At 45.3% G+C, this 282,850-nt stretch overlaps 3 protein-coding genes across 6 annotated transcripts; all 3 read right to left on the bottom strand.

The window, feature by feature from the left end:
• Positions 1-14,938: 14,938 nt before the first annotated feature.
• Positions 14,939-37,803, bottom strand: psmd3 (proteasome 26S subunit, non-ATPase 3). Its single transcript, XM_043674939.2, has 12 exons — positions 37,499-37,803; positions 31,846-32,036; positions 30,571-30,708; positions 28,095-28,231; positions 24,223-24,413; positions 23,223-23,326; positions 22,805-22,919; positions 21,221-21,340; positions 19,978-20,081; positions 18,949-19,104; positions 17,573-17,623; positions 14,939-15,306 (listed from the first exon to the last, which is right to left on the bottom strand). Exons 1-12 carry the CDS (start codon positions 37,674-37,676, stop codon positions 15,229-15,231), a joined length of 1,563 nt encoding a protein of 520 aa, XP_043530874.1. The 5' UTR covers positions 37,677-37,803; the 3' UTR covers positions 14,939-15,228.
• Positions 37,804-46,288: 8,485 nt separating this feature from the next.
• Positions 46,289-96,912, bottom strand: LOC122539836 (ORM1-like protein 3). Of its 4 annotated transcripts, none has more exons than XM_043674937.2 (4): positions 96,784-96,912; positions 61,594-61,790; positions 50,406-50,557; positions 46,289-49,696 (listed from the first exon to the last, which is right to left on the bottom strand). In XM_043674937.2, the coding sequence occupies exons 2-4, from the start codon at positions 61,765-61,767 to the stop codon at positions 49,561-49,563; spliced, it is 462 nt and encodes a 153-aa protein (XP_043530872.1). In that variant the 5' UTR covers positions 61,768-61,790; positions 96,784-96,912; the 3' UTR covers positions 46,289-49,560. The 4 variants fall into 4 exon arrangements, with proteins under 4 accessions (XP_043530872.1, XP_043530873.1, XP_087833936.1 ...); XM_043674938.2 differs by having other exon boundaries at positions 61,594-61,785; positions 96,784-96,856; XM_087977810.1 differs by lacking the exon at positions 96,784-96,912 and adding an exon at positions 63,659-63,830.
• Positions 96,913-101,207: 4,295 nt separating this feature from the next.
• On the bottom strand, positions 101,208-242,720 carry LOC122539835 (uncharacterized). The gene is made up of 29 exons (XM_043674932.2): positions 241,665-242,720; positions 212,051-212,598; positions 204,467-204,580; positions 201,678-201,734; positions 198,131-198,230; positions 192,956-193,020; positions 191,453-191,506; positions 186,267-186,455; positions 151,962-152,030; positions 149,797-149,859; positions 148,952-148,987; positions 146,641-146,691; positions 144,294-144,389; positions 142,077-142,112; positions 140,536-140,598; positions 138,951-139,052; positions 137,203-137,247; positions 134,018-134,086; positions 130,781-130,870; positions 130,655-130,696; positions 129,041-129,065; positions 123,419-123,468; positions 121,501-121,629; positions 116,861-116,908; positions 114,327-114,365; positions 112,214-112,252; positions 107,441-107,638; positions 104,462-104,577; positions 101,208-101,652 (listed from the first exon to the last, which is right to left on the bottom strand). Exons 1-29 carry the CDS (start codon positions 242,506-242,508, stop codon positions 101,427-101,429), a joined length of 3,603 nt encoding a protein of 1,200 aa, XP_043530867.2. The 5' UTR covers positions 242,509-242,720; the 3' UTR covers positions 101,208-101,426.
• Positions 242,721-282,850: the final 40,130 nt, after the last annotated feature.

Genomic DNA, 282,850 nt, shown 5'->3' with positions numbered 1-282,850 from the left:
GCAGCTCATTCCATACATGTACCCCCCTCTGCATGCAAGAAAAAATCCACTCTGTTCACTACTGCAGACTTCCTGTAAGGCCACACTTAAAATATTCACTTATCTGTTTCTGTGTTGTGACCTCTCCCAAACAGGATTCTCCAAGATTAATTGTGAATTTCACTGTTTGTTAATTTTCCCAGATGCACTCTGATGTCCAGCGACTTATGAATTCAAACAACAAAGGCAGTACTTGTGCAGGTTTACTGGTGTGTCAGTTAGCAGTGTGGGTTTCTTTCTCTCTCTCTCTCCTGCATTGGCCTCACCATGTGCTTCCTTTGTCTGTTCCTCTCCCTTTTAAAACTGTTTTGACTTTTTATTTCTCTGAAGTTCCAAAACAATGCAACAGCACATAAAACAGTAATTGCTGCTCCTGGAATTCGAGGAAATCACCTCCAACACTTAAAACACCTCAAAAAAGGAGCAGCCTGTTACAGCCATAAATCTTTCCCGTCCTCCATCTTGGATTACCTATTCCCCTGTCCCGCAATGTATCGCGCAGATAGTACACACTGCTAACCCAGTGTGTCAATGATGGAGGGAGTGCATGTTGAAGGTCGTGGATGGGGTGCTTGATCAAATGGACTGCTTTGTCCTGGATGGTGCTGAGTTGCTTGAGTATTGATGAAGTAGCACACAGTATTCTATCACCTTCCTGATTTGTGCCTTATGAGGTATGTGGAATCACAAAAGTTCTCGACTGTCCATAACATTCACTTTGGCTGTGAAAGTATTTGATCCATACCAGCCTGGTTATGGTGCCAGATGAGATTTAATGAATAATGCCCATCTCTTTGAGACAAAAGGTTTTCCACTTCGGAGATTAAAGCAGAGATTCTAAACTGATGCACCACGCCTCATTAAGAAAGGTGCTGTCAGAGGTGCTGTATTTCAGATGAAATGTTAAACCAAGGTCCCATCTGGTGAATGTAAAGATTCCCTTTGCAATGTTTAGAATAAAGTGTAGGCTTTAGTGTTGAGGAGGCTTTACTTTCAGCTTAAAAGAGTAGAGGGAAGATTTACTTTCATTTTAAAAAGAGTGGAGACATCTTGACTCTGTATCTTATGCTGAGCTGTACATGTTTGATGGGGATAGTATAGTTTGTGACTTCTGTTTAAAAAAGTAGTAAAAAGCACAGGGATTTTGTTAGACTGTGGCCAATGGTATAAATTGATGGAGCTATCATCATATATTTGTTAGTGTGGAGCTGGCTGTGCACAAATTGGCTGCTGTGCTTTTTCTATTACAGAGACTATTCGTCACAAAGTACTTCATTGACTGTAAAGTTGTGAAGTTTTTCTATTCCTTGCTACATCAAAGCTGAAATTTGATTACCCTCTATAGTATATGACACTTATTCAAAAGTTATTGTCATAATATACATTGGAAAGTGCACCAGATGCAAACACTTTATTCATGTGTAAATAGATCAGTGCAGTTATTATTTTGTCCCAGTTCCTTTATACTCAGGTCAGCCAAATAAAATTGTTTTTAAGCGTAAACCACTGACGCTAGACAGAATCTGAAATATCCTATATCCTTTTTGGCAACAACTATAACACACACACACGCACACATCTTAAAATGTCTGCAACAGAGTAAAACAATGTGCTGCACAGGAGCACTATTAAACATGACACAACCACCTGACGAAGGAGCAGCGCTCTGAAAGCTAGTGCTTCCAAATAAACCTGTTGGACTATAACCACCTGTTGTGTGATTTTAACATCATTAAACATGGTTTGACACAGTTAGAAGGCAATATTAGCTCAGGTGACCAAAGGCTTCGTCACAGAGGTCAGTTTTATGGAACATCTGAAAGGTAGGAGAGAGTTGTGTTTGATTACAGAGATCAGAAAGATTCAGGGATGGCTTCTTTATCAATGTCTTGTGAGTTGGAGGGCAAGTGATCAGCAGTTTCCCTCAGTGGCCAAGGAAGAAGATAGGACCTTAGACCCAAGCTAGATTGGAATCACAAGCAGATCGAGTGATAAGCATAAGGTTTGAGATTAATTGAACTATTTTTAGGTTTTTTTAATATTAATTGATGGGATGAGGGCATCACTGGTTAGTCCAGCTTTTATTGCCTGTCCCGAATTGTTCAGAGGGCAGTTAAGGGTAAAGCACATTGCTTTGGGTCTGGAGTAGGCCAGATCAGGTGAGGATGGCAGTTTCCTTCCCTAAAGGACATTAGTGAACCACATGGGATTTTCCCCCAACAATCGGCAATGCATTCATGGTCATCATTAGAATCTTAATTCCACAGTGGGATTTGAAATAGGGTTCCCAGAGCATTACCTGGGTCTCTGGATTAACTGTCCAGCAATAATAACACTAGATCATCACTTAGAGTCATAGAGGTGTACAGCATGGAAACAGACCCTTCGGTCCAACCCGTCCATGCCGACCAGATATCCCAATCCAATCTAATCCCACCTGCCAGCACCCGGCCCATATCCCTCCAAACTCTTGATGTGTAGATGATGTTTTTTCATCTCTGACCTCAGTGCAGAAATCAATAAAATTCACCAAAATCACTCCCTGAATCCCAGTCACAAATTCCAATGCAGCATCATGCAAATCAGTACAAGTGTTCACACACACACACACACCTCATACATCTCACACACACCTCAAACACACCTCACAGACACCCACATGCACACATCTCACACGCATCATACATACATCTCAAATACACCACACATAGAGTCATAGAGATGTACAGCATGAAAACAGACCCTTCAGTCCAACCCATCCATGCCGACCAGATATCCCAACACAATCTAGTCCCACCTGCCAGCACCAGCCCATATCCCTCCAAACCCTTCCTATTCATATACCCGTCCAAATGCCTCTTAAATGTTGCAATTGTACCAGCCTCCACCACATCCTCTCATTCCATACACATATTACTCTATGTGTGAAAACGTTGCCCCTTAGGTCTCTTTTATATCTTTCCCCTCTCATCCTAAACCTATGCCCTCTAGTTCTGGACTCCCCGACCCCAGGGAAAAGACTTTGTCAATTTACCCTATCCATGCCCCTCATAATTTTGTAAACCTCTATAAGGTCACCCCTCAGCCTCTGACGCTCCAGGGAAAACAGCCCCAGCCTCTTCAGCCTCTCCCTGTAGCTCAGATTCTCCAACCCTGGCAACATCCTTGTAAATCTTTTCTGAACCCTTTCAAGTTTCACAACATCTTTCCGATAGGAAGGAGACCAGAATTGCACTCTATATTCCAACAGTGGCCTAACCAATGTCCTGTACAGCCGCGCATGACCTCCCAACTCCTGTACTCAATACTCTGACCAATAAAGGAAAGCATATCAAACGCCTTCTTCACTATCCTATCCACCTGCGACTCCACTTTCAAGGAGCTATGAACCTGCACTCCAAGGTCTCTTTGTTGAGCAACTCCATTGCAAATACGATCATAAACAGAATCATATAGGAGGAGGACATGCAGCCTATCAGATATGTGTCTTTGAAAGAGTTTTCTAATCACCCCCATTTCCTCTCTTCTTCAACATAACCCAATAATTTGTTTTCATTTTCAAGTATATGCATGCAGATTTTACATCAGAATGTAAGTTGGTCGTGTTTAAAATTATTGGTTTGTCAATTATATAGAGGTGTCAAACTGATCAAACCTTGCTTCACATGCAAGGCAAACATTGTCACTTGACTCTATGTGTGTCAGAGGAATAATGAACTGTTTGAAACTCGCACTTCCCTGCTGGAAGCTGTATATCTGAGGATGTTGAGCAACAATAGGTTTACAGCTTAACTATAACATTGTTGACACTCAAAAATAGCCATCCAACATTCCCCCGATTCCATGCAGTAAAGAATCAACCTAAAGCTATATACTAAACCTTAACAAAATACTGATTAAACCTTTATCAAACACTGGTCAAGAGCACAAGAGGTGATGATACAGTGACCAGGTTGAAAGTCTCCATTTAAATGGAGAAATTGAGAATGTTCCCCTTAGAGATAGAGGACATTCAGAGATCAGATAGGGTGTTTAGAATCTGGAAGGGTATTGAGGGATTGGGTCAAGAAGGTGAAATTGCTTCCAGTGACTGAAGCTTCATCAACAAGCAAACCTCATTCAGTAAATTGTGAGCTGCAATACACCAACTGAAAGAGCAGCGAAAATTAAGGGAATTAGTGTCTGAAATAACCCCACAGAGGCCGGTATCCCATCATCAAGTCACACTTTATTTACATGTGCATAGTACTTGACACTGGTCTGGCTTCCTCAGAGCCAGCTCTTGGAGTGAACATTATTTTTTCTTTCTTCAGAGGAGATTCCTTGAACACTGAGCCAGCTCCCTCAGAGCCAGCTCTCAGATTGAACAGAAGCCCTGATGCTCCTGTTTTTTTTTTATTTTTGTTTGTTTTTTTACAAAATCTCTGACACTCCTGTTTATTTTTTTCCTTTTGTTTTTTACCCCCACACTACTGCCTAACTGCAGTAATGCTTATTTTTTCCCCCAGCACCCATGTGTGTGTGCAGGTGTGAGACACAGTGAAAGACACAAGATGCACGAATCTTTATTCAGTTTCCACCACCAGGAAGAAAGGAAACACCCGAGTGGCCAGTGACAAGCAGCGCCCTTCTCATCAAAGGGCAATGCTGCGTGATCAGACAGTGAAGGACAGGGCAGGGTGGAGTGAACTTTATATCTATCAGCCAGAACTCCCTGATTGGACCAGGTTAGCAGCCCCAATCAGGAACTCATATTCTATGATGACCAACTCGCTGACCTTCTTACAGTGGCATGGTAGTAAAATCAGTGGCCTACTAATCCAGAACCCCAGGCTAATGTTTTTGGGGGTCTGGGTTCAAATCCCACTATGGCAGATGATGAAATTTGAATTCAATTTAAAAAAATGGAGTAATAGCCAGTCTAATGGTGACCATGTAAGCAATATCAGTTATTGTAAATCTGGTTCACTTGTGTCCTTTAGTGAAGGAAATCGGCCATCCTTACCTGGTGTGGCCTACATGTGATCGCAGACCCCAGCAATGTGGCTGACTCTTAACGGCCCTCTAAAAATTGGCCCAGCAAATCAGTGCAAGGTCAATTAGAAATTAGCAATGACTCCCCTATACACACATGAACAAACAACAAGAAATTCAAACAAAAATCATTCAAAAGAGAATACTTAAATAAGAGAAAAACACAAGGCTAGAGGGAAGGAACAGGAAAGTGGGACTTTTGAACAGTGCTTTTAAAGAAGGGCAGACTGGCCTGTTTCTGTGCCCTATGATTCAGTTGAATATGTGAAGCATGCTCCTATAGGAGCCCCCGTGGAGTTGTAAACCTGCGTGACGGTAAAAGGAAGAGAAATGTTTTTCTCAAACATGTAGTGAATGTGTCTTTGTGCTGAATGTGGTGCCCAGTTGACAGCCTTATGTTCTCGTAGTTTGATGTTTTCTATTCGATGATGTCTCTCATGGAGAAACAGATACTGTGTTCTCAGCAATGAGATGCTATTGCTTTGTGGGGGGAGGGGGGCAAGGCCCAGACAGGCTTATAGTGTGCTGTGTGGGTGTGATGGGGGAGGGTGTAGGTGCAGGAAGGGAGGAGAAAGCCCACGATCCTCCACCACAACCCTATGTCCCGGTAATGGAAGATATTTGAAGTTTTCCTTGTAATGCACAGGAACAGCTCAGAGGCACAACTGCCCTCATGTAATGAGTAATCCTCACCCTCAGTACATCCTGTACTAATCTCAGACAGTGGGATGTTCAGCCTACTCCCTCCCTCAATTACAGTTACAACTAGGCTGAGCTACTGTCAGCTGTAAGTCAGGGGGAAGCTGACCCAAGCATGATTCAGAGATGAGAAATATTTAATTTAATTCTACTGACACAAGACTTTCTGTTTATGCAATGGGAATGCGGGTTCATGATTTGGAGACGCCGGTGTTGGACTGTGGTGTACAAAGTTAAAAATCACACGACATCAGGTTATAGTCCAACAGGTTTATTTGGAAGCACACTAGCTTTTGGAGCGCAGCTCCTTTGTCAGATGGTTATGCAGAATAAGATTGTCAGACACAGAATTTATAGCAAATGTTTTCAGTGTGATATAACTGAAATTATATATTGAAAAAGACCTGGATTGTTTGTTAAGTCTCTCATCTTTTAGATTGACCATGTTGGTTTCACTTCTTTTATATGTAAATCACAAAACTTTTTTTTTAAAAAGTTACAATGTCAAGGAGGGAGGCTGACAGCTAGTCAAGATCTGTTATGTAAGAGACCGGGTTAGTCTGTAACTATAAACAGTACATCACTGAATCTTAGTAAAAATCAACATTTGTTAAAAATATAACTGGTATTTGTTCTATTAATGTCACCTCGTCTGAGAAGGAGAATGCTAATTCTGCTTTTTACTTTGAAACAATTTTTCTCCACTCCACCCACCCCATCATCCCGTGTCTCAGGAAGTGTTGTGGTATAATACTTGCCACATTCTTGGTGCTCACACCCAAGTCGCTATTTTTCAAAGATATACCTAGGCAGTAAGGAAGCTGTTTGACGGAGAACTCCATCACAGAGCACTCAATCCCATCCTCACCCAATGTTTGCTTGTGTATCAGGATTCACTGCAACAGTCAGGAGTGGGATTTTGAAAAAATCATTCATGGGATGAGGGTGTTGCTGGTTAGGCCAGCATTTATTGCCCATCCCTAATTGCCCCAAGGGTAGTTAAGAGTCAACCACATTACAATGGGTCTGGAGTCACATGTAGGCCAGACCAGGTAAGGATGACAGTTTCCTTCCCTGAAAGACATTAGTGATCCAGATGGGTTTTTCCAACAATCTACAATGGATTCATGGTAATCATTAGACTCTTAATTCCAGATTTTTGTTGAATTCAAACTCCACCATTTACCATGGCAGGATTCAAACCCAGGTCCTCAGAACATAACCTGGGTCTCTGGATCGACAGTCCAGTGATAATACCACTAGGCCTCCCGTATTACACGCTAATTTCCAACCTCATCTTAGCCCTGAGGTTTTTGAAGTTAATCGCAGTTCCTTCCCACTGCTTTGCCTGAGATTCGTTCACACAGCCCAAACCTTTAAGTGAGACTTATAGAATAGAAACAGCGCAGAATGGGAGGTGATTCAGCATGGCATGTCCATACCAGTAACTCAGCAAGTCTCACTTTTTCATGCAGCCCTGCAAACCTCTTTTGATTCATCCAAATCCTTTTGGAAGTCACAATCAAATCTACCTCCACCACACTCTCAGGCACTATATTACACATGCTAATTCCCCTCTAAGTAAAAAATAAATTGCCATTTTGCCTTTGTTTTTATTTGCCATTCACCTTAAAGTCATACCCCCTACTCAATGATCCGCTACTGGATCTTAAATTGATCGATAAAGTCAGTATCAGGGAATCACAATATTAACAATGGGGAAACCAAGGCCAATATAATCTGCTGAGATCTACTGACCTGAACTTAGAGTGACCCATACATATTTGAATATTATATACAGAGAGAAATCTAACTGATGCCATTTGACATATTTCTTCTCCATGAAAATAAGAATATAAGAAATAGAAACTTGATTAGGCCATGCAGCCCATCAAGAGGGGAGTAGATGCATGGAAACATTACTAACCATAAGTTTCCCTCTAAGCCACACGCCATCCAGACTTGGAATTATACCGCTGTTCCTTCACTGTCATTGAATCAGAATCTTGGAATTCCTCCCTAATAGCATTGCGTATCTACCTACAGCAAATCATAGAATCATAGAATTCCAACAGCATGGAAACAGGCCCTTCGGCCCAACAAGTCCACACCGACCCTCCGAAAAGTAACCCACCCAGACCCATTTTCCTACCTTATTATCCTGTATTACCCCTGACTAATTCACTTAACCTACACATCCCTGAATACCATGGGCAATTTAGCATGGTCAATTCACCTAACCTACACATCCCTGAATACCATAGACAATTTAGCATGGCCAATTCACCTAACCTACACATCCCTGAATACTATGGGCAATTTAGCATGTCAATTCACCTAACCTACACATCCCTGAATACCATGGACAATTTAGCATGGCCAATTCACCTAACCTACACATCCCTGAATACTATGGGCAATTTAGCATGGCCAATTCACCTAACCTACACATCCCTGAATACTATGGGCAATTTAGCATGGCCAATTCACCTAACCCGCACACCTCCGGACTGTAACACTTCAAGGAAGCAGCTCCTTAGACAGCATCTTTTAGACCCCAAGACCACTGCCATCTTGAAGGACAAGGGCAGCAGGTACATAGGAACACTATCGCCTGCAAGTTCCCCTCCAAGCTGTTCACTGTCCTACCTTGGAAATATACCACTGTTCCTTCATTGTTGCTGGATCAAAAATTCTGGAACTCCAAAAAAAAAATGCAGTGGTTGGTTTGTCATAATGAAAAACATCACGCACATTCCAATGTTCATCTATTTGAGTAAAAATAGATTGCATGTAACTGCTCTTCATCAGTTTCTCAAGGGATGGGCAATAGGTGCTTACCCAGCTAGTCAAGCCCACATATAAATGAATTTTTAAAATGCGAAGTCTGGATTTAAATGCTAGCTTCATTAACAATGATCATAAAATTACTCATGAAAAATCAAACTAGTTAACTAATGCCCTTTTGGAAATGGAATCCGCATTCTTACCTGATTTGGACAACATGCAACTTCAGGCTCATAGCAATGTCATTGATTTTTACATCTCCTCTGAAAAGGCCTTGCAATCATTCAGTTATATCAGACTGCTACAGAAAACAGGCACTGTGGGTAAACTTATTACACATGAGCTACATGGTTCGAAAATGGCTCAGGATCAAGGGGTAGTAAGACATTATGGTCTGGCCAGCAATATTCACATCCCAAGAATGTAATTTTTTTAAAAAATTCCATTCTGACTAAAAGAAAAAGTTTACAAGCATTTTGTCCCAACTCCAACAACTCGTAAGACGTGACAACAGGAGAGTCACTGTGATCTTGAATGTGAGCTAATTTCTTTCCTATCATCATTTGTAGAGTCATAAATAAAAACAAAAATTGCTGGAGAAACTTAGCAGGTCTGTGGAGAGAAAGCATAATTAATATTTTGGGTTCAGTGACCCTTTTTCAGATTTCTAGTCATACCTGGCACAAAAGCAGATAGTTGTACTTGTTGGAGGTCAATCATTTCAGCTCCACAGCATCACAGAATCATACGGCTGGAAAACAGAACCCTTCGGTCCAACCAATCCATGCTGACCATGTTCCTAAACTAAGCTAATCCCACCTGGTCACACATGACCCAAATTCCTCCATACTTTTCCTATTCATGAACCCATCCAAATGTCCTTTAAATGTTAAAAATTGCACAACAGGTAGTCCAACAGGTTTATTTGGAAACACTAGCTTTCGAAGTGCTGCTCCTTCAAGTGGAGTATGGGATCATAAGACATAGAATTTATAGCAAAAGGGTTACAGTGTCATGGAGCTGTAATGATATATTAAACAAATTTAGATTAAGACTTTTATCTTTTAGAATGAGATATGCTAGTTTCAGTTCTTTACTATGTAAATCTCAGAATTCCCTTTAAGTTAATTCTCAATATAACTTTAGCTTTTCTAATAATAAGTGCTATCTCTGCTCAGATAATGCATTAAAGGTGTCAGGTTAAAGTCTGTCTGTGTCCCAATGTTGAGTAAAACTGATTCTATTTCTAAAGTGGGACTTTCAGAATCTTAGATGGATTTATGCAGTTTTTGAGCAAAATAAAATGTAATTCTGCAAATACAAATTCATCCCACAAACTTATATATATCTCAGCAGAGATAGCACGTATTGTTAAAAAAATCTAAAGCTATCTTGAGAATGTAACTTAAAAGGAGTTCTGGGATTTACATATTCAAGAATTGAAGCTGGCTTATCCCATTCTAAAAGATGAAAGACTTAAGTTAAATTTGTTTAATATATCAATACAGCTCCAATGTACTGTAACCTTTTTGCTATAAATTCTGTCTTATGATTCTATACTGCACAATCACCCTGATGAAGGAGCAGAACTTCAAAAGCTAGTGCTTCCAAATAAATCTGTTGGACATTAACCTGCTGTTGTGTGATTTTTTTTTAAACTTTGTCCACCCCACCCCACTGGCACCTCCAAATCATGGCTTTTAAATGTTGTAACCGTACCTGCATCTACCACTTCTTCTGGCAATTCATTCCACACATGAACCTCTCTCTGTGTAAAATAGTTGCCCCTTATGTCCTTTTCAAATCTTTCTCTGCTCATCTTAAAAATATGCCCCTAGTTTTGAACTCCCCCACCCTAGGAAAAAGACCCTCTGCTGTTCACCTTATCTAGCCTCTCATGATTTTATAAACCTCAATAAGGTCACCCCTCAACCTCTTACGCTCCAATGAAAAAAGTCCCTGTCTATTTTTATAACTCAAACTTTCAATTCCTGGCAACATCCTGGTAAGTCCTTTCCTGAACCCTCGTGCACCTTCCACTACTAACAAATCCTGCTGTGGGCCTCATACCTGGAGGAAGGGCACTGCACTTCCAAGACCAAATTTTTAGAATATTCATTCATAAGATGTGGATATTGCTGGCCAGACCAGTATTTATTGCCAGAAGGCAGTTAAGAGTCAACTACATCGCTGTGGAATTTGCAGTACTATGTAGACCACACTTGGGTAAGACTGGCAGATGTCCTTTTCTAAAGGACATTAGTGAACCAGATGGGCTTTCCCCCTGACAATTGATAGTGTCTGTGGGTGGTCAACATTCAGCTCACCTGTAATTCCAGATTTTTATTCAAATTCAAACTGTGTCATCGACTTAGGTAGAATTTGGTTCCCTTGTCCCTGGATATGAACCTAGATCACTAGGCCAATGACATTACCACGGTGCCACTACCTCCCCGTGTTTGAATATCAAAACCAAAACGCCATTTGGAAGGCTGACCATGTGAGTGTACAAATAGTCACGTCTCCGGTGTTATTAATCATAGGGTTAGCAAGGACCTGAGAGTCACCATTTGATTTGTGCTCTGGGTAACACGGTGTCAGAGAGCAGGTTGACCGCTTTTTGATCTGGCTTTTTACTGCCCAGTCCCACTCCAGGATTTTGTCAGTCCTACATTACTCTTCGGATCCTGTTAACCATACATAGCCCAGCCTTAGCCCTTTGCCTTAGCACTGCTGTCCTGTCCCAAGTCTGGTATTAAAACGTGTTAAATGTAGGGAAAAATTATACGTAAATTCAATAAGTGCTTTAAAGAAATCAACCAAGTCGATCAGTTCTTTATAAGTAAATAATTGATATACATAAGAACATAAAGCAGGAGCTGGCCATTCAGCCCCTCAAGCCTGCTCCACCATTTAATACGAACATGGCTGATCTGATCTCAGTCTCAACCCCATCTGCTCCACATAATGCTTTAACCTGTTACTAATTAAAAATCTACCTGAAATTTATTCTGTGTTTCAATATCCACCGTACTCTGGGGCAGTGAATCCCACAGATTCATGATACTTTGAGAGAGGTAATTCCTCCTCCATTTATATCTGCCTTCCTTTATTCGATGTTCAAATGGTTTCTCACCATCCCTTTGTCCTTGAGCCTTGCCATAAGATTTATGTGGGCAAAAGAACACCTGCTAACAGGTGGAGTGAGAAAGATTAGTTCCAACCACAATGGTATGAGATTGCTGATTACTGTTGCATTACTGTCTAAGAGATGTATGTACTTCAAATGATATGTCACCCTTTACCCAGTGTAGAGTGCTCACCTCTGATTCAGAAAGTTGTGGGTTGAAGGTCTTTTGTAGAGATTCAAACACATAAATGAAACTGGCATGTGCCTCAGAAGTGCTGCTTTTTCTGGAATGCCAAACTGAGGCCTCATCTGTATGCTCACGTGGATATAAAACATTTAAAGAGCTGGGAGTTGTCCTGGCCAATATTTACCCTTCAACCAATTTTGAAAACAGGATACCCTGATAATTATCACTTTGCTGCCATGCACTGATTCACTGTAATTTTTCCAAAATTACAAGTGACTTTATTAGCTGTCAAACATTTTGGAACATGGTTATTTCTTCACCAAATCAGTCCTGTTCTACAGCCCTCGTGAAGTTACCAAATTCCTTTATGCTTCTATTCCATCCCATGTACTATTAGAGGAAGAGACCCTAGCAACTCCTGTCCTCCCCTGGGCATTCTTCTCCCAAGATGTCTGTGAGGCAGCTATTTGAAATTTGGCTAGAGTGTCCAGGGGGATGGTTCAGCTTCAAACACCTCAGTGATGGCCCATACAATTTCACAGATCTGTGACAGCAGAGAAGACAATGGCTGGTTCACTGACTAAACCATGCCTTTATGCATCACAAATGACGACATCTTGTCTGAAAATGGATGACGCAATTCAGGACAGATTGCAAGACAAAGATGGATTCCCCTAGAGACAGGGTTCATAGTGAAATTCTAGATTTCACTTTGGATTTCATATTTCACTCCCAATTTGTACTAAATGGCTGGTTCTAGCTCAGAGGAAAGAAACACAGCACAATCAGATACAATAAACACTGGCCTCAGAAACAGGAAATCAAGCTACAGTTCCCACCATGTATTAGTGTCTACTGACCTCTATTGGAAAGCGTTTGTCAACAGCACGTTGACTCACTGTATGATTCCACGGAAATAAATAAGCCAGTTGTTTAAACTGGATTTAAATGAACACATTTACAACCTTGTGATCATTTCTTTGTATCATACACCTGGTAGTTGTAGAGACTAAAGTCATCATTAAAGACTTAATAATATTCCTCTATAATTTATTAACTTCAGAATTGATAATCTGCCTTGACATACATAAATCCATTGAGCTTCAAACACTGGCTAACAAAAATTAAGGGGCCAGACCTTGTGGGCAATTGACCATGGGGGACTGTTACAACTGAACCCAAACTCAAGACTGGGGTTTAATCTTTACAAGGTAGATTCATTGAGGCTGTAACCATATTTATACTCGGGTTTCAGTATCCAAGTTTATTTTACTTTCTCCCCCCTCCTTATTTATTTGCAGATGATGTACTTCCTATGGCATTTTGTGGGTTGCATGAACATTTAAAGAAAGAGCAGGAGTAGTCTGTTCAGCCCGTCAAGCCTACTCCTCCATTCAATATCACTGCAGATCTGATAGTAACTTCATACCATTCCACTTGCCCTGACAATCCTTCATCCTTCTGCTTCCCAAGAATTTATCCACCTCTGCCTTGAAAATAATCCAAGGGTCAAACTCTCTTCATCTGCAGGTTGGCACCAAATACTTACAACCCTCTCAGGGAAAAAAAAAATCATAGAATCCCGAGTATGGAAGCAGGCCATTCAGCCCATCGAGTCCACACCAACCCTTTGAAGGGTGTCTCATGCAGACCCATCAACCCGATCCTATCCCTGTAACCCTGCATTTCCCATGGCTAATCTACCTAGCCTGCACATCCCTGGATGCTATGGTCAATTTAGCATAGGCAATCCACTTAACCTACACATGTTGACAGAAGACATTTTATAAATATTGGTATGATTGTGTTAGTGAGCACACATTATAGTTTTGTCATATCGGCAATACAATGCTTTCATTATTGTCCAGCTCCATCTACAAGCTTGCGTTTTACAGATCAGGTTTCATTGTGAACTCTTACTGTTTAACTAGTGTCAAAATGCAAATGAGAACTAGGTATATGAGTGGTGGCATGGCACACTGCAATAAACATGCGAGCTGTTTGAAATATTAGACATACCCCTCCATATCTCAATGAGCTGCTGAATCAGGAAAGTTCTCATTCTTATAATGAAAGCAAAGTACTGCAGATATTGGAAATCTGAAATTTAAAATATGTGCTGAAATTACTGAATGAGTCTTAGGATCCATGGAGAGAGGAACATAGATAATGATTCAGGTGAGAAATGAAGGCTCTGAAGGACATTTCTGTTTCTCTCTCTGTCAATGTCACCAGGCCTGTTAAGTACTTTTCAACACTTTTTCCTTAAGCCTAGTTAGTGCTGACAAAAAAGCTTCACTGTTCAGCAACAGAGGCACTGTAACAAGTTTGAACATCACTTGAAGTAAAATGAGAGAGGAATCTCATTGTAGATCATCAATGAGCAATGTGAAATGGACTTACGCAGGCAGCAGCTAAGGGCAGGGTTAATACTCCATCAACAAATACAGATCCAAGTGGGTTTAGCACCTTCATCCGATCACCGTTCATGTGTGGACCTAATCAACGAGTTTCAACAATCAAGACCAATCCGATCCTATATCAATGGTGCACAGATACATGCACTTCCAATGTGAGTCAATGGATAAGATTTGGTGAGAATTTCCTTCCTAGCCCAAAGATGGACAGGCCAACAGCTGAGTTTAGCTGAATCAGGCACTGGAGATTGAATTTTAAAGTCTTCCTGCATTGTGAGGCTTTGCTTCCGGTTCACCATCACACAAGGCTAAGATCTTACCATTTTTGATGTGCCAGTACTCACACGGGTCCAGAAGGCTAAATGTTTATTAAAAAATATCAATCCAATACTTTCAATTGATAAATATGAACCATTTGTAAGAAAGAAATCTTTTGAAGCATTGTGAGATTTCAAGCAGCCCAAATATTCAGTGATTCCCAAGACCTTTCCAATGTTAAATGGCTGAGACCTGATAATTCTCTAATGTTCAAACCAGTCAGAACAGAACACGAAAATTCTAAAATTGGGTTTGACTGGGCACAGTGGAATTGGTTTTGTCATTTCAGCAGCTCACACAAGGAGAACTTTAAAAGAAAACCACAAATATTTGTTATCAGTTTTATTGACCATATATTTGTCATCAGTCAGATATTGTTTACAAGGCTTAAAAGGGACAAAAGGTAACTATTCCTCAGAAAACAACAGTAAATTAAGAAAAATACAAGCAGTTAAAGATGTGTCAAACCTGGTTTGACAAGGTTAACATTCCCATTTGCAAACATCCAGACAGATTCGACTTTAAAGGACTTTAAAGTCACGATTCTAGTTTTATTGATCTTTACTGTTTGCAGTTACAATATTCCAAATATTTCAGAATCAAAATCCCATATAGCCTCATGGGAATCCATCATCATCATCCTCTGCCATTTCTTTTGCAAACTCTAGGTCTTGCTGTTCCCGTTCTCGCCGCTCCTGTAAGGCAGAGATGCCATTTGAAATGTGGACCTTGCATTCACACAAATTCATTTGAAAATTTTATCCATACTGCATTATAATTTTGTATCATATTTCACAGAGATGTTTCCAGACTACTTCCCATGGAATTCACCACAGTGAAGTACCTCCTGTTGGGTTGATGTAGATAAGTTGCATGCAGATGTCAAAAGCAGCTAAGAGAGTCAGTTAAGTTTGCTTCTTTTTACTGCAGCTGGAACAAGGAGAAATACTGGCCACAACAGAGAGAATTTCCTGCTCTTCTTCAAACAGCAGGATTGTTAAACCATAGTTGAACCACCAGAACATGAAAAAGGAACGTGACTCAATACTTTACAGATGGTATCACGAATAAGGAGAAGTCTCTCAGTACTGTACTGTGATTGTTAACACTGTTACATTCTCGGGTCTTGGAAGCAGGTGGTGAGCCCAGAACCTTCTGATGCAAATGTGTTACATTATTGAGGTTCGGAAATGAATGATCCTCCATCACATTAGGAACTTACCCAGTTCCTTCTTAAAGCCTTGCCATTTTCTTTTCCACAAATCTCTTGTTCCATTTTCATAGAAAAGTTGTTTAAAAGTATTATTTTCATTTGACCTTCCCCCACTTAATTTTAAGTTGTCCCTCGAGTCCCATGGCTCCAGAACTTTCCTGAATCCAAAGCTTTTCATGGCCATGGAGAATTTAAAACCTCAATTAAGTCTTGCCAATTAAAGAGTGATACCTATGAATTTCAAACTTTCTGTATAATTGCCCTCTTAAATTTAGCAGTTGACACCATCGATATTTCTAAAAATAATTTAAGGCTTTCTGACATCACCCAAATTAAAGACATTTATACTGACTTAGCATGAACATTTGATACAATTTCATCAACCTCAACCTTACAACTCACACCCTCTTTGTTTCTTTAGTACCCATGAAAGTGATTTCAATGACCTATCCAACAATCTCCCTCTTCTGCTGTCACTTGAAGCATGTCAGAGAATGGTTACAACACTGGAGGAGACTACTCAGCCCATCACAAATGTGCTGGCTCCTACTCCCCCATCTTTCCCTGCAGCTCTATATGAGTTTTCTCCTCAGGTAATTATCCAATTCACCTTCAAAAGTGCGATGGTGGCACCTTTGATCACAGCTTTCAGACAGGAGTATTCTTGGTGACTGCTTAATATTTACTAATTTCTGTCCTTCCACTAGTTTCATCACTTTGTATTGTTTTGAACTCCATCTGCCACATCTCTGGCCAATACTATAACTTGCCCAAACCTCTAAGTGTTAATGAATCCAATTTGTTGGCATTCACAGCTCTGGACACTTTAGAAGTACTTTGCTCTCACCACACACACCCATAAACACAAGCACAAGTCATGTGTCGTCCTAACACTAACGCCTGACCAAAAGCACCTCCAGGTATCAGCTTCAATGTGCAACCTTTCTGTGTTGAAACATTTAAAAAAAAAGGAAATATTGAAACATAGGAGCAAGAGTAGGCCATTCAGCCCTTCAATCCTCCTCCATCATTATGGCTGATCATCCAATTAAGTTGGATAGTACATGGATAAGAAGGGTTTAGAAGGATATGGGCCAAATGCAAGCAAGTGGGACTAGTTTAGTTTGGGAAACTTGGTTAGCATGGATAGTTTGGACTGAAAGGTCTGTTTCTGTGTTGCATTACTCTATGACTCTAACCCTTTGACCTCCATTGTTCAATTCTCACTGCTCCAACTACTCTTGCCTGGTGTTTTTTTTTTTAGCCATTAGTATTAGATCTAATAAATGTGAATCCAGCATCAAATCTTCCTTGTAAGCCATGGTTTGGTCACCTCCCTGTTGTTGTTTTGCACTGGACAGAAATTAAAATTGTTGTAGGTCACTTATGCATTTGCAATGTTTGCCATGGCTTTTCACTTGTCATTCCTTTAAGTAATGTTCCCAATCTACACCAACTCTACAGTCGACTTTTCAGTCACACATCAGTCCATATTCTGGCATCAATCCTATGGGAACACATTTTGAGAATCAGTCTATATGCATGCCTTCCTGAAATTCAGACAGAGATCATCCCAGTCCCTAACCTTTATCAGAAAGACCTGCAACGCTTTTGAAGAAATCTGAATTAGTCAAACATTACTTTCTGAAGCCACCTCTCTAATCAGTTCCTCCAGATCATCACTGTCACCCCATTAAAACCCCAAAATGCTTCCCTACATTTGTGACTTCTATCAATGGAAACCTCACCTCAGCCGACTCCAGGTCTTTGTTGTATGACTTGGGTGGGAATCGCATTGCCTGTAAAGCAGAAGTGAACAATTTAATTATTTCTAGCCTCTAGAAATTTAAGTTCTAGATGACAAATCCCTTTTTATACTCTGATACAGAAGAAAGTCCCCAAGAGGCATTCTGTTGGTTCTAGAACCAGTGTCCTGAACATTAGCTTTGAGTCACATTTGAATACATTCCATCACAAAGCTCTAATAAACCAATTGCAGCTAGTAGGTCAAGCACTTTGAGGCCACAGAGATCTTATTCACTCCAAAACCAATAACCCATTGCAGCTGGGCAGCACAGTGGCTCAGTGGTTAGCACTGCTGCCTCACAGCACCAGGGACCCAGGTTTGATTGCAGCCTCGGGCGACTGTCTGTGTGGAGCTTGCACATTCTCCCCGTGTCTGCGTGGGTTTCCTCCGGGTGCTCCGGTTTCCTCCCACAGCCCATAGACGTGCAGGTCAGGTAAATTGGCCATGCTAAGTTGCTCATAGTGTTAGGTGCATTAGTCAGAGGGAAAATGGGCCTGGGTCGGTTACTCTTCGGAGGGTCGGTGTGGACTTGTTGGGACAAAGGGCATGTTTCCACACTGTAGGGAATCTAATCGGGAGTTGCATACACGTGGCACTGGGCCACTCAATACTGGCCTTTAGCTAAGACTGTCTCGAAAGAAAATGACATCAATTGCTACAGAATAACCTGGTCACATTTGTTAAATGTAATGTCTTGTTCACAAAAATAATTACAATTAAAGAATAAAGACTGGAGAATCAGATTCTGCAAAACCCATGTCAGCCAGGGTTCCCCCTTCACTGCTCATTCCTTGTCAAAAAGATACTAGACTAGTCACTCAGAGCCAGAGAATCCAATTTATGTCCTATTGAGGCAGCTGAGGAATTTAAATTCAACTAAATAAGTATGGAACCAGCAATAAAACCTGACCCAGTGTATCGGTAAAGGTGACCATGTAACTACCCGATTGGCATACAAAAACAGTTCACTAATGCCAGCAACAACCAAATCCAATGAATGCAAAGAAACGTTTTCACCCCTCGTACAAACACTGCAAATGCTTCAAATCCACATGCAGATAAGGTAGTAAAAGAACATGGAAATGTGTTATTTTGCTGAGAAAAGCACTTGGTCCACCTGAAAAACAAGCCAAACAACCAGCTGATAAAGCAGAGCAAGGTAATCCAATCTTACGTTTTTGTAAGAGAAAATGGGTAATGTATCCCTCCAATTAGAAAACTATGGGTCAGAATTAATTCTTCATTACATCTCTATTGATCATTCTAAAAATTCAACTCAATCCACAATGGAAACAGCCAGGTGTGGTTTTTCCTTACTTTGACAGACATGTTGTGAATATCCAGACAGAAGGAGATTCTCTGGTGGAATGCCAGCTGCGGCTCCCTTGTGCCATAAATATCGATAGTCTCTTTTGACTGGACATATCCTCTCTCATGGTTAATAGACGCCTCGATCACTCCATCACGAATGGCCTGGTTAAAAAAGAAAATTAGCATGTATTTCTCTGCATTTTTTCCTTCTTCTGAAGTGCAGCCTCATCCTGGGTTTTTGAAATTCAGCAGCCCCCTCAGTATCTGACATAAGTGGGCAGTCTTGGTACAAAAGACTGGAAAGTAAATATTATCAGAGGGTTCAAGTATGCTGGGCCACCGCTAAGGTCAGTCCTTCCTTGGTCAACACACTTCACAGCAGGAATCACTGATATTGATCAGGTCGTTTTTGATATCACAAGACAGCTTGTTACACCATAATAATACTCAACAGACTTGTTTCTTCTCAGTCTATACTGTGCCCCTCAAAGCTGAGCTCATTCAAAACCCCCGTCCTTTAGGGTTTTTAAAGTAAGAGTTCACTACTTGTGCAGCAAAACACTGAGTCGTGACATTTCAACTGCCTTATCCGACATAAAGACTTCCTCTTCAATGAAATTCAATTCAGAAAGCCACAGCAGGTGAAAGCCATCACAATGTCAATCACAGGTTTCCTAGATTCCTTCAATATTCCAATCACTCCCCCTTCACTCTCCAACCTGGAGCTCCATAGATATTTGTAACTGGGGGTTGCCTGTTGCTAAGACTGGCCCAGGAAGCAATAGTGAGGTTCCAACCTCCTAAAGTCTGGACCTAATATAAACAACCACCAATGCACAACATACTGACGTCCTAATCCAGCCGCTTATTTGAGCATCCCATCACCGGTCCAGTTACCTCTAAGGAGGGGGAATCCTCGCCCTTTCAAATTCAGAGACTGATAAATCTGCTGTGCACTTGCAATGCATTTTGATTTTAAATTTCAGAATTCAAGTAACAATTTTTTCTTTTAATCCCACCCCCATTGGAATTTACCTTGGCAACTATAAACTCAGCATCTTCAGGACTGTCCAGCTGCAGTTTCTGTGCAATGTCAGTGAGAGAGATCCGAGAATAAGATAAACTAATCATCCTTACACCTGTAAAGGGAAGAAAGAGATTTTTAAAATTGTCTGTGATTCAATTTTTTTTAAGCTATTATGCTGTAGCAGCTAGCATGAGCAAAACATACAAAAGGTATCAGAGCTTTTATCTTGAGGGGCTGTGGATTAAATGGAAGAGACAGTCTCATATCAGCGACACTGAGCAGACAGTCTGTAATTTTGAACTTTGGCCCTCTCAGTTCTCTGTTTCTCTTCTCAAGCACCAAATTTGCCACTGGCTTCTCAGATTCCCAAAATGCTCTTGCTCTTCTTTGAATGTTTAATTATTTTAAAATGCTGTCCCAACTCTAAAAGGTTAACCTGTCTTAAAAGGTGCAACAGTTGATGAAAAGGATTCACTTTCTATCCCTTCAAGTCTCACCTGCCTCAGAGATGTGTTATAACATGTCTGAACAGATTATTTCCAGAAGTACAATGGGAGAGGACACAGAAATAGCATTTAGGAAAAGGGCTGGGGAATCTTGTTGTGCAATGGCAGCGTTCCTACCCTGAGCCAGTCAAGTCCCACCTGCTCCAGAAGAGGTGTAATAACATCGCTGAAGAGGTTAATTAGAGAATAATTATTATTTAACAGCTGGTTTTTAAGGATTCACATGTAGTATCAATGTCCCTAACTCTGGGCCATAAGGCCTGGATTCACAGATTGATTTAAAAAGGGCTGATTTTTCCAATGAGAGGAATTGGTTAGGAAGGGGTGAGTGCAGTCTGAAGGTTTTATTAAATTATGATATGCAAATCAACAAATATGGAAGACAGACCGATTCCTGCTTTGGTAAATGGATGACTCGATGTACAACAGTGAATATTAATTTACCTACTGCAAGCCTAGCTGTAATCAGCATGAGCTGAGAATCAAACTTGTGCTTTGTGTGGCTTCGTAACACATACTACAGAATATCTCCTTTGCGGAGTCAGTAGGGAGTCAAACAAATACCCCAAGTTGGGTGCTTTGAGTGGACTGCTATACAACTGTGTACACATTACAAGGACAAGGATATGAATCGCCCACATTAAGAGGTCAATCAAGATGCACTACCCTGGGAGCAGTTGCTGAAGTAACTAAATAAAGAGATGAAGTGTTGCAAATGGTTAATAATTTAAGACCAAATTCTGACCTGTTTTGATGACATTGTGGCGCAGGCGGATGATCAATGTATAGGTGCCATCAGTCTGAAATTTCTCTCCAAATTGTTCCAAAACCTGGTTAAACTTGGCCAAATTCCCAGTTCGCACAGCTAGCAGAGGGAAAGACAGAAATATGAAGCTATTTGTTCAAATTGAGAACAGCTCACTCAGGGCAACTTTTAAATGTAGCAGATTTTAAAGAGTTTTTGTCTAAACAAAAAAGAAACAGCTCAAAGAACAAACCTATAAGAAAACAAACATTTCTGCTATAAAACCACAGTGAACTCAATGAAAAAACACAAAAGAATAAATTTAACACCCAATTAAAACAAACGAGTTATTTCCAGTCATTAGTATGATTGAGATCATATGGGTTTGCAAATCAAAAAACTTTAAATTAATTGTAGCATTTCTGAAATTAAATAAATGATATACATTTTTAGCATTCAGTGCCATCATGTGCTTCTAGAAAAGGGAACTTAAAATCCACACACTGTCCAAACTTCTGGATTTTGGGCAGGTTGGTAAAGAACATGAAGTCTCTCAGTTTCAATCTATATGTTCTGATAAATTGCATGCATCACAAGTCCCTGACAGTAACAGTACTAAAAGCAGCCTTATGCAGATCCAGGCCAGCAAAATAGAGGACCAAATCAACAAATCAGAGCAGAATTGTCTATTCCTCACAGCTGGATTTCCAGGGAGTCACTGAATCTCAAGCTTGCTCTATTCTATCACTACAATGCAACATCAGAGCAGACTTTTTTCAGTTTCCATCAAAGATGCCTCTGAACACCTGTACCAAATTAAAGATAACTTCACATTCTTGACATCTTGATTAAGACTGTCCTAGATACTCACAACTCTGAACAAAAATAAAGAGATTTTGGCCTCATCAATCTAGGTTGCTTTCAAAACCATAACGCAGAGATACTAACCCATCAAGTCTTCAGCTCCACATTTCACTGATGGAAAAGCTGCTGCCATTTTAACAAACCAGCAGGTGGTGGCTGAAGCTTCTGATGTGAATACTGAAGTGGACAGGGGCTAAAAATAAACTGATTCAAATTAATGAAATTAAAAACCTACTTAACCTTAACCAATGGTATAATTATTTTGATCTAATCATGAGTTAAACAACTTAAATTTTAAAGAGCAACAATACCAATCAGTTCAATGCATCCATTGGTTCAGTGAATTCCATAACCTTAAAAGACTCCATTTAAGAGTCACTAAGTCATTATAGAAGTCATCAATTCCAAAAAGTAAATGCTGATATGGTTTGCTATCAGAGTGAATTCCATAACCTTGCAGTATGGCTAAACTACCTACATCTTTCCTCCTTTCAGTATTGTGTAAAGTTACAAAAGGAATGGCTTGAGGTGGCACAAGGGGTGAGACTATTTACTTCATTTAGATGGTGCTAGTGACCGCTTTGTAAGTGACACGTACAAGACTATCTTCACTTGCTGCATTCACAAGAAACTTCACGAGGTAACTAGTTTTCCAAGGGAAGAAAAAAATGAAATGTGCTTTTAAATTAAAATACTTGTGCGTAGCTGCCTCATACACACCCTGAGTAAGCAGGAAGTATGGCATCAGGGAACGTTTGAGCGATGGTTGTCGGAACTGTAGCCTGTCTGGAATCTCACCCAATAGTAACTCCACCACAATCAGCAACTTATGAACCTGGTTAAAAAAAAACACACGCAATTCTCATAAAATTAGTTCCGTTCACAAATTTATGAAGCCGAAAATGTGTTGCTGGAAAAGCGCAGCAGGTCAGGCAGCATCCAAGGAGCAGGAGAATCGACATTTCGGGCATAAGCCCTTCTTCAGGAATGAGGAGTGTGTGCCAAGCATCTGCAGCTTGGCACCTGCAGTCCTTACTTTCTCCTAGAAAATTTATGAAGCCACCAATGTTTTTAAGATGAATGACATTAAGGGAAAAAACATAAAAAGATTCCACTCTACAATTTTTTTTCAACTCACTGTTTGCTTAAAGCCGACTGCAGTGTGCTGTGGTGCCTTTCGCAGAGCGTTAGTCAGGGTTCTTCGTGCTTCAGAGTATTCTAACTGAATTGCTTTAATACGACCTACACGCAACAAACTCAGTTAGTTTTCTAAATCAAACATCTACTTGGATATTACTAACATATCTAATCAGCATGTATAAAACAGGAGGTTCCAGAAAATATTTCAACGCAACAAACAAATTATTTACTGACTGACACTTTGCTGTATCTTTGCAAAGTTCGCAAGCAATTTTTGTCACAGTGATTTAACAGCTGCTTACAGTAAGTATATTGCATGATAGTAATACAGATGTATTCATCACCTATCTGGTGTGATAAATTATCAAATGACATGAACAGTAAATACTGATTCAGTCACAAAACGGGGAAAAGGCTGTGTCGTGACTGGAGAAAAACTGAATGAGCATTGTAGAAGGCATAATATCTCACAAAACTCTTTATTTTGCTTCCATTCCCAAAAGATTGCATCAGCTGTGAATCAGTTTGCAGCACTCTTGCCTCTGAGTCAGGAACTTGTGCGTTTCAGTTGCACGCCAGAGACAATGAGCACAAAACTCAGGCCTGATCTTTCTGAGGAAGTGCCACACTGTCGTGCTGCCATCTTTTGGTAAGACATTAAAGGGGGGCCACATTTAGTGAATGGGAATGATCCAATGAAATTCTTCTAAAGAGAATAATACACTGGTCAATATTTAGCTGCTGATCAACATCACTGCAAAGAGAGATTATTTGGTCATTATCACACTGTTCTGTGAGACAACTTATCATGCACAAACCAGCTGCCAGTTTTCCTATATTACAACAGTGAGTACACTTCAAAATTAATTGTGCATAAAGCTCTTTGGGATACGCCAAAGTTGTCAATAGCAATGTATGAAAGGAAGGTTTTCTTTAAAAAGAGTTAGCAGTTACTCTTTAACAATTACTTCACATTGTACAATTGGACTGAGTCTCACCAGTGTAATACAGATATCTTGCCCACTCGTTGTTATTTGCTTGTTCTGGAAAAATGGATTTGGAAACAAGCTTCTCTGCCTGATCATACAGGTTATACTGCAGGTAGTTTCTCAATAACAGGTTCAGCAGAGTGGCCTGTCCATCAGCATCATGGCGAAGGGTAGCTGTCCTCAAACGTGCGTGCAGAAAACTTCAAGCATAAAACAGATTGTTCATTCACAAGTTTATAAAGTTACACTTAAGGTCAGAACGACAATACATAGAATCATAGAATCCCTACAGTGTGCAAGCAGGCCATTCAGCCCATCAACACTGTGCCCATCCAAAGAACATCCCACCCAGACCCCTATCCTACCTCTATAATCCATCTAGCCTGCACATCCCTGGACATTATGGACAATTTAACTAATTCTAACCTGCACATCCTTGAGAGAAAACCAGAGCACCCGGAGGAAATCCACACAGATACTGGCAGAATGCCTGAGGGAACTATGTACAATCATCCCAAGGTGGAATCAAACCTGCTGAGAGGCAGCAGTGCTAACCACTGTGCTGCCCTGGTCTACCGTCATACAGTATATCCAGGCATCACCATTTCCTTTTCTCTCCTTCACTGATGGTAGCTTTCATGCTGAGATTTATCACTTTCACAGGCTTCAGACAAGAATCACTTAAGATACTGACTATTGAAGAATTATCCATAGTGGAGGTACAACGGAATCTGGCCAAAGGGTTTACTTTAGTATTATTTCATGGAATGTGAGCATCACTGCCAGGGTTAGCAGTACCCATGCTGCTTCTCCACCACCTTAAGGGCAATTCGGGATGGCCCACCCGCGCTAGCTTATTCACCTTCAAAGTTTTCTGAGCTTGTACCCAGAGAATGATACAACGGAGGATAAGATACAGTTACCAGCCCTGAATAACCAGGCCGAGTTCACTGAAACAGAAGGAGCTAAATCTGCTCAAGGTTACCGAAGGGTTAGCAAATAATGAAAGATATTTCCCCAATCTGTGAATCCTGTGGTTATGGATTTAGGCTTCATATTAAAAGCAGAAGATGGATGGTTACAAGAATCATAATCTCACAAAAGCTTATTAGACTATGTCCAGTTTTGAAAGCAAATTGATTATTTAAGAATTAAACAAAACTATAATTCTGCAATGAATTGAAGCCAAATTCTGCAGCTCTCTCCCAGATTCTGTAACAGGTTTGCCAGTATTTGGGGATGTTTTAGTCGTAAGTAGCCATAAGGAACTGTGTGTCTATAATTTTCAGCCTCTGTTACATACTTAATTCATCTTCTACTCATTTTCTCTTCTCACATCAGCCAAAACAAACCATCCAAACTCTTAATGCTCAGCTTGATGCCAAGTTGAGTTTAAAATGCCAACGCCTATGTAATTTGCCATGTGCCAACTGGCATAGAAATAAGAATGATAGGGAAGTTAACACGTGGCTAAGGGTTTGGTGTAGGAAAGAGGGATTCCATTTCATGGGGCATTGGCATCAGTTTTGGAATCGGAGGATCTGTACTGTTGGGACGATCTCCAGCTGAACCGATCTGGAACCAGCGTTTGAGTGAAAAAGATAAATAGGATCGTCAGTAGGACTTTAAAATTTTGAGTCGGAGGAAGGGAAGCAAATGCGACAGGGAGGATGGAGTTAAATAGAAAGATAAACAGCATTTTCCAAGTGTGCAGGTGGGTTTAAGCTTGAGGCAGACTAGCAATGCAGCAAAAAGGAAGGATAACTTGGGACAACTTATGATTTCCGATATATCTAATAACGATAACAAAGTTAGCATTAAGGCACTTTACCTGAATGCTTGCTGTTTTTGTAACAAAGTAGATGAATTAATGGCACAAATCATCGTGAATGATTATGATGTGGGAGGCATCACAGAGATGTTTTTGCAGAAGGTTCAGGACTGGCAGTTTACAACTTATCAAAAAGACAGGAAGGTGGGTAGAGGGGGTGGGGTTGCCTTGTTCGTTAAGAATGAAATTAAATCTATCACACTGAATGGTATAGGGTCAGATGATGTGGAGTCTGTGTGGCATGTCAGAAAGGCAAGGTCACTGTGATATGGAGGACTCCAATATGCAGGTGGACTGAGTGAATAATGTTGCCGATGGGTCCAAAACAAGGGAATTCGTGGAATGCTTATAGGATGGCTTTTTGGAACAGCTTGTGATGGAAGCCACAAGGGGGCAGGTTATTCTGGACTTAGTGCTATGTAATGAGCCAAACTTTATAAAAGATCTTAAAGGGAACAGTTAGGAGGGAGTGATCATAATATGGTAGAGTTCAGTCTGCTGTTTGAAAGAGAGAAGGCAAAACTGGATGTAATAGCGTAACAGTTAAATAGAGGTAATTACAGGGGCATGAGAGAGGAACTGACAAAAATCGACTGGAAGCAGAGCCTAGCAGGGAGGACAGTAGAACAACAATGGCAGGAGTTTCTGGGTGTAATTGACGACACAGTACAGAGGTTCATCCCAAAGAAAAGAAAGATTATCGGGGGGGGGGGGGGGGGGTTATGATGTCATTTCCTGTTCGTTTTCTGAGGGGTTGATAGATGGCATCTAGATCTATGTGCTTGTTTATGGCGTTGTGGTTGGAGTGCCAGGCCTCTAGGAATTCTCTGGCATGCCTTTGCTTAGCCTGTCCCAGGATAGATGTGTTGTCCCAGTCGAAATGGTGGCTTTTTTCATCCGTGTGTAGGGCTACGAGGGAGAGAGGGCTGTGTCTTTTTGTGGATAGCTGGTGTTCGTGTATCCTGGTGGCTAACTTTCTTCCTGTTTATCCTATGTAGTGTTTGTGGCAGTCCTTGCGTGGAATTTTGTAGATGACGCTGGTTTTGTCCATGGGATGTACTGGGTCTTTTAAGTTTGTTAGTTTTTGTTTGAGAGTGTTAGTGGGTTTGTGTGCTACTAGGATTCCGAGGGATCTTAGTAGTCTGGCTGTCATTTCTGAAACTTCTTTGATGTATGGTAAGGTGGTTTGGGTTTCTGGCTGCGTTTGGTCTGCTTGTCGTGGTTTGTTCTTGAGGAATCTGAACACTGTATTTTTTGAGTATCCGTTCTTCTTGAATACGTTGTATAGGTGGTTCTCTGTTTTATGTAGTTCATCTGTGCTGCAGTGTGTGGTGGCTCGTTGGAATAGTATAGTGATACAGCTTCATTTGTGTGTGTTGGAATGGTTGCTGGTGTAGTTGAGTATTTGGTCAGTGTTTGTCGGTTTTCTGTATACGTAGGTTCGTAGTTCTCCGTTGTCCTTTCTTTCGACTGTGACGTCCAGGAATGCGAGTTTGTTGTCGGTTTCTTCCTCCTTGGTGACATCACCACAAACGCCAGGAACCCCATCCAGGAGAAAGATATAAATAGAAAGGAGACAACAGCTTCGCTTCACTTGGAGGTCGCCACTGATGATGTTACCTAGCCAGGTAACGAAACGTCTGGATATCAAACCCACAGCTCAACGAACAAACCTACACCCTATATTTACCACCAACGCTAAAATTTGGAAAACAAGGAGAAAACATGGACGGCATATATAGTCAGGTCTCTGAATCATTGATGTGTCGTGGATTTGATTAAAAAGCACAGGGAAACAGAACCATGTTGGCTAGTTCTGATGTGGAACTAAGACATATAAATTGCCCAAATGGCTGATATTTTGTATGTTCCTAATCAATAGGATTTAGTATTTATCACGTGGAAGCTAACATGGTAAATTGCTGATGGCAGTATCAAGATATATAAATCCCGAAAACAGTCCTTCATTTTCATTGCTATACCTTGAACTGTAATTTTAATAAATCTTTACTGTTGTGCTCAAAGATCGAAAGTAAAACAACTTTCTCACCTTCTGACTGCATCGAGTTTACTTAGAAATTCATATACGCGAGCGTGGTAATAATAGCACTTAGCTGCAACCAAGTCTAGAGCCCGCCGATTCTGAGCAGCAATCTTTTGCATCAAATCATCTGAGCATTTCTGTGCCTGTATTACAGAAAAAAAAAAGGAAAATGTCATAAACACTGGGTTTCTTTAGTGCCACCTTCCACTCTATTTTGAAGGTGCTAAATCCTACCAGAAGGTTCCAATATCACTTGCAAGTCAGTAATCTTCAAATGCAGCAGGAAACAAGCAGAAGCGTCAATTTTCAACCACTGCAGGTTTTTCCATCTGAAATCACTGCACTCTTCCAATTCTGGTCTCTTGTGCATCTTCACTTTTCCATAAGTATACCACTGGCAATGATGCCTTCAGTTGACTGCACCTAGAATTTTGTTCCTAATACTTTGTGCTTCCTCCTCTCAAAATTGCTCCAAAGGACCAAATGTTTACATTACAGCACATCAACCTCACACACCGCACACCCCCAACTTTCAAAGGGTTTTTGTATGGAGCTTAGTGTTAGATTAATCGACCTGTGAGCTCACTTACTGCATTAAAATTGCAATATAAATGTAAGGTGAATCAACTTGAGGTCCGCACATATACACTTTACAGAAGACAGGCCAGATGGAACACCTGGGTGATTATCTCTCCCTTACCAGGAGGCACGGAGGTAAAATGGAGTGTGGCAATTGTCACAGTTCAGTCAGAGGTTGAATCTAACAAAGGACTCTCTGGTCTGGAATCTTGGGCTTTAATGCTCAATCAAGAAGTGCCTTTACATCAGGTCTTTGGGAAGCTGGAATGTCACTTTTTTCATTATGAGCCTGGACTAGACTTGAACCGTTAGCTGAGTTTCACCATCTCTATAACCACAAAATCCCAGCCTGAGAACTTAACGTCAAAAGGAGTCAACTCATATCTGGATTAAAAGTAGCCCCCTCTTTCAAAATCTATTTAGGAAGTTTAAAGATGATATCTCCATTGTAATAGTGTGGACTAGATTCAAATAAAACAATCACAGAAAATTAAAGATTTTAAGTTGTGTGAATTGCCAGTCGATTGCATTTTGAAAATAAGACAATGCAAAGCTATAACTGATGCACTTTCTTGATCAGTATGTGGGACTGAATTTAACACCTACCCCCTTTCCCACAACTGAACAATGGGAAGGAGAGGTATGGAGAGCAGACAGCATAGAGTAGACATCTTCCCCACTTTCAGGCACATGGAAGGGTCAAGAGCATCCTCGAATCCCTAAGGTCATTTGAGTTCCTTATCAGTGGCCACATCTCACCATCGATGCATTCACCTAACACAGGCAGGGGCCAGGCCAGCCCGCAGATAAACCTTGGTGGACGTGTCTATGACCTTGTTGAAGTTGGGACCATTCCTTCTTAGGCATGCTCTCAGCAAAGGACACTTGCTGGGGCCCCTCTGAATGATTCTGGCAATGCTGCCCAATTTACCCATGTTCTTGGGCTCCAGCAACAATCCTCACTCTCCTGCTTACTACAGTAACAATAACTCTGAAGAGGCTGGTCACATGCCTCCCTATACCAGGAAAAGTGGCATGAAAATTCCCGGATGGGGCTGGGAACTGTGAATGGCAGCCAGTGGGCTAATTAGAAGCTAATCTCAACGTGGCTCCTGGGAAAGGTCATGACAGGTTTGTTACCAGCTCTGCAAGGAAATAAATTTCGCTTCTGGAATCAGTTGTTAAAATCCCAACACACGCAGCACATTAATGCGATAAGTATGTTCTAGTGATCAATTACCTGGTCAATTTAGTTGTCCACGGAATAACAGTCAGATTCTGCTTTGGCTCAGTGACAACGCTCTCACATCTGAGTCAGAAGACCATCTGTTAAAGCCTCATTCCAAAGACTTGAGCATGCACTCTAGGCTAACTCTTCACTGCTGTACTGGAAGAATGCCATAATCGTCAGAAGTGCCATCTTTCAGACGTGATGTTAAACTGAACTACCTGCTCAGGCGGGCATAAAATATTTGCCTGCACTGGTGAAGAGTAGGGAAGTTCTTTCCATTGCATGACTAGGATTTAAGTAATTCACAGGCTGGAAAATGCTTTGAATTGTCCAGTATCTGTGGGACATTAACTCTTGCTTTTTATTAAAAAAGCATTTGATGTTTATTGAAATGGTAATGGGGGACGTTGTTTTGTACAATGTGGCTATCAAACTTCTCTGTAAAACTGAAACTGCACTACAACTGCAATTCTTTGGTTGTGAAGGAATTTGAATTATTCAGAAGATGTGAGAGGAGCTAATAAATCCAAGTGCTTTCTTTAATTGCTACGAAGTTACAAAAACTTTTCTTAAGCAGCTTATAAATTAGTGAAAGTTGTTACTGCTTATTTAAGATTTTACAGTGTACACATTTCTATTGGATGACTATCTTTGAAGTCAAAACTCACTCACCTCAACATATCGTTTGTTGTTCGTCAGGTAAATGACAAGTAAAAGCTGAAGGTAGGCCTCTGCCTCAGGGAGAAGTGGTACTGTGGCAGCTTTCCCTGTTCGAGGGCGAAATTGTACATCTCCCTCTGTATCCATAGGCTTAAAGAAAGAATGACAGTTAGAAAACAGAACTGCATTGCATTGTCTACACAGCAATCATTTTTAATTGACCTGTAAAAAAAAACAGACCATTCTAGGGATTGAAGGCTCGGTGTGGTAGTTCTTTTTTGTTTCACACACCATACCCGGTGAATTTAACAATGCACACCCCTACCTTCCAGATAAAAGTGAGAAAACCATTTCATCTGCACTGTTTCTCAAAACAAACTATATGGAATTATAATGTTTCCAAGAAGTGATCATCATAAAAAACCTATCTGCTTTAAGGAAGGAAATCTGCCATCCTTGCAGTTCTGACCTACATGTAACTCCAGACCTTTAGCAATGTGGTTGACTCTTAACTGACCTCAGCAAGCCACTCAGTTCAAGGGCAATTAGGGATGGGAACCATCCACATCCCATGTAAGAATAAAAAATTACAAGCATTTGGATTATATTCAACAGTTTAGCTACCCAACTCATGTTAACTTGTCAGCTAAGAAAATTAATTCTAAATTAATCTCATTTATACTGATCAGACTACTGATCGCAAATGTAAATTCAAAAGTGAGTGATGAAATTACACATTACTGAACCACCTTTAGTTTGTCAATTAATCATTCTGGCTGGTTTAATACTTCTAATATTTACATTTATAATTCTAATGTTAATAAATAATTTTTAATTTATGTTTTCAAGAATCAGTAACAAGGGTATAATGATTTCACTCAGCTTGCACACATCCTGACACAAGGTTGGTGTGTCAAATGGTTCTACGATCCAAATCACTTGATGCAAGATAGTTTGGCAATGCAAATTTTAGTTATCCTTTAACTTCTCAGTAGGGGCTAAATGGTAAACTCGAGATGATCCCTCGAGAGGAAATTCAGGTGAACGAGTTAAGGATTCCCTTTAGGAAATAATGGGAATCGACGATGTGGTAATAAGGAGGGCAAGTGTAATTCAGGTGGAGATTACCCATGAATGATAGAATAATCTCAAAGTAGCAAATGCTTCCTTCTGCCCTGATTTGTCTAAAACATTTGATGAATTTCTTGTTCAGCCAAATAATTACCTTGGATTTGCACATTAACAATCATTAAAACATCTACCAAGTGCTCAGTGTTCAACACTAACCTCTTCAAGAAAAGCCAGAAGGAAATCGCGCATCGAGGTGTTTGATATGAAGAAACCATTGATGGCCTTGTAAAGGACAGTGGGGTTCAATCTGCGACAGGTTGGAGGAAGTGCTCGCAGCGCCCGCAGGACAAACCGTGGTTCTTTACTCGAAACAGCTTTCTCAATCTGCTTCACATGTTCTTTAATATCTGAAAGGAAAAATATTAATGCCTTGTTTCAAACTAACTGGAATTATTGTTTTGATGTTGATTCCTACCATCAAATCCCAATGACCTTGTGACCACTGAGATTTTCCCACCCATGATCAGCTGCCCCTTTACAAAGTTGTACTCTCCACATGTTTCAACAGGAGACAATCTTAAAAAGGTATCAAACTCACTTCCTGTAACGTCTTTCCCAGCACATTTTACTGATAACATTCCTACTGTTGCAAAACATTGTATGGGCACCATGAGCTAGCCCATGCATCTCTCACACACACTGCCCACATTGCTGGTGATGGTTTGCCATACACTTCAGAATACAAACTCTATTCACTGCTCCATGCTAGGGTGCATACTGTAAACAGATTCAATGAATATCATGGCTACGAATCAAAATTCACTTTGTTCTCCAGCGCCCTGAAAACTAGAGGCAACAGCCTTAATAGTCACTGTTCTCTGAACTACACAACAAAATTTTCCCCAGTGTTTTTTTTTTTAAAAGCTGCCAATTCTAATAATTCCAATTGATAGCTACAATAACTGAATCATTCTAATAGGACCTTTTCTAGAGCAGGTTCATGCAACATTCATTATAAGCCCAACTTCGCAATGAAAGGTATCATACTTGATAATTTCTGAGGCACACTATCAGCTGGCCATCGATGTGTGTCTGAATACAATATGCAGTATATGACGGCACCTTTATACAATGGGTAAAAACAGGAATTAAGCAACAGAGTTGGGGATTAATCACTAATACTTAAATTTTAAAACACTCGCTATGATGGAAAATATGGGTTGTGAATTTAACTTAATTAGAAATTACACAAAATTTAAAGACACTTCCCTGTGATTTGCCTGCTAAGACATAATAGAAATAAAAAATTCTCACCTTCTAATTTTTTTTGTGACCTCACCCTAACCATCTAGCCTCTTTTATCTCTAAAACCAGATGTATCATATACTTCTTTTCCCTCTTATTTTGACCTCTTGCACAATTTCCATTTTCTCCAACTCACCTCTGACATCGGAATTCAATCAGTTCATGCTTCAAAGTTAGAATTCTCTCCCAAAACATGTTGGCTTCAACACTACCTCTAGACCTCTGAAAGTGATCTGTATGACTGGGGGCTTTGTCAACCCTCTGAATATCTGTGTCCCACCTCTAGTGATTACTGTAAATCTTGGCCTATAAATCAGGCCAGCATCTAAGGACCTCAGCCCGCTTGGTACACCAGCCTCATTCCTGAAGAAGGGCTTATGCCCGAAACGTCGATTCTCCTGCTCCTCAGATGCTGTCTGGCCTGCTGCGCTTTTCCAGCACCACACCTTTCAAGTCTCAGCATCTAAGGAAGCCAGATTCTTCCAGTACCCCACAAAAACAAAAATCAAGTTTTTGCATATATTTGGCATACAAATTGAGTCCACTTTTCAATCACAGCATGCTACACTTGCATTAGCCTTCAATTTTTAAAGGGGCTATGGGGAGTGAGGTTGAAGCCCAAGATCAGCCATGATCTGATTGAAGGGCAAGTGTGCTGGGCCATTGCTTGTACCCCTGCCCCTGTTTCTTGTGTTCTTTACATGTTTTTTTACACACCAGTACCTAATAATACAGCATTAGGAAACAAGCAAACAATACAGGCTGTGGATGCTAATAACATTTCAAAACAATGGCCACATATTCTGGTGGCTTGTTTCTGTATGTGTATCGGGATCCCGACTTTGGACAGGCTTCGAGGTTTTAAAGTTTGACTGAATTACCAAAATTTATAGTGTGGTTCTGTAGCACCCTGGGGCTTTTTCCAAACCCAAGGCTCCATATTAGTAAGTTGTTGTTGACAGAAACTGGATTACTTCCACAGCTTTTTCTCCACTACTTTTCATAAACACAAAATGAGGTGGGAAACCGTTATTTGTCACTGCTGAAAAGGTCATCATCCTAATGAAGCTATTAATGAAGTAATAAGTAATGATACAAATTAGACAGATATTAGATTTGACAGTAAGGCTTGTGAGCATCAGACTGATAACTAAGAGTTTGTAAATTAAAATACCACCACAGCAAGTACAAAACTGAAGAATCCAGTTTACAACTTGTTCTTGTTTGTAACTTGCATTAGGATAAATCATTTACTGCCTTTTGAACAAGATTGCAGCCAAGAAAATTTCTGAGATTGTTGTAAAGTCCAACCAGCCCACTAAGAGAACTTGATCTGACCTGCAAACAACTAATATATCCACTTCGGAACAATACAAAAATAGAATTGCTTGATGCAAAATCACCAAGATTCATCGGATTCAACAACTGTTGACAAATCATTTCAAGCCATCTTTATTAGGCAGGACCTTTGGGGCATTGATAAACGCAGGGATCTTGGGGTGAAAGACCACAGCTCCCTGCAAGTGGCAGTACAAGTAGATAAGATGGTAAATATCGGTTGGACCACTGATTATAAACGTTTAGTTAGGCCACATTGAGTGTAGTTCTGATCACCACACAATGGGAAGGATGTGGAGTCTTCGGAGAGGGTGTAAAAAAAGCTTACTAGGATTGTAGTGCCTCGATTATAGTGTATTATCTATGAAGAGATTGGACAAACTGGATAGTTTTAACTACAGCATCAGAGGCTGAGGAGGAACCTAATAAAACTATGAAAGGCACGGATAGGGTGAATCATCTTTTTTGCAGAGTGGAAACGTCAAATACTATGGGCCATTGGTGAGAAGGGAAAAGCTTAAAGGATATGTGTGAGATAAGGTTTTCTTTTAAAACACAGGGGACTGTAGGTGCCTGGAATGTGGTGCTATGAAAATTGGCAGATGCAGCTATGATAGCAACGTTTCAACAGGCACATGAACAGACAAGGAAGAGAGAAAATTAGACCATATGCAGGCAGATGGGATTAGTTTAGAATGGCATATGGCTAGCACAGACATGGAGGGACAAAGGACGCATTCACATGTTATACTGTTCTATGATCGTGACACTAGAGAGACAGTATCTGGAGTGCTGGGCAAAGTCTTGGTCACCTTATTTAAGGAAGAATGTAAACATGTTGAAGATAGTTCCTAGAATGGTTATTAAACTGATACCGGGTTGCCTTCTGAGGAAAGGTTAAAATAGTAAGAGGCCTAACTAAATAAAGCTAAGGTAGGGTTGTGTAATGGTCTTTTCTGTATTTGATGTGCAGACTGATCTGTCTCTAACCCACAAAGGTAATCTATCTGGGATAATTTAAGATACATAGTGATAGGTTTCTTTGGGAAAACTTTGCTCTTCAGGATAATCAGACCCGTACAGCTTTCAATTCAACTTCATGCTCATTTTATCGACTCAACATATTTATTTATTCTTTCATGGGACATGGGTGCTCCTTGCAATGGCCAACGTTTATAACCCACTCTTGAATGGAGACAGTGGCACAGTGGTGATGGTGCTAGATTAACAAACCAGCCTGCTACTCTAGGACAAAGGTTCAAGTGCCACTTCTGCTGCTGCTGAAATCTAAATTCAATCAGTAATTAAGTGAATGCAGAATACAAATTAACCTTGAATTTGGTGACTTTCTAGATAATGTCAGACAACAATTAAGGGTCGACCACATTGCTGTGGGTATGGAGTCACATGTAGGTCAGGACAGCAAATTTCCTTCCTTAAAGCACATGAGTGAATCAGGTTGTTGTAAAAACCTATCGACAAGAGTTGGTGTGCTCACCATTACTGAGACTGCCTGACAATTCCAAAGTATTAATCAGATTAAAATTCCAGCAGCTGCCATGGAGGGATTTAAACCAGCATTCCAACATTAACCCAGGTGACTGGATTACCACAGCTATGTATTTATGAGCAAGGGGACTGAAGTCATGCTTGACAGTAATAATCATCTTTGTATGTTATATGTAGGATGATCCAGTTCTCTGTACCTAATCCCCACTGTTTCATTGAGATAATTTATGTAGAGTTTACTTGGGGATAATTCTTTGTGAATATTCTACCCAACCCCTGCATGATGATATTCGGTTTTCTCCCCACCCTCAGCCCCACTGTTTAGATTGAGCTGGCTGAGTTTATCACTTGTGAATCTTTGCTCCACCACCTACCCACAATCATCCAGCTCTCTGCCTCCATACCCCCACTGTTTAACAGGGGTCATGATTTGGAGGATATTTTAGAATACAAACTCTGCTCAGTTCAGTTCTCTCCCCAATCTGTTTGGATCAGATTGAGATAAATGACTTTATATCTTCTGGATATTTTACCCTCATGCCAGGTTCTCTGCTCCACCCATAATTTCAATTTTAAGTTTGGAATTGATTGTTATAGAGTCATAGAGATGTACAGCATGGAAACAGACCCTTACCTGCCAGCACATAGCCCATATCCCTCCATACCCTTCCTATTCATATATCTATCCAGCTGCCTTTTAAATGTTGCAATTGTACCAGCCTCCGCCACTTCCTCTGGCAGCTCATTCCATAGACGTACCACCCTCTGCATGAAAAATGTGTCCCATAGGTCTCTTTTGTATCTTTCCCCTCTCACCCTAAACCTTTACCCTCACCCTAAATCTATACCCTCTATTCTGGACTCTCCTTTGCAGATAGTGAAACAGTTCTGTCTTCATTGCAAGATTACCTGGGCAACATTCCCTTTTGGATCTTTTTTTTACATAGACAACCCCCACCCCAACATACACAATGCCAGTGGGATTTAGTTCTCACTGCCCCTCAGGACCACTCTGTCTAGATTGAGACAGTTGAGGTTTACTATTTCTAAATTTTTTATATATACATTCACACACATATATAAATAATGTATATATTGCTCAGCATCCCCCCCACCCCCTCTAAATCCCCAGTGTTTCACTAGAGGATTGTAGGTGTGGGGCTGATTATTCCTTGTGGATATAACCCACTCCTACACCATGCTGTGGTGGAATTCAATTCCCTGTGCCCAACTCTGTTTGGATTGAGTTTATTTCGAGCAGATATTTTAAGCCCCTCTCCAGGATGATCCAATTTCCCCCCCCCCCCAACCAAGAAAAATCCAGTCCCGTATCACCTAGGATGATCTATTCTTCCCAACTCCCCAGGATGATCCAGTAACCCCCCACTCCCAACTCCCCAGAATGATCCAGAACCCTCCCACCCCAGGATAATCCAGTACCCCCCCCAGAATGATCCAGGCCCCCCCCCCCCAGAATGATCCAGTTACCCCCCCACCCCCCAGAATGATCCAGTTACCCCCCCCACCCCCCAGAATGATCCAGTATCCCCCCACCCCCAGTTTAACTGGGGTATTTGAGGTGGTGCTGGGGGCTATTGCCCTTTCTCTATCAGCCTCACTCCTGGTGAAGGCCTCCTGCCTGAGCCGCTGTGCTTTCCCAGCGCCACTCTCTAACCCGGACCCTGACCCCCAGCTCCTGCAGACCCCCCAACCTCACCCTCCAGGGTGATCAGGTCCAGCTCCTTCTGGCTCTTCTCTCCGCTCTCGGGCGGCTCGGCCTCGGGCTCGGCGGACACATCCTTCATTTCCACATCGGGGGCAGGGGGCCCGGCCGCCAGCTTGGCCTTGTCCGGGGCCGGCTCCTTGGGCTTGTGCTTCCCCGCCGTGTCCTTCATGGCGGCGGGAAGGGAGAAGGAGAGGCCGGTGCGGGGGCCTGGCGGATGGAGCGGGGCCTGGGGCGGTGGGGGGGGGGGGTCCAGCTGCGGTCTCTGTCTCCGGGGCCTCGCTCTCTCACCGCCTTCCCGCTCCCGTGTCTCCGCGATGACTGAGCACTATCTCCCAGGCTCTACCCCCGCCCCCTCCCGGACTAGGCCGCACCGTCAGGCACGCTCAATCCACCGCCGCATCATCTACCGCAGCCGCGACACATCGAGCACAGATCCCCATCAAACATCGATCGACGGCACTCAGTGGTTATTGTGTGTTCTCTTTCTGGCCCAATTTACTCGGATCTAATACAGTCGGTGCTGATATAACGCGATGGTTCCATTCTCATACAAACCCAACGTTATAAAAAATCGTGTAATGGCGGCACCATGTAAACCGAGGGCCCCAATCGCTTTATAACAGACAGATGCGACTGTCCGCGTTATAGAAACAACATGACCCACCAATCGGGTTATAGCAGAATAGCCTGTACTGACTCTCACACAACACCAGGTTATCGTCCAACAGGTTTATTTGGAAGCACAAGCTTTCGGAGCACTGACCACACGCACCCTCTCACAGACGTGTGCCCCTTGGCACTCGCACACACACCCTCTCACAGACGTGTGCCCCTTGGCGCTCGCACACTTGTACACGCACCCTCTTACAGACATGTGCCCCTTGGCACTGGCACAAGCACCCTCTCACAGACGTGTGCCCCTTGGCGCTCGCACACACGTACACGCACCCTCTCACAGACATGTGCCCCTTGGCGCTCGCACACACGTACACACACCCTCTCACAGACGTGTGCCCCTTGGCACTCACACACACGTACACGCACCCTCTCACAGACGTGTGCCCCTTGGCACTCGCACACGCACCCTCTCACAGACGTGTGCCCCTTGGCGCTCGCGCACTCGTACATGCACCCTCTCACAGACGTGTGCCCCTTGGCGCTCGCACACACGTACACCCACCCTCTCACAGACGTGTGCCCCTTGGCACTCACACACACGTACACGCACCCTCTCACAGACGTGTGCCCCTTGGCACTCGCACACGCACCCTCTCACAGACGTGTGCCCCTTGGCGCTCGCGCACTCGTACATGCACCCTCTCACAGACGTGTGCCCCTTGGCGCTCTCTCAGACGTATACACACCCTCTCACAGATGTGTGCCCCTTTTTTTTTTAGATTAGATTAGATTACATACAGTGTGGAAACAGGCCCTTCGGCCCAACAAGTCCACACCGCCCCGCCGAAGCGCAACCCACCCATACCCCTACATTTACCCCTTACCTAACACTACGGGCAATTTAGCATGGCCAATTCACCTGACCTGCACATCTTTGGACTGTGGGAGGAAACCGGAGCACCCGGAGGAAACCCACGCAGACACGGGGAGAACGTGCAAACTCCACACAGTCAGTCGCCTGAGGCGGGAATTGAACCCGGGTCTCTGGCGCTGTGAGGCAGCAGTGCTAACCACTGTGCCACCGTGCCGCCCACACTGTATATTGGCGCTCGCACACTTGTATATGCACCCTCTCACAGACGTGTGCCCCTTGGCGCACACACTCGTACATGCACCCTCTCACAGGTCTGTACCCCTTTATACTCTCACTCATACACACACCTTCTCACAGACTTGTACCCCTTTACACACAGTCATATGCACAGACACACACCCTCTCACAGGCCTGTACCACTTTAGACTCACAAACATGCCCTTTCACAGACTTATACTCCTTTGCACACTCATTCAGACACACACACTCACACAGACAGTCATATCCCTCCCTTCCACCTCCCCCCCCATACATACATGTAAGTTTGTGGGATGAATTTGTACTTGCAGAGTTACATTTTATTTTGCTCAAAAGCTGCATGAATCCATCTAAGAGTCTGTAAATCCATTTTTTAGATTAGAATCACCCTGAACATTGTGGCACACAGGGCACCTCACACTTTCAGTGCATCTGGGCCGACATGGCACAAATTGTTAAAGTTCACTTGAGAATGTAACTTTTAAAAAAGTTCTGTGAATAACATAAGAAAGAACTGAAACCAACATGTTCATTCTAAAAGATGAGAGACTTTAGATTTCCTACAGTGTGGAAACAGGCCCTTCGGCCCAACAAGTCCACACCGACCCTCTGAAGAGCAACCCATCCAGACCCATTTCCCTCTGACTAATGTACTTAACACTATGGGCAATTTAGCATGGCCAATTCACCTGACCTGCACATCTTTGGACTGTGGGAGGAAACCAGAGCACCCGGAGGAAATCCACACAGACACGGTGAGAATGTGCAAACCACACAGGCAGTCGCCTGAGGCTGGAATCGAACCTGGGACCCTGGTGTTGTGAGACTTGAACAATCCAAGTCTTTTTCAATATATAATTTCAGTTACATCACACTGTAAACTTTTGCTATAAATTCTGTGCCTTACGATCCTCTACTCCACAACCACCTAATGAAGGCGTGGCACTCTGAAAGCTAGTGCTTCCAAATAAACTCGTTGGATGATAATCTGGTGTTGTGTGATTTTTAACTTTGACCCTTCATTAGGTTTAGTTACCTGACAAAGGAGCAGCGCTCCGAAAGCTAGTGCTTCCAAATAAACCTGTTGGATGACAACCTGGTGTTGTGATTTTTAACTTATCCAACCCAGTCCAACACTAGCACCTCCATATCATGTACTAACTCTAAGTGCCTTTGTAAACCATGTTAAAAATCACACAACACCAGGTTATAGTTCACCTCCAAGTCATTTGTAAACCATGGTTTTTTACACATTACAGATCCCCATTCTTCAATGTTGCTGCCAACAGCCTCACATAGAGTCATAGAGATGCACATCACAGAAACAGACCCTTTGGTCCAACATGTCCAAACCGAGCAGATATCCCAACCTAATCTAGTCCTCCCACTTGCCAGCACCCGACCCATATCCCTCCAAACCCTTCCTTTTCATGTACCGATCCAGAAACCTTTTAAAAATTGCAATTATACCAGCCTCCACCACTCCCTCTGGCTGCTCGTTTCCACATATGTGCCATCCTGAGTTTGAAAAGGTTGCCCCTTAGGTCTCTTTTATGTCTTTCCCCTGTCCGCCTAAACCTATGCCCTCAAGTTCTGGACCCCCCCACCCCAGGGAAATGACTGTCTATTTATGATTTTATAAACCTCTAAGATCACCCCTCAGCCTCCGACACTCCAGGGAAAACAGCCCCAGCTTATTCAATCTCTTCCTGTAGCTCAAATCCTCCAACCCTGGCAACATCCATGTAAATCTTTTCTGAACCCTTTCAGGTTTCACAACATCCTTCCGATAGGGAGACCAGAATTGCATGCCACATTCATCTCTTTAATCTCAATCACTCTAAACCAATATGCACATTTCAGGGAACAATCCAACAACTATTACCTTTAATGATTATTACACCCATGAATTATAATTCAGAAAAATATCACTGTTTACCTTGTCTCCTTCCAACTGAAGCAATTGTCAATGAGCAATTATTTGAAATTTACACCATATTTTAATGCACTTTAGATCCTTATTACCATTGAGGTTCTGATTTAATGCCTACTTTCCCATACTTCTCCAGCAGAATCTCTCTTTTATTTCTACCAGAGATCATTGTTACAGAGGTGGGCCACAACCACTGTACCCCTTCCCCTACCTTTGCAAATTATTCTCCGGCCCAGAGAAGATAAACCCCAGACCATTTTGTCCTTACTACCACTACATTCCTTTTAGTGGATTGAATTGAATTGAAATAGCTTTATTGTCAGTTTTAGTCAGGGTTGGTTAACTGTTGGCTGGACAGCTGGTTTGCAATGAAGAGTAACACCCTTTTGCTCTCCACACTCAAATGGAATCCTGTACCACAGCGCATGGTTAATTAGTTCATCCATCTTTAGCCAGGATCTCAGGCTTACTTAGTTCAGTGACGTTACCATTATGCCACCGTCTCCACCATTATATTGTATTTATGCAATACAGATTGAGGCAATTCATGAAGGCATCTTACTACCATCTGCCAGGACAACTATGGACAAGTAATAAATGCTGACCCAGCCAGCAACACCCAGATCCTAATAATTTTTTTAAAAAATGAAAGGATTAAAAGGAAGGTGAAATATGTTTTTCATCACAAAGTGTCTGAAATTCACTACCTGAACAGGTGCTGCATAAAACTCTAAACATGTTTAAGGCAAAGCAGACAATGGAATATTTTGAAGTGTAGACGGTGTTGCATTAGAGGAAACAACAGCTGACGTACACCCAGAAAACTTTCACAAATAGCAATGTGACAATGACCAGATAAATCAGTTTCTGAGATATAAATTAAGGGATAAATTGTTAACCAGAACAGCAGGGATAATACCCCACCATGGACTTATTTCAAAGAATAATTCTTTGCAGGAGTACTGAGAGTTCTTTAACATCCAGTTAAGACATGACCTTGATTTAACATTTCACCCAAAAGATGGCACACTCCTACAACACATCCCTAGTACTGCACAGTCATTTTACATGATCTGGAGGGGCACTTGAACTCAAACCTGTTGACAGACTGCTACAAACCAAACCACATCTACCTATCACTTTCTCAGCTACCTCCCATTTATCTCTCAGCCCTGACCCACAAGCCTCATTCCAGATGAAGGGCTTATGCCCGAAACGTCGATTCCAGTGCTTCTCGGACGCTGCCTGAGCTGCTGTGCTTTTCCAGCGCTACACTCCCGACTCTGATCTCCAGCATCTGCAGTTCTCACTTCCCCCACATCTGATAAAGGACAAGATGAATAATCAATCTGCTTTAAGTAGAGTTGGCTTATAGTGAAAGGTTATCAAAGATGAAACGACTGAGAAAATCTTTATGATTTTAATACTTGACTTCTTTAGGGTCTTGAATATTGCTGTTTATGTAGTTTCGGAATGATTCGTCCATGTTGTTGTTTGTTTATGTGACATCCATGGGAAAATAATCATCTATATCTGTGCGTATTCCAGTCTCAACTGTCTGCTCCAGCGCCCTCTATAATTCGGCAGCTAGTCTCACTTTGCAATTCAGGTTTGGAGTGGGACTTGAAAGACAAACAGAGCTGATTCAGAGAGGAGTGCACTACCAGCTGGGTCACAACAGGGGAAAAATAAAAACTTATTTCCTACTTTTAATTGCCAAAAGAGAAGTTGGATTTTTTTTTCAAGCCCTACACCATCCCACCAATAACACACTGTTGGAAGTAAAATCAAGAGTTCATTTCAAAAAGGAAGTGGATAAATATTTGAAGAAGAGGGTATAGTAATGATGCAGGGTGAAGTGGGTAGCTCTATGCAAATAGTGCAAGACCTCCAAATGACAACCTTTATATAGCGACGTTCTATGTAACTATAGAGCGCCTCATGTTCTTAGTGTAAACCTTTTTCAAAGGTGAGAAATCATTTAAATTGTGTGCCATAATGTATGTAATGTACAGATTTAACAATTACTTCAGAAACCTTAGAACATTGAGCAGATCATTGTTGGTATTTGGTTTTCCTATCCACAACCCCTGACAAAAGATTTTAGATTTTCCAAGTGAGCGTGCAAAGGGTAATTTTGTGCTGCAATGCCACACCCAGGTAGAATTAGTGCAGACCTGTCAAACTTCATTTCTGTTAGAATCCTTGCAGCCAGGAACTTTCACCATTGTTATGCTTCAGCCCCCTACAAATGCCAAGTATTGTGGGTGCCAGAAATTGGAAACAAAAGCTGGAAATAGAATCTGTATAGTGTCGAAGCAGGCCATTCAGCAGCTTAGGCAGCAGCATTGAGTGAGAGAGAGAGAGAGAGAGAGTGAGAAAGAGAGACTCTGTGAGAAAGAGAATTTCAGGTTAATGATTTGGTAGATATGACTAAAGAAAGCAAATGCTGACAATATGATCTGAGGAAAGATCTTGACCTGAAATGTTATTTCTCTACCCATGGATGTGTCCAAACCTGCTGGGTATTTCCAGAACTTCATGCTTCATACCCAAGTCAGAGATAAAACTATTCACTGAACTAACAACTAACTGGGTAAAAAGTAACCAAGAATCACTGATGCAAACACAGGTATTAAGTAGCAGACAAAAGGCTCTAAAAGTGAATTAAAAACTCCAAGTTCAACTTCAAACTTTGAGTGACTTCATTTTTCTTAGAGCTTTTAGCCCCAGCAGAAATTACTGTCTTGAAATCACGCTGTCAGATGATTAGGCTTCAGAGGGAAACTTGCATACATAGAACCCCTAAATGTGGAAGCAGTTCATTCTGCCCATTGAGTTCGTACTGACCCTCAAAGAGCATCCCACTCAGAACCCCACCCTGTTACCCTGCATTTCCCATGGCCAACCCACCTAGCCTGCACACCATGGGCAATTTAGCATAGTTAATCCACCTAACCTGCACATCTTTGGATTGTAAGAGGAAACCAGACCATCTGAAGGAAACCCATGCAGACACGAGGTGATTCAGAGCTGTATGGAAACAGGGAGAATGTGCAAACTCCACACTGTCGGCTGAGGGTGGAATCGAACCCAGGTCCCTAGCAAGGAGAGGCAGCAGTACTAATCAAAGAGCCACTGTACCCAATATATGATTTTAATCATTAGTATTGTTATAGCCATATGACAATTCTAGTCATTCTGCTGGAGAGAGAGGCTGGAACCTTTCTCCCTGGAGTGTCAGATGCTGATAGTTTATAAAATCATGAAGGGCAAAGATAAGTTGTATAGCCATGATTCTGTTCCCAGGATAGGGAGGTCTAAAACTAGAATGCATAGGTTTAAGGTGAGAGGGGAAAGATTTAAAAGGAACCTGAGGGGCAACTTTTTCCACACAGAGGGAGTACATGTGTGGAATGAGCTACCTTAGGAAGTGATAAAGGCAGGTACAAATTCCAGCATTCAAAAGGCATTTGAACAGGATTCAAAAGGCATTATGGGCGGCACGGTAGCACAGTGGTTAGCACTGCTGCTTCACAGCGCCAGAGACCCGGGTTCAATTCCCGCCTCAGGCGACTCTCTGTGTGGAGTTTGCACATTCTCCCCGTGTCTGCGTGTGTTTCCTCCGGGTGCTCCTGTTTCCTCCCACAATCCAAAAAAATGTGCAGGGGTTAGGTGAATTGGCCATGCTAAATTGCCCGTAGTGTTAGGTGAAGGGGTAAATGTAGGAGAATGGATCTGGGTGGGTTACGCTTCGGCGGGTCGGTGTGGACTTGTTGGGCCGAAGGGCCTGTTTCCACACTGTAAGTAATCTAATCTAATCTAATCTAATCACAACTAGGAAAGGTTGAGAGGGATCTTGGCTAAATGCAGCAAATGGGATGACTTCAGTTTTGGGATACCTGGTCAGCATGGACGGGTTGGACTGAAGAGTCTGTTTCCCTGTTGCTGTATGATGATAAATGGTTTCAATATGCCACTCGTCTGAAAGCAACTAGAGTTGGTGAAAATGGCAGGCTTACTAAATACAGTGAGCATAAGTTATCTAAACAGATATCTCAGTATTAAAACTTAACTTCTTGTGATTTTATCAAAAGCACAAGAATAAAAATTAAACCTTCACCAGTGACGTTCAGTAGCAGTGAGTAATGCAGAAATTCACCAAAGATACTTAGCATCTTCCAAACCCATGACAACTTCCACACAGAAGGATAAGGACAGCAGACGCAGAGGAACACCACCTGCAAGTTCCTTCCCAAGCCACTCACCATTCTGATTTGGAAATACACTGCTGTTCCTTCACCATCACTGGGTCAAAATCCTGGAATTTCCTGCCTAATATGGGTCCACCAACCTCACAGAGACTACAGTGACTTATTGAATCTCTACAGTGTGGAACCAGGCCATTCAAACCAAGTCCACGCCAACCCTCCAAACAGCATCCCACTCAGACCCACCCCATCCACCTAACCTACACACCCGTAGACACTGTGGGCAACGTAGCATGGCCAATCCACCTAACCTGCACATCTTTGGACTGTGGGAAGAAACCCACACAGACACTGAGAACGGGCAACTCCACACAGACAGTCGCCGAAGAGTGGAAACGAACCCAGGTCCCTGGCGTTGAGACGCAGCAGTGCTAACCATGAGCCACCATGTGGTTCAAGAAGGTAGCTCACACCAACTAGGGATGCGCAATAAATGCTGGCCAGTTAGACCCCCAAAACAGAATAAATAAAATAGGCATGCGGGCAGATTTTGCAATTTCAGTAATCTGAAGACTTCAGCTCTCAATGTAGCGTTGTTGTTACAATGGTAGTAACTAAATGGAACGGAGTGGTAGGGGAATATTCGCAGCCAGGAACTTACTGTAGTTTATTATACATTCTCCACAGCCTCTCTGCAGTCAATGTGCTGGGAATTTTCAAATGAGGCATAATCTCCCATTTATGTTTATCTTTTATCAATACTGGATAAGAAACCTGGGGGCCAGATGTCTTCATTTTTACACCTCCTCTCTCAATATTGTTAGTTCCAGTGGATGCTTTAGTATACAATTGCTGTAAAAGCATGAACAAGGAAGGAGACTGCATAGTTACATGAATACTGTCCTTTATTAAATATCAGAATACTGTACAAAGGAGTAATAAAAATATTATTCACACTTTCTTACAAAGATCTAGATGAAAAAACATCTATGTGCAGAAGGGCAGTTGGCATATAGAACCCTTTTACACCAGATGCTTAATTAACTCTTATTTACATGATGTTCAAACACAAACTCACTAATCCCCAATGCAAATAATTCTTCAAATGGTAAATATCACAATTGATAGACTGGTATAAAATTCAAAAGGCCCAGCCTGCCATATATTTAATTTAGATTCAACCAAAATAGTTTTGGTATTCGTACCTTTTACAACCACTATAAAAATAATGCAGGAATTTGACCCTGAATTGTTCTAAAATACATCAATTCCCACATTTACTACTTTATTTTTAGGATAGGGATAGCACTGGTACTTAATCAGTACCAACCCATCACCCATTAATATTTATGATACATACTGAAAGTGGAAGGGAATTGTGGGTGAAACAAAAGACCATACTGTTTTTCACCACAGAAGTTAGTTACTTTTTGACAATCCAGAACCCATCAAAATACTATAAAAACAGCCACGTATTTCATTACCAGCATTCAAAAATTGATAAATTCAAGGCGTTAATCATCTTATACAATGCATCAGATCAGTAAAGCAATATTTTAAAATGTTTAACAAATCCTGGATATAGGTTAACCCTTTCACTGGCATAACCTTTCACAGAGTTTGAATAACATAACGCAAACTAAGCCCTGTAAATGACAGATTTCATTAATAGTCAAACTAAAAAGCAGAGAATTGTGCTCCTACAGAAACAAGTGTGACAGTGTTAACCTGCTGCAGTTGTTAACTATTTGATAAGTAATGTGTTTTAGTTTCAAAACTTTGAGAGATATGTTAATTTGAGGGCATTTATTTAAAGTCTGAAGTCCAATTGTTTTCTTTGTTTCCTCCTTGCTGCAGGAGATCAGCATAGGCTTATAAACATTTTAAAAAAGTGCAATTTGAATATTTCTTCTCCAACTGAGTAATAGTGCAAGAAAAAAAGATTATGATTAAATTCCCAGATTTAGAAAACACTGTAAACTTTTAATTACTGCCAATAACTGGGCACTCTAATCGATTATGCTGGTAGACTATTCCTGATAAAATACCTCAGGATACACTTCCCAATGTAAGCATAATTTTTAAAGATTAAAAATATGGCAGATTTCTTTAAAAGATCAGGACTTTTCAATATGTTGAAAGTCTCGTCAAAAGTAGTAACATACTTACATGTGTACCTTAGCAGGGAATGAAAGGTGGGAATGGAAATGGATTTACTTCTTCCCTATTCATAGTGTTCCATTCCCATACTCCACCAAAACTGGCAGTTTTTCCAAGTGCCTACTATTCTTACATGACCATTCAATACTTCTATTAATTGCTGTTTGTATTCCTAGATTTCATGCGTGAAGCTTTAGAGATTCAGCAGGAAGGGGAACAGAGTTCAATCACCTTCTTGCCCAACATCGACACTGGCACATCTCCAGAAGATGGTTGCCCAATGGTTTTTGCAAACTGATTGATTTTCCAGCTTTGTGGACTAGAGGCAATTAGACCTTATCTCTGTCCCAGCTGCAGTTAGCTAATCTGACTGGAATCAAAAAATGGGACATGATCCTGGCCTCTCCCTCCTTCCCAATCTACAATGCCAGATATTCACCATTGGGAAAAGTAATACTTCACATCTGCTAAAGCAATCAGCACCATCAGTATTAGCAATATGTCTTCACTCCAACTGCATCACTGTAGTAGCATTTCTAAGATCAGGAACCTTCACTTGTCTTGGCGGGCTTGTCAAGACATTCCAAATCAGGTAGTTTTACATTCTTAGCAACTGGATGGAGATTGAGAATTTTAACTTCAGCTCTTTCCTTCCACCTAGTTCCAAAACCAGATTCTTAAAAACCAAGGTTCAGCAATCTAAATGTATATAGCAGTCAAAGCCTCACCATCTAGGCATGCCTTCAATTCCCTTGCTATGGGACATGTGTTCATATGTTATTGCTTAAAACATGATTCACAGTGCTGTCATTTTGTAGTCTTAGCAGACTGCAAGGAATTCCAGCTGTACTGGTGTGCACTTCAAATGTGCAACAGTTATATGACAGTATAAAAGAAGTCAGGTACATTGCTGCCATCCAGTAAAAACCTGATGAAATTCATACACATCTCTTCGGCCAGTTTAAATTACAATATACTCTGACAGAAAAACAGATCAGATACAACCAGCATTACATTTTTGTTTTAAAAGGAATGCAAGTTAGGCAACATGGCAAACGTATAGGAAAATGCATGATCACTGATGTTTTGCAGTATTCCAACAATTAACATCCCATTCTAAGATTCCATACAAACAAACCCTGGGTAGACAGATTTAAGTATCCAGTTTCAATCACTGTTCTCATTAACACACAGAATCTATATTATTTAACACTATACATTAAAAAAATCCAAAAACAAACACCTTTTTAAATCAAACATTCATAAGCTGTGCTTCAAAACACATCCTTACTATTGCTTATATTCTCCCAAGTAATTTTCTCTCAAACAACACTGAGTGAAATGGGGAAAAAGAAAAAAATAAATAAAATTATCTGCAAAAGATAGTAATTAAAAATGCACAGTAAGACCAGCACTGTTTCTTCAAAGAGGCCACTAAGCCAATAGACAATGTTTCCAAGTATCTCAATAGTGAAGGATACCTAATCAATCCTGCCATTTTGCAGCATGCATGATATTAGAATCTTCAGCAACTGCTTCTATTATGACACTGAAAACAAATCTTTTGCAATCATTATTCAAACTGCATATCTTCATAAATCTACCTTCATTACAGTATTTACACATTATACTTTTACATCTGCTTGGTCACAGTGGACAGCAAATTTGCATACTGCAGTAACTAAATGTTTACAATACCAAAGTCTCCTCACTTAATAATGGCAAATCAAGGTATCAAAATTATCATTTGTGAAAATAGGATCTACAGGCAGTAAACGAAAAAGCAGGCTTCCTATTCCGAGCACTGCAAACATTTAATGTGATACTTGAGCAACCAACTTGAGCTGCTTCATTCACAAATATACTATTCATAATAAAAAGTCCATGATAAGAGATTATAGGGCGCAGGGTATAAGTCCTAATATCTGAACACGAAGTGTCCTTGCCGCTGATAGCTGTTCTAAAAGTGTTTTCTTTCACGTGTGTCATCATGCTGTCTTCAGTACTTGTTGATGCCAAAGATTCTGACTCCATGAAGTTGAGGCAGCTTTGGGATGAGGACGCTCATCAGCGAAACTGTATTTATAACAAAATGTAACTTGTCGTATTTTGTGTAAAAACTGGTAAGAAAATACCTGTTTTTGAAATAAAAAAGACAGAGCATCAAAAATTTCCCAAAGACTTGGCAGCATTGTCCTAACATCTACCATCTTTTTATAGCTTTTAGAATTCTAACACTGGAAAGATTTTAAATGTTGACAACTTTTAAAGTTTATATTTTTAAATAACTTACTAGTGCTATTTTCAAATTTCATACAATTTATCATATCCAAACAGGTTACCAATAATGAAATCATTCTCTTGAACTACTTAATTTCCCTTCTCTCTCTGGATTATGGGGTATACTGCTGTGGATGATAAAGGCTCACCATTTCAGACACAGAACAACACCATTTGATCTTGAAGCATGTCACAATCTAATGGCCACTGTGCAACCTCACCAAGGAATTCCAGAAATCATAGCTAACTCCCATCAAGGAGAATCCTGGTCAATCTCATCACCCCTCCAGCCTGGAAACACTATCTGAAGTTGTTGGAAATCCAATGGTGCTGTGGACTCCCTACAAATTGGGGGCTTTCTGAAGTTTACAGTTTAGGATTATAGAATATGGGGGATTTTGTGATTTCAATCACAAAGTTAGTGAAAAAGGACAGACATTTTGCATTTTTTTCTTTAAAAAGGACAATGTATTAACAAAGCTTTTAAACTTCTCTTTCTTCTAATATAAGTGATCATTGTTCCATGGACTGATCCAGTCTTTAATAGTTACTTCTGAGACTCACAAGATAATAGGTGTGATTGTGAGGAATTTGCGCGAGGCTGTAAACTGTACGCCATAGTCCATCTGTTCCCAGTGTGTCAGCAGCCGTGCCTTTCCTTGGTCTGGAGTTTCAAATGGCGTTCCCTTCACAGTGTGCAGAAATATGTACATTCCCTAGAGGCAGAAGGGAAAATAATTACACAAAAACATACATAATAGGCTGCAACCATTCAGCCCATCAAGCCTTCCCCATCTTGATAAGAATGCAGCTGATCTGACTCATCTCAAGTCATTCACATTTTTCCCTACCTTTGATAATGTTTCACTCCTTGCTGAAAAATATATTTACTTCTGACTTAAAATATTCATGGGTTCTGCTTCCGCCATCTTTTCAGGAAGTCAGTGTATCGAGTACATGTTGCGGCTGTACAGGACAGAAGTTAGGCCACTTTTGGAACACTGCACGTAATTCTGGTCTGCCTGGAATGGGAAGGATGTTGTGAAACTTGAAAGGGCTCAGAAAAGATTTACAAGGATGTTGCCAGGTTTGGAGGGCTTGAACTATCAGGAGAAGCTGAATAGGCTGGGGCTGTTTTCCTGAAGAGGATGCTGAGGGGTGACCTTATAGAGGTTTAGAAAATCATAAGGAGCATAGATAGGATGAAAAGTCAAGATCCTTGCCGCAGAGTAGGGGAGTCTAAAACTAGAGGCATAGGTTTAAGGTGATAGGGGCAAGATGTGAAAGGGACAACTTTTTCACAAAGAGGGTGGTGCATGTACGGAATGAGCTGCAAGAGAAAGTGGAGGTGGCGGGGGCAATTACAACATTTAAAAAGGCATCTGGATGGGTATGTAAATAGGAAGGGTTTGGAGGGATATGGGCCAAGTGCTGGCAAATGGGACAAGATTAATTTAGAATACCAATCTGACATGATTGAGCTGGACTGAGGATCTGTTTCTGTGTTGTACACCTCTATGACTAAGAGTTCCAAAGATACGCAAACTTCAGATAAAATGCACCTTATTTCTATCTTAAATAGGTGAACCCCAGTTTCAGATTCTCATAAGAGGAAATATCCTGCCCACATCAGCCCTGTCAAGACTCTTCAGGATCTTACATTTCAATCAAGTCACCGGTGAGTCTTCACAACCCCAGAAGATACAAGCCAACCATTCCTCATAAGGCAACCACCCCACCCAAGGTATCATTCAAGTGAATCTTCTCTGATCTGCCTAGGAGGGCTTGGTGGTGGGGTCAGTTTTATATTTCCCTCCCCTCCCCCATCAGCATTCCGGAAAGACCACTCCCTCCGCGACTGCCTCGTCAGGTCCACACCCCCCACCAACCCAACCTCCACTCCCGGCACCTTCCCCTGCAACTGCAAGAAATGCAAAACTTGCACCCACACCTCCCCCCTTACTTCCCTCCAAGGCCCCAAGGGATCCTTCCATATCCGTCACAAATTCACCTGCAACCCCACACACATCATTTACTGCATCTGCTGCACCCGATGTGGCCTCCTCTACACTGGGGAGACAGGCCGCCTATTTGCGGAATGTTTCAGAGAACACCTCTGGGACACCCACACCAACCAACCCAACCGCCCCGTGGTTGAACACTTTAACTCCCTTTCCCACTCTGCCAAGGACATGCAGGTCCTGGCCTTCTCCATCGCCAAACCATGGCAACACGATGCCTGGAGGGAGAACGCCTCATCTTCCGCCTAGGAACCCTCCAACCACAAGGGATGAATGCAGATTTTTCCAGCTTCCTCATTTCCCCTCCCCCCACCTTATCTCAGTCCCAACCCTCGGACTCAGCACCGCCTTCTTGACCTGCAATCTTCTTCCCGACCTCTCTGCCCCCACCCTCTCTCCGGCCTATCACCCTCACCTTAACCTCCTTCCACCTATCGCATTCCCAACGCCCCTTCCCCAAGTCTCTCCTCCCTACCTTTTATCTTAGCCTGCTTGGCACACCTTCCTCATTCCTGAAGAAGGGCTTATGCCCGAAATGTCGATTCTCCTGCTCCTTGGATGCTGCCTGACCTGCTGCGCTTTTCCAGCAACACATTTTTCAGCTCTGATCTCCAGCATCTGCAGTCCTCACTTTCTCCCACTCATTTAACCTGTCAATACTTGCTACCTCATTATGTTCTCTTCATAACTTAATTTCCTACCTATTGTTAGAACAAAAAACAATACAGCATAGGAACAGGCCCTACGGTCCTCCAGGCCTGTGCTGACACATTTTGCTCTTCCATAACTAAGACTGTCTTCACTTACAGGATCAGTATCCCTCTATTCCCTTCCTATTCACTGACCCATCCAGGTGCTTTTTGAATCCTGCTATTGTGTCCGTTTTCACCACTTCCTCTGGCAGCATGTTCCAGGCACTCTCACCTTTGTGTGAAAAACCTACCGCGCACATCTCTTTTAAACACTCCCCTCCTGCATCATGAACCTGTGTCCCCTAGTAAGTAATTGACCCCTCCACCCTGGGAAAATGCCTCACACTTTCTGCTTCATCCATGCCATTTACAATCTTATAAACTTCTATAAGGTTGCCTGTCAACCTCCAGCGTTCCAGTGAAAGCAAACCCAGTCTATCCAATCTTTCCTCATTGTTAAAAGCCCTCATACCAGGCAACATCCTGGTAAACTTTTACGGTACCCTCTTCAAAGCATCCACATCTTTCTGGTAGCGTGGTGATCAGAACTGTATGCAATATTCCACGTGTGGCCTAACTATAGTTCTACAAAGCTACAGCATAAGTTGCTTATCTTTATACTCAATGCCCCTTCTAATGAAGGAGAAAGTGAGGTATGCAGATGCTGGAGATCAGAGCTGAAAATGTGTTGCTGGAAAAGCGCATCAGGTCAGGCAGCATCCAGGGAACAGGAGAATCGACGTTTCGGGCATAAGCCCTTCTTCATTCCTGAAGAAGGGCTTATGCCCGAAACGTCGATTCTCCTGTTCCCTGGATGCTGCCTGACCTGCTGCGCTTTTCCAGCAACACATTTTCAGCCCCTTCTAATGAAGGCAAGCATGTCTTTTTTTTAAAACTACCATATCTACTTGAGCTGTCGGTGTGGACTTGTTGGGCCAAATAGCCCGTTTCTACACTGTAGGGAATCTAATTATTAACTGTCTTTAATTTGATAACTTTGGAAGGTGTAAGGCCTCTTGGATTACTGAAATGAATCATGAAAATTTTTTGACAAAACTACAACATTTCAAAACTACTTACAGGAGGTGGAAGAGAAGTCGAGTTAGACGATAATCAAATCAGCAATGAGCTCACTAAATGACAGAGATGGTTTGATGGATCCAGTGGTCTGTTCCTGGCTCTATTTCTTACAGGTAGCTAGCCCTTTGCCACAAGAGTGCAACACTTAGAATGCAATTTGTTCTCCTCTCCCAAAGATGTATGCTGGGGTACAATTCAAGTCTTAATGGCAATGTGGTATTTCGACCATATGATGAATCATCCTATATCAGACAAAAGATCCGTTTGATTCGCCATGGACAATATTAATAGAGAAAAAAAAAGACAAACCTGACACTGTGTACTGATAGCTCCAGTTTTGCAATATTCTGAGAGGCTCCCCATCCTCCTCTTCCTAAATGTATTCCTATAGTAGTTACAGCGCCAGAGACCTGGGTTCGATTCTTGCCTCAGGTGACTATCTGTGTGGAGCTTGCACATTCACCCTGTGTCTGCATGGATCTCCTCCGAGTGCTCTGGCTTCCTCCCACAGTCCAAAGATGTGCAATTTAGGTGAACTGGCCAAACTAAATTGCCCGTAGTGTTAAGTGCATTAGTCAGGGGTAAATATAGAGTAGGGAAACGGGTCTGGGTGGGTTGCTCTTCAGAGGGTCAGTCTGGACTTGTTGGGCTAAATGGCCTGATTCCACACTGTAGGTAATCTAGTCTAATGTTTCGACTGCTTTTTTCCACTTTTATCCATTTTAGGCCTCCTGTTTGCCAATATCTCAATTTGAAGCTTATGTCTTAAAGGTTCAAATCTTTCATGGTTTCCACCGCTTCCTATTATTATGATCACCTGTAGGTGCATAAGTCCCTCTCACAAGACAACTGTATGATGTCACCTGGAGTACTGCATACAGTGGGTGGTGGCGTCTGATTTCTACAGATTTATCTGAACCCAAGGCCCTTTAATACGACACCAAGTGGTGCTTTAACTCAACAGACAAGTGGGATTTTAAAGCTACTCGCACTCAAATATTCTCAAGTAACCCCAATAACCGATGAGCCCTTTCAATATCCATGTTTCACATTTACCACTATATACTTTGCTCATATTCCATAAATACACCTAAATCTCACCTTGGTCAAGGAGCACTTCATTGTGTACACATAACATGCAATACATCTACTTAACACGAAATGCCAATTTCTGTTGGATAACACAACCTGCCCAGATCCTTTCAGGGACAATAACTTTGTCACTTAGCCACACACCATTTACTATTAGTGCACTCCGCATATTCACCCCTACATTCCAGAAACTTAGAGCTCCAGCAAGCACTGCAACCTTCCTTCCCAAAGGACAGAGCCCTCTTGCGTTTCTCAACACTTGCTTCTTCCTATTAGCCTGTCAGTTTGATACAACTCGTTGAAAAGTATGGCACTGGAAAAGCACAGCTGGTCAGGCAGCATCCAAGGAGCAGGAGAATCAATATTTCAGGCATGAGCCCTTCATCAGGCATTCCTGATGAGGCGCTTATGCCCAAAACATCAATTCCCCTGCTCCTTGGATGCTGCCTGACCTGCTGTGCTTTCCCAGCACCACACTTTTCGACTCTGATCTTCAGGATCTGCAGTCCTCACTTTCTCCCAGTTTAATACAACTGATCTAACACCAACTCCATGAGACTCCATTTTAGAGGTCTCACTGACTAGACTTCACTGGACACATCCTATTATGCCAGGAAAATATCACCATTAAAAATCGGTCTCCTCCTCTAATCGAGAGAGTTGTAACGTATCCATGCAAACAAGTCTCACATCGAAGTCAATTTAAATATTTTTGGAGGAACAGGTGCAATTTTTTTCCAATTAGCTTGGTACAGTGACAAGAAGCCTTCTTTTTCCCCAGTCTATTAGTTCCTTCCTGCCATTAAAATTTACAGTAGACATCTGTGCTTTTCGAGCACCATTGATTTTCCTGCTCCTCGGATGCTGCCTGACCTGTTGTGCTTTTCCAACACCACTCTAATCTAGTTATCATGCCTTGCGATGTCTATCTCTATACTCTTTCAGTAACCTGTTTTGCCTCCCACTTAATCCCAATTTTTTACACCAGCATTCACTATCAGGGTACCTGTGCTATTCAGTGATGCTCTCCTGTTCATCCCACACTTCCGGCTTTTTTTTCTCCTCACTCCTTAATGCATTCCTCAGTGAATACCTGTCACAATCTCCTGAAAGTGCAGGGATGAATATTTCTTTACCTCAAAATCTCACTGGATAAAATTCCATCTCATCACTTCCATTTACTCAAATTAAATATGCAACTTTCCATACGTATCTCTATATAAGCAACTTTGGGGAAATCACCTACAGCATTAAAAATCAATACGATTTCAGTGATCATATGAACCTTCATATGCTGCTTTCCACCAAAATCTTTGGGCACCATATTGAAAATCCTAACCAAATGCCCCCATGAAGTGTTGCTTATTGCTCCCAGTAATCAAATGACAAACACGCCCATAACGGGACATGAAATTGCAATGACAAAGCAACAGTATAAAGCTGCTTGAACAGATTTCTTCCCAGAAATTTCAAGTATCTTGCAAATTTCAAATCCAAGTCGAGCTGGATGCTGGAAAAGCACAGCAGGTCAGGCAGCATCCGAGGAGAACTGACATTTTGGGCGTAAGCCCTTCATCAAACCCTTCTGCTCTTTGGATGCTGCCTGACCTGCTGTGCTTTTCTAGCACCCCACTCTCGACTCTGATCTCCCAGCATCTGCAGTCCTCATGTTCTCCTAGCAAATTTCAAAATCAGTAAATAAATTGATGGAGAAGAAAATTAAGTTTGAGAGATGTATGCAGTATAGACAGATGAGTAATGAAATAGCAAAAAAGTGTAAAATGCGTATAGAGTAAAACATTGGTGACCAATACATTAAAAATTAGACCTGTGAGCACTAAACAGACAAACCAGAGCTTCTTTTAAAAATCCAAACTGGCACTGTGCAGTGTTGGAGCTCAGAGAATGCACATTATAGCAACATTGCAGTCTGAAAAAACCCAACATGTGCCGACATTTCAAACAGATTTTGTCTATAGTCTATTGTCCACTGTTGAGAGACTTCAATCAAAAAAATCAAGGCCTTTTTCTTAAAAAGAATCAAATTACCACATTAGGCCTGTGTGTGGTAATCACACTGAGGGTTGACTGTTTTCAGGAGCAGAATGCTTCCGCTTTTGGCATCATACCAGCATTAAGAACTCCCATATTCAGCATAAAAGACAAATGGAATAAGTAAAACCCCACTTCTCTTTCATATGCTAAACTGCTTAATCCTAACTTCACAGGAAGGTCCCCTTACTGGAGATGTGTGGCACATCCAAAATAAAGCCTGAGTAATTCAAATTTAGGATAGTGGATCTGTCGCCATTAAAACTAAGCAATCATCACGTCAGCTGAAACTGAAATAAATGCTAATGCTGCTTGTAGCGACTGCTACATCTGCTATCATGGTACGTCACACTCACTTACACATTCACTGTAACTCATCACTCTGGCGTCCACAGTCCAACTCTGCTCAGGTGAATCCCACCAGATTCCTCCCCTCCACTCTGCCCTTTGGAGAGATGTCTGCAGCTTTTCAGCTCTGATCAAATGGAATATTAGTCACAGAGCTGTCCAGCACAGAAACAGACCCTTCAGTCCAACTTATCCATGCTGACCAGATATCCTAAATTAATCTAGTTTCATTTGTCAACATTTGTCCCATATCCCCTAAGCTGCTCCTATTCATGTAACCATCCAGATGCAATTTAGCTGTTATGACTGTACCAGCCTCCGATTGAGTTTTTTGAAGTAGCAAAGAGGATTGATGAGGACAGAGCGGTAGATGTGATCTATATACTTCAGTAAGGCGTTCAACAAGGTTCCCCATGGGAGACTGATTAGCAAGGTTAGATCTCATGGAATACAGGGAGAACTAGCCATTTGGATGCAGAACTGGCTCAAAGGTAGAAGACAGAGGGTGGTGGTGGAGGGTTGCTTTTCAAACTGGAGGCCTGTGACCAGTGGTGTACCACAAAGATCGGTGCTGGGTCCACTGCTTTTCGTCATTTATATAAGTGATTTGGATGCAAGCATAAGAGGTACAGTTAGTAAGTTTGCAGATGACTCCAAAATTGGAGGTGTAGTGGACAGCGAAGAGGGTTACTTCAGATTACAACAGGATCTTTACCAGATGGGCCAGTGGGCTGAGAAGTGGCAGATGGAGTTTAATTCAGATAAATGCAGGGTGCTGCATTTTGGGAAAGCAAATCTTAGCAGTACTTATACACTTAATGGTAAGGTCGTAGGGAGTGTTGCTGAACAAAGAGACCTTGGAGTGCAGGTTCATAGCTCCTTGAAAGTGGAGTTGCAGGTAGATAGGATAGTGAAGGCGGCGCTTGGTATGCTTTTTGTTATTGGACAGATTATTGAGTACAGGAGTTGGGAGGTCATGTTGCGGCTGTACAGGACATTGGTTAGGCCACTGTTGGAATATTGCATGCAATTCTGGTCTCCTTCCTATCAGAAAGATGCTGTGAAACTTGAAAGGGTTCGGAAAAGATTTACAAGGATGTTGCCAGGGTTGGAGGATTTGAGATATAGGGAGAGGCTGAACAGGCTGGGGCTGTTTTCCCTGAAGCGTCGGAGGCTGAGGGGTGACCTTGTAGAGGTTTACAAAATTATGAGGGGCATGGATAGGGTAAATAGGCAAAGTCGTTTCCCTGGGGTGAGGGAATCCAGAACTAGAGGTTTAGGGTGAGAGGGGAGAGACACAAAAGAGACCTAAGGGGCAACTTTTTCCACACAGAGGGTGGTACGTGTATGGAATGAGCTGCCAGAGGAAGTGGTAGAGGCTGGTACAATTGCAACATTTAAGAGGCATTTGGATGGGTATATGAATAGGAAGGGTTTGGAGGGATATGGGCCGGGTGCTGGCTGGTGGGGCTAGATTGGGTTGGGATATCTGGTCGGCATGGATGGGTTGGACCAAAGGGTCTGTTTACATGCTGTACATCTCGATGACTCTATTACCTCCTTGCACAGCTCATTCCATACAGATACCACCCTCTGCTTGAAACGTGGCCTCTTAGGTCTCTTTTAAATCTTTCCCTTCTCACTATAAATCTATGCCCTCTAGTTTTGGACTCCCCTACCCTGGAGAAAAAACCTTGGCTACTTACCCTATCCATGATTTTATAAACCTCTCTAAGGTCACCCCTCAGCTTCCAGGGAAAATAGCCCCAGCCTATTCAGCTTCTCCCTGTAGCTCAAACCCTCCAGCCCTGGCAACATCTTTTTAAATCTTTTCTGAACCCTTTCAATGTTTCACAACATCTTTCTTTTAGGAGGGAGACCAGAACTGCGCGCAGTATTCCACAAGTGACCAAGCCAATGTCCTGTGCTGCTGTGATATGATCTCAACTCCTAAACTCAATGCACTGACCAATAAAGGCAAGCATACCAAATACCTTCACCGTCCTGTACATCTGGACTCCACTTTCAAGGAACTATGAACTTGCACTCCAAGGTCTTTTGTTCAACACCACTCCCCAGGACCTTATCATTATGTGTATAAGTCCTGCGCTGATTTGCCTTTCCAAAATGCAGCACCCTACATTTCACTAAATTAAACTCCATTTTGGCAATATTGACATTTTTTTATCTGGATTTCCCTTCTTGGGTGTATTTTTGCTCTTGCAATTTCAAGCACCTCTTCATTTTACTCATGATTTGTTCGAGGGACTTCATGTTTAGGAAGCAGGTAATGACATAACTAGCTTACACAGGAATGGCTACTTTAATAACCTCCAGCAATAAACTATCAGTTTGTCCCTCTGCCTTATCCGGTCCCCATTGGGGATTTTCTGCATTTACTGCTAGCACCAAAAGAATGCCAACAGCAGCAAGCTGGATATGTGGGTGTCAGTTGTGAGAGCTAGCAAGCTACGTGCAGTTCATGGATATCTACACTGAAGCAGACCACACGAGTTGGCCTCCCATTTGAGCTGACCTTGTGGAGAGAGAATATAGAGTTTCACTTAAGTATGTTTCATTTCAGTAAAAGACTGCAGTTGTTCAGATTTTGCATTGAAGGTTAGAAATGTGAAACAGGCAACTTTGTTCGACAGAAAAAGGGGTTGCACCTGGGCTGAAGACTCCAGCAGCAACAGCATTCAAAAGGTGCAAAATCCTCACGTTAACATGTACACAGTCCATAAATAAACATAGATGCAAAGATTTAAAGCTCATTAACAAGGAAATAAAGTATTATACTTAGTAGCAACTTGCACAACATCACACTAAAATAAATCCTGGAGGCATAACAAAATCAGGTGGCAAGGAATATACAAACCAATGTGACCAAGCCAATGTCCAGTACTGCTGTGATGCTCCTGCTAAATATTACAGGTTAGTTATCCGTTACCTGCATGTCTGTAAACCAAAACAAACCTAAACACTAAAGCGGACCAGAACAGATCTAAAAGTCAAGGTTTTTGCCAAAGGCCCCAAATGGATCTATCTGCAAGTGTGTCTGAAAACTGAAAATATCCTTTATTCAAAAATCCATTTGGTTCTGATGTTTTCAGATAATCTATGTAGATTGGAAATACTTTAATTGCACTGGAGTGCTCACATTTAACTCCAGGTTTTGTAAACTGAGTCTAGATAATGCACTTCCAAAACACTACCTCAGAGGGAACGGCTATTCGCATTCTGAAATGTTGTGTTGCATGTTCCATAGATTTTATAATGGTAATGACTGCCGCACTACTTGTTAGTTACCTTTAATCAGCGGACAGCTCAAAAAGACAGCTGGAATTTTTCAATGTTATTAACTCTTCCACTTTATCCTTATTTAAATTGGGGAGGGATGAGAGTTGATGGGGCAATGAAGCAATGAAGGCAACAACTTGGTTGACACAAGTAAAATGCATAGGGATAGAAGTGAAACATAGGAACAGAAGTAGGTCATTCTGCTATTCTGCTGCTCAACAGATTAAAGCTGATTTGTATCACAGCTCCATGTACTTGGCTTGGATCCATGCAATAAAAATCTATCAATATTAATTTTAGAAGGAATTACATTTTTTTTTGGAAAAGGAGTGTTCCAGATTTCCACTACTCTTCATGTGACGAGTGATTCCTGACATCACCCCTGAACAGCATAGCTCTGTTTTGAGGTTAAGCCCTCATTCCCCTTCCAAGGCTTCTCTCTATTCACGGAAACGAATCATTTAAGTATTCTAAAAAAAAACTCAACCAGATTACCCCTTAATCTTCTTTGCCAAGGGAATGCACGTTCAATCTTTGTAATCTGCCTTTATGATTTAACACTTTTAGTTCTGGTTTCATTCAAGAGAACAGCCTCTCTAAGGTCAATAATCGTCCAAAAGCCTATTTCACAGAACTAAATGAAATACTCTTGGATGTAGGCATCCCATTTCATCACCTAATGAGAGCTCAGTAACTTGTCTAGGAAGCTACTCCAACATGAAGGAGGAAAGGGAACAAGAAATAATCTGATCATGTAGCCAGTGCAATAAGAGCTATGATACGAGTCCAGGCTGATTTTAAAGTATTTTACTTACAAGCTTCCAAAACACATTCATGTACAGATATTTTTAGAAATCTTATTTTTTTGCAACTGTCGTAAAAGAGGCAAAGTTTAGTAAAACCAATATGAAAATGAAAAAACTAAACCAGGGAAAAAAGCATGACACAATGTTGGCTGCAGAAATAATTAAAAGCCGGAAATTAAGCTTCTACTCATCCCCAACTTAAAGAGAAAAAAAATGAAGAACTAATACTCTCAATGATTCCTACTCTTGCATGCAGTGTACACGTTTCCTTTACAGCACATCTAAATGTCAGCGTCTGAAATAGTCTGAAAAGCGTTACTGCATCTTCAATGATTTGCGTCAACACTTCAATCAGCCTTACCATATTGTGAATAACATTAGTGAGTGTCCATACCACTGGCACACTGAAGAATGGGATGCTCAACAGAATGATGTGAAGCAAACCTATCCCCAGGATATAAGACAGCCAGATCCCACGGCTGTTCATAACCCGGGTATTTGGGTTCACTTCACTGTGAGCAGTGCCCACATTCATGGCTTGTTTCTTGTCAACCTAAGCTGGGGGAAGAAAAGAAATGCAGAATTAAGTTCTGAATTTTTTTTTAATTCAAGGGACACATACTGATTATTCATGGTGACTACAGCAATAATTAAAAAACAAAGTTAAGCTAGCAAGTTTTGAGTAGATTTGTAGCTCAGGTTGAGGTTCTGCATGTAGGTTTGCTCGCTGAGCTGGAAGGTTCATTTTCAGACGTTTTGTCACCTTTCTAGGTAACATCTTCAGTTGGCCTCCGAACAAAGCACTGTTGATTATTCCTGCTTTCTATTTATATGTTTGGGTTTCTTTGGGTTGGTGATGGTGACGAAATGTCTGAAAATGAACCTTCCAGCTCAGCGAGCAAACCTACATCCAGGAAGTTAAGCTCCCACACATCCCCAAACAAATGGAAAAAACTATTCAAGTGGAAAACATAACATTTTATATTCTTGCAAGCAATATACATGGCTGCTGTCTTAGCCATTCTAGCCTTTGAGGGCGGCACGGCGGCACAGTGGTTAGCACTGTTGCCTCACAGCGCCAAAGACCCGGGTTCAATTCCCGCCTCAGGTGATTGACTGTGTGGAGTTTGCATGTTCTCCCCGTGTCTGCATGGGTTTCCTCTGGGTGCTCCGGTTTCCTCCTATAGTCCAAAGATGTGCAGGTAAGGTGAATTGGCCATGCTAAATTGCCCGTAGTGTTAGGTAAGGGGTAAATGTAGGGGTATGGGTGGGTTGCGCTTCGGCGGGTCGGTGTGGACTTGTTGGGCCGAAGGGCCTGTTTCCACATTGTAATGTAATCTAATCTAATCTTTACTATTACTTATTAACTAACTCAGTAGTATGAATTCAGAATTAAGTCAGCTTGTGGTGGATTCAATTTTCTTTTTATTTAAAATGGAGAATTCGTATTTCATCTCCAGTATCAATAAACAAAACAGTATCGTGCATCGCTTTAAAACCAAGACCACTGCAGTTTGTCATATCTAAGGATTGTCACGCTCTGTTATTGATTGTATGTTCCCTTTAATAATTCCACAACTGGCTTTGAGAGACTGATTGATTCATGTCATTAATCTTTAAGACTTATTGAGGACATTTACAATTCAATTGTAAAATTCACAGCAGTCACCAACAAGTTTGGAATAAACATTACGGCTAGAAAAGCAAGCAAACACACAAACATAGTCACAATATTGTGGCACGGTGGCTCAGTGATTAGCACTGCTGCCTCACAGCGCCAGGGACCCGAGTTCAATTCCAGCCTCGGGTGACTGTCTGTGTGGAGTTTGCACATTCTCCCAGTGTCTGCATGGGTTTCCTCCGGGTGCTCCAGTTTCCTCCCACAGTCCAAAGATGTGCAGGTTAGGTGCATTGGCCATGCTAAGTTGCCCGTAGTGTTAGGTGCATTAGTCGGGGTAATGTAGGGGAATGGGTCTGGGTGGGTTAGTCTCCGGAGGGTCGGTGTGGACTTGTTGGGCTGAAGGGCCTGTTTCCACACTGTAGGGAATCTAATCTAATCTAATATTGTATTTGTGTAGAAGTCTAGATTTCTTGAAATAGTGTTTTGAGAATCCAAGTCACAATTTCATCCTTCTATTCTTTCTGAAAACCAGCCTGCAATTAGCCTGACCAAAAAAAAATCAGTCTTTTCACCTTTCTGAAACACTGATGGCATTAACAAAGGCTATAAGAATTAAAAACAGTCTTTTACTGAGAGGCTTTATTGGGGAAAATGAGGGAAACAAGGAAAGAAATACGAATATATATTTATGTTATTTTCCAAAAGTCTTACATATGAAAGTGCGATCACAACAGAAAAAAAACTTCAAATTACGCTGAACTATAACCACGGATGTTTAATCATAATCACAAGCTTCACTGTTTACCTTTCATGTTCGATTGCCTTTAGATATCCAATGGCATTACCCAATTAATTACTTATCTTCTTTTATAGATTAAAACATTTCCAGAGACAGAGAAAACCTTGGCCACATATTCAGAGGTACTCGGTGTCAAAGTCGACAAATATCTTTGGCAGTTGACATCGCAGAAGTGAATCCAAATGGGAAATAACAACAAATTTATATGCTCACCAAGAAAGGATGCTTAAAACCTGCAATACCTGAAAGGATGACTCGTGAAGGTGTGTGCTGTGCAGACAAAGACAATGATTAAATCATTTGTGTCCATCAATTCAAAGTGAGCCATTTAAAAATTGACGAGCGTTCTCTCGCAACTGACAATATTTTATCCTACTTTCTTCAACATAAAATTCACAGAGTATAAACAGTGGCCATTTTCTCCTAAAAGTCCTGAAGCATAAAACCCTTTAATACAATGCTTCTGCATATTTAATAGCCTTCCAACAACTTTTGGAGCTACACCCAGCTTTGAAATGTGCTGCGATATCTGATGATGTCTGAGGTTTTGGGAGCACGTCATCAATAGGAGGGGCTTGATCGTTTCCAAAATATAAATAAAGTAGCTACACAACTATTGATGCACAACAACACATTTTTCTGAGAGGAGGTGGTGGTGGTGTTTTCAGGCAAATGTTTTTGTTTTCCCCACCTAATTTGATTTAACAAAACATCAACAACACATCACCTTTCCCTGGCACATCTGACTCAGAGCAATGAAATCAGAATAGTACTTAGGTTTAAGAAGAACCCTGCTCTAGAATAATATTCAAACCTTGATCTGAATAGCCAGTATTCCGCACAACATTAAGAAATGTCTTTACCTCCAGTGGTCTTATCAACTGGGTGAGGACATTATGCAAACACATACCGAAACTAAATTCACATGGTCCAACCAAGAAGCAAAAATATTCTGTCCAATTTTCTTCCTTCGCTCTCAAGGCAGTGCCTTATGAAATAGTACCTCCCCCCCCCCGCCCAATTTACCTTTCCTGACAGTTGTAATAACCAGAGTCTGATCAGGTACTTAACATACACATAGGTACTGACATTGGAGTGACGAGACGCAAGTCCTTGCTGATTTTTTCACCACTCCCCACTAGCTCAGAGGCAAAGAAAGTAATCACAATTTTGGAACTCTAAATCATTACTATAACAAAGTAGTCCACAGCTCACACGTGTGGTTTCTGGCAATCTTCATATTTATGGAATAGACTTTTTTCAGTTGACCAACAGTGATTGATTAAAGAGAGATAGATACAATTGGTAATTCAGCAGTATTAGGTTATTCTACTTGAAAATAATACTGACTTTATGAATCACATTGATTTGTGTACAATTACAGCATTTAAAAGATATTTATATAGAGACATGAATAGGAAATGCTTGGAGATGTTTATGGGCCAGGAGCAGGCAGGTGGGACTGGTTTAGTTTGAGATTACGTTTGATATGGACTGAAGGGTCTGTTTTCATGCTGTATGACTCTATGACTCATTCATGGAAACAACAAATAATTTGCTTTTCCCAGGTTTTCAACCTCTGACTTTTTATCACTTTGAGGCCTTTAGTACCTTCAGCTGAGCAGTAGCGGCTGCTCAACAATATGCCATATGCAACTCCAATAGCTCAGCTGAGATTGCGAACAAATTTACACGGTAATCTGAATAGAAGTAACTTAACAGAGTCATAAAACAGATTTAGGCCCTTTGGCCCATTGTGTCTTTGTCATGATCTACTGTTTTTGCCTCCAATAATTTTGTATACCTCAATCAGATCCCTGCAGCCCCCTTTGCTCCAAGGGGAACAAATTCAGTCTGTCAGGACTTTCCACCCCGGGCAACATCCTGTTGAACCTCCTCTGCACCCTCTCCAGTGCAATCACATCCTTCTAATGATGTGATAATGAGAACTACATATGTAGCCTAACCAATGCTTTATAAAGTTTAACAAGACTTCCTTACTCCTGTATTCTATTCCTTGGCTAATGATAGCATCCCATATGTATTCTTCACCACGCTGTATTTTTTTTTAAGATTAGATTAGATTCCCTAAAATGTGGAAACCGACCCTTTGGCCCAACCAGTCCACACCGACCCTCCAAAGAGTAACCCACCCAGATCCAACCCCCTCTGACTAATTGACCTAACACTATGGGGCAACATAGCATGGCCAATTCACCTGACCTGTGCATCTTTGGACTGTGGGAGGAAACCTCAGCACCCGGAGGAAATCCACACAGACACAGGGAGAATGTGCAAACTCCACACAGTAGTAGCAGTGCTAACCATTGAGCCACCATGCCACCCTATACCTGAGCTGACACCTAAACAAGGTCCCTTTGCTCCTTAATACTCCAAACAGGCCTACCATTCATTACAAATACCCTTCCCTTATTAGGCCTCCCAAAATGGATCACCTCACACTTATCAGGATTAAATTCCATCAGCCTTTGTTCTGCTCAATTTATCAGCTGATCAATAATCAGACTGTAGCCTGAGACTATTCCCCTCACTAACACCACCAATTCGCGTAATCTGCAAACTTAAATCATACCTTCTGCATTCATACCCAAGTCATTAACGTGCAAGTCATTAATATTTCTTGGTGGTAGAATGTTAATACAAACCACATCCTCACTTAATACAGCTACATCAAAAGGTTGCATGTTGATGCATTTTAAATTGTAAAGTTTGGTGATTATTTTCAGCTTTTAAAACGTGGAGGTGCTTTAGTAGACAATTCATGTTTGCTATATCTCACCAAACAAAACTGCTCTCCTAAAAACAACAATCTAAAAGGGCTGCTAGAATACTTTCCAACAGAACTCTGCATAACAGAATGCCTAATAAAATTTGCCATTGGTATTGGGCAAAAAGAAATTCTGGATGTAGGTTTGCTCGCTGAGCTGGGAGGTTCATTTCCAGACATTTCATCACCCTATTACGTAACATCTTCAGTGGACCTCAGGTGACACAGTGCTTTCTATTTGTATGTTTGGGTTTCTTCGGGTTGGTGATGACATTTCCTGCTGTGATGACATTTCCTGCTGTGATGACATTTCCTGTTCTTTTTCTCAGGGGGTGGTAGACAGGTCTAACTCGATGTATTTGTTGATAGAGTTCCGGTAAATTACAAAATACCTTGCAAGAATTGTAACAAACACTGCATTGGACAAACAGGCAGAAAATTAGCCACCAGGATACATGAACACCAATTAGCCACAAAACGACATGACCCTCTCTCACTAGTATCCTTACATACAGATAAGGAAGGACATTACTTCAACTGGGACAACACACCCATCCTAGGACAAGCCAAGCAGAGACACGCACGAGAATTTCTAGAAGCATGGCATTCCAACCGGAACTCTATCAACAAACACAGAGTTCGACCCCATGTACCACCCCCCCCCCCCCCCCCGAGGAAAAAAAGAACAGGAAATGACATCACTGCAGGAAGTGACACCAACTCAAAGAAACCCAAACATATACATAGAAAGCAGACTCATGTACACTGCTTCACCTGAGGCCCACTGAAGATGTTACCTAGCAGGTTGATGAAACGTCTGGAAATGAACCTCCCGGCTCAGCGAGCAAACCTACATCCAGAACCTAAACCTGAGCTACAAATGTTCTCAAAACTTGCTAAAAATTAAATTCCACAAAACAGGCAAACAGGCAAATTATATTAATTTGCTGAATATAAAACACTACAATTAAGACCTCTACACGATAACAGCCTCTGTACAATCGAGATGTAGCTTAATTCAAAATATCTAAATCAGAGCTAATAAATCCATTTTATTGAACAGATGAGAATTACATACCATAATTTTAATCCTGACAAAGCTAACAAAAATAAATTGCAACTTTCTGGTGAAAAGCAATTACAATGTCTTTACTTGAAAATATGTAGTTCCTTAATATTTGGACGAGAACAGGCTAACCTGCCTTCTTTATCTCTGGATTAAACCTTGCTTCAATGGATAACGAATAAACTTATTAAGTTTACCTGAAGGTATCTCTTTTCCCTGACAATATTTTACTTACAAAATTAAATTGCCATTGAGTAGACAATTATGTCACACAATAATGTCTGAATGTAATAATCGACAGTTTGTTGTCACAATCACTACTACAGAAAGTAACTGATTTGCATTAACTTTCAGAGTACCCAATGTAAGGCAGAGATGTCTAAACTACGGTTGTGGCCATGTTTCTATACCTGGTCTCAAACATCCGTTGACTCACTGACTTACACTAATAAAACCAGAAGCAGTGGTGAAACAAAACATGAAATAACTTGCACACCTTTGTCTAGTTTGGAATCAAATAACTGAATTAAAGGAATATTGAGTTAAGTGGCTTGGTGGGTAGAACCTTCACGTGAATTACATGGTCCCCAATTCAAGTCTCAGTCCACGGCTAGTGCACAAACCTCAAGGCACTGCTGTTTAGTACTACAACTTGCACTGCCTGACCTGCTGTCTTTTGGAGGAGACATTAAAATGAGAACATGCTTAGAGATCTGGTCATTGTTGTTGGTGGGAGTTTGCATTTCCCACATTTCAACCATATCTGTACTTCAAACATACTTCAATGGCTGTGAAGCACTTTGAGATTTCCAGCAGTTAAAGAAAGTGCTCTATACTTGCAAGACATTCTGTCTTACTCATTTCAAATGATCTCATTATTCTATTTTATAAGCACTAACCTCCTTGAGGTATCATTGGCATTCCTTAATTAAAATTACAGGAAAATTCTAGTTCTTTTCAATGCATAAAATAACTTTAAATTATCAGAGAAGGGTGCAATTGAATAGCTTCCAGCAGTAAGCTTTGTGAAATACGGATTGCCCAGTTTACCATCTGCTTTTGGTGAGATAACAGTGAGTACATGAGACTGGAGAAACCATTTCATATGAATTTCAATCCCACTGCAGGTGTCTGGTCTCCCTCTCAGTGTCTTGTCACAGTAATGCTCTTAGAGGAAAGCTAAACCTGCTCCCTTGCGATCATTCTAACTTAATATTTTAATGGTTGACCCACATGCCAAAGTATATTTAATTGCACGTGATATTTAAACGATGCATCAAAACCAAACAATCTAATTTTAAAAACTGTAAAGTTTTCTAACACTTCATCAACAAGTTCACAATATTATGTAAATCGTTTGTCCTGAATTGTATCAATCTTCATAGGAAGGTTCTTTTGATAAGTTACATTTGTACGTTATTCAGCTTTACAACACACTCTGGCAAAGGAGAGTTAGGCCACCTATCCAATGGACTCTGTCTGTCTGTCTCTGGTGTGACGTTTGCTAGGAGACACACAAAGATGCGGCCCAGCTCATATATCCCTTTGTCTTGAATTTCTTTCAGCAAAGCATCTGGTGTACGCTCCATACCTTTCTGAAAACAGATCAGTGGCGAGATGAATTACAGCATAGAAAGTGAGGATAGCAAGTTTCAATCATGTCCAGGACAGGAGTACTGGAAAAAATCTTAAAGATTGAAAAAGGTAGAACATTTAAGCCTTTTTAAATGCTAGCATTCCTGAAGAACTGGCCACATTCCCAAAACATACACCTCACTCAAATTTTTTTTTAAAAATGGGATTGAGTTTCAGGATGGGCAGAGATCATTTAGAAAGCGAATATGATGACACCATTTCTGACCCTGAAACCATGGAAAATTTTTTTAAAAGCGCATCAGTATGAAGCCCTGTTCCCTTCAATATATGACTACAACCACACAGTCAAGATCTCCATTCAAACTAACTTAAAAATTCCAAAGGAATCAATTTATCTTAAGTTTTCTGATAAAACATGTATTTCTTCCAGTTATCGTCATAATCAGAACAACCTGGGTCTAATTTATCTCCTTAAAAAGGTATAATGATTTCTTAACTCTCTTGTGCTGCAGTGGTAGTGTCCCTTCCCCTGGACCAGAGGCCTAGGTTCGTGTCCCACCTACCTCAAAGGTGTGTAATGGCAACTCTGAACAGGTTGATTAGAAAAATAGGCGTAATGATTTCTTTTGGCTGGAAAGGAAATTAGATCCTGCCTTCACTCTCTATTCTCTTAAAAACCATTCAAGTTACAGAAGGCTACTAATATTCATTGCATCCATCCTTTTTGAGGCTGAGAACATGTTGACCAATCCTATTTTTTAAACAAACTTATTTACAAACTTATTTAAACAAACAAACAAAATTTATTTCTAGTCGATTTTCATACTGAGTCCAACATCAAATCAATCTATAAACATCTTTGAACACAACCAATTGTTCTACTGCCTAACAACTTTCCCTTTTTAGTGATGAATGTTATAGACAAGGTCAAGAACATGATGGTTGTTGAGAATGGAAGCACTTAGAATATTGAGCATTGAAATCAGCTTCATGCTCTTGTCTGTTTTTCTAGCACAAACACGTTTTGCAAATCACAACATAGTTACATAATCCACGCCTACTACATCATTTCCATTTCCTGTATCCAACACAGTTGGCCTCAGACTCTGTTTAATGGTGATTCAGATAATTATAACTGGACTGTCCAACACATCAAACATGATTCCTGCAGCTAGCAGGCAGGGCAAACATCTATTCTATGCAACTGAGCCAAATTCAAATAAGTCACAGCAGTCCAGTTTCTGCCGGACATTTAAGAAAAAGAATATAAATAAAAACCGTAAGGTTTCTAACAAAACTGCAACACTGGCATAAATGTTTTGGGGATGTCCTGATGTTATTAAAGGAATGTAAGATTTTCTTTGTTAATATTCTGGGTGTAGTACATGCAGTGACATATTCTGTAAGCTCATGAGTTTCAAATCAACTGTAAAACAATAGATTCACCGGACACACATTCTACGCTAAATTACATCCAGCACAAGCACTGACATTTAGACCAAGCTAACTAAGACCATAAGGCTATGACAATTACAAAGCATTTATTAGCTATGAATATGTTTCCTAAGATCTTATTTCTGAAGGAATTGCATTCGTGCTGTTAATGCAGAATGTCAACCAAATTGCCAAAAATTGAAACAAATCACCATTTTGATGTTTTGAATAGGCCACATGTGGAATAGCATTGGTTTTACAGCCACCATTTTAACAGCCTGCCTTTCTCCAGTTTCAGAGTCAGTAAAACAGCAATGTCAGACTCAATTCTTTTTTAAAAAAAGGTCAAACATAGCTTTAAGTGCTCCCTCCAACTGTATTTCACACAGTTTATTTGAACATGAAAATTTCATACCGTATCTCTTCTTTTATGCAATTTCTACTAAGAATTATGTGGTGTATGAAAAATGACAAAAGATATTGTCTACAGTCCATTTTTGAGTTAAATAATAACAGAGAAGCTAAATAATTCATACACAAATTATTTACAATATCTGCAGATTTCAACAGTAAAATGAAGCTCTGGTATTTTACTCTGTAAGAAAGCCTGGTTTGCTCCAGAAAGCAATGGATTAAAGCCAGACCTAGACAATGGAAATGAGCAGCCAGACATTTTTTTTTTTAAAAACACACAGGAATCATTCTTCTAAAATTCTGTGAAATCAACTCTATTATCGAGGTTCACAACTGACTCTCGTTTCTGCATTACCTTGGATACTCTAATCGTTGCTGCATTGTAAACAGCTTTTGGTTCCCAAGTTCCTGAAGACAATGTGCCCATACAAATATAATCAGATTGAAAAGCAAAGACATAGAGCTCTGTGTTGCATCAACCAGAGATTGGAATTGCTGAGAATGTACAAGCTTTCTGAACTGCACAGGCTGCTTTAGAAATGCACTGATCCTGCACCGAAACACCACAGACATTGAACTCTAATACACAAAATTATGATGCTGAATTGCATCCTGATGCAGTGACAACTGAAGTAGTTTATAATCTGAGATTAACCACTCATCTATTCCACTCACTATTTTCCTTGAAAGCATTAAGTACAGGCTTACCACCATAATCTGTCACAGTACCCAAATCAGGTTAGGAAAGACAGGGAAAGCCAGCTACATTTTGAAAAGTTGGATTGCAAAGGCAGATGGAAAGCAATTTCTGTTTACCCAATTTAAGTAGCTCTTTAAAAGTGGGTCAATAAAGTAGCCACAGAAGATACATTGTGGTTGACAGTATTAACTTGCATCAGTTACTGATTCTGTCAAGGAAAATTGAGGTTAGTTAGCTGGTCTGTGCTTGTGAATCATTTTATGAATTAGCCCTAATAAAAGCCTGAGAGACCATATCACTTGGACAGACGTGGCAACAAGGAACAGGTGACAATAAACAAAACACCTGAGAGAATAGTCCTTCACATGTTAATGATTTCTTCCATCAACATCTTGCTTGCTGTCTGCCAAACAGCCGGAGATTAGAAAAAACAAGAACACATCAAACGGTCACCATGGTACACTGAAGATGATACAAGCCTAACAGAGCTGAAGAATCCTTTTCCCACATCTCACGCTCCAGTACCTCTTGCTACAAAGGCAGTAACTATTGTAATGCTGGCATCAGCATCTAAAGAAAGGATTAGATTATATTCAGATACAACAGAAGTCAACTACAGCACAGATGTTGGTTATGGTGATTTGGAGGCCAATCAGCTCAGTTCCAGGTCATCACTGTAAGCATTACTCAGGGTAGTGTCCTCGGCCAAAGAACCAGTTACTTCATCGGTGAGCCATCCTCCAATGACAAGGTCAGAATGGGAATACTCACCAATGATTACATACGATATACAGCTCATCAGATACTGAAAGAACCCATTCCCATTTGCAGCTAAACGTGGACAGCATTTCGACGGAGAAAGTATATAGAATATAAGCAGGTAGAGAAAGAGTTAAGATTTGAGTTTTGAGAAACGAGGTTCAGCTGAGCATAACTCATAAGAACTTACAGTGAACAGTGGGGTGCTGAAGGCAAAGGGTAAAGGGTTAACAAAGTGGAAAAGTATTCATTATGTACAGCCAGTTAATAATATTGGAAACATTCAGTATGTAAGGTCAGGTTAACAAGGTGAAAAGCATTCATTATGCAGTTAAGGTTAAGAACATTTATTGTGTAACAGCAGATGGCTTAATCTTTACTGTTGATGCTCGCTATTGCGACGGTCACCCAATCAATATGAATGTTACCTTATCTGGATGCTCCCTCCCTGTAAAATGAATTATATATTCATTTAGAAATTGCTGTTAGAGAGAAGACTGAGAACCCATGTCAATGTGCATATGGGTGATCATTCTCCCCAGATCTGCGTGGGTTTCCTCTGGGAGTTCCGGTTTCCTCCCAGAATCCAAAGATGTGCAGGTTAGGTGGATTAGCCCAAATTAAATTGTCCACAGTGAGAGGTACACAAGTAGGGGAATAGATCTGGGTGGGTTACTCTTCAGTGAGTCGGTGTGGACTTGTTGGGTCGAAGGGCCTGTTTCCACACTGTAGGGAATCTAATCTAATTCCAAAAACGTGTGTTCTTGCAAAAGAAGAAATTCCTCCACATCCAAGGATTTAGTCTGCTCTGGCTTCCTTATTGTGGGCCTGATGTATTTTTAGTGCATTAGTTAAAGCTACTGCACCTTTTGTAAATTTTCAGAAATTTTACATTTTGCCAGGCTCTACATAGATTTCCTCAGATTATATATCCTCAGAAATCTATATTTGCAGCTTGGAAGAAGTGCGGATGACTAGATTGTTAATAATATACATCAATTATTAAAACATTAATACAGCCTTCTAACTCTCAAACACTTTCCAACATCCACAAGTCAGGAATGCAACGGAATAATACCCATTTGTTTCGACGAGTGCAACTTCAGCAAGTAGTTCATCACTACCTTCGTCATTGGCCATCCACCACCACTGTGGTCTGTATTATCTGCGATATCTGCACTACAAGTTTAACAATTTCTTAAACTAAAATTCTGAGCTTCCTGTGCCTCAGAAGAGAATATCTGCCACGCTCCGACCTGCTGAATAACTCTTATGCAAAGTTTTACAGCCATGGGGAATGCTTTAAGGAAGGGATCCAGGCAGGAAATGAGGTTAAAGGTAACCACCCTGGTCAAAAAAAATGCTGCGCAAGAAATCTGCTAGGATGAAAGCAAGACTGCACTTGGATCTGAATAATGGAAGGCAAGACATGTCAAAACAACCAATGCCTACTTAGGGAGTTCTTTTATGCAGACAAATATCAATAGAGTTCATAGGGACAAAAAAAAAGCTCTTTTTGAAAAGTCGTTATTTTAGCAGTTTCCATAAACATGCTCGATCCAATGCATTCTTTAAGATCAGCATGCTATGCTCCACCAGACAAAAAAATGTCTCTCAGAATAAATACGTGCATGCTTCAGCTGTTCAAACATCCTCTGCCTGGGAAATTAGCGATTGATGCAAGCAGGTCAAACCCGTAGAGTACAGATTTTTTCTTTGAGGTCAAGAAGGTTGTACAGCTAAACTTGAAATCTATTTTCTGTAAACAGCAAAACTTGCATATTAAACAAATTAGGGTATAGACTCAACCAAGCATGGCACAAATTTGGGTATAAATTCATCTGCAAGGCTTTTCATTAAACTTGACGAAGAATGGATACACATATACGAATAAAATGATCACAGCAATAATTTCAAAATTCAATTGTGTCCCACTCAGTGGCTATTAAGATGCTTTATTGATGGTGAATTTACACAATTTACCTTCAGTAGCAAACGAGGAGATGGTGGGATAGTGTGAATTCCCCAACTTAATGTTCTGGGAGCATGGGTTCAAATCTTACCATAGCAGATCGTGAAATTTAAAATCACGAATAAGCCAACCAAGGAACAGCCATGAAACAACCCTCAATTGGTGTTACAAATCCATCTGGTTCACTGATGTCTTTTAAGAAAGGAAACCTGCTGTCCTTGCCTGGTCTGCCCTATTTGTGACTCCAGACCTATGTCGCTTCATTGAATAGAACTCCTACACTGTAGAAGCAGCCATTCAGCCCATCGAGTCCACACCAACCATCCAAACAACATCCCCTTCCAAACCCACCCTATACTTGTAACCCTGCATTTACCATGGCCAATCCACTAAACCTGCATGTCCCTGGACAAAATGGGCAATTTAGCATGGCCAACCCACCTAACCTGTACATCTTTGGACCGTGGGAGGAAACGCCCACAGACATGGGGAGAACATGCGAACTTCACATAGACAGTCACCCAAGGTGGAATCAAACCCACATGCCTGGCACTGAGAGGCAGCAGTGTTAACTACTGAGCCAACATGCTGCACTTGATTCTTAACTGCCCTCTGGCAATTAGTGATGGACAATAAATGCTGGCCTAGTCAGCAACATCCATCTCCGATGTATGAACTAGAAAAAACCAAAGCGAATGATTCTGCAAAAACTGAAGCAACCTACTGCTGTAAAGAAACCATTAAAATTTTACTGAGCTGGGATAGCTTGAAAGGCATACGTAAATGCTTCCTGACAGACGGCACTTCTTACAACCAGTTGGAGAATACTTAATCAGGTTGATGGATTTTCTCAAAAATCTAAATTTTCACCCTTTTGCTTTTAAACTCCTCCTCAAAACACTGACTCCAAGTAGGGATGAGCAATAAATGCTGGCCCAGCCAACATTGCTCACATCCCATGAACAGACATACAAACCCCACAATGTCTTTATTTTCCTGCACCCATCCCAGAACAACTTAGAAATATCAAATAATAGGTCTAGAGCTGGTGTAAATGGGAAGAGCATAGAAATAAGCTGGCTATGGGTAGGTCCTCTCCTCATTTATCTATGGCTGATGGTTTTCTGCTTTCACCTCAGTTGCTTGTGTAAAAGTTTCCTGTCACCAACACCAAAGATTAATATGACCATTATAAACAACTGCTGTCTGGAAAACTGGATTAGATCAGATTAGATTCCCCTACAGTGTGAACACAGGCCCTTCGGCCCAACCAGTCCACACCAACCCTCCGAAGAGTAACTCATCCAGACCCATTTCCCTCTGACTAATGCACCTAACACTAAGGGCAATTTAGCATGGCCAATTCACCTGACCGGCACATCTTTTGGACTATGGGAGGAAACCGGAGCAGACACGGGGAGAATGTGCAAACTCCACACAGACAGTCGTCTGAGGCTGGAAATGAACCTGGGACCCTGGTGCTTTGAGGCAGCAGTGCTAACCACTGAGCCACCCAGCCACCTCTGGTGTCAGAGGTTATGACCTGAAATTATTAAAGTCAATGTTGAGTCCAGAAGAGTGTGAAGTGCTGTCTCTCGAGCTTTATTGGAATAATATAGGACATCAGGGACAGCAATATCAGAGCAGCAGGTCTGTGTGGACTTGTTGGGCCGAAGGACCTGTTTCCACACTGAAAGTAATCTTAAAAAAAAATCAACCCAGTGAAGCAGAATTGAAACGACCAGGCAAGTAGAAGTTCAGGGTCACATTTTAGAGTGGAATAGACATGTTCCACAAAGTAGCAACCAAATTAGTGCTTGATCTCCCAAACACAGGAAAGATTGCATCATGAGCAATTTGAGTAATACAGTGTAACATCTTAAAGGTGGCATGAGTAATTTGTTGATTAATTTTTGAAAGGATTTGTGGTCCTGATTGTTGGGAAGTGGGAAAGTAAAAGACCAGGTCAGATGCAGCATACACCTTGTCTTTACCGCTTCCCCCTGTGATTGCATGAAAAGTGAAGGGGTGAATGAGGAGTGGACCAGGGTGTTGCCAAATAGAGGTTAAAAGGGAAAGGGAGGGATGGTGTGTTTGGCACGTAGTTTTAGGGTGTTTCAACATACACTGCTGGGAACATTTTCCATTATCTACCCACACTGAACATGGACGTGACTGAACATGCCAGAATCCTGAATGTACTAGGTGCTATTTTTATACTTTACAAAATAAATAAAGACGAAGAATGTACTGTTATAATCACGACAAGTGACTTGTTGTGGCAGCTTTTAAGCGATTAAAGCATTTGACATTTCCACATGCATTAGCTTTTTATGCAAGTTATTGTACTCAAAACATACGCCATGCAAAAGTGTGAATATTTGTGTCGTGTCACCCCAAATTATTTGCGCTAGTGATGGCTTATGCGTCTAGTAATTCACAAGACTGAGATAATTGTTAGTGATAAGCCAGAATAAATCAAAAGCAAGTAGTATTAATTGAAACAAAAGTAAAGTAATTCCACAGAAATGGGCACTGCAAGCCCGAGAGAGAGATAGGAGATGGGAGATTCTAGAAAATTGTGAACGAGTCACCTGGAAATACATGCATAGTGGATGAGAACAATTTTAGTTTTCTGTAAGATAACAGTGTTGGAACCTGTGAAGGGGTACGGCTGGGAAACAGTTACTTGGTAATCGTCTCGGATATCAATTCCAAAAACCAGCAATTCTCCTTGAACAACTCCTTCCTTCAGCAGCTTCGGAAAATACCATTCTTAGACTGACTAACTGACTTGCTGACATGTCTAGCATTGGTAGTCTCAATTCCAAATATAGTTTAGATTAGATTACTAGATTAGATTACTTACTTATCCAACAGGCTTTCAAAGAGACTGCAAACTATACATAAACCCTGGAACTATCACTTAACCTTAACTGGTCCTTGTGTTGTCACAACATACACACAATATGATTTGGAGATTGTTTCTTTCAACTGCTGCCAGTTTGCTCATGGGGAAAATGTAAAGTTTATTTTGGCTTTGCAAAGAATTGTGGAACCTCAAGGATCAGGAAATCAATCGACAATGCCTTTATCGACTTTGGTGAAGTTAGAAATTAAAAATACGTGGGCAAATCCTGTTTTTTTTTATAAAATCCAAATCAATAGGGTAGAAAGGAAACTTGAACATCTGCTGAGACTGAGGCTCAGTTTTGCATTATCACCCAACAACCTTTAATGGAATGGATTACAGACAGACAGTCGCCATTGTCTCTGGCAACACCTTTGACAGAGAAAAAAAGAAATTGGTTGGCAGACTTTCCTGTTTACCAGGTTAGGTCTGCTCATCATGAAGAAAGGTAAAACTGGGAAGATTTGATGATAGGTGCCAAGTACAATATTATGACTTTGCAACCAAGTAAAGTATTGGTTGGAAAATACCAAGGACATCTGGGGCAGTTATGGCAAAAGTTGGCGCTCTGGTGAATAAAACAGAAGCTTTATTCTTTCTTCAAAAACGTAAGCTTATAGTGAACATATCATTAACCAGCTCTGGACAACCTAATGGGGAGAGAGGTTCTTACAGTAAAAACAATTTTCTGAATTGTAAGTGATTGCTAAATTGCAGCAGCATCTTTTCCTGCACACTGTATTCTTGCAAAACTGCCTCCTCTGAACTTGACCAGGGCAGTCTCTACTGGTAAAGATGCACTTTCTAGTCAGAAAAGGTCATCATCTGGATTTTTCTGTAGGATTCTTCAGAGACACTTTAGCCAAGTGATGAGTTTCCATAAATGTCAGTCATCCAAATAATCAAACAGAACAACTCGGTGCCATCAACTGTTCAAGTCCACCTGAATTCCTGCATTCATCTATCACAGGGGAAATAAAAGAATAAGCTGCAAGACAGGAGCCAGTACCAGAATTTAGTGCAACTTGAATCTAAAACTCCCTGATAATTAGCTAACTAAAGTAGAAAATATATGACAAATACATGTTTTAGTCAAATAAACTGACTGGTTTTAATTTTGAGTGGCTAAACAGCCATGTTAAAAAGCATGTTTCTCTGTATTGCCCAACAACCTGTATTGATCTAGTACCTTTAACAAGATAAAATAAACAGAAAATAGGAGTAGGCTACTCATACCTTCAATCTGTTCTGCCATTCATTACCATGGCTGATTATCTAACTCAGTACTCTATTCCTGCTTTCTCTCCATATCATGAGATCCCTCAGCCCAAAGGTCCATATCTAACTCCTTCTTCAAAACATTCAATGTTTTTGCCTCAACTACTTCTGTGACAGAATTTCACAGACTCACTAGTCTGTGTGTGAAGAAATTTCTCCCCAAAGTCCTACAGCCTACCCCACATCTTTAATGTCAGAGTCATAGAAATGTACAGCATGGAAACAGACTCTTCGGTCCAACTCGTCCATGCCAACCAGAAATCCCAAATTAATCTAGTCCCATATCACTCTAAACCCTTCCTATTCATATAAGACCAGAAGACCATAAAAAATAGGAATGGAAGTATATAGCCATCCAGATGCCTTTTAAATCCTGTAATTGTACCAGCCTCCACCACTTCCTCTGGCATCTCATTCCATACATACACCACCTTCAAAAGTTGCCCCTTAGGTCCATTTTAAATTTTTCCCCTCTCATCCTAAACCAATGCCCTCTAGTTCTGGACTCCCCAACTCAAGGGAAAAGACCTTGTGTATTTACTCTAACCATGCCCCAATGATTTTATAAGCCTCTATAAGGTTACTCAGCCTCTGACACTCAAGGGAAAACAGCCCCAACCTATTCAGCCTCTCCCTATTGCTCAAATCCTCCTACCCTGGCAATATTCTTGTAAATTTTTTCTGAACTCTTTCAGGTTTCACAACACCCTTTTAGTAGGAGGGAGACCAGTATTACACAAAATATTCCAAAAGTGGGCTAATCAATGTTCGGTATAGCCTCAACATGACCTCCCAACACCTATTCTCAACGCTCTGTCCAATAAAGGAAAGCATATCAAATGCCCTCTTCACTATCCTATCTACCTGCAACTCCACTTTCAAGGAACTATGAACCTGCACTCCAAGGTCTCTTTGTTCAGCAACACTCCCCAGGACCTTACCATTAAGTGTATAAGTCCTGCTCTGATTTGCCTTTCCAAACTGCAGCACCTCACATTTACCTAAATTAAACTCCACCTGCCATTGTCAGCCCATAGGCCCATCTGATCAAGATCCCGTTGTACTTTGAGGTCTTCTGGGCAGTCCAACACCTCCAATTTTGATGCCATTTGTAAACTAACCATACCTCCCGTGTTCACATCCAAATCATTTATACAAATGACAAAAAGCCATAGACCCAGCACCGATCCTTGTGACACACCACTGATCACAGGCCTCCAGTCTGAAAAGCAACCCTCCACCACTACCATCTGTCTTCTACCTTCAAATCAGTTCTGTATCTAAATGGCTAGTTCTTCCTGTATTCCATGAGATCTAACCTTGCTAACCAGTGTTCCATGAAGAACCTTGTCGAATGCCTTACTGAAGTCCATATAGATCACATCCACTGCTCTGACCTAATCAATTCTTTTCATCACTTCTTCAAAAAACTCAATCAAGTTAGTGAGACATGATTTCCCACGCACAAAGCCATGTTGACTATCCCTAATCAGTCCTTGCCTTTGCAAATGCATGTACATCCTGTCCCTCAGGATTCCCTCCAACAACTTGCCCACCACCGATGTCAGGCTCACCAGTCTATAATTCCCTGGCTTTTCCTTACCACCTTTCTTAAATAGCGGCACCACGTTAGCCAACCTCCAGTCTTCCGGCACCTCACTTGCGAGTATCGATGATATAAGTATCTCAGCAAGGGGCCCAGCAATCACTTCCCTAGCTTCACACAGAGTTCTAGGGCACACCTGATTAAGTCCTGGAGATTTATCCACCTTTATGCGTTTTAAGACATTAGACCTCCACTGTAATGTGGACATTTTTCAAGATGTCACCATCTGTTTCCCCATATTCTATATCTTCTAAGTCCCTCTCCACAGCAAACACGGATACAAAATATACCTTACGTATCTCCCCCATCTCCTCTGGTTCCACACACAGGCTGCCTTGCTGATCTTTGAGGGGTCTTATTCACTCCCTAGTTACCCTTTTGTTCTTAATGCATTTGTAAAGATCCCTTGATTCTCCTTAACCGTAGTTGCCAAAGCTATCTCACGTCTCCCTTTTGCCCTTCTGATTTCCTTCTTAAGTATACTTCTACTGCCTTTATACTCTAAGGATTCACTCGATCTCTCCTGGCTAGAGTTTATATATGCTTCCTTCTCTTTCTTAACCAAAACCTTAATTTCTCTAGTCATCCAGCATTCCCTATACCTACCAGCCTTTCCTTTCACCCTAACAGGAATATACTGTGTGGGCTCTTGTTAGCTCATTTTGGAAGGCTTCCCATTTTCCTGCCATGCCTTTACCTGCAAGCATCTGCTCCCAATCAACTTTTGAAAGGTCTTGCCTCATACCATCAAAATTGGCCTTCCTCCAATTTAGAACTTCAGCTTTTAGATCCAGTCTATCCTTTTCCATCAGTATTTTAAAACCAATAGGGTTATGGTCACTGACCCCAAGTGCTCCCCCACTACACCTCAGTCACCTGCCCTGCCTGATTTCCCAAGAGTAGGTCAAGTTTTGCACCTTCTTGATATGTGGAACTTGTTCAAGGGGCAACTATTGAGTGTCCTTGATAATTATGTGCCTGTCAGGCAGGTAGGAAAGGGTCGTGCGAGGGAGCCGTGGTTTAATAAGGAATTGGAATCCCTTGTTAAATGGAAGAGGGCGGCCTATCTCAAGATGAGACGTGAAGGTTCAATTGGGGCGATTGAGAGTTATAGGGTAGCCAGGAAGGTCCTGAAGAGAGAGCTAAAAGCAGCAAGGAGGGGACATGAAAGGTCCTTAGTAGATAGGATTAGGGAAAACCCTAAGGCTTTCTATAGGTATGTTAGGAATAAAAGAATGACTAGGGTAGGAATAGGTCCAGTCAAGGATAGTAGGGGGAAGTTGCGTGTGGAGGCGGAAGAGATTGGGGAGACACTGAATGAATACTTTTCTTCAGTATTCACTCAGGAACAGGGCATTGTTGTCGATGAGAATACTGAGGCACAAATAAGTAGAATGGATGGCTTTGAGGTATGTAGAGAAGAGGTGTTGGAAATCCTGGAAAAGGTGAAAATAGATAAGTCCCCTGGGCCTGATGGCATTTATCCTAGGATTCTCTGGGAAGCAAGGGAGGAGATTGCAGAGCCATTGGCCTTGATTTTTATGTCCTCTTTGTCTACAGGAGTAGTCCCAGAAGACTGGAGGATAGCAAATGTGGTTCCCTTGTTCAAAAAGGGGAGTAGGGATAGCCCTAGTAACTATAGGCCGGTGAGTCTCACTTCTGTTGTGGGCAAAGTCTTAGAGAGAATTGTAAGGGATAGGATTTATGCACATCTAGATAGGAATAATGTGATCAAGGATAGTCAGCATGGTTTTGTGAAGGGCAAGTCGTGCCTCACAAACCTTATTGAATTCTTTGAAAAGGTGACGAAGGAGGTTGATGAGGGGAAAGCGGTAGATGTGGTATATATGGATTTTAGTAAGGCGTTTGATAAGGTTCCCCATGGTAGGCTACTGCAGAAAATACGGAGATATGGCATTGAGGGTGAGTTGGAGGTTTGGATTAGGAATTGGCTGGATGGAAGAAGACAGAGGGTAGTAGTTGATGGCAAAGTTTCTTCATGGAGTGCCGTCACTAGCGGTGTTCCGCAAGGATCTGTTTTGGGACCATTGCTGTTTGTCATTTTTATAAATGACCTGGAAGAGGGGTTAGAAGGTTGGGTGAGCAAGTTTGCGGATGACACGAAAGTCGGAGGAGTTGTTGACAGTGAGGAAGCATGTGGCAGGTTACAGCAGGATATAGAGAAGCTGCAGAGCTGGGCAGAAAGGTGGCAGATGGAATTCAATGTAGCTAAGTGCGAGGTGATTCACTTTGGGAAGAATAACAAAAAGATGGGGTACTGGGCTAATGGTCGGATACTTGGTAGTGTGGATGAGCAGAGGGATCTTGGTGTCCATGTACACAGATCTCTGAAAGTTGCCACCCAGGTAAATAGTGCGGTGAGGAAGGCATATGGCGTACTGGCTTTTATTGGTAGAGGAATTGAGTTCCGGAGTCCTGAGGTCATGATGCAGTTGTATAAGACTCTGGTACGGCCGCATCTGGAATATTGTGTGCAGTTTTGGTCGCCATACTATAGGAAGGATGTGGAGGCATTGGAACGGGTGCAGAGGAGGTTTACCAGGATGTTGCCTGGTATGGAAGGAAAATCGTATGAGGAAAGACTGAGGCACTTGGGGCTGTTTTCACTAGAGAAAAGAAGGTTTAGGGGTGACTTGATTGAGGTGTACAAGATGATTAGGGGGTTAGATAGGGTCGACAGTATGAACCTTTTCCCGCGTATTGAGTCGGGTATTACAAGGGGGCATAGCTTTAAATTAAGGGGGGGTAGATATAGGACTGATGTTAGGGGTAGGTTCTTCACTCAGCGAGTCGTTGGTTCATGGAATGCCCTGCCAGTAACAGTGGTGGACTCTCCCTCTTTATGGGCATTTAAGAGGGCATTGGATAGGTATATGGAGGATAGTGGGTTAGTGTAGTTTAGGTGGGCTTGGATCGGCGCAACATCGAGGGCCCAAGGGCCTGTACTGCGCTGTATTCTTCTATGTTCTATGTTCTTCTCTATAGTAGGTACATCCACATACTGAAATCAGAACATTTTCTTGTACACAATTAAATTTCTCAACATCGAAACCCTTAACACTATGGCAATTCAGTCTATGTATGGAAAGTTAAAATCCCCTACTATAACTACTTTATTATTCTTGCAGATAACTGAAATCTCCTTACAAATTTATTTCTCAATTTTCCACTCACTATTGCAGATGAGCAGGGGAAATATATAATAAAATCCCAATAAGGTGATCACCCCTTTCTTATTTCTCAGTTCCACCCAAATATCTCCCCTGGATGTATTCCCAGGAATATCTTAAGTACAGCCATAATGCTATCCCTTATCAAAAACGCTACTCCACCTCCTCTCTTGCCAGTTTCTGTCCTTCCAAAAGCATTTGTATCCTGGAACATTAATCTGCCAGTCCTGCCCATCCCTGAGGCACATCTCTGTAATTGCTAGGATATCCCAGTCCCATGTTCCTAACCATGCCCCAAGTTCATCGGCCTTCCCTGTTAGGCTTCGTGCATTGAAATAAACCCAGTTTGATTTATCAGTCCTACCTCGTTCTCTGCTTTGTTCCTGCCTGCCCTGACTGTTTGACGAGATCCTTTTTCCAACTGTACCAGTCTCTGATTGATCTCTTTCCTCACTCTCCCTGGGTCCCATCCCCCCACTGTACTACTTTAAATCCTCCTGAGCAGCTCTAGCAAATTTCCCTGCCAGTATATTCGTCCCCTTCCAATGTAGGTGCAATCCATCCTTCTTGTACAGGTCACTTCTGCCCCTGAAGAGATTCCAATGATCCAAAAATGTGAATTCTTCTCCCATACACCAGCTCCTCAGTCATGTATTCATCGGCTCTATCCTCCTAATTCTCACCCTCACTAACTCAGTATCTGGAATACTCCCGGTGCTACTACTCTCGTGGACCTCCTTTTTAAATTCCTGCCTAACTTTCTACATTCTCCCTTCAGAATCTCATCCTCTTCCCTTCCTATGTCATTGATTCCAATGTCCTTCCAATCTCCTCTGGTCCCTCTCCCCTTTGAGAACATTCTGCACCCTCTCTGAGATATCCTTGATCCTGGCACCAGGGAGGCAACACACCATTCTGATTTTTCGCTGCTGACTGCAGAACCATCTGTCTGTGCCTCTGACTAGACAGTACCCTATCACAATCGATCGCTTGGAACCTAACATATCCCTCATTACATTAGAGTCTGTCTCGGTACCAGAAACTTGGTTGTTTGTGCTACATTCCCCTGAAAGTCCATCACTCCCTACATTTTCCAAAACAGCATACGTGTTTGAGATGGGGATAGCCACAGAAGACTCCTGCACTACCTGCCTACTTCTCCTAACTTTCCCGGAGTTAACCCATCTAGCTGACTGTAACTGTGGCTTTTCTCCCTTCCTGTAACTGCCACCCATCACATCCCTAGCTCCTGTACATTCCTCATTGCCTCCAACTGCTGCTCCAACTTCCTGCAGACGTGTTACTGCTGATTTTGGATTCCCCTATCATTGGGAAATCCTTCCTGCATTGCATTTGCCAGGTTCCTGAGAGATGCACCTGAAGTTTTCTAGTCAATATAGTCTTAACCAATCCAGTCTTTTTAAATATATCAGTCCTGCCTTCCTGCGCTAGAGTCTGGTAAACCTTCTTTGGACCCTCCCCCCCCCCACCACCATTGGCAGAACATCCTTCCTCAGATAAGGGGACCAAAACTGCACACAACACTTCAGGAGCGGTCTCACCAAGGCCTTGTATAATTGCAGCAAGACATCCTTTCACTTGTACTCAAATTCACTTACCATGAAAGCTGACATACCATTTGCCGCCTTCACCACTGCTGCCCCTGATCACTTAAATCATCCAAAGACTTTTCGGAGGAGTATTAATAGTTGGTTGGAGTTGGTGGTGATAACAGCATGCTGCCCTCACCGTACATGTTTTCAGATTATGTCATTAAGCACACTGTACAAATGTGAAACAGCAAAAGCCAAGATAGGATCACAGGCAAGGATGCAGATGATTCTTTAGCTACAGTTGGACAGATATGAAAGAAACTGGAAACTCATCTGGCTGGTCAACATAGAGAGCTGTGAAACAGCATGGTGTAATCAACCTTATCGAAAGCTGTAATTTAGACAGATCCAGAGGACAAAAAAAGGGACAGTTTACCTGCCATTCATGAATTTGAAAAACCCATTTCACTACTGTGGCAAAAATGGAAAAACCGACTGAAGGGATTCCGACTTGCAGTTTCAGGAAAGATTGGTATTTGCGAGGTAACATTGGTTCAAAACTGGTGAAAATTGGAGATGGAGCAATAGCTTTCAAAGTCAAAGAGATCAAAAGGGCTTTTGAAAAGATGTTGGGTTGGAAAAGGACAGCGTTGAAAATGAACAACAAGAAGCCTGCAGATGGAAGGAACGCAGTGTATCGGCGATGTTTGTGTTCAACTGATTCGTATTGTAATTAAAGACACCCTGCAATTTTGTAATACATTGAAGAAAGGTCAACGAAAGGTTAGAGTTTTGTCGACAAAATGTTTCAACTTAATTATTGCACAGAATCACTGACCATGTCAAAGCCTTCTATTGACATAGCTTCTGTATAGTAGCACATTATCCCAAATTTCACAGTACATTTTTAGTCAGTAAATCACAAGTGTTCATTGAACAGTGACTAGCAATAAGAACGCCAGAAGATTAGGATGTAGCGCAATAAGGTTCATTCATAAACACCATGACAAAACATCAAGTGTTAAAACATGAATGAAGCCTTTTTGAGTCTTCAACATTAAATCATAAAATAGCGCACTACAGTGGCGATTTAGTAGGACAGCACAGTAGCTAAGTGGTTAGCTGAATTACCTCAATTGATCCAGGTTCGATTCCAGCCTCAGGCGACTGTGTGAAGCTTGCACATTTTCCCAGTGTCTGCGTGAGATTCCTCCGGGTGCTCTGGTTTCCTCCCACAGTACAAAGATGTGCAGGTTAGGTGGATTGGCCATGCTAAATTGCCCATAGCATCCGCGGATGTGCAGGCTAGGGGTGGGTCTTTGTGGGGTGCTCTCTGGCGAATTGGTGTGAACCTGCTTCTGTACTGCAGGGATTCTATGATTCTAGTCTTTCTCCCAAAGTAGTGAATTCCTGTGTTACCCCATTTATCTGGGAATTTGGGTAATGATACCATAAAAATGGGAAGAAAAGAACGTTGCTTGACTGGAATTCACACATAGGTACTAATAACTATGGCAAACTGAAAAGTATTCGAGAGCATAAGCCATTCCTGACGTAGGGGTTATGCCCGAAACGTCGATTCTCCTGCTCCTCTGACACTGCCTGACTTGCTGTGCTTTTCCAGCACCACACCCTCGACTCTGATTTCCAGCATCTGCAGTCTTCACTTTCTCCAAACTGAGAAGTATCAAGCACCAAATGAGGTTCCAAGAGAAAAATGAGAGAAGATTTTTGGTACAGACAGTTCTTTGTTCCAACAAAACTTAACCCCATCACTTGAGTGCACCTCTACGAGTTTTCCTGCTTCACACAGGTTCCTGTAAAACTTTGTTAACTTGCAGTAAGGTGGAAACGGTGAAAACCGGAACATCTAAACTATTCTCAGGCTAGCAGAATTTATTTTATAAAAGCAACAAATCCGACATCCTACCCATGGGGCAGATAGGATATTCAGCTCCCAGTCCAATGAATGACGCGAGTAAGATTAGGGCCAGTGAAGGACAGGAGTGGGAAATTGTACTTGGAGTCTTCTTCCTGAAGAAGGGCTTATGCCCGAAACGTCGATTCTCCTGCTGCTTGGATGCTGCCTAACCTGCTGCGCTTTTCCAGCAACACATTTTTCAGGTCTGGTAGTGTGTAAAGTGTTGGAAAGGATTATAAGAGATAGGATTTATAATCATTGAGAAAGGAATAATTTGATTAGAGATAGTCAACATAGATTTGTGAAGGGTAGGTCATGCCTCACCAGCCTTACGGAGTTCTTTGAGAAGGTGACCAAACAGGTGGATGAGGGTAAAGCGGTTGATGTGGTGTATATGGACTTCAGTCAAGCATTTGATAAGGTTCCCCACAGTAGGCCATTGCAGAAAATACAGAGGCATGGGATTGAGCGTGATTTACCAGTCTGGATCAGAAACTGGCTAGATGAAAGAAGACAGCGGTTGGTGAAAGATGGGAAATGTTCATCCTGGAGTTCAGTTACAAGCTGTACCACAAGGATCTGTTTTGGGGCCACTGCTGTTTGATGAGAGCGTAGAAGGATGTGTTAGTACATTTGTGGAGTTGTGGACAGTGCAGAACAATGTTGCAGTATACAGAGGGACATAGATAAGCTGCAGAGCTGGGCTGAGAGGTGTCAAATGGAGTTTAATGTGGAAAAGTGTGAGGTGATTCAGTTTGGAAGGAGTAAGAGGAATAAAGAGTACTGGGCTAATGGTAAGATTCTTGGTAGTGTGATGAGCAGAGAGATCTTGGTGTCCAGATCCAGATGCATAGATCTCTGAAAGTTGCCACCCAGGTTAATACAGTTGTTAAGAAAGTATACGTGTGTTAGCTTTTATTGGTAGAGGGATTGAGCTTCGGAACCACGAGGCCATGTTGCAACTATAAAAAACTCTGGTACGGCCGCATTTGGAGTATGGCGTACAGTTCTTGTTGCCGCATTACAGGAAGGATGTGAAAGCATTGGAAAGGGTGCAGAGGAGACTTACCAGGACATTGCCTGGTACAGAGGGAAGGTCTTATGAGGAAAGGCTGAGGGACTTCAGGCTGTTTCATTAGAGAGAAGAAGGTTGAGAGGTGACTTAATAGAGACATACAAGATGATCAGTGTATTAGATAGGGTGGACATTGTTAGCCTTTTCCCTTGGATGGCGATGGCTAGCACGAGGGGACATAGCTTTAACTTGAGGAGTCATAGTCACAGGACAGACGTCAGAGTTGGGTTCTTTACTCAGAGTAGTAAGGGCGTGGATCGCCCTGCCTGCAATAGTAGAGTCGGCAACTTTAAGGGTGTTTACTTGGTTATTGGATAAACATATGGATGATAATCAAATAGCGTAGGTTAGATGGGTTTCAGATTGGGTTCACATCAAAGGGCGAAGGGCCTGCACTGCACTGTAATGTTCCATTGCAAGGTTAAATCTGAGGCAGAAGACGACAGTAAGTATGCTAATCACAGGACAATATTCAGTCACTTTTACCAACTACTTCCAGTCACCATGTGGAGATCTCAACCAGTGGAGATCTCAACCAAAGGAGATCGCAACACTGATGGGTCAACTGAACTGCCCCAAATGTGGCTTAATGTTACGGGTGCTTGATACTAATAGCCAGCTTCCTCAAATTCACTGCGCCACTTTAAATATGTTCAAGCCTGTGAAATGCAATCGCCAAAATAAATTTATAAAAAGCTATGAGCACAGTTTTACAAGCCATGATACTTAAACATTCAAAAGGGAATGTAATAATTTTTTACCTTTGAATATTTATTATTTTCTTTACGTAATACTAAACCTGAAAGACAAATTAATACAGGCATATCTGCTGTTCCTGTTTTTAAGGTGATCAATGAATTGACTTGCATTTATTGTCATGTGTACCCAAACACAGTGAAAAGCTTTGTCAATGCCCAGTCTTCAATAATTTCTCAGTATTTCAAACATTAAAATAATGATTTTCCCTGCTCCAACCTTCTGCCCTTTCAGCCAGAAAATCTAAATTCTCCTTATTGGGGTAAGGTTACTCAGCCAACTGACCATTACTCACATTACGTTCAGCTCTCTGACACAAGGTCTCATTACAGGCAACACAATAACACACATTAAGATGCTAGCTTTCAAAGACCACTCACAAAAGAAATTTTACATGCACAAGGGAACAAGAGTTAAATCTTTTATTGTATTTTATTTACCATACATTTTCTTTTGTCCAGCTCTAGCAATGATATACTACTGGGCTTTTCACTTGTCTGCAGCACTGGTTTCAAAACAAAGATACATGGACCTTGGCTAGGAGGTGGGTAGTGTCCTTGCCCTCAGGCAAGGAGCTCCAAGTTCAAGTCACACCCCAGGACGTGATTGCCAAGGAAGGCGTGTTCATAATGTGGTCAAACAGGTTGTGCATCAACCTGCAAATCCCTCCAACACATGACAACAGGAAAGATTTCAGTTGTCAGATCTATGAAGGAGCCTCTGGCATCACTATCCATAGCTCCAGACAACATGTACTGAAAGGTACAGGTTGCTACATCAGCTTCACGACCTGAGTGAATGACTGTTAACAAATGTTTATGTTTAAAGTTATCAGCACATTATTTCTGAAATAGTATCCCAAGATTCTGTTACGCCAGACTTTTTCTGCAGCCTGCTTTAAGAAGTTGATTGGTACTCCGTCAACTTCTGTTTGGGTTTACTTGTATGTGTCAAAGGATCTTGGAGGAATCTCAATGTTCATAAGGACCCAAAACATTGGAGCTTGGAAACCATTAATTTAGCAAGAACACTTAACTGATCAGATTTCAGGAAAAACTTGTGCGCAGTTCTGGTCGCCCAGTTGCAGGAGGGATGTGGAAGCCTTGGGGGGTTGTAGGGGAGGTTTGCCGGGAAGTCGCCTAGTCTGGAGGAAAGGTCTTATGAGGAAAGACTGAGGGATATGGGTCTGTTCTCATTGAAGAGAAGGCGGCTGGGAGGGGATTTAATAGTGACATACAAGATGATCAGGAGATTGGAAAGGGTGGATGGTGAGTCTTTTTCCTAGCATAATGATGTTGGCTTGTACGGGGGAGGGGGGGGGGGGGGGTAGCTGCAAATTGTGTGTTGATAGACTTAAGACAAATGTCAGAGGTAGGTTCTTTACTCAGAGTATTGCCCTGTCTGCCAATGTAGTTAACTCAGCCACATTAGGGACATTCGTTGGATGTGCACATGGATGATGATGAGATAGTGAAGGGGGATGGGCTTAGATTAGTTCACAGGTCGGTGCAAGGCCAACAGGCCTGCTCTGCGCTGTATTGTTTCATGTTCTATGTTCAGAAAGTCCCAGGATAGATTTGCCTCACTCCCACCAATATCTATCCAAAGCTGGGTGATGTCAGTTGCGGCCGCTAAGTAAGGGAGGAAAAAACATCACGGCAGTTCCCAGACTGGATTGAAATCAAACTATCTTTGGTTGGAACTCCAAGTATATCGGCATGAGCAAGCTTGAATCCTGTGCTCTGAGCTACGATAAGCAGTTCTCATTTTTAGGGCTCACAGGTGAAGGACAATCTTTTAGCAGTCTGCTGAAGCACAAGGGTCTCCAGAAGAACTTACCCAAGTAGTGTGTTCAGAAAACAGCATGCAAGACAATGGGCCGTGCTCTGACAGACCCCTTAGTGACCAACCCAACACTGTTGCACCTTCATAGAATCAGAGATAGAATGCCCAAAGTGAAAAAGCAAAGATTAGTTGTGAAAAAGAGGAACATGATGGTCAGTAACTACTAATCAAAAAGAGGACGTAGAAAAGAAACAGTAGAACACAGAGCTTAGTGCATGTGAGGAAGGTATTATCACGGAAATCTCAAAGTGAACCTATTGAATTATAACTGTACGTCACTTCTGAAAACCCAGACTTCTTTGGCATCACAAATGCTGTGTTGTCTCTCCCTTTTCTCCCCCTCATTTTGGAGCTCAGATAAAAGCGGCCTATGGTGCACTGATGACTTGCCTAAGCTCACAAATCTGCGTCTTTGGTCGATGACAATAAAAGCGCACACAACAGCTGCCCGAGATTCTGCAGCACGGAACTCCTTTAACAACAGCAATAAAGATGAGACAGAACTGCACAACAGGCTGAAATAGCATCCCCCCAAAGCTTTCAGCACAGTACTAAGAAATTAATGAACGGCAGAAATCGCCCTGAAGGTCGAACCCTTCAATAAGAGCAAATCTCCTGGCAATGAGGAACATTCATCTCTTACAGCTGCTGAAAAAAAAAATCAATTCCTGGGTAAGGACAGAATTCAGACAACTCCAGTGTCTCTAACATGAAGGGCATAATCAAATCACTAATAAGTTTCATTCTGGTATCAAAAGCCCTCAAATCAAGTTCAGTAATTAGAACAGGGCTCCATGAAACAGAATGAGATGCAAGTATCTGGTTTGGATCCAACACAGTAATGGATCACAGATTTGGAACCCCAACACTGTCAATACTCTCACTATCAAATATTTCTCTCACCACTCCCAGCTAGCCTTTATGCCAGCACGGTATCTGATTTGGAACAAATAAGAGCATATTGCTTAGAGTGGATGAGACATTCTGACCAGACGAACAGACAAAAATGCTGAGTGTGTAATCTAATTATCAGTGAGAAAGTGCCCAGACAAGCATAATCCAGACTCAGGAGTGTGTGTGACTACATTGGCATATTTCTAAAGAAAATTCACAGGATCTAAAAACCGTGGGAACTCTTTCTTCCTTCAATCTCCCCTTGCTCATAAACCGCAGAGACTTTGTAAGCCCTAGCCTGAATCAGAATCAGTTCTTGATTAATTTTGCTCTCTCTCCTACCCTTTTCACCTTGGGAATGTCTTGTACTACCCTCCTCTACGATGTGTAACAGCTCAAATCCTATTTCAAAAAATGTCCAGGATCTAGTATATAAAAATGGAACATACAGCTGAGAAAAGTATATCCAACCCAGGATGTGCAAACGTACTGTACGGTTTCCAGATTTAATGCTGGAATGTGGGCAAACAGAACATTTAATTTACAAATTTGAATTTAACTAGTGTTACCTCAAATTTTGGAACATGCTTCATTGCAAACATGCTACAAAACATGTCCTAATTTATTTCCAATTCAGAATTTGCAGCCAATAATGCCAAGTTTAAATTACAGAGGAAGCTCGATTATCTGAAGGGCACGGGCAGGGAGTATTTGCTCTGTTAGCCGAATGCCAGATAACATAGCTAGCCAAGCATCAGGACCTTGCAATCTTGTTCGGATAATCCAAAATTCGGTTAATCGAATGCCAGATAATCAAAGTTCTTCTGTGCACAATACTGGTGTTTGTATGCATTTCCAGCACCATGTTAGACCAGTTGAAACAGCAACAAAAAAAAAGGCTTTTTTTTCCTGGATGGACTGCATAGAGAAATGTGTAGAATAGATGGAGTCAACAAGGTCTCCTCCAGTTCTCCCACCACTTTCCTAATGGCACGCATTCTACCAGACTACAGCTTCACATATTTTGTTACGCCCTGAGGTTGTACACAATTTACCATTCAGATGAGTGCCTGAATGGGCTAAACCACCAAGGTGCTCAAAGTAAGCATCCACAAGTCCAAACCTGTTCTCGTGGAAAAGTTACTGGACAGGGAAATCTCTCTTGTCGACCATTTCTTTTTCCTTAGCATCCACTTCTTTCCTTGGAAATATCTTTGGAATGTTGTAAGTGGAGGTTTAGCTCAGTTGGCTGGACAGCTGGTTTGCAACACAGAGTGACACCGACAGCATGGGTTCAATTCTCACACCGGCTCAGGTCACCATGAAGGCCCTGATTTCCAAGCCTCAGCCCTTGCCTGAGGTGCAGTGACCCTCAGGTCAAACCACCACCAGTCATCTCTTCCTAATGAGAGCACAGCCCGATGCTTCTGCAGGACAACTATGACTTTACCACTTTCTCAAAAGAGACTTCTTAGCTCCACGTGCCCTGGCAGAGGCAGAGATTCAACCCTAGCATACCAAATGCTCAAAATCCCAATCGATCACCAGGAACTTATTACCCTGACTCGCAATTTACTTCCATTGTGAAAAAAAGACAAGGTTAAATGCCAGCACTAGCCAGCTTCAAGATGGAAGACACAAAGTTGAAGAGGGCACATTTTAATTCTTAAGAATAAATGCGAGACACTACACAGCAGGGAGCTAGGGAAGAAAACAAAGGCAGGGGTTTCAGAGAAAAATGAATGATTGCAGAATCAGCAAAACTGCAACACACAAAGGTTGAAAGAGTGAGAGATGTTGATCATCATATATTGCTTTGAACAGCGTGCACATAAGGTACCAGAAGATATCTGACAAACAGTAGCAGGATTCAATATTTGTGCAAGACTTCACTGGACATGACTGAATTAAAAATAGATGAGATTAGAGCATGCTACTTGAGGTCAGAGGAGATAATTACGCCAATGTCAATAGATAATAGACTGAGTAAAATATATTTCTACAGCTCCCTCGAGTTAACCGGCAACCTTTAAAGTCATTCTTTACTACTGAGTCAAAAGTCTATTCAACTATATAAGCATCACTGCCAAGCTTAAACCTGCCCTGATAACACTCAGAAACCACAATTTCTGGTTGGTTAAAATCAGCGTTAATGCTGTGACTCGGAGGCTCTGGTCCTGGGATGATTTGCTGAGGTTGTCAGTCCTGGTCTCTTAACAGTAGGGTCTTAATGTAAACTTAAGTTTAGAAGGAAAGGCTCTAGATTTGGTAACATTATGAATAATCACATTTTTTGTCACCACAACCTGGTAACACATTAAGAAAGGAATTAGAATGTAATAAGAGGTTGGGGGAGTTCAGGGAGGAGAGAGAGAAACATACCCCAAAATGATTCAGCATCTTGAGAGGAAAGGAGGAGATCTGTATTCTCAGTTCTCCAGCTACAGTATTTGAGACAAATACTATTTATCACAATTTCCCATCAGCAGAGGCAGAATTAAAACAATGAATCAATAGTCCACTATTGATTCAGTTTCGAGCTCAAAATCTCTAATAATACACCATGCCACAACTCCCCACACTGAGCCAAACAAGGACTATCACCCAAGATAAAAAAACTCAGAAACCAAAGTGCAAGACACGAACGTCAATTTTTGAAATGTCATCAACAGTTCAGAGTCCATATTCCTGCTCAAAAGTGTTCTCCATTTAATTAGTAACGCAACCAGAGGTGATAAGAAGAGAGGTATAGAGTGACAAGGCTGAATGGACTGTTTAGAAATGTGATGGAAAGGATTCATGTGTAACATTCAAGAGGGATTTTATAAATATTCCTTTAACAGAATGCTCTGGGCTTTCAACCTCATGTGCGGACAGAAAAGCTTAACCACTTATTTATACTTTGCAAACCCAAGCATAAACACCATTTCATTTCCATTCACTCAATTGAGAACACAATGCTTTTTATTTCAGGACAAAACCAAAATTCATCGTTTATCTGCAATCCAGGGTTCTGACTGAGAAATTCCAGTACCAAACAAGCAGTGACTGACCTGAATGAGGACTGTCAGATATGTAATTTGCAACACAAATGCAAAAGCAACTATTAAAGAACACAAAAGTGTTTTTTAAAACCAAAATGTAAATTAATAATTACACCCATCAGCTAGTAAGATTGGAAATACACTGTCTCAAAGGTCTGCAAAGTTAAAAATCACAGGTTATAGTCCAACAGGTTAAAGGTCTGCAACATTTTGACATTTTTTAAAAAGGAAATCATTCATAGGATCCCCCCCCTTGGCTCCCCTTAAAGACAGAACTCTCTCTCCTTCTTCAATCCAGGACCATTCTCTTGTAAAGCCTCTGTTGAGGTTACAGGGACCTATTGTCACCAAGTGCACCCTCAATCTCACCAGCCTCAGCCTCCCCGTCCCCACTCCCCTCATGTACCCCGCCAGTCTCAGCCCCCCCGTCCCCACTCCCCTCAGCCTCCCCGTCCCCACTCCCCTCATGTACCCCGCCAGCCTCAGCCCCCCGTCCCCACTCCCCTCAGCCCCCCGTCCCCACTCCCCTCAGCCTCCCCGTCCCCACTCCCCTCAGCCTCCCCGTCCCCACTCCCCTCATGTACCCCACCAGCCTCAGCCCCCCGTCCCCACTCCCCTCATGTACCCCACCAGCCTCAGCCCCCCGTCCCCACTCCCCTCATGTACCCCACTCCCCTCAGCCCCCCGTCCCCACTCCCCTCATGTACCCCACTCCCCTCAGCCCCCCGTCCCCACTCCCCTCATGTACCCCACTCCCCTCAGCCCCCCGTCCCCACTCCCCTCATGTACCCCACTCCCCTCAGCCCCCCGTCCCCACTCCCCTCATGTACCCCACTCCCCTCAGCCCCCCGTCCCCACTCCCCTCATGTACCCCACTCCCCTCAGCCCCCCGTCCCCACTCCCCTCATGTACCCCACTCCCCTCAGCCCCCCGTCCCCACTCCCCTCATGTACCCCACTCCCCTCAGCCCCCTGTCCCCACTCCCCTCATGTACCCCACCAGCCTCAGCCCCCCATCCCCACTCCCCTCATGTACCCCACTCCCCTCAGCCCCCTGTCCCCACTCCCCTCATGTACCCCACCAGCCTCAGCCCCCCATCCCCACTCCCCTCATGTACCCCACTCCCCTCATGTACCCCACTCCCCTCATGTACCCCATCCCCACTCCCCTCAGCCCCCCATCCCCCCTGTCCCCACTCCCCTCATGTACCCCACTCCCCTCAGCCCCCCATCCCCACTCCCCTCATGTACCCCACTCCCCTCAGCCCCCCCGTCCCCACTCCCCTCATGTACCCCATCCCCACTCCCCTCAGCCCCCCATCCCCCCTGTCCCCACTCCCCTCATGTACCCCACTCCCCTCAGCCCCCCGTCCCCACTCCCCTCATGTACCCCATCCCCACTCCCCTCAGCCCCCCATCCCCCCTGTCCCCACTCCCCTCATGTACCCCACTCCCCTCATGTACCCCATCCCCACTCCCCTCAGCCCCCCATCCCCCCTGTCCCCACTCCCCTCATGTACCCCACTCCCCTCAGCCCCCCATCCCCACTCCCCTCATGTACCCCACTCCCCTCAGCCCCCCGTCCCCACTCCCCTCATGTACCCCATCCCCACTCCCCTCAGCCCCCCATCCCCCCTGTCCCCACTCCCCTCATGTACCCCACTCCCCTCAGCCCCCCGTCCCCACTCCCCTCATGTACCCCACCAGCCTCAGCCCCCCCGTCCCCACTCCCCTCATGTACCCCACCAGCCTCAGCCCCCCGTCCCCACTCCCCTCATGTACCCCACTCCCCTCAGCCCCCCATCCCCACTCCCCTCAGCCCCCCATCCCCACTCCCCTCATGTACCCCACTCCCCTCATGTACCCCACTCCCCTCATGTACCCCACTCCCCTCATGTACCCCACTCCCCTCATGTACCCCACTCCCCTCAGCCCCCCATCCCCACTCCCCTCATGTACCCCACTCCCCTCAGCCCCCCGTCCCCACTCCCCTCATGTACCCCACTCCCCTCATGTACCCCACTCCCCTCAGCCCCCCATCCCCACTCCCCTCATGTACCCCACTCCCCTCAGCCCCCCATCCCCACTCCCCTCAGCCCCCCATCCCCCCCATCCCCACTCCCCTCAGTCCCCCGTCCCCACTCCCCTCAACCCCCCATCCCCACTCCCCTCATGTACCCCACTCCCCTCATGTACCCCGCCATGCCCTTCCACTCCCTACTCATTTTTTCTCAATCCCTCCTGAAACCTGACCCCCATCTCCTTCCCAACGTCTTCCCCTCCCCCGGGGTCTGGACAGCCGCGGGGCTCAGTTCCCCGTGTCCCTTACCTGGGGACTGCGGTGTGAAAGGACGTTGAGAGGGACGCCCGGAGCCCGGGCCTGAGGAGATGGAGCTGCTGCTGCTGCTCTCCGCCTCCGCCGCCTGGCCGACCTCCGGCTGCGGGCTCGCGGTGAACTTCCCCCGACCCTCCGCCCCGCCCCCACACCAACCCCTCTGTGACATCACCCTCAGCGCCACTCAGCCACCTCACACCGCCATCCGGTGGCGGGAGGTGGCCAGCTCAGGGTGATGCCAGCTCACACCGCCATCCGGTGGCGGGAGGTGGCCAGCTCAGGGTGATGCCAGCTCACACCGCCATCCGGTGGCGGGAGGTCGCCAGCTCAGGATGATGCCACCTCACACCGCCATCCGGTGGCGGGAGGTGGCCAGCTCAGGGTGATGCCAGCTCACACCGCCATCCGGTGGCGGGAGGTCGCCAGCTCAGGATGATGCCAGCTCACACCGCCATCCGGTGGCGGGAGGTCACCAGCTCAGGATGATGTGCAGCTCTATTCCTGATGAAGGCCTTTTGCGCGAAACGTCGATTTTCCTGCTCCTCAGATGCTGCCTGACCTGCTGTGCTTTTCCAGTACCACTTTAATCTAAACTCTGGTTTCCAGCATCTGCAGTCCTCACTTTTGCCTAGCTCAGGATGATGCCAGCTTACACCGCCATCCGGTGGCGGGAGGTCGCCAGTTCAGGACCCTGCCAGCTCACACCGTCACCTGGTGGCGGGAGGTCGCCAGTTCAGGACATTGCCAGCGCACACCCACCACCTGGTGGTGAGATGAAACTGACGTTTGAGCCATTTTGCATTGACTTGTGGACAGCTGGGTGGGGATCAAGGATTGGTTCCAATAATAGGGAGTTTAAAGGCATGTATAATGTAGGAGACATGAATATTGATGATGTAAGAGTTTTCAATGGAGAAACAGATGGCAATATTTGGACAAAAGTATCACTGCCTTGTGTAATGCAGCCATAACTTTTACATACGCCTCCACCCCAGATTCATTAGATGGGAGAGATGTTTCTTGACTGTTGAACGTATGAATTAGGGGGATGGATAAGTCATTCAGCCCCTCGAACCTGCTCCACCATTTAATAAGACAATGGCCTATTTGAATGTTCCCTCCCGCCCACCCTGGTACCTCTTGATTCTCCATCGTGGGCATGCTGTTGGATTGAGCGTGCTGATTGGGTGTATCTGTGAGTAATCCCTCAACATTAAGCTGCAGACTGTGAATTGTGAGTCCAATGACGTGGGAGCCACAGAGTCGAGGTTTGCTGTAACAAAGCTCAGCACAAGCTGAAAGTACAGCATCTAATTTGGGGACCCTGTAGCCTTCAGAATTCAATGACGATTTCGATATTATTAGAGCCTGAACACCTCTTCCATGATCTTGACCCACCCCACACCCCAGATCCTGTCATGACATGCTCTCAGCACAGTCGACCCATTTTCACCTACTCATGGACTCCATTATCAGATGATATTCCTCCCTGGCTTACTCTTACTATCCCTTTGTTTGTCTAACTTTGTTTTGCTCTCTCTGGGCTCCACCTCCATCTATCCACTCACTCCTATCCCCCAACCCAGCCCCTGTCATTAGACTAAATACCAACTTTTCATAGCTCCTATCAGTTCTGAAGGGTCGCTGGATCCAAAACTGCTTTCTCTTCACAATGCTGCCAGACCTGTTGATTTTCTTCAACAATTTCTGTTGCTTTACATTTCCAGCATTGGCAGTTCTTTGTTTTATTTCAGCATTCTGTGATCTGGGGTTAATCGAGTGCAGACGTGTTGAATTTGGTTCACGAGAGAGATGATCGTTTTTCCCAGTATAGGACAAGTACTGACAGATGGTGTGGAAGAGTTATATTTAACTCAAACTATTAGTGTTGTTTCTTTCTCCAGCCATGCTAAGTATTTCCAAAATTTGTGTTTCTATTTCAGATTTCTAGCTTCTGGAGTAATTATTTATGAATACTCTGATAGGTGATTTTGAACAGCAGAGTAACCACCTCGCTTTCTAAACATTTACCTCACTTCTGACATTTCCAACTTGGATTCTAGAGGAAGCATGTAAAGACCATGTTTTATTTCTCTGCATTTTAATTGTGGACTGAAATGAGAAAAAAACCGTTTTAACACCAAAGATTGCTGGAGGATTGCTGAGTGTTTCGAAAGCAAGTGACCTGACACTCATTGTAAACACTGTTTACATAGCTGCCAATTCCAGCAGCAGTCAGACTGTAGTTTGCAGATGAGCTGTAACTAGAAGGTTGTGCACAATTGCAGCTTTGACTGTCAATTAGTAACTGTTTAACTGGTCACTAGTCCACAGACCAATGATGACAAATGTCCTCTGCCTGCCAGCGATGATGTGATTGCTCCTCAGGTAGCTGAACAGCTAGGAATGTGAACGAGATCCAGAAAAGCCTTCAGATCTCCACCAGCTCAGAAGCTTTCTGTTTTCTGCAGTAAAAGCCGCTTGAACCCTAAAGCAAACAGCGTTCTCTTTCTGTCAGCAGTTGTTGCAAACTGTGACTTTGAATTAACACATCAGAGATCTTTCACAAGTGTGGACCAGCCCCTGGATCCCTCCTGTGAACCAGTGGAAGCATCTAGAGAATGAAGACTGAGAAGCTAGGCCTCAAAAACTGTTTTAAAAGAAATCACCATCACTACAGAATTACTTAGAAGTTATTTATTAACTTCAGGCACACAGAAAACTCACATGTTAATAGTTCAGAAACCAAATGCCCAAAAATACAATAATGATAAGAAAAATGACAGAAATCATATTGTTTACATCACAACTCACATTACCACTCGGCTACCCTTGCCTGCTAATTTACTGAAAGATGTACAGTAGAAGTCTTTATTTTGACGCTGACAGGTGGTCCTTACATCAACCTGACAAGCATATTGACTGTATCAACTGCTTTAGGTTAAAAGCAAGCTCATCTTCCAAGCTCGTCTTCCAAAGATAACTTGTAGATAATTTATACCAACCACTCGAGGACAAAACAGAATCGTGTCTCCTAATCTGAGGGTGACTGAGACGGGTGGTAACGCAGTTTACCACTCATGCTAGACTGTTTCTTTAAAATACAGAATCTATCACCTTCACATTGAACCAACCTTATAATGTATCAAATAATATGCAAATATTGAGGATTGTACTTGTGTTCTTATTGTAAGAATTTGGTTGTTTGACACAATGCTTCATTTGAAGGTTCACATGTGTTGTATTTTGAACAGACATGTTTGGTTATTTCTGTGTTTCAGGAGGATTGTAAATTGTTAAAGTTGCCAATCCCCAATGTTTTGAAATAGTGAACTGCGCTTTAGTTTTTAAGATGACAGAATACATGATTCAGTTGGTTTGGCTAAACTGACAATTGAACATGCTTGTGTTGTTTAGTTCAGTTGGCTGGACGGTTGGTTTGTGAAGTAGAGTGATACCAACAGTGTGGGTTTGATCCCTGACACTGCCGAAGGTCACCATGAAGATGCCACCTGAGGAGAGACGACCTCAGGTTAAACTCATCACCGGTTGTCTCTCTGTGGTGACACTTTTAACTCACTCTGTTTAATTTGGCTATGGCCTGAATAAAATGGGCAGTTGTGAGACTATGAACAAGCTTGTGAATAGTTCTTTAAAACATCATTTTAAGTGGAATTGCCATCGAGTCGGTCGAACACCCTTTTCCATCTCCTCCTTCGAAACATTCAAACTTCTGACAGTGGGACTAAAGGAGTGCAAGGATGCTTCCCCTGGGTTAGGGGGCTACAGCCATAGGGGCTACAGTCTCAGAATAAAGGGTAGGTCCATTCCCTCAGATGAGAAGGGAAATTGTCACTCGGGGAATGGTGAAAATTTGTTATTCTTTACCACAGAGGTATATGGAGGTTCAGTCATTGAGTAAACATGACACAGGAACTGACAGACTTGTAGCTATAAAGGTATCAAAGGATTTGTGGGACAATGGTGTCAAGGTTAATGATTAGCCTTGATTTAGATGAATGGCAGAGCGAGCTGACTCAACCCAATGGCCTTCCATGCTCCTGTCTCCTACAGTCAGTAGGCTATTCCTGATGAAGGGCTTTTGCCCGAAACGCCGATTTTGCTGCTCCTCAGATGCTACCTGACCTGCTGTGCTTTTCCAGCACCACACTGATCTAAACTCCAACAATCAGTCATCCAGTCTTCTTGCAATCTGACTGGATCTAAGTCTTTCCCCAAGCAGCCTCTGTCTGGTCTTACTCGCTTCTCTTTCCTCCTCCTTCATGGCCATCCCACCTCAATCATTAAGCCCAGCGTGTCCTGCCCGACGTTCTCCGCAACAGGCCACCACCTCACTCCTTCCGCATTTAAACACAGCGATAGAAAATCTGGCAATGAGAATTCTATCCGCACAGGAGTTATTTTCATTACTTATTTTTATTTAATTAAGGCATTTCACATGGAAAAAAAAACAGCAAGGCGGCCATTACGTATATAACAAGGAAATGGGACAAAAAGCTAAACCAGGATCTAAGCAGAAAGAGAAATACTCCCAACACAGTTCTTTCTCACCATAGTGCAGAAGTGGGAATCTTTGTCACTTGACCTTATGTAAGAGCATAAACATATGATAGACACTACCAGTTACTGCGCCTTGCCCGGTGTGTGTGTGTGATGCTGTTTTCAATGCAGAGCACAATGAAGGAATTGGAACAGCTGTATGAGTGCTGCCCCAACATCTTCCCACTCACAAGTGATGCTGCAAGTCCACTCGCGCCATTCCCTCTCCTCCATTCACCACAATAATTGCCTGAAACGCGAATCCCTCTGGTGCTTGAGCCATGCCAGACCATCTTCTGAGGCCTAGTAACACAGATAAAAGCAAACGTCAAATCAGTTCACCCTTTCACACTCGGATGCTGCCTTTATGACCGACACCAACCACCTTCCACGTGGGAAAGCTCTGACTTTGATGTCAGCTGACTGTGTTTCCCTCAGCCAGAGAGTTTAGTCCCACTCTGGGCGCTCAGCACAAAGGTGAAGGCTGACAATCCCAGTGCAGCACTGAGGGAGGGCTGCACCGTTGGAGATGCCACCGGTCTGTCGGGTGCAATGTGAAACTGAGGCCGCATTTTTGCCTGCTCAGGTGGATGTCAAAGACTCCCGCGGCACTGGATCCCAACGAGAGGCAGGGGATCCAGTGACCCTTCAGTCGTCACAAATCAAAGTAGATCATCCAGTCATTATTAGACTGCTCAACACCAATTGGCTGTTGTGTTTCCTATGTTACAGCAGTGACTTAACCTCAACTAATAGTTCAGCGCTTGGAAAGCACTCAGAGATGTCAAGAAGTTGGAAAAGGCGTGATATAAGTGTAAGTCTTCTTTCCTTGTGAATCTTACCAACTACCTCAGGGTATGTTCTGACAGTACCCACGCTACTCAGAAAATAGGATATAGAAAAGAATAGAAGAGCAATAGGCCCTTCAGCCCACCATATCTGCACTGCTCATGTTGCCATGTTAAACTAATCCCATCTTCCCGCACATGGTCCATATCCCTCTATCAATAGATGGTAAGATGCAAGTGCATAGCAGGTCAGACAGCAATCCGTGGAGCCAAAAGGCCTGAAACATTGACTTTCCTTCTCCTCAGATGCTGTCTGACCTGCTGTGCCCTTTCAGCTTCACACCTACTGACTCTGACCTCCAGCATCTGCAGTCCTTACTGCCTCCCTCTACACAACCTGGAGGACTCAACATTGAGGTCTCCAATTTCAAATAATTCCCATCCCCCGACTCCCTTCCCAGCCCCTCCCCCTCCCTTCCACTCCTTCCTGCCAACAACCGGATTCATTCCTCCCATTGACCAATCAGGTCGTACCCTCTGCCTGTCTTCACCTATCCCCACCTCACCACCCTGCCCCCACCACCCATGTTATCTGCAGCTCCCCCTACACCCACCCCCAGTCCTGAAGAAGGGTTACACCCGCAACGTCGACCTCTCCACCTCCTGACGCTGCCTGGCTTGCTGTGTTCTTCCAGCCTCCTGCCTGTCTACTTTGGATTCCAACATCTGCAGTTGTTTTTGCCTCTAACCCGGGTTTGTCCCTCTATTCCCTGCCTGGTTGAGTGTGTGACTAAAATCCTCTTAAACATTGCTATCGTATCTGCCTTTAGCACTTGCCGTGGCAGCACGTTCCAGGCACCGACCACTCTCCGTGTTGGAAATGTGCCTCTCACATCTCTTTTAAACTTTCTCCCTCTCATCTTAAACCCTTTTCCCACTAGGATTTGATATTTCCAACCTGGGAAAATAAAGACTCCAACTAGCCACATGCCAAAGATTTACAGTTTGTCTTCATCACAGAATCCCGACAGAATGGAAGTAGGCCATTCAGCCCATTGAGATCACACCGACCCCTCTGAAGAGCATTCCACCCCAGAACTACCTCATCCCTGTAAGCCCGCATTTCCCATGGTTAGCCCTCCCAGACCTCACACCCGCAATGTGGCACGGTCAATCCACCTCAGCTGCACATCTTTGGATTGTGGGAGGAAACCGGAGCTCCCGGAGGAAACCCACGCTGACACTGGGAGGGGGGGGGAGCGTGCAAGCTCCACACAGACGGTTTGAGTTGGATAATCAGCCAAGATCACGTTGGATGGTGGAGCAGCTTGAAGGGCTGAATGGCCTCCTCCTGTTTTCTACGTTACTGTGTTAGACCATTCTTCCGCAGTCTGAGAAACCATGGAGCAAGATGCCAGCTATCACTCACCATTTGTAAGGCATGGTCTACAAGGGCTTTGAAAGATTAAATTAAATTGCTTTGAGGGACTGAAAGCATTGACCTGGAGCGAGTCTACCCTGGATCAATTATTTCTGACAATGATTTCTTTGTGATATATTCTGACTGTTACTTGATAGTTAATTCAGCTGCTTTTTCAAGCCCATCGTTGACCAGGATGTTTGTTTTTCGATCATGGAATGTGGGAATTTATGGCCCAGAGACCAGACAAGAGTCAGCCACATTACTGTGGGGTTATGTGAGGGCCAGACCAGCAAAGGTTTCCTTCTCTAAAGAAAGGAACCATTTGTGAACCAGATGAGATTTTATGGCAAATCAATAATGGTGACTTGGTCAGCGAGGAGGAAGTGAGGACTGCATATGCTGGAGAGTCAGAGTCAAAAAGTGTGGCGCTGGAAAAGCACAGCAGGTCAGGCAGCATCCGATGAGCAGAACAGTTGACGTTTTGGGCACTAGCTCTTCGTTCAGGAATGGCCTTATGCCCGAAATGTTGATTCCTGCTCCTTGGATGCTGCCTGACCTGCTGTGCTTTTCCAGCGCCACACTCTCGACTCTGACTCAGTTAGGTTTTAAAACCAAGCTTTTAAAATTAAATTCAAAGTTCGCCATCTACCATGGTGGGCTTCGAACCCACGACCCCAAAACATTAGCTTTGGGGTTCTGGATTACCAGTCCAGTGACATTGCCACTATGTCACTATGTCACCATCTCCACCATACCGTACTGTATACTCTTCCTCCACATCCACTCTGTGAGCTGTCCAGCCTTCAGGGTTCTGCCCCGGACTGGATAAGGAACACAATGTTGGCCAATTGCCCATGTGCATACAAGCTGACTGCCAGATCCTGACACTCTCTGTACTCACCACGTGGAATCAGTCATGACATTTTGACCTCGGAATGAATAAATCGGCACCTTTGGGTTAAAATGTCCCCCAGAGCCACTGAAGATGGCATCCCAGTTGTAAAACAGCATTTCACCCTGTAAGAAAGGACAAAATCAGAATGTGGCTTCTCAACAGTTATAGGATAAAAAGCTGATGAGTGAGCTGACCCCTAATGAGAGAAGGCAGAGTGACAGCAGGATAAACAGATCCCCTGTGAGAAAAAGGGATTCAAAACCTGAAAAGAAATAAACTCTTCAGTGGAATACAGTAACTCAGTGTTCATAGACTCCCTATGGTGTTGAAGCAGGCCATTCGGCCCATCAAGTCCACACTGCCTTCAATACGCTGCACCGTTCATGATTCCTCAGGAACTGAAGCATTTACAAGTGCAGCAAGACCTGGACAATATCCTGACTAGGACTGACAATTGCCGATTAACGTTCGTGCCACACGAATACCAGACAGTGACCCACTGTCCATTGACACCCCATAGCCAAACCACCACTGAACCTTCCACCTCCTGGGGATTACCATTGACCAGAAAACAAACTGGGCGAGTCATATGGCTACAAAAGCAGGTCAGAGGCTGGGAGTATTGCAGTGAGTAGATCCCGGAATTTCCTCCCCAAGGGCATTGTGGGTCTACCTACAGCCGATGGACTGCAGTGGTTCAAGAAGGCAGCTCACCACCACCACCCCGTTGTCAACGACAACAGGGGGCAGGCAGTCCAAATACTGACCAGCCAGAGACGCCCTCATCCCACGAGGGAATAAAATAGAAAGCACTGATGCAGAGTGGTCATTTACTCTTTCTACATACAGCTGACTCAACCTGTGCCCCGCATTTTCTGTTCAAGGGGTTGAATTTCATGATTTGTTTTGGTTGCCTTGTGAAGGATTCTCTTTCTCGGTGCATCTCATCGAACTTGCTTCATTAACCCCATCTCCTGGTCATACGGCACTGCCTCACCCAATCCTAGCTCCATTCTATCGCTCAACCATATCCCAATCAGGATACTCTGGGATTGGCTAACATCCCTGGCACTGGTGCCATGGTTAAAAACCCTTATTGTGCACCCGGACAAGCGCTGTCAGTCTGGCAAGCACCCCTCACCCTCCACACCCACCCCCCACACCCACCCCCCACTCCCGCCACCTCTCCCCCTCACCCCCAACACCTCCCCCCACCCGCACCCCGCCAAACAGCACAGTCTCAGCCCTCTGGAGGAATGGACAGCAAGAAGATCAATGACATGTAGGTGCCAACATCTACTCCCCGTCACCGCACACTCACTCTATCTCTGCTACTGTATCCATCTCCCAACAAGGCTCACGCTCACGGTCTGCTGCGTCTTCATTCAATCAATGTCCCCCTTCCAAATCCCCCAGCCCGACAACATTAATCCTGCCATCCCTCTGCGTTGCCCACTCATTCGCCCTGGCACTTGCCCACCTGCAGCAACAGCTCTCCCACCCACTGTTAGCTCCTTTAACACCAGCTTTTCCCACATTCCAGGAGGTAAGGAGCCCTCGATAGGTCAGGAAGCAACCTGACAGGATTCCTGATATCCAGCTCCTGCCCCCTTTCGGTGGTCGGAGTCAGGATACTGTCCACTCTGAGCAGCTGACATGCCCATGCCCCTGGACCAGAACCACCAACTGCCCTTGACGTATTGTGTCAGGAGCCCCATGCCCGAAGGCTAATCTCCTTGCCCTGACTGACAACTGTGACAGGCTTCCTGCTTTAGTGCCTGTACTACAGCACTCGGCAGTACAGCAGTGGGGTTAACAAGGTGTCTTTGCTGAGGAGAGAAATATCACCAGGCAGGGCCAGGACTGTGAGTATCCAGGGCAGCTCAGAGCCAGTGAGCGAGAGTGGAGAGCCCAGAGACGCAACCTGGTGAATCCATGAGCAGGGAGTGTGTCCCTGGGCACATAGTGTCCTTGCTGCATCCTGACCATGAGAGTTACTGGGACACAGCACTGAAGGACAGAAACGTACTGCCAGATGGTTGGAGTACGCCATGAGAATTTTTAAAGGCTGGCATCCGTCAAGCGGGGTGGTACGGTAGCTCAGTGGTTAGCACTGCTGCCTCACAGGTTCAATTCCACCCTCAGGTGACTACTTGTGTGGAGTTGCACATTCTTCCTGCATTTGCATTGGTTTCCTCTGGATGTTCCGGTTTCCTCCCACAGTCCAAAGATGTGAGGTTTGGGTGGATTGGCAATTCTAAATTGCCCATAGCATCCAGAGATGTGCTGGCTAGGTGGGTTGCCATGGGAAATGTAGGGTTACAAGGATAGAGTTGGGAGGGTGGAGCTGGGTGGGACGCTCTTTGTATGGTCGGTATGGACTCAATGGACCTAATGGCCTGTTTCTGCACTCTAGGAATACTATGATTCTATGAATGCCATTGGCCGGTGACCATGCAGCAGTGCCCAGTGTCCAACATGAGGGACCTTTGGGAAAAGCAGCAAGCTTGTGGTCCCTGTTCTGACATCCACGGTGCAGTCTCACCACACGTTCGGTAAGATCGGAAGCTGAGTATTACTGAGGTGAGTTGGGTCATTAAAAAGCAATAATCTTGAGTTGGCAAGTCTATCCCTGATGTCGGGATAAACCTTCGCTGCTACAAACCTCACCGGAGACAAGCAGGAGGCTGGAAGAATACAGCAAGCCAGGCAGCATCAGGACTGGGTGTGGGGGTCCTGAAGGAGGGTTAATACCCAAAACGTTAAATTCTCCACCTCCTGCTGCTGTCTTGTGTTCTTCTAGCCTCCTGCTTGCCTACCTTGGATTCCAGCATCTGCAGTATTTATTTTTGTCTCCTCAAATCTCGCCGCGGCTCACATCGTTCAGGCCTCAAATGGATTCTACCCTCTGTCCCACAGCACAGCTCCCCTGTGGGATTGCCCAGTCAAGTATAATGAGTTATCTCCCGCGGGATGGGTACTTGCCTTGAGGTTGACAATTGGCACGGAAGTCCTCTCAGATCTCCTCACGATGGAGACCAGGTCCTGGTTACTTGAGGTGAGGAAGGCCCGGAAAGTTCCTTGCAGCCCGGCTTCCCGAGCCTGTTGGAAACACTGCAGGTCAGCGCCCCGGATCCCAGTCATCTCGCCCGTGAGGGGAGCGTTCAGAGCCACCAGGTGAAGCTGCAGGAAGAAGAGGCGAAACACCAAGTAACTCCAGCGCTGGTTAAGTGCAAATGTGCATTTCTAAAGCGCCTTTAACATAGTGAAGCACACCAAATGGCGTTGCCCCAAGAACAGCGTGTGACCCCAGCAACATTCCACAATATTGAGGCTAACAAGTGTGGTGCTGGAAAAGCACAGCCAATCAGGAAGCACCCGAGAAGCAAGAGAGTCAATGTTTCCGGCATAAACTCTTCATCAGGAATGTTCTGATGCCTTTCCTTCTCCTCGGATGCTGCCTGACCGGTTGTGCTTTTCCAGCGCCACACTCTCGACTCTGATCTCCAGCATCTGCAGTCCTCACTTTCTCCTTCCGCAATGTTGGGGCAGCTAGCCAATGGGGTGTTTGGGATTAAGGAGTGGAATTAAAGGAGGAGATACGGGCACACAGGTGAAAACATTTAGGAGGGAATCCCAAAGCTGAATGCCCAGTCAGGAACGCCGGAGCAATTCAAATGGGAAATGCTGAACAGGACAAAATTACACAAATGTAGAGATTTCCACGGGTTGTGAGGCTGGAGATGATCAGAGAGAAAACATGATAAGGGAGTGTCCTTTCCAAACTCTGTCACTACCCTTCCACTATTACGTGTTTTTCATTAACGATAGAACAGGTTTAAAAAATGAGTAATAGAGCAGTCAGTCAATTGACCAATTGTCCCTGTGCGAGCACTGTAAAAGAGAATTATCCATTAGCTCCACTGCTCTCTACTTAGACTATAGACCTGCATTTTTTTTGTTTTTAAGTAGAGATTCTGAATTCTAAGATTATATTTGCTTACATCACACTTTCTGACAGTATAACCCAGGCAATAGGCCACCAGCCTCTCCATCTCTCGATTCAGTCCATGCTACAGTTGCATTTTTGTGCATTTTGAACAAGTGAAAATTCGGTTACGGGTACACCTGGATAGTGGTACACAGTAAGTGGGTCAGGTGCAGGTACACCTGGATAGTGGGTATACAGTTAGTGGGTCAGGTATAGGTACACCTGGATAGTGGGCACACAGTAAGTGGGTCAGGTACGGGTAGACCTGGATAGTGAGTACACAGTAAGTGGGTCAGGTACAGGTACACCTGGATAGTGGGTATACAGTAAGTGGGTCAGGTATAGGTACACCTGGATAGTGGGTACACAGTAAGTGAGTCAGGTACAGGTACACCTGGATAGTGGGTACACAGTAAGTGGGTCAGATACAGGTACACCTGGATAGTGGGTATACAGTAAGTGGATCAGGTATAGGTACACCTAGACATTGGGTATTCAAAAAGTGGGTCAGGTACGGGTACACCTGGATAGTGGGTACACAGTAAGTGTGTCAGGTACGGGTACACCTAAACAGTGGATATTCAGTAAGTGGGTCAGGTACAGGTACACCTGGATAGTGGGTACACAGTAAGTGGGTCAGGTACAGGTACACCTGGATAGTGAGTACACCGTAAGTGGGTCAGGTACGGGTACACCTAGACAGTGGGTATTCAGTAAGTGGGTCAGGTACAGGTACACCTAGACAGTGGGTTTCAGCAAATCAGTGGACTGGTAATCCAGAGGATTAGATTACTCTTCAGGGCATGAATTCAATTCATGTTGGGAATTAGCTTCAGCTTATTAATAAATCTGGGATAAAATATGAACCTTGTCAAGAATGATCATCAAACTACAGACTGACTTTGTTTGCTAATGCCCTTTGTTTGGGCAATTTCCTCTATCAGGAGATGGAAAGCTGCCATCCTTGACTGTCTGGCGGATATGTGAGACCAATCTCACAACAATGCGGCTGACTATTAACTGCCAAGTAAGCTCGCAAGTAACATCAAATTGTTCCAGGGAAAATGTCCAGTGGGTGAATGTGAATCAAGGAGTAGCAATTCACCCCCTCAAGCCTGCTCTGTCATTCAATAAGATTATGGCTGATCTATTGGTCTTAGCTCCATTTTCTTGCCCATCCACATTCTCTTACTGGTGAAGAAGCTATTTACTTTCACTTTATAAATATTCAGGATCTCAGCCTCAACAGCTCTCTAGGGAAGGGACTCAAAACCATCTGAGAGCAAAAAATAAGTCTTAAATTGGAGACCCCTTATATTAAATTGTGCCCCAAGTCTTAGTTTTTCCCAAAAGGTTCTTTCAGTACCTACCCAATCAAGGCCCCTCAGGATTGTGGAAGGTTCAATAAGATTCACCCTCCCATTCTTCTGAGTGTCATTAGATGCAGGTCCAACCTTTCCTCATCAGATAGCACCCCTCCATCCCAGACATCACTGGGGTGAGCCTTTGCTACACTGCTGGTAATGCTGTTATGTCCCAAGTGTTAATTAGACATTAAATATTTCTGAATAATAGGTTTGCAGCATTGCATTTTGCAGTCTCCAACTAGCCGGTCCCTCATTATAATTTCACTGGGTACTTAATTAAACAATGAACGTAACATAATTAACATATGATTAACAAGGTAATGTGTCCAAACAGTTACCAATCTTATGGAAACAGAGTACTTAATTATTAAATGGCTGTGGGAACTGCTATTTCTGCTGAGTTTGGCCACTGCACTGTCGGTTAAATATTCCACTTTGAGCTTTGATAAGACACATCTATTCCTTTAGACTCGGCACATTCTGTTCACGTCTAGTGTCAGTTGCAATTAGAGGTGGGTCACCGAGTGAGGAAACAGGACAGAATGTTAGCAGCATTTGTCTCTGAAGACTGGTCCCAATCAATTGCTTCTTTTCAAGGGCAGTTTGATTGTGTTGCTTTTTTTATTAAGTATTAAATCTCTAAGCACAGCACAGGGATACAGATAAGTCCATCACATGTGAAAATAATGATTCTTGCTCGTGTAGCTCCAAAGACCAACCCAGGTTTGCCAAACATAAACATGATATCTATGTTCCTTTATGTAAAAGCTCCTTTAAATGGGTCACGACCTGTCTCCTTTCCTCATCTTAGCAACTCTACAATGTTCAATGAATTTCAACACTAATTTATAAAATAAAGTATCTTTTTATTTTTATGCTTTTTAAAATTGTGTGTCAAAATGGGAAAGAACTGTTATGAAACCAGAGTTATAGAGTCATAGAGAGGTACAGCACAGAAACAGGCCCTTCGGTCCATTCTGACCAGATATCCTAAACTTGCCAGCACCTGGCCCATATCCATCTAAACCCTTCCTATTCACATACCCTTCCAGAAGCATTTAAAATGTTGTAATTGTATCAGCCTCCACCACATCCTCTGTCAGCACATTCAGTTTAAAAGTTTGCTGCATGTTTTGAAAAGCAAGTAACCTGACACTCATGGCAAGCATGATTTGTACAGCTGTTTGATCAAGCAATAATTTAAGTGACTGTAGGTGAACTGGAACTGAGGGGTTCTCTGTAAAGATGCAGTTGGATGGTAACAAGAAGTTGATTGGTCTATGGACGAGTGACCAGTTATTAATAACAAAAGCCTTTTTGCCTGCCAACAGCTGTATGATTGGCTCTCGCGTAGTGAACACTTTGGGATGGGGAATGAGATAGGGATAAGTGTTTTAACTTCAACCAGCACAGCAGCTGGGGCGCTGTTCTCTGCAGTAAAACACCATGTTAAAACTGGAGAAACCTAGTTCAACCTTCCTTCAGCTGTTGTTGTAAACTATGACTTTTATCTGTTTTGTCAGAGACCTTTCAGAGGTGAATCAGCCACCTGGTATCTGTTGCAAACCAGTGGGATCTCCCAGAAAAAAAAGTGATCAAACAGCAACATTCTGACCAGCTTAGGATCATCTTAGTAACCACAGAACTGCCTTCCCAGTTTTACTCTCTCCAAGACCTAGCTTTGCCTGCTTGCTTGTCTGCCTGTGTGTTTGTATAATGGTGAGTTTGTAAGGGAATTAGAGTTTTAACTTGTGGTATGTGCCGATGGTTTTTAACTGTTTAACTGAAGTGAAAGTCTAATTACTTGTATTAAAGAGTCTTCTCATAAAGTGCAGAAACCTGGTCCATGCTTTCTATAAACCTGGGCTTGAAAATCAGGTAAATTGGGAAATCTTAATAATTATTTTAAAATCTTTAATGTTTATAACAACTCTGTGAACAGCAGGGTTTAATTCCCAGCACATTATCCCAGGGAGGTGTGAAAATTGCTGTTGTGACGACATTACCATAACTTTCTGCATTAGGTATTGCACTATTAAACCTGAAAATAGCTTTATTTTTTAAAAGAAAGACTATAATTCTTTTTCTCCTTTTGGGCAGGAATTTACAAATGACCATCAATTTCCGAACTTCGCTTACTCCCAGCATTTGAAATGCATTCAATGGAGCTGTTTAAACAACAGTTAGAGAATAGCTTTATTTGTTTCGATTAGCAAACATTGGGGAAGATAGCAGACAGTTTGGGGGAAAGTAAAGGGGTACACGCAGTGGTCAGGAAGATTGTGGGATATGAACTGAGCAACACTCAGAAGGTTTGTCAATTAATACCGATTTTTAGTTAAAGTTGGCTATTAGGTTTTAAGTTCTGAAATAATCCACTTGAAACAACCAACAGCTTACCACTGATCCTAGAACAGGGGAGCCATCCGGCACTTTAACCTAGTGACAGGAAAATAAATCACACATTAGATTCTGGACTGCACATGTTGGAAACGCAGAAGCAGTTTGATCTTGTTCAACACCTACCTGGCATTCTGATCAAACAATCACATTAGAGTGAAACTGTGTAAAGGATAACAGTAAGGGGCGGGGGGGGGATGGATGAGGGTTGGATAGACAAGTTGAGTTAATGCTCTGGGGAGCAAACCAGGACTGTTTCAGGATCCCAAAGCCACTCCCAAAGGCAACACTAACTTCCACTGGTTTGGGACTTTGACCAATTATCCAACTTGTTGCCGGCTGATCTCAGCAGGAACAACTCGACTTTGTGGCCTTTAGAGGGACAGACAAGGTAAAGCTGCAGCAGAAAAACACATTGCCTCTTATCGTGTAAAATCCTCCTCCGTCCTTGCTCAGCTGAGTGAGAAAACCTGGTTGAGGCCTGCTAAACATTGTTAAAAGTCACACAATGCTCAGACCCTTGGAGGTTTAGAATGGTGCCATACAACTCTGCCTGGCACAGTTTTAGTCCCTGGTTGGAATCGGTTGTAGTGATGCTAAGCACAATTGGCCGCAACACACATGGACTAGAAAAAATAAAATCAAGAAGGATCTTGGTGTATATTTTATATCTCAGCTGTATGCAGAGATGAAGTTAGTTTCTCTGTATATAGTAGGTTTTATTTACAAGGTTTTAAAAGTCCACTCCATGGTTCAAATTTGGCTTCCCCTCTTTCTAGGTTGTTGTTCACCTTTACTCTCATTCCACACCCAGCCTTGACTAATCAAGCACAGTGAGCATCACTGAACCCTCCAACCACAAGGGATGAACTCGGATTTCACCAGTTTCCTCATTTCCCCTCCCCCCACCCTGTCTCAGTCAAATCCATCAAATTCAGCACCGCCTTCTTAACCTGAGATCTTCTTCCCGACCTCTCCGCCCCCACCCCAGTCTGACCTATCACCCTCACCTTGACCTCTTTCCACCTATCACATTTCCGACGCCCCTCCCCCAAGTCCCTCCTCCCTACCTTTTATCTTAGCCTGCTGGACAAACTTTCCCCATTCCTGAAGAAGGGCTTATGCCCGAAACGTCGATTCTCCTGTTCCCTGGATGCTGCCTGACCTGCTGTGCTTTTCCAGCAACACATTTTCAGCTCTGATCTCCAGCATCTGCAGACCTCACTTTCTCATCAATTGTAAACAGACTCACATAATCAAACACAGAACAATTGATCACCATAATGTCTGTTTCTGGGTGCTAACCTTAAAGTGAACTTTACAGAATGAAAATGAGAACATGATCAGGTTTATTTGTGAAGCTCCCTATCCAGTTCAAATACAACACTCATTACACACAGATGGCAAATGATTGTTCCAACCTCCATCCTGATGCTCCCAGGACACTGCAAAACAAATGGCAAATTGACGCTCTTTCCCAGACAGAGATGTGAAGCATGAACATTTCAGACAAATTAATTCCTTCGTCAAAATAAGATTTTCCATTGAATTCAGAGGAACACTGAGCACTGGTGTTACTCCCAAACCTCAGGGGACCAATGCTGTTTAAAAATGTGCTCATCACCTTGTAATGTTTCTTGTGTCCTTCGAGTTGCAAAGATGTTATCAGATCACTGAAAAGTCAAGGCAACACTGCAACTTTATTGTGACAAGATCTATCCTGAGCTCTCCCTGATCTCTTCTTTCCTTGAAAATATGAATAATCCATCTCTGAATATATCTGCCTGAGCAAATATATTAATGTCATCAGATAGTTAGAGAAAATCTGTTCAGGAACCAAACCGGATCACAGGGGAGGAAATGTATTCAATGGAGCTGTTTAAGCAGATTAAAGAATTACTTTATTTGTTTCGATTAGCAAAACTCCTGTTCATTGGAAAAGATATCAGAAAGCTCGGGAGAAAATGAAAGTGGACATGCCATGGTCAGGAGGATTGTGGGATATGAGCTGAACAACACGCAGAAGGTTTGTCAATTAGCACCGATTTTAGTTAACTTTGGTTATGAGGTTTTAATTTCTGAAATAATCCAGTTGAAAGAACCAACAGCTTACCACTGATCCTAGAACAGGGGGGCCATCAGGCACTTTAACCTAGTGACAGGAAAAGAAAATGCACATTAGATTCTGGACTGCACATGTTGGAAACGCAGAAGCAGATTGTTCTTGTTCAACACCTACCTGGCATTCTGATCAAACAATCACATTAGAGTGAAACTGTGTAAAATAGAACAATAAAGTTTGGGGGGCAGGGTGGGGGGGGGGGGGGAGCAGGGGGAGAGTTGCATTAATGCTTCAGGACTGGGAACCCAGCACTGTTTCTGGGTCCCAATGCCAATCCTGAGACCTTCAATTGTCCAATTACTTTTAGCGGGTAAGCTTTCGAAGCTGGAAATCCAGTCAGACCTTCCAGCTCGAGGTAAGCAGCATTTGGCAGTAAAAGGGTAAATCACAAAGTGTTGAAAGATGAAGAGCCCAACTCTCTAACATTTGAAGTAGAAAAGACTAGCTTGGTTACTGCTGGGGGGGTTGAGGGGAGGGGGTGTGGAGGGTGGTGTTGGTCTCTCTGGAGGGCGGCTTTCCACTGCACCCTCACCAGGCAGGCAGGCCAGGAGGGAGGGAGGAACCCATTGGCCCACCCGGAGTGTTGCCCTATGGTCTCCCAAACCTGGCACCCTGCCTCCACTTGGCCGGCAAACCAGAGACCAATTAGAAAACGAAAGCCAGACTCCTTTAACCGCCCTTATCAGGGCATCTATTGAGCGTATAAATGGCTGGCCCCCTCACAGGGACAGGCTGCTCTGTCACACAGTGAACCGCTGCCTCCGCCAAGCTGACCAACATCAAGAATACAATCATGGGCCTGACATGTCGGCCAATGCCAGTATGATGGTGCCCTGATTGCCTTGTGCCTGACCTTGGTGAGGTGCAAGCCTTCCTCCCATCATTGACGACTCCTCCAACATTGGTGAGAGTGTTATGAAACGCAAACCCTCACAAAGAAAAGGGCAGGTGACGACCTAGTGGTATCACCACTGGACTGTTAATCCACAGACCCAGGTAACATTTTAGGGACCTGGGTTCGAATCCTGTCACGGCAGATGGTGGAATTTGAATTCAATAAAACATCTGGAATTAAAAATCAAATGGTGACTGTGAATCTGCTGCCAATTGTCAGAATAAACCATCTGGTTCACTGATGTCCATTAGGGAAGGAAACTGCCACCCTTACCTGGACTGGTCTACATGTGACTCCAGAACGACAGAAATGTGGTTAACCCTTAACTGCCCTCTAGGCAATTAGGGATGGGTAATAAATGCTGCTTACATAGTGACACCCACATCCTATAAGTGGTTTAAAAAAAAAAACGCGGGCCCAAGGAAGATCCAGAAGATATCTCTTCATGCTATTGGTACCAGAAAACAAAATCTAACAACTGATGGACCAAGTGAAAGACATATTCAGTGTTGGTATTTGTTTCACACACCTCAGGCTAATTCACTAGCAGAAGACATTTAGATAATAGCCTCCCAGAGACCTAGGGCCCTGCCAATCTAACCATTCAGATATATTCAGTATACCACAAAGTGTTCAGGCCAAGATAGTCCAGATTGAACATGAAATATTTCTTGTCAAAATCTGATCCTGATACCCATTTGTATGTGTTACGCATAAGGTAAAGGAAAGGAAAGGAAAGCTGATTTTTTTTTTTGTGTGTGAGACTAATCAGATCTTTAAAATATTCCAAGCCAGGCAGCATCAAGAAGTGGAGAATTCGACAGGACTTGAGTCAACTTCTCCACCTCCTGATGCTACCTGTGTTCTTCCAGCATCCTGCCTGTCTACTTTGGATTCCAGCATCTGCAGTTTTTTTGCCTTTACAATATTCCAGCAAGTTAGTTTTACACAGAGAGTGGTGTGTGTGTGGAATGCACTGCCAGCAGTGGTAGTAGAGTCAGACACATTAGGGACATTTAAGCAATTCTTGGATAGGTACATGAATGATAGCACAATGAAGGGTATGTAGTTTAGTCTGATCTTAGTGTGGGATAAAAGGCATGCACAACATCGAGGGCTGAAGGGCCTGTACTGTTCTATGTTTAATTTGACCATGATCCACACAATAAAGAGAGAAGAAGAAAAAGAGAAAGAGAGAGGAAGAAAGAGGGGAAAAGAAAGACAAAGAAGAAAAAGAGAGAACGTGGGACAGAGAAAAATGAAAAATATAGGAAGAAAGAGAGAGAGAAAGAAAAAGAGAGCAAGTGGGATAGAGAGATAGAGAAATGGAAAGAAAGAAAGGGAAAGAACAAGCTGGAAAGAGAGAGAAAGAGAAAGTAAGAGGAAGAAAGAGAGAGAGAGAGAGAAAGTGAGAGGAACAGAGAGGCTTTGATACACAGTTGAATGCTGCCACCTAGCTTCAACATTGCCACACAGATGGTAAAGAAGTAAAAGGCAGCAGCAACATCAGATTTTACTTGTGGAAAACATTCCACATGACTCACTCGCAGACTAAAAGTCATCATCATCTTGCTATCACATAAACAGAAAGAAGGCAATAGTACACTGAGCTGGAGCACTGCGTACTTACTGATATAGCAGGATCATCAGAAGCGATGCCAGGGAAGAAGTCTTCAAGCTGTTAGGAGGATCAGACATATGTAAGAGAACATGTCCAAAAATGGTAACAAGCTTTAGCAGCAATATTCACATTAAGGGTGCTACATAAATGTCACAACTGTTTCGACCACTATAAAGTCTATTCAGCAAAAGATCAAATTTAAGCTATTTGAAATATAACATAAGCAAATGTGCAGTCTCTTTAAATTATTCTGTAAACAAAATAATGCCTGTTTTTCTGTCCATTATCTATTTGCTCTGTGAAGTGAGTAACTGCCATTGTACAAATCGGCTGACTCTCCCCAGGTTCTGTTTCTACATTTATGAGCCCAGGTGGTGTCAGTGAGCTATATGACAATGAGAGGCAGTCCACTCAAACTCAACACAGGCTTCATTCAACCCTCGTGTACGTGGTGTCGGAAACGGAATCAGAGTCGGATAACCTTTCCTGTCTCACCGTATCACCTCAATGACGGTCAGGTGAAAAGCAGTTAACTCAGTGTCGATCAAGGTTTGTATCTGAGAGCTTCCTGATCGACTGCCTTGTTCAATTTAACACCGAATACTGCACTGACACACTGAGCCAGAGCACACCATCTGCCCGCTCCCATGAAGAGAATTTGCTGCATAAATCACACAATGTAAACCTGAAGTGCCTCTTACTTTTGATAAATCATATCCATGTTTTATTAAATACACACTGGTTGTGTTACTGAGTTCATAATCCAGATGCCCGGTGCTAATAGTCTGGGGACATGAGATTGGATCCCATCTGGGGGAATGTAAATTCAATCAATGAATAAGTCATGAACATAATATTGGTCTCATTAATAGTTACTTACAAAGTTACTGGATTGTCGTTAAAACCCATCTGATTCATTATAACCATCATGGGAGGAAATCTGCCATCCGTACCTGGTCTGACCCACATGTGACTCCAGATCCACAGCAATGTGATTGATTCTTAAATGCCCTGTGAACTGACCCTAGCAATCTGCTCAGCTCTAACAACAGAAGTCACACGACACCAGGTTATACTCCAACAGGTTTATTTGATAAATCAGGTGAACCTGACAAAGGAGCAGCGCTCCGAAAGCTTGTGATTCCAAAGAAACCTGTTAGATTATGACCTGGTGTCGTGTCACTTCTGACTTTGTCCACCCCAGTCCAACACCAGCACCTCCACATCCTACCTCATGCAGAAGAAAGCATTGTCAGGTGCACAAGACAATGTCTCTCTCCTGGTGCAATTAAGGATGGGCTATTAATGCTGGCCTACCCAGTGATGTCCATATCCTGTGAACAAATAAACTGGAAGATGAAACAAAATTGATGGCTCCACTTTTCTACCCCCCCCCCCCCCCCCCCCCCACTGGAAGCAGCTGCATTTAACACTGAAAATAACACATGCTTGTGAGATTCTTTCTCAAAGTCGAACAAGTCAAGATATTGTATCACATTCAGTCTGACAAGATATGCTGCTCAGAGGGTCACGTTTTTTGGGTCTTTTCATACAAACTGCAGGTCTCAGCACTGACTCACCTCACTGAGATGGGATGCATTTATATCAGCACTAACTATCCACTTCTTATTAAAGAAGCAGATCCGAAACCTTTCTGCAGTTCCCTTGGTGAAAACCCCTCTTTTGATTGGGACAGGGCAACATCTGAGGTTTCCAATAAAATTATTCATTTTTTTTGTAAAATGACAAATTAGATACAAAGTGGGCAGAAGTGGGAGTAATGCTTGCAGGAGTATTCCAATACTGCCTGGTTAAGCTGGGAATGACTCTCTGTGCTTTGGAGACTGTGCAGTGTGCACATCATCAAGGTAACTGCACGCATGCACATTCCCAGCGGGGAGTAAGAGATGGTGAGTTAAACCTGCGATGCTCTAACCTTTCACTAACCTCCAATCTGTGTCTGCCTTCTTGCCAGTGGAAGCAATTTCCTCTGACGCTTTCGAAGAAGGAAACTTCACTACACTGGGTTTGAGCAAACCCTATGCCCCTTGGCGTGTTGGAAAGTGAGAGATTGGTAAAATCCAGTGGATGGCATTCTGTCAGCTCTAAACTTCCTGAAGGTTTTATGAGGGACTGGGGAGACCCGACATAGAAGGGGAAAAAACACAGTAACACTTGGAAACGAATGCGCAGGTCACACTGGAGCTCTATTTTGAAGTACACAACATGAGTCATTCCTTTTAAGTCACATTTGCCCATTTTATTAGTTTTTTCAACTAGGTGAGGCCTACAGTGTGCCTTCGTTCCTATTTAACGTTTTCATTTTGTCTCCACTGGTATTTTTCCCATGAAGGTACCACACCCATTGCATGAGGACTTCATGCCGGACATCTGGCAGCGATTAGCTGCGTGGACAGATGTTCAGCGCGCGGGGGAGGCACTCCCGACTCGTCAAAAAGTCTTTAACTTGGTTAATTTTTTGCTGTTAAGGTGCAGCACGGTGGCCCAGTGGTTAGTACTGCTGCCTTACAGCTCCAGGGACACGTATTCAATTCCAGCCTTGGACGACTGTCTATGTGCGAGTTGCATGTTCTCCCCTGAAATAACTCCACAGAGGCCGGGTTTCCTGTCACCAAGTCACCCTTTTATTTACACGAGCATAGCACTTGGCACTGCTCCAGCTCCCTCAGAGCCAGCTCTCAGGGTGAACAGAACCTCTGACACTCCTGTTTATATTTAATATTCTTTCTCTCTTTCTTTAAAAGCGGTAGTGCTTATTTTTCCCCAACACCCATGACGTGTGTGTGCAGATGTAGGGCACAGTAAAGAACAACAACTGCATAAATCTTTATTGATATTCCACCACCAGGAAGAAAGGAAACACCCAAGTGGCCAGTGACAAACACTGCCCTTCTCATCAAAGGACAATGCTGCGTGATCAAACAGTGAAGGGGAGGGTAGGGATTACATCAAAATCAAGTTGGAGGGAGGAATAATACATTCTACTCCCTGTGGCGGCCACCTCTTCCGGAGCAGCTCAAGGGACACTGCGTGCTCCTTCTCCAGAGACACCCAGGCTTGAATGTGACCATGGAAGAGGGGCAAGCAATTGGCCCCAACGACCCCCTCCACGGCCCGCTGCCTGGACCTGTTTATGGCCAGTTTGGGCGGCACGGTGGCACAGTGGTTAGCACTGCTGCCTCACAGCGCTAGAGACCCGGGTTCAATTCCCACCTCAGGCGACTGACTGTGTGGAGTTTGCACGTTCTCCCCGTGTCTGCGTGGGTTTCCTCCGGGTGCTCCGGTTTCCTCCCACAGTCCAAAGATGTGCAGGTCAGGTGTATTGGCCATGCTAAATTGCCCGTAGTGTTAGGTAAGGGGTAAATGTAGGGGTATGGGTGGGTTGCACTTCGGCGGGGCGGTGTGGACTTGTTGGGCCGAAGGGCCTGTTTCCACACTGTAAGTAATCTAATCTAATCTAATCTAATCTAATCTAATCCTGTTTATATCTGTCAGCTAGGGCTCCCTGATTGGACCAAATTAACAGCCCCAATCAGGGAACTCATATTCTACGGGGTCCACCAGGCTGACCTCGTTACAATCACTACATCTCCGTGTCTCAGAGGTTTTGTCTGGGTGCTCTGGTTTCCTCTCACAATCCAAAGGTGTGCAGGTTGGGTGGATTGGCTGTGGGAAATGTGGGTTTGTGGAGATAGGGTGGGGGCTGGTTCTGGTGGAATGTTCTTTGGAGAGTCAGTGTTGATTTGATGGGCCGAATGGCCTCTTTCCACACTACAGGGCTCCCATTGATTCTAAGATCATGTGCCACCTTTAACCTTCCACCTGCCTGGCCTGGTGTACCTGGCCCCCAAGACACCACCATCGCCACACAATCCGGAAACTTCCAGCACTAGACTCAATCCAGAGAGGTGTGACTGCCTGTCATTCTGGCATTGGCCACTATTCCTTATGGGGGTGGGGGGTGTGTTTAGAATGGCTAAAACCTGTCAGCTGTCTTATAGGCTGCCAGTTCCCGAAAACGGAACTTCCAGACGAGAAAAGGATAAGAATCCTGCCTTAAGAGCAGCAATGCTGCTCCCAATGCTGAGCTACTGTAGGCCAGTCGCCTTGACCATGGATAGACTCTGCACCCCTGCCATCGATATCTCAGCCAGCAATGCGTGGGGGAATGGAGCAAAATATCCACTGCCGTGATTTTGAACCCTTTATTTCTTCAACTTCGAAAAATTCTTATTTAACAAAGCCTGATACTACAACTCCTATTCCATAGTATCATAGAATTCCCCATGGCTAATCTACTTAGCCTGCACACTATGGGCAATGTAGCCTAGCCAATCCATTTAGCATGCCCATCTTTGGACCATGGGAGGAAACCCACAAAGACATGGGGAGTATGTGCAAACTCCACAGTCAGCTGGGCGCCGGGGTTGGGGGGGGGGGGGGGCAGTTGAACCCAGGTCCCTGGCGCAGTGAGGTAACAGTGCTAACCACTGAGCCCTTTGGACCCCAATCAACAACAGTCACTGGCTAGACATCCCAATGCTGACGTTTGCACCCAGAGGGGGGGTAAAGGGTGCTACGTAAATGCAATACTCCCATTAACAGATCCCGGGAACAAATATACTCACACAGAGTTTTCTCCAACCATTATGTAGTCGAATGAAAACTTTTCCTTCTTCTGATACATACACCAGAGAACCTTCTGGAACCATTGGAGTTGCTTTCAGCATGAGTTCAACATTCTTGAAGACCTGGCTCTGTATCGTATAAAGTACATTTAACATATTGCATTAGGAACACAGGCGAATCTATAAACATCAGAGAAACATTATGCATGAGATTCAACATAACGTGTAATTCCATGTGAAAGACAGGACCTGGGTTTCTATTTAAGAGTAAGTTGCAACAAAATGGGACACTTCTTTTCTTAATGTTCTTGTGCCAATCTTTTCTTCTCCCTCAGAAACATAGCAGAGTGCCATTGAATTTCTACAGTGCAGATGGAGGCTACTTGGCCCATGAGTCTGCACTAACTCATCAAAGGGCATCCCACCCAGACCAACCCCCCACCCTATCGCTGTAACCCTGCATCTTCAATGGCCAATCGCCTAACCTGCACACCTTTGGACTGTGGGAGGAAACCAGATTGTTCATCTTACCTCCACAGTTAACAACCAGGTAACTGAGAGAAATTTGTCCCAGACTTGGTTCGATTTTATGTGTATTTTGCCAGTCGAATTAATGTTAGCTGGTGATTCAGTGGTTAGCACTGCTTCCTCACAGCACCAGGGACCCGGGTTCATATCCCGCCTCGGAAAACTATCTGTGTGGAGTTTGCACATTCTCCCTGTGTCTGCATGAGTTTCCTCAGGGTGCTCCGGTTTCCTTCCACAGTCCAAAGATGTGCAGGTTAGATGAATTAGCCATGCTAAAATTGCCCGTAGTGTTAGGTGGATTAGTCAGGGGCAAATATAGGGGGGTGGGTTTCTCTTCGGAGGGTCGGTGTGAACTTGTTGGGCCCAAGGACCTGTTTCCACATTGTAGGTAATCTAATCTAATCTAATCAGTTAGCCGGATGGTTGGTTTGCCACACATTGTGATGCCAACAGCGCAGGTTCAATTGTCATACCAGCTGAAGTTACCACAAAGGTCCCACCTTCTCAACCTCACCCTCACTTGAGGCGTGGTGAACCTCAGGTTAGCCACCGCCAGTCATTTCTCTCCAACAACAGAGCAACTCTATGGTCCTCGGGACTATGGTGACATTACCTTTAACTTAGATAAGCCTGGTATCTCTAGGGAGTTAGTCATAGGAACAGAGGAGGCCATTCAGCCAGTGGGCTGGGGACCCAGAGGAATTGGCCGGCCGACTGGGGCGGTCAGTCTGTCAGAGATCTCGAGCCTGGCAGGTGCAGGGAGAGCAAGTTCACATCTGGAAAGCCCACACCATGGAGAGACTGCAGACAGGAGAAGGATTGTAATGTTTACCCTTTAACTTTATTTCTTTACCTTCCTAATTTATACAATGAAGAATGTAACAGAGAACGTTTAGCTTTTCTCTTTATTCCTCTATTTTTGTACCTAAGATCCGTACATAGCAACTTTATACCTAAGATGGTGCCTTGTGTGGTGACGTGGTACACGTTTCACTGTACTCCTGTATTTTGTACTTGAGTACACGTGACAATAAGCCTCATTCTAATTCTAACATGAAACAATATGTTGGATACTCAAAGGCAAAATACTGTTGACGCTGTAAATCTGAAATAAAAAATGTGCTGGAATCATTCAGCAGAACAGGCAGTATCTGTGGAGAATTTCAGGTCGATGCCCTTTCATTAGAAACAGGAGAAAGGTAGATTTGTAAAAAGAATTTAAGTCGGTTGGAGTGGGGATCCGGAGGCAACAAGGTGGAAAGGCAGGGCAGGATGGATTAAATGACGAAACAGAGTGCCGGTGGGAACAGTGAGAAACCCAGGTTTGGTCAAGATGATAACGACATCAATGATCATTGGGACTGAAGTATGGGTCATTTCACAAGCTTACCTTCAGGCTGCTGTCAAAGAGATTATCATTGGGTTTGGTACTTTGCAGGTCTAGAAAGAAACAGAATAGTGTTTAGTTATGTCTGGGTCACAAAGTGTGTGTGTGTGTCTGTGTGTGTTTGTTTGTGTGTGTGTATGTGTGTGTATATACGTTGTGTGTATGTGCGTGTGTATATTTGTGTGTGTGTGAGTGAGAGAGAGATGCCAGGATCGTTTTCTCAATGTTATTACATTGATGTACACTTCCATCACTGTGAATGCATTTTTCATGGAATTGCCATCTTGGTATAGCTTCCTGCCTGATTGTTAACACCAACTAGTTAACAGGTAAGTCAATTGTCAGGGGAGCTCCCATTATGGACACAACAAGCTAATGAAATCTCATTGATTACTATCTTTAACACAATATGTAACTTATATAAATCCAATTGATGTAAACGGCCAAGCAAGTATTGCTTTCCATTTTTATATGAGCTGACACCTTTACTTTCAAAATCATACGTTGTAGAAATTCAAGATTAACTATTTATCCTTGAACTTGGTACTTGAATCATTGGAAACAATAGTTGGTGGATGAAAGCATTTAAGGAGTGCTGTATATTTTCATACGTTTTATACATTTTCCTATATTTTCAACATTATAGATTTGCCAAAACAAGGAGATGACTTCTTCCAAACTTATCCCACTTCTGGATTTGAAATTAACACCCATTGGGATTTTTTTCCAAGGTGTAGTCAATGGTGTCAAGTCTGACTGCCTTCAGCTGTTCCCCCAAGTTCTTGAATTCCCTCCCTAAACATGTCTTTCCTACTTAAAGATGCTTCTTTAAAGCCTATCTTGTTGCCCAAGATTTTGGTCACCTCCCCTGATAATTACTTGTTTGGATCAGTGTCAACTTCTGTGCTCAAATGCCCCTGGGACGCCATGCAGGCGCTAAGTAAGTGCAAGTTTTTGTTGTTGCTAACAGCCTCCAGCAGCCACCTTCCCACCTCAACAACATCGAGTGACGTGATTGGCTCTATTTCGAAAGTGGCCTGTTGTCAGGTGTCCAAAGCATCTGCCAGGTTCAGGGAACAGGCTCTTTCACATGTAAAATTAATTTGTAATAAAGCATGGACAGGATTCCAATAGGGATTTTATGTCACTGTTGTGACTGTAATGAAGTCAGCCAACTGGTCCTCACATAGAATAGGAGTTCACTAATTGGGCTGTTAATCTGGTCCAATCAGGGAGCTCAGGCTGACAGGTAAGAAAAAAGCAGTCGCCGCAGGGAGTGGAGTGCATTATTTCCCCCTCCAATTCTATTTTGATTTAATCCCTGCCCTCCCCTTCACTGTTTGATCACACAGCATTGCCCTTTGTGAAGGGCACTGCTTGTCACTGGCCACTCGAGTGTTTCCTTTCTTCCTGGTGGTGGAAACCGAATAAAGATTCGTACATCTTGTGTCGTTCACTATGTCCCACACCTGCACACACACAACATGGGTGCTGGGGGAAAAAAATAATAATAAGCACTACCGCAGTTAGGCGGGAGTGTGGGGGTTTATTAAAAAAACAAAAAAAAAAGCAGTGTCAGAAATTCTGGCACTCTGAGAGCTGGCTCTGAAAAGGCAGTACCACCTCTGTGCACTCATTTCAGTGAGGACCAGTTCGATCCTATACACTACAGGCTTTAATCAGATTCATGGATGCAGAACCATCAAAGTCATAGAGGTTTTACAGCACAAAAAGAGCCCCTTCGGCCCATTGTGTCCATGCCAGTGACTGACTGGCTTGCTAAACTATTATCTCCAACTCTGAAGGGCAATTGTTAAACAAGAAGGGTCGTTATGACAACTACTGAGACTAGGGAATTCATTGAACCTGCAGGTTGCATGAGACATACTCGAGGTGGCTGGGAGAGCTTGACTCATCACTGCCACAAGATGAACATGCGTTTTAAAAATGGTCAGCCAGGACTATTCATGAATAGCACAATATTCGGCTACCATGGGTGATTCTGTCTTTAATAACAGGGTCAATCTTGAATTAAGTTTAAGAAAGCATCTCAACCGTTATTCCCTTCCAATTGCCAATACCAATAATGTGGAGGAGCCGGTGTCGGTCTGGGGTGGAAAAAGTTAAAACACCAGTTTATAGTCCAACAGGTTTATTTGGAAGCACCAGCTTTCGGAGCACCGCCCCTTCATGAGGTGAGCGACCAGTCAAAAGACCAACACTCCGAAAGCTAATGCTTCCAAATAAATCTGTTGGACTATAACCTGGCATTATGTGATTTTTAACTAATACCATTAAAGCTATCCGGATCCTGATCATCTGGACTTCCCCTTTTGAATCTTGTATGAGAATTCCAGATCCTTGGGTTCTGGATCATGGGGGCGTCACTGGACTGCCACTGGAGGCAGTTCAAAAGAGATTAACTCGGCAAGTTCCTGGGGTGAGGGATGTGATTAGTCCTGTACTAATAGGTTAGTCCTGTACACATTAGAGTTAGGAAGAATGAGGGGTGATCTTATCGAAACATGCAAGATTTTATGTGCATCTGACTGGGCAGGATGTTGAGAAGATGTTTCTACAAGTCGCAGAATCTCAAACTAGAGGATATAATTACAGAATACAGGGACACTCATACAGAGACACAAAGGAAATTCTCCCCCCAGAGGGTAGTGGAGGTCTGGAAATCTCTGCTGCAGAGTTGTGGAAGCTAGATCACTATCAGTATTAGAAGAAGTGATAGATTTTCTTTTAAAAATCAGGGAATTGACAACTGTGCTGAGCTAGCACAAAAGAGGAATTGAGGACCGGGGCAGATTGGCCACATTCCTGTTGACCAGGACAGCAGCTTGAGGGGCTGAATGGCCACCTTCTGTTCCTATTTCTTACAGAATTCAGCCTTAAGGCTGCAAGTGGTTTTCTTAATTAGAATATTATTATTATTATGAATTGCATAAGTAACTGTTGTCTGCAATGAGAATTGACACTTAGGGGCAGCAAAGTGGCTCTGTGGTTAGCTCTGCTGCCTCATAGCGCCAGTGACCTTGGTCCGATTCCAGCCTCGGGCGACTGTCTGTGTGGAGTTTGCACATTCTCCCCGTGTCTGTGTGGGTTTCCTCCGGGTGCTCTGGTTTCCTCCCACAGTCCAAAGATGTGCAGGTTTGGTGAAGTGGCCACGCTAAATTGCCAGTAGTGTCCAGGGATATGCAGGCTAAGTGGATTAGTCATGGGAAATGCAGGATTATGGGGATGGGATTGGAACTGGGTGGGATGCTCCTTGGAGTGTCAGTATAGACTCCATGGGCCAAATGGTTTGCTTCCACACTGCAGGGATTCTATGAATTCTTTACAGTTCCCAATGTCTCTTCTATGAGCAAACATTCTTTATTGCCGAAGTTTCCATTAAACCACCTCTGAGATTTCTTGTTAATGATTGCTGCTCAAGAGAAGTGCCACAGATTAGGATTATGCCTCGTCAGGGACACAGTTTCTTGAACAAGGACTGAAACAAACGCAGAAGCAACAAAAAGCCTGACAGATTGAAAACTACAGCTTTAACTGGTAACTGTTCCAAGGACTTGCTTTCTGGGATTTGTTTCAATTCTTTTGTGAAAGACGACTGAGGTAAAGTTTTAATTAACTACAAAAGACGGGCTCCTAAAATTGTAACAAATTGCCATTATGAGAAGCTAAAAATCCAGCCAGATTTTTTGCAGAGTATGGAAGACTCTGTTGAGCTTTCAAAATGAAAGGCAGTAGCCAGATTCTGAAGACCTTCCCTCATTTGTGACCGATTAATGTTTTTGCTGGACTGGGTGAAGGGGGAGGGTGCTTTGCTCAGCAGCGATATTTAAACTGAGTCATGATTTCAAACCAATCCCATTTTGGTTGTTGTAAGATACGTAATCTAGAGGACCGAGTCACGAGTCAGTGAGATGTAGTAAATATTCATCTCAAAGGGCTGACATACCATCTGTTTAAGTGTTGTGATCTGAAGTTCTTTAAACTCCCCCACTCATTAAACTTGAATAAAAGTCTTAAAATGTCACTGAGAGTTGAAAACAAAACTCCCTTGCACAGAGCTTGACTGGACTAGTAACCTGTTATAGTTTAAAAAAAATTACATTGACAATTGACTGTACAGTTTCAGCAGAAGTGTTTGTTAAAAGTTCCTCAGGACTGTTATTACACTGTACATTATGAACACTTTGCTGAGTTTCAAAACCAACAATTATCTCAGCAGGGCATTCTGAGTTCACAGTTTGATTATCGGTTAAATGAGGCTAATAGGATTAGCTGTCTTTGGTGTGGGGGTCTGATTAGAAAGGTTTGTTCTTATGAAAGATTAACCACAGGTTGTTCTGCTATAATGCGCATAATGGGGATGTTGTTTCTAAAGCACAAACTTTTAAAACATGTGTTGGCGATTATGTCACCAACACTTTATGCGCTGTTTCTCTAGCGTGAATTTTCTATAATGCGGAGTTGCACAAGAACGCAACCATCACATTATAGAATTACTGTCTGAATTTGAAGAGATTTAAAAGCTTTGAATTAGATTTTTGAATGGGAGTTTATTTTTCCATTACCAAGTGTATCGGCATTAGAGTTGTATTAGGTTGTTGGCACTTCATTGCTTTTAGTCTCCACATAGCTCCTAAGGTCTTCCTGTTGGACAATGGGCTATGGAGGTGACACGGGTATGAGAGGACATGGGAAGTATGATGAGGTGGGTGCGGACATGAGTAGGCATGGAGCTAGCATGGGGTTATAAGGAGCATGGGGGTATGTAGGAAGGGTGCGAAGATGTGAGGGGTAAGGGCTGGAGTGGCAAACAGCATCTAAAACTATGGTTCCCAACCTAATTCTGGTGTAGCTCAATTTTAATGCTACACACAGCGCAATGCCAGAGTGAGAATTTGAGGTAGGGTAGGGGGAGGGTGGTTGAGTGGTATGAGCATTCAAACAGCATGGACACAGGCACAGAAACAAAACTCAGGCACCACACATTTTGTATGCTATGTAGGTGTTAGTGAAAGGACCTCAAAGCTCAGTGGATTAGTCCTCATCCACGGGTAAATAATATTATGCATGTTTAAAGAGGCCTTGTAGCCAATCCTGGAACTGTTGAATCCAGGTCTTCCTCACAAAATCACCAGAGCTGCCTCAGAGTTCCCCAGCCTCACATTCGACTTGTGACCCCACTGAGGGTCATGTGCCATAGTTGGGAATCCGTGATCTAAAGCTACCAGGACCAAATTCCAGAGAATCTCTGCATGTCTTCAAACCAGGAGAAGGTGAGGACTGCAGGTGCTGGAGATCAGAGTCGCGAGTGTGTTGCTGGAAAAGCCCAGCAGGTCAGGCAGCATCCGAGAAGCGCTTACCCCGAAACATTGATTCATCTGCTCCTCGAATGCTGCTTGACCTGCGGTGCTTTTCTAGCAACACACGTCTTCAAACCAGCCCACCTTGGCACCGACCCGTCTCAGTGACTACCTAAAATCTGCTGCACGGGTCGATGGGGCAGACTCGATTCCCCTGCTCCCGTCTACCTGGGGCAAAAACTGGGACCGTGCCACATATTTTCCAATTTTAGTGCAATTACATTTCTACAACATGTGCAGATACCTGGGCTCCTGATGTCTTGATTCACCTGCCGAAAGAAAAAGTCAAATTATTGAAGGTGACAAAAGCGCGAGCTGTGAAGCTAATGGTCAGCAATGCATGAAAATGAGCTAACACCCAAAATCTTCCCAATCCATCCCATCTGTACTCACTCCCAGGTTAATAGGGTTCAAATCCTAGCAAGACATGTGATAGAATTTAAATTCCACTCGTAAGATCTGGAATCCAAAGCTAGTCCCTATACCAGTGACCAAGAAACCATTGTTATCTATTGCAAAAAACACACCTGGTTTGTTCATGCCCTTTAGGATGGGTATATGAATAGGAAGGGTTCAGAGGGATATGGGCCAAATGTGGGCAAATGGGACTAGGTCACACTGGGATGTCTGGTCAGATGGGATGAGTTGGACCGAAGGGTCTGTTTCCGTGCTGTACGTCTCTATGACACTAGTGATGCAGGGATCACGCTAGTTTCTAAGTGTGTGACAGGTTTTGCAACCAGTGCTTTTAAATATCTCTGCAATCATAAAATGCCCTCAACATGTTTACCCAAGCTTCTAGTACATTCTGTGGCATCTGAGTCAACTTTACTTTAGCTCTGAGTCAACACTCAGGCTTAATCAATCAAGAATCAACGTCACAATCACACCCAGGACTAACAAATGCAATCGTCAGTTTGTGCAGGACAGGATATGACTTCACCTCAAGTCCACCTTCCCACATTATCCCCAAGATTCCCTTTGTGGTCAAAATTTAACAACCTTTGGCTTAAATTTGGTGAATGACTGAACGTTCTCAGTTCTCTCGGGCAGAGGATTCCAAAAATTCACAACCCCGTGTTGAAAGAAAATTCTTCCGACCTCAGACTTGAACATTGGTTGTTCCAGGTAGTTTATAAATCCCTACAGTGCAGAATGAGGCCATTGAGCCCATCAAGGTTGTACTGACCCTCTGAGGAGCATCCCACCCTATCCCTATAATCCTACATTTACCCTGATTAATCCACCTCCCTGCACACAATGGAACAATTAAACACGGTTAATCCACCTAACCTGCACATTGTTGGACTGTAGGAGGAAACCGGAGCACCTGGAGGAAACCCACACAGACACGAGGAGCATGTGACTCCACACCGGCAGTGACCTGAAGCTGGAATCGAACCTGGGTCCCTGGCGCTGTGAGGCAGCAGTACTAACCACAGAGCCACTGTGCCGCCCATCGTATTGGGAAACTGAAGGTTGACAAGTACATTCCAGTCGGTCTGAATTAGCTACATTGAACAGGGCTCTTGATGAGCATTAATTGGTTTGGCCAATGGCATTTCCTAGCCCTGAACTCCCTCTTCCCACACCTCTCAAAATAGTGGTGCTGCCACTGATGAGATGAAACTAGCCCACACCCATTCCTGTATTTCTGGACAGTCTCTGGTTTCTTTGACCTACTACGCCAATCAAATAGAGAGACAGGGAAAATTGCAATGCCACCCCTTCCCCCCCATCCCCCGCCCCCACCCTACCAAGTGCATTGAAAACCCTTCGTCCTTTGCACTCACTATGAAATATATCATTCTGAAGTAAATGACACCTTACACCATGCCAATTAAAAAGAAATACTTGCAGGTATTTTGCAGTGAGGTCTCGGAGGAACAGGGAAAATTCTCTGCAAACACAATAAAGTAGTAGGCCTTAGTTAAACAGAAAGACAATGCTGAATGAAAATGATTCAGTTACTGAATGGGCCTACATTATAGTAAAACAATCCTGGAATTCCTGGAGATCCTGGTGGTCCTGGAGGTCCTGGAATACCAGGAACACCTGGAGTACCTGGGAGTCCCTAAAATGGAAGAATAAAAGGGATATTTTAGGCAAAAAGAACATAAGCTTGAAATCATCAAAATGCTTGAGAGTGGATCACTTTTGCCTTCCTCATGTTTTGATAACACTTCCAGCTTAGATCTGGTATAAATGAGATGCATATAGAGCTTCAATCAACATCATTCTGATATTTTGCCTCAATTATATTTTACGTGACTGATTTACTCATAGAGTGATGTAGTGATTAAATTTAGTTTCTAAATGTGTGACAGATTTCGCAACCAGTGCTTTTAAATATTTCTGCAATCACAAAACATCCGCATCACGCTTATCCAAGCTTCTAGAATATTCTGTGGTGTCTGTTTCCTTTAGCTCTGAGTCAGCATCCACACTTCACCAATCAAGCACAGTGAGTATAGATTAGTTTCCAGACTCTCCTAATCAAACACAGAGACATTAGATTATTGAACATCATGTGCAGTAAGCTCTGCTCTACTCTCTGGTCTTCCAGAGATCTGTTGAGTTGTCAACTCTGTCCTTGACACTGGTATTTGTCTCAATGAACACATATATATTCCAAAAGGTAACACAATATCAGTGATTGTGAGAAGATTTTTATCGAGAGATTTCCATCCCAGCAGATTGGGATGAAGTAATATTCTGGTAGTGTATGGGTTTTTAAAAAAAATTCCATATTTTTTCCCACTAACAATGGTTTTTGTTAAAGTTTGTTTCCACTGGCACTAATTGACATCTTGCCCAAGTATCGATTTCACAGAATCACAGCATAGTTTTAGATAATAATCCAATTCCCTTTTTCACAATTCAATGGAAATTGTCTCCACCATATTTTCAGGAAGCACATTCCACTTGCTGTGTGAAAATGTTTCTCCTCCTGTCTCCACTGCTTCCTCTCCCAATTACCTTAAGTTTGTGCCCTCCGGGTTTTCGATCCTGCCAACAATGGGAACAGTTTTTGCCTATCCCCTGTGTCCACTTCCCTCAGGAGTTTTGGGCTTCATTCAGAGATCTTACAGACAGCAGGATGGGAGTTCTGAGCCTATCTCTGGTGATGGAGCTTACTGAGCCCCCAGCATCACACTGTATGTGAAGGCTATTCTACTATAGAAGTCATCATTGCTTACCATCCCCAATCCCAACTATTCAATGCCCATTAATGCGCACACTCTCTAATGTGCATTGAGCAAATAAAACACAATGTAATTCGTCTGTGGTGGTGTGGTCCTCATATTAGACCCTGTTAAAGATGATACAGTTATTGGCTGGCATTTTATGGAGTCCCAGGGGAATGCTGGGAGGCAGCGTGGTACAAAATGATAAGGGGTTACTACGCTACTGGTATTTAGAATAGAATAGAATCCCCCCCAGTGTGGAAACAGACCCTTCCGCCCAACAAGTCCACACCAACCCTCCAAAGAGTATCCCACCCTAAACCTATTCCCCTACCCTATGACACTACATTTACCCCAGACTAATGCACATAACTAACACATCCCTGAACACTATGGGCAATTTAGCATGGTCAATTCACCTCACCTCACCACTGTGGAAGGAATCCAGAGCAGCCAGAGGAAGTCCACGCAGACCTGGGGAGAATGTGCAAATTCCACACAGACAATCACCCGAGACGGGAATCGAACCTGGGTTCCTAGTGCTGTGAGGCGGCAGTGCTAACCACTGAGCTACTATGCCACCCTATTTGTGTGCGGGCACTTAGCCATGTAAGGAGACAGCCAGGTTTTCCTTTTCGACTCCCCATGGGCTCAGGGTTGAGGGGTACAGGATTGTCTTGCCAGTCGGGTAGCCATGCCTCATAGTGGGCCCCCACAGTGTCAAGTGCAATCTTTGTCAGATGACCCCTTCCTTTTCCCTCAGGTTCGAAACCACCCCCCCCCACCTCGCTCGGCAGGATCTGCCCGATTGGTCTCAGTGATCCCCAATCTCCTTGCACTTGGGGATTCCTTGATGAACACTGGAGTCCCAGGAACTGCAGTCCCAGGAGTGGCCACCACCTGAGGTGGCGCCACTGGGCTAGAAATGCTGCTGCTCTCTGATTAGCTGGCAGCTCCCTGGGTGGCGGATGGGGGATGGGAAAGTTGGAGAATATCCTGCTTCCACGGGAAGGGGAGGTAACAATGGTGGTCAAGAGCTGCTTGATGAACTCAAAATTCATCTGGGGTTTCCGTGGCATTTGGAGAAGGGGTAGACTCCAATTTTCCAGTTGCTGGATGAAACCATCGTCTCTGTGTAAAATGCCAGCTCTCACATCACAGTGAGTGAGGTACGGGGTGTAGCAGCAACGTGTTTAGGGTTAGAGGGTTCCTGATTCCTTTTGGCTCTGTTTCTGTAATTTCTGCTGTTTCTCTCTAAGTTTGATTTTGTAATCAAATGTATAACCAAGATGGCGCCGGTTACATTGGTGGAGGCAAGATGGCGCCGGAGAATGGGTGACCTTCGTTCCAGCTGTGTTGATGTGGCAGAGGGACGCGTGCCTGACCACCAGGCCTATGGCCCATGATGGAGCACTTAACAAGATGGACTGTAAGGTTAGAGAATTTCTTTATTCCTTCATTTTTTTTTCTTTATTTTCTGTGTTTTGGTTCATTTTTCTGTGTTTTAAGATGGTGCCGCAGAGTGGCAACACTGTACAACACTTTCCACCGTACTTTATAACAAGATACACATAACAATAAATAAATTAATGGGCCAAACGCAGGCAAATGAGACTAGTTCGGTTTGGGAAACTAGTCAGCATAAATGAATTGGGCTGAAGGCTCTGTTTCCGTGCAGCATGACTCTAATAAACAAACGATATAATACTTCTGCATGAACTGCTGATGCCTCAAACACTTGTCTCGAAATTCACAACACAGAGAGACTGGAGAATATTGACTGACTTTTCCTAATTCCAACATGCTTTAGCCAGCAATGATTCATTGATTGTTTTCCATGCTAAGATCAATTCGCTTTGACAATTGACAAAGGGGATTGAAATTGAAACTTTCTGGGCCACCGAGCCTGGTGCTGATATCTGAATCACAGGTGAAGCCAGCATTAGGTTCTAAAGTGATCTTTTGTCATCACCAACTTCCCTGAGCTTTATTGCACATCAACTCAGTGTCAAGGGTGTGGCATATCGACTCACACACGGTACTGCTCCATGTTCTCCTGAAACACCCGGCTCTCCCTTCTCTCCTTTCAGTCCAGGACGCCCCTGTGAGCACAAAGAGGGAACGGTCAAGAAAAACCCCAAAGAGCAAAATATTGCGGAAACCTGGACTAAAGGCAGTAAATTGTGAAAATGCTTAGCATGGCAGGCAGCGTCTGTAGAAAGAGAGACAGGCACCAGGTCTTCCTACCCTGGGGCAGTGAGTGGGACAACTAGACTAATCATCCAAAAGCCCAGGTTAATGTTCTGAGACATTCAATTCTGGTCTCCCTCCTATAGGAAGGATGTTGTGAAGCTTGAAAGGGTGCAGAAAAGATTTACAAGGATGTTGTCAGGGTTGGAGGGTTTGAGTTATGGGGAGAAGCTGAAATAGGCTGGAGCTGTTTTCCCTGGAGCGTCGGAGGCTGAGGGGGGCATGGATTGGGTGAATAGCCAAGGTCTTTTCCCCAGGCTAGGGGAAGTCGAAAACTAGAGGGTGTAAGTTGAAGGTGAGGGGGGAATTATACAAAAGAGACCTAAGGGACAGCTTTTTCATACAGAGGGTGGTGCATGTATGGAATGAGCTGCCAGAGGAAGTGGTGGAGGCTGGTACAATTACAACATTTAAAAGGCATCTGGATGGGTATATGACTAGGAAGGGCTTAGAGGGATATGGGCCAATGGGACTAGATTAATTTAGGATATCTGGTTGGCATGGACGATTTGGACTGAAGGGTATATTTCTGAGCTGTACACCTCTATGACTGTATGACTGTATGATTTGTGAAGAGACCTTTCCAAGGTCAGGTTTACCATTGCTGTTTCTGGGGGTTGGGGGGAGAGGGGGGTAAGTTGAGACTGAGTGCCCTGTCTGGTTCCATTCCTTACATTAAGTTTTGATACAACTATATGGCTTGCTTGGTTACTTCAAAGGGCAGTCAAGGGTCAATCACATTTGCTGTGGACCTGGACCAGTTATGGACAGCAGATTCCTTTCCTAAAGCACTTGATTGAATCAGACTGCTCTGTACAACAATGGGAACCATTATGCCAGCTTTCCAATCTCAGGATTTTGAATTGGATTCAAATTTCACCATCTGCCCTGATGAGATTTGAACCTGTGGCCTTAAAATTTTAATCTGGGGCTCTGGGGTACAGAGACAATACCATTACATGACCGCTTTGCTCTTTTGGAGAGTAGCTTACATAAAGGAAGATAACAGATAGTCACTAAGAAATCTAATGGTTTAAACCAAAGAACAATACAGCATAGGAAAAGGTCCTTTGGCCCAACAAAACTACACCAATACATGATGTCTTTCTAACCTAAAACCCTATTGCCTTTACATGGTCTGTATCCCTGTATTCCCTCCCTATCATTTATCTGTCTTGGTGCCTCTTAAATATTGCTATTGTACCCACCTCCACCACCTCCTCTGGCAGTATATTCCAGGTACTTACCATCCTCTGTGTAAAAAACCTGTCTCTCACATCTCTTTTACACTTATCACCTTTTACCTTAAACTCACATCCCCCAGTAAGTGACATTTCTATCCTAGGAAAAAGACTCTGATCACCCATTCTATCCACACCTCTCATCATTTTGTAAGCTTCTATCAGGTCACTCCTTATCCTTCAACAGTCAAGTGAAAATAAACCAAGTTTGTCCAATCTCTCCTCATGGTAAAAGCTTCCAGACCAGGTAACGTCCTGGTAAACCATTTCTGTACCCTCTCCAAAGCCTCCATATTTTTCTCGTAGTGTGGTGACCAGAACTGTACACAATATTCCAAATGTGGCTGAATTAAAGTTCTATATGGCTGCCAATTTTTCATTCCCCAAAGCACTGAAGGCAGGTGTGCCAGATGCCATCTTGACCAAGTTCTCCACTTGTGTGGCCACTTTCAGGGAACTTTGGACCTGAATGCCTCGATCCCTCTGGACAGAGGAACCTTGATTATCCGAACAACATGGGAGAAGAGTATTATTTTTGGATAACTGAATGTTCGGATAATCGAATGTTCGGATAATCAAATGCCGGATAACACAGTTTAGGTTCCCTAGATGCTGCCTGACCTGCTGTGCTGTTCCAGCAATAAAGTTTCAGCCAAGCATTAGGACCTTGCCATCTTGTGCGGATAATCTGAAATTCAGATAATCGAATGCCGGATAATCGAAGTTCTTCTCTATATTGATACTACTAAGGATTCTGCCATTTACTGTATTCTTCTCCCCTGCATTAGGTTTCCCAAAATGCATTTGTCTGGATTAAACTCCATCTGCCATTTCCCTGCCAAGTCTCCAGCCAATCTATATCCTGTTGTATCCTCTGGCAATCCTCTTCACTATCTGCAGCTCACCCAATCTTTCTGGCATCTACAAACTTACTATTCAGGCCACCTACAGTCTCCTCCAAATCATTTATATATATTACAAACAACAGGGGTCCCAGCACTGGTCCCTATGGAACACCACTGGGGTCACAGATCTCCAATCTGAAAAATACCCTTCCACTGCTACTCTCTGTCTTCTATGCTAAGCCAATTCTGTACCCATCTTACCAACTCACTTCAGATCCCATGTGACTACACCCTTTTTTGTATCAGCCTGCCATGAGGAACCTTGTCAAAGGCCTTGCTAAAGCCCATACAGACAACATCTACTGCTCTGCCCTCATCAGTCATCTGTGTCACTTCCTCAATTGTGAGACATGACCTTCCCTTCACAAAGCCATGTTGCTTATTACTAATAAATCCATAGTTTTCCAAATGTGAATAAAACCTATCCCTGGCTATTTTCCAGTCCTCTGCGACCTCTCCTCAATGAAAGAAACCTGAAGAAATTTCTTTACTGAGTGAATGGTAAGGACGAGGGAAGCGAAATGAATATTTAACATGTGGTTAAAGGGAAACTAGACAAGGATACAATGGTGGAGGATATTGAGGAATATGGGAATAATGTTTGATGAGGTAATTGGGAAGAAGCTTGAATGGAACAACAGAACTGGCACAGACCGGTTGGGCCTGTTTCTGTGCTGTCCATCTGGTGTAATTCTATATTCCATCCTTTGTCACCTGTATACCAGCAAACCAAACAGGCACTTCTAATTTTCAGGAACATATTAGCTAAGGATTTGAGGTGAATACAGGAGAAGTTAACTGGATGGGTAGTGGATCACTCACTGGTCTTCCAGGTGGGCCTAGCTCTCCCCTCAGTTGCTCCAACATCTGCAACAAAACCAAAAAGAGAAAGAATCACTGTCAATATTTTCCAAACTGATTTAAATCATCTAATGAGACAACTTAGTATTCTAACAGGTCTGACCCATGAGTACATTAATGCCTGTTCTGCACCCAGTGATTGACTGCTGATTTATTTGCGATTTGGAGATGCCGATGTTGGACTGGGGTGCTCAAAGTTAAAAATCACACAACGCAGAATTTGAGCTACAGGGAGAGATTGAATAGACTGGGGCTGTTTTCCCTGAAGCGTCGAAGACTAAGGGGTGACCTTATAGAATCATGAGGGGCATGGATAGGATAAATAGATAAAGTCTTTTCCCTGGGGTGGGTGGAGTCCAGAACTGGAAGGCATAGGGTTATGGTGAGAGGGGAAAGATATAAAAGAGACCGAAGAGGGCAACTTTTTCACGCAGAGCGTGGTATGTGTATGGAATGAGCTGCCAGAGAAAGTGGTGGAGGCTAGTTCAATTGCAACATTTAAAGGGCAGCTGAATGGGTATATGAATAGGAAGGGTTTGGAGGGATATGGACCGGGTGCTGGCAGGTGGGACTAGATTGGGTTAGGATATCTCGTCGGCATGGATAAGTTGGACCGAAGGGTCTGTTTCCATGCTGTACATCTCTATGACTCTATGACCAGATTATAGTCCAACAGGTTTATTTAGAAGCACTAACTTTCGGAGCACCGCTCCTTCATCAGGTGATTGTGGAGAATAAGATGGTAAGAGACAGAATTTATAGCAAAAAAGCTATAAATTGATTGCTATAAATTCTGTATCTTACAATGTTATTCTCCACAACCACCTGATGAAGGAGCAGCGCTCCGAAAGCTAGATATATTTACCAACATTTCTGGGTTAATGATACCTCAGGAATCCTTTTCGAACCTTTTTGATGGAATAAAAAAAGACTGCATCTCACTTGAGTTTATTTCTCAATGTGCAAACCAAGGTGGAGGGGGTTAAGGCCACGAATTTGACACCCTCCATTTCACTCTCACTAAAAGCAATTCATAAGCGAGAGACAAAGTTAAACTAACTAAACTCTTAGCTCAGGTCTGCACCTTAGTGCCCCAATTCACAAGAACATTTTTGAGTGCACAACTGCAGCGTTTCCCCACTGCAGCCTCTCTTAGTGAGTCTGGCTAATCATAGACAGCTCCGCACTGACCCTCCCGCTGCCTACGTTGCTTAAACTTTTCATTTATTCTTTCCCGCGATGAAGATGTAACTGGGTGGTCCACCTGCCCTTAAACTGAGTGGCTTACTGGGCCATTTCAGAGGGCATCAACTGCATTATTATAAGTCTGGAGTCACATGTAGGCCTGGCTGGTTATGAATGGTAGCTTTCTCCCCCTAAAGTGAACCAGGCTTTTAAAACAATTGATGATAATTTCATGACCGTCGTCACAGAGACTAGTTTTCAATTCCACATCATAGGAACTGAATTAATCTCCACTCTGCCAAGATGGGATTCAAACCTCTGTTCCCAGAACTTTAGCTGAGACCTCTGGATTGCTACACCAGTGACTGTCTTCCTCCAAAGCGTACTTTACTTAAACTTTCAAACTTAAATTTGTTTCATGTAAGTGTTTACTAAGAGAAAAACCTATCAATCCAACAGACTTTGAACCAAGCCTGGAACGCGACAGAAATGCTGGTTCCTGAGCTGTGTCAGCATTCATTTACCTGATCGGACGAAATGTCAAACAATTGGGAGCTGGCTGGTCCTGGGGGTCCTGGGGGGCCCTGGGGCCCTGGCAGACAGACACATTCCTGGTCACAGACACCCTGTCACATGGAGCATGAAGAGAACAGAAAAAAAAGAAACACATTTACTTCATACAAGAGATGGAAGAATATCTTTAGAGTTCGTTGTTTGATGAGAGGTCAGTCTGACTGGCAAGAGCAGCATTTTATTAACTGTTCCTAATCGCTCATAAAGGAAGCACTTTGCTCAGCCATTTCAGAAGGCAGTTAATACTGTAGTGAACTGTATTACAGTACACCAGAAATCACATTTAGGCCAAATCAGATAAGGAACATCAAGTTCCTTCTCCAAAGCACGTGAGTGAACTACAGGACAACCTTGATTATCTGAACAAGGCAGGCGGGGGGTATTTTGTGCGGATAATCGATTGCTCGGATAACTGATCTGATCGTAAACAAACAGCAATTTAGGACTGATGGCTATCCGCCATAATGCCTTTTAACTGATAACTGAATGCTGAGTTGCCTAATGCCATTTTTACGGGCCCTTGAAATTTTGTTTGGATAATCCAAAATTTGGATAATTGATGTTCAGATAATCGAGGTTGTCCAGTATATCAGTAAGTTCGTCGTCACCATCACTGAGACTAGCTTTCAATTCTAGATTTTGATTCATTAAATTCTATTTTCATGATCTGATGGGATTTGAACCCATATCTCCAGAACATTAGCCGAGACCTCCGGATTGGTGACATGTTATGGATCAGACCAAATCCACTCACTTAGGCTTTTGTGTTCATGATGTGAAATCCCTGCACAGCACAGTCAGTTGTAGTTGGTTCCACTCTTGTCTCTGACTCACAAGGTTCTGAGGGCAAGTTCTACTCCAGCTTTTGTGTTTAAAAAATCTACGGTGACGTACCCAGTCAGTACTGAGGAGTGCTGCAGAATTAAATAAAGCGGTTACCTAGACATTACCACATTACTGTTAATGGGAACTTCCTGTGTGTAAATTGGCTGTGACATTTCCTATAACACAACAGTAGGTACCCTTAAAGAATACTTCATAAGCTCTGAAGGGGCATTCAGTGGTTGTGAAAAATGATATTCAAAGATTTTCTTCCTGTTGTGTTGGTGACACCAGAGCTTTTCAGACCAGGCTAACAAATGGATTGATATAGCTAGTGAGGATTACGCTTCTGAAGATGCTGGAGATCAGAGTCAAAAAGTATGGTGCTGGAAAAGCACAGCAGGTCAGGCAGCATCCATGGAGCAGGAGAGTCGACGTTTCAAGCATAAGCTCTTCATCACCATTCCTGATGAAGAGCTTATGCTCGAAATGCCGACTCTCCTGCTCCTCGGATGCTGTCTGACCTGCTGTGCTTTTCCAGCACCATACTTTTTGACTGGAAAGAAAGAAACACAATCTGAGCTTTTGGAACCTGACGGAATATTGTCACTCATTTTTGGGACACCAGCTATTCAGTGGGCTGTATCGGAGATCAGCAGTTTGGAAGATAAAGCCATGAAGCTGAAATGAAAATCTGGAGAACGTCATACTGACCAAGGGCCCGGGTGCTCCAACGGGGCCTGGAAGTCCTGGAGGACCAGCAGGTCCAGGGAAACCCTGAAGTTGAGAGACAGAAAGAGGAGATTTTGATTTATCAGACAGAAATGTTTCAACGTATAGCAGCAACTGGTGTATTTCACTAACAAGTGCTCTCAAGTCATACCATCACAGAGATATACAGCATGGAGGCAGACCCTTCTGTCCAACTCGTCTATGCCTAGTCCCATTTGCCAGCATTTGGTCCATGTTCCTCTAAATCCTTCCTATTCATACACCCATCCAGATGTCTTTTAAATGGTGTAACTGTACCAGCCTCCACCACTTCCTCTGGCACTATAAACGCACTACCCTCTGTGTGAAAAAGTTGCCCCTTAGGTCCCTTTTAAATCATTCCCCTCTCACCCGAAATCTGTGCCCTCTAGTTTTGGACTCGCCTTATTGACTTACCCTATCCATGCCCCTCTATAAGGTCACCCCTCAGCCTCCGACACTCCAGGGAAAACAACCCCAGCCTATCCAACCTCTACTATAGCTCAAACCCTCCAACCCTGGCAACATCCTTGTAAATCTTTTCTAAACCCTTTCAAGTTTCACAACATCCTTTCTATGCAAGGAGACCAGAATTGTGTGCAGTATTCCAATAGTGGCCTAACCAAAGCCCTATACAGTTGCAACATGACCGCCCAACACCTATATTCAATGCATTGACCTATAAAGGCAAGCATATCAAATGCCTTCTTCGCTATCCTATCCACTCAGTTCAGTGAAAACACTGTTGTTTCTGGGTCAGAAGGTTGTGAATTCAACTCCCACTGCATGGTCTGAGCACAGAATCTAGGTCAGTCCTTCAATATGCAGTGCTGAGGGAGTTCTGCATTGTCATTCATTGACATTAACCCAAAGCCCCTTTATAGAGTCATAGAGTCAGAGAGATGTACAGCACGGAAACAGACCCTTCTGTCCAGCCCATCCATGCCAACCAGATATCCCAACCCAATCTAGTCCCACCTGCCAGCACCCGGCCCATATCCCTCCAAACCCTTCCTATTCATATACCCATCCAGATGCCTTTTAAGTATTGCAATTGTACCACCCTCTGCGTGAAAAAGTTGCTCCTTGTGTCTCTTTCATATTTTTTTCCTCTCACCCTAATCCCTATAGTTCTGGTCTGCCCCACCCCGGTGAAAAGACCTTGTCTATTTATCCTATCCGTGCCCTTCATGATTTTATAAACCTCTATAAGGTCACCCCTCAGCCTCCAACGCTCCGGGGAAAACAGCCCCGGCCTGTTCAACTTCTCTCTATAGCTCAAATCCTCCAACCCTGGCAATATCCTTGTAAATCTTTTCTGAACCCTTTCAAGTTTCATAACATCTTTCCGATAGAAAGGAGTCCAGAATTGCACGTAATATTCCAACAGTAGTCTAACCAATGTCCTGTTAAGGAAATGTAACAGATCCAATGATTTGTTACTCAAATGAAGATTGATCAGGAAGCTTTCTTGTTAACTGAATGAGTACCAAAAGAAAAATTACCTCTTCACCTGGACGACCTGGGTCACCTTTTTCACCCTATAATCAAATAAAAAGAACAGCCATTACAAACTCAACAGACCCATTGGGATTGAGAGACTCCTGCTGGCTGACCATCCAGGAATCAATAACTCATTCAAAAAGAAACAAGAGATTCTCTCCTCCAATTCTTCTTCCACAGTCTTTGGTTGACTCTCGTGCAGTCTCAGTGTTAGCCACACTCCCATGAGTAACACGCAGTGGAGGAATAAGCTTCGGAATTTTGTATCAGCCTGTGGATGCCATAGTTTAAAAATATTCTTCCCCTCCATCACCAACACTCAGTGAGTGATGTTAACAAGAGGTAATGACAGCGCTCATCACGGCCCCTTCCACAGTACCCTTCAACCTCATGACCTTTTCCACTGAGAAGGACAAGGGTAGCTAATACTTTCAAACAACCCCATCTGCAAGTTCCCTTCCAAGCCACTGACCGTCCTGACTGGCTCCATGTTCCTGTTCATTCATTGTCAAAATTCCCTAACAACACAGTGAGGGTGTTCCAATATCCCAAAGACTGCAGAGGGTCAAGAAGATGGCTCATCACCACTTTCCCGAGTGCAATTAAGGAAAGACCAACAAAGGATGACCATACCAGAAATGCCCACAAACCTTAGAAACCTTGGTCTTTTAGATTAGATTAGATTCCCTACAGTATGGAAACTTCGGCCCAACAAATCCACCCGACCCTCCAAAGAACAACTCACCCAACCCTATATTTACCCCTGCCTAATACACCTAACACTATAATTTAGCATGGCCAATTCACCTGATGTGTACATCTTTGGAATGTGGGAGGAAACTGGAGTACCCAGAGGAAACTCACGCAGGCAAGGGGAGAATGTGCAAACTCCACACAGACAGTTGCCCGAGGCTGGAATTGAACCCGGGTTCCTGGTGCTGTGAGGCAGCAGTGGTAACCACTGAAGCCACCGTGCCACCCCTTGAGTATAAATGAAAGCCAAGGACATAATCAACACATTGTGGCTAAGTTGGTTCTGTGTACAACATAGGCTCCAGGAGAATATTACACTGTCCTTGCCAAATGGGGTTACACTAACTACTGGATGAGAGCAATGCCAACTGGGCCAAAAAGGTGGCATCCTGTTTACCAGCTCCTGCCAATGCTCTGCCTGCAGTGATTTTGGGGTAGACTGGGTAACTGGTGAGCAGTTGTAACTGGTAAGAGCCCACTTGAACTGATAGTGTGGGGTCCTGTACTCTATGTAGGTCCTCAATTGAATATGTAAGTACCAATGAGAAGAACATGTACTGCTGGATATACATGAAAGGGACTTCTAAAGGTCAGCCTTCAGAGCACTGACTCACTTTGTGCGGAGTCAGGGAGAAGGTACACATTCCTCTTGTCATTTCTAGAACTTCCTTTCCTTATCTGCCACCTCCAGGACAACCCACCCCATTCCCATGGTGACTGTAAGGTTCTGCTTCTGGCTTGGCTCTGGAGCGAAGGTGCTGGAATTTCTGTTTCAGTGCTCCCTCCCTCTATACCACATGCACACACACACATACATAGACACACACAGATATATACATATACACACATATACAGACACACAGACAGATACACACACATATACATAGACACACAGACGCACAGCTACATACACAGACACACACAGATAAATATATATGTATACACACATGGATATACATACAGACACATGGACACAGACATATACATACACACACACACAAATAGAGACACACACACACATACTGTCTTTCTCTCTCTCTCTGTCTCTCTCTCTCTCTCTCTGCAATCATTGGCTGCTTTCCAAAGATAATGTCATGGCGGTTGATCACAGAGTTAGTTCCGGCCTCTCTCACTGACGGTGTGATTGCTCTGCCCATTGTCTGTTTGATTTGCCCTCAAAAAGAAAGAACCAGCAGCTCCAACATTTTTTTCAGATGAAACTGAGCACTTCAGGTAAGACAGGATGAGGAAAAGATACACAGAGAAGACACACTGGCGAGGTTTTGTGTTTCTCCTGGCTGGTGACTACAGACAGTTAGCATAGGTCATCGATGGAGACTGAAAACTTGTCAGGTTGGCCACAGTGATGGTCCATTTAACTGAGAGTACTGGAGAGCTGCGAGAAACGAAATAACATTTCATAGTGGGGAAGATGTTCTTCAAAGGAAGTAGTGACCTAAACTTACCTTTTCACCACTAATGGTGTAACCTTGACAAGGAAACTCTGACCCATCTTGACATTGTGGTGCTGGACCGGGAGGTCCAATGTCACCTTTTTCACCCTGTTAACATCGAAAAGAAACGTCAGATAATTTCCGACAGTGCGATTCTAAGACGCAGCTTAGCCAGCTGCAGGCTGTGCCTGTACTAGTTATAGTTGGGAAACTTGTGCACAAATCTAAGCTGACTCAGATTTAGTCCAGTGTGGTTTCAAGGGAGTGCTGTATTTGGGAGAAATGTTGCCCTCTCGATCAGATGTCAAGCCAAAGTTCTGTCTGCTCTCTCAGGTAGATGTAAATGATCTTATGAGGCTATTTCCAAAGCATTACACTGCAGTTCTGCCCACAGTCCTCGCTAATACTTACCCCTCAACCTGTCAGTAATATTGAAAAAAACTTTTCTGCTAACTTATGTTTGTTGTGCCATGCCACTAATGAGTTAAAGTTTTCCTTGTGCGTTGTGGCTTAAAGTTGGACTGGGAGTTGATAATTGAGGATGTTGATGAAGTCTTCCAACTCTGCCTCTGTTTGAGTTCAAGCACTGCATGTGTGAACACAAAGGATTGTTACTACACAACTGAACCACCTAATACTCAGCTTGTGAGAATGAAAAGCAGCCCCTGAAAATCAAAAAATAGTTCTCTCAAGAAAATCTTAAGAACATCCCTTGCAAAAACTAATTTGACATAGGGTCAGGTTCAGAAAAGTAGAGCTATTTACACAATATGAACAACCAAGTTATATGTAATTGTCTGACAAAGCTATAATTGCAAACCTAGGTTTGTGATGGTCTTTATAAATAGAGGCATATACAATGGAACCCCCCATTATCCGGCATTCGATTATCTGAATTTCGGATTATCCAGCAAGATCGCACAGTCCCAATTCTTGGCTAAACATGTTATCCGGCATTCGACTATCCGGAATTCAATTAGTCAAATGAAATACTCCCCGCCCATGTCCTTCGGATAATCAGAGTTCCTCTGTAATCCAAAAGTGAAGAGGTTTGCTGAACTTATGGAAAGTACTTTGACCTCACTGTAGCTATGGTCTCTGATTCTGAGCACCAGAAGGATGTGAAGAGACTTCACGAGAAATTGACAGGAAAAAGTTTTACTATTCGGGATTATGGAGAAGCTGGTGTTGTTGTCCTTCGAGGTTTGATGGTGATCAAATTATGAAAAGTTAAAATAAATATAAACTAAATCAAAAATGTTTCCAATGGCTGAAGCTCAACAATAATTTGACTTTCCAAGTTAATGGATGAACAAACCCAGTACAATATGAGGAAAAATGTTGACACGAAGAGTGTTTAGGATTTGGAATCCACTTCTTCCCTGATACTGAGGTGAATACAGAATCAAAGCTGTGCTCAAAGCAAAATGGGATAAATATTTGAAATAAAACAGAAAGAATGGGTGGGGTTCGACAAGTTGGTAGAGCTTGATTTCTCTTGGAGAGAGTTGGTGTAAACCCGACGGGCTGAATGGGCCACTGTTGTATTCTGTAGGATCCACATTGTGAAGCCGTCGGGAGTTAAAGGAAGGAGCGTGACAAAGGGCCTAGAAACAGGAGAAGCAGCAGGGCTCATCATTTCTCTCCCTGACCCTGGTACCCGGTACCTCACAGACTGTGGGCTAAGAAAGCAGCTTACCCTCACCTACTCCTGGGCAATTAGGGATGGGCATTAAATACCAGCCCTGCCGGCGATACCCACATCCAGTAAAAGACTGAACCAAAAAGACATTCCTTAACAAGGAGAAATACCATCAATACCACCAGCTGAGAGTATTCTGTAGAAACTTGATTATCCGAACGAGACGAATAATTGATTGTTCGGATACTCAATCTGATTGTAAACAAGCAGTAATTTATGAGTGCCAGTTATCCAAACATTTCTCAGTTATGCACGCCATAATTCCGTTTAACTGATAACTGAATGCTGAGTTGCCTAATGCTGTTTTTACGGGACCTTGAGATCTTGTTTGGATAATCCAAAATTTAGATAATTGATGTTTGGACAATTGAGATTGTACTGTATTTATCATAAAGCATGAGTTCTTTATCTTTATTATGTAAGAATTGAGCATCTATTATTCTGTCTGTACAAATGCTCTCTGCTGTACACTATTCTCTGCAAAATCACTCCTCAGTAACCACAGAATGATCAGCCCTGTGAAGGTTATAGGTATAACAGTTCCCAATATTTACAATCCTCAGTATCCACTGATTCTGAACAAACCAATCCCTAATACTCCTTACTAGTTACACCTGAACATCTCGTACTGTTCGCTATCTAAACCGTCAACATTACCTTTGCTCCGGGATAGCTAACCCCTGGCCATCCTCGCTGCCCTTCTTCACCCTGGACAAACAGAAAGATCAGACAATTCACTTGTTATAAAATCCAGAAACAAGCTAACAGTGGGAAGAAACTTACCCCTCACACCCCAATTCCCCCGCACCCCACCCACCATATAGATCACTGAAAGGTCTAGATTGCTGCAGCTTGTAGATCAGTGCAGTATACAGATCACTGGGCTCACTGATCAGCATACTATATAATTCGCTGCAGCTTATACATTGTGGGGCATATAAATCACTACAGAGTATACATCTCTGCAGCTTATGGATTGTTGCAGCTTATAGATAGCTACAGCTATAGACTGTTGTGGCTTATAGATTGCTGCGGCATATAATTGCTGCAGCTTACAGATCACTGTAATGTACAGATAACTGCATTGTATAGATTGCCACAGCTTAAAAATTGCAGAAGCATTTGGATCATCGTAGTGTATAGATCACGGCATTGTATAGATGGCTGCAGTGTATAGATCACTGTGGTGTATAATACACTGTGTTGTATAGATGACTACAGTGTAGAGACCACCGAAGCATATGGGTCCCTGCAGCATATAGATCAGTGTATAGATCACTGTGGTGTATAATAGGCTGCATTGTATAGATTACTACAGTGCATTTATCACCACGGCATATAGATCCCTGTAGCATATAGATCAGTGTATAGACCACTATGACATATAGATTGCGGCAGTGTATTAATCACTGTAATGTATAGATTCTGGCAGTGTATAGATCACTGTGATGTATAGATTGCTGAAGTGGAGTGAGAGCAGAGTGAGACTCTGTCCCTCAGTGGCAGGAAATGAACAGTGCAAGGTAGAGCCAGAGCTGCCCACAAAGGAGGCAGGAACCCTAGGACCTCGGTATCTCAGGGGCATTGGCAGGGGAGCACTTTCCAACTGAGGGTGGGTGGGAGAGAGGTGGGATTGAATTGGAGGTTTCAAAGCATGTACAGGCAGGAAGAGGAGGGGGAAAATGTCTCCTGGGGGGACTTCCCATGATGGGGGAAGGGCGTCTTCCAAATTAGCACCCACTTCCTACTCACTGCTTTAAAACTTTGAAGGAAAGCAGTTGACCTCCCTTGACCTACACCAAACGTACGATATCACGGGCGGGGTAATATTAGCATCAAATAAAAGCAAAATACGGCAATAGCTGGGAATCTGAAACAAAGACAAAAATTGTTGGAGGAACTCAGCATGTCTGGCAGTACTTGTGGAGAGAGAAAGCAGAGTTTACGTTTAACATCCAGTGACCCTTCTTCAGAACAGTCCTTCAGCTCTGAAGAAAAGCCATCTTGGACACAAAACATTACCTCTACTTCATGCTGCACAGATGCTGTCAGACCTGCTGAGTTTTTCCAGCATTTTCTGTCATTGTTTACATACTGGCACCAATGGATCCTCACTTATTTATTTACTTATACGGTGAATGGACTGCACTGATTCTCTGTATGATATACACAGGTCGGTGGTGGGTTAGGAAAAACCGTTAACAACAACCCAAATCAAACCTGGAAACAAGCACACTGATTGGACTGGAGTCCAATCTAAAGCACACAAGATGAGTTGAAAGAGTTTGTGTCGCTTGGTGTGTTTTTCTGTCCTGGTTACCTGCAGTCCCCAACCAAAACCCACACGCTAGGACAGGGGGGGCATGTAATGTTCAGCCCAGTGTTACAGAGGCAATAGGAAGTTTAATAAAAAAAAGACATGTTTTTGGGTTGGACAGGGAACACACATTTGAGAGCTGGATACCTGACTCCAGGAATTGGCACATGTACGGGGTTAACTGCCCCATATTTGCCGGTGACCATTTTCCTTTTGCTGGGGCCAGTATTGTGCTGGTTCAGAGAATTTGCTCCAAACTCCAGCCTGAATCTGGGGTTCAGTAATACTGCCTTTAAGAACATGGCACTGTCAGGACTTGGCAATAAATTGGGCCCACCCAGGGTCCTGGAAAGGGGTCCCTTCACCAGCATCTCCTCAAAATAATTTATCAGCAACAAATTACATTGCTATAGCACCTTAAGCAAAGTAAAACATCCCATACTGCTTCACAGAAGTTTAATTAAGAAGAAAAATCCCAATTGTGAACAAACAAAGGCTAGAGGAGCAAGAGAACTACACCTGTAATTCATTTTTATTTTAGTACAAACTGCACCTATTGAGATTTTTTTTTCCTGACGTTCAGTATTCTAATTTCCATTCTATAACTTAATGATAAACAGTTTATATCTCAGAATGAACGTGAATACTGACCTTGGGCCCTCTATCCCCTTTATCTCCTTTTTGTCCCTATAGAGATAAGTTAAATGTGAATTCATCAGTGTAATTCTAAACAACAAAACTTTTATTAACACAAAGTCGCCACAGTCATACCAGACTATGAGGCTGTTTTCTTTAGAGAGAGAAAGAGATGACTGATGGTGGGCTAATCTGAGGGTTTAAGTGCATGAGGTGTGTATGTGTGTTGTTTTTGAGGTGTGTGTGAGATGTGTGTGTGTGTTTGAGGTGTGTATGAGAATGGTGTGTGTGGTGTGTTTGAGATGTGTGTGAGATTGATGTGTGTGTGTATGTGTGTGTGTGTGTGTGTGAGTGTTTTTGAGGTGTGCGTGAAATGTGTGTGTTTGAGGTGTGTGTGAGAATGATGTATGTGTGGTGTGTTTGAGATGTGTGTATGGTGTGTGTGAGAATGATGTGTGTGGTGTTTTTAAGGTGTATGTGAGGTGTGTGTGTGTGTTTGAGGTGTGTGTGAGAATGATGTGTGTGGTGTTTTTAAGGTGTATGTGAGGTGTGTGTGTGTGTGTTTGAGGTGTGTGTGAGAATGATGTATGTGTGTTGTGTTTGAGATGTGTGTATGGTGCGTGTGAGATGTGTGCATGTGGGTGTCTGTGAGGTGTGTGTGGTGTGTTTGAGGTGTGTGTGAGATGTGTGTGTGTGAACACTTGTACTGATTTGCATGATGCTGCATTGGAATTTGTGACTGGGATTCAGGAGTGATTTTGGTGAATTTTATTGATTTCTGCACTGAGGTCAGAGATGAAAAAACATCGTCTACACATCAACATCTACATCACTTCAATCTTATAGCATGTGACACTGACCGGAGGCCCTGCTGGTCCACGTGGTCCTGAAAGTCCTGGTAAACCAGTCTCACCCGGTAAACCCTGGAATAGGAGAAGAGGGATTAATTACAGCACACGGAGGGAGATTATACCAGGGCTGTGTTTGAAGTCAAGGGACAGAGAAGGAGCTGCAGTTAATGTTGGTGCTAAAACAGCAAATAGGGGAATTTTAGATACATTAATCATCAGGAGATAATGTTGCATATGCAATTTCAGGACCTTGAGATTTAAACAGGGCACTTTCTATTGGATTAGACTTTGACCAAAACCAGTAGATGGCACCATTGGGCAACAAAGGTGACAGTTTCCAAGTGTACTGTTCACAAGTCAAAATGTCCTGAAATGTGGTTCACTGTACGACAGGTCAGACTTGTTGAGAAATTGTTTGTTACGTTTTGTATAAAATCAAGGCTGAAGATAAATTTTAATCAAAACAGTTTGTGGCCAATGTTACTCACACTCCAACTTGTAGAGGCTAGGAGGTATAGTTAGTAAGTTTGCAGTTGACACCAAAATTGGAGGTATAGTGGACAGCAAGGAAGGTTACCTCAGAGTATAACAGGATCTTGATCAGATGGGCCAATGGGCTGAGGAGTGGCAGATGGAGTTTAATTTAGATAAATGTGAGATACTGCATTTTAGAAAGGCAAATCAGGGCAGGTCCTGGGGAGTGTTGCTGACCAAAGGGATCTTGGAGTGCAGGGTCATAGCTCCTTGAAAGTGGAGTCGCAGGTAGATAGGATAGTGAAAAAGGCGTTTGGTATGCTTTCTTTTATTGGTCAGAGTATTGAGTATAGAAGTTGAGAGGTCATGTTGCGGCTGTACAGGACGTTGGTTCGGCCACTTTTGGAATATCGTGTGCAATTCTGCTCTTCCTCCTATCAGAAGGGTGTTGTGAAACTTCAAAGGGTTCAGAAAATATTTAAAAGGATGTTGCCAAGGTTGGTAAGGGGTTTATAAAATCATGAGGGGCATGGATACACTCCTGGAGTGGGGGAGTCCAGAACTAGAGGACATAGGTTTAGGGTGAGAGGGGAAAAATTTAAAAGAGACCTAAGGGACATATTTTTCACACAGAGAGTGGTGCATGTGGGGAATGAGCTGCCAGAGGAAGTGGAGGAGGCAAGGACAATTACAGCATTTAAGAGGCAACTGGATGGGTATATGAATAGGAAGGGTTTAGAGGGATATAGGCCAAGTGCTGGTAAATGGGACAAGATTGATTTAGGATATCTGGTCAGCATGGCCGAGTTGGACTGAAGAGTCTGTTTCTGTGCTGTACATCTCCATGATTCTAGATGTGTATAGACCTGGGTGCCATATGTTTAGAACAATGTGAATGGGTTGGAGACAGTGCAAATTAAGTTTACAAGAATGGGGCAGCAGGGATGAGAAATTTCAGCGATGATAGATTTAAAAAGTTGGCTCTGAGTTGCTTGGAGAGGAGAAAGCTGAGGGGACATTTAATTGAAGTTTTCAGAATCATGAGGGGCTGGGACTGAGTAGACAGGGAGAAACTGATCCTGCTTGCTCATGGATGGAGAATGAGAGGATACAGATTCACAGTGATTTGCAAAAGATGCAAACGTGATGTGGGAGAAATTTTTTGCGTACAGCAAGTGGTTTGGGTCTAGAATGCACTGGCTGGAAGTGGAGGCAGGTTCAGTTGATACATTCAAGAGGCCATTGGATGATTAGTTAAATAGAAACAACTTGCAAGGGTATGGCGAAAAAGCAGGAGACTGGCACAAAATCAAAGCACTCAAAAAGCCAGTGTAGACACAATGACACTTCAGGGCTTGATTGGGGTTTTACATCAGGGAGCAAGCTGGCCAGCAAAGGATCTACTGATTGTGAAGGACCTCGAAGCACAGGGTGGAGAAAGAGCAGGGACATCTTCCGGTGTTTTGGCTATCATTCATTCCTCTATTCCCCCACACTGCCAAAAGAGATTCACTGCACATTCAACTCATCCCTGCCTGTGGGATCAGACTGAGCACAAATGGCTGCCATTTTTGCCTGCAGTTTGCAATTCAGAAACAACTCAGTGTGTGGGAAGCACTTTGGGACTTCCTGAGAAACCTAATAATGCTCTATATGAACACAACTTGCTTCTTATTACAAATATTAGACTCAAAACTTACTCTCGGCCCCGGGGGTCCATCTAAACCAGGATTCCCAGGAATGCCAGGACTTCCAGGAACTGCTTCACTCTGGAAAAAAAAGGATATTATTATATGTCATAATGGTTTAAAAAAAACCTCTTTGCTCTTCCTGTTTCTCCCAGCACCAAAATGGTTCAAACAGAATTACATTCCAGAAATGGAAGTTTGTAACATCAGCATTTCAGACTCCATGGAAATGTCATCCAAGTATTGAATAAGCCTTCAGCTACATTCGACTTTTAGTCTTTGAGATATTTACACTTTCTTTCCCTTAGTTTGAGGCTGCTTCCGAAATTTGAAAATGCAAATGGGCAGCACGGTGGCACAGTGGTGAGTACTGCTGCCTCACAGCGCCGGAGACCTGGGTTCAATCCCCCCCTCAGGCAATTGTCTGTGTGGAGTTGGCACATTCTCCTCCTGTCTGTGTGGGTTTTCTTCAGGTGCTCTGGTTTCCTCCCACAGTCCAAAGATGTGCAGGTCAGGTGAATTGGCCATGCTAAATTGCCCATAGTGTAGGGGGGTGGGTTGCTCTTCAGAGGGTCAGTGTGGACTTGTTGGGCTGAAGGGCCTGTTTCCACACTGAAGGGAATCTAATCTATATTTTCATGAAATGACTATTGTTTTGTTTCTCATATGGGGAGGAGGTGGTGTGGTGGTAATGTCCCCAGTAATTCAGAAGTCCACACCAGTGATTTGATGTCATGATTTCAAATCCTACCTCGGCAGATTGTGAAATTTGAATTCGCTAAAATCTGGAATTAAAAATCTGTTTAATAGCAGACATGTGTTCATAGTTGGTTTTCATAAACATCTTTCTGGTTTGCTAATGCCCTTTGCGCAAGGAAATCTGACATCCTTACAGATGGCTGCTGACCACACAGCAATGTGGGTGACTTTTCTCTGTTTTCTGTAATGGCCTGGTGAGATGGTCAGCTCTATCAAACCGCTACAAACACTGAACAAAGAAAACCAGACAGAGCACCTGGCAACAACCTTGACACTGGGCTCAACGATGGCAAAACTCAGCCGTGTCACACACTAACAGGAAGTGCTGGAGAAACTCTGCAGGTCTGACAGCATCAGTAGAGAGAGAAGCGGAGTTATAACATTTCGAGTCCAGTGACCTTTTATCTGCTAATCACGGAACATCTTCCTTATTAACCTTTGGGAGTTTGTCCCAAAATTGGGAGAGCTGTCCCAGAGATTGGTCATACTTTCAGAATCATGCTTTACAAGCAATGTTGCAGGGCAGCACCATCACCATCCCTGGGTGTGTCCCTGTCCCACTAGCAGGGTAGACCCACCAGACGTGGTGGCACAGTGGTATACAATAAGGAGGGAGTTGCCTTGGGAATCCATACGAATCAGCTCTGGATCCCATGAAGTCTCATGGCATCAGGTCAAACATGAGAAAGGAAACCTGACAAAGTGCGCCATGCACACTATAAATCCATCCTCCTGCATGTTGAACACCAGTTGGAGGCAGCACTCGGGGTAGCAAGGGTTTAGCTTCTGTCACGTCCAGCTATGTGAATGATGGAGAACAATTAAACAAGTCATTGTGGGAGGAAGAGGAGGCTCCACAAAGATCTCCATCCTCAATGATGGGGAGTGTACCACATCAGCACAAAAGATAAGGCTGAATTATCTAACTTCAAATGTTGAGCAAATGATCCATCTTGGCCTCCTCCAGAGGTTCCCAGCATCATGGCTACCAATCTTGAGGCAATTTGATTCACTCCCCATTTTATCACAAAAGACACTGGAGATTGCGAATGGTTATGGGTCCTGACAACATGGTAATGGCATTGGATTTGTGCTCCAGAATTAGCTGAACCAGGACAGCCAACACTGGCACTGAAGCAGAAATTTGGGAAAATGCCCAGAAGTCTCTTGCCCACAGAAAGGTCAAATCCAATCCAACGAATTATCATCCCTTCGACATCTGCAAAGTGATGGAAAGAGGGGTTGACGGTGCTCCGAGCAGCAGGAGAACAGCAATAACATGCTCAGTGACACTCAGACTGCGTTCAAACAGGCGGATTCGGCTCCTCGCCTCATTCCAATCACAGACAATACAGGTGCAAAAAACCCCAATTCTGCACAGAGTTGAGAGTGATCACTTTTCACACGAAGGCAGGGTTTGTCTGAGTGTAGTATCGAGGAACCCAGGCAAAACGGGAGTCGATGGAAATCAGAGCAAGCCTCATTCCTGGTTAGAGTCATTCCCAGTGCAATGAAAGACAGATATGATTGTTGGAGGTCAATCAGTTCCAGGACATTTCTGAAACAGGATCACATGAGAGTGTCCGGGGCATTATCATCTTCAGTTGCTTCATCAATAACCAGCATTCGATCATAATGTCAGAAGTGAGATGTTTGCTGATGATTGCATAATGTTCAGTTCCATGCAAGACTCCTCAGATATTGTAGTGCTAACACCCTGTCTGCTGCATTACAGTGCTAACTCCCTATCTGCTGCATTACAGTGCTAACTCCCTATCTGCTGCATTACTGTGCTGACTCATAATCTGCTGCATTACAGTGCTAACACCCTATCTGCTGCATTACTGTGCTAACTCCCTATCTGCTGCATTACTGTGCTGACTCATAATCTGCTGCATTACAGTGCTAACACCCTATCTGCTGCATTACTGTGCTAACACCCTATCTGCTGCATTACAGTGCTAACACCCTATTTGCTGCATTACTGTGCTGACTCATAATCTGCTGCATTACAGTGCTAACACCCTATCTGCTGCATTACTGTGCTGACTCATAATCTGCTGCATTACAGTGCTAACACCCTATCTGCTGCATTACTGTGCTAACTCCCTATCTGCTGCATTACTGTGCTAACACCCTATCTGCTGCATTACTGTGCTGACTCCCAATCTGCTGCATTACTGTGCTAACACCCTATCTGCTGCATTACTGTGCTAACACCCTATCTGCTGCATTACAGTGCTAACACCCTATTTGCTGCATTACTGTGCTGACTCATAATCTGCTGCATTACAGTGCTAACACCCTATCTGCTGCATTACTGTGCTAATACCCTATCTGCTGCATTACAGTGCTAACACCCTATCTACTGCATTACTGTGCTAACTCCATATCTGCTGCATTACTGTGCTAACACCCTATCTACTGCATTACTGTGCTAACTCCCTTTCTGTTGAATTATTGTGCTTACTCCCTATCTGCTGCATTACTGTGCTAACACCCAATCTGCTGCATTACAGTGCTAACACCCTATCTGCTGCATTACAGTGTTAACACCCTATCTGCTGCATTACTGTGCTAACACCCTATCTGCTGCATTACAGTGCTAACTCCCTATCTGCTGCATTACAGTGCTAACACCCTATCTGCTGCTTAAAGTGCTAACTTCCTATCTGCTGCATTACTGTGCTAACTCCCTGTTTATTGCATTATAGTGCTAACTCCCTATCGGCTGCAATACGGAGCTAACTCCCTATCTGCTGCATTACTGTGCTAACTCCCAATCTGCTGCATTACTGTGCTGACTCCCTATCTGCTGCATTACTGTGCTGACACCCTATCTGCTGCATTACTGTGCTAACTCCCTATCTGCTGCATTACAGTGCTAACTTCCTATCTGCTGCATTACTGTGCTAACTTCCTATTTATTGCATTATAGTGCTAACTCCCTATCGGCTGCAATACGGAGCTAACTCCCTATCTGCTGCATTACTGTGCTAACTCCCTATCTGTTGCATTACTGTGCTAACTCCTTATTGGCTGCATTACTGTACTAACTCCCTATCTGTTGAATTACTGTGCTAACTCCCTATCTGCTGCATTACTGTGCTAATACCCTATCTGCTGCATTACAGTGTTAACACCCTATCTGCTGCATTACTGTGCTAACACCCTATCTGCTGCATTACAGTGCTAACTCCCTATCTGCTGCATTACAGTGCTAACACCCTATCTGCTGCATTACAGTGCTAACACCCTATTTACTGCATTACTGTGCTAACTCCATATCTGCTGCATTACTGTGCTAACACCCTATCTACTGCATTACTGTGCTAACTCCCTTTCTGTTGAATTATTGTGCTTACTCCCTATGTGCTGCATTACTGTGCTAACACCCAATCTGCTGCATTACAGTGCTAACACCCTATCTGCTGCATTACAGTGTTAACACCCTATCTGCTGCATTACTGTGCTAACACCCTATTTGCTGCATTACAGTGCTAACTCCCTATCTGCTGCATTACAGTGCTAACACCCTATCTGCTGCATTACAGTGCTAACACCCTATCTGCTGCTTAAAGTGCTAACTTCCTATCTGCTGCATTACTGTGCTAACTCCCTGTTTATTGCATTATAGTGCTAACTCCCTATCGGCTGCAATACGGAGCTAACTCCCTATCTGCTGCATTACTGTGCTAACTCCCAATCTGCTGCATTACTGTGCTGACACCCTATCTGCTGCATTACTGTGCTAACTCCCTATCTGCTGCATTACAGTGCTAACTTCCTATCTGCTGCATTACTGTGCTAACTTCCTATTTATTGCATTATAGTGCTAACTCCCTATCGGCTGCAATACGGAGCTAACTCCCTATCTGCTGCATTACTGTGCTAACTCCCTATCTGTTGCATTACTGTGCTAACTCCTTATTGGCTGCATTACTGTACTAACTCCCTATCTGTTGAATTACTGTGCTAACTCCCTATCTGCTGCATTACTGTGCTAATACCCTATCTGCTGCATTACAGTGTTAACACCCTATCTGCTGCATTACTGTGCTAACACCCTATCTGCTGCATTACAGTGCTAACTCCCTATCTGCTGCATTACAGTGCTAACACCCTATCTGCTGCATTACAGTGCTAACACCCTATTTACTGCATTACTGTGCTAACTCCATATCTGCTGCATTACTGTGCTAACACCCTATCTACTGCATTACTGTGCTAACTCCCTTTCTGTTGAATTATTGTGCTTACTCCCTATGTGCTGCATTACTGTGCTAACATCCAATCTGCTGCATTACAGTGCTAACACCCTATCTGCTGCATTACAGTGTTAACACCCTATCTGCTGCATTACTGTGCTAACACCCTATTTGCTGCATTACAGTGCTAACTCCCTATCTGCTGCATTACAGTGCTAACACCCTATCTGCTGCATTACAGTGCTAACACCCTATCTGCTGCTTAAAGTGCTAACTTCCTATCTGCTGCATTACTGTGCTAACTCCCTGTTTATTGCATTATAGTGCTAACTCCCTATCGGCTGCAATACGGAGCTAACTCCCTATCTGCTGCATTACTGTGCTAACTCCCAATCTGCTGCATTACTGTGCTGACTCCCTATCTGCTGCATTACTGTGCTAACACCCTATCTGCTGCATTACTGTGCTAACTCCCTATCTGCTGCATTACAGTGCTAACTTCCTATCTGCTGCATTACTGTGCTAACTCCCTATTTATTGCATTATAGTGCTAACTCCCTATCGGCTGCAATACGGAGCTAACTCCCTATCTGCTGCATTACTGTGCTAACTCCCTATCTGTTGCATTACTGTGCTAACACCCAATCTGCTGCATTACAGTGCTAACACCCTATCTGCTGCATTACAGTGTTAACACCCTATCTGCTGCATTACTGTGCTAACACCCTATCTGCTGCATTACAGTGCTAACTCCCTATCTGCTGCATTACAGTGCTAACACCCTATCTGCCGCATTACAGTGCTAACACCCTATCTGCTGCTTAAAGTGCTAACTTCCAATCTGCTGCATTACTGTGCTAACTCCCTGTTTATTGCATTATAGTGCTAACTCCCTATCAGCTGCAATACGGAGCTAACTCCCTATCTGCTGCATTACTGTGCTAACTCCCAATCTGCTGCATTACTGTGCTGACTCCCTATCTGCTGCATTACTGTGCTAACACCCTATCTGCTGCATTACTGTGCTAACTCCCTATCTGCTGCATTACAGTGCTAACTTCCTATCTGCTGCATTACTGTGCTAACTCCCTATTTATTGCATTATAGTGCTAACTCCCTATCGGCTGCAATACGGAGCTAACTCCCTATCTGCTGCATTACTGTGCTAACTCCCTATCTGTTGCATTACTGTGCTAACTCCTTATTGGCTGCATTACTGTACTAACTCCCTATCTGTTGAATTACTGTGCTAACTCCCTATCTGCTGCATTACTGTGCTAACTCCCTATTTATTGCATTACAGTGCTAACTCCCTATCTGTTGCATTACAGTGCTAACTCCCTATCGGCTGCATTACTGTACTAACTCCCTATCTGTTGAATTACTGAGCTAACTCTCTATCTGCTGCATTACTGTGCTAACTCCCTATTTATTGCATTACAGTGCTAACGCCCTATCTGTTGCATTACTGTGCTAACTCCCTATCGGCTGCATTACTGTGCTAACACCCTATCTGCTGCATCACTGTGCTAACACCCTATCTGTTGCATTACAGTGCTAACTCCCTAACTACTGCATTACACAGCTAACTCCCTATCTGCTGCATTACTGTGTTAACTCCCTATCTACTGCATTCCAGTGCTAACTCCCTATCTGCTGAATTACAGTGCTAACTCCCAATCTGCTGCATTACTGTGCCAACTCCCGATCTGCCGCATTGCATTGCTAACTTCCTATCTGCTGCATTACAGAGCTAACTCCCTGTGTGTTGCATTATTGTGCTAAATCCCTATCTGCTGTATTAAAGTGGAAACACCTTATCTGCTTCATTACTGTGCTAATTCCCTATCTACTGCATTACAGGCTGAATCGCTATGTGCTGCATTACACAGCTAACTCCCTATCTGCTGCATTACTGTGCTAACTCCCTATCTGTTGCATTACTGTGCTAACTCCCTATCTGCTGCATTACAGTGCTAACTCCCTATCTGCTGCATTACACAGCTAACTCCCTATCTATTGCATTACTGTGCTAACTCCCTATCTGCTGCATTACACAGCTAACTCCCTATCTGCTGCATTACAGTGCTAACTCCCTATCTGCTGCATTACACAGCTAACTCTCTACCTATTGCATTACAGTGCTAACTCCCTATCTGCTGCATTACACAGCTAACTCCCTATCTATTGCATTACTGTGCTAACTCCCTATCTGCTGCATTACACAGCTAACTCCCTATCTGCTGCATTACACTGCTAACTCCCTATCTGCTGCATTACACAGCTAACTCCCTATCTATTGCATTACAGTGCTAACTCCCTATCTGCTGCATTACACAGCTAACTCCCTATCTGCTGCATTACAGTGCTAACTCCCTATCTGCTGCATTACACAGCTAACTCCCTATCTGCATTTCTGTGCTAACTCACTATCTGCTGCATTACAGTACTAACTCCCTATCTGCTGCATTACTGTGCTAACTCCATATCTGCTGCATTACTTTGCTAACTCCCTATCTGGAATATTACAGTGCTAACTCCCTATCTGCTGCATTGCACAGCTAACTCCCTATCTGCTGCATTACAGAACTAACTCCATATCTGCTGCATTACTGTGCTAACTCCCTATCTGGAATATTACAGTGCTAACTCCATATCTGCTGCATTACAGTACTAACTCCCTATCTGCTGCATTACAGTGCTAACTCCCTGTCTGCTGCATTACCATGCTAACTCCCTATCTGCTGCATTACTTTACTAACTCCTTATCTGCTGCATTACTGTGCTAACTCCCTATCTGCTGCATTACACAGCTAACTCCCTATCTGCTGCATTACTGTGCTAACTCCTTATCTGCTCCATTACAGGCCAACTCCCTATCTGCTGCATTACCATGCGAACTCCCTATCTGCTGCATTACACAGCTAACTCCCTATCTGTTGCATTACAGTGCTAACTCCTTATCTGCTGCATTATTGTGCTAACTCCCTATCTGCAATATTACAGTGCTAACTCCCTATCTGCTGCATTACTGTGCTAACCCTTTATCTGCTGCATTAGTGTGCCAAATCCCGATCTACTGCATTACTGTGCTAACGCTTTGTGAGCTGCATTACTGTGCTAACTCCCTATCTGCTTCATTACGTGCTAATTCCCTATCTACTGCATTACAGGCTGAATCGCTATCTGCTGCATTACACAGCTAACTCCCTATCTGCTGCATTACTGTGCTAACTCCCTATCTGCTACGTTACAGTGCTAACTCCCTATCTGCTGCATTACACAGCTAACTCCCTATCTGTTGCATTACAGTGCTAACTCCCTATCTGCTGCATTACACAGCTAACTCCCTATCTGTTGCATTACAGTGCTAACTCCTTATCTGCTGCTTTATTGTGCTAACTCCCTATCTGCAATATTACAGTGCCATCTCCCTATCTGCTGCATTACCGAGCTAATTTCCTATCTCCTGCATTACAGTGCTAACTCTCTATCTGCTGCATTACTGTGCTAATCCTGTATCTGCTGCATTACTGTGCCAAATCCCGATCTACTGCATTACTGTGCTAACTCTTTGTGTGCTTCATTACTGTGCTAACTCCCTATCTACTGCATTACAGGCTGAATCGCTATCTGCTGCATTACACAGCTAACTCCCTATCTGCTGCATTACTGTGCTAACTCACTATCTGTTGCATTACTGTGCTAACTCCTTATCTGCTGCATTACAGAGCTAACTCCCTATCTGCTGCATTACACAGCTAACTCCCTATCTATTGCATTACAGTGCTAACTCCCTATCTGCTGCATTACAGTGCTAACTCCCTATCTGCTGCATTGCATTGCTAACTTCCTATCTGCTGCATTACAGAGCTAACTCTCTGTGTGTTGCATTATTGTGCTAAATCCCTATCTGCTGTATTAAAGTGGAAACTCCTTATCTGCTTCATTACTGTGCTAATTCCCTATCTACTGCATTACAGTGCTAACTCCGCATCTGTTGCATTACACAGCTAACTCCCTATCTATTGCATTACAGTGCTAACTCCCTATCTACTGCATTACACAGCTAACTCCCTATCTGCTGCATTACAGTGCTAACTCCCTATCTGCTGCATTACACAGCTAACTCCCTATCTATTGCATTACTGTGCTAACTCCCTATCTGCTGCATTACACAGCTAACTCCCTATCTGCTGCATTACAGTGCTAACTCCCTATCTGCTGCATTACACAGCTAACTCACTATCTGCTGCATTACACAGCTAACTCCCTATCTATTGCATTACAGTGCTAACTCCCTATCTGCTGCATTACACAGCTAACTCCCTATCTATTGCATCACCGTGCTAACTCCCTATCTGCTGCATTACAGTGCTAACTTCCTATCTGCTGCATTACTGTGCTAACTTCGTATTTATTGCATTATAGTGCTAACTCCCTATCGGCTGCAATACGGAGCTAACTCCCTATCTGCTGCATTACTGTGCTAACTCCCAATCTGCTGCATTACTGTGCTGACTCCCTATCTGCTGCATTACTGTGCTGACACCCTATCTGCTGCATTACTGTGCTAACTCCCTATCTGCTGCATTACAGTGCTAACTTCCTATCTGCTGCATTACTGTGCTAACTTCCTATTTATTGCATTATAGTGCTAACTCCCTATCGGCTGCAATACGGAGCTAACTCCCTATCTGCTGCATTACTGTGCTAACTCCCTATCTGTTGCATTACTGTGCTAACTCCTTATTGGCTGCATTACTGTACTAACTCCCTATCTGTTGAATTACTGTGCTAACTCCCTATCTGCTGCATTACTGTGCTAATACCCTATCTGCTGCATTACAGTGTTAACACCCTATCTGCTGCATTACTGTGCTAACACCCTATCTGCTGCATTACAGTGCTAACTCCCTATCTGCTGCATTACAGTGCTAACACCCTATCTGCTGCATTACAGTGCTAACACCCTATTTACTGCATTACTGTGCTAACTCCATATCTGCTGCATTACTGTGCTAACACCCTATCTACTGCATTACTGTGCTAACTCCCTTTCTGTTGAATTATTGTGCTTACTCCCTATGTGCTGCATTACTGTGCTAACACCCAATCTGCTGCATTACAGTGCTAACACCCTATCTGCTGCATTACAGTGTTAACACCCTATCTGCTGCATTACTGTGCTAACACCCTATTTGCTGCATTACAGTGCTAACTCCCTATCTGCTGCATTACAGTGCTAACACCCTATCTGCTGCATTACAGTGCTAACACCCTATCTGCTGCTTAAAGTGCTAACTTCCTATCTGCTGCATTACTGTGCTAACTCCCTGTTTATTGCATTATAGTGCTAACTCCCTATCGGCTGCAATACGGAGCTAACTCCCTATCTGCTGCATTACTGTGCTAACTCCCAATCTGCTGCATTACTGTGCTGACACCCTATCTGCTGCATTACTGTGCTAACTCCCTATCTGCTGCATTACAGTGCTAACTTCCTATCTGCTGCATTACTGTGCTAACTTCCTATTTATTGCATTATAGTGCTAACTCCCTATCGGCTGCAATACGGAGCTAACTCCCTATCTGCTGCATTACTGTGCTAACTCCCTATCTGTTGCATTACTGTGCTAACTCCTTATTGGCTGCATTACTGTACTAACTCCCTATCTGTTGAATTACTGTGCTAACTCCCTATCTGCTGCATTACTGTGCTAATACCCTATCTGCTGCATTACAGTGTTAACACCCTATCTGCTGCATTACTGTGCTAACACCCTATCTGCTGCATTACAGTGCTAACTCCCTATCTGCTGCATTACAGTGCTAACACCCTATCTGCTGCATTACAGTGCTAACACCCTATTTACTGCATTACTGTGCTAACTCCATATCTGCTGCATTACTGTGCTAACACCCTATCTACTGCATTACTGTGCTAACTCCCTTTCTGTTGAATTATTGTGCTTACTCCCTATGTGCTGCATTACTGTGCTAACATCCAATCTGCTGCATTACAGTGCTAACACCCTATCTGCTGCATTACAGTGTTAACACCCTATCTGCTGCATTACTGTGCTAACACCCTATTTGCTGCATTACAGTGCTAACTCCCTATCTGCTGCATTACAGTGCTAACACCCTATCTGCTGCATTACAGTGCTAACACCCTATCTGCTGCTTAAAGTGCTAACTTCCTATCTGCTGCATTACTGTGCTAACTCCCTGTTTATTGCATTATAGTGCTAACTCCCTATCGGCTGCAATACGGAGCTAACTCCCTATCTGCTGCATTACTGTGCTAACTCCCAATCTGCTGCATTACTGTGCTGACTCCCTATCTGCTGCATTACTGTGCTAACACCCTATCTGCTGCATTACTGTGCTAACTCCCTATCTGCTGCATTACAGTGCTAACTTCCTATCTGCTGCATTACTGTGCTAACTCCCTATTTATTGCATTATAGTGCTAACTCCCTATCGGCTGCAATACGGAGCTAACTCCCTATCTGCTGCATTACTGTGCTAACTCCCTATCTGTTGCATTACTGTGCTAACACCCAATCTGCTGCATTACAGTGCTAACACCCTATCTGCTGCATTACAGTGTTAACACCCTATCTGCTGCATTACTGTGCTAACACCCTATCTGCTGCATTACAGTGCTAACTCCCTATCTGCTGCATTACAGTGCTAACACCCTATCTGCCGCATTACAGTGCTAACACCCTATCTGCTGCTTAAAGTGCTAACTTCCAATCTGCTGCATTACTGTGCTAACTCCCTGTTTATTGCATTATAGTGCTAACTCCCTATCAGCTGCAATACGGAGCTAACTCCCTATCTGCTGCATTACTGTGCTAACTCCCAATCTGCTGCATTACTGTGCTGACTCCCTATCTGCTGCATTACTGTGCTAACACCCTATCTGCTGCATTACTGTGCTAACTCCCTATCTGCTGCATTACAGTGCTAACTTCCTATCTGCTGCATTACTGTGCTAACTCCCTATTTATTGCATTATAGTGCTAACTCCCTATCGGCTGCAATACGGAGCTAACTCCCTATCTGCTGCATTACTGTGCTAACTCCCTATCTGTTGCATTACTGTGCTAACTCCTTATTGGCTGCATTACTGTACTAACTCCCTATCTGTTGAATTACTGTGCTAACTCCCTATCTGCTGCATTACTGTGCTAACTCCCTATTTATTGCATTACAGTGCTAACTCCCTATCTGTTGCATTACAGTGCTAACTCCCTATCGGCTGCATTACTGTACTAACTCCCTATCTGTTGAATTACTGAGCTAACTCTCTATCTGCTGCATTACTGTGCTAACTCCCTATTTATTGCATTACAGTGCTAACGCCCTATCTGTTGCATTACTGTGCTAACTCCCTATCGGCTGCATTACTGTGCTAACACCCTATCTGCTGCATCACTGTGCTAACACCCTATCTGTTGCATTACAGTGCTAACTCCCTAACTACTGCATTACACAGCTAACTCCCTATCTGCTGCATTACTGTGTTAACTCCCTATCTACTGCATTCCAGTGCTAACTCCCTATCTGCTGAATTACAGTGCTAACTCCCAATCTGCTGCATTACTGTGCCAACTCCCGATCTGCCGCATTGCATTGCTAACTTCCTATCTGCTGCATTACAGAGCTAACTCCCTGTGTGTTGCATTATTGTGCTAAATCCCTATCTGCTGTATTAAAGTGGAAACACCTTATCTGCTTCATTACTGTGCTAATTCCCTATCTACTGCATTACAGGCTGAATCGCTATGTGCTGCATTACACAGCTAACTCCCTATCTGCTGCATTACTGTGCTAACTCCCTATCTGTTGCATTACTGTGCTAACTCCCTATCTGCTGCATTACAGTGCTAACTCCCTATCTGCTGCATTACACAGCTAACTCCCTATCTATTGCATTACTGTGCTAACTCCCTATCTGCTGCATTACACAGCTAACTCCCTATCTGCTGCATTACAGTGCTAACTCCCTATCTGCTGCATTACACAGCTAACTCTCTACCTATTGCATTACAGTGCTAACTCCCTATCTGCTGCATTACACAGCTAACTCCCTATCTATTGCATTACTGTGCTAACTCCCTATCTGCTGCATTACACAGCTAACTCCCTATCTGCTGCATTACACTGCTAACTCCCTATCTGCTGCATTACACAGCTAACTCCCTATCTATTGCATTACAGTGCTAACTCCCTATCTGCTGCATTACACAGCTAACTCCCTATCTGCTGCATTACAGTGCTAACTCCCTATCTGCTGCATTACACAGCTAACTCCCTATCTGCATTTCTGTGCTAACTCACTATCTGCTGCATTACAGTACTAACTCCCTATCTGCTGCATTACTGTGCTAACTCCATATCTGCTGCATTACTTTGCTAACTCCCTATCTGGAATATTACAGTGCTAACTCCCTATCTGCTGCATTGCACAGCTAACTCCCTATCTGCTGCATTACAGAACTAACTCCATATCTGCTGCATTACTGTGCTAACTCCCTATCTGGAATATTACAGTGCTAACTCCATATCTGCTGCATTACAGTACTAACTCCCTATCTGCTGCATTACAGTGCTAACTCCCTGTCTGCTGCATTACCATGCTAACTCCCTATCTGCTGCATTACTTTACTAACTCCTTATCTGCTGCATTACTGTGCTAACTCCCTATCTGCTGCATTACACAGCTAACTCCCTATCTGCTGCATTACTGTGCTAACTCCTTATCTGCTCCATTACAGGCCAACTCCCTATCTGCTGCATTACCATGCGAACTCCCTATCTGCTGCATTACACAGCTAACTCCCTATCTGTTGCATTACAGTGCTAACTCCTTATCTGCTGCATTATTGTGCTAACTCCCTATCTGCAATATTACAGTGCTAACTCCCTATCTGCTGCATTACTGTGCTAACCCTTTATCTGCTGCATTAGTGTGCCAAATCCCGATCTACTGCATTACTGTGCTAACGCTTTGTGAGCTGCATTACTGTGCTAACTCCCTATCTGCTTCATTACGTGCTAATTCCCTATCTACTGCATTACAGGCTGAATCGCTATCTGCTGCATTACACAGCTAACTCCCTATCTGCTGCATTACTGTGCTAACTCCCTATCTGCTACGTTACAGTGCTAACTCCCTATCTGCTGCATTACACAGCTAACTCCCTATCTGTTGCATTACAGTGCTAACTCCCTATCTGCTGCATTACACAGCTAACTCCCTATCTGTTGCATTACAGTGCTAACTCCTTATCTGCTGCTTTATTGTGCTAACTCCCTATCTGCAATATTACAGTGCCATCTCCCTATCTGCTGCATTACCGAGCTAATTTCCTATCTCCTGCATTACAGTGCTAACTCTCTATCTGCTGCATTACTGTGCTAATCCTGTATCTGCTGCATTACTGTGCCAAATCCCGATCTACTGCATTACTGTGCTAACTCTTTGTGTGCTTCATTACTGTGCTAACTCCCTATCTACTGCATTACAGGCTGAATCGCTATCTGCTGCATTACACAGCTAACTCCCTATCTGCTGCATTACTGTGCTAACTCACTATCTGTTGCATTACTGTGCTAACTCCTTATCTGCTGCATTACAGAGCTAACTCCCTATCTGCTGCATTACACAGCTAACTCCCTATCTATTGCATTACAGTGCTAACTCCCTATCTGCTGCATTACAGTGCTAACTCCCTATCTGCTGCATTGCATTGCTAACTTCCTATCTGCTGCATTACAGAGCTAACTCTCTGTGTGTTGCATTATTGTGCTAAATCCCTATCTGCTGTATTAAAGTGGAAACTCCTTATCTGCTTCATTACTGTGCTAATTCCCTATCTACTGCATTACAGTGCTAACTCCGCATCTGTTGCATTACACAGCTAACTCCCTATCTATTGCATTACAGTGCTAACTCCCTATCTACTGCATTACACAGCTAACTCCCTATCTGCTGCATTACAGTGCTAACTCCCTATCTGCTGCATTACACAGCTAACTCCCTATCTATTGCATTACTGTGCTAACTCCCTATCTGCTGCATTACACAGCTAACTCCCTATCTGCTGCATTACAGTGCTAACTCCCTATCTGCTGCATTACACAGCTAACTCACTATCTGCTGCATTACACAGCTAACTCCCTATCTATTGCATTACAGTGCTAACTCCCTATCTGCTGCATTACACAGCTAACTCCCTATCTATTGCATCACCGTGCTAACTCCCTATCTGCTGCATTACAGTGCTAACTTCCTATCTGCTGCATTACTGTGCTAACTTCGTATTTATTGCATTATAGTGCTAACTCCCTATCGGCTGCAATATGGAGCTAACTCCCTATCTGCTGCATTACTGTGCTAACTCCCTATCTGTTGCATTACTGTGCTAATTCCTTATTGGCTGCATTACTGTACTAACTCCCTATCTGTTGAATTACTATGCTAACTCCCTATCTACTGCATTACTGTGCTAACACCCTATCTGCTGCATTACAGTGTTAACACCCTATGTGCTGCATTACTGTGCTAACACCCTATCTGCTGCATTACAGTGCTAACTCCCTATCTGCTGCATTACAGTGCTAACACCCTATTTACTGCATTACTGTGCTAACTCCATATCTGCTGCATTACTGTGCTAACACCCTATCTACTGCATTACTGTGCTAACTCCCTTTCTGTTGAATTATTGTGCTTACTCCCTATCTGCTGCATTACTGTGCTAACACCCAATCTGCTGCATTACAGTGCTAACACCCTATCTGCTGCATTACAGTGTTAACACCCTATCTGCTGCATTACTGTGCTAACACCCTATTTGCTGCATTACAGTGCTAACTTCCTATCTGCTGCATTACAGTGCGAATACCCTATCTGCTGCATTACAGTGCTAACACCCTATCTGCTGCTTAAAGTGCTAACTTCCTATCTGCTGCATTACGTGCTAACTCCCTGTTTATTGCATTATAGTGCTAACTCCCTATCGGCTGCAATACGGAGCTAACTCCCTATCTGCTGCATTACTGTGCTAACTCCCAATCTGCTGCATTACTGTGCTGACTCCCTATCTGCTGCATTACTGTGCTAACACCCTATCTGCTGCATTACTGTGCTAACTCCCTATCTGCTGCATTACAGTGCTAACTTCCTATCTGCTGCATTACTGTGCTAACTCCCTATTTATTGCATTATAGTGCTAACTCCCTATCGGCTGCAATACGGAGCTAACTCCCTATCTGCTGCATTACTGTGCTAACTCCCTATCTGTTGCATTACTGTGCTAACTCCTTATTGGCTGCATTACTGTACTAACTCCCTATCTGTTGAATTACTGTGCTAACACCCAATCTGCTGCATTACAGTGCTAACACCCTATCTGCTGCATTACAGTGTTAACACCCTATCTGCTGCATTACTGTGCTAACACCCTATCTGCTGCATTACAGTGCTAACTCCCTATCTGCTGCATTACAGTGCTAACACCCTATCTGCTGCATTACAGTGCTAACACCCTATCTGCTGCTTAAAGTGCTAACTTCCAATCTGCTGCATTACTGTGCTAACTCCCTGTTTATTGCATTATAGTGCTAACTCCCTATCGGCTGCAATACGGAGCTAACTCCCTATCTGCTGCATTACTGTGCTAACTCCCAATCTGCTGCATTACTGTGCTGACTCCCTATCTGCTGCATGACTGTGCTAACACCCTATCTGCTGCATTACTGTGCTAACTCCCTATCTGCTGCATTACAGTGCTAACTTCCTATCTGCTGCATTACTGTGCTAACTCCCTATTTATTGCATTATAGTGCTAACTCCCTATCAGCTGCAATACGGAGCTAACTCCCTATCTGCTGCATTACTGTGCTAACTCCCTATCTGTTGCATTACTGTGCTAACTCCTTATTGGCTGCATTACTGTACTAACTCCCTATCTGTTGAATTACTGTGCTAACTCCCTATCTGCTGCATTACTGTGCTAACTCCCTATTTATTGCATTACAGTGCTAACTCCCTATCTGTTGCATTACAGTGCTAACTCCCTATCGGCTGCATTACTGTACTAACTCCCTATCTGTTGAATTACTGAGCTAACTCTCTATCTGCTGCATTACTGTGCTAACTCCCTATTTATTGCATTACAGTGCTAACTCCCTATCTGTTGCATTACTGTGCTAACTCCCTATCGGCTGCATTACTGTGCTAACACCCTATCTGCTGCATCACTGTGCTAACACCCTATCTGTTGCATTACAGTGCTAACTCCCTAACTACTGCATTACACAGCTAACTCCCTATCTGCTGCATTACTGTGTTAACTCCCTATCTACTGCATTACAGTGCTAACTCCCTATCTGCTGAATTACAGTGCTAACTCCCAATCTGCTGCATTACTGTGCCAACTCCCGATCTGCCGCATTGCATTGCTAACTTCCTATCTGCTGCATTACAGAGCTAACTCCCTGTGTGTTGCATTATTGTGCTAAATCCCTATCTGCTGTATTAAAGTGGAAACACCTTATCTGCTTCATTACTGTGCTAATTCCCTATCTACTGCATTACAGGCTGAATCGCTATGTGCTGCATTACACAGCTAACTCCCTATCTGCTGCATTACTGTGCTAACTCCCTATCTGTTGCATTACTGTGCTAACTCCCTATCTGCTGCATTACAGTGCTAACTCCCTATCTGCTGCATTACACAGCTAACTCCCTATCTATTGCATTACTGTGCTAACTCCCTATCTGCTGCATTACACATCTAACTCCCTATCTGATGCATTACAGTGCTAACTCCCTATCTGCTGCATTACACAGCTAACTCTCTACCTATTGCATTACAGTGCTAACTCCCTATCTGCTGCATTACACAGCTAACTCCCTATCTATTGCATTACTGTGCTAACTCCCTATCTGCTGCATTACACAGCTAACTCCCTATCTGCTGCATTACACTGCTAACTCCCTATCTGCTGCATTACACAGCTAACTCCCTATCTATTGCATTACAGTGCTAACTCCCTATCTGCTGCATTACACAGCTAACTCCCTATCTATTGCATTACTGTGCTAACTCCCTATCTGCTGCATTACACAGCTAACTCCCTATCTGCTGCATTACAGTGCTAACTCCCTATCTGCTGCATTACACAGCTAACTCCCTATCTGCATTTCTGTGCTAACTCACTATCTGCTGCATTACAGTACTAACTCCCTATCTGCTGCATTACTGTGCTAACTCCATATCTGCTGCATTACTTTGCTAACTCCCTATCTGGAATATTACAGTGCTAACTCCCTATCTGCTGCATTGCACAGCTAACTCCATATCTGCTGCATTACTGTGCTAACTCCATATCTGCTGCATTACAGTGCTAACTCCCTATCTGCTGCATTACAGTGCTAACTCCCTGTCTGCTGCATTACCATGCTAACTCCCTATCTGCTGCATTACTTTACTAACTCCTTATCTGCTGCATTACTGTGCTAACTCCCTATCTGCTGCATTACACAGCTAACTCCCTATCTGCTGCATTACTGTGCTAACTCCTTATCTGCTCCATTACAGGCCAACTCCCTATCTGCTGCATTACCATGCGAACTCCCTATCTGCTGCATTACACAGCTAACTCCCTATCTGTTGCATTACAGTGCTAACTCCTTATCTGCTGCATTATTGTGCTAACTCCCTATCTGCAATATTACAGTGCTAACTCCCTATCTGCTGCATTACTGTGCTAACCCTTTATCTGCTGCATTAGTGTGCCAAATCCCGATCTACTGCATTACTGTGCTAACGCTTTGTGAGCTGCATTACTGTGCTAACTCCCTATCTGCTTCATTACGTGCTAATTCCCTATCTACTGCATTACAGGCTGAATTGCTATCTGCTGCATTACACAGCTAACTCACTATCTGCTGCATTACTGTGCTAACTCCCTATCTGCTACGTTACAGTGCTAACTCCCTATCTGCTGCATTACACAGCTAACTCCCTATCTGTTGCATTACAGTGCTAACTCCCTATCTGCTGCATTACACAGCTAACTCCCTATCTGTTGCATTACAGTGCTAACTCCTTATCTGCTGCTTTATTGTGCTAACTCCCTATCTGCAATATTACAGTGCCATCTCCCTATCTGCTGCATTACCGAGCTAATTTCCTATCTCCTGCATTACAGTGCTAACTCTCTATCTGCTGCATTACTGTGCTAATCCTGTATCTGCTGCATTACTGTGCCAAATCCCGATCTACTGCATTACTGTGCTAACTCTTTGTGTGCTTCATTACTGTGCTAACTCCCTATCTACTGCATTACAGGCTGAATCGCTATCTGCTGCATTACACAGCTAACTCCCGATCTGCTGCATTACTGTGCTAACTCACTATCTGTTGCATTACTGTGCTAACTCCTTATCTGCTGCATTACAGAGCTAACTCCCTATCTGCTGCATTACACAGCTAACTCCCTATCTATTGCATTACAGTGCTAACTCCCTATCTGCTGCATTACACAGCTAACTCCCTATCTATTGCATTGCATTGCTAACTTCCTATCTGCTGCATTACAGAGCTAACTCTCTGTGTGTTGCATTATTGTGCTAAATCCCTATCTGCTGTATTAAAGTGGAAACTCCTTATCTGCTTCATTACTGTGCTAATTCCCTATCTACTGCATTACAGTGCTAACTCCCCATCTGTTGCATTACACAGCTAACTCCCTATCTATTGCATTACAGTGCTAACTCCCTATCTGCTGCATTACACAGCTAACTCCCTATCTGCTGCATTACAGTGCTAACTCCCTATCTGCTGCATTACACAGCTAACTCCCTATCTATTGCATTACTGTGCTAACTCCCTATCTGCTGCATTACACAGCTAACTCCCTATCTGCTGCATTACAGTGCTAACTCCCTATCTGCTGCATTACACAGCTAACTCCCTATCTGCTGCATTACACAGCTAACTCCCTATCTATTGCATTACAGTGCTAACTCCCTATCTGCTGCATTACACAGCTAACTCCCTATCTATTGCATCACCGTGCTAACTCCCTTTCTGCAGCATTACAGTGCTAACTCCTTATCTGCTGCATTACGTAGCTAACTCCCTATCTGCTGCATTACTTTACTAACTCCGTATCTGCTGCATTACTGTGCTAACTCCCTATCTGCTGCATTACTGTGCTAACTCCTTATCTGCTGCATTACAGGACAACTCCCTATCTGCTGCATTACCATGCGAACTCCCTATCTGCTGCATTACACAGCTAACTCCCTATCTGCTGCATTACTGTGCTAACTCCTTATCTGCTGCATTATTGTGCTAACTCCCTATCTGCAATATTACAGTGCTAACTCCCTATCTGCTGCATTACTGTGCTAACCCTTTATCTGCTGCATTAGTGTGCCAATTCCCGATCTACTGCATTACTGTGCTAACTCTTTGTGTGCTGCATTACTGTGCTAACTCCCTATCTGCTTCATTACGTGCTAATTCCCTATCTACTGCATTACAGGCTGAATCGCTATCTGCTGCATTACACAGCTAACTCCCTATCTGCTGCATTACTGAGCTAATTTCCTATCTACTGCATTACCGAGCTAACCCCCGGTCTCCTGCATTACAGTGATAACTCTCTATCTGCTGCATTACTGTGCTAATCCTGTATCTGCTGCATTACTGTGCCAAATCCCGATCTACTGCACTACTGTGCTAACTCTTTGTGTGCTGCATTATTGTGCTAACTCCCTATCTACTGCATTACAGGCTGAATCGCTATCTGCTGCATTACACAGCTAACTCCTTATCTGCTGCATTACTGTGCTAACTGCCTATCTGTTGCATTACTGTGCTAACACCTTATCTGCTACATTACAGAGCTAACTCCCTATCTGCTGCATTACACAGCTAAATCCCTATCTATTGCATTACAGTGCTAACTCCCTATCTGCTGCATTACACAGCTAACACCCTTTCTGCTGAATTACAGTGCTAACTCCCAATCTGCTGCATTACTGTGCTAACTCCCGATCTGCCGCATTGCATTGCTAACTTCCTATTTGATGCATTACAGAGCTAACTCCCTGTGTGTTGCATTATTGTGCTAAATCCCTATCTGCTGTATTAAAGTGGAAACACCTTATCTGCTTCATTACTGTGCTAATTCCCTATCTACTGTATTACAGTGCTAACTCCCCATCTGTTGCATTACACAGCTAACTCCCTATCTATTGCATTACAGTGCTAACTCCCTATCTGCTGCATTACACAGCTAACTCCCTATCTATTGCATTACAGTGCTAACTCCCTATCTGCTGCATTACACAGCTAACTCCCGATCTGCTGCATTACAGTGCTAACTCCCTATCTGCTGCATTACACAGCTAACTCCCTATCTATTGCATTACAGTGCTAACTCCCTATCTGCTGCATTACACAGCTAACTCCCTACCTGTTGCATTACAGTGCTAACTCCTTATCTGCTGCATTATGGAGCTAACTCCCTATCTGCAATATTACATAGCTAACTCCATATCTATTGCATTATTGTGCTAAATCCCTATCTGCTGTATTAAAGTGGAAACTCCCTATCTGCTTCATTACTGTGCTAATTCCCTATCTACTGCATGACAGGCTGAATCCCTATCTGCTGCATTACACAGCTAGCTCCCTATCTGTTGTATTACACAGCTAACTCCCTATCTGCTGCATTACTGTGCTAACTCCTTATCTGCTGCATTACTGTGCTAACTCCTTATCTGCTGCATTACAGGCCAACTCCCTATCTGCTGCATTACCATGCGAACTCCCGATCTGCTGCATTACACAGCTAACTCCCTATCTGCTGCATTACTGTGCTAACTCCTTATCTGCTGCATTATTGTGCTAACTCCCTATCTGCAATATTACAGTGCTAACTCCCTATCTGCTGCATTACTGTGCTAACCCTTTATCTGCTGCATTAGTGTGCCAAATCCCGATCTACTGCATTACTGTGCTAACTCTTTGTGTGCTACATTACTGTGCTAACTCCCTATCTGCTTCATTACGTGCTAATTCCCTATCTACTGCATTACAGGCTGAATCGCTATCTGCTGCATTACACAGCTAACTCCCTATCTGCTGCATTACACAGCTAACTCTCTATCTGCTGCATTACAGTGCTAACTCCCTATCTGCTGCATTACACAGCTAACTCCCTATCTGCTCCATTTCACAGCTAACTCCCTATCTGCTGCTTTACTTTGCTAACTCCCTATCTGTTGCATTACAGTGCCAACTTCATATCTGCTGCATTACTTTGCTAACTCCTTATCTGCTGCATTACAGTACTAACTCCCTAACTGCTGCATTACTTTGCTAACTCCCTATCTGGAATATTACAGTGCTAACTCCCTATCTGCTGCATTACAGTGCTAACTCCCTATCTGCTGCATTACACAGCTAGCTCCCTATCTGTTGCATTACAGTGCTAACTCCTTATCTGCTGCATTATTGTGCTAACTCCCTATCTGCAATATTACAGTGCCATCTCCCTATCTGCTGCATTACCGAGCTAATTTTCTATCTCCTGCATTACCGAGCTAACTCCAGATCTCCTGCATTACAGTGCTAACTCTCTATCTGCTGCATTACTGTGCTAATCCTGTATCTCCTGCATTACTGTGCCAAATCCCGATCTACTGCATTACTGTGCTAACTCTTTGTGTGCTGCATTATTGTGCTAACTCCCTATCTGCTTCATTACCGTGCTAACTCCCTATCTACGGCATTACAGGCTGAATCGCTATCTGCTGCATTACACAGCTAACTCCCTATCTGCTGCATTACTGTGCTAACTCCCTATCTGTTGCATTACTGTGCTAACTCCTTATCTGCTGCATTACAGTGCTAACTCCCTATCTGCTGCATTACACAGCTAACTCCCTATCTGCTGAATTACAGTGCTAACTCCCAATCTGCTGCATTACTGTGCTAACTCCCGATCTGCCGCATTGCATTGCTAACTTCGTATTTGCTGCATTACAGAGCTAACTCCCTGTGTGTTGCATTATTGTGCTAAATCCCTATCTGCTGTATTAAAGTGGAAACACCTTATCTGCTTCATTACTGTGCTAATTCCCTATCTACTGTATTACAGTGCTAACTCCCCATCTGTTGCATTACACAGCTAACTCCCTATCTATTGCATTACAGTGCTAACTCCCTATCTGCTGCATTACACAGCTAACTCCCTATCTGCTGCATTACAGTGCTAACTCCCTATCTGCTGCATTACACAGCTAACTCCCTATCTATTGCATTACTGTGCTAACTCCCTATCTGCTGCATTACACAGCTAACTCCCGATCTGCTGCATTACAGTGCTAACTCCCTATCTGCTGCATTACACAGCTAACTCCCTATCTATTGCATTACAGTGCTAACTCTCTATCTGCTGCATTACACAGCTAACACCCTTTCTGTTGCATTACAGTGCTAACTCCTTATCTGCTGCATTACGGAGCTAACTCCCTATCTGCAATATTACATAGCTAACTCCATATCTATTGCATTATTGTGCTAAATCCCTACCTGCTGTATTAAAGTGGAAACTCCCTATCTGCTTCATTACTGTGCTAATTCCCTATCTACTGCATGACAGGCTGAATCCCTATCTGCTGCATTACACAGCTAACTCCCTATCTGTTGCATTACACAGCTAACTCCCTATCTGCTCCATTACACAGCTAACTCCCTATCTGCTGCTTTACTTTGCTAACTCCCTATCTGTTGCATTACAGTGCCAACTCCATATCTGCTGCATTACTTTGCTAACTCCCTGTCTGGAATATTACAGTGCTAACTCCCTATCTGCTGCATTACAGTACTAACTCCATATCTGCTGCATTACTGTGCTAACTCCCTATCTGGAATATTACTGTGCTAACTCCCTATCTGCTGCATTACAGTACTAACTCCCTATCTGCTGCATTACAGTGCTAACTCCCTATCTCTGCATTACCATGCTAACTCCCTGTCTGCTGCATTACTTTGCTAACTCCTTATCTGCTGCATTACTGTGCTAACTCCCTATCTGCTGCATTACAGTACTAACTCCCTATCTGCTGCATTACTGTGCTAACTCCTTATCTGCTGCATTACAGGCTAACTCCCAATCTGCTGCATTACCATGCGAACTCCCTATCTGCTGCATTACACAGCTAACTCCCTATCTGCTGCATTACAGTGCTAACTCCTTATCTGCTGCATTATTGTGCTAACTCTCTATCTGCAATATTACAGTGCTAACTCCCTATCTGCTGCATTACTGTGCTAACCCATTATCTGCTGCATTAGTGTGCCAAATCCCGATCTGCTACATTATTGTGCTAACTCTTTGTGAGCTGCATTACTGTGCTAACTCCCTATCTGCTTCATTACGTGCTAATTCCCTATCTACTGCATTACAGGCTGAATCGCTATCTGCTGCATTACAGTACTAACTCCCTATCTGCTGCATTACACAGCTAACTTCCTATCTGCTGCATTACTGTGCTAACTCCCTATCTGTTGCATTACTCTGCTAACTCCCTATCTGCTGCATTACACAGCTAACTCCCTATCTGCTGCATTACAGTACTAACTCCCTATCTGCTGCATTACTGTGCTAACTCCCTATCTGCTACATTACCATGCTAACTCCCTATCTGCTGCATTACTGTGCTAACTCCCTATCTGCTGCATTACAGTACTAACTCCCTATCTGCTGCATTACTGTGCTAACTCCCTATCTGCTACATTACCATGCTAACTCCCTATCTGCTGCATTACTGTGCTAACTCCCTATCTGCTGCATTACTGTGCTAACTCCCTATCTGCTGCATTACAGTACTAACGCCCTATCTGCTGCATTACTGTGTTAACTCCTTATCTGTTGCATTACAGGCCAACTCCCTATCTGCTACATTACCATGTGAACTCCCTATCTGCTGCATTACACAGCTAACTCCCTATCTGCTGCATTAGTGTGCTGACTCCCTATCTGTTGCATTACTGTGCTAACTCCCTATCTGCTGCATTACAGAGCTAACTCCCTATCTGCTGCATTACTGTGCTAACTCCCTATCTGCTGCATTACACAGCTAACTCCCTATCTACTGCATTACTGTGCTAATTCCCTATCTGCTGCATTACACAGCTTACACCCTATCTGCTGCATTACTGTGCTAACTCCCTATCTCCTGCATTACAGTGCTAACTCCTTATCTGCTGCACTACACAGTTAACACCCTTTCTGCTGCATTACTTTGCTAACTCCCTATCTGCAATATTACAGTGCTAACTCCCTATCTGCTGCATTACCGAGCTAACTCCCGATCTCCTGCTAACTCTATCTGCTGCATTACTATGGTAACCTTGTATCTGCTGAATTACTGTGCCAAATCCCGATCTACTGCATTACTGTGCTAACTCTTTGTGTGCTACATTACTTTGCTAATCCCGTATCTGCTGCATTACTGTGCAAACTCCCGATCTGCTGCATTACTGCGCTAACTCCCTATCTACTGCGTTACTGTACTAATTCTCAATCTGCTGCAATACAGTGCTAATTCCCTATCTTCTGCATTACAGGCTAACTCCCAATCTGCCGCATTACTGTGCTAACTCCCTATCTGCTGCATTATTGTGCTCACTCTTCATCTGATCCATTACATTGCTAACTCACTATCTGCTGCATTGCAGGCTAAGTCGCTATCTGTTGCATTACTGTGCTAACTCTCTATCTGCTGCATTACACAGCTAACTCCCTGTGCGCTGCATTACTGTGCTAACTCCCTATCTGCTGCATTGAACAGCTAACTCCCTATCTGCTGCATTACTTTGCTAACTCCCTATCTGTTGCATTACAGTGCCAACTCCATATCTGCTGCATTTCTGTGCTAACACCCTATCTGCTGCATTAATGTACTAACCCCGTATCTGCTGCATTACGGGGCTAACTCCCTATCTGCTGCATTATGGAGCTATTTCTCAATCTGTTGCATTACAGTGCTAACGTCTGATCAGCTGCATTGCATTGCAACTCCCTATGTGCTGCATTACAATGCTAAATCCCTATCTGCTGCATTACAGTGCTATCTCCCTATCTCCTGCATTACTGTGCTATCTCCCTATGCTGCATTACTGTACTAACTCCCTATCTGCTGCATTACTGTGCTAATTCCGTACCTGCTGCATTACAGTGCGAACTCCTTATCTGCTGCATTACAGCGTATGTCTCTATCTCCTGCATTACGGTGCTAACTCCCTATCTGCTGCATTACAGAGCTAACTCCCTATCCATTGCATTACACTGCTAACTCCTGATCTGCGGCATTACTGTGCTAACTCCCTATCTGCTGCAGTACACTGCTAACTCCTGATCTGCTGCATTACAGGCTGAATCCCTATCTGCTGCATTACGGAGCTAACTCCCTATCTGCTGCATTACTGTGCTAACTCCCTACCTATTGTATTACACTGCTATTTCCTAACCTGCGGCATTACAGGCTGAATCCCTATCTGCTGCATTACACAGCTAACTCCCTATCTGTTGCATTACAGTGCTAACTCCCTACCTGCTGCATTACAGTACTAACTCCCTATCTGCTGCATTACTGTGCTAACTCCTTATCTGCTGCATTACAGGCTAACTCCCTATCTGCTGCATTACTATGCGAACTCCCTATCTGCTGCATTACTTTACTAACTCCCTATCTGTTGCATTACAGTGCTAACTCCCTACCTGCTGCATTACAGTACTAACTCCCTATCTGCTGCATTACTGTGCTAACTCCTTATCTGCTGCATTACAGGCTAACTCCCTATCTGCTGCATTACCATGCGAACTCCCTATCTGCTGCATTACACAGCTAACTCCCTATCTGTTGCATTACAGTGCTAACTCCCTAACTGCTGCATTATGGAGCTAACTCCTTATCTGCCGCATTACAGTGCTAGAAATGGAAATGTGTTGCTGGAAAAGCGCAGCAGGTCAGGCAGCATCTAGGGAACAGGAGAATCGACGTTTCGGGCATTAGCCCTTCTTCAGGAATGAGGACAGTTTGTCCAGCAGGCTAATATAAAAGATAGGGAGGAGGGACTTGGGGGAGGGGCGTCGGAAATGTGATAGGTGGAAAGAGGTCAAGATGAGGCTGATAGGTCAGACTGGGGTGGGGGCGGAGAGGTCGGGAAGAAGATTGCAGGTTAGGAAGGCGGTGCTGAATTTGATGGATTTGACTGAGACAGGCTGGGGGGAGGGGAAATGAGAAAACTGGTGAAATCCGAGTTCATCCCTTGTGGTTGGAGGGTTCCTAGCCGGAAGATGAGGCGTTCTTCCTCCAACCGTCGTTTTGCTGTGGTCTGACGATGGAGGAGTCCAAAGACCTGCATATCCTTGGTGGAGTGGGAGGGGGAATTGAAATGTTGAGCTACAGGGTGGTTGGGTTGGTTGGTCCGGGTGTCTCTATCTGCTGCATTACAGTACTAACTCCCTCTCTGCTGCATTACCGAGATAACTCCCGATCTGTTGCATTACAGTGCTAACTCCTTATCTGCTGCATTACTGTGCTAACTCCATATCTGCAGCATTATACAGCTAACTCCATATCTGCTGCATTACTGTGCTAACTCCCTATCTGCTGCATTACACTGGTAACTCCTGATCTGCGGCATTACAGGCTGAATCCCTATCTGCTGCATTACACAGCTAACTCCCTAACTGCTGCATTACACAGCTAACTCCCTACCTGCAGCATTACGGAGCTAACTTCCTATCTATTGCATTACTGTGCTAACTTCCGATCTATTGCATTACACTGCTAACTCCTGATCTGTGGCATTACAGGCTGTATCCCTATCTGCTGCATTACACAGCTAACTCCCTATCTGTTGCATTACTATGCTAACACCCAATCTGCTGCATTAATGTGCGAACTCCCTATCTGCTGCATTTCTTTGCTAACTCCCTATCTGTTGCATTACAGTGCCAACTCTATATCTGCTGCATTACTTTGCTAACTCCTTATCTGCTGCATTATAGTACTAACTCCCTATCTGCTGCATTACCATGCGAACTCCCCATCTGCTGCATTACACAGCTAACTCCCTATCTGCTGCATTACTTTGCTAACTCCCTATCTGTTGCATTACAGTGCCAACTCTATATCTGCTGCATTACTTTGCTAACTCCTTATTTGCTGCATTATAGTACTAACTCCCCATCTGCTGCATTACCATGCGAACTCCCTATCTGCTGCATTACACAGCTAACTCCCTATCTGCTACATTACAGTACTAACTCCCTATCTGCTGCATTACTGTGCTAACTCCCTATCTGCTGCATTACCCAGCTAACTCCCTGTCTGCAATATTACAGTGCTAACTTCTTATCTGCTGCATTACCATGCTAACTCCCTATCTGATGCATTACTTTGCTAACTCCTTATCTGCTGCATTACTGTGCTCACTCCCTATCTGCTGCATTAAAGTACTAACTCCCTATCTGCTGCATTACTGTGCTAACTCCTTATCTGCTGCATTACAGGCTAACTCCCTATCTGCTGCATTACCATGCAAACTCCCTATCTGCTGCATTACACAGCTAACTCCCTATCTGTTGCATTACAGTGCTAACTCCTTATTTGCTGCATTATTGTGCTAACTCCCTATCTGCTGCATTACCATGCGAACTCCCTATCTGCTGCATTACAGTGCTAACTCCTTATCTGCTGCTTTATTGTGCTAACTCCCTATCTGCAATATTACAGTGCCATCTCCCTATCTGCTGCATTACCGAGCTAATTTCCTATCTCCTGCATTACCGAGCTAACTCCCAATCTCCTGCATTACAGTGCTAACTCTCTATCTGCTGCATTACTGTGCTAACCCTGTATCTGCTGCATTACTGTGCCAAATCCCGATCTACTGCATTACTGTGCTAACTCTTTGTGTGCTGCATTATTGTGCTAACTCCCTATCTGCTTCATTACGTGCTAATTCCCTATCTACTGCATTACAGGCTGAATCGCTATCTGCTGCATTACAGCTAACTCCCTATCTGCTGCATTACTGTGCTAACTCCTTATCTGCTGCATTACAGAGCTAACTCCCTATCTGTTGCATTACAGTGCCAACTCTATATCTGCTGCATTACTTTGCTAACTCCTTATCTGCTGCATTATAGTACTAACTCCCTCTCTGCTGCATTACCATGCGAACTCCCTATCTGCTGCATTACACAGCTAACTCCCTATCTGCTGCATTACAGTACTAACTCCCTATCTGCTGCATTACTGTGCTAACTCCCGATCTGCTGCATTACCGAGCTAACTCCCTGTCTGCAATATTACAGTGCTAACTCCCTATCTCCTGCATTACTGTGCTAACTCCAATCTGCTGTATTACACAGCTAACACCCTTTCTGCTGCATTACTTTGCTAACTCCCTATCTGCAATATTACAGTGCTAACTCCCTATCTGCTGCATTACCGAGCTAACTCCCGATCTCCTGCTAACTCTCTATCTGCTGCATTACTGTGCTAACCCTGTATCTGCTGAATTACTGTGCCAAATCCCGATCTACTGCATTACTGTGCTAACTCTTTGTGTGCTGCATTACTGTGCTAATCCCGTATCTGCTGCATTACTGTGCTAACTCCCGATCTGCTGCATTACCGAGCTAATTTCCTATCTCCTGCATTACCGAGCTAACTCCCAATCTCCTGCATTACAGTGCTAACTCTCTATCTGCTGCATTACTGTGCTAACCCTGTATCTGCTGCATTACTGTGCCAAATCCCGATCTACTGCATTACTGTGCTAACTCTTTGTGTGCTGCATTATTGTGCTAACTCCCTATCTGCTTCATTACGTGCTAATTCCCTATCTACTGCATTACAGGCTGAATCGCTATCTGCTGCATTACAGCTAACTCCCTATCTGCTGCATTACACAGCTAACTCCCTATCTGCTGCATTACTGTGCTAACTCCTTATCTGCTGCATTACAGAGCTAACTCCCTATCTGTTGCATTACAGTGCCAACTCTATATCTGCTGCATTACTTTGCCAACTCCTTATCTGCTGCATTATAGTACTAACTCCCTCTCTGCTGCATTACCATGCGAACTCCCTATCTGCTGCATTACACAGCTAACTCCCTATCTGCTGCATTACTGTGCTAACTCCCGATCTGCTGCATTACCGAGCTAACACCCTGTCTGCAATATTACTGTGCTAACTCCAATCTGCTGCATTACACAGCTAACACCCTTTCTGCTGCATTACTTTGCTAACTCCCTATCTGCTGCATTACCGAGCTAACTCCCGATCTCCTGCTAACTCTCTATCTGCTGCATTACTGTGCTAACCCTGTATCTGCTGAATTACTGTGCCAAATCCCGATCTACTGCATTACTGTGCTAACTCTTTGTGTGCTGCATTACTGTGCTAATCCCGTATCTGCTGCATTACTGTGCTAACTCCCGATCTGCTGCATTACTGTGCTAACTCTTTGTGTGCTGCATTACTGTGCTAACCCCGTATCTGCTGCATTACTGTGCTAACACCCGATATGCTGCATTACTGCGCTAACTCCCTATCTACTAAGTTACTGTGCTAACTCCCAATCTGCCACATTACTGTGCTAACTCCCTATCTGCAGCATTATTGTGCTAACTCTTCATCTGATCCATTACATTGGTAATTCACTATCTGCTGCATTGCAGGCTAAGTCGCTATCTGTTGCATTACAGTGCTAACTCCCTATCTGCTGCATTGCAGAGCTAACTCCCTGTGCGCTGCATTATTGTGCTAACTCCCTATCTGTTGCATTACTGTGATGACTCCCTTTCTGCTGCATTACTGTGCTAACTCCTTATCTGCTGCATTACTGTGCTAACTGTTTGTGTGCTGCATTACAGCGCTAACTCCCTATCTGTTGCATTTTAGTAATAACTCCTGATCTGCTGCATTACAGAGCTAACTTCTTATCGCCAGCATTACCAAGCTAACTCCTAAACTCCTGCATTACAGTGCTAACTCCCTATCTGTTGTATTACTGTGCGAACCCCATGTCTGCTGCATTGCGGAGCTAACTCTGGATCTGCTGCATTACAGGCTAACTCCTTATCTGCTGCATTTCTGTGCTAACACCCTATCTGCTGCATTAATGTACTAACCCCGTATTTGCTGCATTACGGAGCTAACTCCCTATCTGCTGCATTATGGAGCTATTTCTCAATCTGTTGCATTACAGTGCTAACGTCTGATCAGCTGCATTGCATTGCTAACTCCCTGTGTGCTGCATTACAATGCTAAATCGCTATCTGCTGCATTACAGTGCTATCTCCCTATGCTGCATTACTGTACTAACTCCCTATCTGCTGCATTACAGTGCCAACTCTATATCTGCTGCATTACTTTGCTAACTCCTTATCTGCTGCATTATAGTACTAACTCCCTCTCTGCTGCATTACCATGCGAACTCCCTATCTGCTGCATTACACAGCTAACTCCCTATCTGCTGCATTACAGTACTAACTCCCTATCTGCTGCATTACTGTGCTAACTCCTTATCTGCTGCATTACAGAGCTAACTCCCTATCTGTTGCATTACAGTGCCAACTCTATATCTGCTGCATTACTTTGCTAACTCCTTATCTGCTGCATTATAGTACTAACTCCCTCTCTGCTGCATTACCATGCGAACTCCCTATCTGCTGCATTACACAGCTAACTCCCTATCTGCTGCATTACAGTACTAACTCCCTATCTGCTGCATTACTGTGCTAACTCCCGATCTGCTGCATTACCGAGCTAACTCCCTGTCTGCAATATTACAGTGCTAACTCCCTATCTCCTGCATTACTGTGCTAACTCCAATCTGCTGCATTACACAGCTAACACCCTTTCTGCTGCATTACTTTGCTAACTCCCAATCTGCAATATTACAGTGCTAACTCCCTATCTGCTGCATTACCGAGCTAACTCCCGATCTCCTGCTAACTCTCTATCTGCTGCATTACTGTGCTAACCCTGTATCTGCTGAATTACTGTGCCAAATCCCGATCTACTGCATTACTGTGCTAACTCTTTGTGTGCTGCATTACTGTGCTAATCCCGTATCTGCTGCATTACTGTGCTAACTCCCGATCTGCTGCATTACTGTGCTAACTCTTTGTGTGCTGCATTACTGTGCTAACCCCGTATCTGCTGCATTACTGTGCTAACACCCGATATGCTGCATTACTGCGCTAACTCCCTATCTACTAAGTTACTGTGCTAACTCCCAATCTGCCACATTACTGTGCTAACTCCCTATCTGCAGCATTATTGTGCTAACTCTTCATCTGATCCATTACATTGGTAACTCACTATCTGCTGCATTGCAGGCTAAGTCGCTATCTGTTGCATTACAGTGCTAACTCCCTATCTGCTGCATTGCAGAGCTAACTCCCTGTGCGCTGCATTATTGTGCTAACTCCCTATCTGTTGCATTACTGTGATGACTCCCTTTCTGCTGCATTACTGTGCTAACTCCTTATCTGCTGCATTACTGTGCTAACTGTTTGTGTGCTGCATTACAGCGCTAACTCCCTATCTGTTGCATTTTAGTAATAACTCCTGATCTGCTGCATTACAGAGCTAACTTCTTATCGCCAGCATTACCAAGCTAACTCCTAAACTCCTGCATTACAGTGCTAACTCCCTATCTGTTGTATTACTGTGCGAACCCCATGTCTGCTGCATTGCGGAGCTAACTCTGGATCTGCTGCATTACAGGCTAACTCCTTATCTGCTGCATTTCTGTGCTAACACCCTATCTGCTGCATTAATGTACTAACCCCGTATCTGCTGCATTACGGAGCTAACTCCCTATCTGCTGCATTATGGAGCTATTTCTCAATCTGTTGCATTACAGTGCTAACGTCTGATCAGCTGCATTGCATTGCTAACTCCCTGTGTGCTGCATTACAATGCTAAATCGCTATCTGCTGCATTACAGTGCTATCTCCCTATGCTGCATTACTGTACTAACTCCCTATCTGCTGCATTACTGTGCTAACTCTGTACCTGCTGCATTACAGTGCGAACTCCTTATCTGCTGCATTACAGTGCTATGTCTCTATCTCCTGCATTACTGTGCTAACTCCCTATCTGCTGCATTACAGAGCTAACTCCCTATCTATTGCATTACATTGCTAACTCCTGATATGCGGCATTACTGTGCTAACTCTCTATCTGCTGCATTACACTGCTAACTCCTGATCTGCTGCATTACAGGCTGAATCCCTATCTGCTGCATTACACAGCTAACTCCCTAATGTCTGCATTACACAGCTAACTCCCTATCTGCTGCATTACGAGCTAACTCCCTATCTGCTGCATTTCTGTGCTAACTCCCTATCTATTGTATTACACTGGTAACTCCTGATCTGCGGCATTACAGGCTGAATCCCTATCTGCTGCATTACACAGCTAACTCCCTAACTGCTGCATTATGGAGCTAACTCCTTATCTGCCGCATTACAGTGCTAACTCCCTATCTGCTGTATTACACAGCTAACTCCCTAACTGCTGCATTACACAGCTAACTCCCTAACTGCTGCATTACGGAGCTAACTCCCTATCTGCTGCATTACTGTGCTAACTTCCGATCTATTGCATTACACTGCTAACTCCTGATCTGCGGCATTACAGGCTGAATCCCTATCTGCTGCATTACACAGCTAACTCCCTATCTGTTGCATTACTGTGCTAACACCCAATCTGCTGCATTAATGTGCCAACTCCATATCTGCTGCATTACACTGCTAACTCCCTATCTGCTGCATTACACAGCTCACTCCCTATCTGTTGCATTACTGAGCTAACTCCCGATCTGCTGCATTACTGTGCTAACTCTTTAATGCTGCATTACTGTTCTAACTTCCTATCTGCTGCATTACACAGCTAACTCCTTATCTGCTGCATTACTGTACTAACTGCCGATCTGCTGTATTACAGTACTAACTCCCTATCTGCTGCATTACAGCACTAATACCCCACCGGCTGCACTGCCGTGCTGGGTCAGTGGCTCCGTCCAGCATCTATTTCACAGTAGCTTGGTGAAGTACCAGATGGAAAAGTAGAAAGGTTTCCCACTTCTCAGAGCTCACTATGTGTCCTGCATAACTGCAGGGTAATTAAGGACCGAACACCAGGTCAAACACAATTGTCCCAATGTCATACCTCTATAGCAATAGAAAGATGAAAGGAACTCACCCCAGTGCCAAACCATCCAGTTTCTCTTCTTGATCCAGGTGGTCCGGGTAATCCGGGTGGTCCAGGTAATCCGGGTTGTCCGGGTAATCCGGGTTGTCCAGGGTGTCCCTCAGGACCAGTTGGACCCACCGGGCCAGGAGCTCCATCTTCTCCATGTCGACCTGGTTTGCCTGGGAGCCCCTGCTCCCCCTGTGGGGGAAATACATTTGTCAGGTAAAAGAGCAACTCTGCTGGACGAGATTTATCACGCAGACAGCCAGAGACCTGTTTGTCTGATGAAATCCTACACATAAAAAGGTGGATGTTTAGAAGTCTCTTCCACAAATGGCAGCGGATAATGGATCAGGTGTTAATTTTAAAACTGAGAGCGATAAAGTTTTGGTAAACTGAGGTATTTAGGGATATGAACCAAAGGCGGGTCTGCAGAGTTGGGCCACAGATCGTCCCATGGTCTTACTGAATGACAAGACAGACTCGATGGGCTGAATGGTCTCCTCCTGTTCCAACATTCCTGAAAGTTGCCAAGCTGAAAGGCAATGAGGTGCAGCCTCATACACTTCCCATGGATCGTAATTTCAGTTGGGTTGACGAAGATGTCTGCAAATATCCTTTCACAGGAAAGACCTCCACTCTGTCTTTCATTGAGCAGTAGGAAACAGGAGCATCAGCTTGACCCTACCCCCCCCCCAACATCAACAACTTTGACAGAAAAAATGCTGGGAATTCTCGAGAGAGGCCCAAGTGAAGAAGGCTTTTTATTAAGTATCCTGGATTCCAATTGGATAGGAGTTATACTGCAACCCAGTGCAATGTCTCAGACGATAAACAGAAAATGCTGGAAATGCTCATCTGGTTAGAGGAGCATCTGTGGAGGTGTTTTGTCTGATGGAAGATCACAGACCTGAGACAGAGCTAAAGTTTTGGAGTCAAATACAAATTTTCTTTGGAAGAAATAATTTTGAACTCTAAACGTTAACTCTGTTTCTCTCTCCTCAGATGCTGCGCAGTGTCGGCAGCAGTTTCTGGTTTTTTAATTTCAGGTTTCCAGTATCTGCAGCATCCTTTTTCTCAACCCAGTCCATTTGTTTTCGATAACTGAATCCCAGGACATTGGCTTGAAACCAGAATAACACTGCCACTTCACATTACGCGTAAAACTGAAGGTGATTCTTGTTGACTAGAAAGTGGCACTATAACAGATAAAAATATTTCTCATTTGGTTCTCACAGTAGAAATTATTCCGGCCTCGTTTAAGTTGACCTGATAAATTTTCTCTCACACTCCTCTCCAATCTCACTGGAGCCTAGTTACAGACACTGAAGTCAAGGGCTATCCAATTTGCAAAGCTTTGTAAGATGTCAAGTAAGCAGTATTTGGTTAGTGGGGAGGCATTGTATTTCCGTTAGTAGTAACCCAGACACCTGAATCATGGTCTGGAATCATGAGCTCAAAAGTCCATCAAGGCAGCTGAGGGAATTTCAATTTGATCGATTAGCTTAGATTAGATTTCCTTGAGTATGGAAATAGGCCCTTCGGCCCAAATCAGGAGGGCAAAACGGGGACATGAGATAGCTTTGGCAAATAGAATTAAGGAGAATCCAAAGGGGTTTTACAAATATATTAAGGACAAAAGGGTAATTAGGGAGAGAATAGGACCCCTCAAAGATCAGCAAGGCAGTCTTTGTGTGGAGCCACAGAAAATGGGGGAGATACTAAATGAATATTTTGCATCAGTATTTACTGTGGAAAAGGATATGGAAGATATAGACTGTAGGGAAATAGGTGGTGACATCTTGCAAAATGTCCAGATTACAGAGGAGGAAGTGCTGGATGTCTTGAAACGGTTAAAGGTGGATAAATCCCCAGGACCTGATCAGGTGTACCCGAGAACTCTGTGGGAAGCTAGAGAAGTGATTGCTGGGCCTCTTGCTGAGATATTTGTATCATCGATAGTCACAGGTGAGGTGCCAGAAGACTGGAGGTTGGCAAACGTGGTGCCACTGTTTAAGAAGGGTGGTACAAACAAGCCAGGGAACTATAGACCAGTGAGCCTGACGTCGGTGGTGGGCAAGTTGTTGGAGGGACTCCTGAGGGACAGGATGTACATGTATTTGGAAAGGCAAGGACTGATTCGGGATAGTCAACATGGCTTTGTGCGTGGGAAATCATGTCTCACAAACTTGATTGAGATTTTTGATGAAGTAACAAAGAAGATTGATGAGGGCAGAGCAGTAGATGTGATCTATATGGACTTCAGTAAGGCGTGACCAAAATGAAGGAGCTGGTCAAAGCAGAGTGGAGGACACACCCCTGACTGTATCAATGGTGCTGAGGTGGAGATGGTCTGAGAGTTTCAAGTTCCCTGGAGTAAGTATCATCAACCGCCTTGCTGGTCCATCCACATCGACACGACAGTCAAGAAAGCACACTGATGACCAGTGACCAGTGGAGTGCCACAAGGATCGGTGCTGGGTCTTCTACTTTTTGTCATTTACATAAATGATTTGGATGCGAGCATAAGAGGTACAATTAGTAAGTTTGCAGACGACACCAAAATTGGAGGTGTAGTGGACAGCGGAGAAGGTTACCTCAGATTACAACAGGATCTGGACCAGATGGGCCAATGGGCTGAGAAGTGGCAGATGGAGTTTAATTCAGATAAATGCGAGGTGCTGCATTTTGGGAAAGCAAATCTTAGCAGGACTTATACACTTAATGGTAAGGTCCTAGGGAGTGTTGCTGAACAAAGAGACCTGGAGTGCAGGTTCATAGCTCCTTGAAAGTGGGGTCGCAGGTAGATAGGATAGTGAAGAAGGCGTTTGGTATGCTTTCTTTTATTGGTCAGAGTATTGAGTACAGGAGTTGGGAGGTCATGTTGCGGCTGTACAAGACATTGGTTAGGCCACTGTTGGAATATTGCATGCAATTCTGGTCTCCTTCCTATCGGAAAGATGTTGTGAAACTTGAAAGGGTTCAGAAAAGATTTACAAGGATGTTGTCAGGATTGGAGGATCTGAGCTAAAGGGAGAGGCTGAACAGGCTGGGGCTGTTTTCCCTGGAGCGTTGGAGAGTGAGGGGTGACCTTATAGAGGTTTACAAAATTATGAGGGGCATGGATAGAGTAAATAGGCAAAGTCTTTTCCCTGGGGTTGGGGAGTCCAGAACTAGAGGGCATAGGTTTAGGGTGAGAGGGGAAAGATATAAAAGAGAGCTAAGGGGCAACTTTTTCATGCAGAGGGTGGTACATGTATGGAATGAGCTGCCAGAGGATGTGGTGGACGCTGGTATAATTGCAACATTTAAGAGGCATTTGGATGGGTATATGAATAGGAAGGGTTTGGAGGGATATGGGCCAGGTGCTGGCAGGTGGGACTAGATTGGGTTGGGATATCTGGTCGGCATGGACGGGTTGGACCGAAGGGTCTGTTTCCATGCTGGACATCTCTATGACTCTAAGTCCACACTGACCCTCTGAAGAGTAATCCACCCAGACCCATTACCCTGCCTAACACTATGGGCAATTCAACCTGGCTAATTCACCTGATCTGCACATCTTTTGACTGTGGGAGGAAACCGGAGAACCCGGAGGAAACCCATGCAGACACAGGGAGAATGTGCAAACTGCACACAGACAGTCGCCCGAGGTTGGAATCGAACCCAGGTCCCTGGCACCCTTTGGCAGCAGTGCTAACCACTGAACCACCATGCTGCCCATAAATTGATTGATTGATTGTATAAGACATTTGTTTCAGTGATGACAATGTCGAAATTACTGGATTGTCGCAGTTCAGCTTGTGATCTGCAAAGGTAGGAAATCTGTTATCCTTACTCAGCCTGGTGTTATGAAGGTGTAGAGGTACTGTACCTTTAAGAGAGTTGAAAAGCTAGCAAAACCATCTGACACAGCACAAAGTGTTCTGATCAAGATAACAAAGTAACACATGGTCAACACAAATAGAGTAGCTGGGTTGCCTGGAGACAGAAACAAATTCAAATTCAGCCAACCAATTTAAATTATACCCCAAGATACCAAAATCCAATCAAGTTTGAATTTAGTATGTTGATAATATTAAAACCAGTGAAACGATCCGATGTTTTGGGGTATAAAACTGGACATTTTGAACACTTAGGATGAGAACTACCAAAAGATCAACAGATGTAGGCTGCTAGTTTCAGAGCTCTCTGAGAAGTACCTGTCTATGGAAGAAGTCTGCGCAGCAGAACAGAGAAACCAACCTGGAGAGAACCCACAAGGGAAAATCAGTAAGGCTGACTGGCTTTGAAACGTGATTTTTATTTTCATAAATCGCATTCGGGATTTTTTATCGGACTAGTATTGTAAAGTGGGAAGTAAAAGATAGGTTTAACAGAAAGGAGTTGTAAATAGTTGTTAGTTAATATTCTCTGTTAGACTTACAGAATGAAGTTGTTAATTTTTACTTTAAATGGTGACTTTTGGGATAGTTCTTTGCCTCTCGAATTTTAACAGTATGGGGTGAATCCTTTGTATGTTTAAATTAGCAAAGGGATTTACCCCATGTTGCAATACTGGCTTATATGTGACTCCAGATCCACAGCAATGTGGTTGAATCTTAACTGAGATGGTTTAGCAAACCCACTCAGCTGCTTTCCAGAAGATGACTCGCCATCATCTCCTCTAGAACAACTCAGGATGGGTAATAAATGCTAGCCCTGCCAATGACCCCCACATCTTATGAAGCACTTCATCTCCAGGCTGAGCAATTGTTATCATCAACCATTGTAACTCCATGTTGCCTCACTCTTTCAGTTCTTCAACTTGTTATTTATTAGCTCTTCCAGGGCTGAGTAAGTCAACTATTATCTTTACAAAGTGAAAGTGCTGTGAAACCAATTCATTATCGTAGATCATCATGTTGGTTATTATTGGTTCAGCAGGACTCCACAAAGTTTTTTGTCAATTTTTTTTTACCGAAATTCATCAGAAATATTAATAGGCTGATGAAATAAGGAAAATGTGACCAATCAGAGACTCCTGTTAACAACAGCTTCAAAATGACTGAATCCTGAACAATACGACATATTGTGTAGAATGTCCTGGAAATGTTAGCCTCAGGAGAAGACACTGCAAGTTAACATTCACTGATTTCCAATTCCGATTGACAAAATCTCGACTGTAACTGTTGAATGTTCAATCATTTCCTTACCTTTGTCCCTGGAGGTCCTGGGGAGACAGGACAGATACATGGATCAACTTCTTCCTGGAAGAGAATATGTGAAATTAAACTTCAGAAAACAGGAAACATCAATTCAGCAACACCACTCACCAGCGAAAACTGCACTGATACTTATCATTTTCATAATGTTGATGGTAAAATGGGCAAGATAAAATGAATTCTGCCAACTCAGAAGAAGGGAAAAATCATTTCAGTTTGAATCATTGCTCCGATAGTTAAGTTAGACTAGGTGGAATAGCCATGGGTTATTGTCCATAGTGTCCAGGGATGGCAGGATGGGTGGATTAGCCATTGGAAATGCAGGGTCACAGGGATAGGCTAAAGGGAGGTGCATTTGGGTGGAATGCTGTTCAGCAGGTCAGTGTGGAGTCGATGGGCCAAATGGCCTACTTCCACACTATAGGGTGGCAAATTGGGACCCTCCTGCAGCCAATAAGGGTGTAAATTGGTGGCAGGTCATGCAGGTTCCCAGTGGAGCTGCTCACACTGAACTGAGGGGAAGAGGCGCCAAATATCTCCCCGGTGCCAACTTGCCCAATTGTTTCCCTTTCTCATCGACTTCAGGGTTGGTAAAATTCTGTCCCTTGTTTCTTTGAGCCCCTGCTACCTTGGGTTTTCTCTCCCAGATGCTGAAAGAGCTGCTAAGCATTTCCATGCAGTACCTATAGTTTACATTGTCTGCAGTCTCCACTGGCACGGGATCAATGGTCAACTGAGACTAATGGTTTAAGGTAAGTTAGGAATTTAGGGGGAGAAAGTACGTTTTTATTCAATGTTACATTTTAAGCCTTTGAGGTATGCAAAAATCACCAGGCTGTGTGTGTGTGTGTGTGTCTGTGTGTGCATGCGTGTGTGTGCGTGCGCGCGCGCGTGTCTGTGTGTGTGCGTGTGGGGGGAGGTGGGTGTGTGTGTGTGGGGGTCAATATGTGTGGGGGTGATATGTGTGTGTGTATGTGTGGGTGGGTGTGCGTGTGTGTTTGTGTGGGTATGTGTATGCTTTATTTGCAATAGTTTAAAATGTCTGTTCAATGCTTACAGCAGCTGGCCTGCAGTTTAGGTTATTTTTCTAAGTCGCCATATCCAGGCTCAACTAACCACACACAGAGAAAAAGGACCAGACTCTTCTCAGAGTCGATGAAGTGTGGCACTGGGAAAGGCACAGCAGGTCAGGCAGCATCTGAGGAGCAACAGAGTCGATGTTTCAGGCATAACGCTGCAACAGTCCTGATGAAGGGTTATGACCGAAACATTGATTCTCCTGCTCCTCAGATGCTGCCTGACCTGATGTGCTTTTCTAGCGCTACACTTCATCAACTCTGACTCTCCAGCATCTGCAATCCTTACTATCTCCCAGACTCTTATAATCAAACATCAATCAATTGAACCCTTCACCACATAACAAGTTAATCCATTGACAGTTTGATGTGATGGGTGGTAATTTACCAACATAGAGCACTCTGAACTTCAATTCACCTTGTCTCCTTTTGACGATGGCGAGATCTCTTTCTCAGGTCTGATGTCAATGTCTTCTTCCATATCTATCATCAAATAGATCATTTTAGCTTTTCTTTTGATGATTAAATATTTTTCATCAATCTGTTCAGCCATGTTCAGACCTCCAAAGCAGATGGGATTCATACCTAGACCTCCTGGCTCAGAGATAGGGACACTACCACAAGAACCCTTTGCTTTTGATTATTAATCATGAATTTCGGAGTTAAATCTGCTTATCTCTATTTTGCATGCATTCAGTTTGCCATGCCATAATTTTTTTCAAGCAACATTCCATTTTCAAGCACATCACGTTTTTAAAAAAATTTACCTGCAGCGTGTGGGGATCACTGGGCAAGGCTGGCATTTACTGCCCATCACATGTTACCCAGAAATGGTGATGGTGGGTCTACAGAATTAGAATTAGAATCCCTACAGTGTGGAAACAGGCCGTTCCACCCAACAAAGCCACACCGACCCTCTGAAGAGTATCCCATCCAGACGCATTCCCCTACCCTATATTTACCCCTGACTAATGCACCTAACATTACGGGCAATTTAGCATGGCCAACTCACCTAACCTGCACATCTTCGGACTGTGGGAGGAAACCGGAGCACCCGGACGAAACACAGGGAGAATGCGCAAACTCCACACAGTCACCCGAGTTTGGAATTGAACTCAGGTCCCTGGTGCTGTGAGGCAGCAGTGCTCACCACTGTGCCACCATACGCCCCTACATTTTTAAAGGTTACCCTCTGTTTAGTGAAGATACTCTCACGCAATGTTGTTAGGCAGAGGCTCATCCTACTTCAGTGTCACCAAGTGGGTCTTGCAAGTCTACTTCACTGAACACTTGAAAGCCAACGATGTTGGTGTGAGACTGGAGCCCATATAGGCCAGTCCAGGTCCAGATGTCAGGTTTGCTTCCCTGAAGGATACTCACTGTGTCTTTTTCTTAAAAAGCAAATGCAACAACTTCATGCAGTAAGGTGGAGGAAGAGAATTCAAGAGCTTGCAATTGAATTTGCAACATATAGTGAAAATCGACAGTACACAAGAGGAAAGAATGGGAGGAACACAGAGACTTTGGAAAGCTATGGCACTGAACCTTGGTGTGTTATTTCTCCCTGAGCTGTGTTTCCAACCCCAGATCCTCTCCATTGCCAAGACTCCCGCCTTCCTAACACTTCTCATATCCGTCTCAACTTCAGCTCATCCGTTGCTAAAACCCTCATTCCTGTTGCCTTCAGACTTGACTGTTCCAACGCCTATCTGGATGGTCTCCCACCTGCACCATCTATAAGCTTGAGCTCATGTCAATCTCATTTACACATTAATCACATCAAGATCCAAAAACCTCTCACTATCAGATGTACAGGTGAGAGACAAAGGCTCAGAGGACCTTGACAACACAGATGTGAACTTTTAAACCAAAGTGTTCCTGGCTCAGGATCCGGTCTAGGTCAGTGAGCCTGGTAGTGAGAAGTGTTTGGATCTTGATGTGATTAATGGATAAATGAGATTGACATGAGCTCAAGCTTTTGATGTGCAGGTGGGAGACCAACCAGATAGGCGTTGGAACAGTCAAGTCTGAAGGCAACAGGAATGAGGGTTTTAGCAACGGATGAGCTGAAGTTGAGACGGAGATGAGAAGTGTTAGGAAGGCGGGAGTCTTGGCAATGGAGAGGATCTGGGGTTGGAAACACAGCTCAGGGAGAAATAACACACCAAAATTCAGTGTTAGGTAATGGCTGGGTAGAGAGAGGCTAAGGGACAGATATTGTGGCAGGGAACCACCTACAATGAAGAGTTGGATAAACTGGTTAAAGAAGCTTACGGTATGCTTGCCTTTATTTGTAAAGACGTACCATTTAAGATTATGGAGGTTGTACTGGAATTATATAAAACATGGGTTAGGCCACAGCTGTGGTATTGTGTGCAGTTCTGGAATCCACATTATGGGAGGGATGTGATTGTATGGGAGAGGGTAAAGAGGAGATTTACCAGGATGTTGCCTGGGCTGGAGAGTTTCAGTTATGAAGAGAGAGCAGACAGTGTGGGGTTCTTTTCCTTAGAGCAGAGGAGATTGAGAGGGAACATAACTGAGATGTATAAAATGATAAGAGGCATAAGTAGGGTATACAGAAAGAAACATTTCTCCTTGATGAGGGATTAATGTCTGGGGCACAGATTTAAGGGAAGGGGCAGAAGGTTTAGAGGAGAAATGAGGGGTAACCTTTTCACCCGGAGGGTGGTGGGAGTCTAGTACTCACTGCCTGTAAGGGTTGTAAAGCCAAACCCTCATAGCAATTAAGAAGCTTTCAGATGTGCACTTAAGATGCCAAGGCATACAAGGCTTTTGGCCAATGGGATTGGAATAACTAGGTAATTGTTTTTGACCAGTGCAAGCAATGGGCTGTGCTGTAGATCTCTATGTCTCTATGACAATGACTTTGGACTTCCCAATATTACCCTTGGTAAGTTTTACGTTCATCCCAACCCAGACGTCACTCAATCTGTGTGACAAATCACAGGCTGCGTGGGGAAGGTTGAGGGCTATAAGAGTGAAGGCGAGCTGGGTCCTAGTGGATACGTGCTATCTGAGGTTATACTTTTGGATAATATCACCAAAAGAGACACATGGCAGTGTGTTCTCACATTCTCCAAACCGGTTAATGGCTTATAGTCAAATAACTCATGTTTGAAATACATTCATTGGTTTGAAATGGGTGACCGAGCATTTTGCATTCAGGAAATTAGCTCAAACATTCATGAGATAAATGATCAATTACATCCAGTTTGGGTATATGGGTTGAGATTTGGATGTTGGTCAGGTCACCAGGAGAACTCTCTGCTGTGTGCATTGTCTGTTTGTTGTAATTCTTGTGTTGTGTGTCTTTGTGGGTCTGGTTCTGGGGAAGGTGGACCTGCTAGACAGTGGCTGTCCCTATGTAGCAGGATACCCCATTGACCAGCCTCACTCACATTGAGCTGCTCCGGGATCTGAGGAGCAGGAAAAAGACGCCACTTCACAAACTGGAAGCACGAGCTGCTCCAACAGAAGTGTTTTTCCCAGCAGAGAGCTGGTCTAGTCTTCCATGGTTTAACGATCACCAGGTTATAGTCCAACAGGTTTATTTGGACACACTAGCTTTTGGAGTGTTGCTCCCTCATCAGGTGGTTGTGGAGAATAAGATTGTAAGACACAGAATTTATAGCACAAGTTTAGAGTGTAATGTAACTGAAATTATACATTGAGAAAGACTTGGATTGTTTATTAAGTCTCTCATCTTTTAGAATGATCGTGTTGGTTTCAGTTCTTTCATATGTAAATTGCAAAAGTTTTTTTTAAAAGTTACATTCTCAAGTGAGAATGTTTTGCTTTTATTTTTGGAATGCTTCACGCAACAGGGGTCCCCGGGGCAGCGAAGTTTTGGTGCTTTTTGGTTAATACAAGTCAATGGCTTTTCAAACAGGAGCAAATACCCAGCTATGGCCCTGCCCTGAACAGGACTCATTCCCAAATCTGCAGGATATCTCAAATAACATCGATCTGTTCCAACCTGCTTTCTGTCTATATACAAGAAACTCAGAATGGTGATGATTGATGGTGACCTGCCCTGATTCACATGAAATGCCCTCAGCAATGTTAAACTGTGTGGATCTCAGCAGGAAGGGTCATGCTTATGGACTCTTTATCAGCTGCTACTAATAGACTGGAAGCTCAGTGTCACTCTGAGATGGTTTTCCAGGAGAAAGTGAGGATTGATGCATTCCCGATGAAGGGTTTATGCCCGAAACGCCAATTCTCCTGCTCCTCGGATGCTGCCTGACCGGCTGTGCTTTTCTAGCACCATACTGTCAACTGAGATCACTTTCTCTTGATTATGGCTGCAGTCTCCTTGGGTCTAGCACATCTGTTCCCATTTTCCTTTACCATTACTGGTGTTTGTGGATGTGGCATTTCAAAGCAAGAGTGGTTTTGACAATATTCATCCCAACAAGCTGAATGAAGCTCTGTTCTCTACTGGCTGTTCCCAGGAGTGCATACTAAGTTAAAGGGGCAAGGAGGTAATATTGGTGCTGTGTATAACATTAGTTAGGCCACAGTGGAGTATTGTGCACCACCCTATGGGAAGGATGCGATTACATAAGAAAAGGTGCAGAAGAGGTTTGCCAGGATGTTGCTTGGGCTGAAGTGATTCAGCTATAAAGAGAGACTAGTTAGGCTGGAATTGTTTGCCTTAGAGCGTTGAAAGCTGGGGTGGGGCAGAGGGCGCGGGGGGAATGACATATGATTGATGTGTACAAAGTTCTGACGGACATAAGCAAGGCAAATAGGGAACCTTTCCCCTTAATAGAGAGGTCAATAACCAAGAGGAACAGATTTAAGATAAGGATCAGGAGATTCAGAAGGGATTTGAAGAATTTCCTTTTTACCAAGAGGGTGTGAGTAACTGGAACCCACTGCCTAAAAGAATGGAAGAAGCAGGAAACCTCAAGATATCTAGGAACTATTTAGATGAACACATGAAATGCCACTGTATATAATGCCATGGGTTAGATGCTGGCAAATCAGATTTGTGTAGATGGATGTTTGATGACCAGCACAACATGATGAGTCAAAGGGTCTCTTTCTGTGGTGTAAAATTCCATGATGCTAAATATCAACTGCTGGAGGACCATCAACTCAGTGAAAGACACACTTTGGTCTGTCCCAAACATGTTGGTCTTTGAACTATTGACAATTGACTACTACAGATTGGCACATTCCAAACTCCAAGATTACGGCTTAGGGAGACACTAAAGCTTGGAGTAGCCACCACAGAGACTCAATGGGGATGGGCCACAGTCTAACGTCTTCCCTCTACAGCACACTAAAGGTCTGCAATCTCTATAACAGTAAGCTCAGGTTGTAATGTTGACATGAAAATACATATTGACAATTTACACTGCAAGTGAGTGGCCTTACCAGACACACAGACAGCATGCTATAAGGAAATACAATGAATTGCGTTGCACTTTATATGCCAATTTTGTACTGCTACTAAATGTTATGAAAAGAGTATAATAAAAGATAGTAAAATAAAATATTGATTCTGCATGAAGTGTCTTAAGTGTAGGTTATTTGGAATCATTGCAGAGATGATGTTCACCTGAAGTATCTGGTTCGACGGGAGCACTTGTGATAGCCTCCTCCCCAGAGCCTTGCATGGATTTGTGGTCAGAAGTTGCTTCTGGCTGATCAGGCACTTTCTACAAGAAAATGGAAAAGACATTCTCACGAAGCAGCAAACAACGGTTTAGCATACAACCAAGGAATTGTTAAATGCAAACGTTACAATTGCAGACATACTTCTATCATTTATTATACATGGCGATATTCTGAGCGATTCTGAGCAGTGTAACCATAAGTTACATACTGTCTACCACTCACTAATCCCATTCCTCTGCATCATGTGTATATTTATATGGTAAAACTGGGGAACAATTGCCATACACATTGCAAAAGTCATTGAACCATTAAAAATTGTCCTTTGCACGGAATGCTTTGAATATGCCTCACCAGGCCCCTCTGACAGTGTCCTCCAAACACACAAGGGCATCAGATGCATAGGAACACCACCACCTACAAGTTTCCCTTCAAGCCACATATCTCTGTGATTTGGAATCTATTGTTCTTCCATCTCTGTTGCCAGGTGAAATCCTGGAATTTCCTCACAGCTTTGTGAATGCACAGTAACTGTGTGGACTGGAGTGATTCAAAAAGTCAACTCACCAATTTTAGACACCGGAGCTTACCAAGATTGGTTCGACAAGGGTGGAAGCACTAAAATTTCTAGTCACGGTATTATCTCTACTCGCATTCAACAAAACTTCCACCATGCTGATTACCAGTTCTCCACACATGTACATCTAGTCAAGTGCTAACTAAATTTACCCCCTAGCTAACATAAAACCATCACCTGTCCCCCAGTTCCATTCAGTCTCAGGAAAGACCCTACCAGACACTAACAACCACGACCTTCCCTAGTACAACTGAATTCCTCTTGTGGTGCAGTGGTAGTGTCACTCCGTCTGAGCCAGGAGGACCAGGCTCAAGTCTCAGCTACACCTGAGGTGTGTTGTAACATTTAGGATGGTTAGGAAAGTGCAATTAAAGCTGAGCAATAAATACAGGCTTCACATTGCAAGTAAATAAATAACACCCTGTCCCATACTTCTTTAACCTCCTGATGAAATATGACTTCCGGAGGGTGAGGTGATGGAGATGATTTTCTGGAATTGTTGTCCTTTATATTGTGGAAGAAGACAGTTCAAGTCATCAAGATTGTTCCAAGATTGTTCTTCTTCTAAGACGTTTATTACTTTTGCTAAAACATGGTTTGCCTTTTACAAATCCTGATAGCTGACTTTCATCAGTGCATAAGTTTGTAAGTTTGTTTTAACTTCATTCATATTATACCTTTTAGAAGCCTACCCCAAGCAACACTAGTTTGACTGTTCAATAGTTACCCAGCGTATTCTTCCCTCCTTTATCGTACTGAGGTATGGATCCTCCTAATCCTTTTTTTATGTTGGTGGAATATCCTTTAGCCTTTGAAAGGTTCATAATTCCAGCTGAGATTTCAGAAAATCCACTGAATAATAAAACAATAAATGCTTTCGGAAATGGGTGTGAATCATGGGTTCAAGTTGTCTGAGTTTCTGTCTGGATTGTTTTACAACGTTTGAACCTGAAAGTGCTGCCTTTGATGAGGGAAATAGAAATGGCTTCATTGGAAGTTTTATAATGAGCAGTCTTTATCATGAATTAGCAATCTTTATCAAACTTAGTTTTGTCAAAATGAAACTTAACTTGTTGTATTTTGTACTTGGGGATAAGGCAGGGAAGACAAGTCACCCCTGGCTACAGTAATCAGTGACCAGCTTTGTTGTCCGCATTTAATAACCAAAAGCAAACAGGCAGAATTACAAAGGTTGGAATGTAGTCGGACACAGATACCTTATCAAGGTTTAATACAATACAGTGGAATAGTCTAAGTTACTTAGAAAAGCCAGATGAGCAAACACCCTCAAATTCCTAAAGAGGCGGCACAATGGCTCAGTGGTTAGCACTGCTGCCTCACAGCACCTGGGACCCAGGTTTGATACCACCCTCAGGCAACTGTCTGTGTGGAGTTGTGTATGTGGGTTTCTTTCGGGTGCTCCAATTTCCTCCCACAATCCAAAGATGTGTAGTTTAGGTGGATTGACCATGCTAAATTGTTCAGAGATGTGCAGACCAGGTGGATTCGCCATAGGAAATGTAGGGTTACAGGGATAGGGTAGGGAGTAGGTTTGGGTAGGATGCCCTTCGGAGGATCGGTGTGGACACGATGGGCTGAACGGCCTGCTTCGATAGTGTAATCTCTATGATAATTAAATGATTAGTTACTCCACTCACGGAATTAATGCAGTGCCTCTGGAGGAACTGAGTCTTAAAGACCAGTAAGGTTTCAATCTCAAAGGCCCATCGATGTTGGGGCTGCTACAATGATTTATTGTGATCCTAAATTAGATGCAGGAAAATAACCTGGTGTTTGTTATTCCTGGTTGCTCTAAAGCGAGGTTACCAAAGGTCAGGGAGAGGAGGATTCTGTTTAATTTTGAATCCCCCTGCTTTATCAAACAGCCCATTGACACAAGGGTTGGAGCTCATGTTGCAAATACAGTGTCAATGGAGTGTGCATGTGGGCATGCTCCAGTTGTGTTTAAGAGCAACTGGTTTCCACTCATCAAGGGCTGGTTTGTGAAAGGGACAAGTTGTTTGCACTTATGCTGCGCTGAGCGTTGTTAATCAATCCACTTGGAAGATGAACCAGGTCCTCATCCTTTCTTTGAGAGAAAGTGAGGGCTGCAGATGCTGGAGATCAGGGCTGAAAATGTGTTGCTGGAAAAGCGCAGCAGTTCAGGCAGCATCCAAGGAACAGGAGAATCGATGTTTCGGAGAAGGGCTTATGCCCGAAACGTCGATTCTCCTGTTCCTTGGATGCTGCCTGACCTGCTGCGCTTTTCCAGCAACACATTTTCAGCTCATCCTTTCTTTGCCAGACATGTGTTTATCTGACCAACGCTCATCACAGGAGAGGAAAGCCATGCCGATGACGTTGCAAAACCAGAGAACTTCAGCAGGTGTAGCAGTAAAGTTGTCAAGCTTCCATCTTCCTGTTTCAATCCATGTGTGTGATCACTGTTGTATGAGGTTACTCCTGAGTAAAACCCAGAAGGTTTGAATATGGATGGAGTATGAACATCCTTGTGCTCACTGACCTACCCTGACTCTCAGTCCAGTGGCATTTTGCTTTTTAAAAACTTTCATCTTTGATTTTAAACCCATCCTTGGTCTGGTCCCTCCATCTCTCTGTAATCTCCTTCAAGCCCACACCCCTCCATGATATCTGTACAACTGGATCTGAACTCATAAGCTTCCCCGACTTCAACTGATCTACCATTGGAATCCCTTTCCTACACATCTCCCCCTCTATAAGTTATATTTTGTTTTTTTCCAGTAGGTTCCTCCATTTCCCACTGGACATTCGGGGCCATAGTATGTTATTCAATCTATGCCAACATTAAAATTATAGCAATATGATATCATAAAAATTATAATGGTTGAAAAGTCTTTAAAGTATGTTGGCCACACTAGTATTCTCCACCTACCGGTTGTGGTGTGGTGATCTGAATGTTTGGATCCACAACCTCCAGCAAACCAGAAACCTGTCGGTGGAAAAGGAACCAAATAGTCAAATCTGTTCAAGAGAGAAACTGCACATTTCCCTCTATTAATTGTCTATACAGCTGGAGTATTGTGTATAGTTATGGGCACCACACTACAGAAAGGATGTGAATACATTGGAGAAAGTGCAGAAAAGATTTACAAGCATATTTCCATGGGTGGGAAACTTGGCGAGGTTGGGACTGCTGTCCTTGGAGAGAAGATGACTAACAGGAGATTTGAGAGCTTTCAAAGTCAAGTGTGGTCTGGCTAGAGTAGATAGAGAGAAATTGTTCCCACTCGTGAAAGGACACAGAATTAAAGTGATTTGAAAAAGAAGCAAATGTGATGTGAGAAATACCTTTTTCATACAACGAGTGGTTAATGTGTGGAATACACTGCGTGGAACTTTGTTGGAAGCAGAGTCATAGAATATAGTATGAAAACAGACCTCTCGGTCCAACTCATCCATGCCAGCCAGTTAATCTAAATTAACCTAGTCCCATTTGGCCCATATCCCTCCAAACCCTTCCTATTCATATACTCATCCAGATGCCTTTTAAATGTAGTTGTAACAGTCTCCAACACTTCCTTGACAGCTCAATTTAAACACGCACCACCCTCTGCATGAAAAAGATACCCTTTAGGACCCTTTTAAATCTTTCCCCTCCCACCCTAAACTTCTGCCCTCTTGTTCTGGACTCCTCCACCCTGGAAAAAGACCTTGGCTATTTATCCTATCCATGCTCCACATGATTTTATAAACCTCTATAAAGTCACCCCTCAGCCTCTGATTCTCCAGGGAAGAAAGCCCCAGCCTATTCAGCCTCTCCCGATAGCTCAAATCCTCCAACCCTAGCAACATTCTTGTAAATTTTTTCTGCCCTCTCAAGTTTAACAACATCCTTCCTCCAGAAGGGCAACCAGAATTGAACACAGTACTTCAGAAGAGGCCATACCAATGTCCTGTACAGCTGCAACATGACATCCCAACTCCTACACTCAATATTCTGACCAATGAAGGCAATTGTACCAAACACCTTCTTCCCCACCCTGTCTACCTGCGACTCCACTTTCAAGGAACTATGCACCTGCACCCCAATGTCTCCATGTTCAGCAACTCTCCCCAGGGAGCTACTATTAACTGTCTAAGTCCTGCCTTGGATTTGCCTTAGATTCAACTGAGGCATTCAAGAGGGCATTAAATGGTTATTTGAATCGAAGCAATGTACAAGGTTGCAGAGAAAAAGCAGCAGAATGGCACCCAGTCATAATGCTCCTTTGAAACGCCAGCACAGACACAATGGGGCCAAATGGCCTCCTCCTGTGCCATAACACTTCAATAATTCTGCCTGGTGAAAGTTACACTGTTCATGACTCCAGACTGAATGTTTTCACAAGATTTATTTATAGGGACTAATACTTGTATTTGGTGTATGTTACCGTCCTCCAGTATTACGCTAAACATCAAGATGTACAGATAAAACAACCTAGTTCCCAGGCTCAGGGCAATTGCTCTCCACTCTCTAGATTACCTGTGTGTTGACATTTTGTTATATTTGGCAAGGTGAACAGGGCAAGCATTACACGGAAGCTCCAGTTTAAGCCGGAGCAAGTTACTTTAGAATTTATTTGCTCCCAGGTCTGTGTGACTGTCCATTAACCAATGTGTCCCACCATTCCTTAAACTGAGAGTTAGCCCACACCAATGCTGAGGATTATACTGACGGTCTCTCTCTCTCTCTCTTTGATTTCCCTTGACACTTGAGAAGTTTGCAATGGCACCACCTCCTCCTGAAATCAGGAACTGACCATTTTGATATGCCAATGACCTGTCTGCTACTGCCCATATCTAACATTTTGTTTGTCGAGAGTTCACATATCTGTCGGGACTGTTTCAAAACTCGGTTGTTTTTGGCCAAGGCAAGTAGCAGTACTGTGGAAGTAAATGTCCCAAAATGCTTTACTAGGCCATTATAAAACAAAAAAACCATATCCAGCCACATCAAAAGCGATTAGACCCATGACTAAAAGTTGAGACAAAGGGGTAGGTTTTAAGGTGAGTCTTAAAGGAGGAAGGACTAAGTCTAGGGGCAGGGTAGTATGGAGAGGAATTGATAAACAGGGGTCAGTACAAGGTTCTGCGGTTAACATTAATCCAATGCCCTCTATACATTCCCATAATTGTGAAATGGTGTTATTTGTTTGAGTAGCTAGTTAATGTTTTCCATGGTGGTTAAGGTGATGGATCGAGATCAGCCAATGCCAATAACAAACTCTTTGTGGATCATTTTTTCTGGGATTTGCGTAAATCATTATACCCTAACCTCACGTGGGTCTTACACAACTGTCTCCAAGTGAATTGTTCTTTTCCCAAACCATCCAGCTGGTAGTTCCACTGTTAGTTCTGTGTCATCCATCATCAAAGAACAGAGACTGATCAACAGCCATTCTGGAGGGTAATTGGCAAGATCAAAAATAGTCTTCAGGTGAAGAAATCTCTGACACCACTTTTCAAGAATAGAAACTCAGCCACCTTTCCATTTGAGTGTCTGTTTCCTATGAGAGACCAGTAGCTGGACAAAGCCAGATTTCAACTATTGATCAACCTCTGTTTCTTAACAAATATTTTTCACATCCCTGAATGGAACCACCGCACGCTGTGGTGTGACACATTGAGGGGGTAAGGTCCTAGCCACTTGCACCACTCAGTCTCTAACTGCAAAGCTCATACCTCCAGGTCATCTTCATCATCACCTTCAATCACCAGGTTATCATCACACACCATGTACTCTGGTTTTTCTGCATCCTCAGGGTTTGGTGTGATGGTCAATTGTTGAATAGCACCCTGAAAAAGCAAAGACATGGTGTTAGGGACAGGGTAGTCAAGTAGGAATGACATAATGTAGATTGTGCTTACCTTTGGCCTCAGAGGGTGTGCACTTCAAGTCACTTGGATCTGAATTCAGAATCTGAAATTTAATTACTCATCAATGAAAAAGGCACGTTTATCCATGAAACAGACCATCAGAAGCGGGTTAGCAACGGCAAATTGAAGAGAACATTGAATAAGAACCTGATGGAAATTCAGCATCATAGGGTGTGACAAATGCTGTCTCGAGAACTGACCCAACAAATCGCATCCTTTACCAGTTCAGTACATTTCAATCAAAACATAATGATAAGGGAATGTGAATAACTTGCCTTTCAGAAATTTGTTTCTGAACAATAATTCCTGTTCTTCAGGAGTATAATTTTAGTCCTGCTTTTTATTTGGGCTTGCCAAATGTTTTGTGCTTCCGAGTTCTATGAATACCATCCCTCCACGTTGAGAACCAAAATAGCTCCAATCAGAAAAAGCCCAAATTGTATCTTTGAGGCTGTGCTGATATTTCACTGAGTTGTAAAACATTGCAGAAAACTTACAGAGAAGCTGTGGTCATAGAGACATAGAGTGATAGAGACGGAGAGCACAGAAACAGATACTTCAGTCCTATTCATCCATGCCAACCAGATATCCCAACATAATCTGGCACTTGGCCCATACCTCTCTAAACCCTTCCTATTCATATACCCATCCAGATACCTTTTAAATGCTGTGATTGCACCAGCCTCCACCACTTCCTCTGGCAGCTCATTCCATAGACGTACCATCCTCTGCATGAAAAAGTTGCCCCTTAGGTCCCTTTAAAATTCTTCCCCTTTCACCCTAAACCTATGCCCTCTTTCTGAACTCCCCAACCCTAGTGAAACGACCTTGACTGTTTGTCCGATCCATGCCCCTCATGATTTTATAAACCTCTATAAGGTCATCTCTCAGCCTCCGACGCTCCAGGGAAAACAGCCCCAGCCTTTTCTGCCTCTCCCTGTAGCATAAATCCTGCAACACTGGCAACATCCTTGTAAATCTTTTCTGAACCCTTTCAAGTTTCACAACATCCTTCTGATAGGAGGGAGGCCAGAACTGTGTATGCAGTATTCCAAAAGCTGGAAGAACACAGCAAGCCAGGCAGCATCCTGAAGAAGGGTTACACCCGAAACGTTGACTTCTCCACCTCCTGATGCTGCCTGGCCTGCTGTGTTCTTCCAGCCTCCTACCTGTCTATTATTATCCTTACCTGGTCTGGCCTAAATGTAACTCCAGCTTCACTGCAATGTGATTGCCTCTTAACTGCCCTCTGGGTAATACTCTTTGCCCTAACTGGTGAAGCCCACATCCCATGAATGACTACTTTTAAAGGAAGAGAGTTTTAACCTTGTGCTGTATGTTTGAACCAGCCTTGACTACCTCAGCAGTGTCATTTTACTGCCTGACATGAAGTAGATACTAGAGATTCTAAATATGGCCTATAACTTGTTTTCCATTTTTTTAAAAGTCTAAACATGGAGATTATTAAGTCTTTTGTTTTTGTCTCCTTGGCATGTTGTAGTTTCCGAAAGTCAAACCTTTTATTGGGATGTATTGTCTGTGAAGCTGTAGGTTGACAGAACAAAAGGTTCTAAAACGTTTAAACACAGGATTGGAGAGAGCTGCTATTGTTACAACTGATGACCTACTTGCAAATGGAATCATTCACTCAACCTTCAAAATGCTATGTAAAACTGAACTGAGCCTAACTACTTTGATGATGATGATTAGATTCCCTGCAGTGTGGAAATAGGCCCTTCGGCCCAACCAGTCCACACTGACCCTCCAAAGAGTAACCCACCCAGACCCATTTCCCTCTGACTAATGCGCCTAACACTATGGGGCAATTTAGCATGGCCAATTCACCTGACCTGTACACCTTTGGACTGTGGGAGGAAATCAGAGCACCCGGAGGAAACCCACAAAGACTTGTTGTATAGGATTCTCTTCATATCACTGCCACCAAGTAAAATCATGATATAACGCAATATTCGACCAGTTATTTGTTTCTTGTGGGCAACAGCATAGAGGCCATCAATGTTAGATAGTCACCCAAAATCAAATAGGAAGTTTGGAAGAAATGCCTTCATCCAAAGAATGAAGAGAATGTGAAATGCACTCCTACAGGAAGCAGCTGAATGAAGAGGTATTTAAGGAGAAACTGGATAAGGGTAGGAGGGAAAATGATAGATTTAGATGAGAAAAAAATGAGCGAAGTCTCGAATGAATCAAATAGCCTGTCTCTGTGCCATACATCCTTTCCAATGTGATTCCATGAGTTCTAGTATTGCCTGGCACTCCATTCCCACAGCTATGCATGTCCTGGTTTTCAGTCTCAATACTGTTTCATATGGAAGCAGGTAGGGGGCACTATGCTAACCTTGCTGTCTCCCCTCATACTCAGCAACACTCACTGTGAGCTGGCCTCATCTTACAAATCAATTATTCCAGCTCTTTGTGTAATAGGTTCTGTTAACCCTACGCTGAATTACTTTATAGGACACCTTGCAAAGTCAGGCTATTCATGGAGGACTGATCATAACCCCCCTCAGCGTGGAACAACCACACATAGACATTAGGTTTCACTGCAGCTTTAGCAAAGGAGGGTTGAAACATTAGAAACATCTAGAGGAAGACAAATACCAATGCAGAATGTTCAAAAGCTTCAGGAGCAGAAATGGGCCATCCCGCCCACTGTTCTGTCATTCAATGAGATCATGGTGTGAAGTCTTCAAATCCACTTTCCTGCCTTTACCCTATAACACTGATTCCCTTACCAATTAAAATCTGTCCATCTCAGCGTTGAACACTCTTAACAACTCAGCCTTGACAGCCCTCTGCAGTAAGGAATTCTACAGATTCACTATACTCTGAGTCATCTCAATGGATGACCCCTTATTGTGAGATGATATCCTCTGGTCCTCTGTTCTCCCGCCACAATGGGAAACAACCTTCCCTCACCCACCCTGTCAAATCCCGAAGAATCTGATAAGTTTCAATAAGGTCGTCACTCATTCTTCTAAATACCAATGAGGACCGGCCCGACCTACTCAACCTCTCATAATTTGCAAGACTTCCATTATAAAGTTGTAAATAGATTTTCTCAATCAAGTGGGTCAGTTGTAGCAGACACATTATAAAGCACATTCCAAAAGGCTTTGAAGTGACAATGTCACATCAAATTGAGCTTTGCATTCAGAAAGAACCAGACCAATCAGGAACAGACAAAAATGTAAAATAACCTGCAAAGTTTCTGTTGGAAGTGCCATAAAATATTCATGGGTTTCATTTCACTTTGGCTGGTGACACAAAATAAGTCAATTCAACTTGACTGCCTGTGAGACACCTTACCAATCTCCTCACGACCAATGTCCATGGAAGAAGAATAGGAGATAACATAATAGGCACACAAGTTACCCACAGAGTTTCAGGGAAGTTTGGTAATGAGGTCAGCAAATGCCTGAAAGGTGTGATGTATGAACCATCAACTCAGGGGTCTTTGGTCTGCCCAAAACATGCTGGTCTTCAGGGCAAGGAGTTGACACCAACTGAGTGTTGCAGACTGGCATGCTCCAAGGTCCAGGACTATGTGCTGATGAACGCACTAAAGTTTAAGGCAGCTGCCACCAAGGCACGGTGGGGAGAGAACACTGTCTGAGGTCTTCCTGCTAAAGGTAAGTGGGTGTTCATTCAGTTACTGAACCCTCCCAGTGCCTCAAATACATGTAAATGTGGCCTTATACAAGTCAGAGTTGTCTTTAGTTTGTTGGACAGAGTCAAACTCCAATGTTTGTTTGTTTTATTCATATGCTTCGTCCAGAACCAAGCTACTTAATGATGTATGTAAATATATTTTGTATGAATAAGGTATATTTTTGAAATTTAAAAAAATGAGATGCTGGAGTCAGAGCAAATCAGGGCAATAGTGAGGCCATGATCTTTGGGAACTGGGCCAACCAATCCTTCATCTCCCTCATCGTTATGACAGATCACCTGAAGGTGATGGGAATATGGTTCAGAGGGGCTTGGGTGTGCACAAAACCTTGAGGCTCCTTCTCTCTATTGTACATGGTGCAGGGCTGTCCCTTCCACTTCACCTGGAGATTTAAGATGAACCATGGCTGCAGGGATTCCATGTACAAAACTCTGGATAAAGGGGGAAGAACATATGCAATGCTGCCCTCACCCTGATGGCCACCTTTGTGGGCAGCTGCATCCACCTGTGCGTAGACCCCTGGCACGCAAACACCAAGTCTCACTATGTACTGAGGTTCTACCTGACCCCCTGTTGTGAAGGATGGGACTGGCCTCGTTGCCACTGAATGCTCCAAGTAGTTAGACCATTCCATATCACCTATCCTTTGTGGAGAAATTTGGGGAGAAACACCTTTGACCATAATCCATCACAAAGTGGTCAGCGGATAGAGTCCTCGAGACCTTGCGGGAAAGGGAGAGGGTAGATCCTGTCATGTGGTTCCCTGAGCAGACTGTCAAAACCATTTGGCGGAATGCCTCATCACCGGAACTTTCCAACAAGCACCAAGACATCGCTTGGCCAGTGGTGAGATGCTCTGAGATCCTTCCTGTATGCCTGGTCAGTCTGTGCCACAGCCACTGCCCTCAAAGTGGCTGTGGGATGGGGAGGGATGTGGGATAGACTGTCACACACCTCCTTCTGAAATGTGCCTTTGCAAAAGAAGTCTGGAGAAAGATGCAGTGGTGTTTATTGAGATTTGCCCCGAGCAGCTCCGTGACGCAGGACTCTGTGCTGTACGGTCTGCTCCCCGGGACGCACACGCAAACAAACATTGACTATGCCTGGAGGACCATCAACTCGGTGGAAGACACTTTTGGTTTGCCTGAAAGATATTGGTTGACAAGAACAAGGAGTTGACCCCGATCGAGTGTTGTAGACTGGCACATTCCAAGGTTCAGGATTACATGCTGAGAGATGCACTGAAGCTTGGGGCAGCTAACACCAAGGCACAGTAGGGAAAGACCAATGTCTAACATCTTTCTGATGAAGTAAAATGAAGGTCCGTTCAGTTATCAGACCTTCCCAATGCCCCAAATGCATGTAAATATAGGATTGTATAAGCAAGAAATGCCTTGGGTGTGTTTGTTCGACATTTGTAAAGATTGTGTACAGGATTCAACTGCTGTAGTGGCTGTGTGGTGTATTTTTATGAATAAAATATACTTTTGAATTAAAAAAGAAGTGTGAGGCACTCTCTCTGTCGTTGTACAGAGTGCAGGTCTGGCCCATTCCCAGAACCTGCGCCATCTTCCACTAGATAAGTAAGCAAAGGTTGGACAGGTGGGGTGTGTTATGAAGATGTGGGTGTGTGAATTTGTCCATTTTGGCTGGAAGAATTAAAAAGCATTATACTAGACACATAGAGTCATATAGCACGGAGACAGACCCTTTGATCCAACCAGTCCATGCCAACCACAATCCCAAACTAACCTAGTCCCACCTGCCTGCACTTGGCCCATATCCCTCCAAACATTTCTCCTTCACATACTTATCCAAATGTCTTTTAAACATTGTAATTGTACCTGCATCCACCACTCCCCCTGGAAGTTAATTCAACACACAAACCACTCTCTTTGTGTAAAACAATTGCCCCTCAAGCCTTCTTTAAGTCTTTCTCCTCTCACCTTAAAAGTACGCTCCCTAGTCTTGAAATCCCACACCCTAGGAAAAAGACACCTGCAATTCATCTTAGTTATATTTGTCATATTTTTATAAACCTCTATAAGGCTACCCCTCAACCTTCTACACTCCAGTCAAAAAGGTCCCAGCCTATCCAGCCTCTCCTTATAACTCAAACTCTCCATCCTGGCAACATCCTGGTAAATCTTTTCTGAACCTCTCCAATTCAATGATATCCTTCCTAGAGCCTGGTAACCAGAACTATATACAGTACTCCAGAAGATGTCTCTCCAATATCCTATACAACCTCACATGACGTCCCAACTCTTATACTCAAAGGTCTGAGCAATGAAGGTAAGTGTGTTAAATGCCTTCTTCACCACCCTGTCTACATGTGACACTAAGGTCAAAGAATTATGTACATGAACCCCTAGGTCTCTCTGTTCTACAAGACTATCCAAGGGTCTACTTTTAATTGTGTAAGTCCTGCCCAGGTTTGTTTTACCAAAATTCAATAACTTGCATTTATCCAAATTAAACCCCAACTGCCACTCTTCAGCCCATTGACCCAATTGATCAAGATCTCTTTGTAATCTTAGATAACCTTCTTCACTGTCCACCAATTTTGGTGTCATCTGCATACTTACTAATCACACCTTCTCCATTCTCATTTAAATCATTTATATAAATGATAAATGAAAGTGGACTCAGCACCAATCCCTGTGGAACACCGCTGGTAAAAGGCCTTCAGTGTGAAACACAACCCTCCACCACCACTCTCTACCTCCTGCTGTTAAGTTAAAAATCACATAACACCAGGTTATAGTCCAACAGGTTTAATTGGAAGCACTAGCTTTCGGAGCGACGCTCCTTCATCAGGTGGTTGATGAAGGAGCAGCGCTCCGAAAGCTAGTGCTTCCAATTAAACCTGTTGGACTATAACTTGGTGTTGTGTGATTTTTACCTTTGTACACCGCAGTCCAACACTGACTCCTCCAAATCCTACTGTTGAGCCAATTTTGTATCCAATTAGCAAACTCACTCTGAATCCCATGTGATCTAACTTGACTAATTAGGCTACCAAATGGAACCATGTCAAAAACTTTACTAAAATTCAAGCAACATGCCTCCCCCCATTCCCCAAGTATGCCAGATACCAAGCAGATTAGGATACTGAGTGTCATCTAGCTGGGCCAACAATTATTGTTGTGGGACCAGAGTCACACATAGACCAAACCAGATAAGGAGAGCAGTTTTCTTCCTTAAAGCACATTAGTGAACCAGATGGATTTCTCCAATAATGGTTTTATTAGGGTCTTAATCCCAGATTTTTCATTGAATTCAATTTCAAACATATGCCATAGTGGGATTGAACCTGGAACATTACCTGGCTCACTGGATTAGTAGTCCAGTGACACTACCACTAGGTCATCATCACCCACAAGAAGCACTTTCTAGATCATTTTAGGGTTAATCACGTTGTTGTGGGCCAGACCAAGGAAGCAGATTTCCTTCCCTAGAGGGTATCAACAATAATTGATGATAGTCACCAAGTCCCAGACTAAATCGCAATTTCAGAGATTAATTCACTGACATTAAGCTGTCATGGTGGAGTTTGAATCCACGACCCCAAAGCACTGTCCCAACCATTTGGATCACTGGGCCAGTGACACTGCCACTGAGCCACCATCAGCTCACACTCTGAAAGCCTTTAAACTAGATCTTAAGGACCCATGCCTGTCAGCAGTACTCACAGTGTACTTGGCTTGGTCTGCTTCTTCAGCATTTGCGATGAGTATTTTAGAATCTGGTTCAAACTCGAAAGGTTCCCATGACCTTTTGAATTTGAGTCGTTGGGGTCTCTGACATTGTTGATGCAGGGTCACTGTATTACCTTCCACACGGAGCCCGAACCGTGTCCACCTTTTGACCCTGGCTGGCACCTTGAAGGAAGTTGCTTTCCTGGAAGCATCCAAGTATGGTGGGGTGTAATAAAGTTCAATGTGCTGAATGTCATCTTCCACTGGGGATAACTTAACTCCGAGATTAATGACCTTCCCAGAAGAACCCACCACCGCAAAGATCACTCCGCCATTCAGATTGGTTTGCTTCAGGGTGACTAGGATAGCGAAATCTTTGTAAAATGGCTCTGGAAAGACGGTTTGAATTGAGTGCGGTGTGGGGGTGAAATCCTTGTGGAAGTTAAGCCCAGTTTTCCCACCCAGTCCTTCCATCTTGGAGACATCTGGAGAGCCTTCAGGAACCAGACTGAGCAGATTGATGTTCTCCTGTAGTTCAATACCTGAAAGATAAATGTCATATTTAGTGAGTGTGTGAGGGAAAGAAGCAGTGTTTTAAAAATCTTTCTAACCTCCCTCTTCCTAGATTTTATAGATAAGAAACTCTGGGCATGCAGCAGAGCATTGAAATTGTAGGTTTCCCCAATAGCACAGCTCAGTACTGTAAAAGCAGAAGGATAAATTGCAAGATATGCAAGCAAATCAATGTTCTGGTTTTAACGTGGTATAAAGAATCATATAAGGCAGCACTTAATGCCCTTCCAAGTCTAACAGTGGCGTGCACAATTGATTGTCCTGCGTTTGATTATACGAGTCTGTTTATTATTGATAACCATGCTTGGTTAGTTCAGCCTGGCTGCTGTCTTAGAAAAAAAGGTTACCTGTAAAGTTGCTGGAAGCCAGAACAGTAAGCCTGAAGTAGACATCTTAAAGCATTGCATAGCTCACTTTGTAAATAAAATTCCCACACATGTGGAACTGGATAGGTGGATGGGCAACACATGATCTCTGCATCGATTCAGTTACAAACTGCATAGTATATCATGGAATCTTCCTACTTCTGCTACAATTTTTTTTTACATTCTTCAATAGTATATGGGTGTCACTGGCTAGACCTGCATTTATTGCCCATCCCCAAATATCCAATATGGAGTCAAGAATCAACCACATTGCTGTCGGCCTGGAGTCACATGTAGACCAGATAGCTACCGAACGGGCATTAGTGAATAAGATGGACTTTTAACAAACATTGTTGACGTGGTCACAATTAGGTTAGCTTTTTAATCTCCTATTTTTAATTAATTCAAATTTCATCAACTGTCCAGGTGGGATTTGAATCCATTTTCCCAGAGCATTAGTTAAGGAGTCTGGATTACTAACCCACTGCCATTTCCATGACACCACTATCTTCCCAATGCTGGGGTGGATGACTTGTACACAGCCCTCCAGTGGGCAGAGGCCCATCATGTGACCTCTGTTAGGCATATGAGGGTTTCCCATGCAGCAAAGCCCTGTCCAGGTTATCCACAGGCTCCTGTTGGAGCCATTCCCTTGTCCAACGCTGCTCAGTGCCTACCTGAGGAATTCTGGGTCAGGAGACGGGGGCACAAATGTTTAGTGAGGGCTTTCCTTCTTCCTTGACTGCTGACCCCCCCCTCCTCTGCTCCTCCATGTACATTGCCCCACCATCCCCATCAGTGGCTGAGATGTCTCCTCAACTCTGTCCCTCTGGCGTGTTCATTATCATCAACAGCCACTGTTCCTGTTGGTACTGCCAAGCAATTCACTGCCTTTTACTGGACAGCAGCCCAGGCCAGTGGGGGGCACCTGATCCTGGGGAAGACATCTTGCCTTTTGAGAGGATTGTTTAATACAATGAGTCTGCTCAAATTGGGGACAGACTGAGTGATCTGCCCAGTCTCCAGTCATTACCTCATCACCTCTGTAATTATTGTCTATCACCATTCAATTTGTCAAAAACAAAATAGTCCATTTACTGCTATGATTTTTGAAAAAATTCCTAACCTCCATCTTCCCAGATTTTATAGAAATAAACAGAAGAAATTGTAGCCATTCAGCCCCTCGAACTTCTTCCAACCCTTAAAGTCAACATCTTACTCAACCATCCACATTATCTCCATATCCTTTCATTTTGTTAGCGTCCAAACATTTATCAATTTCCTACCGTGAATATACTCAGGACCTGAGCATCCCAGTTGTCGAGTTATAAAAATCTAAAGGTTCATAAGCCTTTGAGTGAAGTTTTTACCACCTCATTTCAGTCCTTAATGGCCACACTCCCAACCACCCCCTGCATGCTGAACCATGTGACCCTTGAATTGAGTCTTCATGGACAGCCCAGACATCCTCACAACATGAACCATACCAAATGCCTGAAGAGTTTTACATGTCAATGAGATCACTTCTCAATTCTAAGGCTGCTTGGCCTAAAATATTCAAACTCCCCTCGTAGTATCGTTCCCTCATCCCAGGTATCAGTCTTTGTTGGACTCCTTCCAGGTCAAGTTATTAAAGATGGATATTTTCTAATCAACCCAATAAAGGAAGTTATTAACACCTCTGGAGCACGTGGGACCTAAACGCAGGTCTCCTGGCTCAGAGGGAGGGACACTACCACTGTACCATGAGAGTCCCGACATCACTGAGCTTATAATCTCACTCAAGGTATTATGATCTTACGAAGACAGGTGATGACAAACCCCTTTCTTTCATTATTTGTCATTATTAGGGAAGTAAATTGCTGTAACATAGCTGGTTCCTGTCCGAACACCGACTTTGTGCTAATTCTGGAGAGCTGCCAGCAGGTAGTATTGGATCAGTTTCTGGCCAAGCTGACTGATGGAAATGGAAGTTGATGAAGCTGTTCCCTCAACCCAACACCTGCCTCTTCATTACTCTTCACCCCCTATTCCCCCACCCCCAATTGCTCCCCTGTATCAGGGACTTCAATATAAAGGCACCTTCAGTGAACATTTTCATTTCCATTTGCCCACTCACGTGACCATTGCCCGACTATAAGTCTTGAGAATGAGTGCCAGTACGTTATCTATTTGCACAGGCCAGGAGCACAATTGGGCCACATCTGTCCTTCAAACCCACTGTACGCTTTCTCTCTAGTCCTTTCCTACTTCACTCCTCATGTGAGAGTTTGACTTTGCAGTTACAGTCTGAAGGTTGGATTTATGCATTTTGGAAAAGAAACATTAAAGGAAATAAGATTCCAGAGCAACATACACCCAAATCAATTTTCCCAAAAACATCTTTCGGGTATGGGCTTTCGGGTATGGGTTTTGTTGACGACAACAACAACTTGGGTTTATGAAGCAACTTTAATGTAGTAATTTAATGGAGACATTTTCAGAGAACTGTTTGACATCAGACCACCTCAGGAGATATTAAAGGGGTAACTAAAAGTTTGGGATGAAGATCAGGTTATAAAGAGAGAGAGAGAGAAATGCAGAGAGGTTTAGAAGGATATTCTAAACTGTGGGGTCGAGTGAACTGCAGCCACTGCCGTAAAATAGCAAGAGCAACATTTATTCCCAGCCCCATGGCTGGGTGTAGTGGCCACTTCAGAAGTGTGAGACTGGAGTCACATGTTGACGAGACCATGTATGGACTGTACGTTTTTCAACAGGGTCTAAATACCACCCTGGAGAAGATAAAGATTTTGGATTTAAAATGTCAGGTTTCTGTAAATCACTCAGTCGGTGGACTGGACTGAACTGGAGATGTTATGACTAATCCCAGCCAACAACCTTGTGTAAGGAGATAATCACAGTCTTTGGTATTTGATTTGCTGTTGTATACACAGAATAATGTATTTTATCATAAGAAGAAACCTGATATATTAGACCTCAGAATACAAAGAAATTTGAAGGGAAGGTTCAGAAAGCTCAGGGGGCAACTTTCTTGAGTATCTGCCAATTCCTCATGATAAACGTCCTTGCCTATTTAAGGGTGCATTAACATTCCAACAATATCATTGGTTTAGCTTTGCATCTAGTTCCACTACAGTGGTCATGTTCATCCAGGTTCAAGGCTCAGTTTATTTCGGGAACAAGGCAGAGTACAATTCCTGGAGGAAAGAATTCAGGAACACCTGGGCAGCCTGTTAGAATAATCAAAATCAAGATTAGAGTGGTGCTGGAAAAGCACAGCAGGTCAGGCAGCATCCGAGGAGCAGGAAAATCGACGTTTCGGGCAAAAGCCCTTCATCATCATTCAGGCTTTTACCCAAAACGTCGATTTTCCTGCTCGTCGGATGCTGCCTGACCTGCTGTGCTTTTCCAGCACCACACTAATCTTGACTCTGATCTCCAGCATCTGCAGTCCTAACTTTCACCCTGTTAGAATAATTAAGCCTATCAGCTCCATTTACAAAGTGTGTGCTATCAGCTGGCAACTTGTCCTAATGTCAGTGTGCAACTGAATGAGGAAATGAGTCGGCGGTCCTCACTCCTTTTCTCCATTTGAAAAATTAGGGGGAAGAGGACTAGTTTCAAGGGGCAATGTTGCACATCTGAGTTACACATGGTGCTGTATTGATAAAGACCTAAGGTGCACGTAACCGTTTCGGTAAAAGCTGCTTTACCCGTCTGACCAGCTACATTTAATGTCGCATTAAGATTTGCAGCAAGCTTTGCCATTTGAAGGTTTCCAAAGCTCTTGATTCAAGCACTATTATTCCCAACAGATCAATTGAGTGATTATCTGGGCACAGCAGCGTCTGTAAGTTAAAAACAAAAAAAGTGAATTCAAGGGGAAATTTCCTGATAACAGATAGTTGACATGAGTCTCTTGAAGGAGCCATAATAATCGTCCATGTGGTGAAAATGGGAGAAGAGGCCAAGACTGATAACAGCTCCAGATAGTGTGTCTGGCTAAATAGATTAGGAAGGAAATGAAGGCAAAAGCAAGACAGGGAGCCAGACTCTATGTCTCAGACAACAAAATCAATCTTGAGATGGAAAACCATTTGACTAGATTGATTCTCCATCTGGAAAACCTTACAGAGCTCCTCTCCCACCTTCACTCCCCGCTCCCTATCAGACCATTCAACTTCCAGTTAATTGAGTGTCACTACAGCCTCTATTCCAAAGTGTTAATCTCTCAGCTTCAAACGCGTTTCCTGATTTCAGCTGAAATTTTTACCTTTAATCAGTTGGAATCTATTTTGTTCTTCAAATTAAAGTGATTCATCATGAAGCAAGGTCCCAGAGTCACTGTTTAATATGTTACATTTTCCTAAGGTGCATCATCACTGGCAAACTAAATTTGCTTCCTTATACTCGTGACCAGTCCCTTACGCTGTATTAGAATAGAACAGATACCTACAGTGCGGAAACAGGCCCTTTGGCCCAACAAGTCCACACTGATCCTCTGAAGAGTAAACCGCCCAGGCCAATTCCTCTACTATCCTATATTTACTCCTAACCTCCACATCCCTGAACACTATGGGCAATTTAGCACGGCCAATTCACATAACCTGCACATCTTTGGATTGTGGGAGGAAACTGAAGCACCCAGAGGAAACCCACACAGCCACCGGGAGAATGTGCAATCTCCACACAGACAGTTGCCTGAGGCTGGAATCAAACCCAGGTCTCTGGTGCTGTGACACAGCAGTGCTAACCACTGGGCCTTCGTGCCATCCCGGCTGCAATTGGGAAATTTTACGTCTTCAATATGGTATTATACATCACTGACATAAAAGCATATGTTGTGGTTCTGTGTGCACCAGATCATCAACGCCACTCACAGGAATCCGATCCACCAGAGAGGAAGAAAAGGACAACCAACTCCCATTCCTAGACGTGATGGTACAGAGAACACCGAACGGAGAATTCACCACAAAGGTATACAGGAAAGCCACACACACAGACCAAGTCCTAAACTACGAAAGCAACCACCCCAACACACACAAAAGAAGTTGCATCAAGACACTATTCAAAAGGACCACAACACATTGCAGTACACCAGAACTGCAAAAAGAGGAAGAAGAACACCTATACAATGTATTCGCCAAAAACGGATGCCCCCGCAATTTCATCAACAGATGCCTAAGGGAAAGACAACGGAACGAGGACATGCCACAACCCAAAGGACGAGCCACACTACCATACATCAGGAGCATTTCTGAACTGACAGCCAAACTACTGCGACCACTAGGACTCATAACAGCACACAAACCAACAGCCACTCTCAGACAACAACTCACCAGGACAAAGGACCCGATACCCAGCATGAGCAAATCCAACGTCGTGTACAAAATCCCATGCAAGGACTACACAAAACACTACATAGAACAAACAGGAAGACAGCTAATGATCCGTATCCATGAACACCAACTAGCCACGAAACGACACGACCAGCTATCCTTAGTAGCCACACATGCAGATGACAAGCAACATGAGTTCGGCTGGGACAACACTACTATTATAGGACAAGCCAAACAGAGAACAGCCAGGGAATTCCTAGAGGCATGGCACTCATCCACAGATTCTATTAACAAACACATCGACCTGGACCCAATATACCAACCACTGCAGCGGACAGCTGGAACTGACAACCGGAAGCGGCAGAGACAAACCACTATAAATGCCGGAGGAAACAACACAGAAGCGCTTCACAGGAGGCTCCCAAGCACTGAGGATGTCACCTAGACAGGGGACGAAACGTCTGCAACACAAATTCCCAGCTCGGCGAACAGAACCACAACAACGAGCACCCGAGCTACAAATCTTCTCACAAACTTTGAATAAAAACATATGACTGATTACTGCTCAGCCTATTGGTAAATGCAGCTTTGGTGGCTTTCAGATCTAAAGGAGGAGGAATTTCATAAATTGCCAAAACTATCATGTAGCCTTAAACAGTAAAAACCAGAAATTTCTGGAGAAACACAGCAGGTCTGGCAGCACCTGCGGAGAGGTCCAATTCTGAAGAAGGGTCACTGGTCCAAAAATATTAAATTTGCTTTCTCTCCACAGATGTTGCCAAACCTGCTGAGTTTTTCCAGCAATTTCTGGGTTCTTTTTGTGATTTCTAACATCTGCTGTTCTTTGTTGAGTTTGGTTAACCTCAAGCATTAAGCTCCTTAGACAGCACCTTCCAAACCCACGATTGCTTCCATCTAGAAGGACAAGGGCAGCATATACATGAGAACACCACCCCTGCAAGTTCCCCTCCAAGTCATTTACCATCCTGATTTGGAAATGTATTGCTGTCCCTTCGTGGTCACTGGGTCCAAAATCTTGGAACTCGGTTCCGAGCAGCACAGAGAGTGTCGCTATGATAATTGGAAATCAGCAGTTCAAAAAGGAAGCTCACCCTGCCCTTCTCAAGGGCAGCTGGGAATAGACAATGACAGTTCAGCCAGCCAGCGATGCAAACATCAATGAACAATCTTTTAGAAGTCTCTGGGAGAAGTCTCAGCGTCCGTTGAGGAACACAAATATGTTGTTGCATAGAATATGTGGCAAGTGTTGGATGGGTGCAGTTCTAGTAACACTCAAGGAAATCAAGAATATCCGGGTCAAAGCAACCTCTTTGACCACAATCCAATCCATCACCTTAAAGATTCACTCTGTCTTCCACCAGCGCGCGGTGGCAGCAGTGTGTACCAACTACACGATGTACTGCAGCATCTCACCAAGGCTCTTTCTCATGTACCTTCCAAACATATGGAAGGATAAAGGCAGCAGATACATGGGAATACCACCAGCTGACAAATTCCCCTCTAAGTCACTCACCATCCTGACTTGGAAAATATGTTGCTGTTTCCTCACTGTCATTCAATCAAAATCCTGGAGCCTCCTTCTTAGCAGCACTGTGGGTGGTCCTACATCAGGTGGACTTTAACAGTTCAAGAAGACAACTCACCATCACCGATTAGGGATCAGCAATAAACATCAGTCTAGCCAGTAACTCTTACATCTCAAGAATGGGTGCTCCGGTTTCCTCCCACAGTCCAAAGATGTGCAGGTCAGGTGAATTGGCCATGCTAAATTGTCCGTAGTGTTAGGTAAGGGGTAAATGTAGGGGTATGGGTGGGTTGCGCTTCGGCGGGTCGGTGTGGACATGTTGGGCCGAAGGGCCTGTTTCTACACTGTAATGTAATCTAATCTAATGCGTAAAATAGATAAATACATATTGACCACATGGCTTGCCAAAGCCTTGTCAGGTTTGAAGATGCTAATACTTAATGTTGTTTCGTTTTCACTTTGCATTTGTTCAAGGCTGAGATAGACAGGGTTTTGATCTTTAGGGGATCTAAGGGGAAAAGGCAGGAAAATGGTGTTGAGGATTATTGGATAAAATATTGAATGGTCAAACGGCCTTGCTAGGCCAAATGGCCTACTCCTCCTCCTACATCTTATGATTTTACACTTCGATATAACTCAAGGAGGTCAAATAATACCCATTCCCCACCTTGCTCTTTCTTGGGGATTCTTTCATATTTTGTGTGGTTTGCATATTCCATCCTCTTTGCTGTCAACTTCACTCAGTGGTCAAAGTTAAAAATCACACAACACCAGGTTATAGTCCAATAGGTTTATTTGGAAGACTAGCTTTCAAAGCGTTGCTCCTTCATCTGATCCTGATGAAGAAGCAGTACTTTGAAAGTTAGCACTTAAATAAACCTGTTGGACTATAACCTGGTGTTGTGTGATTTTTAACTTTGTACACTCCAGACCACCACCGGCATCTCCACATCATCAGTCAGTGGTAGCAATTTTATCTCTTCCAGCTTCTGGGTTCAAGTCTCACTTAAACACAAAATCTGCAGTCGAGATATCCTTTAATTAATTTATTACTCATGGACAAGATGAAATCCGTGACCCAGCAGTGTAAAAGTCCAATTATTTTAAATATGGTGAGACCCTGGAGAATAATGAGGCAACACGAGGGCATTGGTCTAAGACTTCGCCATTTACCCTGTTGGGGGGAGCCCAAGGATTTTAACCTGGGGCAATTGACTCTGGCTTTAAGGCATGGGAGAATAAGGGAATCTCTTGTCTGGGAGACTTTTTTCGAGGGGGAGGTCCTGATGTCATTTAGTCAGTTAAATCAGAAATATGGATTGTCTAATAGGGACCTTTTCTGATACTTCTAGATAAGGGACTATATACAGAGGAAGACCACACTCCTGGTCCAATGTTACAAATCAGACATGGAGAGAAGAACACTCCAGTGTATGGGTGCTCTTTCGCTCAGTACTTTATATCATTTACAGAAAGGTCACACCCTGGGGGACATGGAAGGACCCGATAGGACATGGAATCAAGAGTTAGGATATTTCATAGGAGGTATGGGAAGACATCTGGGGGAATGTAAGGAAAATCTCAGTATGTAACACAGCGCAGGCCATGCAATTGAAGATCTTACACAGGGCTCATATGGTGCCAGAGAGGCTAGCTAAGGAGTGTCACCAGGGTGTCCCAAATGTAACATTAGTATAGGCACTCTTACACACTGCTACTGGTCCTGTTGTAAGATCCAGAGGTACTGAAGTGCAATAGTATGGGAGCTAAAGGTTATCCTGGCGATAGAAATTAATGTGGATCCGGTATTTCTTCTTTTGGGATTGCCAAATTTTCCCTCTCTGGGGAAACATGGGAAGAGATTGTGTAACATTCTTACCCATTGTGCAAGGAAGAACATTCTGGTGAATTGGACATCAGAAAAACGACAAATTCTTATGGGGTGGTGTAGGCTGGTGATGGGGCATCTCCCCCAAGACTACCTCACAAATACGGTGCATCACAAAATGGAACAGTTTTACACGACATGGTGGCCCTTTTTAAATTATATTGTTGCAGACTTACCAGCAATATTAATTAGGGCCGTGGTATAGCCATGGGAATCAGAATGGGTGCCTTTGGGGCCCCGGGAGGAGAAGACTGGGAGAAAAAGAATTCGGGTACCATAGGTGGTGCTCCCAGGGATGGGAGCCTCAGTGGAGGTGTGATGACTGAGATAGAGTAAAGTAGTGAGATATTATTTAATTTAAATTATTTGAATTTAGTTTAAGTTAGTATTTATTTAATATGTTTGTAGTTTAGTTTAAGTTAATTAGATATGTTTGTTCTGGTAGAATAGTAGTCGTTTATTAACAATCGAACTGTGTTACGGCTTTTCTTGTATTGCCTTTTTTTCTGGCACTTTATCAAGTAAGGACTATCTCATCCACTCAGTGACTTGTGTGAATCTTGTCAGAAGGTTAGGAAAGGAAATATGAAGCATAGAGAGTCTTTTTCTTTGTATATAAATGTTTTGTAAAAGATATTTTAGTGCAGTTTTCTGTCACTGATTAAGGTTGGCACACAAGGAGACTACTCAGTTCATCATGTCGATACCAGCCCTCTATCAAGCAATCCATTCAGTCCCATTTTCCCCATTTTAACTCCTTCATTCTGCAAACTTATTTCCCTCAAATGACCAACCAATTTCTTTTTGAAATCATCAAGGTAGCCTTTTGCAATGAATCTCTGTTTGCCTGTTCAGATTGATGGAGAGAGTCTAACATCACTTTTCCAGGTAAAATATATGGGGTCCTTGTCAATATTGATCCCTGAAGTCACATTAGCAACACAGGCCCCTTTCATTCTTCAGCATCTTCAACAATACTGGGACCAAAAGTCATATTCATCAAGAGGCTTCAGACAAACCTTCAAATCAACACTTCATCAAAAACCAGGATGACAACAACAAGGGAGTCAAAGATTTCAGAAGAGAAAAGAAAGGATGGAAATTGGAGATGGAAATCTGTTTGGCCTTTCTCCAGACTTTTGGGAGAGTTAATCGTCTCAAAAGGTTACTGTATAATTTAACAGCTTCACTTATTTTTCAGGGGCTTTATTTTGTGGTTATTTGCCCCTGTCATTGTTTCTTTGAGGTTTAATTTTTATCAGTCTATACTGGTGAGGTCTAGAGGGTTTGACAGGATCAAGTAAGTGTAGAATAGAATCATCCAGCCCTTTCCTCGGAGATGGTGATGTCCAAATCTGGCTCAACAGACTCTCTATGCTTCACGTTTCCTTTCCGAACCTTCTGACAAGATTCACACAAGTCACTGAGTGGATGAGATAGTTCTTACTTGATAAAGTGCCACACACAGACTAATGAGAAAAGTTAGAATCTATGGAGTAAAAGGGATAATAGTAACATGGATATAAAACTGGCTGACAGTTAATGGGGAACAGTTGTGCCTTTGGACAGAAGGAAGGTTTTTGGTGGTGTTTGCCAGGAGCTGGTGTTCGGTGCATTCTCTTCCCCAGAGAGCAATGGAGGCATGGCCATTGATTATTTTTAAGACTAAGTTAGATCGATTCTTGATTGTCAAGGGAGCCAATGGTATCCAGATAGTCAGAATGATAGGACTGAGGCCATAATCAGATCTTATCTGATCTGGAGCAGGGCTTGAGGGGCCAAATGCTTTATATTTTCATTTGGATGTTTGCATGTTCATCAATTATCAAAGACATCAGACGCCATAACAACGAACAATCATAGTTAGCAGTTCTTCAACATTGCAAAGAATTAATCGAGGGAGTTAATAATGAAATACATAAACAGGGTTTACAAAGGAAATTCAGTTATGTTACAGTAAATCAGTATTAACTTTTTGCGATTTATAAATGTACATGTAAATTGATGTAAATTTATTGCATACAGTTGGAATTTAGCTCACTAAATATTGTAAGAGAGCCAGTCTATTGATTTCATTAAAGGCTTTTTTATTCATTTATGGGATGTGGGGCTAGAATTTACTGCTCATCCCTAATTGAGATGGAGAAGGTGGTGGTGAGCTGTTACTTTGAACTACTGTAAACCATGTGGTGCAGGTCCACCTATACTCTGTCTATTTACAGTGAGCAATATTTCCAGAACTTGGTAAGCCTAGTTTTATGTGCGAACTGGTTGCATTGCCCTTCTCTTGGAGCACAATGTTAGATTCGACATTAAGTCAGATGGTAAGCCTTTCTCAGTTGAGGCATTAACTATTCTTACTACAGCTTCAGCTGCTAAAATAATTCACCTCCTGCCAAGCTGAACAATATCCAGATACACCGTGCTGCAAACTTAAACATCACCTCCCTCGATCTCAGGAAAACTTGTACATTTAATTATTTCTGCTTTTTTTTGGTAGTTGTTTACTCACCTGAAAGGTGTGTGTGGGGAGGGAGGGTGCATGATTAGGGTTGAGGAGGGATGTGTTGGGAGCTGCTGGAAGATGATCCAGGTTTTTCCTTGCGCCAAGTGCAGGGTGGTCAATTGTCACCTGGGTCAATGCAGCAGAGAATCCTCTGACACTGCCAAATCATTGTCAGCTTGTGGAAGCTCAGGGTCAGTTTTGTGATGCTGCTTACCATTTTAGATTTGGGTGTGAATGCAGCTGAGACTGAACGCTGGACGTGATGGAAGAAACTAATCATGTGGTGTTCCAATCCAAATCCTGGTGGATAACAGCATTTCAACACTCCTGGTTGGGTTGGATTTCTGTGAGACATTAGATTCTGTTTGATTTTACTAATTTCTTAATGAATGTGGTTCAAGGAGCGAGTGTCTAGGAGGGGGAGCGAAGGAGAATATCCTTTCTTCTTGACATAATTAATCATGACTCACACGATTAATTGTGTTTATACAAGAATGGTTACAATGGTGTTGTGTATGATCTGTAACTCTCTCTGTAGGACAAGCAATTTCTGATTTTACAGAAAACTTTATTTAAATACTAGACATAAAATTCCCACATCTTCGGCAATGCTCCTCACAGAACGAGGACAAGAGTTAAACAAGTACCCGAGACTTGAAAACCGAAGGCTGGAAATTCAAGGGTTAAAGCCACAGTTGAGCACAAAATTTGACATATACGTGGGAGACCTTCTCAACTCCAATGCAAAAAAATGTCTAGCCTGTCCACCCCCTTTCCTCATAAGACAACCTGCTCATTTCATGTATCAATCTATGAACCTCCTCTGAACCACTCCAATGCATTTATGTCCTGAAGTGGCTTGGCAAGGCTCTCAGCTCAAGGGTAATTGGGAATAGGCAATAAACATAGGTCTGACCAACGATGCTCACATCCTGTGAATAAATACGTTGGAAAACCTTTACAAGCACGCTGTACAGTGCAGAGTGGAGGAGGGTGGTGGACATTGTTAGAGGGGAAACCCTTGCTCATGCACTGATTCATTTCAGGTACAATATTGTATTATTAGGAAGCACATTAACAAGTAGAAATTTCATTCCCTCTATGACTGTTTTCATAAAGAAGTCCCTGTCAACATCTGCGGTTTAGTGCTGATGATCACTGTAGTTTGCGGCTAAGACACGGAGATCAGAAAGAATCTGAAGAGGAGGGTCAACAACTGAGTCATGATTAATTACAGGTTCCGTGTAGAGAAGGAAGGATATTCTCCTTCGCTCCCCCTCCTAGACACTCTCGCTCCTTGAACCACACTCATGAAGAAATTAGTAAAATCAAACAGGATCTAATGTCTCACAGAAATCCAACCCAACCAGGAGTGTTGAAATGCTGTTATCCACCAGGATTTGGATTGGAACACCACATGATTAGTTTCTTCCATTACGTCCAGCGTTCAGTCTCAGCTGCATTCACACCCAAATCTAAAATGGTAAGCAGCATCACAAAACTGACCCTGAGCTTCCACAAGCTGACAATGATTTGGCAGTGTCAGAGGATTCTCTGCTGCCATTGACCCAGGTGACAAATGACCGCCATGCACTTGGTGCAAGGAAAAACCTGGGAAGTTGCCCGGCAGCTCCCAACACCTCCCTCCTCAACCCTCATCACGCACCCTCCGTCTCCACCCACACTGTTCAGGTGAGTAAACAACTACAAAACAAAAAGCAAAAACAATTACTGGGAATCATCAAATAATGCCAATGGGTGGTTTCTAAAAATGTTCAAACTATGAGCAAAATTGAATTCCAAGACTTCACATGCCTGCTCAGGTGGATGTGCAAGATCCTGTAACAATGTTTTTGAAGAAGGAAAGCTGTGTTATCTCCAGAGTCCTGACCAATATATATCCCTCAGGCAATGTTAAATGACACAGATTATCTGATCATCACCGCATTGCTGTTTGTGAGAGTTTATCGTGTGTAAATTGACCACCACGTTTCTTACATTACAACAGTGACTACACTAAAGTGCTTAAAAGTGTTTAACGGTTGTGAAAGGTGCTATATAAATGCTTTACCTCTTGCCGTCTCAAAGCTCCAAAGTTTTATCTTTGAGATGGATGAGGAGACTGCGAGCAAGCTTTCTAACTAAAGAACCTTATTTGCTCAGCTAGACTTTCAAAAATGACAGTGTCACTATACTGCTGCCCTGATTGCAATGCTGAAAATGTGTTGCTGGAAAAGCGCAGCAGGTCAGGCAGCATCCAAGGAGCAGGAGAATCAACGTTTCAGGCACTCTGCCCTGATTGCAATGTTAGGATTATAGAATTAACTCTACTATTAGAAAAAAATGACAAGATATTTCATGTATATGCTGATATTAGAGTATCTGTCATACTTAAGGAAAACAAGGCTAGTTTAAAACCTACATTTCTATCTCTGTGTTAATCTTCTGCCTTCTTGTGAAGGCAGTTACCAACACCATTGCTCCATTTCTTGTCCAAAATGACCTTTGCATGTTTGAGTCTGAGTGAATATCAAGTGAAATTATTCAGTTAGAGAAGCATCACAGCCCAAGTCTAGCTTTCTTCTCAATAGACATGCACTGAATGCTTTTTCCAGCAATAAAATACTGTCTGATTCTGTTTTCCTCAGCCCTGGACCATTGATCTCAAGTGAAGCACCCCAACCATTCGCAATCATGTTTCACCCTTTTTTTTAACTTCTGCAAGATTAATTTTCCAGTCTTGACAAAAGAGATAATGTTAGTTCTGTACCTTGAGCATTGTTTTCGTCAGATGTCTTTTCGGAAGTTTGAATCAGCTGCACATCATCTTGTCTTATGGGCCGGGAGAGTGTTGTCACTTCAGGCTGCTGCATTGACTGAGTGGTTGGTGAGGTCTCATCCCCATACCACCACCATGACCTTGCTGGATGGTAGAGAGCAGAGAGCAGCAAGAAAGCCAGGAGACTGAAGAAGGAAGGAGGCATAGCAGGGGTGAGGCTCCCTCTGGAGTGGGTTTGAAACTGGAATGCAACCGCTTTTGAAAGAGACTTGTTTGGGATTGCTCAGATGACTCCGTGTCAACTTATTCTTCACAACATGCTCCTTATACTAGCTGGGAATCTGCTCTGAAGTCGGCAACAAACTCAAATTCGCCTCTTGAACATCTTGTTATCGTCCCCAAGTCCTGATAACATGTCAAGGATGACTGTCTGGCTCACTCCCAACAGCATCACAGACATTTGCTCTGTTTCAGAAGGCTGATGATAGCATACAGTCAGACAGAATGTAAGGCTACAACTTCACCATCTCCGATTAGTTTACTTAACTAATCGTTATGTATATAATCCACTTAATAAATTAACACACATTGGAAGGTGAATGTTGACATTTGCAATAATAAATTGCAGGTTACGTTCACACTGCTCACTGTAAGTTGATTCCTATCATTTTCTAAAAGGAAGTTCAGTTATTCTTCCTACTTCCCTGCCTTCCTGTTCATTTTCTAAAGTACTAAACAAAATCCAAGTAGAAATTGAATTCTTTCCAAACTGGTTCTTCAAGGTTTATTTCAGAAGTTACATAGTATGGTCAAAAGCATCACTCTATGGATTCCAGTCACTACTCTGCGAGCAATCCTATTCCCCAGTCACATTAAATGTCTAATACCAGTTTACAGTTCGCTCAGAGAGTATGTATTGCACTTTACATTCCCTGTTGTAGGCTGGGGATATATATGGAAAAAAGATGGCTTTGCATCATCCAGTTCCTTAGAATCCCTACAGTGTGGAAACAGGCCCTTCAGCCCAACAAGCCCACACCAACCCTCCAAAGAGTATCCCACCCAAACCCAATCCCCATTATTCTACATTTACCCCTGATTAATGCACCTGACCTTCATATCCCTGAACACTATGGGCAATTTAATTTGGCCATTTCACCTAACTTGCACATCTTTGGACTGTGGGAGGAAACCAAAGTACCTAGAGGGAACCCACACAGATACAGGGAGAATGTGCAAACTCCACACAGACAATCGCCAAAGGCTGGAATCAAACCTGGGTCCCTGGCGCTGTGAGGCAGCAGTGCTAACCACTGAGTCACTATGCCGCTCTCTCCATCAGGATGATGAAGAGCTTATGCTTGAAACGTCAACTCGCCCTCAGATGCTGCCTGACTGGCTGTGCTTTTCCAGCGCCACACTTTTTGACACTGATCTCCAGCATCTGCAGTCCTCACGTTCTCCTAGAGGAATCTCATCCACCCTGACTGCCAGCCACTGGTGTGTATTGGAAGGCTTGGCAGACTGATGCTCAGCCTGTTTGTCCAGGCTATGAACACACCTTCCTTAGCTTGGTGCTGGGATGAACCTCAAAATTGAATGAACCGGAATGAACCTGGGAATTCTGGCTCAGAAGAATGGCCACTATCCATTGTGCCCCATGACCACATCATCAAAGATCGTTATAGGATTGAATTCCCTTCATGGTTTAATATTGAGCCACATGTAATGACCCCAGGTTCTCTCGGAAAGGTTTCACCAGTCTGACTAGGCTAGGTCTGATGAAAGCATTCCACTGGCACCACTAAATTGAGTCAACTGCGGCTCAGTTGGTAGCCATCTTACTTCAGAGACATGTAGTTCCAGGTTCAAGTCCCACTCCTGAATCTGAGTGCAAAAATCAAGGCTCTCACTCAATGAGAGTGCTACTTTGTCAATGGTACTGACCTTTGAACAGCATGTTAAAGCAAGGCTTCACTTGCCTGCTCAGGTGGTTGTGAAAGATCCTGTGACAATATCTTGAAGAAGGAAAGCTGTTTTATCTCCAGAGTCCTGACTAATATCTATTCCGCAATCAACACTAAGTGACACAAATTATCTGATCATCACCGCATTGCTGTTTGTGGGCGCGCATTGTGTGTAAATTGACCTCCACATTTCTTACATTACAACAGTGACTACACTAAAGTGCTTTCAGGTGTTTAACAGCCAGGAAAGATGCTATATAAATGCAAATGTTTCTTCCAACCCATCTTTCTCATTTAGGTGCTAAGTGACCTATTGTGCAATTAATGCATTTTAGTTTAATTTTAATTTTACTATTACCATTTGAATTTAACTCATATCATTCTAGGTGCATATTGTATAGAACCTCAAGTCACAGACGCATTCAGCAGATTTCGATACAAATTTGATTTTGAAGACAGAATGGTCTAGCCATAAGGATGGAATGCAAATATGGATCAAAATGAAAGCAACAAACGGTAACAATTGAGAATTTCGAGGTGCAAGCTCCAGTGAGGGGTGGAGTTGTTTGTGTCCAGTTCACAGTACTGTAGTTGCGGAATGATCTGATGGAAGAGTGGTGACTGCCCTGATTGCTGACACCTTGTGGTATGCCAACTAGACAAAAGTGAGGACTGCAGATGCTGGAAATCAGAGTCTAGATTAGAGTGGTGCTGGAAAAGCACAGCAGGTCAGGCAGCATCCGAGGAGCAGAAAAATCAACGTTTCGGGCAAAAGCCCTTCATCAGGAATGCTGCCTGACCTGCTGTGCTTTTCCAGCACCCACTCTAATCTAGACTCTGATCTCCAGCATCTGCAGCCCTCACTTTTGCCTAATATTTGCACCATGCAAGTTCAGAGATAGCAATGATCATCTTGAACAAGACAGAAACTAACCATTACCCCCTGATATTTGATGCCATTAATATTGCTGAATCCCCCGCTATCAACATCCTGGGGATTATCATTGACCAGAAACTGAACTGGACTAATCCTTCCTGATGAAGGGCTTGTGCCCGAAACATCAATTCTCCTGCTGCCTGACCTGCTGTGCTTTTCCAGCACCACTCTAACCTAGACCTTGTGGTATGTGCCCTCTCTGCTAATTTGTGAACACATTACAATCAATCCTCTTGACTATACTGTGCCTAGGAGCTGTCAGTGATAGATGATAGACCACTGGTCAATCTAAACAGAATCACTGGTGAATAACGTTCCCTCTAAATATCTTTACTGCTCCACAGACCTCCTGAATCCTTGTGCAACAGCAGTTTCCAAAAGCAGAAACCAACGCATGCTGATTGGGAGCATCTAAACAAAGGCGTTTGTCTTCATGAACAAGATGATTTACTTCTTGCAACAAGTACTGCTTGCTTCCCTTCTCAGGCGTCAGGATCCTCGGGAGGTGTACAGAATACGCCTGCTCCATGCAATAGCTCATGTCACGTTTCTACTGTGGGAGATATCATCAGATTGGGTGGAGCTGATCCAACTTCAACATTAACTCTTTCACAGCCATTCACTTACACAACAGGCAGCAGCTCTTCCAACTTCTTGAAGGGGTTGGCCGGGGGAAGACTCTATTCCAGGAATAACTGGAGAATTACCGCATTGTGATATAATTTTGAATTGTAAAATGAAGCATTATTTAATAAAAGAAGTAAAAACTTTCTGTTACACAAACATGCCTGGGTATTAAACATACTTGTTTAATGATTTGGAGATGCCGGTGTTGGACTGGAGTGTACAAAGTTAAAAATCACACAACACCACGTTATAGTCCAACAGGTTTAATTGGAAGTACACTAGCTTTCGGAGTGCTGCTTCTTCATCAGGTGATAGTGACTATCACCTGATGAAGGAGTGACGCTCCGAAAGCTAGTGTGCTTCCAATTAAACCTGTTGGACTATAACGTGGTGTTGTGTGATTTTTAACTATATACTTGTTTAACACAGTGTTGATCTACGTTGCTTTAATCAAAGAGTCAGCTATTATAGAATGAGGCCATTCAGCCCATGTGTCTGACCTTTGGCAGAACTATCCAATTTGTCCCATATCCCTGCTCTTTCCCCATTGCCCCGTAAAGATTTTTGCCTTCAAATACTTTACAGTTCTATTTTGAAAATTAATATTGATCTACTCCCCTTCAGGCAGTGAATTTCAGATTACAACAACTTATTCAATGAGGAAATGTTTTCACATGTTGACTTTGAGTCTTTATCAATCAGCTTCAATCTGTGTCCTCTGGCTACCAATGGATCAGCCTGTGGAAATAATTCCTCTTCATTTATGGGAAAGGACACTGTTATGCATTCCCCAGTATGCTGCATATCTTATATTTTGCATTTATCTCAGAACAATGCCAAGATGATATTCATTCTGAACTAACCTTATTTTTATTATAATACTTTAAAATTTCATAAAACTTACAGGATTTTCTATATGCATGGTCACAGGCCAGAACTTCCTTTCTTGAGTGGAACTTTGTCAGTTTTCTTAGCTGTCTAGCTGCATTAACAAGCTTAAGCAATTAGGTAGAGTATACAAAGACTAGCTACAAGCCTAACCTGATCAAACACAGATTAGTCAAACTATTGAACTCCACAATAAATGATATGTCACACCTTTTGCATATCTTCTTGATCCTTTCTACTCTAAGGACAACAAATCCAAATGTGTCAGTTTTTTCAGACAGCTGAAGTTCCTCAAAGCTGGTAGTGGAGGCCAACTAAGACAAAATATAGAAGGAAAAGGAAAATCTAAATTGACAAAGAATTAAGTATGCAAATAAGAAATGATTGACTAATTTTAGTAAAGCATCAACAGCTTGAATTCAAACAATAATTTATCGGAAATTGCCCTGTGAATTTTAATATGAGAAAAAAAATACAATCTTGAGTTTGACAATTCTTTGATCTACCTCAACAAATCTTTATTACACACCTAATTGTAGAGCGGTACTCCAACTCCCTACCCACCTATCCCAGCCCTAATTCTCTTCCATCAAATTGATTCCAAGGTCAAACATTTGATTGGATAAATTCTCACTTAACCACCAGAGCATCTCACAGTGAACCACCACACCATCTTAATTCCCATAGCAACTCATTCCAACTGCTAACAAGGTAGCTTGCTGGTTAGCACTGCTGCCTCACAGCGCCATGGACTTGAGTTCAATTCTCAGGTGTCTGTCTGTGTTGGGTTTGCGCATTCTCCCAGTGTCTGTGTGGGTTTCTTCCAGGCTCTGGTTTCCTCCCACAGTCCAACGGTGTGCACCTTAGGTGGATTGGTCATGGTAAATCATCCATAATGTGGAGCCATGGTGGATTAGCCATTGTAAATGGAGGGTTCTGGAGATAGGGCAGGGGGCTTAGTTTTCGTGGGATGCGCTTCAGAGGGTCAATGCAGACTCAATGGGCTGAATAGCCTCTTTCTGCATTGTATGGATTCTATTATAACTCTGGTCTCCTGATGAGATCCCTCACAGATGTGGACAGCATGATCATTTCATTTGTTTACTCTCAGGATGGAGGTGATTCTGAAAGGCCACATTAATTGCTTGTCTCAAGGTGTCCTGAAGGGACGCTGTAGGCTTTTTTCTTGAACCACTGCGTTTCTTATAATGGTAGTGTTTCCATTATGGTTTTAAGCAGAATGTTTCAGGAAATTGAAACTGTGGAGGAACAATGCAATTAAGAGTGACCTGGAGGGGAATTTGGGAATGACAATGTTTCCTGTGATATTGGTCTTCATATTGATATAAAACACAAGGCAGGAAAGTAATCTTGAAAGATTTTGATCCCACCAGCTAATAATCTCATTCATTGCGATGATGTCTATAATTATATGGACCTTCAAGGTAAGCATTTAGATTAGTAATCCAAAGCAGGAAACCAAAATATCCTACTGTCAGAGATGTGACTAATTGGTTCCCCTAACACACAAACACATGCACACACACTCTCTCTCTCTCTTTCTCTCCCTCACACACACGCACACACAAACACGCACACACTCTCTCTCTCTTTCTCTCCCTCACACACACATACACACACACATGCACTCACAAACACACACACGCACGCACACACATACGCACACACACACACTCTCTCTCTCTTTCTCTCCCTCACACACATACACACACACATGCATTCACAAACACACACACACGCACACACATACGCACACACACACACTCTCTCTCTCTTTCTCTCCCTCACACACACATACACGCACTCACAAACACACAAACACACTCTCTCTCTCTCACACACACACATACACACACACACGCACTCACAAACACACACACATACGCACACACACACTCTCTCTCTTTCTCTCCCTCACACACACATACACACACACACGCACTCACAAACACACACACACACTCTCTCTCTTTCTCTCCCTCACACACACACACGCTCTCTCTCTTTCTCTCCCTCACACACACACACACAAGCACACACTCTCTCTCTCTTTCTCTCCCTCACACACAAACACACACTCACACAAGCACACACACTCTCTCTCTCTTTCTCTCCCTCACACACACAAACACACGCACACGCTCTCTCTCTCTTTCTCTCCCTCACACACACACGCACACTCTCTCTATCTTTCTCTCCCTCACACACACACACATACGCGCACACACAAACACACACACACACAAACACACACACACAAAAACACACACACACAAACACACACACACATATATGGGCTGAATTTATATTTGCAGACATATTCTATTTTGTTCAAAAAGCACACAATCTGTAGGCAGTCAGTCCATGTGACATTTTATAAATTCCTACATAGGAAATAGAACCAGTCTGACTCAAGATTGGGATACAGACAGACTCTAACCTCACAGCTTTAATGCATTGTCTGAGCTGAGATGTCACCTTTTTTTTAATATAAGACCTTAAGCTATCTCGAGAATGTGACTTACATCTGGGATTTACATGTTAATGAATCGAAACCTGCAACCCATTCTAAGAGATTAAGAATTAACAGCAATCTAGGTTTGTTCAATGCATCGCATCACTTGTATGACACTTTGATCTTTTACTATAAATTCTATGTCCTATGATCCTGCCCACTAGCTACCTGACTAAGGAGCAGCGCACCGAAAGCTTGTATTTCCAGATAAACTTGTTGGACTATAACCTATGTTGTGTGATTTTAAACTTTGTCCACCCCGGTCTGACACTGGCACTTCCACATTAAGATAGCTAAGGTAGTTATAGAGGAGTTAACTCACTACTTTACTCAATATGGATCACCAATTGCGATCCAGTCAGATCAAGATTTCACACTGTACGGTAGCCTTGCACATCATTTCTATCCAAACAGTCATCCAGTGTACACTTGAATGTCTCTGAGAAACTGGCAAGTTCCTGACGAAGGGTTTTTGCCTGAAACATCGATTTTCCTGCTCCTCAGATGCTGCCTGGCCTGCTGTGCTTTTCTAGCACTACTCTAATCTTGACTCTAATTTCCAGCATCTACTGTATCTACTTTTGCCTAAGTTCCTTCAGAACCAGAGGTAAAGAAACATTGGCCTTTGGCAAACCAGACAGTCTTTTCCAATACCAAGTGATGCCATTTGAGCTAAAGATGCTCCAGCAATTTTTTAGAGATTGAGGAATGAAATGATCCGAATTGTATAGCTTACCTTACAATTGTATGTTAACGGTGACATTTGGAAGGGCCATTTGAAACAAGACTAGCCTTGGGAAATTAGAACAGATTGATTTGGGGATAAACATTTCCAGAAGGGAACTTGTAAAGATGCCAGTCATCTACCTCAGGTACATGACAGGAGAAGGGCAGGTGCTGCCAAGAACAGCACTAGTCCAAACATTAGTGAAAGTTTCTAACTCCTCAAGCTTATTTTTATATTCATTTGTGGGATGTGGGTGTCTCTGGCTGGGTCAGCATTTATTGCCTGTCCCTAGTTGCCCTTGAGAAAGTGGTGAACCACTGCAATCCATGTGATAGATCATTATGCTGTGAGGGAGGGGAGTACCGGATTTGGACCCACTAAAGGAACAGTGATATATTTCCAAGTTAAGATGTTAAGTGGCTTTGTAGGGAACTTGCAGGTATCCCCATCTAGCTGCTGCCCTTGACTTTCTAGATAGAAGCGGCCATGGGTTTGGAAGGGAAAATAGGATATAATGAGACTTTTGGAGATGAATGGTTTTTATTTTGACTAATTTTACTCATTCATTAGATAAGGGTACCACTGGCTAGGCCAGTGTGTATCACCCATCCATAATTGCCCAGAGGGCAGTTGAAAGTCAAATACATTGCTGTGGGTCTGGAGTCACATGTAAGATCAACAGTTCCCTTCTCTAAAGGATGTTACTGAGCCAAATGAGCTTTCCCCCAACATTGACTGTGGATTCATGGATATCATTAGACTTGAATTCCAGATTTTTATTGAAGTCAAGTTCCACCATGTGCCATGGCAGGATATGGACCCAGGTCTCCAGAACATTACCTGGGTTGCTCAATTGGAGTCCAGTATTAATACCATGAGACCTCACCTCCACTTAATTATAGCTGCTTTCCTGATGCATAATTTCCAAAAGAAAGCTTGGTCAGGGAAGTGCCAGGCATCCTTTAAGAAGTTGGAAGTCATTTCGTTCAATGAATTTTAGGTCACATCCAATTTCTCTAAGCCCTACAAAGTAGCAATGGATGCTATTGGTTTGGGGGTGGGTACAGTTCTATCATAAGAAGATGGGTTGGACACAACAAACCTAGAAGGATATTTTCTAATAAGCTAAATCAGCATCAACAGAGAAACTCTCGCATGGAAAAATAAATCCTGGGATTGCTACTGGCACTTAAATATTTTGAAGTATATGTCCATAACGGCTACAGAGAGATAATGATATATACACAGGTAGTTCTGCAATAACGTGATTGGCTATAACGTGAATGATGAATTGTTCATGTTTGGATAACACAAACTTTCTACTGAATGAGTAGAGTGATTTTCTACTAGCAATTATCTACAATGTGATTTTCTATAGCGGCTTCCTATAGTGTGATTTTCTATAGCGCTTTCTATAGCGTGATTTTCTATAGCGCGAGGTCACAGAGGAACGTGTTGTAGCAGAACGACCTGTACTGATTATAATTTCTTAGGCTTTGTGAAAATATCAAAAGTTAAGGTACCAAATTCTATCAATGGAATTGCTATTACAGCCTTCTCTCTTAAAAATGTTCACGCTGCAGAGGGAAATGTTTGTTAAGAATGTAACTTAAATTATTTAAGAAATACAAAGATTCACAGAATAAATTAGATAAAGACCTGAAATAAGAATATGTGCAAATTTGTCTTAATATTTTTATAGTTTTGTTTTGTCTGCATTTTACAATACATTTAAAAATTATATTTTATATTTTCAAGCGATGTTATGAAGATGCTTGTTTTGAAGGATTGTGGAAAATAGATTTATTTCAACTTTCGTGGCAATAGCTAGACTGGCTTCTTTAAAAGAGGACATTGTAGCATCACAGTGGACATTAGAACCTTTTCTTTAAACAAGACTTCCGAAAAATCAACTTTTGTGAAAAATGCTTGCTTTGCAGGAGACCCTGTTACTCTACACAGGACTGTTCCAATACATTCCTGCAGGTATCTCATTATAGCATCTGTAAACTTGTGTTAACGTAAAGGTGTTCTTAATTCACTGTGTCTTAATTCACAGCAAGTTGCATTTATTGACCCTGTGCTCGCTGACTTGCTGGATGTCATTATCAATCGTCTGGAAAGTAATGGTGTGCCTTCAGATGATGTCACTGAGGGCAGTGCGTACATAAGAAGAAGGAGACAACAATGGTTAGACCCCTGGAGAACATCAGAGTTGTAGCAGATGCAAAAAGAGAAGCCAGTTCTGCTGGTTCTTTTGCTACCATTAGGTAGATAAAACGATTACCAGATGTAAGCAATCCCACCAATCACAATGAGAAGTGCCAGGTGAGGATGGTGTGGCCAGGCATGTCAAAGGCTGCCAACAGAAAATGGAAGACAAGGCAAGACAAACCTGAATCAAGAGAAACTAACAGGGAACTCCATGAAATGTGAGGACAGATTGGGTGCCGATATCACATCCAAGGAATTTTTGATTTGATTTATTATTGTCACATGTACCAAGAGATAGTGAAAAGTATTGTTTTGTGTGCTATCCAGGAAAATCACACCTAACACAAGTACATCAGGACAATAAAACAGAATGTAGAATATACTGTTACAGCTACAGAGATGGTGCAGAGAAAAATCAACTCTAATACATGAGGGGTCCATTCAGAAGTCTGATAACAGCAGGGAAGAAGCTGTTCTCAAATCTAATGGTAGATGTTTCCAAACTGTTGTATCTTCTGCCTGAGGGAAGAGGTGGAAGAGTGTAAAACTGGGGTGGGAAGGGTCTTTGTTTGTGTTGGCTGCTTTCCCGAGGCAGCGGGAAGTGTAAGTGGAGAAAATGGATGGAAAAAGTGAGGACTGCAGATGCTGGAGATCAGAGCTGAAAAATGTGTTGCTGGAAAAGCGCAGCAGGTCAGGCAGCATCAAAGGAACAGGAGAATCAACGTTTAGGGCATAAGCCCTTCTTCAGGATTCCTGAAGAAGGGCTTATGCCCGAAACGTCGATTCTCCTGCTCCTTGGATGCTGCCTGACCTGCTGCGCTTTTCCAGCAACACATTTTTCAGCTCAATGGATGGAAGGCTGGTTTTTGTGATGGACTGGGCTGTGTTCCCACAACTCTCTGTAATTTCTTGCAGTCCCTGACAGAGCAGTTGCCATACCAAGCTGTGGTGCATCAGGGTAGGATGCTTTCTGTGGTGTATCTACATAAATTGGTACGAGCCATCGTGGACGGGCCGAATTTCCTTAGCCTTCTGAGGAAGTAGAGACGTTGGTGAACTTTTTTGACCATAGCATTAACATGGATGGATCAGGACAGAATACTGGTGATTTTTACTCCTCGGAGCTTGAACCTCTCAACCACCTCCAGCTCAGCACCATTGGTACAGCCAGGGGCGTGGCCTCCACTCTGCTTCTTAAAGTCAATGACCAGCTCCTTTGTTTTGCTGACAGCATTGGAGAGAATGTTGTCTTTACACCGTGCCACTAAACTGTCTGTACTCTGTCTCTTCAGTGGGTTGAGATTTAACCCACTGTGGTAGAATCATCAGCAAATTTGTAAATGGAGTTTCAACTGAATTTGGCTGCATAGTTATGAGTGTGTAAGGAATATACTAATTGGCTAAATACGCAGCCTCGTGGAGTACTGGTGTTAAGGATTATGGTGGAGGAGGTGTTGTCACCTATCCTTACTGATTACAGTCTATGGGTTAGGAAGCTGAGGATCCAGTTACAGAGCGGGGAGCAGAGTCTTGGAGCTTGGAGATGAGTTTGGTTGGAATGATGGTGTTGAAAGCAGAGCTAATGTAAATAAATAGAAGTCGAGAGTATGGTGCTGGAAGAGCACAGCAGGTCAGGCAGCACCCCACCTTTGCTTCTAATCTCCAGCATCTTCAGTCCTCACTTTCTCCAAGGCAATAAATAGATTCTAACGTAGGTGACCTTGTTATCCAGATGTCGCAGGACTGAACGGAGGGTCAGAGTGATGGCGTTCTGCCATATGACTTGGAGAGGAAAGGGAGGTTGGAACTGCGATGATGGTTCGGAAAACTTGAGTTTTGTTATGAGGAACAGGGTGACAATGTGCTAGTGAAGGACAAAGTGACCGCACTTGAAGAAAAGAGAATTGTTTACAATGTCAACTGACATGGGGGCCAGGAAGGGAGGTTGGATGGTCAACAATTTAATGGAATTAGAATCAAGGGAGCAGGAAGTGAATCTCATGGATAAGATGAGCTAATGAGGCCTTGAGGGAAGTTCAGAGACAACCTCAAGAAAGTTGCAAGTTCAGGGCTAGACCAAGGGGAGCAGTAACCTGGCCAGGTGGATTAATGTGAGCGAGTTGAAGCTGATGGATTGTCTCAATCTTTGTGACAAAAATGTCCATGTTCCTGGGACTGAGATGAAACAGGATGGAGGTACAGTGGCTTAAGAAAATGGAAATATTAATTCAGTTTTCAGTAGTAGAAAGAAAGAAAAACTGGCATTTATATAGGAGCAGCAACAACAAACACCAGACCTCTCCAAGCGTTTGAAGGCCAATGAAGCATAGAAGATAGGAGCAGGAGTAGGCCATTCAATCCCTTAAACCTGATTCAATATGATCAGTCCTCACTTTCTCCTCAATATGATCATGGCTGAATACCCTTATTCCAATCTCTTTCCATATCATTTTCGCCCTTTAACCACAAGAGCTATACCTACCTTGTTCTTGCATGTTATTATCCCAGACCAGAATGCCAAATTTATATTAAGATCTGGCTAGGAACAAGTAACTTTTAAAAGTAGACAAGATGTGAGATCGACATGTCTTAAGAAGAGAATAAAGACACAAGATTCCGTGTCTTTGAATAAATAACAGTAAACTTTACTACATAGTGTGAGAACCTTGAGATAATCTCCAAGATATGCACAACTTCTATTCTCATACCCAGAATTAACATGTGGCAAAAATGGCTAACAGACTGTGACTGAATATCCCAATCACCCAAATCAAATAGCAAAATTGATTAAGACAGATCCCACTGATTTTGTAGCAATTCCTCTGAGACATTAATGACACAGTTGGTCATTCAAACTCACTAAACTTGACAAGTCCTCACTTTTGCCAATCTGACTTTGAAACTTCTTTTCAAGAGCTGCTCAGTCATGGACTACCTCAACAACTGCTCTTAATTTGCTTGATTATCCTTGTTTCCTTGCTCTACACTCCCTTAGACATTTTTGAAAGTGCAGCCCAGTACTCACTCACTGATATAACTCCATTGAGAAGTATCTTCACCAGGCTAGAACTGCCCTTTTGTATTTGGTCTAAGTTTTCATCTTGCTCAATTGCATCAAGTGACTAAAGCTTGCGTACTTTTCAACTCTGTCTCTCAGCTGGACTGAGGTATTAGTGGTATACCGCTCCTTCTGAGCCCCAACCATTCCCAGGACCTTTCCAACACCATAATTCCAACACTAAGCTACCTACTAATCTTACGCCTGAGTCCTAACCCTGGACATCCAACTTTTCACAGAAGGTATGTAATTAGTTTGCCTCCTCAACAGTATCATTAAAAGCAGCACCAACTACAGTACATTATGTCAACATCTCTGTCATATGCTCTCTGGCTTCTTCACCGTACGTAATCTTTGAACCACTCTTCAGTGACTCCTGAACAGTTCTGAGTGACTTAGTGTAAACCTTGCAATAAACTTAACCCCTATTACTAGGCAGAATTAAATGGAGCTACCCAGCAACTCCTGCAACATTGTGCACTCTGAATGTTAAAATGCACAGACTGCTGGCTTCCCCTAGTACAATTAGTTACAACATGAAACGGATCTCATCACAAGTACTCTCAAAGTGTAGCCCCTGTTGTGATGCTGGAAATTGGGTAGATTTGCACACTGCAAACTCCCAAAACCAGGATAATGAGCAGATAATCTGCTTTTGTGATGTTGATTGAAAGATCGATACTGGGAAAGACACTGGGAATAATTCCCCTGAACTTTCTCAAGAAAATGGCTGAGTATCTCATACATCTACCAGAGAAGAGAGATGAAGGCTTGGCTTAACACCTCATCCAAAAAATAATGCAGCATACCCTCTGTGAGGCTTAAAGTTACTGAAGTCCTAGAGGACCATAATGAGAGAGGCAGAGAGAGACAACTGGTGGTGCCTTAAATCTGCGGGTCACCACACCTAAGGTAAAGGGAGAGGTTGAGAATGGGGGCCTTTATAGAAATCTCAGCCAATGTAAGGATTGAACCCTGGCATAATTCTGCATTGCAAACCATTTGTCCACCCAACTGACCCTTATACTTTCTTGGTACTGGAATCTTCAGCTTTGAATTTTGTACTTGAGTGAGCCTTGAACCATAACCTTCCCACATAGAAGTAGCAATGCTACCAACTGAGTTACGCTGTGCTGAGGGCCAGAGGGTGGGGACAGTTACTGTCAAATAGTTGGCTCATGGTTTCATCTCACTAAGGTCCATTCTCCTGTACAATGGAGACATTTTTGTTAATTCAGGATGCCTCAGCAACAGGTTTAGAAGAAAACGATTTATTAAATGAGCATAAAAAAGAAGAGCAACAGACTGTTAATGTCAGTTCTCAATGCAGCGATCAACAGTAAGAAACCAAAGGAGAATGTATGGCTAGATAAAGAAGACTAGGTACAGCAAACGAGCTGATTTGGAACTGGTGTGGGTAGAAGACAAGGCATTGAGGGTGGATTAGTGGGGGGTTGGTGGTTGTTGGGGATGGGGGTTGTGGAGAGAATTAAGAGATTGCAGTCATGTCACAAATAACCATCAAGTGTTCTGTTTTTGACAATAACTCAAGAAAATTCAAAACTCTTGCTCAACTCAAGAGCTTTGTGTATTTAAAATACAAAGAGTGAACAAGGAAGTGAGAAAGAGAAAGATTTATGCAAGCTTTCACTGACCTGGAGGAGATGATGACTCGTCCTCTGGTGCTGCAGTTGTGAAGGGTGAAACAGAGCTGAGAGATTCAATCTTCACTTTTTCTTTATCTTCTTCACGTTCCAAATCATAATCAACTGGTCTAGGGCTAACATCAAGTTTGAAGAATGCAGTACTTTGAGTGACTTGACTCACTTTGTCCATGGTTGTTGCAGTTTTGGCAGATTGAGCAATTGCAGCTTGAGTTGATGCAATTTCTGCAGGTTGCATTGTGGTACTTTCTGCGGCGCGAGTTGTTGCAATTTTTGCAGCTTGATCTGTTGCATCTTTTGCAGGTTGAGTTGATGCAATTTCTGCAGGTTGCATTGTTGTACTTTCTGTGGCTCGAGTCGTTGCAATTTTTGCAGCTTGATCTGTTGCATCTTTTGCAGGTTGAGTTGATGCAATTTCTGCAGGTTGCATTGTTGTACTTTCTGCGGCTCGAGTCGTTGCAATTTTTGCAGCTTGATCTGTTGCATCTTTTACAGGTTGAGTTGATGCAATTTCTGCAGGTTGCATTGCTGCAATTTTTGTGACTTGACCTGTTGCATCTTTTACAGGTGGAGATGATGCAATTTCAGCGGGTTGAATGCCTGCCGTTTCTACAGGCTGCGTTGTTGCAGTTTGTGTAGGTTTAGTTGTTACAATTTCTGTATGTTGAATGGCTGCAAGTTCTACAGGTTGGGCTGTTGTAATCTGTGCAGGTTCAGTTGTTGAAATTTCTACCTTCTTTCCAAATTCTAAAATATTCCACCACTGGGCGCTTCCAGGAGACAGCAAGGCACATAACACAAAAAGATTCAAGGCTTTTGAGAATTCCAAAGCCATTTCTATGTTTCCTGTGATGGTTCAGACAGAGGCAAGAAAGATCCTAACCACTGATTCACTCACCTCTTCAGAAGCATGTTCCCGTGTACAGAATGGAAAAAAATACCAGGGGAACCTTGTTGTGAATGAGACTTCTGGCTTGACACAATTTTGATTCAAATCAAGCCACCAGTTTTTGCTACATAGATTAACCTTTGAAACTTTGAAACCTGAGTATTTAGACCCACCCTTTCAGTATCAGATACTTACTCATGAACAGATTACTGGTATTGACTTGCACCAATGACTGACAGCCTGAACTTGAGTCTCAATTGGTTATGCCAAAGAAGACAAACCATGATTGTAGTTTGGTCTTTCTGGTTGGACACGCACGCCAGTCACTGCCAAGCAGTTCAAAGAGATTGTTTATTAATCACTTCGAACTACATAAAAACAAATTTTTTAAAAATCAGTGTGATCGCTGCTTTTGGAAAGTTTCCCATTCATGTACAAAACTTTCTAATGGATTTGCTCTTTGTGATGTCATGTAAGTCACTCTTGAATGATACCAAGTAGGAACAGATATACCGAAAGAGACCAATACACTTTGTCTGTATCTGAGAGGTAGATGTTTCACTTTTTAAAATTTTGTTTAGTAAGCAGTACAATAAACCCTCACCGTTCACCATTTGTGAATTAGCAAATTAGTTTGTACTGCATCATCTATTGTGAAGCCAATGTCTGCTTTTTCATAGTGTCTAGTAGCCAAGAGTGTCACGCAGGTGAAAAGGGACTTGATAATTCACACATAAAGTTGGAACTGACTCCTGATTAAGGTTGACACTGTCCTGTTTGCTTTAGGGAATATCTCCAGGACACCCGCACCAATAAACCACACCGCCCTGTGGCCCAACATTTCAACTCTCCCTCCCACTCTGCCGAGGACATGGAGGTCCTGGGCCTCCTTCACCGCCACTCCCTCACCACTAGATGCCTGCAGGAAGAACGCCTCATCTTCCGCCTCGGAACACTTCAACCCCAGGGCATCAATGTGGACTTCAACAGTTTCCTCATTTCCCCTTCCTCCACCTCACCCCAATTCCAAACTTCCAGCTCAGCACTGTCCCCATGACTTGTCCTACCTGCCTATCTTCTTTTCCACCTATCCACTCCACCCTCCCCCCCGACCTATCACTTCATCCCCTCCCCCATTCACCTATTGTACTCTATGCTACTTTCTCCCCACCCCCACCCTCCTCTCACTTATCTCTCACCCTTCAGGCTCTCTGCCTGTATTCCTGATGAAGGGCTTTTGTCCGAAACGTCGATTTTACTGCTCCTCGGATGCTGCCTGAACTGCTGTGCTCTCCTAGCACCACTAATCCAGAAACTGTCCTGTTCTTGCTCACCGCTAACACATCCAATGGTCTTTGGCTGAGGAAATATGAATAAGTGATGTGTAGTAACATAGAGCCTGAAGGTGTTTCAGTTGTTTTAAATCTTAAGCTGTTATACACCTGTATGTCTGATGGATCATTTAATGGGATACACCGTAATCCTCCAACTTACAGGAAACAAATTGATGGAGGACGCGCAGGAATGAAGTCAGAAAAGGAATTGGACAAGTTGCAACTTGAGCAAAAAGGAAGGATTGACAGGAACAAAATTTTTGAATGGTTAGGAATCATTGTTTAAATCAAGCAATTCAAAGACAACAGTGAAGGTGACAAATGAAAAAAGCTTTCATGATGATTCATAGCTCTCAAGAACAAGAGTGGCCAGAATGCTGAAAGATTCAGCATAAGGACATTCAGAATTTCCGATCATTGATAACTGTTAGGAAATAAATATACAGATGACCCTTCAGTCTTATGAAACCATCAATATTATGTAAGTTCAAAATACAGTGACAGCTACTTGGGGTGAAATAAATGTTTAGGACTTGGGTGGCACTGTGATTTAGGATGCTCCCAATAGTTTTTGTGTTTGGATGTTAAGAAATGCCACTGATTTTTTTCTGGTTATAAGCTCTGCGATAAGGTGAGCTCAAAGGATATTGTCGAGATAGGCGTAATAAATATATAGATAAGCCCTGAGGTGTGTTGCAGTGTAAAGGTGACCTCAGAAGCTCATCTATGTATTCATTAAACATGACCTGTAAAATATGATTGAGATGAGACGCTGTTGAAACCTTGAAACTAGTACAGCTCTGTGCATGCTGATCTGGAGCCTTAACATCATGTACGAGATTTTTTAATGAACATTGTTTAAGAGTAACTCAGAAGGCTAACCTGAGCTCATATGAACATAGAACATCAAACAGTACAGCCGAAGGGCCGAAGGGCCTGTTTCCACACTGTAATGTAATCTAATCTAGCACAGTACAGGCCCTTCGGCCCTGGATGTTGTGTCAATCTTTTATCCTACTCTAAGATCAAACTAAGAACAGAAAACTCCTGAATAAAACAGCTAATAACTCAATTTGTAAAGAGCATATATCTAGAGCACAAAGTTTTGTTACAAAAACAACACTTAATTTCTAATAAATGACAAAATAAACCTAATCAAAAATGACAACAATAAATGGCAACGTTATAATAACAGCTGATATTCATAGTGGTCAAGTCAGATCCCAGTCTTGATGGATTTCCGAGGCGGAAGATAAGGTGTTCTTCCTCTAGGTGCCGGGTAGAGGAGGAGGCCAAGGACCTGCATGTCCTCGGCAGAGTGGGAGGGGGAGTTGAAATGTTCGGTCACGGGGCGGTGGGGTTGATTGGTGTGGGATTTTGAAAGGAGTCTAGTTAATGAACAATGGCAATCATGTAAGGAAATAATTCACAGACATTTGCCAGTGAGCAAGAAGAATTCTAGGAAGGGCATAAACCAACCATTGTAAACCAAAGATGTTACAGATAATTTCAAATTAAAAGAAAAATAACATACAAATTGGCAAAGATTCTTGGTAAACCAAAAGATTGGTTAGGTTTTAATAGTGAACAAAAATGACCAAAAAGTAATAAAGAGGAAGAAAATAGCAAATAATATAAAAACAGATAGTAAGAGTTTCTTTAAATGTATAAAAAGGAAGAGAGAGGCCAAAATGAATTAGGGCACTTAGAGAATGAGACTAAAGAAATAATAGTTCATAGAATCCATAGAATCCCTCCAGTGTGTAAACAGGCCCTTCGGCCCAACAAGTCCACACCAACTTGTGTAACCCCATCCAGACCTATTCCCCTATCTTATTACTGTACATTTACCCCTGAATAATGCACCTAATCTACACATCCCTGAACACAATGATAATTTAGCATGGCCAATTCACCTAACCTGTGCATCTATGGACTGTGGGGGCAAACTAAAGCACCCGGAGGAAACCAGGAAATGGCAGAGAAGTTGAATGAATAGTTTGTTTCTGTCTTCATGGTACAGTATATTAAGGACATGCTAAAAATGCAAATTAACAGGCAACATATGGGGAGGAGGCAAATACAAAAACTGTTGCTGGGGGTGGCAAGGTGGCTCAGGGGTTAGCACCACTACATCATGGCACTAGGGACCTGGGTTCGATTCCAGCCTTGGGAACTTTCTATGTGGAGTTTGCACATTCTCCCCAAGTCTGTGTGGGGTTCCTCCAGGTGCTCCAGTTTCCTCTCACAGTCCAATGATGTGCAGGTTAGAGGGATTGACCATGCTAAGTTGCCTCTATTGTCCAGGAATGTGCAGGCTAGGGGGATTAGTCATGGGAAAATGCAGGGTTACAGGGATAGGGTAGAGGAGTGAGTCTGGGTGGGATGTTCTTTGGAGGATCAGTGTGGACTCAATGGGCTGAATGGTCTGCTTCCACAGTATTGGGATACTATGATTCAAAACATATTCAGGAAACAAATAGAGCTAAAGCTTAATAAGTTCCCTGCTTCTGATGGGTTGCATCCTAGAATTCTAAAGGAATTAGCTACAGAGATTATGGATTCACTGATAAAAATCTCTCAAGAATCCTTAGATTACAGAAAAGTCCCAGATGATTGAAGAACCTTCAATGTGACACCCTTATTCAAAGTGGGAGGGAGACAGAAAACAGATAACTGTTAGTTTATGTAACATCTGCTATTGGGAATATGTTAGAGTCTATTGTAATGGGCAGAGCAGTTGGAAGTGCCTAATCTAATCAAGTTTGACTTCACGACAGAAAATCATGCCTTGACACACGTGATGCACTTATTAGAATTCTTTGAAGAGATAACAAGCATAATAGATAAAGGGAACTGATAAATGTAATATATTTGGATTTCCAGAAGGTGTTTAATTAGTTACCAGACGTAATACTATTTAATAGGATTAGAGTGACATGGTTTGGAGATAATACATTAGCATGGCCAAAGGATTGGTTAACTAATGGAGAAAGAGAGTTAAGATTGAGGGGACACTTTCAGGATGGCAACTTTTAACCAGCCGCATGCCACAGGTATCAGTGCTGGGGATCACAATTATTTATAATATCTTAATGATTTGGTTGAGGGAAGTGAATGTGCTATCATCATTGAGGTGATACTAAAATAAGTGGAAGGCAAGCTGTGAGGATTACACAAAGTGTCTACAAAAGTTAATTGCATGGCCAAAAACTTAACAGATGGAATATAATGTGCGAAAGTATCAAGTTATGCCTTTTGGCAAGAAGAGTAGAGGAGCTGAATATTATTTAAATGGTGAAAGACAAAGAGATTTGAAGGTCCTCATGCATGAATCACAAAACGTCAGCATCCAAGATTAGCAGCTAATAGGCATGGCATATGGAATACTGACCTTTATTTCTTTAAAGTAAAGCATGACTTCAGAAATTATGACAAATTAATTATTAAACTCCCTCGTAAACAGAGATGAAAGCCCACATGCCACGAGTTCAAATTCCAAACTCTATAAAACAAATGATATAAATTCTTTAAAAAAATAAGAACAACATACATCACATTTAACCATTTTAAAATGGATTTGCGAAACAAAAATGGACTTGCAGGAAATCCAGTTAGCATCTGTTGAGGGAAAACTAAGCATTCCTTCAGGTAATTTATCTTTTCATAGTTGCTGATTTGACTTGCTCTGTGTTCTTAGTATTCACTATTTCTGTTTCAGATTTCCGGCACTTGCAGTTTTTTTTCTTTCCATTCCAATTGTTCCCCATTGTGTAGCTCAACCTGATATCCTTCAGTTGACTATTCCACTGGGAATTGTACACACATAGCATTAGGTGCAGCATATGACAGATAAAAATGTAATTTAGCAATTTAACAAGTGATTCAAGAGGCCACGGGTTTATTGATGAACAGAAAAAGCTGAATTCCATTTTTCTTACTTTTCATTTTTAATAATCTAGGATTAGGTTCCAAATTATTTTTCAACACTTAAAATGTCACATTGCTAAATAATATTGAAAAAATACTGCAAAGCCGCAGTGACCGTAAATAAGATTTTATTTTTCCATAACCATCCCTATTTAACAATCTTGTTTGCCAAGTTTGTTTGATATTACAGCATTTCTAAACACTTCAAAAATAAATACTGAGGGATAGAGAGAAGAAAGAATTGAACATGCTGTTCCCAAAGTCCACAAAACATTACAAGGATACAGTGCGAAATAAAAGCCAAAGCTGTTGAAAGAGATAAATTCAACTCCTCAGGCTAAGAGTTTATACTTGTAGATACTTCTTTATCAACTTGGTCAGAAATATTATTTCACTCCTTGGGAATGGTGGAACATGAACTAAGGCCTCCTGACTCAGGGGGTGGGGCACTACTACTGTTCCCCAACTCCTGACTAGTAAATCTAATCCAGTCAAGTGGTTCAGAGATGTTATTATATATCCCTGGAGTAGGTGGGATTCAAAGGTAGGAGGACTATCAGTACATCATAGAGCCTTTGGTTTCCACTTATATTGTTCCTCAAAGATAAACAACACAGTCATTTCATGAGGGGCAAATGAATACCTTGGAGAAATATAGGAACAGGAAAGTGCCCTTTTTCAGCTCGTTCCTCCATTCAGTCAGATCATGACTGATCAGTGACCTAATTCAATGACCCACCTTTTCCCCAGATCCCTTAACAGCTTTGTTATTAGATTAGATTCCCTAGAGTATGGAAGCTGGTCCTTCGGTCCAACAAGTCTTGGTTGATGACTATTCTATCAATCTCAGATTCAAAATTAACAATGGATCAAGCATTAACTGACATCTGCAGAAGTGAATTCCAAATCTCTGCCACCCTTTGCTTGAGCAGCTGGAAGAAGGAATTGATGAAGAGCATGGAATTAAGGTACATGAGGGCCAAGAGCCTACATCCGATTCTAGGAATGCCTGATTTGTGAAGGAAGACATTGGCCCGAAGCAGCGATGGGAATAGAAACAGTGCTACTGGAAAATCTATGCTGGGGTACTCAAAACCTTGAAATGAGAGCTTTATTCAGCCAACACCTCACAACCAACCTGGTGGCCCAGAGACACAGCGTCCACAGTGCCTCATCTGCCATCAAGGACTCCATAATCAAAGTGACACTTGGTTATTTGACCGGGAAACACCAACAAAACCTTAGACTGACTTGCTTCAATAAGAACAACCAAGAGATCCAGGACCTGATGAGGTTGATAAGACTTTGGTGACCATGTAGATATTGGTTATTGTAAGAAATACCTTTCTGGGTTGGCGGTAATGACCTGTGGTCAAGGTAAATGACATCCTCACATGGTCTGGCCTACATGTGACTACAGAGCCATAGCAATGTGGTTGGCTCTTAATTGGTCTTTGAAATGGTACTGGCAAGCCAAGGTTCAAGGGCAATTAGGAATGGGCAATGGAAGACCCTGTCACATCTCATGAGCAAATATCAAAGAAAAAGCCGCAAGCACAACGCATGTTTGAACAGCAAATGAGTATGGCCTTCAGTGTACCAGTTGCCTGAGGAAGGCTGAGTTTAAACACCAGGACCTCAAACCTGACAAAAATCTCATGGTCTAAACAGCAGTAGTGTTACCTGCAAGCCTTTAGCTCAGTGATGTGGACTTCTACAGTGGGCACTGGGGGATGTGCCTCTAGCAAGATGTTGCCAGTCCATTTTCAGGAAAGGTGCACCCGTCAGTGTCTCCCACTTAGACCAACACCCCCAAGCTCAAGCAGCTCTACCGACTGGGCCACATTGCCCACATGCCTATCATGGGACCCACGAAAGAAATGCTCAACTCAGACCTTCAACGCTACAAACAAGCCCCAGAAAATGCCTCTGAAACACCCTCGAACCTTCCTTAGCAAAATACAACGTTCCCATCGAGACTTGGGAAACTCTTGCTCAGCACTGCCGGAGGTGAAGGGAAAGCAGCTGAAGGAAGATCTGTCCACCTCGAAGCTTCTCATCGACGGCAAGCTTCATCAGAGAGGGCACCCTCCCATTCCCCCGACCACCGCCAGCCCCTCCTGTGACAGAGATTGTAGATCATGTGGTGGACTCTTCGGTCACCTGAGAACTCTTGTTTTAATGTGGAACCAAGTCACCATCGACTAAGAAGGGCTGTCAAAGAGAAAGACCAGCAGCTACCAATATAATGTAGTGCCTGGACGTATCTGCAATGACTAAATTATATAAATGGGACATGATAGGAATACTTCAGTGTATTACACTCAAGGCCCAGCCTGGACTGGAGTCAAGGCCAACTGCAGACTGGAGTCAAGGCTCAGCATGGTCAGGTGTCAAGGCCCAGTGTGGCCTGGAGTCAAGGCCCAATGTGGTCTGGAGTCAAGGCCCAGCAAGGTCTGGAGTCAAGGCCCAGCGTGGTCCGGTGTCAATGCCCAGTGTGGCCTGGAGTCAAGGCCCAGCATGGTCTGGAGTCAAGGCCCAGCGCAGACTGGAGACAAGGCCCAGTGTGGACTGGAGTCAAGGCCCAGTGCGGACTGGAGTCAACGCCCAGCACGGTCTGGTGTCAAGGCCCAATGTAGTCTGGAGTCAAGGCCCACTGCAGACTGGAGTCAAGCCCAGCGTTGTCTGGTGTCAAGGCCCAGTGCGGACTGGAGTCAAGGCCCAGTGTGGTCTAGAGTCAAGGCCCAGTGTGCTCTGGTGTCAAGGCCCAGCAAGGTCTGGAGTCAACGCCCAGAGTGGTCTGGTGTCAAGGCCCAGTGTGGCCTGGTGTCAAGGCCCAGCGTGGTCTGGAGTCAAGGCCCAGCGCAGACTGGAGTCAAGGCCCAGTGCGGACTGGAGTCAAGGCCCAGTGCGGACTGGAGTCAAGGACCAGCACAGTCTGGAGTCAAGGCCCAATGTGGTCTGGAGTCAAGGCCCACTGCAGACTGGAGTCAAGCCCAGCGTTGTCTGGTGTCAAGGCCCAGTGCAGACTGGAGTCAAGGCCCAGTGTGGACTGGAGTCAAGACCCAGCGTGATCTGGAGTCAAGGCCCAGTGTGGCCTGGAGTCAAGACCCAGTGTGGTCTGGAGTCAAGGCCCAGCATGGTATGGAGTCAAGGCCCAGTGTGGTCTGGAGTCAAGGCCCAGCGTGGTCTGGTATCAAGGCCCAGTGTGGCCTTGAGTCAAGGCCCAGCGTGGTCTGGAGTCAAGGCCCAGCACAGACTGGAGTCAAGGCCCAGTGCGGACTGGAGTCAAGATCCAGTGCGGACTGGAGTCAAGGCCCAGCACGGTCTGGAGTCAAGGCCCAATGTGGTCTGGAGTCAAGACCCACTGCAGACTGGAGTCAAGGGCCAGTGTGGTTTAGAGTCAAGGCCCAGCATGGTCTGGTGTCAAGGCCCAGTGCGGACTGGAGTCAAGGCCCATTGTGGTCTGGAGTCAAAGCCCAGTGTGATCTGGAGTCAAGGCCCAGCGTGATCTGGAGTCAAGGCACAGTGTGGCCTGGAGTCAAGACCCAGCGTGGTCCAGAGTCAAGGCCCAGTGAGGACTGGAGTCAAGGCCCATTGTGGTCTGGAGTCAAAGCCCAGTGCGGACTGGAGTCAAGGCCCAGTGTGATCTGGAGTCAAGGCCCAGCGTGGTCTGGAGTCAAGGCCCCGTGCGGACTGGAGTCAAGGCCCAGCGTGGTCTTGAGTCAAGGCCCAGCGTGGTCTGGAGTCAAGGGCCAGCGTGGTCTGGAGTCAAGGCCCATTGTGGTCTGGAGTCAAAGCCCAGTGCGGACTGGAGTCAAGGCCCAGTGTGATCTGGAGTCAAGGCCCAGCGTGGTCTGGAGTCAAGGCCCCGTGCGGACTTGAGTCAAGGCCCAGCGTGGTCTTGAGTCAAAGCCCAGCGTGGTCTGGATTCAAGGCCCAGTGTTGCCTGGAGTCAAGGCCCAATGTGGTCTGGTGTCAAGGCCCAGCGTGGTCTGGTGTCAAGACCCAGTGTGGCCTGGTGTCAAGGCCCAGCGCAGTCTGGAATCAAGGCCCAGCGTGGTCAGGAGTCAAGGCCCAATGTGTTCTGGAGTCAAGGCCCACTGCAGACTGGAGTCAAGGCCCAGTGTGGTTTAGAGTCATGGCCCAGTGTAGCCTTGTGTCAAGGCCCAGCGCAGTCTAGAATCAAGGCCCAGCGTGGTCTGGTGTCAAGGCGCAGTGTGGCCTGGAGTCTAGGCCCAATGTGGTCTGGAGTCAAGACCCAGCAAAGTCTGGACTCAAGGCCCTGCAAGGTCTGGAGTCGAGGCACTGTGCGGACTGGAGTCAAGGCCCAGTGTGGTCTGGAGTCAAGGCGCAGTGGAGTCTGGAGTCAAGGCCCAGTGTGGTCTGGAGTCAAGGCCCAGCGCAGACTGGAGTCAAGGCCCTGCGTGGTCTAGAGTCAAGGCCCAGTGAGGACTGGTGTCAAGGCCCAGTGCGGTCTAGGGTCAAGGCCCAGCGTGGTCTGGAGTCAAGGCCCAGTGTGGTCTGGAGTCAAGGCCCAATGTGGTCTGGTGTCAAGGCCCAGTGTGGCCTTCTGTCAATGCCCAGCGCAGTCTGGAATCAAGGCCCAGCGTGCTCTGGTGTCAGGGCCCAGTGTGGTCTGGAGTCAAGACCCAGTGTGGTCTGGAGTCAAGGCCCAGCATGGTATGGAGTCAAGGCCCAGTGTGGTCTGGAGTCAAGGCCCAGCGTGGTCTGGTATCAAGGCCCAGTGTGGCCTTGAGTCAAGGCCCAGCGTGGTCTGGAGTCAAGGCCCAGCACAGACTGGAGTCAAGGCCCAGTGCGGACTGGAGTCAAGATCCAGTGCGGACTGGAGTCAAGGCCCAGCACGGTCTGGAGTCAAGGCCCAATGTGGTCTGGAGTCAAGACCCACTGCAGACTGGAGTCAAGGGCCAGTGTGGTTTAGAGTCAAGGCCCAGCATGGTCTGGTGTCAAGGCCCAGTGCGGACTGGAGTCAAGGCCCATTGTGGTCTGGAGTCAAAGCCCAGTGTGATCTGGCGTCAAGGCCCAGCGTGATCTGGAGTCAAGGCACAGTGTGGCCTGGAGTCAAGACCCAGCGTGGTCCAGAGTCAAGGCCCAGTGAGGACTGGAGTCAAGGCCCATTGTGGTCTGGAGTCAAAGCCCAGTGCGGACTGGAGTCAAGGCCCAGTGTGATCTGGAGTCAAGGCCCAGCGTGGTCTGGAGTCAAGGCCCCGTGCGGACTGGAGTCAAGGCCCAGCGTGGTCTTGATTCAAGGCCCAGCGTGGTCTGGAGTCAAGGGCCAGCGTGGTCTGGAGTCAAGGCCCATTGTGGTCTGGAGTCAAAGCCCAGTGCGGACTGGAGTCAAGGCCCAGTGTGATCTGGAGTCAAGGCCCAGCGTGGTCTGGAGTCAAGGCCCCGTGCGGACTTGAGTCAAGGCCCAGCGTGGTCTTGAGTCAAAGCCCAGCGTGGTCTGGATTCAAGGCCCAGTGTTGCCTGGAGTCAAGGCCCAATGTGGTCTGGTGTCAAGGCCCAGCGTGGTCTGGTGTCAAGACCCAGTGTGGCCTGGTGTCAAGGCCCAGCGCAGTCTGGAATCAAGGCCCAGCGTGGTCAGGAGTCAAGGCCCAATGTGTTCTGGAGTCAAGGCCCACTGCAGACTGGAGTCAAGGCCCAGTGTGGTTTAGAGTCATGGCCCAGTGTAGCCTTGTGTCAAGGCCCAGCGCAGTCTAGAATCAAGGCCCAGCGTGGTCTGGTGTCAAGGCGCAGCAAAGTCTGGACTCAAGGCCCTGCAAGGTCTGGAGTCGAGGCACTGTGCGGACTGGAGTCAAGGCCCAGTGTGGTCTGGAGTCAAGGCGCAGTGCAGTCTGGAGTCAAGGCCCAGTGTGGTCTGGAGTCAAGGCCCAGTGCGGACTGGAGTCAAGGCCCTGCGTGGTCTAGAGTCAAGGCCCAGTGAGGACTGGTGTCAAGGCCCAGTGCGGTCTAGGGTCAAGGCCCAGCGTGGTCTGGAGTCAAGGCCCAGTGTGGTCTGGAGTCAAGGCCCAATGTGGTCTGGTGTCAAGGCCCAGTGTGGCCTTCTGTCAATGCCCAGCGCAGTCTGGAATCAAGGCCCAGCGTGCTCTGGTGTCAGGGCCCAGTGTGGTCTGGAGTCAAGGCGCAGTGTGGTCTGGAGTCAAGGCCGAGTGTGGTCTGGTGTCAAGGCCCAGCGTGGTCTGGTGTCAAGGCCCAGTGTAGCCTTGTGTCAAGGCCCAGCGCAGTTTAGAATCAAGGCTCAGCGTGGTCTGGTGTCAAGGCCCAGTGTGGCCTGGAGTCAAGGCCCAGCGTGGTCTGGAGTCAAGGCCCAGTGTAGCCTTGTGTCAAAGCCCAGCGCAGTTTAGAACAAGGCCCAGCGTGGTCTGGTGTCAAGGCCCAGTGTGGACTGGAGTCAAGGCCCAATGTGGTCTGGAGTCAAGGCCCAGCGTGGTCTGGAGTCATGGCCCAGCGTGGTCTGGAGTCAAGGCCCAGCGTGGTCTAGAGTCAAGGTCCAGCGTGGTCTGGAGGCAAGGCCCAGCGTGGTCTGGACTCAAGGCCCAGTGTGGCCTGGAGTCAAGGCCCTGCGTGGTCTGGAGTCAATGCCCAGTGTAGACTGGAGTCAAGGCCCAGCGTGATCTGGAGTCAAGGCCCAGTGTGGTCTGGGGTCAAGACTCAGTGCGGACTGGAGTCAAGGCCCAGCACGGTCTGGAGTCAAGGCCCAGCACGGTCTGGAGTCAAGACCCAATGTGGTCTGGAGTCAAGGCCCACTGCAGACTGGAGTCAAGGCCCAGCGTGGTCTAGAGTCAAGGTCCAGCGTGGTCTGGTGTCAAGGCACAGTGCGGACTGGAGTCAAGGCCCAGTGCAGACTGGAGTCAAGGACCAGCGTGGTCTGGAGTCAAGGCCCAGCAAGGTCTGGAGTCAAGGCCCAACGCGGTCCGGTGTCAAGGCCCAGCGTGGTCTCGTGTCAAGGCCTAGCGTGGCCTTGTGTCAAGTCCCAGCGCAGTCTGGAATCAAGGCCCAGCATGGTCTGGTGTCAGGGCCCCATGTGGTCTGGAGTCAAGGCCCAGCGTGGTCTGGTGTCAAGGCCCAGTGCGGACTGGAGTCAAGGCCCAGTGTGGTCTGGAGTCAAGGCCCAGTGTGGCCTAGAGTCAAGGCCCAGCGTGATCTGGAGTCAATGCCCAGCGTGGTCTGGAGTCAAGGCCCAGCGTGGTCTCGTGTCAAGGCCCAGTGTGGCCTGGAGTCAAAGCCCAGCGTGGTCTGGAGTCATGGCCCAGCGCAGACTGGAGTCAAGGCCAGCGTGGTCTGGGGTCAAGGCCCAACACAGTCTGGACTCAAGGCCCAGTGTCGTCTGGAGTCAAGGCCCAGTGTCGTCTGGAGTCAAGGCCCAGCACGGTCTGGGGTCAAGGTCCAGCACGGTCTGGAATCAAGGCCCAATGTGGTCTGGAGTCAAGGCCCACTGCTGACTGGACTGGAGTCAAGGCCCAGTGTGGTCTGGAGTCAAGGCCCAGCAAGGTCTGGAGTCAGGGCCCAGCGTGGCCTGGAGTCAAGGCCCAGAGTGGTCTGGAGTCAAGGCCCAGCGCAGTCTGGAGTCAAGGCCCAGTGTGGTCTGGCGTCAAGGCCCAGTGCAGACTGGATTCAAGGTCCAGCACGGTCTGGGGTCAAGGCCCAGCAAGGTCTGGTTTCAAGGACCAGCGTGGTCTGGAGTCACGGCCCAGCGTGCTCTGGAGTCAAGGCCCAGTGCAGACTGGTGTGAAAGCCCAGCGTGGTCAGGGGTCAAGGCCCAGCGCGGTCTAGAGTCAAGGCCCAGTGTGGTCTGTAGTCAAGGCCCAATGTTGTCTGGAGTCAAGGCCCACTGCAGACTGGAGTCAAGGCCCAGCGTGGTCTAGAGTCAAGGCCCAGCGTGGTCTGGTGTCAAAGCCCAGTGCGGACTGGAGTCAAGGCCCAGCGCGGACTGGAGTCAAGGCCTAGTGCGGACTGGAGTCAAGGCTAGTCGTGGTCTGGAGGCAAGGCCCAGCAAGTACTGGAGTCAAGGCCCAGCACGGTCTGGAGTCAAGGCCCAGCGTGGTCTGGTGTCAAGGCCCAGCGTTGTCTGGTGTCAAGGCCCAGTGTGGCCTGGAGTCAAGGCCCAGTGCGGACTGGAGTCAAGGCCCAGCACGGTCTGGGGTCAAGGCCCAGCAAGGTCTGGTTTCAAGGACCAGCGTGGTCTGGATTCACGGCCCAGCGTGCTCTGGAGTCAAGGCCCAGCGCAGACTGGTGTAAAGGCCCAGCGTGGTCAGGGGTCAAGGCCCAGCGCGGTCTAGAGTCAAGGCCCAGTGTGGTCTGGAGTCAAGACCCAATTTGGTCTAGAGTCAAGGCCCAGCGTGGTCTGGTGTCAAAGCCCAGTGCGGACTGGAGTCAAGGCCCAGCGCGGACTAGAGTCAAGGTCTAGTGCGGACTGGAGTCAAGGCTAGGCGTGGTCTGGAGGCAAGGCCCAGCACGGTCTGGAGTCAAGGCCCAATGTGGTCTGGAGTCAAGGCCACTACTGACTGGACTGGAGTCAAGGCCCAGTGTGGTCTGGAGTCAAGACCCAGCAAGGTCTGGACTCAAGGCACAGCGTGGTCTGGTGTCAAGGCCCAGTGCGGACTGAATTCAGGGCCCAGTGTGGTCTGGGGTCAAGGCCCAGTGCAGTCTGGAGTGAAGGCCCAGTGTGGTCTGGATTCAAGGCCCAGTGCGGACTAGAGTCAAGGCCCTGCGTGGTCTGGAGTCAAGGCCCAGTGAGGACTGGTGTCAAGGCCCAGTGCGGTCTAGGGTCAAGGCCCAGCGTTGTCTGGAGTCAAGGCCCAGCGTGGTCTGGAGTCAAGGCCCAGTGTGGACTGGAGTCAAGGCACAGCGTGGTCTGGAGTCAAGGCCCAGTGCGGTCTAGGGTCAAGGCCCAGCGTTGTCTGGAGTCAAGGCCTAGCGCGGTCTGCATTCAAGGCCCAGCGTGATCTGGAGTCAAGGCCCACCGTGGTCTGGAGTCAAGGCCCAGTGTGGTCTGGAGTCAAGTCCCAATGTGGTCTGGTGTCAAGGCCCAGTGCGGACTGGAGTCAAGGCACAGCGTGCTCTGGAGTCAAGGCCCAGTGCGGTCTAGGGTCAAGGCCCAGTGTGGCCTGGAGTCAAGGCCCAGCGTGGTCTGGTGTCAAGGCCCAGTGTAGCCTTGTGTCAAGGCCCAGCGCAGTTTAGAATCAAGGCCCAGCGTGGTCTGGTGTCAAGGCCCAGTGTGGCCTGGAGTCCAGGCCCAATGTGGTCTGGAGTCAAGGCCCAGCATAGTCTGGAGTCAAGGCACAGCGTGGTCTGGAGTCAAGGCCCAGCGTGGTCTAGTGTCAAGGCCCAGTGTGGTCTGGAGTCAAGGCCCAGCGTGGTCTGGAGTCAATGCCCAGTGCAAACTGGAGTCAAGGCCCAGCGTGGTCTGGAGTCAAGGCCCAGTGCGGTCTCGAGTCAAGGCCCAGTGGGGTCTGGGGTCAAGACCCAGTGCGGGCTGGAGTCAAGGCCCAGCACTGTCTGGAGTCAAGGCCCACCACGTCTGGAGTCAAGGCCCAATGTGGTCTGGAGTCAAGGCCCAATGTGGTCTGGAGTCAAGGCCCACTGCGGACTGGAGTCAATGCCCAGCATGGTCTGTAGTCAAGGCCCAATGTGGTCTGGAGTCAAGGCCCACTGCAGACTGGAGTCAAGGCCCAGAGTGGTCCAGAGTCAAGGCCCAGTGTGATCTGGAGTCAAGGCCCAGTGTGGTCTGGAGTCAAGGCCCAATGTGGTCTGGTGTCAAGGCCCAGTGTCGCCTTCTGTCAAGGCCCAGCGCAGTCTGGAATCAAGGCCCAGCGTGCTCTGGTGTCAGGGCCCAGTGTAGTCTGGAGTCAAGGCCCAGTGTGGTCTGGAGTCAAGGCCCAGTGTAGTCTGGTGTCAAGGCCCAGTGTGGTCTGGAGTCAAGGCCCAGCGTGGTCTGGTGTCAAAGCCCAGTGTAGCCTTGTGTCAAGGCCCAGCGCAGTTTAGAATCAAGGCCCAGCGTGGTCAGGTGTCAAGGCCCAGTGTGGCCTGGAGTCAAGGCCCAGTGTTGTCTGGAGTCAAGGCCCAGCGTGGTCTGGAGTCAAGGCCCAGCGCGGTCTGGAGTCAAGGCCCAGCGTGGTCTAGTGTCAAGGCCCAGTGTGGTCTGGAGACAAGGCCCAGTGTGGTCTGGAGTCAATGCCCAGTGCAGACTGGAGTCAAGGCCCAGCGTGGTCTGGAGTCAAGGCCCAGTGCAGTCTGGAGTCAAGGCCCAGTGTGGCCTGGGGTCAAGACCCAGTGCGGACTGGAGTCAAGGCCCAGCACGGTCTGGAGTCAAGGCCCAGCACGGTCTGGAGTCAAGGCCCAATGTGGTCTGGAGTCAAGGCCCACTGAAGACTGGAGTCAAGGCCCAGCGTGGTCTAGAGTCAAGGCCCAGCGTGGTCTTGTGTCAAGGCCCAGTGCGGACTGGAATCAAGGACCAGCGTGGTCTGGAGTCAAGGCCCAGCAAGGTCTGGAGTCAAGGCCCAGCAAGGTCTGGAGTCAAGGCCCAATGCGGACTGGTGTTAGGGCCCAGTGTGGTCTGGAGTCAAGGCCCAACGCGGTCTGGTGTCAAGACCCAGCGTGGTCTGGTGTCAAGGCCCAGTGTGGCCTTCTGTCAAGGCCTAGCGTAGCCTTGTGTCAAGTCCCAGCGCAGTCTGGAATCAAGGCCCAGCGTGGTGTGGTGTCAGGGCCCAGTGCGGACTGGAGTCAAGGCCCAGTGTGGTCTAGAGTCAAGGCCCAGCGTGGTTTGGTGTCAAGGGCCAGTGCGGACTGGAGTCAAGGCCCAGTGTGGTCTGGAGTCAAGGCACAGCGTGATCTGGAGTCAATGCCCAGCGTGATCTGGAGTCAAGGCCCAGCGTGGTCTCGTGTCAAGGCCCAGTGTGGTCTGGTGTCAAGGCCTAGCGTGGCCTTGTGTCATGTCCCAGCGTAGTCTGGAATCAAGGCCCAGCGTGGTCTGGTGTCAGGGCCCAGTGTGGTCTGGAGTCAAGGCCCAGTGTGGTCTAGAGTCAAGGCCCAGCAAGGTCTGGAGTCAAGGCCCAGTGTGGCCTGGAGTCAAAGCCAAGCGTAGTCTGGAGTCAAGGCCCAGCGCTGACTGGAGTCAAGGCCAGCGTGGTCTGGGGTCAAGGCCCAGCGCAGTCTGGAGTCAAGGCCCAGTGTGGTCTGGAGCTCAGCGTGGTCTGGAGTCAAGGCCCAGCGCAGACTGGAGTCAAGGCCAGCGTGGTCTGGGGTCAAGGCCCAGCGCAGTCTGGAGTCATGGCCCAGTGTGGTCTGGAGTCAATGCCCAGTGCAGACTGGAGTCAAGGCCCAGCGTGGTCTGGAGTCAAAGCCCAGTGCGGTCTGGAGTCAAGGCCCAGTGTGGTCTGGGGTCAAGACCCAGTGCGGACTGGAGTCAAGGCCCAGCACGGTCTGGAGTCAAGGCCCAATGTGGTCTGGAGTCAAGGCCCACTGCTGACTGGACTGGAGTCAAGGCCCAGTGTGGCCTCGAGTCAAGGACCAGCGTGGTCTGGAGTCACGGCCCAGCGTGCTCTGGAGTCAAGGCCCAGCGCAGATTGGTGTAAAGGCCCAGCGTGGTCAGGGGTCAAAGCCCAGCGCGGTCTAGAGTCAAGGCCCAGTGTGGTCTGGAGTCAAGACCCAATTTGGTCTGGAGTCAAGGCTCACTGCAGACCGGAGTCAAGGCCCAGCGTGGTCTAGAGTCAAGGCCCAGCGTGGTCTGGTGTCAAAGCCCAGTGCGGACTGGAGTCAAGGCCCAGCGCGGACTGGAGTCAAGGTCTAGTGCGGACTGGAGTTAAGGCTAGGCGTGGTCTGGAGGCAAGGCCCAGCACGGTCTGGAGTCAAGGCCCAATGTGGTCTGGAGTCAAGGCCACTACTGGCTGGACTGGAGTCAAGGCCAAGTGTGGCCTGGAGTCAAGGCCCAGTGTGGCCTGGAGTCAAGGCCCAGAGTGATCTGGAGTCAATGCCCAGCGTGGTCTGGAGTCAAGGCCCAGCGTGGTCTCGTGTCAAGGCCAAGTGTGGCCTGGAGTCAAGGCCCAATGTGGTCTGGAGTCAAGGCCCACTGCTGACTGGACTGGAGTCAAGGCCCAGTGTGGTCTGGAGTCAAGGCCCAGTGATGACTGGTGTCAAGGCCCAGTGCGGTCTAGGGTCAAGGCCCAGCGTTGTCTGGAGTCAAGGCCCAGCGTGGTCTGGAGTCAAGGCCCAGTGCAGACTGGAGTCAAGGCACAGCGTGGTCTGGAGTCAAGGCCCAGTGCGGTCTAGGGTCAAGGTCCAGCGTTGTCTGGAGTCAAGGCCTAGCGCGGTCTGCATTCAAGGCCCAGCGTGGTCTGGAGTCAAGGCCCACCGTGGTCTGGAGTCAAGGCCCAGTGTGGTCTGGAGTCAAGTCCCAATGTGGTCTGGTGTCAAGGCCCAGTGCGGACTGGAGTCAAGGCACAGCGTGGTCTGGAGTCAAGGCCCAGTGTGGACTGGAGTCAAGGCCCAGTGCAGACTGGAGTCAAGGACCAGCGTGGTCTGGAGTCAAGGCCCAGCAAGGTCTGGAGTCAAGGCCCAGCGTGGTCTGGAGTCAAGGCCCAGTGCGGACTGGTGTTAGGGCCCAGTGTGGTCTGGAGTCAAGGCCCAACGCGGTCTGGTGTCAAGGCCCAGAGTGGTCTGGTGTCAAGGCCTAGCGTGGCCTTGTGTCATGTCCCAGCGTAGTCTGGAATCAAGGCCCAGCGTGGTCTGGTGTCAGGGCCCAGTGTGGTCTGGAGTCAAGGCCCAGTGTGGTCTAGAGTCAAGGCCCAGCCTGGTCTGGTGTCAAGGGCCAATGCGGACTGGAGTCAAGGCCAGGTGTGGCCTGGAGTCAAGGCCCAGTGGAGCCTTGTGTCAAGGCCCAGCGCAGTTTAGAATCAAGGCCCAGCGTGGTCTGAAGTCAAGGCCCAGCGTGGTCTGGAGTCAAGGCCCAGCGTGGTCTAGTGTCAAGGCCCAGTGTGGTCTGGAGTCAAGGCCCAGCGTGGTCTGGAGTCAATGCCCAGTGCAGACTGGAGTCAAGGCCCAGCGTGGTCTGGAGTCAAGGCCCAACGCGGTCTGGTGTCAAGGCCCAGAGTGGTCTGGTGTCAAGGCCTAGCGTGGCCTTGTGTCAAGTCCCAGCGCAGTCTGGAATCAAGGCCCAGCGTGGTCTGGTGTCAGGGCCCCGTGTGGTCTGGAGTCAAGGCCCAGTGTGGTCTAGAGTCAAGGCCCAGCGTGGTCTGGTGTCAAGGGCCAGTGCGGTCTGGAGTCAAGGCCAAGTGTGGCCTGGAGTCAAGGCCCAGTGTGGCCTGGAGTCAAGGCCCAGCAAGGTCTGGAGTCAGGGCCCAGCGTGGCCTGGAGTCAAGGCCCAGCGTGGTCTGGAGTCAAGGCCCGGCACAGTCTGGAGTCAAGGCCCAATGTGGCCTGGAGTCAAGGCCCAGCGTGGTCTGGAGTCAAGGCCCGGCACAGTCTGGAGTCAAGGCCCAATGTGGTCTGGAGTCAAGGCCCAGTGCGGACTGGAGTCAAGGCCCAGCACGGTCTGGGGTCAAGGCCCAGCAAGATCTGGTTTCAAGGACCAGCGTGGTCTGGATTCACGGCCCAGCGTGCTCTGGAGTCAAGGCCCAGCGCAGACTGGTGTAAAGGCCCAGCGTGGTCAGGGGTCAAGGCCCAGCGCGGTCTAGAGTCAAGGCCCAGTGTGGTCTGGAGTCAAGACCCAATTTGGTCTAGAGTCAAGGCCCAGCGTGGTCTGGTGTCAAAGCCCAGTGCGGACTGGAGTCAAGGCCCAGCGCGGACTAGAGTCAAGGTCTAGTGCGGACTGGAGTCAAGGCTAGGCGTGGTCTGGAGGCAAGGCCCAGCACGGTCTGGAGTCAAGGCCCAATGTGGTCTGGAGTCAAGGCCACTACTGACTGGACTGGAGTCAAGGCCCAGTGTGGTCTGGAGTCAAGACCCAGCAAGGTCTGGACTCAAGGCACAGCGTGGTCTGGTGTCAAGGCCCAGTGCGGACTGAATTCAGGGCCCAGTGTGGTCTGGGGTCAAGGCCCAGTGCAGTCTGGAGTGAAGGCCCAGTGTGGTCTGGATTCAAGGCCCAGTGCGGACTGGAGTCAAGGCCCTGCGTGGTCTGGAGTCAAGGCCCAGTGAGGACTGGTGTCAAGGCCCAGTGCGGTCTAGGGTCAAGGCCCAGCGTTGTCTGGAGTCAAGGCCCAGCGTGGTCTGGAGTCAAGGCCCAGTGTGGACTGGAGTCAAGGCACAGCGTGGTCTGGAGTCAAGGCCCAGTGCGGTCTAGGGTCAAGGCCCAGCGTTGTCTGGAGTCAAGGCCTAGCGCGGTCTGAATTCAAGGCCCAGCGTGATCTGGAGTCAAGGCCCACCGTGGTCTGGAGTCAATGCCCAGTGTGGTCTGGAGTCAAGTCCCAATGTGGTCTGGTGTCAAGGCCCAGTGCGGACTGGAGTCAAGGCACAGCGTGGTCTGGAGTCAAGGCCCAGTGCGGTCTAGGGTCAAGGCCAAGTGTGGCCTGGAGTCAAGGCCCAGCGTGGTCTGGTGTCAAGGCCCAGTGTAGCCTTGTGTCAAGGCCCAGCGCAGTTTAGAATCAAGGCCCAGCGTGGTCTGGTGTCAAGGCCCAGTGTGGCCTGGAGTCCAGGCCCAGTGTGGTCTGGAGTCAAGGCCCAGCGTGGTCTAGTGTCAAGGCCCAGTGTGGTCTGGAGTCAAGGCCCAGCGTGGTCTGGAGTCAATGCCCAGTGCAAACTGGAGTCAAGGCCCAGCGTGGTCTGGAGTCAAGGCCCAGTGCGGTCTGGAGTCAAGGCCCAGTGGGGTCTGGAGTCAAGGCCCAGCACGGTCTGGAGTCAAGGCCCAGCACGGTCTGGAGTCAAGGCCCAATGTGGTCTGGAGTCAAGGCCCAATGTGGTCTGGAGTCAAGGCCCACTGCGGACTGGAGTCAATGCCCAGCATGGTCTGTAGTCAAGGCCCAATGTGGTCTGGAGCCAAGGCCCACTGCAGACTGGAGTCAAGGCCCAGGGTGGCCTAGAGTCAAGGCCCAGTGTGATCTGGAGTCAAGGCCCAGTGTGGTCTGGAGTCAAGGCCCAATGTGGTCTGGTGTCAAGGCCCAGTGTGGCCTTCTGTCAAGGCCCAGCGCAGTTTGGAATCAAGGCCCAGCGTGCTCTGGTGTCAGGGCCCAGTGTAGTCTGGTGTCAAGGCCCAGTGTGGTCTGGAGTCAAGGCCCAGCGTGGTCTGGTGTCAAGGCCCAGTGTAGCCTTGTGTCAAGGCCCAGCGCAGTTTAGAATCAAGGCCCAGCGTGGTCAGGTGTCAAGGCCCAGTGTGGCCTGGAGTCAAGGCCCAGTGTGGTCTGGAGTCAAGGCCCAGCGTGGTCTGGAGTCAAGGCCCAGCGCGGTCTGGAGTCAAGGCCCAGCGTGGTCTAGTGTCAAGGCCCAGTGTGGTCTGGAGACAAGGCCCAGTGTGGTCTGGAGTCAATACCCAGTGCAGACTGGAGTCAAGGCCCAGCGTGGTCTGGAGTCAAGGCCCAGTGCAGTCTGGAGTCAAGGCCCAGTGTGGCCTGGGGTCAAGACCCAGTGCGGACTGGAGTCAAGGCCCAGCACGGTCTGGAGTCAAGGCCCAGCACGGTCTGGAGTCAAGGCCCAATGTGGTCTGGAGTCAAGGCCCACTGAAGACTGGAGTCAAGGCCCAGCGTGGTCTTGTGTCAAGGCCCAGTGCGGACTGGAATCAAGGACCAGCGTGGTCTGGAGTCAAGGCCCAGCAAGGTCTGGAGTCAAGGCCCAGCAAGGTCTGGAGTCAAGGCCCAGTGCGGACTGGTGTTAGGGCCCAGTGTGGTCTGGAGTCAAGGCCCAACGCGGTCTGGTGTCAAGACCCAGCGTGGTCTGGTGTCAAGGCCCAGTGTGGCCTTCTGTCAAGGCCTCGCGTAGCCTTGTGTCAAGGCCCAGCGTGGTCTGGTGTCAAGGCCCAGTGCGGACTGGAGTCAAGGCCCAGTGTGGTCTGGAGTCAAGGCTCAGTGTGGCCTGGAGTCAAGGCCCAGCGTGGTCTCGTGTCAAGGCCCAGTGTGGCCTGGAGTCAAAGCCCAGCGTGGTCTGGAGTCAAGGCCCAGCGCAGACTGGAGTCAAGGCCAGCGTGGTCTCGGGTCAAGGCCCAGCGCAGTCTGGAGTCAAGGCCCAGTGTGGTCTGGAGCCCAGCGTGGTCTGGAGTCAAGGCCCAGCGCAGACTGGAGTCAAGGCCAGCGTGGTCTGGGGTCAAGGCCCAGCGCAGTCTGGAGTCATGGCCCAGTGTGGTCTGGAGTCAATGCCCAGTGCAGACTGGAATCAAGGCCCAGCGTGGTCTGGAGTCAAAGCCCAGTGCGGTCTGGAGTCAAGGCCCAGTGTGGTCTGGGGTCAAGACCCAGTGCGGACTGGAGTCAAGGCCCAGCACGGTCTGGAGTCAAGGCCCAATGTGGTCTGGAGTCAAGGCCCACTGCTGACTGGACTGGAGTCAAGGCCCAGTGTGGCCTCGAGTCAAGGACCAGCGTGGTCTGGAGTCAATGCCCAATGTGGTCTGGAGTCAAGGCCCACTGCTGACTGGACTGGAGTCAAGGCCCAGTGTGGCCTCGAGTCAAAGACCAGCGTGGTCTGGAGTCAAGGCCCAGCAAGGTCTGGAGTCAGGGCCCAGCGTGGCCTGGAGTCAAGGCCCAGCGTGGTGTGGAGTCAAGGCCCAGCGCAGTCTGGAGTCAAGGCCCAGTGTGGTCTGGAGTCAAGGCCCAGTGCGGACTGGAGTCAAGGCCCAGCACGGTCTGGGGTCAAGGCCCAGCACCGTCTGGAGTCAAGGCCCAGTGTGGTCTGGTGTCAGGGCCCAGTGTGGTCTGGAGTCAAGGCTCAGCGCGGTCTGGCATCAAGGCCCAGCGTGGTCTGGCATCAAGGCCCAGTGTGGTCTGGGGTCAAGACCCAGCATGGTCTGGTGTCAAGGCCCAGTGTGGCCTTGTGTCAAGGCCTGGCATGGCCTTCTGTCATGGCCCAGCACAGTCTGGAATCAAGGCCCAGGATGGTCTGGAGTCAAGGCCCAGTGTGGTCTGGAGTCAAGGCCCAGTGTGGACTGGAGTCAAGGCCCAGTGCGGACTGGAGTCAACATCCAGTGCGGACTGGAGTCAAGGCCCAATGTGTTCTGGAGTCAAGGCCCATTGCAGACTGGAGTCAAGACCCAGTGTGGTTTAGAGTCAAGGCCCAGCGTGGTCTGGAGTCAAGGCCCAATGCTGACTGGAGTCAAGGCCCAGCGTGGTCTGGAGTCAAGGCCCAGTGCAGACTGGAGTCAAGGCCCAGCGTGGTCTGGATTCAAGGCCCAGTGCGGTCTGGAGTCAATGCCCAGTGAGGCCAGGAGTCAAGGCCAGCGTGGTCTGGATTCAAGGCCCAGCGCAGTCTGGAGTCAAGGCCCAGTTTCTTCTGGCATCAAGGCCCAGTGCGGACTGGAGTCGAGGCCCAGCACGGTCTGGAGTCAAGGCCCAATGTGTTCTGGAGTCAAGGCTCACTGCTGACTGGACTGGAGTCAAGGCCCAGTGTGGTCTGGAGTCAAGGCCCAGCAAGGTCTGGAGTCAGGGCCCAGCATGGCCTGGAGTCAAGGCCCAGCGTGGTCTGGAGTCAAGGCCCAGCGCAGTCTGGAGTCAAGGCCCAGTGTGGTCTGGAGTCAAGGCCCAGTGCGGACTGGCGTCAAGGCCCAGCACGGTCTGGGGTCAAGGCCCAGCAAGGTCTGGAGTCAAGGCCCAGTGTGGTCTGGTGTCAGGGCCCAGTGTGGTCTGGAGTCAAGGCTCAGCGCGGTCTGGTGTCAAGGCCCAGCGTGGTCTGGCGTCAAGGCCCAGTGTGGTCTGGGGTCAAGGCCCAGCGTGGTCTGGCGTCAAGGCCCAGTGTGGTCTGGGGTCAAGGCCCAGTGTGGTCTGGGGTCAAGGCCCAGCGCAGTCTGGAGTCAAGGCCCAGTGTGGTCTGGAGTCAAGGCCCAGTGCGGACTGGTGTCAAGGCCCAGCACGGTCTGGGGTCAAGGCCCAGCAAGGTCTGGAGTCAAGGCCCAGTGTGGTCTGGTGTCAGGGCCCAGTGTGGTCTGGAGTCAAGGCTCAGCGCGGTCTGGTGTCAAGGCCCAGCGTGGTCTGGCGTCAAGGCCCAGTGTGGTCTGGGGTCAAGGCCCAGCGTGGTCTGGTGTCAAGGCCGAGTGTGGCCTTGTGTCAAGGCCCAGCGCAGTGTGGAATCAAGGCACAGCGCAGTCTGGAGTCAAGGCCCAGTGTGGCCTGGAGTCAAGGCCCAATGTGGTCTGGGGTCAAGGCCCAGCAAGGTCTGGTTTCAAGGACCAGCGTGGTCTGGAGTCACAGCCCAGCGCGCTCTGGAGTCAAGGCGCAGCGCAGACTTGTGTGAAGGCCCAGCGTGGTCAGGGGTCAAGGCCCAGCGCGGTCTAGAGTCAAGGCCCAGTGTGGTCTGGAGTCAAGGCTCAGTGCGGACTGGAGTCAATGCCCAGCATGGTCTGTAGTCAAGGCCCAATGTGGTCTGGAGTCAAGGCCCACTGCAGACTGGAGTCAAGGCCCAGCGTGGTCTAGAGTCAAGGCCCAGCGTGGTCTGCAGTCAAGGCGCAGTGTGGTCTGGAGTCAAGGCCCAGTGTGGTCTGGTGTCAAGGCCCAGTGTGGCCTTCTGTCAAGGCCCAGCGCAGTCTGGAATCAAGGCCCAGCGTGCTGTGGTGTTAGGGCCCAGTGTGGTCTGGAGTCAAGGCGCAGTGTGGTCTGGTGTCAAGGCCCAGTGTGGCCTGGAGTCAAGGCCCAGCGTGGTCTGGTGTCAAGGCCCAGTGTAGCCTTGTGTCAAGGCCCAGCGCAGTTTAGAATCAAGGCCCAGCGTGGTCTGGTGTCAAGGCCCAGTGTAGCCTTGTGTCAAGGCCCAGCGTGGTCTGGTGTCAAGGCCCAGTGTGGCCTGGAGTCAAGGCCCAATGTGGTCTGGAGTCAAGGCCCAGCGTGGTCTGGAGTCAAGGCCCAGTGTGGTCTGGAGACAGGGCCCAGCATGGTCGGAGTCAATGCCCAGTGCAGACTGGAGTCAAGGCCCAGCTTGGTCTGGATTCAAGGCCCAGTGCGGTCTGGAGTCAAGGCCCAGTGTGGTCTGGGGTCAAGTCCCAGTGCGGACTGGAGTCAAGGCCCAGCACGGTCTGGAGTCAAGGCACAGCGTGGTCTAGTGTCAAGGCCCAGGATGGTCTGGAGTCAAGGCCCAGTGTGGTCTGGAGTCAATGCCCAGTGTGGACTGGAGTCAAGGCCCAGTGCGGACTGGAGTCAACATCCAGTGCGGACTGGAGTCAAGGCCCAATGTGTTCTGGAGTCAAGGCCCATTGCAGACTGGAGTCAAGACCCAGTGTGGTTTAGAGTCAAGGCCCAGCGTGGTCTGGAGTCAAGGCCCAATGCTGACTGGAGTCAAGGCCCAGCGTGGTCTGGAGTCAAGGCCCAGTGCAGACTGGAGTCAAGGCCCAGCGTGGTCTGGATTCAAGGCCCAGTGCGGTCTGGAGTCAATGCCCAGTGAGGCCAGGAGTCAAGGCCAGCGTGGTCTGGATTCAAGGCCCAGCGCAGTCTGGAGTCAAGGCCCAGTTTCTTCTGGCATCAAGGCCCAGTGCGGACTGGAGTCGAGGCCCAGCACGGTCTGGAGTCAAGGCCCAATGTGTTCTGGAGTCAAGGCTCACTGCTGACTGGACTGGAGTCAAGGCCCAGTGTGGTCTGGAGTCAAGGCCCAGCAAGGTCTGGAGTCAGGGCCCAGCATGGCCTGGAGTCAAGGCCCAGCGTGGTCTGGAGTCAAGGCCCAGCGCAGTCTGGAGTCAAGGCCCAGTGTGGTCTGGAGTCAAGGCCCAGTGCGGACTGGTGTCAAGGCCCAGCACGGTCTGGGGTCAAGGCCCAGCAAGGTCTGGAGTCAAGGCCCAGTGTGGTCTGGTGTCAGGGCCCAGTGTGGTCTGGAGTCAAGGCTCAGCGCGGTCTGGTGTCAAGGCCCAGCGTGGTCTGGCGTCAAGGCCCAGTGTGGTCTGGGGTCAAGGCCCAGCGTGGTCTGGTGTCAAGGCCGAGTGTGGCCTTGTGTCAAGGCCCAGCGCAGTGTGGAATCAAGGCACAGCGCAGTCTGGAGTCAAGGCCCAGTGTGGCCTGGAGTCAAGGCCCAATGTGGTCTGGGGTCAAGGCCCAGCAAGGTCTGGTTTCAAGGACCAGCGTGGTCTGGAGTCACGGCCCAGCGCGTTCTGGAGTCAAGGCGCAGCGCAGACTTATGTGAAGGCCCAGCGTGGTCAGGGGTCAAGGCCCAGCGCGGTCTAGAGTCAAGGCCCTGTGTGGTCTGGAGTCAAGGCTCAGTGCGGACTGGAGTCAATGCCCAGCATGGTCTGTAGTCAAGGCCCAATGTGGTCTGGAGTCAAGGCCCACTGCAGACTGGAGTCAAGGCCCAGCGTGGTCTAGAGTCAAGGCCCAGCGTGGTCTGCAGTCAAGGCGCAGTGTGGTCTGGAGTCAAGGCCCAGTGTGGTCTGGTGTCAAGGCCCAGTGTGGCCTTCTGTCAAGGCCCAGCGCAGTCTGGAATCAAGGCCCAGCGTGCTGTGGTGTTAGGGCCCAGTGTGGTCTGGAGTCAAGGCGCAGTGTGGTCTGGTGTCAAGGCCCAGTGTGGCCTGGAGTCAAGGCCCAGCGTGGTCTGGTGTCAAGGCCCAGTGTAGCCTTGTGTCAAGGCCCAGCGCAGTTTAGAATCAAGGCCCAGCGTGGTCTGGTGTCAAGGCCCAGTGTAGCCTTGTGTCAAGGCCCAGCGTGGTCTGGTGTCAAGGCCCAGTGTGGCCTGGAGTCAAGGCCCAATGTGGTCTGGAGTCAAGGCCCAGCGTGGTCTGGAGTCAAGGCCCAGTGTGGTCTGGAGACAGGGCCCAGCATGGTCGGAGTCAATGCCCAGTGCAGACTGGAGTCAAGGCCCAGCTTGGTCTGGATTCAAGGCCCAGTGCGGTCTGGAGTCAAGGCCCAGTGTGGTCTGGGGTCAAGTCCCAGTGCGGACTGGAGTCAAGGCCCAGCACGGTCTGGAGTCAAGGCACAGCGTGGTCTAGTGTCAAGGCCCAGTGTGGTCTGGAGACAAGGCCCAGTGTGGTCTGGAGTCAATGCCCAGTGCAGACTGGAGTCAAGGCCCAGCGTGGTCTGGAGTCAAGGCCCAGTGCGGTCTGGAGTCAAGGCCCAGTGTGGCCTGGGGTCAAGACCCAGTGCGGACTGGAGTCAAGGCCCAGCACGGTCTGGAGTCAAGGCCCAGCACGGTCTGGAGTCAAGGCCCAATGTGGTCTGGAGTCAAGGCCCAGTGCGGACTGGAGTCAAGGACAAGCGTGGTCTGGAGTCAAGGCCCAGTGTGGTCTGGAGTCAAGGCCCAGCGTTGTCTGGAGTCAAGGCCCAGTGCGGACTGGTGTTAGGGCCCAGTGTGGTCTGGAGTCAAGGCCCAACGCGGTCTAGTGTCAAGGCCCAGCGTGGTCTGGTGTCAAGGCCCAGTGTGACCTTGTGTCAAGGCCTAGCGTGGCCTTGTGTCAAGTCCCAGCGCAGTCTGGAATCAAGGCCCAGCGTGGTCTGGTGTCAGGGCCCAGTGCGGACTGGAGTCAAGGCCCAGTGTGGTCTAGAGTCAAGGCCCAGCGTGGTCTGGTGTCAAGGCCCAGTGCGGACTGGAGTCAAGGCCCAATGTGGTCTGGAGTCAAGGCCCAGTGTGGCCTGGAGTCAAGGCCCAGTGTGATCTGGAGTCAATGCCCAGCGTGGTCTGGAGTCAAGGCCCAACGTGGTCTCGTGTCAAGGCCCAGTGTGGCCTGGAGTCAAAGCCCAGCGTGGTCTGCATTCAAGGCCCAGCGCAGACTGGAGTCAAGGCCAGCGTAGTCTGCTGTCAAGGCCCAGTGCAGACTGGAATCAAGACCCAGCGTGGTCTAGAGTCAAGGCCCAGCGTGTTCTGGTGTCAAGACCCAGTGCGGACTGGAGTCCAAGGCCCAGTGCGGACTGGTGTTAGGGCCCAGTGTGGTCTGGAGTCAAGGCCCAACGCGGTCTGGAGTCAATCCCCAGCGTGGTCTGGTGTCAAGACCCAGTGTGGCCTTGTGTCAATGCCTAGCGTGGCCTTGTGTCAAGTCCCAGCGCAGTCTGGAATCAAGGCCCAGCGTGGTGTGGTGTCAGGGCCCAGTGCGGACTGGAGTCAAGGCCCAGTGTGGTCTAGAGTCAAGGCCCAGCGTGGTTTGGTGTCAAGGGCCAGTGCGGACTGGAGTCAAGGCCCAGTGTGGTCTGGAGTCAAGGCACAGCGTGATCTGGAGTCAATGCCCAGCGTGATCTGGAGTCAAGGCCCAGCGTGGTCTCGTGTCAAGGCCCAGTGTGGTCTGGAGTCAAAGCCCAGCGTGGTCTGGAGTCAAGGCCCAGCGCAGACAGGAGTCAATGCCCAGCGTGGTCTGGGGTCAAGGCCCAGCGCAGTCTGGAGTCAAGGCCCAGTGTGGTCTGGAGTCAAGGCCCAGTGTGGTCTGGGGTCAAGGCCCAGCGTGGTCTGGTGTCAAGGCCCAGTGTGGCCTTGTGTCAAGGCCTAGCATGGCCTTGTGTCAAGGCCCAGCGCAGTCTGGAATCAAGGCCCAGCATGGTCTGGAGTCACGGCCCAGCGTGTTCTGGAGTCAAGGCCCAGCGCAGACTGGTGGGAAGGCCCAGTGTGGTCAGGGGTCAAGGCCCAGCACGGTCTAGAGTCAATGCCCAGCATGGTCTGTAGTCAAGGCCCAATGTGGTCTGGAGTCAAGGCCCACTGCAGACTGGAGTCAAGGCCCAGCGTGGTCTGGAGTCAAGGCCCAGCGCAGTTTGGAGTCAAGGCCCAGTGTGGTCTGGAGTCAAGGCCCAGCGTGGTCAGGAGTCAATGCCCAGTGCAGACTGGAGTCAAGGCCCAGCGTGGTCTGGTGTCAAGGCCCAACGCGGTCTGGTGTCAAGGCCCAGAGTGGTCTGGTGTCAAGGCCTAGCGTGGCCTTGTGTCAAGTCCCAGCGCAGTCTGGAATCAAGGCCCAGCGTGGTCTGGTGTCAGGGCCCCGTGTGGTCTGGAGTCAAGGCCCAGTGTGGTCTAGAGTCAAGGCCCAACGTGGTCTGGTGTCAAGGGCCAGTGCGGTCTGGAGTCAAGGCCAAGTGTGGCCTGGAGTCAAGGCCCAGTGTGGCCTGGAGTCAAGGCCCAGCGTGATCTGGAGTCAATGCCCAGCGTGGTCTGGAGTCAAGGCCCAGCGTGGTCTCGTGTCAAGGCCAATTGTGGCCTGGAGTCAAGGACCAATGTGGTCTGCAGTCAAGGCCCACTGCTGACTGGACTGGAGTCAAGGCCCAGTGTGGTCTGGAGTCAAGGCCCAGCAAGGTCTGGAGTCAGGGCCCAGCGTGGCCTGGAGTCAAGGCCCAGCGTGGTCTGGAGTCAAGGCCCGGCACAGTCTGGAGTCAAGGCCCAATGTGGTCTGGAGTCAAGGCCCAGTGCGGACTGGAGTCAAGACCCAGCACGGTCTGGGGTCAAGGCCCAGCAAGATCTGGTTTCAAGGACCAGCGTGGTCTGGATTCACGGCCCAGCGTGCTCTGGAGTCAAGGCCCAGCGCAGACTGGTGTAAAGGCCCAGCGTGGTCAGGGGTCAAGGCCCAGCGCGGTCTAGAGTCAAGGCCCAGTGTGGTCTGGAGTCAAGACCCAATTTGGTCTAGAGTCAAGGCCCAGCGTGGTCTGGTGTCAAAGCCCAGTGCGGACTGGAGTCAAGGCCCAGCGCGGACTAGAGTCAAGGTCTAGTGCGGACTGGAGTCAAGGCTAGGCGTGGTCTGGAGGCAAGGCCCAGCACGGTCTGGAGTCAATGCCCAATGTGGTCTGGAGTCAAGGCCACTACTGACTGGACTGGAGTCAAGGCCCAGTGTGGTCTGGAGTCAAGACCCAGCAAGGTCTGGACTCAAGGCACAGCGTGGTCTGGTGTCAAGGCCCAGTGCGGACTGAATTCAGGGCCCAGTGTGGTCTGGGGTCAAGGCCCAGTGCAGTCTGGAGTGAAGGCCCAGTGTGGTCTGGATACAAGGCCCAGTGCGGACTGGAGTCAAGGCCCTGCGTGGTCTGGAGTCAAGGCCCAGTGAGGACTGGTGTCAAGGCCCAGTGCGGTCTAGGGTCAAGGCCCAGCGTTGTCTGGAGTCAAGGCCCAGCGTGGTCTGGAGTCAAGGCCCAGTGTGGACTGGAGTCAAGGCACAGCGTGGTCTGGAGTCAAGGCCCAGTGCGGTCTAGGGTCAAGGCCCAGCGTTGTCTGGAGTCAAGGCCTAGCGCGGTCTGCATTCAAGGCCCAGCGTGATCTGGAGTCAAGGCCCACCGTGGTCTGGAGTCAAGGCCCAGTGTGGTCTGGAGTCAAGTCCCAATGTGGTCTGGTGTCAAGGCCCAGTGCGGACTGGAGTCAATGCACAGCGTGCTCTGGAGTCAAGGCCCAGTGCGGTCTAGGGTCAAGGCCAAGTGTGGCCTGGAGTCAAGGCCCAGCGTGGTCTGGTGTCAAGGCCCAGTGTAGCCTTGTGTCAAGGCCCAGCGCAGTTTAGAATCAAGGCCCAGCGTGGTCTGGTGTCAAGGCCCAGTGTGGCCTGGAGTCCAGGCCCAATGTGGTCTGGAGTCAAGGCCCAGCGTAGTCTGGAGTCAAGGCACAGCGTGGTCTGGAGTCAAGGCCCAGCGTGGTCTAGTGTCAAGGCCCAGTGTGGTCTGGAGTCAAGGCCCAGCGTGGTCTGGAGTCAATGCCCAGTGCAAACTGGAGTCAAGGCCCAGCGTGGTCTGGAGTCAAGGCCCAGTGCGGTCTGGAGTCAAGGCCCAGTGGGGTCTGGGGTCAAGACCCAGTGCGGGCTGGAGTCAAGGCCCAGCACGGTCTGGAGTCAAGGCCCAATGTGGTCTGGAGTCAAGGCCCAATGTGGTCTGGAGTCAAGGCCCACTGCGGACTGGAGTCAATGCCCAGCATGGTCTGTAGTCAAGGCCCAATGTGGTCTGGAGTCAAGGCCCACTGCAGACTGGAGTCAAGGCCCAGGGTGGTCTAGAGTCAAGGCCCAGTGTGATCTGGAGTCAAGGCCCAGTGTGGTCTGGAGTCAAGGCCCAATGTGGTCTGGTGTCAAGGCCCAGTGTGGCCTTCTGTCAAGGCCCAGCGCAGTCTGGAATCAAGGCCCAGCGTGCTCTGGTGTCAGGGCCCAGTGTAGTCTGGAGTCAAGGCCCAGTGTGGTCTGGAGTCAAGGCCCAGCGTGGTCTGGTGTCAAGGCCCAGTGTAGCCTTGTGTCAAGGCCCAGCGCAGTTTAGAATCAAGGCCCAGCGTGGTCAGGTGTCAAGGCCCAGTGTGGCCTGGAGTCAAGGCCCAGTGTGGTCTGGAGTCAAGGCCCAGCGTGGTCTGGAGTCAAGGCCCAGCGCGGTCTGGAGTCAAGGCCCAGCGTGGTCTAGTGTCAAGGCCCAGTGTGGTCTGGAGACAAGGCCCAGTGTGGTCTGGAGTCAATGCCCAGTGCAGACTGGAGTCAAGGCCCAGCGTGGTCTGGAGTCAAGGCCCAGTGCAGTCTGGAGTCAAGGCCCAGTGTGGCCTGGGGTCAAGACCCAGTGCGGACTGGAGTCAAGGCCCAGCACGGTCTGGAGTCAAGGCCCAGCACGGTCTGGAGTCAAGGCCCAATGTGGTCTGGAGTCAAGGCCCACTGAAGACTGGAGTCAAGGCCCAGCGTGGTCTAGAGTCAAGGCCCAGCGTGGTCTTGTGTCAAGGCCCAGCGTGGTCTGGAGTCAAGGCCCAGCAAGGTCTGGAGTCAAGGCCCAGTGCGGACTGGTGTTAGGGCCCAGTGTGGTCTGGAGTCAAGGCCCAACGCGGTCTGGTGTCAAGACCCAGCGTGGTCTGGTGTCAAGGCCCAGTGTGGCCTTCTGTCAAGGCCTAGCGTAGCCTTGTGTCAAGGCCCAGCGTGGTCTGGTGTCAAGGCCCAGTGCGGACTGGAGTCAAGGCCCAGTGTGGTCTGGAGTCAAGGCTCAGTGTGGCCTGGAGTCAAGGCCCAGCGTGGTCTCGTGTCAAGGCCCAGTGTGGCCTGGAGTCAAAGCCCAGCGTGGTCTGGAGTCAAGGCCCAGCGCAGACTGGAGTCAAGGCCAGCGTCATCTGGGGTCAAGGCCCAGCGCAGTCTGGAGTCAAGGCCCAGTGTGGTCTGGAGCTCAGCGTGGTCTGGAGTCAAGGCCCAGCGCAGACTGGAGTCAAGGCCAGCGTGGTCTGGGGTCAAGGCCCAGCGCAGTCTGGAGTCATGGCCCAGTGTGGTCTGGAGTCAATGCCCAGTGCAGACTGGAGTCAAGGCCAGCGTGGTCTGGGGTCAAGGCCCAGCGCAGTCTGGAGTCAAGGCCCAGTGTGGTCTGGAGCTCAGCGTGGTCTGGAGTCAAGGCCCAGCGCAGACTGGAGTCAAGGCCAGCGTGGTCTGGGGTCAAGGCCCAGCGCAGTCTGGAGTCATGGCCCAGTGTGGTCTGGAGTCAATGCCCAGTGCAGACTGGAGTCAAGGCCCAGCGTGGTCTGGAGTCAAAGCCCAGTGCGGTCTGGAGTCAAGGCCCAGTGTGGTCTGGGGTCAAGACCCAGTGCGGACTGGAGTCAAGGCCCAGCACGGTCTGGAGTCAAGGCCCAATGTGGTCTGGAGTCAAGGCCCACTGCTGACTGGACTGGAGTCAAGGCCCAGTGTGGCCTCGAGTCAAGGACCAGCATGGTCTGGAGTCAATGCCCAATGTGGTCTGGAGTCAAGGCCCACTGCTGACTGGACTGGAGTCAAGGCCCAGTGTGGCCTCGAGTCAAGGACCAGCGTGGTCTGGAGTCAAGGCCCTGAAGGTCTGGAGTCAGGGCCCAGCGTGGCCTGGAGTCAAGGCCCAGCGTGGTCTGGAGTCAAGGCCCAGCGCAGTCTGGAGTCAAGGCCCAGTGTGGTCTGGTGTCAGGGCCCAGTGTGGTCTGGAGTCAAGGCCCAGCACGGTCTGGCATCAAGGCCCAGCGTGGTCTGGCATCAAGGCCCAGTGTGGTCTGGGGTCAAGGCCCAGCATGGTCTGGTGTCAAGGCCCAGTGTGGCCTTGTGTCAAGGCCTGGCATGGCCTTGTGCCATGGCCCAGCACAGTCTGGAATCAAGGCCCAGCATGGTCTGGAGTCAAGGCCCAGTGTGGTCTGGAGTCAAGGCCCAGTGTGGACTGGAGTCAAGGCCCAGTGCGGACTGGAGTCAACATCCAGTGCGGACTGGAGTCAAGGCCCAATGTGTTCTGGAGTCAAGGCCCATTGCAGACTGGAGTCAAGACCCAGTGTGGTTTAGAGTCAAGGCCCAGCGTGGTCTGGAGTCAAGGCCCAATGCTGACTGGAGTCAAGGCCCAGCGTGGTCTGGAGTCAAGGCCCAGTGCAGACTGGAGTCAAGGCCCAGCGTGGTCTGGATTCAAGGCCCAGTGCGGTCTGGAGTCAATGCCCAGTGAGGCCAGGAGTCAAGGCCAGCGTGGTCTGGATTCAAGGCCCAGCGCAGTCTGGAGTCAAGGCCCAGTTTCTTCTGGCATCAAGGCCCAGTGCGGACTGGAGTCGAGGCCCAGCACGGTCTGGAGTCAAGGCCCAATGTGTTCTGGAGTCAAGGCTCACTGCTGACTGGACTGGAGTCAAGGCCCAGTGTGGTCTGGAGTCAAGGCCCAGCAAGGTCTGGAGTCAGGGCCCAGCATGGCCTGGAGTCAAGGCCCAGCGTGGTCTGGAGTCAAGGCCCAGCGCAGTCTGGAGTCAAGGCCCAGTGTGGTCTGGAGTCAAGGCCCAGTGCGGACTGGCGTCAAGGCCCAGCACGGTCTGGGGTCAAGGCCCAGCAAGGTCTGGAGTCAAGGCCCAGTGTGGTCTGGTGTCAGGGCCCAGTGTGGTCTGGAGTCAAGGCTCAGCGCGGTCTGGTGTCAAGGCCCAGCGTGGTCTGGCGTCAAGGCCCAGTGTGGTCTGGGGTCAAGGCCCAGCGTGGTCTGGTGTCAAGGCCGAGTGTGGCCTTGTGTCAAGGCCCAGCGCAGTCTGGAATCAAGGCACAGCGCAGTCTGGAGTCAAGGCCCAGTGTGGTCTGGAGTCAAGGCCCAATGTGGTCTGGGGTCAAGGCCCAGCAAGGTCTGGTTTCAAGGACCAGCGTGGTCTGGAGTCACGGCCCAGCGCGCTCTGGAGTCAAGGCGCAGCGCAGACTTGTGTGAAGGCCCAGCGTGGTCAGGGGTCAAGGCCCAGCGCGGTCTAGAGTCAAGGCCCAGTGTGGTCTGGAGTCAAGGCCCAGTGCGGACTGGAGTCAATGCCCAGCATGGTCTGTAGTCAAGGCCCAATGTGGTCTGGAGTCAAGGCCCACTGCAGACTGGAGTCAAGGCCCAGCGTGGTCGAGAGTCAAGGCCCAGCGTGGTCTGCAGTCAAGGCGCAGTGTGGTCTGGAGTCAAGGCCCAGTGTGGTCTGGTGTCAAGGCCCAGTGTGGCCTTCTGTCAAGGCCCAGCGCAGTCTGGAATCAAGGCCCAGCGTGCTGTGGTGTTAGGACCCAGTGTGATCTGGAGTCAAGGCGCAGTGTGGTCTGGTGTCAAGGCCCAGTGTGGCCTGGAGTCAAGGCCCAGAGTGGTCTGGTGTCAAGGCCCAGTGTAGCCTTGTGTCAAGGCCCAGCGCAGTTTAGAATCAAGGCCCAGCGTGGTCTGGTGTCAAGGCCCAGTGTAGCCTTGTGTCAAGGCCCAGCGTGGTCTGGTGTCAAGGCCCAGTGTGGCCTGGAGTCAAGGCCCAATGTGGTCTGGAGTCAAGGCCCAGCGTGGTCTGGAGTCAAGGCCCAGTGTGGTCTGGAGACAGGGCCCAGCATGGTCGGAGTCAATGCCCAGTGCAGACTGGAGTCAAGGCCCAGCTTGGTCTGGATTCAAGGCCCAGTGCGGTCTGGAGTCAAGGCCCAGTGTGGTCTGGGGTCAAGTCCCAGTGCGGACTGGAGTCAAGGCCCAGCACGGTCTGGAGTCAAGGCACAGCGTGGTCTAGTGTCAAGGCCCAGCACGGTCTGGAGTCAAGGCCCAATGTGGTCTGGAGTCAAGGCCCACTGAAGACTGGAGTCAAGGCCCAGCGTGGTCTAGAGTCAAGGCCCAGCATGGTCTGGTGTCAAGGCCCAGTGCGGACTGGAGTCAAGGACAAGCGTGGTCTGGAGTCAAGGCCCAGCGTTGTCTGGAGTCAAGGCCCAGTGCGGACTGGTGTTAGGGCCCAGTGTGGTCTGGAGTCAAGGCCCAACGCGGTCTAGTGTCAAGGCCCAGCGTGGTCTGGTGTCAAGGCCCAGTGTGGCCTTGTGTCAAGGCCTAGCGTGGCCTTGTGTCAAGTCCCAGCGCAGTCTGGAATCAAGGCCCAGCGTGGTCTGGTGTCAGGGCCCAGTGCGGACTGGAGTCAAGGCCCAGTGTGGTCTAGAGTCAAGGCCCAGCGTGGTCTGGTGTCAAGGCCCAGTGCGGACTGGAGTCAAGGCCCAATGTGGTCTGGAGTCAAGGCCCAGTGTGGCCTGGAGTCAAGGCCCAGCGTGATCTGGAGTCAATGCCCAGCGTGGTCTGGAGTCAAGGCCCAACGTGGTCTCGTGTCAAGGCCCAGTGTGGCCTGGAGTCAAAGCCCAGCGTGGTCTGCATTCAAGGCCCAGCGCAGACTGGAGTCAAGGCCAGCGTAGTCTGGTGTCAAGGCTCAGTGCAGACTGGAATCAAGACCCAGCGTGGTCTAGAGTCAAGGCCCAGCGTGTTCTGGTGTCAAGACCCAGTGCGGACTGGAGTCCAAGGCCCAGTGCGGACTGGTGTTAGGGCCCAGTGTGGTCTGGAGTCAAGGCCCAACGCGGTCTGGAGTCAATCCCCAGCGTGGTCTGGTGTCAAGACCCAGTGTGGCCTTGTGTCAATGCCTAGCGTGGCCTTGTGTCAAGTCCCAGCGCAGTCTGGAATCAAGGCCCAGCGTGGTGTGGTGTCAGGGCCCAGTGCGGACTGGAGTCAAGGCCCAGTGTGGTCTAGAGTCAAGGCCCAGCGTGGTTTGGTGTCAAGGGCCAGTGCGGACTGGAGTCAAGGCCCAGTGTGGTCTGGAGTCAAGGCACAGTGTGGCCTGGAGTCAAGGCCCAGCGTGATCTGGAGTCAATGCCCAGCGTGGTCTGGAGTCAAGGCCCAGCGTGGTCTCGTGTCAAGGCCCAGTGTGGTCTGGAGTCAAAGCCCAGCGTGGTCTGGAGTCAAGGCCCAGCGCAGACAGGAGTCAATGCCCAGCGTGGTCTGGGGTCAAGGCCCAGCGCAGTCTGGAGTCAAGGCCCAGTGTGGTCTGGAGTCAAGGCCCAGTGTGGTCTGGGGTCAAGGCCCAGCGTGGTCTGGTGTCAAGGCCCAGTGTGGCCTTGTGTCAAGGCCTAGCATGGCCTTGTGTCAAGGCCCAGCGCAGTCTGGAATCAAGGCCCAGCATGGTCTGGAGTCAAGGCGCAGTGTGGCTTGGAGTCAAGGCCCAATGTGGTCAGGGGTCAAGGCCCAGCAAGGTCTGGTTTCAAGGACCAGCATGGTCTGGAGTCACGGCCCAGCGTGTTCTGGAGTCAAGGCCCAGCGCAGACTGGTGGGAAGGCCCCGTGTGGTCAGGGGTCAAGGCCCAGCACGGTCTAGAGTCAATGCCCAGCATGGTCTGGAGTCAAGGCCCAATGTGGTGTGGAGTCAAGGCCCACTGCAGACTAGAGTCAAGGCCCAGCGTGGTCTGGAGTCAAGGCCCAGCGCAGTCTGGAGTCAAGGCCCAGTGTGGTCTGGAGTCAAGGCCCAGTGCGGACTGGTGTCAAGGCCCAGCACGGTCTGGGGTCAAGGCCCAGCAAGGTCTGGAGTCAAGGCCCAGTGTGGTCTGGTGTCAGGGCCCAGTGTGGTCTGGAGTCAAGGCTCAGCGCGGTCTGGTGTCAAGGCCCAGCGTGGTCTGGCGTCAAGGCCCAGTGTGGTCTGGGGTCAAGGCCCAGCAAGGTCTGGTTTCAAGGACCAGCGTGGTCTGGAGTCACGGCCCAGCGCGCTCTGGAGTCAAGGCGCAGCGCAGACTTGTGTGAAGGCCCAGCGTGGTCAGGGGTCAAGGCCCAGCGCGGTCTAGAGTCAAGGCCCAGTGTGGTCTGGAGTCAAGGCCCAGTGCGGACTGGAGTCAATGCCCAGCATGGTCTGTAGTCAAGGCCCAATGTGGTCTGGAGTCAAGGCCCACTGCAGACTGGAGTCAAGGCCCAGCGTGGTCTAGAGTCAAGGCCCAGCGTGGTCTGCAGTCAAGGCGCAGTGTGGTCTGGAGTCAAGGCCCAGTGTGGTCTGGTGTCAAGGCCCAGTGTGGCCTTCTGTCAAGGCCCAGCGCACTTTGGAATCAAGGCCCAGCGTGCTGTGGTGTTCGGGCCCAGTGTGGTCTGGAGTCAAGGCGCAGTGTGGTCTGGTGTCAAGGCCCAGTGTGGTCTAGAGTCAAGGCCCAGCGTGGTCTGGTGTCAAGGCCCAGTGCGGGCTGGAGTCAAGGCCCAATGTGGTCTGGAGTCAAGGCCCAGTGTGGCCTGGAGTCAAGGCCCAGCGTGGTCTGCATTCAAGGCCCAGCGCAGACTGGAGTCAAGGCCAGCGTGGTCTGGAATCAAGGCCCAGCGTGCTCTGGTGTCAGGGCCCAGTGTGGTCTGGAGTCAAGGCGCAGTGTGGTCTGGAGTCAAGGCCCAGTGTGGTCTGGTGTCAAGGCCCAGTGTGGCCTGGAGTCAAGGCCCAGCGTGGTCTGGAGTCAAGGCCCAGTGTAGCCTAGTGTCAAGGCCCAGCGCAGTTTAGAATCAAGGCCCAGCGTGGTCTGGTGTCAAGGCCCAGTGTGGCCTGGAGTCAAGGCCCAATGTGGTCTGGAGTCAAGGCCCAGCGTGGTCTGGAGTCAAGGCCCAGTGTGGTCTGGAGACAAGGCCCAGCATGGTCGGAGTCAATGCCCACTGCAGACTGGAGTCAAGGCCCAGCGTGGTCTGGATTCAAGGCCCAGTGCGGTCTGGAGTCAAGGATCAGTGTGGTCTGGGGTCAAGTCCCAGTGCGGACTGGAGTCAAGGCCCAGCACGGTCTGGAGTCAAGGCACAGCGTGGTCTAGTGTCAAGGCCCAGTGTGGTCTGGAGACAAGGCCCAGTGTGGTCTGGAGTCAATGCCCAGTGCAGACTGGAGTCAAGGCCCAGCGTGGTCTGGAGTCAAGGCCCCTGTGCGGTCTGGAGTCAAGGCCCAGTGTGGCCTGGGGTCAAGACCCAGTGCGGACTGGAGTCAAGGCCCAGCGTGGTCTGGAGTCAAGGCCCAGCAAGGTCTGGAGTCAAGGCCCAGCATGGTCTGGAGTCAAGGCCCAGTGCGGACTGGTGTTAGGGCACAGTGTGGTCTGGAGTCAGGGCCAACCCGGTCTGGTTTCAAGGCCCAGCGTGGTCTGGTGTCAAGGCCTAGCGTGGCCTTGTGTCAAGTCCCAGCGCAGTCTGGAATCAAAGCCCAGCTTGGTCTGGTGTCAGGGCCCAGTGCGGACTGGTGTCAAGTCCCAGCGCAGTCTGGAATCAAGGCCCAGCGTGGTCTGGTGTCAGGGCCCAGTGCGGACTGGAGTCAAGGCCCAGTGTGGTCTAGAGTCAAGGCCCAGCGTGGTCTGGTGTCAAGGCCCAGTGCGGACTGGAGTCAAGGCCCAGTGTCGTCTGGAGTCAAGGCCCCGTGTGGCCTGGAGTCAAGGCCCAGCGTGATCTGGAGTCAATGCCCAGCGTGGTCTGGAGTCAAGGCCCAGCGTGGTCTCGTGTCAAGGCCCAGTGTGGCCTGAAGTCAAAGCCGAGCGTGGTCTGCATTCAAGGCCCAGCGCAGACTGGAGTCAAGGCCAGCGTGGTCTGGGGTCAAGGCCAAGCGCAGTCTGGAGTCAAGGCCCAGTGTGGTCTGGAGTCAAGGCCCAGTGCGGACTGGAGTCAAGGCCCAGCACGGTCTGGAGTCAACATCCAGTGCGGACTGGAGTCAAGGCCCAGTGTGGTCTGGAGTCAAGGCCCAGTGTGGACTGGAGTCAAGGCCCAGTGCGGATTGGAGTCAACATCCAGTGCGGACTGGAGTCAAGGCCCAATGTGTTCTGGAGTCAAGGCCCATTGCAGACTGGAGTCAAGACCCAGTGTGGTTTAGAGTCAAGGCCCAGCGTGGTCTGGAGTCAAGGCCCAATGCTGACTGGAGTCAAGGCCCAGCGTGGTCTGGAGTCAAGGCCCAGTGCAGACTGGAGTCAAGGCCCAGCGTGGTCTGGATTCAAGGCCCAGTGCGGTCTGGAGTCAATGCCCAGTGAGGCCAGGAGTCAAGGCCAGCGTGGTCTGGATTCAAGGCCCAGCGCAGTCTGGAGTCAAGGCCCAGTTTCTTCTGGCATCAAGGCCCAGTGCGGACTGGAGTCGAGGCCCAGCACGGTCTGGAGTCAAGGCCCAATGTGTTCTGGAGTCAAGGCTCACTGCTGACTGGACTGGAGTCAAGGCCCAGTGTGGTCTGGAGTCAAGGCCCAGCAAGGTCTGGAGTCAGGGCCCAGCATGGCCTGGAGTCAAGGCCCAGCGTGGTCTGGAGTCAAGGCCCAGCGCAGTCTGGAGTCAAGGCCCAGTGTGGTCTGGAGTCAAGGCCCAGTGCGGACTGGCGTCAAGGCCCAGCACGGTCTGGGGTCAAGGCCCAGCAAGGTCTGGAGTCAAGGCCCAGTGTGGTCTGGTGTCAGGGCCCAGTGTGGTCTGGAGTCAAGGCTCAGCGCGGTCTGGTGTCAAGGCCCAGCGTGGTCTGGCGTCAAGGCCCAGTGTGGTCTGGGGTCAAGGCCCAGCGTGGTCTGGTGTCAAGGCCGAGTGTGGCCTTGTGTCAAGGCCCAGCGCAGTCTGGAATCAAGGCACAGCGCAGTCTGGAGTCAAGGCCCAGTGTGGTCTGGAGTCAAGGCCCAATGTGGTCTGGGGTCAAGGCCCAGCAAGGTCTGGTTTCAAGGACCAGCGTGGTCTGGAGTCACGGCCCAGCGCGCTCTGGAGTCAAGGCGCAGCGCAGACTTGTGTGAAGGCCCAGCGTGGTCAGGGGTCAAGGCCCAGCGCGGTCTAGAGTCAAGGCCCAGTGTGGTCTGGAGTCAAGGCTCAGTGCGGACTGGAGTCAATGCCCAGCATGGTCTGTAGTCAAGGCCCAATGTGGTCTGGAGTCAAGGCCCACTGCAGACTGGAGTCAAGGCCCAGCGTGGTCGAGAGTCAAGGCCCAGCGTGGTCTGCAGTCAAGGCGCAGTGTGGTCTGGAGTCAAGGCCCAGTGTGGTCTGGTGTCAAGGCCCAGTGTGGCCTTCTGTCAAGGCCCAGCGCAGTCTGGAATCAAGGCCCAGCGTGCTGTGGTGTTAGGGCCCAGTGTGATCTGGAGTCAAGGCGCAGTGTGGTCTGGTGTCAAGGCCCAGTGTGGCCTGGAGTCAAGGCCCAGAGTGGTCTGGTGTCAAGGCCCAGTGTAGCCTTGTGTCAAGGCCCAGCGCAGTTTAGAATCAAGGCCCAGCGTGGTCTGGTGTCAAGGCCCAGTGTAGCCTTGTGTCAAGGCCCAGCGTGGTCTGGTGTCAAGGCCCAGTGTGGCCTGGAGTCAAGGCCCAATGTGGTCTGGAGTCAAGGCCCAGCGTGGTCTGGAGTCAAGGCCCAGTGTGGTCTGGAGACAGGGCCCAGCATGTTCGGAGTCAATGCCCAGTGCAGACTGGAGTCAAGGCCCAGCTTGGTCTGGATTCAAGGCCCAGTGCGGTCTGGAGTCAAGGCCCAGTGTGGTCTGGGGTCAAGTCCCAGTGCGGACTGGAGTCAAGGCCCAGCACGGTCTGGAGTCAAGGCACAGCGTGGTCTAGTGTCAAGGCCCAGTGTGGTCTGGAGACAAGGCCCAGTGTGGTCTGGATTCAATGCCCAGTGCAGACTGGAGTCAAGGCCCAGCGTGGTCTGGAGTCAAGGCCCAGTGCGGTCTGGAGTCAAGGCCCAGTGTGGCCTGGGGTCAAGACCCAGTGCGGACTGGAGTCAAGGCCCAGCACGGTCTGGAGTCAAGGCCCAGCACGGTCTGGAGTCAAGGCCCAATGTGGTCTGGAGTCAAGGCCCACTGAAGACTGGAGTCAAGGCCCAGCGTGGTCTAGAGTCAAGGCCCAGCGTGGTCTGGTGTCAAGGCCCAGTGCGGACTGGAGTCAAGGACAAGCG

This window comes from Chiloscyllium plagiosum, unplaced genomic scaffold (assembly GCF_037043375.1).
Source record: "Chiloscyllium plagiosum isolate Xiang-an unplaced genomic scaffold, Cpla_swu_hap1 HiC_scaffold_32, whole genome shotgun sequence".
NCBI classification, from domain to species: Eukaryota; Metazoa; Chordata; class Chondrichthyes; order Orectolobiformes; family Hemiscylliidae; genus Chiloscyllium; species Chiloscyllium plagiosum.
The sequence above is the reverse complement of the archived record's forward strand: the minus strand, read 5'-3'. Positions and strand labels throughout refer to the sequence as shown.

Coding starts and splice junctions, on each gene's coding strand:
- psmd3 (XM_043674939.2), bottom strand. CDS start 37,676: ATGAAGGACACGGCGGGGAAGCACAAGCCCAAGGAGCCGGCCCCGGAC. Junction 30,709..31,845: donor TTCTGGCTTTTCTTGAAGAG/GTTAGTGTTGAA, acceptor TCTTTCTTTAAG/CCTATGGATACAGAGGGAGA. Junction 21,341..22,804: donor ATACTTCCTGCTTACTCAGG/GTGTGTATGAGG, acceptor TCCCTCTGCTAG/CTGTGCGAACTGGGAATTTG.
- LOC122539836 (XM_043674937.2), bottom strand. CDS start 61,767: ATGAATGTGGGCACTGCTCACAGTGAAGTGAACCCAAATACCCGGGTT. Junction 50,558..61,593: donor CTAATGTTATTCACAATATG/GTAAGGCTGATT, acceptor TTCTGCCTCTAG/GGAATGTACATATTTCTGCA. Junction 49,697..50,405: donor ACAATCACACCTATTATCTT/GTGAGTCTCAGA, acceptor TTTCAAAAACAG/GTATTTTCTTACCAGTTTTT.
- LOC122539835 (XM_043674932.2), bottom strand. CDS start 242,508: ATGGCTTTGGAATTCTCAAAAGCCTTGAATCTTTTTGTGTTATGTGCC. Junction 116,909..121,500: donor ATGGTTGGAGAAAACTCTGT/GTGAGTATATTT, acceptor TCCTCCTAACAG/CTTGAAGACTTCTTCCCTGG. Junction 114,366..116,860: donor CTGATGATCCTGCTATATCA/GTAAGTACGCAG, acceptor TCCTGTCACTAG/GTTAAAGTGCCTGATGGCCC.